This window comes from Hemitrygon akajei, chromosome 9, assembly GCF_048418815.1.
Source record: "Hemitrygon akajei chromosome 9, sHemAka1.3, whole genome shotgun sequence".
NCBI lineage: Eukaryota > Metazoa > Chordata > Chondrichthyes > Myliobatiformes > Dasyatidae > Hemitrygon > Hemitrygon akajei.
The window spans coordinates 77992144-78272222 of record NC_133132.1 but is presented as its reverse complement, the minus strand read 5'-3'; the positions used below and the strand labels follow the sequence as shown (position 1 = coordinate 78272222).

The window sequence follows — 280079 nt, the reverse complement described above, 5'->3', positions numbered from 1 at the left end:
ACTCATGCTTGGATCCATTAACATTTCTGTTTCTTGGGTAATAAGAACTGGTAGTCATGAGGATGAACCTTGGTGATACTGTGGATTCATCCTCACTAACGTCTTGATGCTGCTTCACTATATGCTCATGTTGGATATTTAAATGGAAAAGTGCACGTGAGAAAGCTCTGTTGAAGAGAGGGGGAAGCAAGAGCGTCATAATCCCTCTTGTAAATTGGAAGGGATTTTGGAAAAAAGGGTACAGAGGAGATTTACAAGGATGTTGCCTGGATTGGGGAGCATGCCTTATGAGAATAGGTTGAGTGAACTCAGCCTTGTCTCCTTGGAGCGACAGAGGATGAGAGGTGACCTGATAGAGGTATACAAGATAATGAGAGGCACTGATCATGTGGATAGTCAGAGGTATTTTCCCAGAACTGAAATGGCTAGCACGAGAGGGCACAGTTTTAAGGTGCTTGGAAGTAGGTACAGACAAGATGTCAGGGGTAAGTTTTTTACATAGAGAGTGTTGAGTGTGTGGAATGGGCTGCCAGCGGCGGTGGTGGAGGCAAAAACAATAGGGTCTTTTAAGAGATTCCTGGATAGGTACATGGAGTTTAGAAAAGTAGAGGGCTATGGGTAAGCCTAGGTAATTTCTAAGGTAGGGACATGTTCGGCACAGCTTTGTGGGCCGAAGGGCTTGTATTGTGCTGTAGGTTTTCTATGTTTCTATGTTACTAAAGGAGGGGGAGAATGTGAGGACTACGAGTTGTGTGGATAGTCTCTCTCCCTCCCACTCATTTTTTCTGATGAATAGTCCTTAGCCAGAAACATCATCTCTGTTTCTTTCCCCAGATAGCTGCTGAGTGGCTTCAGTACTTCTTTTTTGTTGCTGTTCTGGATTTGAAGTTTGTCCAATCTGAAATCATTTTATTGGGAAATTAGTACATACTGCATTGAAATCTATCAAACTAACCAGATACCCATTACTGGCAACTATCCATCCAAGCAATCAAACTGATTTTGATTTAAATTGTAATGCATTTTCTTCAGTCTACAAAAGGGTGTTTGCAAATGTGACAACCAAGTTTAAGCTAAGAGAAATTTGTTATAAAGGGGATCTGAGAATTTTACACAGAGCATTTGATATCCGGAATTTGCAGCCATTGGAGATGATGGAATCATATACATTTACTACAATTAAGAGGCTTTTAGATGAATACTTAAATTAAGTGAGGCATTGAAAGATATGGCCCTGGCAAGAGAAAAGTGGATGAGAGCAGATGGGCAATAAAGTTAGCACGGAAGTGTAGGTGAAAGCCATTTTCAATGTAATATACCTCTAAGCTCTATATCCTTAATTTTTGCATTTTTTGAAAGTAAACCCCAGGCAGAGGTGAGTTGGAGGGAAGGAATTAGAAAGCGTAGCTCCAGGATAACCTCCAAGTAATCTACAATATTCACCATAGAACCTGCAAATGTAAGATGTTAATGCTGTCAGACATGAAACATGAAAATGAGACCTGGGAAGGGAACTGTTGAAGTTAATCTAATGTGGTGCAGCTGTATAGTAGGAGATAATCAACTATGACACAGTTGTTTGGGATTTCTCTGTCATAGCTGCTTGTAATTTGGCAGCTCTTCACTATTTAAAACCACCTTGACAAGCTCAAGGCTGTATCTCCATTTGGTTTGATTGGTCTGATGGAAAACTGGATTTCAGGAGCTTGTACATTGTAATTTGCTCCTGCTTTTGTATTGCACTGTGCATTGGGATTTGGATAGAGCTTGTTGAAGAATGAGGAACGTAATATTCCATTGCTGTTGATATCAAGCAAGTGAATTCATGCTTCAGATTCTCATAAGCTTGAAGCAAGTTTAGAGTCAAAGAGTCATAGTGGAGTACAACACAGAAACAGGCCCTTTGGTCCATGTATTCTGTGCGAACCATTAGTCTGCCTAGTTCCATTGCCCTGTACCTGGACCACAGCCCTTCATACCCTTTCCATCCATGTAAGTGTCTGCAAAATATTTAGTCCTCATGCTGGACTGAAGAAACTGTTAAATCTTCATTACTCTTTAAAATTCGAAGTTTAAAGTAAATTTATTATCGAAGTAAATATATGTCAACATTTACTACCATGAGATGCATTATCTTGCAGGCATTCACAGTAAATACAAAGAAATGCAATAAAATCAATGAAAATCAAAACACGACAAAGACAACAAGCGATACGCAAGAGACAACAAGTTTTGCAAATACAAAACCAGAGAAAAAATAATAATAAATAAATAATAAATGTCAAGAACATGAGTTGCAGAGTCCTTGAAAGTGAGTCCGTACTATGCATACTCTACAGTAAATCCAGTTATTACACATGCGTGCAGAGACTAATAAATGCAAAAAGACCCTGAGAAAAGGATTTCGCTAAATAGCTCGCTTTCAAGGTTTCATTTGTTAGATTAAATGTAAGGAATGTTTGAAGTTGTTTTAATGTTTACCATGTTATGAGATAAATGTTGCCAGATTTTTTAATTCATTTTTTTTAATATGCCCTTCATGACTCAGGATGTTTGCAGCCAATCAGAGGCTTTTGAAATGCGAGCACTGCTGCAAGAGCACAACAGCTTTGACAATATCATGATTCTGCAAGCAGCAATTAAATAACTAAACAGATCATGAGGTTAATTTTGTCTGTGTCATGAGTATTTCCTCCCATACACCTACGTATACACATTAGTGCGTGGCAGATTTTCTAATGCACACAGGTTAACCTCTTCTATAAGCAACAAATGGTGCCAGTCTGAGTCATGCTTGCTAAGGTGATGTCAAGTTAGGCTTTAACACATCACAAAGATTAAATCTAGCAAACGCCCAGGAGCAATGTCTCCCTCCAGTCCGTTGCATCATTTCTGCATTTTATCTTTTCTTCCCTTTCACAATGCTGATGAAGTATGGTATTTGAAGAATGTAGGACCAAACACTAATTAACAGCTAGAGAAAATAGAGGAAGGGTTGAAACAGTTAAAAAGCCATGCTGCTGACACAAGCAATGTAGTTAGAAAATTTGTATTTATGTACCACTCAAAGAATAGCTCTGTCAGCAGGAGTCATACAAAATAAAGTAGATGAACTTAGAGCACAGTTACATTTTGGCCTGTATGATGGTGTGAGCATCACTAAATTGTGGCTGAAAGGTTATAGCTGGGAGCTTAAAGTCCAGGGATACACACTGTATTGAAAAGGCAAGCAGGTAGGCAGAGGAGGGTGGGGTGGCTCTGCTGGTAAAAAATGAAGCTGAATCATTCAAAAGAAGTGACATAGGATCAGAAGGTGTAGAATCATTGTGGGTTGAGCTAAGAAACTGCAAAGGTAAAGAGACCCTGACCTCCAAACAATAGCTAAGATGTAGTTTACAAATCACAGCTGTAGACAGAAAATGCAATCAAATGGGCAATATTATAACAGTCATCAGGGAGTTCAATATACAGGTAGGTTGGGAAAATCAGGTTGGTACTGGATTCCAAGAGGGAAAATTTGTAGAATGCCTACAAGATGGCATTTTTGAGCAGCTCATAATTGAGCCCACTAGGGGATCAGCTATTCTGGATTGGGAGTTGTGCAATAAATCAGAATTGATTAGAGAGCTTAAGGTAAAGGAATCCATAGGAAAGAGAGATCATAATATGATAGAATTCACCCTGCAATTTGAGAAGGAGAAACTAAAGTCAGATGTATCAGTATTACAGTGGAGTAAAGGGAATTACAGAGGCATGAGGGACGTGCCAGCTTAAATTGATAGGAAGGGAACATTAGCAGGAATGATGGCACAGCAGCAATGGCTGGAATATCTGGGAGCAGTTTAGAAGGCGCAGGATAGATATATCCCAAAGAAGAAGTTTTCTAAAGGCAGGATGATGCAACTGTGGCTGATAAAAGAAATAAAGCCAAAGAGAGGACATAACAATAATGTAAAAATTAGTGGAAAGTTAGAGGATTGGGAAGCTTTTAGAAATCAACAGAACATGACTAAAAAAGTCATAAAGGAAAAGATAGAATATGAAGGTAAGCTAGCCAATAGTATTAGAAGTTACCAAAAGTTTTATCAGATACATGAAGAGTAAAAGAGAGGCAAGAATAGATATTGGACTGCTGGAAAATGATGCTGGGGATGTAGTAATGGCAGTCAAGGAAATGGCAGATGAACTGTATGAGTATTTTGCATTGGTCTTCACTGTGGAAGACACAAGTAGTACGCCATAAGTACGAGAGTGTCAGCGGGTAGAAGAGATTGAAGTTGCCACTACTAGGGAAAAGGTGTTTGAGAAACTGAAAAGTCTGAAGATAGATAAGTCACCTGGAGCAGATGGAATTGGATCAGCCATGATGAAATGGTGAGGTAGACTTGATGGGCCAAATGGCCTAATTCTCCTCCTACATCTTAAAGACTTATAAAGTCAGAGACTAATAGAATAATCCAGTACTGACTCAGGTTCTTCAGCCCAACTCAACCATACCAGCCATTGTCCCCATCCAAACTAAACCCATTTGTCCATATTTGACTTTGATATCCATATTCAAACATCTCTTAATTGCTGTTATTACACTTCTCTCAGCCACTTGTTTTGACAGCTTATCCATATATGCAACACTCTTTGGATGAAGAAGTTGCCCCTCAGGGCCCTTTAAGTCTTTTCCTTCTCAGTCTAAAAACCCATACAAAATATTTCAGGAACAACATCTTCTCTTCCATCATCAGATTTCTGAATGGTCCAAAGACCCATAAACATTATTATTTCTTTTTCCTCATTATTCCTTTTTTTGCACTATTTATTTATTCAGTAATTTATAGTAATTTGATGTCTTTGCACTGCACTTCTGCTGTAAGACAAAAACTGTTACAGGATATGATTTACTTAAAAATCTGTTGTGCTTAAGATCAACATACCTGTGTCCACAGTGATTTGTTGTAGATGTAGGTAGGACACAGATGGAGATACGTCAGCGCTTAACAATTCCTTCGAGCTTTTCTGCGGAAACACCTTAATTTCTACCTTTAATGTCTCTCTTTTTCTTTTTCAAGGATGTGACCTAGAGCTACTCTCAAACTTCTTTTCTTGGTGACATTGGGACTCATTCCCAGTAGCTCATCAAATGGCTGTTTCTCGATATCTCAAGGAAGTGGCCTAGAAGCCGAGTACTCCTCTGGGGTTCCAAAGCTTTGCGGCCCTGTGGGTGAGCCAATTCTATGCCGGTGCTGCTGGCTGAAGTGCCACAGGAGGAACTGGAACATTGGGAACAGCGGAGGAGCTGTTGGGGTCTCTGGACTCAGCGAATCTCTTCCTTTCTTTTGTTGGTGGGGGAGAGTTTGTTGCCAATTCTTGAGTCGGAGAACTCAGAAAAAAGCGCCACGACAGTCTTTAACACAGCAGATCAGCAAGTTGTTTGTCTTTATTGGTCTCCCCTCTACTGTGAAAGGGGGACACCTCTCTGTTCCTTTGTTAGGGAGAGAGAGAGAGAGACTGTGGTATGTTGAATTGTCAGGTGAACGATTTGTTTTTGTTGTACTGCAGATCATGGTCTTTATTGGGGGTCTTGCTATTGCTTGTTTGGTGGGTGGGGTGCTGATGCCTTTTGCTGAAGTAAGTGGGGGTGGGTGAGGGTTGATGCTTTACTGCTGTTTGTGCATTGGGGGAGTAGCAGGGGCTTCGGGATGCTAATGCTGTTACTGTCACTCATTCTTTGGGACACTCTTCTGTTTTTGTCGATATGTGTGAAGAACAAGAACTTTGGGTTGAATATTGTATGCATTCTCGGATATTAAATGGAACTATTATGCTATTGAACTATGGTATTCTTGAGCTAGCTTAAATTAAGAATAAATTGATTAATCTTACATTGTCATTACAATTAAATCTAACAACTACAGATTATTAGGGTGATAATACAATTTAGATCAAGCTTACACCTAGCTGCCAGATAAATGTTTCATTTAGAATATTTTAGAGTACTGTATTTTAAAATCACTAACAGATTTTTATAAATTTATTAATGGGAAGTATCAGTGACTAAACCATTATATGTAGCCCATTGCTCATTCCCTGGATCTGAATAGTTTGACAATCAGAGATGATTAAGAGTCAACCTCACAACTATGTTAAGTATAGACCTGAATCAGGTATAGGGCAGACAGGATAAGGATGTATATTTCCTTCATTAAAAATAGAGAACGAGGTGAGATTTAAAGCCTACTGGTAGTTTGGTGGTCACCGGTCTCATACATTCATTATGTGTCATGTTGTATGACATAAGCAATCACTGTCTTGACTATGATTGTTTCTTGGTAAATTTCTCCACAGAGGACAGTGCTTACTTGCAATTTTCAATTATCTGAAACAGAAGTACCACAAAAGTTATTAACTTCAAACTTTCTGCATAATCACTCAAGGAGTTGAACTGCACGTGCATGTAACGAGAGCTGTATAACTCATCTCCTTCTACCTTAGGCCACAAACTTATCAATCACCCCTCGTATTTCTACCCACATCCAAATAAACTTGACTAACTAAATTAAAATCCTTCCACTGCTACAATGGAATTCCAATTTGTTTTTCAGCATACAGAAAGTGAAGGGTATTTGGAGAGAACAATCATAAGAAATGGTAGAAGCAGATACAATTATAACATTTTAAAATATTTAGATTGGTAGATGGATAGTAAAGGTTTAGATAGGGATATGGGCTAAACACAGGCAAATAGGACTAGCAAGTCAGACAGCATGGATGAGTTGGGCAGAAGGGCCTGTTAAAGAGATTGCTCATATTTATATAAACACTTACCAGTTTATACACTACATGCTTTCAGGAAAAAAAGTTATATTGCTTGTATTTTCAGTCCAGAAATGATTTTATTCTTACAACATAATTCAATTTAATATCTTGAATCCTGTGCATACTTTTAAAGAATTGCTTAAACAGGGACAAAATGTTCCTCTTTTGCATTTAGTAACTAATAAATAGCCTATCAAATGGCAAACCTAAAGGAAAAATAGTTAAGACACTCACACATGCACAAAAAGACCATGAACCATGTTCTTTTCATCTCGTTAAACAGCCTCTCCTTGTACTCTCTGCAGCAATAAAATAGTAAGAATGGCCAAAGTTACTTCTCATGAGGTACGTTAAATGATACGCAACAATAAGCCACAAAAGGAAATATTACATCAGGCGATCTAATGCTTGGGTGAAGTACTTGATTTTATGCAGTAAAGAAAGTATAAGAGAGAGGTTGCGGCAAAAAGGTTTAGGGAGAGAATTCACAGACACAGACAGCTGAAGGCGTAATTGCAAAATGGTGTTTGTAGTATACACTCAGTGGACACTTAATTAGGTACCCCTGTACACCTGCTCATTAGTGCAAATATTAATCAGCCAATCATGTGGCAGCAACCCAATGTATAAACGCATGAAGACAAGATTCAGACCAAACATCGAATGGGGAAGAAATGTGATCTAAGTGAATGTGACCGTGGAATGATTGTTAGTGCCAGATGGGGTGGCTTGAGTATCTCATAAACAGCTGATTTCTTGGGATTCTCACACACAGCCTTCTCTAGGGTTTATAGAGAATGGTGTGATTAACAAAAAACATCCAGTGAGCTGCAGTTCTGTGGACAAAATCTTCATTTTAACGAGAGAGGTCAGATATTGCTGGAAATATCTCTGGGGAGAAAGTAAGGTTGAATGTTTCAAGTATATGATACTTCAAATCTGGGAGAAGTTTGAATGTTTTAAATTGCAGAGAAAAATTGGGAGGTGGAAAGACAAAGAGAAGGTCTGTGAGGGCTGGTCAGATAGTGGTTTATAAGTAAAATAACTAACTCTCGGGAAGGTTGTATGACACAGAGAGTGAGGAACCAAATGGCAGCAGATGGTAAAGGTATGAAGGGAGGAGAATGAAAGAAGCAGGAACAGGCTGAAATATGAAATACAAGAGGAGAGAAAAGAGCTGAGTGCTGGAAGTATGGAGTAAAAACTAGTTAGGCTGTCAATTGAATTCACTGTTCAATCTCGATGTTGTTCCCTGAGCCTGTGTTCAGTTTCATTGGAACAATTCAGGAGGCTAGGGACAAAGAGATTAGAGTGAGAGCAGGATTGAGGAATTAAAGTGATAGGCAACTGGAAACTCAAAATCACTCTTGAATCCTGAATGGCAGTGTTATTCAATACAGTCACCCAATGACAGCTGTTCTTTAATCATGTTGGAGAGATCACATCATGAGCACTAAATGCAGTGCACTAAGTTGGAAGTACCAATACACTGCTGCATCACCTGCAAGCAATGTTTGGGGAAAATACATGGCAAAAAGGGCTTGTTGTATCTGGTCTGAGATGTGAACGTTTACAATCTTGTTTCTGAAGTCATCCACTTTGATGAACAAAGACAATTAGATGAAATTCAACCAGAAAAGCAAATCATTATGATCAAAGTGAAATATGTGGTATGGAAACATAAACGGAAAGGTCTACAAAATGTAGTGGAGACAACCCAGTCCATCAAAGGTAAAGCGCTCCCCACCACTGAGCGCAACTACAAGCAGTGCTGTCACAGGAAAGCATCATCCGTTATCAAGGACCCCCACCATACAGTCCATGGTCTTGTCTCATTGCTGCCATCAAGAAGGAAGTACAGAAGCCTCAGGTCCTACTCCACCATGTTCAGGACAGATCTACCCCTCAATCACCAAGCTCCTGAACCACAGTGGACAACTTCACTCACTCCATCACTGAACTGATTCCATAAACTATGGACTCATTTTCAAGAACTCTAGAACACATTCTTAATATTTATTACTTATTTATTTAATAATATTATTTTATTTCTTTGTACTTGCACAAATTGTTTTCTTTTCCACATTGGCTGTTTGTCTATTTTTGTTTGTTGCAGTCTTTCATTGATTCTGTTGCGTGTTACGAGATCCGGAGTATGGCTAGGTGGCACAGCCCCTTTACAGGTTCAAGACCATCCTGCTAATTGGCAATCGGGTTCTAGCACCAAGAATTCAGTAATTAAAGAGTCCCTGAACGGAGCCTCAGAACTACTTGGATTTTCATCAAGTACTCAGTTCTCATTTCAATCTAGTATCATGTCTCGATTCTTGCTTGGATACTACAGCACTTGGGTCCTAACCATTCTTGCCAAGGTCCCTCTTGACAGTTGTGTTTCTTAGTATTTACTGTGAATGCCAACAAGGAAATGAATCTCAGGGCAACACATGGTGATATACATGTACTTCGATAATAACTATAATTTGACTTTGATGTGTCCTACACTCCATTATTAAAATCTCTCACCATTTTGAACAAACAAACAATTCTATCCACCCAAAGGAACAACAGAAATGTAGATATCTGTGTGTTGTCGAACATTAATATTCTATTGTAGATAGTGGAGTAGATAGCGGAACAGCCAACATCATGGAGAAGATAGTTTAATATTAACTGGAATTATGTCTGTTCTCTAGAGCAGAAAGGAAGTAACCTAGAAAATTAGAAATATAAATAACTGTGTATTATTGAATGTGTTTTAGACCATAAGACATAGAAGCAGAGTTTGGCCCATCAAGTCACCATTTCATCATGGCTAATCCATTTTTCCTCTCAACCCAGTCTCCTGACTTCTCCCCATATCCCTCATGCCCTGACTAATCAAGAATCTATCAACCTCTAACTTAAATATACATACAGATTTGACCTCCACATTTGCCTGTAGCAAAGAGTTCCCCAGGTGCACCAATCTCTGGCTAAAGAAGTTCCTCCTTATCTCCATTCTAAAAGGACACCCCTCTATTCTGAAACTGTGTCCTCTGGACTTAAACTCCCCCACCATAGAAAACATCTTCTCTTCATCCACTCTATCAAAGCCTTTCACCATTCAATAGGTTTCAATAAGGACATTGCTCATTCTTCTAAGTTCTAGTGAATACAGACCCAGAGCCATCAAACACTCATGAGCCTCCTTTGAAACCTCTCCAATTCAGTATATATTCTTTCTAAGATAAGAAGCCCAAAACTGCTTACAATACTCCAAGTGAGGGCTCACCTGAGCTTAATGAGGTCTCAACATTACATCCTTGCTTTTATATGTTTGTCATATTTGAACATTAATATTCTGTTGAAGATGTAGAATATCCAGCATCATGGAAAAGTTAGTTTAGAATTAACTGGAATTAGATCAGTTCTCTAGAACAGAAAGGATAACATCCAGCATTAGGTGTGAGATGCTACAGGAATGGAACTTTAATTGCTGGATATGCATCAACATGTCTGGGACCAGAAAAGTTCTTGAGAGGAGAATGGGGCTCACTGGAAAAAATATTTGAAAAAGAAGTAAAGGCTGTCAAGTACAAACACTCATTGAGAGCATCCATATTGTAATGATGTAGTGACTTTAATCACTTCCCTGCTGTTTACATGTGTAGAAAAGACAAAAAGTCTAATATTATGTTTATCCTCTGTGATTAAACAAAAAGGGACTTTTATCTTTAGGAACTCTGCTTAGTCTTAGCCGATGAGTTCTAAAGACTCCCCAGTCAATGCCATTGTATTGATCCCATGAAGACTGAGAGTAATAGGTTATATTGGTGTATTTATCGACAAACGTTATTAATTCTCTTTTCTCTTGGTTTCCCAAGTGAAGCAACAACTGAGGCTGGTCTCAGGATGAGTTGTCTAAATGACTCCTACCCAGAAAGCAGTCTGGATGTTCTCAGCTTCAGTGGCTGAAGATGTTAATATTGCAGTACAGAGACTAGATCTGTGCCCCCCATTTCATGGGATTAAATAGCCTAGATAGCTCAACATGTGAGTGATTTAATGATCAGTTTCTTTTCATGTCTGCTATTCATTTGGTTGAAAATGGGACCCTAATTCTCACTGAGTACTGGCACCTGAATCAGATAACTATCTGGGCTGTAAGTATCTGCCAGAAGTACCTTTTGAAAGTTGTGCCGTGGGGCACACAATCAAACCCAATATGGATGTTTATACACACACACACACACAGAGTAAGAATTTCCCAAAAGAATGTTACTTTCAATAATCAAGAGTTTAGTGTCATGTTCAACTACTTTATTGCCACTACCCACGGATATCTTGTGTTTATAGATAATACCCAAGCTCAGATAACAAGTCCTCATACATTTTCTAGGAGAACATGCTGGTAAATTGTTGATTGAAGTGCTGATTGAAGCTCTGCTCCCCTGACTTGGAGAGTTTATGGCCACTTTTTATACAGTATAAACAAGTTTTTCCCCCTCCCTCCCAATCCTTCTCAATCTTGTTCTCTCCCTTGATCTCTCTCCCTCTCACTTGATCTCCTGATCTCTCCAGTAAACCCAAGCTTCATACTTCATTACACTTAGCATTCTATATGTGTCCTTAAAGAATTTGTGTTTATTCCATTCATCAATATCAGAACCTTGATTAGGTAATATACTGCATTTCTCTCAGTAACCTGAGTTTTATTAATACATCATATTTACACACTGAATTATGTGCATGAACGTGGACATGCTAAATATGACTGTTTTATCACAACACCCCCCCCCCCGAGTGTCCTAACCATTTCCAGTCCTTCCTAATTCAGGGTTTTGACTCTAGTTATTGTGCCTCTGCCCAAATGAAGCTAAAATCAGGTAAGACAACACACACCATGGGACCTCATGATCCAGCACTCCAGCAGTACACCTGACAGGCAGCAAAGTAAGAGAGGATCATGATCATTTATGAAAAGTTTGAAAGTGAGAGTCATTGGTATTTGCTTATATAGTGTTCTTGTCAGCTACAAAAATACCACTAAATTCCATTGAATACATTTGTGCCAAGTGACTGCTCTATAAGCAGCTTTTCAAATATTTAATCATACACCATGGAAGAGCAAGAACGTCTGGATTCCGGTTACTCTTTTTTTTTCTGCTCTTGACCAATTTGATTATGGCCATTGATATGGGCTGGGGCGCTTTGGTGAAGAGTGGGCCTGCAGGCGGTGTGGCACTGAACTGGATTCTGGGTTTGATGTTCCCTATTCTATGTGTTGTTCGCTCGCCTTTTGCCATTTACGAGTTCCACGGTGTTTCTTTATTTTCCAGCTCCCTGCGGGAGGGCAACCCTGAAAGCTCTATTCTGTATGAACACTGATAGTAAATGTACTTTGAATCTTTAAATCTGAACTCCTCCATTTGACAGACCTGCTGACCAGACATTGGGAAATTTTAACAGCAGTTTTAGAACATAGAACATAGAAATCTACAGCACATTACCAGCCCTTCGGCCCACAATGTTGTGCTGACCATGTAACCTACTCTAGAAACTGCCTAGAATTCTCTACCACACCTTCTATTTTTCTAACTCTGTGTACCTATCTACGAGTCTCTTAAAAGGCCCAATTGTTTCCGCCTCTACCACTGTCACTGGCAGTGCATTCCATGCACCCAGCATTCTCTGTGTGAGAAACTTACCTCTGACATCGCCCCTTGTACCTACTTCCAAGCACCTTAAAACTGTGCCCGCTCATGTTAGCTATTTCAGCCCTAGGAAAAAGCCTCGGGCTATCCACATGATCAATGCCTCTCGTCATCTTATACACCTCTATCAGGTCACCTCTCATTCTCCATTGCTCCAAGGAGAGAAGGCCAAGTTCACTCAACCTATTCTCATAAGGCACTCTCTCCAATCCAGGGAACATCCTTGTAATCTCCTCTGCGCTCTATCCATGTCAAAATTTTAATCTAATGATTACCAATATCGAAGAACTGGACCATGTGGTGCCATTTTGTTAAGTGACATTAGATTCAATTTCTATGAAGCAAATGTAATGAAAAATTGAAGTTTTGTGGACAGTTTGGTTTCAAGCTCTCCCAGTCTTCTGTTGCATTAACAAACAGAGCAATTAAGATACTCACGCTAGCTTCCAACAGTATGCAGTACATACAGTACATGGAATCGGAATCAGAATCTGGTTTATTATCACCGGCATGTGACATGAAATCTGTTGACTTAGCAGCAGCAGTTCAATACAATACATAATCTAGCAGATAAAAAAATAAATAAAATAAAAAAAATAATAATAAATAAACAAGTAAATCAATTACATATATTGAATAGATATTTTTTAATGTCCAAAAACAAAAAAAAACTGCATTTTAAAACACAAGTGAGGTAGTGTCCAAAGCTTCACTGTCCATTTAGGAATCGGATGGCAGAGGGGAAGAAGCTGTTCCTGAATCGCTGAGTGTGTGCCTTCAGGCTTCTGTATCTCCAACCTGATGGTAATAGTGAGAAAAGGGCATGCCCTGGGTGCTGGAGGTCCTTAATAATGGACGCTGCCTTTCTGAGACACTGATCCCTAAAGATGTCCCAGGTACTTTGTAAGCTAGTGCCCAAGATGGAGCTGACTAGATTTACAACCCTCTGCAGCTTCTTGCAGTCCTGTGCAGTAGGCCCTCCATGCCAGACAGTGATGCAGCCTGTCAGAATGTTCTCCACAGTATAACTTTAGAAGTTTTTGAGTGTATTTGTTGACATGCCAGATCTCCTCAAATTCCTAATAAAGTATAGCCTCTGTCTTACCTTCTTTATAACTATATAGATATGTTGGGACCAAGTTAGATCCTCTGAGATCTTGACACCCAGGAACTTGAAGCTGCTCACTCTCTCCACTTCTGATACCTCTATGATAATTGGTGTGCATTCCTTCATCTTATCCTTCCTGAAGTCCACAATCAGCTCTTTTGTCTTACTGACATTGAGTGCCAGGTTGTTGCTGTGGCACCATTCCACTAGTTGGCATATCTCACTCCTGTATGCCTTCTCGTCACCACCTGAGATTCTACCAACAATGGTTGTATGGTCAGCAAACTTATAGATGGTATTTGAATTATGCCTTGCCAAACAGTCATGAGTATCGAGAGAGTAGAGCAGTGGGCTAAGCACACACCCCTGAGGTGCACCAGTGTTGATCATCAATGAGGAGGATATATTATCACCAATCTGCACAGATTGTGGTTTTCCGATTTGGAAGTTGAGGATCCAATTGCCGATGGAGATATAGAGGCCCAGGTTCTGCAACTTCTCAATCAGGATTGTGGGAATGATGGTAGTAAATGCTGAGCTATAGTTGATGAACAGCATCCTGACATAGGTGTTTGTGTTGTCCAAGTGATCTAAAGCTGTGTGAAGAGCCATTGAGATTGCATCTGTCGTTGAACTTTTGTGGCAATAGGCAAATTGCAATGGGTCCTTGCTGAGGCAGAAGTTCAGTCTAGTCATGACCAACCTCTCAAAGCATTTCATCATTGTCAATGTGAGTGCTACCGGGTGATAGTCATTAAGGCAGCCCACATTATTCTTCTTAGGCACTGGTATAATTGTTGCCTTTTTGAGGCAAGTGGGAACTTCCACCTATTGCAATGAGAGGTTGAAAATGTCCTTGAATACTCCTGCTATTTGGTTGGCACAGGTTTTCAGAGCCTTACCAGGTACTCCATCGGGACCTTCTGTCTTGCGAGGTTTCACTCTCTTTAAAGACAGTCTAACATCGGCCTCTGAGACAGAGATCACAGGGTCATCAGGTGCAGCAGGGATCTTCACAGCTGTAGTTGTATTCTCCCTTTCAAAGCGGGCATTGAAGGCGTTGAGTTCATCTGGTAATGAAGTATCACTGCCATTCATGTTATTGGGTTTCACTTTGTAGGAAGTAATGTTTTGCAGATCCTGCCAGAGTTGCTGTGCATCTGATGTCACCTCCAACCTCATCTGAAATTGTCTTTTGGCCCTTGATATAGCCCTCCACAAATCATGCCTGGTTTTCTGGTACAGGCCTGGGTTGCCAGACTTCAATGCCACAGATCTAGCCTTCAGCAGACGACGTACCTCCTGGTTCATCCATGGCTTTTAGTTTGGGAACATACAGCAAGTCTTTGTAGGCTCACACTCATCCACACAGGTTTTAATGAAGTCGGTAACAACTGCAGCATACTCATCCAGGTTTGAAGATGAATCCCTGAATACAGTCCAGTCCACCGATTTAAAACAGTCCTGTATGCCCTTCCCTTGTCCACACCTTCTTGGTCCTCAATACTGGTGCTGCAGTCTTTAGTCTCTGCCCATACTCAGGGAGTCGAAGTACAGCCAGGCGATCAGACTTACCGAAGTGAGGCCATGGAATAGCACAGTCGGCATTCTTGATGGCAATGGTCCAGTGTGTTGTTTCCTTTGGTATAGCAAGTGATCTATTGATGGTAGTTGCTTAGTGATTTATTTAAGACTGGCCTGGTTAAAATCTCCCAAAACAATGCTGAAGTTGTTAGGGTGTGCTGTTTCGTGCATGTTGATCCCATTGTTCAGATCATCTAAAGCCTGCTCGACATTGGCCTGAGGTAGAATGTAAACTGCTACCAAAATGACTCCACAGAACACCTGTGGTAGGTAAAAAAGATGGCACTTTACTGCTAGATATTCCAGGTCTGTTGAGCAGAATTGGGACAGCACTGATATATTCGTGCACCAAGCAGAGTTGATCATGAGGCATACTCCTCCACCTCTGCTTTTGAGAGACTATAGATCTATCCTGACAGTGTATAGTAAACCTGTCGATCTGGATTGCTGCATCCGGTGTGGAAGGGGTTAATGAGGATTCCGTGGAAACAAAGGACACACACGGTCTTAATGTCCCTCTGATTCAGCACCCTAGCTCTGAGATAATCGATTTTATTCACCGGAGACTACAGGTTCGCTAGCAAGATAGTCAGTATAGGGAGTTTAAAACCCCGTTTCCTTTAACGCACTTGTAACCAAGATTACACCCACACTTCCTCCAAAGTATCCTTCGTGGGTACCTCTGACCACAATCGGTGTTGCTTCCATCGGTCTTAAGCTGCAACAGTTCCTTTAAGCGCATTAAGACATCTTTGTTTCAGCACTGGCATCCCAAGGTAGCAAAGTGTTCATAGCATTGACACAGAGTACAGTGAATGGAATGACTGGAATTGTGGGCCTCTTTCGCTATCCTTACATAATGTGTTCCCTGTCTTGATGCTGAGACAGTGGTAAAGCACAACACAGTATGTGGTTGCTGGAAGGTAAGAATTCATTGAAGGGCTGTACAAGGACTGGGTCATCAGAAAACTCCACAGAGTTCAAATGAAGTGTGATCCATGAGGCAGATGAGATTAAAGGAAAGGGTTAGTATACCAGATGGCTTAAATTGCGGTCAAATAGCTTGGGGAAAGTTCCAGAGACTTGGAGAGCAGTAGAGGCTTCTGAGGAAGCAACAGATCAATATCAAAAGTTTTAACATATATAAAATCTTACCTTCTTCATGACCTTGGAATGCCTCAAAGTACCTTGCAGCCAATAAAGTAAATTTCAATTGCAAACAAATTTGTTATATTGGAAGCAATTTTTCTTATAATCATTCAGTTTCCAATGTTTCCATTGGCCTAGAAGGTAAGTTTATGCCGATAAGTGTATCTGGCTATGACAGCAGTCATGGTACATTAGTAAAATTAAAAAGATTGCTCACATCACTTAGTCAGCAGCATTATAATGTTCAGCCAGGAATACTCAAAAGAAGCTATAATGAAAATAAGGATATAGAGCTAAAACAAGCTTATTGAGGACCAAGATATACAAGCATTTGCATAGAGTTGCGCTTGGTTTCTCACTGGGTTTTAATAAGGTTATTGCTCTAAAGCCAAAGACTTTTTTTCTGGCGGCCTAATTGCATCGAGAGAGGAGGCTACACGCAGGTTGGGGTGAGAGATTTTAAGAGTGTTCATGGGCTTTCGGCTTTTGCAGCAGCCCAATCGAATCATGAGAGGGAAGAGAGATTTAAAAAGGAGTGTTCGTGGGCTTTTCGTATTTTACAAAAGCCCCGTCAAATTATGATTTATTAGTTGCATCTCCTCAGAGAATGTGTTAAGGAGCTGGAACTGCAGCTCAATTACCTTTGACTTGTACGGAAAACTGAGGAGGTGATAGATAGGAGCCACAGAGAGGTAGTCACCCCTAAATTGCAGGAGGCATGTTCCTGGGTTACTGTTAGGAGAGGGAAAGGAAATGGGCAGCAAGTGCAGAGTACCCTTATGACTGCTTCACTCAATAATAAGAATATCGCTTTGGTTACTGTTAGGAGTGGGGTACCTACTAGGGCGTTTTAAAGTGAGAGGGTGAGCAGCCAGAAATCTTGGTACACATTAGCACAAATGATGTAGGTAGGAAAAGGGAGGAGGTCCTGGAGAAGGAACTTAAGGAACTAGATAGAAAGCTGAAAAGCAGAACCTCAAGGGTAGCAATCCCTGGGTTGCAGCCTGTGCCATATGCCAGTATGGGACGGGCAGCAGAAAGATGCAGAAATCTTATGGGCAGAATTAAGAAACAGCAAGGGTAAAAAGATTCTGATGGGAGTTATATACAGGAATCTGAACAGCTACAATTACAATGGGAGATAGGAAACGCATGTCAAATGAGCATTCTTACAATAGTCATGGTGGATTTCAATATGCAGGTAGATTGGGAAAATCAGTGGTTCTGGATCCCAAGAGAGTTTGTAGAATGCCTATGAGATGGTTTTTAAAGCAGCTTGTGGTTGAGTACACCAGGGGATAAGCTATTCTGGGTTGGGTGTTGTGTAATGAACTGAATTTGATTAGAGGGCTTAAGGGAAAGGAACCCTCAGGAGGCAATGTTCATAATATGATAGATTTCATTCTGCAATTTAAGAAGAAGCTTATCAGTATTACAGTAGGATAAAGGAAATTAGAGAGGCATGTGAGAGGGGCTGGCCAAAGTTGTTTGGAAGAGGACACTAGCAGGGATGATGACAGAAGAGCAACAGCTGGAGTTTCTGGGAGAAATTTGGAAGGCACAGGATAGATACTTCCCAAAGAAGAAGAGGTATTCTAAAGACAGAATGGTGCAACCATGGCTGACAAGGGAAGTTAAAAAACAACATAAAAGCAAAAGATGGGACATATATTAGAGGAATAAATAATGGAAAGTTAGGGGATTACAAAGCTTTTAAAAAAACAGAAGGCAACTAAAAATACATATGGAGGAAAAAATGAAATATACAGGTAGCATAGCCAATAATATCAAAGAGGATACCAAAACTTTTATCAGATATATAAAGTGTAAAAGAGAGGCAAGAGTAGATATCAGACAACTGGAAAATGATGCTGGAGAAGTAATAATGGGGGACAAGGGAATGGCAGCTGAACTAAGTAAGTAATTTGCATCTCCCTTCAATGTAAAAGACACTATCAGTATTCCAAAAAGTTTAAAAGAGTCTCAATGGACAGAAGGCATTTGCTAGGGAGAAGGTGCTTGGGAAGCTGAAAGGTCTGAAGGTAGATAAGTCACCTGGACCAGATGGACTACACCCCAGGGTTCTGAAAGAGGTAACTGAAAAGGCATTAATAATGATCATTCAAGAATCACTAGATTCTGGCATGATTCCAAAGGACTGGAAAATTGCAAATGTCACTCTACACTTCAAGAAGGGAGAAAGGCAGAAGAAAGGAAATGACAGGCTAGTTAATCTAACCTCAGTGGGGAAAATGTTGGAGTCAATTGTTAAGGATGAGGTCTCAGGGTACTTGGAGGCACTTTATAAAATATACAGAATTCATCATGAATTCTTTGGGGAAATAACAAGCAGGATAGACAAAGGATTATCAGTGAATGTTGTGCACTTGGATTTTCAGAAGGCCTTTGACAATAAAGAGAGCTTTTTTTCATTGTCTGCCAGTGACTAGTGATGCTCCATAGGGTTGGTGTTAGGACCACTTCTTTTTACTTTATACGTCAAAGATTTGGATGATGAAACTGATGGCTTTGTGGCCAAGTCTATGGATGATTCATAGATTGGTGGAGTGGCTGGTAGTATTGAGGAAACAGGGAGGCTGCAGAAGGACTTTGACAGGTTAGGAGAATGAGTAATGATGTGGCAGATGGAATACAGAGCCAGGAAGTGTGTGGTCATGCACTTCAGCAGAAAGAACAAAAGCGTAGACTATTTTCTAAGTAGAGAGAAAATTCAAAAATCTGAGATGCAAAGGGACTTGGGAATCCTCGTGCAGGATTCCCCAAAGTTAGTTTATAGGTTGAGCCGGTGGCGAGAAAGGCAAACACAATGTTAGCATTTATTTTGAGAGGACTAGAGTAATACTTTATAGGCTTAATAGCTTTATCGGCTCTGGCGAGGCCTCTCTTGGTGAGTAGTTTTGGGCCCCTTATCTAAGAAAGGATGTGCTGACATTGGAGAGGGTTCAGCGGAGGTTCACAACAACAATTCCAAGAATGAAAGAGTTATCACGTGAGAAGCATTTGATGGCTCTCAGCCTGTACTCACTGGAATTTAGGAAAATGAGAGGGGATCTTATTGAAATCTATTGGATGTTGAAAGGCCTCAATAGCATAGATGTGGAGACAATGTTTCTAATAATAGGGGAGTCTAGGACCAGAGGGCATAGGCTCAGTATAGAGGGACGTCCATTTAGAATGGAGATGAAGAGGAATTTCTTTTGCCAGAGGTTGATGAATCTGTGGAATTTGTTGCCAGAGGCAGCTGTGGAGGCCAAGTCATGGATTGTTAGGCTCTTGATTAGTCAGGCCGTGAAATGTTACAGAGAGAAAGCAAGAGAATGTGGTTGAGAGGGAAAATACATCAGCCATGATGAAACAACAGAGCAAACTCGATGAGCCAAATAGCCTAATTCTACTACTATCACTTATGGTCTTAGAGTATCTCTTTTTTCACTTATTACATAAAATCTGGTAAACCAGAGAATGTCAATTTACTTAATTTTACTTAACTATACTTTTGAGTAATTAATAGGAATAATTAGATTTTAGCACAGTTTAAGTGTAAACATATATGCATCTATCACATTGGAAACCCACAACTGCATTATTACCGTCATTGAACTGCACTGAATCACTGTTCCTCTGCTGACTTCTCGTAGAATATTTCGGTGCAGTGATTGGATTTGGAGCCAAGAAACGGAAAGGAGCTGAAGAGTTGACAGTTCCTTTGTACCACCAACCACCACTCTCCACCCCCCAGGGATACCGTCTGATGAGCTGAGCTCCTCCGGCTTTGTTGCTCCAGATTCCTGCATTTGCAGACTCTTGTGCCTCTAGGCAGAGGCCAGCTGATACAGATTGCCTGCCAACCAGCCAGTGAAGCAAATCTCTCCGACTCTCACAGAGTCCGAGCCCTACCTGCAGACAGTGGAGATCTGAAATAAACAATGAAAATAACGGGAAACTTCAGCAGGTCGGCAGGATCTGCACAAAGAAAAACTCCAATATTTTAGGTCTGGGATTTATCATCAGATTGGGAAAACAAGAGCTACAATTTAGTTTTCAGTGAGAGAGAATTGGGGCGGGGTGTGTCAATGAAGGAAATGTCTATGACGTGGCTGCAGTTACCAACACAGGCAACACCTCACCAATGAGTCTGTTGGAGTTATCTACTGTATCCTGTGCTCCCAGTATGGCATCCTGTATATTGGTGAGTCCTGAATAGACTGGGATTCTGCTTCATCGGACATCTACGCTCCATCTGACAGAAAAATATGGGATCTCCCAGTGGCCACCCTTTTAAAATATAATTCCCATTCCCATTCCAACATGTCGGTCCATAGCCTCCTCTACTGGTGCGAGGAGACCACACTCAGGTAGGAGGAATAACATCCTATATTCCGTCTGGGTAGCTTCCAACCTGGTGGCATGAATATTGATTTCTCTAACTTCCAATAATGGCCATCTACCCCTCTTCACCATCCCCTTGGATTTGTATTTCTTCCTTACTCCCACCGCCTTCTTACTCTGAGTTCTCATCTTTTTTTCTCCAGACCTGATGAAGGGACTTGGCTCAAAATGTCAACTGTTTACTCTTCTCCATTGATGCTGCCTGGCCTGCTGGGTTCCTCCGGCATTTTGTGTGTGTTGCTTGGATTTCCAGCATCTGCAGAACTTCTCTAGTTTGCGATTGCATTGTGGCTTGGTATGGACACGCCAATGCCAAGAACGGGAAATCTACAAAAAGTGCTGGATGTAGCCCAGTTCATCAAGGCAAAGCCCTCCCCATAATTGAGAACATTTACATGGAACACTGCCACAGGAAAGCAGCATCCATCGGCAAGGACCCCCACCAATCAGTCCATGCCATCTTCTTGCTACTACCATCAAGCAGGAGGTACAGGCGTCTTAGGTCCTGTACCAGGTTCAGAAACAGTCATTACCCTTCAAGCAGCAGCTCCAGAACTGATGTGGCTAACTTCATTCAGCACAACTCAGAGCTGATTTCACAACCTACAGATTCACTTTCCAGGCCTCTACAACTCAGGTTCTCAGTATTATTTTGTTTATTTGCAAAATTTGTCTTCTTGTTCACCTTAGTTTTTTGTTAATCTTTGCTAATGTATATTTTTTTATAAATGCTATTGTATTTCTTTATTTTCCTGTAAATGTCTGCAAGTAGATGAATCTCAGGGTATATGGTAACATATCGGTACTTTGATAATACATTTACTTTGACTTTATTGCCCCCAGTAAGCCACTTCAATGCATCCTGTCACAGACATGACCATTATTCTACACACTCCATCCCTCTTACTGAAAACTAATTTGTTTCTTTTTCACGATTCTGAGAGATGGTCACAATCCTGAAACTTAAAACTGTGTTTCCACAGATGCTGCCTGATCTGTTTTTCCAGCGTTTTCTGCTTTTATCTCCGGTCCAGGTGCAAATGTGCTGTGAAAGCGTACATAAATGAACTGCTACAAAACTCTCACAAATGGAGGACTAACTTCAGTTTTAAGAAAACTGCCCACAGGAAAGATATTTTACAATACAGATTTTACGCCATAGGTTGACTCAAATACAAGCCTCTATGAAGAAATATAAACAGGGAATAGAAGAATCAAATTAAAGAACTGAACTATGGGGACATTCGGTGGAAAGAATGTTAAACTATAAAAATTGGCAGAGATTTGATAGAACTGGATTATTTACGTTTCTAGCTAGACATATAAAGAGCAAGAGATTAGATAAACTACAATAGAGTAATGATAGGAAGCAGGAAAAGATATTTTACAGAGAGAATTTTGAGGCCGTGGAATGCAAACAGGAGATGAAGCAGAGTCCTCAGCCCTGAATGCAGATGGCAGTCCATTCTAAATACCTTACAGACAGAGCACAAGTCTCCTATGCAGCCAGTTGACCCTGAGCTGGTAGAATATTGGACAACCCAATGCACCTCAAAACAAAGGTATATATGCTTGGGGTGACAGTGTAGTCTCACAACTGATATTGCTATTGAGAACAAAAAAAAATACTGTATACGTAGATTGGCTGAGCAAAATGTCAGCACTGTACTTTTTTTGTTGCAACTTGAGTGCAAGTCAATAATATTTTACAAATGAATTGTGATTGCGGTCGACTTTTTAACTTTCTAACCCAGTCATGAAAAACACACAGTATATGATTTGAAGGACATTTTTCCCATCTTAATCATGCATCTGCACCCTTTATGTTACAAAGTAATTGTACCAACAGAGCAACCCTAATTCTGTAGCTACCAACAAAGGAATGATATTGCTGTCGATTGCACTTAGAGCTACATGTTGCAGGTTTTGAAAGGAAACCTAATTCTGTAGATCAGGGAGCTTCACGATTTCATGTTTATCTATATATTTGCAATCTTTGATAGCTACTGTCCAATTCAATCCAGGAAAACAGTGAGTGCTTTTAGACTAACCACTATTCATAATATTAAATCCAGCCCTACCACTTCTTGACACCCTTCACAGCCATCTCCCACAGGCGGTCTTCAATGGAATAAATTGCATTGGGTCTCCTTTCTCTGTACTTCAAAATGTAGTTTAAAAGTGAAAAAGCAAAGAAAAATGAAATTTCTGCAAGTATGAAAATCATTTCCATTTAGTAAAATACATTTGACACCTCCAGAATATTAACAGACATTTGAACGTATTCTCCTTACTTTGTTCCTCCCCCCACCCCACTTCTTTAGATAAAAATGCAGCTAAATCCACCACGATGCTTGCTGTCAATGACACTGTATCTCACATCCCGTCATAGATTTTCCACATCTTGAGCAGAAGCCAAGCAACAGTTTCCATCTATCAATCCATTCATACACTGGTGGATATTTCTCATTTAACACCCACATCTTTTTCCAACAGGACCTTTTAGATACCTTGAACTTTGTCCAAAGTCTGTTCTTTCGGGACATCTGCCAGGAAGCTTAAGAATGCATCAAACATTATGACTGACTCAGAAACCCAACTTAACATTTAACTGCTTTCCTTAACCCTTTAAGACACAGACTGCCCAAGGTGAAAAGAAATGTTTTCACTCTGTGCCTTTCACCCATTCATCTTCCACAGGATACGTACTGAGATAGCACAGCTTTAAAACAAATACCAAGGTGTGACAAAATTATATTAAAGGTCGCTAAACACTATGGAATGGAGCAACACATTAGCACAAGAGCATTAACTAAAGGTTAGAAATAGAGAGAAGAAATAAACTGGTAATTTTCATGTTAGCAGATCTCACGAGTTGAGTGTCACAGGGATGAGTACTTGGTCCTTGGTTATTCATAACTTACATAAAGGACAGAAAAAAAGACAGAATACAATGTATTTTCTGATAATACAAAGCTAGGTGAAAAGCAGAAGGCAGAAAAGCAGTGAAAACTTAGTAATTATTAATAGGGAGGAATCAGCTGGTTCCTGAGCTGCAAAAAGTAAATGCATCAGTATAGCAAGTAATTTGCAAGGCATTTTATTTTGGCCTTTATTGCAATGAGTGTGTAGTGCCTGGGTTCTTTGTGGATGAGGAGCTAGACAGACAGAGGATGTCACTAAGGGCCTCTCTGCACAGATTCTATGGACATCTGTATGCAATTACCACAAGTTTAAGAGGTGCTGATCGCTTGACATGGCACATAACAAGGTAGGGCCTTAGAGTTGCAGTCATCCTTTGATAGTCTTCCCCTTTTAAAAAGAAATGCCAGAAGCTCGTTACTTGTCTGCGTGCGCAATACAATTGCAACATTAACAGTATCGAAAATCTCAGCTTCTCAGTCTTCTGCAATGTTTTTGGTGTGTCTCACTTGGGCCTCAGCAAACCATTCCCTTCAGGATTCATCAGAACTTCTGCTGGGCTCCCTATTGCCACTTCCTCTGTAGCTTCTTTATGTACTGCAATAATATTCTCATTGAGCCTATCTTAGGAATTATGTCTGAAATCTGTGCCTGTCTTACCACTGGTGTTTTTATTGGTCTTGATCCTAGTGCCCTCACCCTCTCAGTTTCCTTTATTTTCAGCAGTCACATCAGCAAAAAGATCATGAACACTGGTAGTCTTCCAGACATTTTTCTACTGCTTTGTGCATGTCTAGGGAGCTTCCTCCTTTGACGTCTTCTTATTTTGCGTCTCGCAGCAACACTGCTGGATCACTTCAACCTTCTCAGTAGATTAAAACCAGACACATTCAAATCCATTGTGTTTGCCCTTCATCCTTGGTAATTTGATTCTCAAAGTGGTTTCAAGAATATTCTGAAAAGGCATTCCTGAGGTAGAACGTCCTGGACCCTGTCATTTGCTCCCAACTTCGCACTAATTGAAACTTAGTCAGTAAATCAACCAACAGACCAACCCTTGGCCTAAGTGCTTTGCTTATATTTCAATCGTGAAGAAGGATCTTGGCCCAAAGCGCTAACAATTCATTTATTTCCATAGATGCTGTCTGGCCTGCTGAGTTCCTCCAGCATTTTGTGTGTGTTGCTTTTATTTTAGCTATGTTTTTGCTATCGCTTTCCTTCCAAATTCATAGAAAACTTGCTGCCATTCTATCAAGACAGTTCAGAATTCTGGTGCTAATAACATCCTTAAATATTAGTTCGATGCTCCAGCATGTTTTCCTAAGTTGAAAGTTCTTGACAAGCAACCTTCTGCAATTCTTCATTGCCCCCTATTAATTCAAAAGTATGTAAAGCATCACTCTTTGCTTGTTCTAGAAACATGTTTCGATGTGTTCAAAATTTCTGAGGACCACTATCCTCCATCCTTGCTGTGCTTTGTCTAACTTCGCTGAGTTGCAATTGCAGTATATGGACTGAATAACTAACCAACAGCAAATATCTAGAAATGTTGGAAATCTGTAATAACAGAAAATACTGGAAATGCTCAAGCAGATCGGGTAGCATCAGTGGGAAAGAGAAACAGTTAATGTTTTGGGCCAGTGATCTTTCTTTAGTACCTGAAACTCTGCATTCATGCTACACAAGGACCATATTCTCACGGAATATCAGAATCTCCTTACGTATGCAGCTCCTATTTTGTTTTACACTAATTCTTTATTGTATGTCTCTGAATTTTCCACATTCACTTGCAAGGTTCCCAAACTTAACCAGTCTGACTTTGTAGCCTGGACTTGTTGTAGTCTTGCATCCCCAATAGTTCTTCTGCGTCAAAGATGAGTCAGTCTAGTTCAACTTTGTGGCTTTGATGTAGTTGATGAAGCCAATGGGGAATCTGTAGACAAGTAGAGTGGAAGAACTTGATGTGATGTTCCTGTTTAGGGTGGTCAAGAGCCAGAAATTCCCACTTTGTGGGAAGGTTCACTTCTCATATTTTTTGAACATACCCCTGTATTATTCCCTTGTCCACTTGCTTGTTGTAAGCAAGCTAACATCATGGTCTAAACATTGCAGCTGTGTGGGCACTTGGGACCTCAGTAAAGAAGATGTTGTCATCATCTCAGTGGAGCTGGAGGACCTTGCAGGAACAAGGATGGTGGTAAATCTTTTGAGATGCCAGCTGAAGATAGTCCATGATTGCACAGAAGGATGCACATCACTTGGGCCTGATATCCTATGTGCTCTGTTCCATATTTGAATCAAGAAAAGATTGATTGCCAAATTAAGGGATTGTTGTATGAGATAAGTTGATCCACGTTCAAAGCAACTTAATGAGAGGTTGATATCATTGGTGTAAATAAGATCCTGCAGTTAGTTGGCAGGGCAGGACTTGAGTGTTGCTTCTTTGGGCTGTAAAGTCTAGAACTAGGGATGTTGTTTTAGAAATTGGGCAAACATTTAGGACTGAAAGGATGAGAAATATCTTTATTCAGAATCTTTGTAATTGTATGTATCAATAAGTGCAATGAAGGCTGAGGTTAATGGATTTTTGGATACTAAAGAAATCAAAGTATATGTAAATCAATTGAAAACTAAAAGTACAGGATTTGCAGAACAATCTCAAAAGAATGTGGCCTCCTTCTGTTCATCATTCTCAACTCAGTAGAATTCAGAATAATGGGGAGTGATGCCATTGAAACTTATCAAATCTTGAAAGGCCTTGATGGAGCAAATGTGGACAGGATGTTTCTTAAGATGGAGGAGTCTAAGACCAGAGGATGCAGCCTCAGAATAGAGGGGCCTCCTATTAGAACAGAGATGAGGAAGAATTTCTTTAGTCGGAGATTGGTGAACATGTAAGTACATGTTCATCACAGCATTGCGGGCCGAAGGGCCTGTATTGTGCTGTAGGTTTTTCTATGTTTCTAATCTGTGGCCTTTGTTGCCACAGGCAGATGTGGAGGCAAGTCAGAGGTTGATAGATTCTTGAATAGTCAGGGCATGAAGGGATACAGGCAGAAGGCAGGAGATTGGGGTTGAGAGGGAAAATAGATCAGCCATGATGAAATGGCAAGCTGACTCAATGGGTCAAATGGCCTAATTCTGCTCCCATATCACATGGTCTTGTGATTCTCGCTCCCAAGTTCCTACTTCAGAGCAATTGGATAGGACTGAAATAGTATATTTCCCCAAGCAATGCTGATATAACTGCAAATACTATTGTCAGAAATCATATCCCACCCTTTGGAACCATCTAACAGACATTGAAAAACTAAACTATCAGGCTGTTTTAAATTTCCATCAATTTGCCATAGAGTAATAAAAGATTTTGGTCTGTGGTTTCTCCTTAAGAAGCATTTAATGACAGTTTTGCTTCAAAATCCATGACACTTGAAATAAATAACTTTTGTTTCTTCAATTTGCAAATACCAAATTTGGTAAATGGTACCAAATGGTCTATTGCTGCACAGATTCATTTACAAAAGCCAAACGCAGCTAACTGCTAACTTCATGTTTCACCTGTATTAAAGAGGTGCATGGAAGCATAGATTTCACACTGCATTGACTAAAAATAAAAACACACTAAACGATCTCTAGAGACAGCTAATTGGTAATTGTTTATTTAAAATGTTCTTAGAGTAATTTCTGTTTGTGACTCTTTTGATTATGTGCCCATTTCAAAGTTTTTTCCCCCCTGAATGTGCATGTCCCATGACTCATTTCCTCCCAACCCTTTAGAGCTACAAAGCAGATGCATTAGCTCTCACCCACCAGAGACTTCAGCAGTAGTTACTCTGGTTGACATTTCAGTTCACCAGTGAAGTAACATGGAGACAGTAAGGAAGTGATCCAGGCATGCTCTACAGCTGTGGGAGAATGATGATCTCTTCTGCAGACTGGTGACCTGTGCTAACCATCGTCACAAACAAATGCCTCTTTCACATTTGGTGTTTGCAGAAATGAGGCAAGTTACTATTGTTAAAGTTACTGCAAGTTAATGGTAGTTCAAGAAAAAAGTATTTTGAAGATACTTTAATGATTTAAAAGCAACCTTATTATGCATATTTTAAAGCTTGTAGGGATAAACATCTCTCAATTAATCATCTCTTGTAGCTAGGGTAGAGGTGGAAGGGGGGGGGGGGGGTCCTATTCCTTAATAGCTAACTGAATAATTGCATCTCCCGGTCTCGTATAAGGTACCAGCCACCACATGGGACACACCCCTTTATCTGGTCTGTACATTAATTACTCACTACCAGATCACATTGATCATTAATTAGGGCCGTGCTTACTAACAGACAGGAAGTACTTTGTACAGCGATAAAAGAAACTGCAGATGCTGGAAATTTAAAATAAAAGCAGAAAATACTGGAAATACTCGGCAGATCAGGCTGAAGTAAAGTGGAAGCCAATGTTTTAGAAACATTATGGTGGGATTTGGACATTGTGTAGGCAGAAGGGATTCACTTAGTTTGACATTTAATTAATGTAATTAGTTCGGCATAACATTGTGGGTTAAAGGGTACCAGTTCTGTACTGTTCTAATTTTTATTTTCTATGTTCTATGTTTAGAAATTCTCCTTCTCTTCTCACAGAGGTGGCCTCATATGCTGAGCACTTCCATCATTTTCAACATCAATCTATTTTTGGTATCTCCACTTTAGAGGAACTGCAACTTATACCAAAAATAAAGTGCAAGCACCTTGCTGTTTCACCTGTTTGGAATGCTGAAAAGTCAGGAAGGGGGAAGGACGGTGCATCATTCCTGTGTTTGCATAGGGAGGTAGCATGGAAAGGAAGGACACTTGGGTGACTGAAGAGGGTATCCAGGTTAGGGGGAGGGAACAGTCTCTTTGGGATGCTAAAAGATGAAGGGCTGTCTAGCTGTATCTAAAAGACTGAATATTTTAATTTGAAGGTAGGGTCAAAAGGAGCAAGGTGGGAGGAGACTCCAATGCTACATAAACAGTGGCAGAGGACGTTTGGACCATATGGCATAACACTATGATAAAACATAAAAAGATGCAACAGTAGCATAGCTGTTACAGTCGGAGTGATGGAGTTCGGAGTTCAATTCCGACACTGTCTGTACATTCTCCCCAAGACCACGTGGGTTTCCTCTCATAGTCCAAAGACATACCAGTTAGTAGGTTAATCGGTCATTGTAAAATTTTCCTGTGAGTGGGCTAGGGTTAAATAGATGGGTTGCTGGGCAGAGCATCTCGTTGGGCCAGAAGGGCCTGTTCTGCATTGCATCTCTAAATAAAAATGAATTAATAAATAAAATGGCACATAATTGCTTACAGGTACAGTATGTTGAATTACTTTTGTATCACTGAAATTGAGAAAAGTACCAAGGTTCAATATGTACAATACTGAATTAGTCCAGTCCAGACTATATTGAAATACTTTCCTGAATAAATTTTCTTGCACATTCTCACATATGGCTAAAGCAGATTTATGTATTGGGCCTATTCCCAGCTAAACACATTTGTGGTTTCTTAACCATTTGAAAACTCACACTCGAATGTACCAGTACTATTTCTTTTCTTGAAACACCCATATTTCTGTCTATTCACAATCTAAGCAATTCAGATTCAAGGCATTGCCAATGCTAAACTTTCTTTCCACATCTTTCTGAGATTTGGTAATGGCACTGGTGCTTGGTGAAAATTTTAAACAATTTGCTTAATCTGTATTTCTGCTTCATTTGCTAGCAGTCATTTTCATTTGTGTACCTCCCAGCACTTCCAAATTTACAAAAGAAAATCCTTCATTCAGAAGCACAGCTATTTAATTATAGAATCATAGAATCGTAGAACACTACAGCACAAAAACAAGCCCTTTGGCCTATCTAGTCCATGCTGAACTATTATTCTGCCAAGCTTCATTGATCTGCACCTGGACCAGAGTCCTCCATAGCTCTCTCATCATGTACTTATCCAAATTTCTCTTACATATTGAAATTGAACCCACATCCACCACTTCCGCTGGCAGTTCGTTCCATACTCTCACCACCCGCTGAGTTAATAAGTTTCCCCCATGTTCCCCTTAAACATTTTACCTTTCACCTTTAACCTTCAGTTCTAGTCTCAGCCATCTTCAGTGGAAAAAGCCTGCTTGGATTTCCCCTATCTGTACCCTTCAGAATTTTGTATAGTCCATCAAATCAAATTATCCCCTGTGAGCACTTAGTACCAGCACATACAATCGCAATGGAAATAGTGGAATAGTAAATTTTACATCACTTCTCCCGATGGTCCAGAATACTCCCCTTCTTTGCCAGGACCAATCCACGAGTCTCCTCTTCCACTCAATGCATTTCAATGCCAAGAAGGGACATTAGAAAGAAATGAAGAGAGCTGGAGAGAAACCACAGAATTTGGTTCAAGGCTTCTGCTGCACATCTGGACACTTCATCTGTTTCAAGGCTGGCCACAATAGAAATCTGGATAATTATTGGACAAAGTGAGACCTGAATGTTCTTGTACTCTATATGAAACACATGATGCAGATGCAGCAAGTAATTAGGAAGACAAAGGAAATGTTGGCCTTTATTGCAAAGTAGATAGAATATAAAATGGGGAAGTCTTGCTACAGCTGTATAGAGGGTTGATGGATAGGAGCTCTGCATACAGTTCTAGTTTCATTATTAGAAGTATACCTACATTAGGTGTTCAGGGTTGATTCATTGTTGATTGCTGATATGAATGGGTTGTCTTATGGTGGGGTAAGTTGAGAGAGCAGTGTCTAATCTTAACACAGTTGAGAGAGACAGGAGTTGCTCTTATAAAATGAAGAGATTCAGAGGTAAATACTGAGTGAACATTTCCCTCATGGGGAATCCAGAAATACAGAGCATGCTATCAGAATAAAAATGAGTGCTGATTTAAGATGGACAGGGGAGGAATTTCCTCCCTCAGAAAGTTGTGGTTCTTTGGATTCTCTCTGAGGTGCAAATTCCAAATCTATGATTTATTATCTGAAGGGGATAGGAAAATGGAACTGAGGCCAAGACCAGATCAGCAAAGACCTTTTTGAACAGCAAGACAGGCTTGAGGGGCCAAACAGCCTACTCTTAATTTTTAAGCTCTTCTATCCCCAATAATTTAGAGCATACACTGATCTCAGAACTCCCCAGTAATCAATTCCAGACTTGTTCCTGATTCATTTGCACCAATGACATAATGTTCATTAGTTCTCTGATATGAACATCAAACAAAGAAAGGGTTGAGTGCACTAATAGTTGGCATCTACATCTGGCTTAAAAATATAGAATGTAAACACTTCATAATAATATGATTATTAACAGGCACTTATTATAATTAACAACATTTGTGATCTTATCTTCATTCTGTTAAGGATTAAAATAGCAGACACGAGCAGTTCTCCCTCTTGGCTTACCTGTTGTTCTTAGATTATCGTCTCATTATAATATTCTATGATAAACATTTGGATGTTGTAGAGGATACCCTGAAGAAGAATGAATATCCAACTGAACAGCAAAATCTCTAAGGAAGCCCTTTGGCAAGAGGTCACTAGTGACAATTGTTGGCAAATTTTTGTGATGCCTGCTTCAGTCACAGAATGCAACAATTTGCAGTCTCAAAAGTTCAAAATAAATTTATTATTAACGTATCTGTACATGGGTTACCATACACAACCCAGAGATCCATTTTCTTGCAAGCATACACTGTAAATTCAAGAAGCATGATAGAATCAATGAAAGACCACACCTGACAGGACAGATAATGTGTAAAGGACAACAAACTGTGCAAATATGTAAGAAATAATACATAAGCAATAAAAACCAAGAACATGAAATGAAGAGTCCTTAAAAGTGAGTCCATACGTTCAGTGATGGGGTGAGTGAGTTGAGTGTAGTTATCCCCTTTGGTTTAAGAGTCTGACATTTGAGGAGTAATAACTGTTCCTGAACCTGGTAGTGTGGGTTTAAGGCTCCTGTATCTTCCTGATTGCAGCATCAAGAAGAGATCATGGCCTGAGTGTTGGGGGTCCTTGATGATGGATGCTGCTTTCCTACAACAGAACTCCATGCAGATATGCTCAATGGTGGGGAGGGCCTTACCCATGATGGAATGAGCCAAATCCATTATTTTATATGATTTGCCATTCATGGGCATTGGTATTTCCATACTAAGCCAAGTTTGTCAAAGTTTCAGATGTCATGCTGAACTTTTGCAAACTTCTAAAAAAGTAGAGGCGCTGTCATGCTTTCTTCCTCTTAAATGATAACACTGAAGAATTTAAAGTTGCTGACACTCCCCACTCTGATCCCCCAGTGAGCTCTGGCTCATAGACCTCTGGTTTCCTCCTCCTGAGCTCAATAATCTGTTCCCTGGTCTTGCTAACATCGAGTGAGAGGTCGTTAGTGTGGCACCACTCAGATTTTCAATCTCCCTTTTATATACCAATTCATCATCTCCTTTGATTCAGCCAATAACAAAGGGGTCATCAGCAAACTTAAAACATTGCATTGGAGCTGTGCTTAGCCTCACAGACATAAAGCAAGTAGAGCAGGGCGACTAGGGACTAAGCACTCAGAATTGTGATGCACCTGTGCTGTTGGAGATTGTGGAGTAGATGCAGTTGCCAATCCAAACTGGCTGGAGTCTCCAAGTGAGGAAGAGGTAAATGGGGGTCCAATTGCACAGAGAGGTATTGAGGCCAAGGACTTGAAGCTTATTGATTAATTTTGAGGACGATAGCAATGAATGCTGAGCTGTAGTCGATAAGGAGCATCCTGATATGTGCATCTTCACTGTTCCAATGTCCCAGGGTCAACTGAAGAACCAGCTGCTGTAGACCTGTTGCGACGGTAGGCTAATTGCATCCAAGTTGCTTCTCAGGCAGGAGTTAATATGTTTTATCACCAACCTCTCAAAGCACTTCATCACACTGGATGTGCTACTGGACAATAGTCATTGAGGCAGGTTACTATGTTCTTCTCAGGCACCAGTATAATTGAAGGAATTAGGTACCTCAGACTGCCGAAGTGAGAGGTTAAAGATATCAGTGAACAATCCAGTCGGTTGATCACCACAGACCTTTAGTACTTGGCCATGTACCCCATCTGGGCTTTCTTTGGGTTCGTGCTCCTGAAGGATACTCTCATGTCATCCTCAGAGACTGAAACCATGGGGTCATCGGGGGCTACGGGGATCGCTGGTCTCCGTCCTCAGGTGCCTGCGTCCGTCCTCAGGAATCAATGGTAGATCAGTCCAATCTGGACTCTGAACACGGACCCCTGCACATAGCTCTTCTTTTACAGCCTCTCATCCTTTCCCTGAACCCTAATCCAACCCCTAACTTCCCATGCTATGCCCTACATAAAACATACACAAGCAACATACACAAAATGTCGCAGGAGCTCAGCAGGCCAGTCAGCATCTATGGAAAAGAGTACAGTCGATATTTCGGGCCAAGATCCTTCAGCAGGACTCAGTAATGTCTACCCTGTGTGTACAATATATATATTTGTCCTTCATAGCCAATATTTTCAGTATTTAATCACATTTAAAGACTTCATTCTGAGTGCAATGCATCCAAATCAGACCCAGATGTGCAATACTAGAATGAAAGTTTTAACCAAGGATTTAATCTCTTGGGAATTAGTGACAGGACTGAACTTTCTTATTATAAACACTGCTCTGTCGCTAAAGCCAAGAATATGTGTACCACAAAACCCACCCACCCAACCTCCAATGACCTTCCCAGTTTCTAACCCATCAATCCCAATTTAACATCTCCATCAGTCCCCACCAACCCAACACACTGAAAACCAAAGTCCCATTAATCTGAAACCCTAGTGATGAGAAGAAACACAGGTCTCAGACAGGATCATTTCAATGGCACTATCTCTTAAAACCTAGGCAACTCCCAGATTTTAAACCATAATCCAAGCTGATACATCAATAAATGTGGCACAGTGTGAGCTGTTCTCAGTGGTTGAGTTACTAAGCAGGGAGAAAATTCAGAAATCAGAGGTGCAAAAGGATTGGGAATCTTCGTGCAGGATTCCCTAAAGGTGAACTTGCAGGTTAAGTCAGTGGTAAGGAGATAAATGTATTGCTAGCATTTATTTCCAGAGGATTAGAATATAAAACCTAAATTGAGAATTTATAAAGGCATTGGTCAGACTGCACTTAGACTTTTGTGAGTTTTGGGCCCCTCTTCTAAGAAAAGGATGTGCTGGCATTGGGGAGGGTCCAGAGGAAGTTTACGAGAATGATCCCAGGAGTGAAAGGATTAACGTCTGTGGAGTGTTTGATGACTCTGTGCCTGAACTCACTGGAGTTTAAAGAATGAGGGGGAATATTATTGAACTTATTGAATTATAAAAGGACTAGATCAGGGGTTCCCAACCTGGAGTCCACAGGCCTCTTACATAATGGTATTAGTCCATGGCATGAAAATGGTTGGGAATCCCTGGCCTAGGTAGAGTGAATGGGGAGAGGATGTCTCGTCTAGGGGGTGAGGGGGATGTCTAGGACCAGAGGCACAGCCTCAGAATACAAGGATGTCCCTTGAGAATTCAAATCAATATCATCAGCATATGTCGTGATTTTTTTAACTTTACAGCAGCTTTACAATGAAATACATGATTATATAAAAAAACTGTTACATTAAGTATATATATTTCTATTAAATCATTAATTTAAAATAAGTACTGCAAAAAACAAATAAAAAGGAGAGAGGTAGTGTTCATGGGTTCAATGCCCATTTAGATATTGGATGGCAAAGGGGAAGTAGCTGTTCCTGAATCACTGAGTGTGCCTTCAGACTTCTGTACCCCCTTCCTAATGGTAACAGTGTAAAGAGGACATGTAGGGATCTTTAATGATGGATGTCGCCTTCCTAAGATATCTTGGATACTGCAGAGGCTGGTACACGCGACAGAGCTGACTAATATTACAAGTTTCCGCAACTTAGTTCAATCTTGTGCAGAAGCGCCTCCCCCCCCCCCCCCCCCCCCCATACCAGACAGTGATGCGGCCAGTCAGAATGCTCTCCACGGTAGAAGTTTTAGTGTTTTAGTTGACAAACCAAATCTCCTCAAACTCCTAATGAACTATAGCCACTGTCTTGGCTTCTTTATAGCTGCATCAAAATGTTGCTTTCAGGTTAAGTTCTCAGAGACATTGACACCCAGCAACTTGAAACAGCTCACTCTCTCCACTTCTAATCTCTCTATGAGGATTGGTTTGTACTCCCACATCTTACCCTTCCTGAAGTCCACAGTTAGCTTTCAACTTGCTGAAGTTGAGTGTAAAGTTGTTGCTGCGACACCACTCCACTGCTTTATCTCACTGCTGCACGCCCTTTCGCCACCATCTGAAATACTGCCAACAATTGTACTATCATCAGCATATTTATAGATGGCATTTGAACTAAGCTTAGCCACACAGTCATGGGTTTAGAGAGAGTAGAGCAGTGCGTTAAGCATATATCACTGCAGTGCACCAGTGTTGATTGCCAACGAGGTGGAAATGTTATTTCCTATTTGCAGAAATTGTGGTCTTCTGGTTAGGGAGTCGAGGATCCAATTGCAGAGGGAGATATAGAGGCCTAGGTTCTGTAGCTTTTCAATCAGGACTGTAGGAATGATGGTGTTAAGTGCTGAGCAATAGTCAATAAAACACATTGCGATATAGGTACTTGCATTGTCCAGGTGATCCAAGACTGCATAGAGAGCCACTGATATCTCATCTGCTGTAGACCTATTGTGGCCATAGGCAAATTGCAGTGGGTCTAAGTCCTTTCTGAGATGTGTCGATTCTAGCCATGGCCAACCTCTCAAGGCATTCAATCGCTGTAGATGTGAGTGCTACTGCACGACAGTCATTGAGGCAGCTCACCCTGCTCTTCTTGGGCATTGGTATAACTGTTGTTCTTTTGAAGTAGCTGGGAACTTCTGACTGTAGAAGTGAGAGATTGCGAATGTCTTTGAATACACATGCCAGTTGGTTGGCACAGGTTTTCAGAGCCTTACTAAGTACTCCATTGGTCCCTGTTGAAAGATGCCTGTTGTCGGCCAATGAGAAAAAGATCAGAGGGTCATCGAATGCTGCAGGGATCCTCATAGCTTTAGTTTTATTCTGTTTCAAAGCAAACATAAAAGGCTTTAAGCTTGTAGTGAAGCGTCACTGCCATTCATGATGTAGGATTTTGCCTTGTAGGAAGTATTGGCCTGCAAACCCTGCCAGAGTTGACGTTCTCACAACGTTGCCTCGAGCCTCTTTTGGAATTTTTTCTCGGCTTTTGAAATAGTCCTCCACAAGTCACACCTGGTTTTCTTGTACAGACCTGGATCGCCAGACTTAAATGCCACAGATCTAGCCCTCAGCAGACTACAAACCTCCTGGTTCATCCAGAATCAGAGATGAGAAGGAATTTCTTCAGCCAGGGCTTGGTGAATCTGTGGAATTCATTAGCTCATACAGCTGAGGAGATCATGTCATTGGATATATTTAAAACAATGGTTGAATGGTTCTTGATTAATAACGGAGTCAAAGGTTACAAGAGGCAAGAAAATGGGGTTGAGAAGGATAATAAATCAGGCATGATAGAATGGCAGAGTAGACTCAATGGGTCAAAGGACCTAATGCTGCTCCTGTGTCTTATGGTCTTACCAAATTGAGACTCCTAATTAGCTCCTTGAGCAAATGTAAAAAGATGATACGATTACCTTGACAATGACAATGAAACTCACAATGACAACATGCATTTTCATAGAATCCTTTTATAATGCAGCATGCCACTTAAAAAGGAAGAAAAGGAATATGCATTTAACTTGAATTCTTTGTTTGATTTGGCATGACATTTTATGAAAAGAATAATGAAGGCTAGAACAGTGATTTAGAGATGAGCAATAGTTTTGGTTTTAACATCTTAGCTGTACTCCTCTTGCATAATAAACCTGTTCCTTTTTAACAAAGTACTGCCATCATCATCTCAATACTCATTCTCCAGCTGTACCACCAGCCAGCTGTACAGTTGCTGGCATTGTCACTTTGGCAATATAGTACCAAAGACAAGATATGCTGGAAACAGAACACTTTTATTAGCCCTCTCCCATTTCCATCCACTTCTGAACTCAGCACCAAACCAAGAGATGCAATTTTGACATGGTGAGCCAAAATGCTGGCATATATTTGTGAGAATGGAGTCACTGACTTGAAATTAAAAGCAGCTGTATTTATATTTAATCAATATTAATGTTTTAATTACGTCCTGTACTTGTGTGTTTTAAGTCAAAATACTGTTTCCAACTTTCTTTGTATTTAAATGTACTTAAACTGCTTTCAAGATGAAGACTTTGTTTTGCACTACACCAAAACGGCACGGGGCCAACAGATAAGTGTTGAGGTAATTTCAAGAGGACCTTCAGCAGACATTTGCCAGCAAAATCCTAGTGAACATCTATCAGGAAGTTCATGACTCTAGTAATCTCAGCCTTCCTGATACTCCAACGCAGGCAGGAGCAGATATTCTGAATTGAACATAGGTCGCTGGAGCCCTGACCCACTGCATAAACCTGCGTGCCATGTATGGTCAATGTTAATAGTGGCTGTTCATCATTATAGCTAATCCATCTGAGGACAAAGGGCATCACAATGTTTGAGTAGAGGAACTATCGCTTCACACTGCTAGAGGGATAGTGGAATGTTACTTTCAAGCTGTTGTAGGCATGAACTTATTTCGTACTGCAGTAGAACAAACATTTTCTGTCATGTGAAACACTGGCTGGCAAAGTACCCCCAACAATATTAAGGTTTGCTCAATTCAACACTGTGAAATTCTGTATCGATGTCCAGAATTGCACAGGGTGCTGGACAGATACCCCTTTATTTGATGTCTGATAATATTAGGTGATTTCTTCAGCCCACTAGTTAGGAATTCCATTTGTTTGGTCAACTATAGGTCAATGAAATACCCCCTGCTGTTGAGATCCGCTGACCCACCATCTTCCCCATTACTATTATTTTGAGTACTCAAGTCAATCCCTTACTTTTTTTGGAAAAGGGCTTTGGTGGTGCAGGAAATCTACTCAAATTCTTTTAAAAGTGCAGCTTTTTAAAAATTATTCAGGATTGCTTATATTATTTTTTGACCAATGTGAAAGCTAGAATTCTGCAAGGAGCTAGACCTGCTGCAATTTGTCTACAGCTCCCCACTCTGCGTTGGAGTACTTAGAAATCTGTAACAGAGATCACTGTTTCAATTCAACACAGCATTCAACACCATCATTCTCTCGGTACTAATAACCAAGCTTGAAAGCGCAGACTGCTGTACCTTCCTCTGCAACTGATTTAGGTACAGCTTCTTTCATTCTGCTATTAGGTATCTGAATGTTCCATGAACCTCTATTCCTTTTTTTTTGCACTATTTCTATAATTTATAGAATTTTGTCTCTTCGCATTGTATTGCTGTTGCAAATCAAATTTCATATGCCAGTTATAATAAATCTGAGATTTTCCAGACTATGGATTATCCATATTAATATCCAAATAAATTTACATTCACTTAAAAAATAGTATTACACTTTAGTATATTTTAAGAGAACCTAGCAAGTTGCAAAGGAACATGTCCTTTATTCTCAGATGGCTCAGCTACAACAAACAGCCAGAGCTCCAGGGAGCTAGTGAGTTTAGCAGGAACATGTGAAAAGGAACTTGTTGATTTCTGCAGAATGGTGCTTGGTAAATTTCAAGGGCGTTCCGGAATCAGAACTTGATGAATTTCAATGTGTGGAAACAGGATCCATGTATTAAGTGGGATGCCGAACCCTACAGCCCATTGGGTTAAATCGTGCATGGGAGCTATCAGAACTGATTTTATGAAATGTTGAAGTGAGAGTTTGCTGAATGAGATCCATTGCAAATATCTCATGCAGGGGCTTCTTCATAGACTGAATGGCAACCATGCACTATTATTCCTTTTCACTTGTGCTACCTGATGTGCTGAAGTGATCTGTATGGATGGCATTCAGAACAAAGGTTTTCATTGTATCTTGGTACATATGACAATAATAAGCCAATTTACCATTGCAGAATTACTTATCAAAAATTGCATTGATACCTTACTGGCCCAAACTGGTCAGAATTGCTCCTTTTAGTAAAATGCAATTAGTGATCGGCCGCTCAAAGATGCAAAAAAAAAAATCCAATTAGATCTATTGCATTAAAAGGACAAGACCGGCATCATTTCTTTGACATACATCCCACATCTGGTGTACATTTTAATTCTTTCAGTACTGCTGGGTCCAATTCCAGGATAATCTTCACTACATAGACAGCAGCCGACCAAGTGATGCCCACATGATGAGAAAGAATAATAAACAAATACACCCTGGACAAATGCAGTACAGTGCAAAAGTGGTCATGAAAAATGCTAGACTGTTAAAAATTAACTTGATTCATTAGATGTCATTCAGAAAAGAATGTGTAAATTCTTTGATTTCCCAACTGACTTGTAGACTAGCAGCTTTGCATTCAACTACTTCAACTCAAGCTCAGATTTCTCCCAAGGAAACAAGATGGCTAGAGTATCTGTTGGTGCATGTGGAGAATGAGGGGAGGGAGAAAGACATGTGTTCTGTGAACACACTGCATGAGGTCTAGAAGTGGAGGGGGAAGGTGCCCAAATCTCTCTTGTACCTCATGGTACTTCTTTAAACCAAACCATTGACAAATTTTTATGTCTCCAATCTACTAACATTTCTAAGTGCCTTCGTATCATTGTTGTCAGTGAAGAACCTTGAAATGTTGCACTAGATAAAAAGTTGTAAAGGTGCACAGTTGGTTGCTGCCAGCCTAGCAGTTGTCAGAGCAAACAGGGTATGCTAATTGGCAACAAAACCAAAATGAGGCAATCCTTCCTCTTCCATTGGAGGAAACACAATTAAAATCAGTAGTTTGTAAAAATGTGTGCGTCTCTGTTGCATCAATGCATGTGATTTCCCCCAGATGGATGGCATACACCCAAATATTTAAATAATTCTCCAGTTTGTTTGAAGCAATATTAGGAGACTTGATATTAGCGCAAGTCTTCAGTGGTTCAAATCACCCATTTGGCACTACAGAAAATTGTCAAACATTTGAACCATACTGGGACTGCCCTGAAAAGGTGATAATAAACATTGTGTTAAGACTTAAATACATTACAAATGTGCTACAGAATTGAAAAGATCAAAATATATTAATTTTTGTTGAGGTTGCAGGAACTTTAGTGACATAGAAAAGTACAGCACAGAAAAGGCCCTTTATCCCACCTAATCCCTGCCAAAATCATTTAAATTGCCTACTCCCTTCGCCCTGCACCCAGACCATAGCCCTCCATATCCCTACTATCCATGTACCTATCTAAATTTTGCTTAAACATTGAACTTGAACTCACGTGCACCACTTATGCTGGCAGCTCATTCCATACTCGCGACTGAGTAGATTCCTGTCATGTTCCCCTTAAACCTCTCACCTTTCACACTTAACCCATGACATCTGGTTTTGGTTGACCCACCCAACCTCAGTGGAAAAAGCCTGCTTGTATTTACCCTGTTAATCAAGCATTAAGGAACATGTATAATGTTATATTAAAAAGAAATCATCTGATATTTGTTCAAGTGGATGTTTATTGCTTTTGTTGCATCAGCTTGCCACCCATCATGGCTGAACCCCATTTACAAGATTTTGTTTTAACGTACACTTAAGGATCAAGAACACCGCATCTTAAAAATTATATTTATTTGCCCAGACCCCTTTCTAACTGCCATTAAGGCATCTTTGTGCAGTGATTCTTCTTATAATTGGAGATGCTTAATCTGCAAAAGGACAACTAGGAAGAGCAAACATTTCACTCGGCAGAGCCGAAATCACATCATTTTTGTTAAAGGTACAGGGAAGTCAACAGCTCCAACCTCATTTGTGCAAATACAAATAAATTACGTAACAAACAAATCATGCATGAATAACTACACAATTAGGGTAACAGCTGTCAAACACAAAACCACAAATACCTGCATTGCCTCAAAATGATGTATATTTTGGGAGTCCTAGATAGCATACCAATTTAAGTTCTCTTATAATCTTGCAGTTTATGTTATGTTCAAACCTACTGGACAATTTGAAACTCACTCATTTTCATTGAATGCATAAAGTAGTGATAAATTATGACTTTCAAAGCAGTGCAAGCTTAAATGTTCACAAATTAGCAACAGCGAAAAAAACATCATTCTTCATCAGATCATTTTTATATGAACATATTTTCCATTAGAAGTTTATTTCAGCACTTCTAAAAACCAACACAACAGTTGAACTGCAATGGACTGGTAACATTTTAATATACAACACCTAACAGTAATGTCTCCATTTAGACAACTGCAATCAGATACTATTAAGTTTAATTAAAAGCCGTGTGCATCGTGGTTTGTTCTTAAGTAGAGTTTCTTAAGCACTCACACTCACATACTCTGCTTGCAAACTGTGCCAAATGTAAGTAGCATCCATTACTGTCAAAAAGGCTGCCACCTCAAGTCTGAACACAGGCAAGCTAAGCTGCCAACATCCCTATATCCAGGCCTAAAATGGTACAGACAACCTTGGTGTCAGCAATAGGGAACAGGAGTTTAATTTACTTAGGTTTAAAGCAACTATGAAAGAATAATGTGCTACAAAGTGAGTTTTTTTGTGCTTTTTTTTTACAATAAATTGCATTCTTTGTGACTAACAAAAATTGAAGTTATTAAAAATAATCAGAGCAATTTATTAATTATGCACAAGTTGTAAACCATCATAAACAGTAGTGACTAAGAGCTTCCAGAGACTGGGTGACATCTTGTAAAACTTCAACACTGCTTGTTGTTAATTATCAAATGTGAATGAATTCATTTTCCCACAAATTTTATTTTCCCTGTTATCAGGCACTCCCAACAATTAGCTTTCCCAGTTGCCTAGACACTTTTGATCAAGTCAGCAGTGCACGTGGTCAATTCTAAATTCCATCTGAGCAAAACAGTAACCACTTCAGCACAACAGTCAACCTTTTCTTACCGTATGTACACAGGTCTCAATTGCTAATGAAGCTTTTGCAAAACACTAGTCACATCAGAAGGCACAAAAATCAATTGAAGTGTCAGGCCAAGCAAAACATAATCAAATGCCCCCAGCTGATAACAATCAATGCCAAATCATTAACTCAAAGTGGTTCCACTTTGCAAGGAATTAAGCCATCATTGCAAATCTGTTGATACACCAATCAGCCCACTGACACACATGGTTGGAGTTACTGTAGCTTTATTTGAACATGTAAAACAAAAGGAGAGAATATCCACAAGCTTGATAGGGATGAGTTCAGATGCACGGTGAAAGAGCTGATAGGAGAGAGGGAGGAAGAACAGAGATCTCTAGTGACCTATGAGCAGTTATTGTTGACGATGTCCTAAATCATGGCCTATGAGTGAGGCTGGTCTAAGAGTGCAGCCTAATGTGCCATGTTCATGTGTGGTATCAATTATCCCTACAGTTAGGAATGTGAATCGGGTAAGAAATCACATCGCAAATGTATGTTACATAAATGAGTTTGACACCCATGTTTTCCCCCTACAAATAATGTGCTACAGTAACGTGCTCATTTGAAAAATACTTGTTTTCTTAAAATTGTAAGACCACCTCAGGCTGACAGGCAAGCCAAGGTGTTCAAAGCTGGACGAGAAGCAACAATTGTTCAGATGGTACTAATGAACAATGCCATACACTTGCATGAAATACAAAGCTGTAACTACAGACTTTACCATCTTCTCAAATATTGTCAGTATATTGACAATTTATAGTGTTGGAACATCACCACATCAAACTGAAACATACCTACATAGTGCCACAGTGACAGGGTTAAGGAACTGAGGTAACTGTACTGTATGTACAGCTACATTGTCAGCTTCATACATGTAGGCTTTACAGAGTACTTCATTCCTTTTCACTCTTCCATGTGTTTCACTTTGTCTTCTCTATTGTGATTACAAAGGATAATAGAACTAGAGTCCAATGTGATGCCACCCAAATTCATCCATATTGATAAAGCTGGCTTCAATACTGTATGTCTAAGACAAGAAGGAAGGAAGGAATGGTGCAAGGCAAAGAACGACAGTCCAGACAAAATGACAGAAGTTCAAATATGACCATGCGTGCAGCCATATTAGATACTGCTGTTCTGGCATATCTCCCAATGATTAGGCCATGTAACATCCCACACCATATCACATTCCTTGATGTGCTTTACAGGTAACTCTTATTGTCCAAGGAGGAACAGGATGCCAAGATCAACGGCCCACAATGTCATCATATGGGACAATGCATCTTTCCACCACTCATTTGCAGTGACAGACTGGTTTCAAGCTCATCTACGCACGAGTGTAGAATTCCTTCCACCACACCCCTATTTCTCAACCTTATTGAAGAGTTTTTCCCCCCCTCCTGGAGATGGAAGGTCTATGACAAGCATCCTTATCAGTGAATACCACTGATGGGCACTATGACATAGACTTGTCATATAATCAGTGTCAAGATACCAGGGCTGGAGTAGGCATTCCAGAAGGTATTTCCCCCACTGCATCGCTAGGGAGCATATTCTCTGTGATGCTGATGAAAAGATGTGGTTTAACATTAGGGACAGAATATATCAGATGTGAACATTATTGCACTGTATTTATCATCAGAGATGTACAGCTGTATGTCAAAATGGCCGTGTGACACATCTAGTGTGCTAGTGTAGTGGGTAGTGCTTGTTGCCCTCGCTTTCAGCTTCTACCACTGGCTAGCAGTCTTGCACAAGGGAGAGATGAATGTGAAAGTCTCTCCCTGCCAGAACAGAGCCTCTCCTACAGCAAGCTTCATGCAGTGCCATCTTGCTGGCAACACATGGAAACTGAATACCCTTCAGACTCAGGTTGAACTACAGAGGATGAGGAGGAGGTGGTCCATCCCCCTGCACATGTAGAACACAAGCCCACCGGCATGTAGACCCAGCTATGGTCAAATTGCCCCACTGCCTTGTGGGCAGCCTCGGAAGAGAGACGAAGGATACGGGAGTAAACCCAAATAGAAAATCCAGAGTGCAGTCCCCAAGGTGGCTGGATATTGCTGAACATCCTTCCAGCAGCTCCTACAGCCAAGCTGGTGCCAAACAAATTGCTTCGCTTTCCCTTGGAGTACACCTGTGAGGCTGAGAGGGGGATCTTGATGACTAGGCATCTCAAGATCTCCATACCTTCCACTCGGACTTGTCCATTGTCCTTTGAGACAGACGGATGCCATCATCACCGTATGTTTCTTCCCCTAAAGGTGACAGCAATTTTATGTCCGACTTTCATGTAATAACAGATAGTGAACTTCTGAGATTACAGTGAATACTGTAATCATTCTGTTGGTCCTTCAACGTCCTCATTTGCGGTTGGAGTTGTAATCTTTATATTTACAATAATGGACTAAATGTCCTGATCTCTGGCATTCTACGAAGTAACATCACACTGTACGACTTACTACTCTGTTCATGTTATGCCTCAGTGAGAAGGATGGTCAGTGTTTTGCCAGTGATTATCTGGTGATTGCTTACTTGTGTTAGTGGTGTAATGTGTGCTACTGTTTTAATTGATTTATTGTTTTGCCAGTGAGAATGAGTATTTTGTGACGGTATCAACTGTTTTGAGAACATGGCTATCATTTTGACCAGTGTGGTTAAGCAACCGAGAAAAACTATATTAACACCTTAAGTGAAAGTAGGAGTCAGCAACCAAGGAAAATTATTGGTGCTCTACCACTGAATTAATTGGATATACTGCAATTTTAATACAGGAGCTGCAGCTAGACAAGAATCCAAAATAATAGGGCAGGAGTTCCCCTTACTACTATCACTGTGAAAAACTGCTACCTCCAGAACTTTTACCTTCTTACTGACTCAACATTCTGTAGTCTGTGCCCAATAATTTACCCAGCATTCAGTCTAGAATTCTCTGCCACTAATTTTGCAATGTGGCCACAAAAGGTATGCTTTAAATTGTGTGTATGAAAACATTTGTGTTGGGGAAGTGGAGACACATCAATATTTGATCAGTGCTTCACACTGTATGTTAGTTGTAAAGACCTTTATAATCTAGATGAAAAATATAATCTAGCACAATAAACATTTTAATAGCAATTGAGATTAAACACAGCAAACGATCTCCTGCGGCACTTAACAAAGAGGCACACTTTAACTCTTTTGTAAATGCAGCTATTTTCCACAAATCAAGCACTGACCAATTTAATTTTATGACTATATAATATTGATAGTTCTAAACAAAAAGAGGCAAGAATCAATGTTTACTCCATACTGGGGCTGCCATGGGCCCTTGTGGTGATCTATCAATTATAATGAATTCTTCAGGGTTGTCAAAGGCTTGATAGTGGATTAATAATTCCTGGATAGCACATTCCTCAATCTGAAAATAAGGAAAAAAATCACTTACAAAATTTGGAGACATTAGATAATAGTAATTATTAAATTACTTCCTGGTTAGTTGAAAAATCCATTAGCAACAGACCCTCATTAACACGATTAACATTAACATGGTTAATAAACACATTACGTACAACCTTAGACATAAAATACAAGTGATGAAGATGAATCTAATGAGATTACAAGTTTTCTGCCTTTTTACTGGGAGTCCCTGGAAATGTGCCTCATTAGTCACTGGACTCCATGACGAGAAACCCACCGTACGTCTAGGTTGTATACGACTTTGGTCCTGCCAAACCTGTGAGGTTGGGATGTCTTGCCCACCTAAACCCAGGTTTGTGTGAATGCTGTGTAATTTACTGGCCCCTTGCTATCAACTGTTGGCAAGAAATAATAGATTCTGCAGTGCATAGAATTATAAAAGTATACTTATGAACGTTAACTTAACCAAAGAGCTATTAAAGAAAAGATGAAAAACAACATTATAATTAAACAGTCAAATGTGTACACAAGTTGGAGCTCATCTTGAAGCTGTCTGTAACTCACACGCTGAACCCTCGGTCTGTGTGGCAGCACACACCACCTTCCGAAAGTTGCTCAAAATCCACCTCAAACAAGCGGGCTCTCCCACGGGAGTATTGGTCCTTCCTCCTTGAAACCATTTATCCGCACAAATCACTTTGTGCAACAGGAACGGCATCCTCAGCCATCTTCCATCCTGTCTTCTCCCAGCTCCCACCAAAAAGACCTTGACCTATACCGGTGTCCCTCACAAAAAAACCTCTCCACCCATTTTTTTTAACTTGGTCTCACAAGAAACTGCAAATGCAGGTATCTGGAGCAATAAGCAATCTGCTGGAAGAATTCAGTGGGTTGAGCAGCATCTATGAGAGGGAAATAATTGTTGACGTCTCGGGTCAAAATCCCACTTCAGTACCTAGTTTGTCAAAGACAGATTTATCAAAGTGTATACTTAGAGTTAAAGATAGCCGAGTATGGTTATATTCTGAAAGCCTGCGAGCTATGTATCTGTGAATCCTGATGGCTCACTTTCTAGCTATCAAGTTGACATTTCCCATATTTCCCAGAAAAGCACCAGGGCCTCCGTGCCCATGCTCCATTAAAACTTAATGGGTTCACTGGACAAGTAATACTATGTAACACATTTTTAAAAATTAATTAAAGGTGTATTTGGGATATTAATAGGGGATATTATAGGTCATAAAGCACAAAAATCAGGCCAACTGACCCACTGAGTTCACATCAATCATCAAGCACCCATTTCTAGTAATTAAATATCAATTCCATTTTATTCTCCCCACAGCCTCCACCAATACTTCATGTTCTATCACTACATACTAAGGGGAGGGTAAACTCTGGGTAAACCAGTCATATGGAAAATATGCAAATTCCACACAAGCAGCACAGATCAGTGTCAGAGTTGTGAGGTAACAACTCCATTTGCTATGCCAACCTTACCAATTGTCTGGACTCCCTGTCAGTTCAGAGTTACCAAAGTTCAGAGTGTGCTGATTCTTGGAGTTTTAGTGTACTTATTAGTGATATTGTAGTATAAATGGAGGTAATTCGACCAGGTGAACCTGTGCCAGGGCAAGCTCCAAAATTGATGTATCACAGGAATTTTTGGCATTCCCTGTCCGTGCTAGTCAAAATGGATCTGATCCGTTTCCAGTTCTTTTATCTGTACTGAAATGCAATTATGTAGCAAGTACTCAAATAATTTATTAATCAGGATGAATGTTTGTTTCTGCTACTTGATCTGACAGTATGTTCTGTGTTTTCAATTATTTCCTTAACTTGTGTCTGTTTCATCTAGCAATTACCTTCAATGAGTGCCCTCCAATTGCACCCTATCTAGACCTGGCTTAATTAAACAACTCCCCTCCACTTTGTGTGTTTCATTTTATATATGAATTACATTGCATAAAGTATCTAATGAAGATTCTAGAATAAACAAAAAATGTAGTAATTACTCCAGGTACTCCCTGTATAAATATCATCAGTATGAATCAGGACACCAAGAGTAAACAGTCTTTGATTCATAAATGGTTTATATAGAAAAGGAAAAAAATGATCTCATTGCCCTTGACACTGGTGAGCAATTTCTCATGTCCTTGGATAATCTCTAGAAAGATATACCTCCCTAGAATTTCCAGTTAACTGAAGTAAAAAGCAAGTCGCTTCAGGATGACAACTAAGAATAAAATGTTTCCTGTTTGTCAAATGTGAGGGATTTCAAATTGATGGCATTTTGTAGATATCAAAGTAGCACAGTTGCTGTGATGTAGACATAGAGAGGCATTTTTAATGATCAGGAAGGGCAGAGTGCACAGGATAGTGAAGGTCGTGTTTGGCCGGCTGTCTTCGTTGCCTATGACATCAAGTACAAGAATGGGAAACCATGTTAGTTGTGCAACAGTTTACCTGTTTCATGTAATATTACCTGAATCAATGCCAGTGGCTTCTCCCTGCTCTTCACAAGTGCAGCCTCTTGCTGACGTTCCTCTTCCACAATAGCCGCAAAAGTAACCGGAGTCATTGTTGGCTGGCTTTTGGTAACCGTCGTTAACCAAGGACTGTTGGAGATGAAGCAATTTCAAGTGAATTCACTTCCTCATTAGACAGCAAGACCCAGTTGTCTTGCAATTGTTAAGAATTGCTGAATATAAATTAGATGCAGTTCGAAAAAGGAAATATTACCCGTAATATTCTGAATCTTGTAATTCTCAATTGTTAGTAATTGCTACTTTGCTAAATTCATATTCGTATACTTGAAGTACAATGGCTTTTTAAAGGAGTAAATTACCTCCTGTATTTGCTTTGGCCAAATTTTCAAAGTGGTCATCATAACATTAGATACGTTACAAAAAATCCACAAATGCAAGGCTAGGATTTAGTTACTTTAACAAAGTGGTTTACAAAGGTCTTAAGGTAGAAGTTATGTAAATAAGCAATTGTTACATACACACTAGACCAAAAAATGTATTTGCTATCTTGGATGCCTACAGGAATTCATTTATGTATAATGTAAATTGAGACTAAGATGATTACATATCATAAACAATCAAATAAAAACTGAGGATTTTGAAATCACCATAAGTCAGTCTTCAAGATGGACCAACAAAGCTTTCATTTGTATTTAAGCACTACTTTAATATTTAAAGGAAATAATTACTTTATGAAGCTTGAATTTAGCCTTGGTAGTGACTCATTCACTTTCAGCACCACATTTTATGAGTAATTAATGCAAAAAACCAGGTAATTGCAAAGTGTTCACGAACTTTTTCTTCCAACTGTATATTAAATAAGTAGTTCAAAAATTAAAAAAAGTAGTGAGGTAGTGTCCATGGATTCAGTGTCCATTCAAAATCAGGCAGCAGAGGAGAAGAGGCTGACCCTGAATCCATGAGTGTGCACCTTCACTCTTCTATACCTCCTTCCTGGTGGTTGCAATGAGAACAAGGCATAATCTGGGTGATACCAGCCCTTTATGATGGATGCCACCTATTTGAGGCATCACTCCTTGAAGATGTCCTGGATACTACGGAGGCTAGTGCCCACAATGAGCTGACAAGCTTATAACTCTCTGCAGCTTATTTCAATCCAGTGCAGTAGTCCTGTACATCCCTCCCCCGCCCCCCACATACCTGCCAGTGATGCAGCCAGTTAGAATGCTCTCCACGATACATCTGTAGAAACTCGTGAGCGTCTTTTGTGACATACCAAACCTCCTCAAATTCCTTATGAAATTGCTCACTTTCGATCCCTCAATGAGGACTGGTGTGTTCCCTCGTCTTTCCCTTTCTGAAGTCCACAATCAGTTCTTTGGTCTTACTGACGCTGAGTGCAAGGTTGTTGCTGTGACACCACTTAATTAGCTGATATATCTTGCTCCTGTAAGCCCTCTTGTCACCTTCTGAAATTCTGCCAACGATAGTTGTACTATCAAATTTATAGATGGCCCATGAGCTGTGCCTGGCCACAGAGTCATGGGTGTAAAGAGAGTAGAGCAATGGGCTGAGCACCCATTCCCTGTGGTACGCCAATGTTGACTGTCAGTGAGGTGGAGATGTTACTTCCAATCCGTATAGATTATGGTCTTCTGGTGATGAAGCCAAGGATTCAGTTGCAGAGGGAGGTACAGAGGCCCATATTCTGAAGCTTTTTGATTAGAGTTGTGGTAATGATTATGTTAAATGCTGAGCTGTAGTCAATAAACACAAGTATTTGTATTGTCCAGATGTTCCAAGGCCACATGAAGAGCCAGTGAGATTACACCACTGTAGACCTACAGTGACAACTGGCAAACTACAGAGTCTTTGCTGAGACAGAAGCTAATTCTAGCCATAACCAACCTCTCAAAGCACTTCATCACCGTAGATGTGAGTGCTTCTCTAGTGCTATATTGATATAGGTGTCGCTAAGGCAGCTCATCCTGCTCTTCCTGGGCACTGGTATAATTGTTGCCCTTTTGAAGCAGGGAAGAACTTCCACTACCAAAATTTTGTGACCAAAAGGACAGAAATAGGAGGTTAATAATAAAGCTCAACAGACTTGGAATAAAAGGTAAGCAGTTTGGGATGGATGGAGAGGAGGGAAAAATGTTTTCATGCAAAGGACTGTGAAGCTTTGGAATTCTCTAACCAGAAATTCAGAATTCATTCTCAACAAGGATCAACAGATTTCTAGAATAGAAAAAAAATAAAGGGCTATGGGAATAGGACAGGAAAATGGTGCTGCAGAGAAAAAGATCAACATTTTGATGTACAGGTAGTCCCTGAGTTACGAACATCCGACTTACGGACAACTCGTACTTACGAACCGAGGAAGGAGAACACCATCCGCCATTTTAAGTCAGATCGTGACGCTGTCTGCCATTTTAAGTCCTTGCCGTTGACACTGTGTTGAGTGTGTAACTTTGTACTTGGCTTAAATTTTTCTTAGCAAGATTCACCCTGACCCCGCCCCGTTCCAGTCGGCTGGTGGCGCAGTGAGATCAGCGCCGGGCTGGAGAACGGAGGTTCCCAAATTCAATCCAGTGACAGACCACTCCCATGCCAAGTTGATGTCTTTCCAGTGACTCCCGTACCATCCGTGCCAGGTTAATGTCGAGCTCGTAACTCAACATCGTTTAATAATGACTGCCGCCTCCAGTTTAAATTCCCACGCGGAATATTGTGGAGGATCAAATACCCAAACCCAGCACAGCCCCCACTTGTCCCATTTAACCTGTCTCAGTGCGATGGACCTTTGGACCCGGGGAATTCAGTGTGGAGGTCCTTAGGACCCATCGGACCTCGGGAGTCAGTGGAGCTCAGGACACGCCGCCCGCAGTATTTCTGTTCCATTGACGGGAAGTGATCGCGATTGAAAATGAAGTGGAAATAATAAAGCGATCGGAAAGAGGTGAAACGCCATCGGTTATTAGAAAAGCGTTAAGCTACAGTCGGTCAACGATCGGAACAATTTTAAAGGATAAAGTGAGAATAATGGAGCATGTGCAAGGCCCTGCCCTGATGAAAGCTACAATTATTACTAAGCAACGCAGTGCTTTAATTATTGGAATACATATGTTTCTTAAGTGTTTTATATGCATAGAAAGGTAAAATATATACTATATACTAAGACAAATGTTTGACTAACTGACGCTAAATAATACCGGATGTACTTGTTCCGACTTACGTACAAATCCGACTTAAAGACGGACTCAGGAACGGAACTCGTTCATAGCTGAACTCTCTGTATAGCAGAGCTGGCTCAAAGAGCCAAGTAACCTACTCTTGCTCGTATTTCTTCTGTCCATAACTAGAAAAAATCCATACAGCTATCCAAGAACAAAGCGGTTTGCACAAGATCTACTTATTTCGGAGCTCAAGCTACTTTATAAAAAGACAAAACAGTTCCAGTAAATACATTGACTGAAGAATTCTATGAATGTTAACACATAAACATGAAGATTTAACTGAAATACAGTTTAGTTCTCCTCTTGAATATTTCACATACACTTGATTTTACAACTGAAGAAATGAAACTTTTAATGTAAAATATTAGACTGTTTGCACAGGGATCAGCAGATGCAACCCTACAGAGCATAGTGACAAAGGTTGAATTATTAAAATTAACAAATTATCTTAAATCAACTGGTCATGCTTTTCTATGGATGACCCAATCTATAGTAGCAAAATACCTAAAGTATTAGTGACATAGGTGAAGCTTTTGGAGAAAATTTTATATTAGAAAATCCGAACATAAAAACTGGATACTGTCATTTTATTATGTGTCAATTTAAATAGAAGTAGAAAGTGCATGCAACACCCAGCAAGTCAGGAATCACTTTTTATTTCAGATTTCCAATATCTGCATTATTAATACGGATTCAAATATAAAAAACATTTTCTTGAATTCTTCACCTGATCGGTTGCTCATATTTGTTATGGTCCTCTTCTTGTTTAGAACTGTATTCCCATGAGCTGGAAAGCAGGGAATCACCTGGTCTTTCTGATGACTTCTCTTCTACCAATAGGTCACGGAATGATTTTGGAGAGGAGAGCCCAATGAATGGAGTAGCCCTAAATAAAAATGTTTCGTTAGTGTTTACAATTACATTTTAAAGTAACTAAAGAGAACTAAATAAACGAGTTCTGCTTCTCAATTATACCAAAGTTGAGAGCCTAGTATATCTTCAAGTTTTCATATTTGGTTTCACAACTGGAATTCCAAGCCTTTTACCTTGGATAAGTTCAATAAGAACTTCAAAAAGTTCAATAAGAACTTCAAAATAGAAAAATATATTTAAGTGAGGCAAGTTGCATATGACATGAAGCTGATACATGAAGATCATCACAAACAAAATATTAACCAAACATATAACAGAAACAGGGCAAAAGCTTTAAATATTATTTAAAATTCATTCAATTTAATTTGTCATACTTGATCTTACCAAGCACTTCCCATCTTAGATGGGGTTAATTGTGCAGTTAGGCTTGATTTCAAGGGAGGGTTGTCCAGCCTGTTGTGTGTGCTTGGCTCTTTAGCAGCCATCGCAATCATCTTCCTTTGTTTCTGAGAAAGCTTTCCTCCATGGCACAATAATTTATTCCCACTGTGGAAATGTTGCATTGTTAAATAAAGTTTTCTCACAGTCTTATGCATTTCTGGCAGACTTTTTTGTTAAAATGAAAAAGAATTGCTTTATATTTCAGTCCTATGAATGTTAATCTTCTCTGAAGGTTTAAACCATTGCAACTCTTCTAAACTATAAACTGGTCATCAATCACTCATTTACACTAATCTTACGTCAATTCTTTTTAAAAATTCTCCCCACATTTTACATGGATGGGTTAGAAAGTTAGTTAAGAGTTTTTCACATACTATTAGAACTTAACTTCTGGGGAATCAATTAAACATTTCCAGGAACAATAAAATCTTTATCATCAGGGCAATACTACACATAACCCATTATCAGATGCATATCAAGCTTTAGAATATTCATGATAGCACGTTCTCTTCCTTGGAATGTAATATAGGCCAAATCTAATACACCTTTAGCCAATGCAAACACAAAAGGGATTGTGATGAAAATAATGTATTAACATATACAGAATATATATTTTCTGTGTGGAAAGGTTCATTTTACAGATGGTGAAAACATATGGTTATTTCATTAAAAAAATGCTTGTGCTGCACAACAATGCTGTACTCTCTCCTCTGCTCCCTATGCACTCATGACCACAAGGCCAGATTCTGGTCTAATTCCACTTGTAACAGGGATTCCCCCCCTTGCTTAATGGTATTGGTCCAAGGCATAGAAAAAGGTTAGGAAGCTCTGATTTGTAAGCTTGCAGCTGATACCAGCATAATGGGCAGTATGTCAAATAATAATGAGTACAGGAAGAAGATAATGAGTCCAGTGAGATTGTATCATGACAAATTTTCCCTCAATGTCAGCAAAAAAAAAGCTGGTCATTGACTTCAGGAAAGGGGGCAGTGCACATGTTTCTGCTTTTATCAACAGTGCTGAGGTCAGGAGAGTTGAAAGCTTCAAGTTCCTAGGTGTAAACATCACCAATAGTCTGTCCTGCTCCAACCATGTACTGTTACAAGAACAAGTTTAAGAACCCTTTGCATTTATTTGGTTTTCTACATTACTCATAAAATGTGGTCTGATCTTCATCCAAGTCACATTAGTAGACAAATACCATCTGCCTCAGCTAGTATCACGCAAACAACTGTACTACTTCTCATCAGTACTGAGTACACCATTTAAACAATCATAATCTAGGTTTCAAGAAAGTAAGTGAACCTCTGGGGTAATGCCTTTTACAAAAGCTATTTGGAGAGAAGTGTTCCAATCAATGAGATAAAATTGGAGGTGTGGGTTATAGAGATGCCCTACCCTATAAAAAACACACACAAAGTTAGGTTACTGACAGAGCCTGCTCTTCTCACGAAAGATCTGTTTGTGTGCAGCATACCTCAATCAAAACAACTTTCAGAGGATCTTAGACTCTGGAAAAGGCTACAAAAGCATTTCTAAATACCTGAGTGTTCATCAGTCCACAGTCAGAGAAACTGTCTACAAAGATCACATCAAGAGCACAACCTGCAATGCAGAAGGCCATGAGAAAGAACTGAAGGGCAACAGCAAAAGACCTGCAGAAATCTCTAGAACTTGAAGTCTCTGTTCATGTGTCCACTATAAGAAGAGCACTGAAATAGAATGGTGTTCATGGAAGAACACTATGGAGGAAACCACTGCTCAGCAAAAAAAACATTGCTGCATGTCTCAAGTTTGCAAAATACCACCTGGATGCTCCACAACACTTCTAGGACAATGTTCTGTGGACAGATAAGACAAAAAATTAACTTTCTGGCAGCAATGCACATTGCTATGTTTGAAGGAAAAAGGGCACTGCACACCAATACCAAAACCTCATCCCAACTGAGGCATGGCGGAAGGAGCATCATGATTAGGGCTGCTTTGCTGACTCAGGACCTGGACAGCTACAATCGCTGAGGGAACAATGAATTCAAAATTATATCAAGACATTTTACAGGAGAATGCCAGGGTAGCAGTCCATCACTTGAAGCTTCATAGAAGTTGGATGATTCAACTAGACAATGATCCGAAACACAAGAGTAAATCAACAACAAAATGATTTAAAAATAAGAAAATTGTTTATTTTTGGAATGGCCAAGTCAAAGTCCAGACCTTAACCCAAATGAGATGCTGGGGCTTGACTTGAAGAGGGCTGTTCAAACCAGGTAATTACAAAGGTATCCCAGAAATATTAATGAACTGAAACCTTTTTTTATGGAGGAATGGTCTAAAATTGCTCCTCACTGTTGTGCAAGTCTGATCAGCAGCTACAAGAAACATCTGGTGGAGGCTATTGTTGCTAAAGGAGGTTCTACATATTATTACAAGGTTCACATTATTTTTCCAGCTAAGCCTGTGAATGATTAAACATGAAAGTACAATTGTTCACATGTTACTAGTTTAGGCAGATTGCGTTTGTCTATTACTGTGACTTAGATGAAGATCAGACCACATTTTATGAGTGATTAGTACAAAAAACCAAGTAATTGCAAAGGGCTCACAAACTACTTCTTGCAACTGTAGATGTCACAGCAAAGAACACTCACCAGATCTTTATTTCTTCAGGAGGCAAAGGAAATTTGGCATATCCCCTCTGACCTTCACCAATTTCACCAATACACAAAAGATAGAATCCTATCCAGATCCACGTGGCTTGGTTTTGGCAATTGCTTTGCACTTTGTCCAAAAGAAATTGTAAATAGTTGCAGATACAGTTCAGTGCATCACAGAAACCAGCCTCCTGTCCATGAACTACACATTTTGTTGCCTCAGTAAACCAGCCAACAGAAGATCTCACCCACCCCAGATATTCTCTCTTCTCTCCATCCCACCCTCGATTAGACAGAAGTCATAAAAGCCTGAAAGCACATACCACTAGGCTGAACGACAGCTTCAATCCTGCTATTATAATTCTATCAAACAGTCCCTTAGTATAATAAGATCACTGTTCTGAGCTGTGGAGTGCATGGCTACACAGTAACTGAAATGCTCCCGCGCACATAGCCTTGGTTGCTGAAACTTTCTTAATTTCTCACAGATGGAATTTTCCTAACACTTAAACAGCTGAGCAGTTTTTAGAGTGCAAGAAGTTTCCCACTCAGAGCAAAGGTGTAAAAAAAAAATCAGGGAACATTAAGATGGGACTCTCAATTTCACAACCCACATCATTAGGGCCTTGCACCTTGTATACCTGCTCTGCACTTTCTCTGTAACTGTAATACATTATTCTGCATTATGTTAGGTTTTAACCTCATACAACTTTAACTGTTGTAATGAATTATCTATATGGACGACATGCAAGACAAGTTCTTCACTGTGCCTTGGTTCATGTCACAATAAACCAATTTATCAATTTATAGAAAAGTATGGGATGATACGAAATGTTATTACTGATAGCTTTGGATTTACTAATGGTTACAAGGAGCAAAATACCAGTCTCAGGGTAAGTATTTTAAAAATTCACCTGAAGATGTGTCTTAAACAAAACAAAAACAAATTTGAATAATATTCCACAATGTGCAAAGCAGAATGGAGAATAGTGAAAATCTTTGTTCAGATTATTTAGTTTTAAGATCTTACAGATTTGTTCTTACCCTGCATTAGTCTTTGGCGCATTGACACATTTTTGCATATTTTCCTCCATTTCCATTATTGCTCGTAGGCCTACAGTGGGAGGTCCTGCAGGACTAATAAAAAAATAATTTTAAATTGTCAGAAAGAGTTCAGTGAGTTATATTTGAACTGCTCTAATAACAGAAGGATTAATAAAATCAAACATTAAACAGGTCTCAAGCATTGAAGCTAAGGAATACTGAAAGTATTTGCAAGTAGTAGGTCTAAATGATAACTTGGCTTTGACGTGGCAGGAAAGATGAAAAAAAACTCAAGGAAGAACAAGAAAGAGGATGCTGCTGAAGCAGCAAGAACAATAAGATGGTCTTGGAGCTATTACAATCACATTGGCCACCCTTTACACAACTTGCTCCTCTAACATCAGTTACATTCACTACTGGTGACACAAAGAATGGCTAATACAATTTTGTATCACTTCTCAAACTTAATGTCAAATCAGATTTCTGTATTTATAGCATAGTAGGCAATTCCTCTAATTTTGTTAGATGCCTTGCAGATATAAACCTTACATCAAATAATTATGCCTGTTTTCCAGTTTTAACATGAAAACTAAAATCACACGCCTTTTAATACAGTCAATTTATTAATGTTCTGCATTTCCTTCTGCTCCTTTAACATCCTCATTATAATTTACCCGTTTGTCCATGTCTTTGGACATCCTTTTTAATATTTGCTTAGTTGACTCGGTAACCATTTTTATCACGATCTTCCCTCTGTTGCATCTTGGAATTAATATATTTTCTCTGTTTAAAATCAAGGCCATTTTCTTTAATGATTTCCTCTACTATATATGAAATAGAAACAATTTAAACAGAGTTTAGCCCTGCTGCAATCCAAGAGTTACTCCTGCAACTCTGGCCATTGTTTATCATCAAATTTAATTGTTCCACCTACAGATGTTGTGCGATTAGCTGTCAAGATCATAAATTCCCTCCACAAACCTCTCTACTCCCTTACCTCTTTCTCTATCTTTTGGCCTTAAAACTTACTTTTCTGACCAAGCTCTTGGTTTTCAGCCCAAATAAACCCACTGACTTGGTTGACAATGCCAGAGTCATACAGCATAACAGGTACTTCAGCTCAAGCTTTCTATGACTAGACCCATTTGCTTGTGTTTAGTCCATATCCTTCTAAACCATTATAACTGCACACTTTTACATCTTCCTCCGGCAGCTCATTCCACATAGACACAACTCCACTTGAAAAAACAAATTCTCCTCTGTAAATCTTTGTCCTCTCACCTTAAATCTATGTCCTGTAATTATAGACTCCCCTACTGCGGAAAAGACTGTAGCCATCAAACTCATCTACATCACTCATGTAATTAATTATCTCTAGAGTCCTGACTCTCCAACTGCTCCAGGGTAAAAAGTGCCAACCTTTCCCTATAACTCAAGTCCCAGGAACATCTTAGTGAATCTTTTCTGCACCCCTTCCTGACTAACTACATAATTCCTATAGCTTGCCAACCAGAACTATGCACAATGCTCCAAGAGTGGTTTCACCAACAACTTTTACAATTGCAACACGATGTCCCAACTCCTGACCAACTGATGAAGGCAAGAATGCCAAACACCACCTTTACATGTCTACCTGTGTCACTAAATTCAGGAAACTATGTGGCTATACCCCTAGTTCTCACTGTTCTACAATACTACCCAGTGCCCTGTCATTTACCATGCAAGTTCTGCCCTGGCTTAACCAAAATGCAGCATCTTACACTTGTCCAAGTTAAATTCCATCTGCCATTCCTTGGCCCATGTACCAGGTTCATCTAGTATTTGTTGTAATCTTAGATAATGTTCTACATTGTCCAATGCTCCTATAAAACTCTTTGCAATGTTACAAAAAATACTACAAAATTGCACATTTTTGCTATACAATGTATATTACTACATAAAGACCATCATACAGACACAATATACAATCCATTCTCTGGATAGTTTTCTTTGATATAAAGCAGAGAAAAAGGGTGCAGAGGTTCATGTACAGATTCCAGGGATTTGTTCTTGAAAGACATTTTAAACAATTGTGGACCCCAAAAAGAGTGGAGATTCCATAGAAGCAGAAGTAATATATTTCACAATTTCTGAACTATAAACTGTATACATTACCTCAGAGAACAAGTCGTCCACCCTGTAGCATTACTAGAGCTAGATCCGAGACAGAATTTTGGATTTGACTCCTTCGTAGAAGGCAATATTTTCTCACTCATTTTTGCCTCTTCAGTTGGGTATTTTCTTTCTGAAATACTGATTCCCTCATCAACCTAAAATGTGAAAAATTATCTATGAAAATACTGATCAATGATCATTGACTGCTGGTTAAAAACAATTAGGTGACATAAAGGACAGGCATTAATACATTATAATGCAGTAACTCCAACTGATGTACTTGAACAATGGCAAACTGAAAAAGATCATCAGTAATTTATGCATCATCATCAATTATTATATTTGTTGCTCTGGCATTATTAGAAATGTGGATATTCTACTTGATAAGATTGTTAATTAATTTTACATTTTTAAAGACATGGGAGACATGGCAGGGCCACATTTATATGGACATTATTGCCATCCTTCATTAAAGTACAAATGCTTTGTTTATTTTAATATTATTTACTTTATATTAGTTACATGATTTCAAATGAATTCAAGATTTAGTTTTTTTTTAAGTAACAGAAAAATATTTTCTATTTGAATTATTTTCAACCATTTCTAAATTTTAAAGGATAGTGTTTCTTTGGAATCCTTAAACATGTACCAGAGACTGGAGTTGCAGTTTCATACCTCTATTGAGTTCTATCCTGACCTCTAGTACTATCTGTGTGGAGTTTGCATGCTCCTCGGTGACCAGTGTTCTTCTACATCACATGTGTAGATTGATACAGTGCCTTGAGAAAGTATTCAGCCCCCACAACTATTTTCACGTTTTACTGATTTGATCTAATCTGCACACCATTGTGCATCAAATCAAAAGAAAATCTCCAAAACTGTCAACAATTTATTAAAAATTAAAAACCAACATTGAGGCTGAAAAAGTAGTCATTCCCTTTGCAATTAACACACCAACTCTCCTATTGCATTACAATACCAACTCACCCAATTTGTTGATGTAGAAAACTGAAGGATCACCTGTTTATTTTCAATGAATTCCTAAGAATAAATACCCCTAACTCTCTGTATGGTCCAACAAAATGGTAGATTTTCAACAGACCAAACCAAATTGAAGACAAAAGATTCAAGACAAGTCAGGGGAATGATAACAGAGAGCACAAATCTGGGAAGGGTACATCTCAAAGGTGCTGAACATACCTCAGAGCTCAGTGCAGTCCATTATGAAAAAGTGGAAAAAATATGAAACCACAGCCACACTGCCTAAGTCAGGCCACCTCTCTAAACCTAGTTGCTGGAGAAGAATGGCACTTGTAAGGGAGGCTACTGTGATGCCAAAAGTCACTCTGAGTGACCTGCAGAATTCAATGGCTGGAACTGGGGATGAAGTTCATGGCTTCACAATCACCAAGGATCTTGCGCAAAAGGGGTATTCATGGAAGAATGGCAGGGAAGAAAGCCTGGCTAAAAAAATAAACACATCTTTACCTGTAAAGACTTTGCAAGATATCACCCAGAAGGCACAGTAAAGAGGTGGAAGAAGGTCTTTTGGTCAGATGAGACTAAAGCGTAAATTTTTGGCCCCAACACTAAGTAGTACTGTGGCATAAATCTAATGGTGCGCATCAACCAGGTAAAATTAGCCCTTCTGTAAAGTATGATGGTGGCATCATACTTTGGGATGCTTTTCAGCAGCAGGAACAGGAAATCTGGTCAGGATTGATGGGAAGATGAACGCTGCTAAATACAGAGAGATCCTGGATAAAAACTGCTCGTCTCTGACAGAAAGCTTAAAATGGGGAGAAAATTAATCTTTCAACAGGACATCAACCTAAAACACATTGCCAGAACAACCATGGAGTGGCTTAAAATGAAGAAAACGGAGGTCCTTGAGTGGCCCAGTCAGAGTCCTAACCTTAACCCCATCAAACATCTTTGGCAAGACCTCAAGACTGTTGTCCACTGCCGCTCCCCAACAAACCTAGCGCAGCTTGAGCAGTTTTGCAAGGAGGAATGGGCAAAACTTGCTCCATTGTGTTGTGCAAAGCTAGTAGAGACTTATCCAAAAAGACGACTGGCTGTAATAGCTGCAAGAGGTGGTTCAACTAAGTACTGAGCAAAAGGGGATGAATACTTTTGAAAGGCTGAAATTTCAAATTTTGAATGTCATGCTTTACAATATTCCCTGATTTTTGGGGCTTTACTGTGGGGGGGGGGGGGTGGAATAAAAAAGGAGCGCGCATTCACAAATAAAAATTTTCAGTTAAACTGATCATAATCCCTGGTTGTAATACTCATTTATATGAACAAAGGGTTGGGGGGGCAAATATTTTTACAAGGTACTATATACTGATCGGCTAGAGTGAACTGCCCCAGTGTGCAGGTGAGTGGCCGAAGCTGAGGAGAGTTGATAGGAACATGAAGGTCAGTATAGGATTAGTGTAAATCTGTGTTTGATGGTCACTACAGACTTGGTAGGCTGAAGGGCTTGGTTCCATGCTATATGATTCTACGTGCTTCAGAACATGAGAAATTGTGAAAAGACACAAGCCAGCCGAAAACCAGAATACTCTAAGGGTGAGACCTCAGCAGTCTTCTGATTTGTGTAACAACTGCAGTTAGACCTTGGGAGTTGCACAACCACAAGACTATTCAGTTACAAGGATCACATAGGGGATGGCCACCAGGGAGAACAGAGTACCAATACAAATCCCATTCCTCACCCATCAATATGGTAGTTTTAATTTGAATATATTCCAAAAACCATTTGGCTTCTATCCCACTATCACTTTTAGTTTTATAGTTAAAAGTGGAGCAATTCACATGGTAAGGCTAATCTATGCCAGAGAGAAATGCAAATTTATTCAATGCAATTCTGTTAATAATGTGCTTCATGCCCTATAGCTATTTTAATAATTTTGTGTAAGTAGCAGGTACAGGATTTCACATTGGAGAGATTTCTTAAAATATAATTATGATTCATGCAAGGTCAATTTCTCTAAATACACTTTATTCAGTAACTACTTCAAAAGGCCTTTCAAAACAAAATATTGATTTTAATATAGGTCAAAATACAATAATTTTGAGAACCAGGCATCACAGCAGTGAGGAGCTATGACAAACCACGAAGGATGCAGTGTAATAAGAAATTGGGGAACTAACAGAGAATTGTCAAAGCACTCCAAAACTATTAAATGTTACCAGGATGAGTTGTTTTCGCCTGGTTTTACAGTACTTTTGCTGTAACTATCGCAAATCAAAAACAAACTGTATTTATAAAGGCAGACCGATTTCTCCAGGCAAAATCCAGCTGCAAAGTCAGGTGAAGCTAATTCTCGGGGGCTGGCTACTCCACCAGCATAGCTGCCTTCAGAATCAGACATCAACAGTTCTTGCAGGGATTCCACTGAACTGGTTTTAGTTGGTCTTATAAAATCTGCAGAAATAAAAGACTGATTTTACCTCAACAGTAATAACAATTTTGTGTAGTAAATGATCTTAGGTACACATCCTCAGTATGTGTGTCATATCTTAGGTATATCCACAGACCATAAAATGGTGGCATACATCTATTAAGTTATCGTAACCATGTTATTTACCGAGACACTGAAAGGTGGTTGTTACCTGCTACTTAAGAACCAGAAATCTACATGAGACGAGTCAAATAAAACTTTAGTTTTCCCTCTAAAACTAGTGAATCAAATTGTAAACTTGCTGTTTTTGTTCACCTTTATCTTCACCACCTATAATTTTACTTTCAGCTGTATAATCAGGCCTGGTCAATACATCCCAGTAGACTAGACTAAATAAATCACCCAGATTTCACAACATTAAGAACATAGCCCACAGACAAGGAGTGTACCTGTCCTTTCTATGGTTTTCATTATTTCACCCTTTGTTCCAACCTTTGCCTTCCTCCACTTTGTCACATAGAATAACTTGTTTTCACTCTTTATTCTGATGAAGGGTATTTGACTTGAAATGCCGACCTCTTCCTGTTTCCATAAAAGCAGCTTAGCTGGCTCAGTTCCAGCATCTATAGTTTTGTTCTCCAAATCAACTTTTTCCAATGTTTTTTTCTGATGTCTTTGAGGACCTATTGTACATTATTCAGCTAACCATATAGATCACATAAAAAACTCAGCAAATTTAAATTCCAGAATTGCTGACGTCCTGACACAAATTTTCCAATTATCCTTTAAGTCACAGTGTTCTATTACATGAAAACAGGTCCTGCAGCCCAAAACATCCAAGCTATCTGAACTGTCTACCTGAGCTATTGACATGCATTCGCCCTCTAACCCCATAAAAATTTCCTATCATGTACAGTACCTGTCCAAGTGTCACCTGAACATTGTAATTGTTCTATCACTGTCTACCACTTTCTCTAGCAGCCCCAGTTTAATTTACCAAAATACAACACTTTGCTCTTCTGCAAGTTGAATTCCATCTGCCATTGTTTGGCTTACTCTTCCAGTTGTAACTTTAGATAAACTTCACTGTCCACTATACACCAGCTTTGATATCATCCAACAAGTTGATAACCATTCCTGCTATATTCTCATTCAAATCATTAATATAGATGGAGATCAAGAGTGGACCTAGCACCAACTCCTGCAGTACACCACTGGTCACAAGCCACCTGTCAGAAAAACAGCCTTTCACTATCACCTTCTGGCTCCTTCTATCAAAACAATTTTGTATCCAATAGGCTGGTTCATGGATCTCATCTTCCAAACCAGCTTACCAATAGGATATGTCAAAGCCCCTGCAAACTTCCACAAAACAATGTCTACTGCCACCTGTCAATCCACTTGGCCAGTTTCACACAATATGCCACACTACCTATTCCTAATCAGTCCTTGCCTTTCCAAATGAAGGCAGATCCTATCTCTTTGAATCTCCTCCAGTACTTTCCCACCACTAATGTCAGGCTCACCAGCCTGAAGCTCCTCCGATTGTTGTTTCAGCTCTTTTTAAATAAAAGGCATCAGCTCTTCCAATGCCTTAATGCAGAATGTCTACATACTTTCAGAAGTCAGTCAAAAATGTGTTTCTTTCTTCTGTTGCAATTGTCTGATATTTTTCAAACCCAGCTGCCTAGTGTTCAGTAATCTTTAGAAGTGCAAGCTTTTGTTAGTTCTTTTGTGGACTACTTCAGCTTTTTATTCTGTCCCACAGGTGTCATAGTTTTTTTCCAGCTATTCATTTAGCTGTAAACAATATGTCACTTGTGCTGACTTAACAATTCCCACTATATCTTCCTATTTCCCTCCTAAAACAAATTACCTCACTGCTTCCACCTAATTATCTTCAACAGCTGCTTATGGATCAGTCTTCACTGTGGAAGGTACTAGCAGTGTGCCAGAGGTCCGTGAGTGTCAGGGAGCAGGAGTGAGTGCTATTGCTACCATGAAGGAAAACATGCTAGGCAAACTCAAAGGTCTAAGGTGGATAAGTCACCTGACCAGATGGACTACACCCTAGAATCCTGAGAGAGGTTGCTGAAGTGATAACGGATGCATTGGTCATGATCTTCCAAGAATCACTTAATTCTGGCATGGTCCTGGAAAAGTGGAAGATTGCAAATGTCACTCCGTTATAAGCCAGTTAACCTGACCTCAGTGGCCAGGAAAGTGTTGCAGTCTATTGTTAAGGATGAGGTTTCCGGAGACTTGGAGACTAATGATAAAATAAGTCAAAGCCAGTATCTGCAGACTTTCTTTCCTAAGTCAAAGTCATTGTGTTGTTTCTGTAAGGGGAAAAACTTGCCTGACAAGTCTGTTAGAGTTCTTTGAGGAAGTAACAAGCAGGGTGGACAAAGGAGAGGCAGTGGATGTTATTTACTTGGATTTTCAGAAGGCATTTGATAAGGTGCCATACATGAGGCTGCTTAACAAAATCCTGTGGCATTACAGGAAAGACTGGCATGGATAGAGGAATGGCTAACAACCATGAGGCAGCCAATGGGAACAAAGGGGTTCTTTTCTGGTTGGCTGCCAGTGACTAGAGGTGCTCCACAGGGGTAAGTATCAGGATCACTACTTTTCACATTGTTTGTCAATGATTTAGATAATGAAATTGATGGCTTTGTGGCAAGGTTTGTGGATGATACGAAGTATTTTTGATATATGCCAAAACCTATCTGTGGTTCCCAAAGATGCACTGGAGAAAACAAAAATCCTGGACTACTGTGCACATTTGAACACGAGAAATGGTAATAAGCCTATGTAATTACATAGGAACAATTGTAATGTGAAATACTGTGTTTGTGTGCAACAGTAGAAAGTAACCACTTTCACTGAATAGTCACTTTGATCGGTCACTGTAAGGATTACTAAATTACAAACATAAATAAATTAAGCACTTGTGCAATCTATTTCTAACTGTCCAGTATGCAAGATATTCAAGTTGCATTATGCGGCACAAAGATGTGAAATTCCGGCATTACATAACCTCATGAAATCTAGTCTCAACAGATGTTTCTTATAAAAGATTAAAAAACCCAATGAACAAACCTTGCATTATGGCATCGTTACCCATTGTAGAAATTCACAAAGTTACATTTCTCTTGTTTTCATAAAAGAATGAATGAGGAGGGGGTTGCTGGGGCAAATGGATACAAGATGCATCAGGAAATCAAATGATTGGATGAAATTACTCAGTAATTTCACAAATCCAAAACATCTGAGAGTAGTTTAGTAATCCAATTCTTTCTTTATAGAAGATACTGAATCCTAAGTAGCAGGAACTTGGTAGCAAAATTGCTAAGAATGATAAATACACTGAAAATTTAGGTTATAGGGTTTTTTGCAATATATAAAAATAAATTAAAAGTTTATTCCTGTCAAAGCAGCCTTGAAAATATTGAAAGTCTATTGAATTACTTTTCAAGCAAAGTCTGTTTGTCCATTAGGAACTCTGCTATCAAAGTGAAGTACATGACTGCAGATTTAATGATCAAGATGGATTTAATAAACAGCTCTGTAAACATATGACATCCTCCTAACTCGATGCAACCCACACCACCTTCAATAGTCACTGTAGCTTTGCACACTATTTTCATGAAGTTCTTTCAATCTAACATGCTTTATGTTCATTCTGTATTCTGGCCTGATCTGCATTCTATGCTTTCTTCATGGATGTGAATCAACTCAAACTGTTTCCATCCTCTTTTGCTCAGTTATCCATATCCTTCTCAAACAGAAGAATCTGTTTCCTCAAGTTCCCTCTAAATTACTAATATAATTGCTAGTTCAAATCGTATTTGGCTCAGTATCAGGCTCTGTATCTGCTGATCTTTCAGTTTTGTTCTGAAGTTTTCTGAACTGTGGATGAGAAGCACAACACTTTACAGTACTAGTGACCCAGGTTCAATTTCCACCATTGCCTGTAAGGGTGTTTGTCTGTTCTTCCTGTGATTGTGTGGGTTTCCTCCAGGTGCTCCAGTTTCTTCCCACAGTCCAAAAACATACTAGCTGGTAAGTTAATTGGTCATTGTATACTATCCCATGATTAGACTAGGGTTATATCAGGGGTTACTGGGCAGCACAGTTTCAAAGGCCAGAAGGGCATATTCCGCGATATCTCAATAAATAAATGCTATTGTATAAAGTGATCTTTGGTCGAAGAGGGGGCTTGGCACCCAAAACTTCACTACTAACTATAACTACGTTTAACACTTGATCTCAAACAATTCTTCCAGTGCACTTCCATTAGCTTGAAAAGGAGAATATTCTGATCTCAAATACTATCAGCCTCTTGATAACCAATACAAAAACCCACTATAGATTTTCTTAGAATGTACAGCACAGAATCGCACCACTTTGCCTATGCCAACTGTATTGCCCATCTATGCTAATCCCATTTTCCCTCATTAGGCCCATAGCCTTCTACTTTTTTTTCTATCCTAGTACCCGTCCAAAACCCTTCTAAACATTATAATTGTATCTACTGACTCCACTTGCTCTGGCCGCTCGCTCCAAATATTCACCACCCTGTATGAAAAACTTGCACCTTAGACCTTAATTTAACTTTCTTCCCTCTCACTTTAAACCTCTATCCTCTAGTTCTAGATACACTGCTCTGGAAAAAAAAAGATTCTGATTATCTATCCTCCTCAATTATATAAACCTCTGTGAGATTACCGCTTAGCCTCCAACATTCGAGTGAAAATAAACCCAGACTGCCCATTCTCTCCTTATAACTGCACCCCTCAATCCCAGGAACCATCCTGGTGAATCTGTTCTGTGTTCTCTCCATTCTTACCTTTCCAGTAAATAACCAGAACTGTACACAACACGTACCAATATTTGGTACAGATGCAACTTAAAATCCTGCTACTTATATTCAATGCCACAGCATATGAAGGCAAGCATACCAATTGCCTTTTTCACTATTCTATCCACTGATGCCATCACTTTCAAGGAGCTACAGATTAGCATCCCAAAATGTCTCTGAACATCAATGCTAAGATCCCTGCCATTTACTCTAAATCAGGTGTTCCCAACCTTTTTTTATGCCATGGACCCCAACCATTAAACCCTGCTCTAAATGATTACCAGAATATGACTTCTCTCACTTGTCTGAATTAAATTCATCTGCCATGGTTCTGCCCAACAATTCACCTTATTTATGTCTCAATGTATTAGACAACAATTTTACTATCTATTCTTCCACCAATTTTCATGTCATCTGCAAACACGCTAACCAGATCATCTACACTCTCATCCAAGTTATTTTGATGCATTACAAACAAAGGTCTCAGCACCGGTCTCTGTGGTACACCACCTGTAAAGACTTCCAATCAGAAAAATATAGCTATCCATTACTACGCTGCCTCCCATCACCAAACTAATTCTGAATTCAGCTTGTCAACACACCTTGGATGTCTTGCGGTACATTCCCAGAAATGAAAACTTCATATGGAATAATATGTCAGTAATACACCATGTTCCTCAGACAAGACACAACTATATAATTGAAAGCCTTTGAATGGACATATACCTATTGATATTTAATAACCAGCACTATAAACCTAGATCAACCATTTCCCTTAAAAGACTCTTTTGTCTGGCTTGCTCACCTGCTGAATTTGGGCTCTGAATGAGATCAGATAAATGATATCCTCCCGAACTATCAGATCGTCGTCTTGGTTTCTTCTTTGCCTTTGCTTTTGCCTTTTTAAGAAGCTTTTCTCTAAAGAAAAATATTTCATTTGCTTATTTAAATTGCATACAATTTTACACAGAGTGCGATAGAACTTAACTTTCTCAACTAAATGCTGGAAGGCAAAGCATCTGATCTTTGGAATTTCTAGAAGCATATAATTTATCCTAGTGATAATATATGCTTTTGACATGAGGGCTTATTAGCATTGATTTAGTTAAAACAAATTGAATATTCCAAGACTTGCTCTCTCACACAAAGTAATGAAAACTGTTATCCTCAAGTAAAAGGAGCAAATCGCAATTACACACATTTAATGATAAACCACATTGCTAAATTTAGATAAACTATTAGAGCTTCCTCACTAAGGTGGAAACTTCATAAGAAGAGTAGAAATTTTTTTGGGGACAGGGAATCAGAACATAGAACAATACTGCACAAGAATACCTTTCAGCCAGAATGTTGTGCCAAACTAATCACTTCTGTCTATACAATGTCCATATCTCTCAATTCTCTGTATATTTATGTATCTATATTAGAGAGTTTTATTTTTATTTGTCTCCACTACCACCCCGGCAGCATTTTCCAGGCATTCACTATTCTGTTTAAAAAAATGCTCTGCACATCTCTTTTGAACTTTACCTTCAAATGCATGCTCTCTAGTATTAAATATTTTGACTCGGGGGGGGGGGGGGGGGGGAGAGACGCTAGCTGTCAATAATCTATGCCTCCCATCTTATGACCTCTATCAGCTCTCCCCTCAGCCTCTACTACTCCAGAGAACAGAACACAAGTTTTTCCAACTTCTCCTTATAGAACATGCTCTCTAATCCAGGCAGCATCCTGGTAAACTGTACTGCACCCTTTCCTAAACCTTCACATTCTTCCTATAATGGAGCATTTTCTGCAGGACAGTAGTTTTCATTAAACAGAATTTTTAAAATGTTAGCCAATTAATCTCGGAGAATGTCCTGTTTAGTCTCTCTTCACCATATGTAAGAAACTTTCTAAATGGATCATCTCAAGAATCAACTTCGATGACTTGGTAACACTATTTTCATGACTTGGTAACACTAAACATGCATTAGTTTTATTTCTATTGCACTCCCTTCCTGAAGTCAGTGAAGAGAAATTCAACACTGGCTACTCAAGATGAATTTCTCATCCAAGGGCTTCTTCTTTGGATTGTAAATCCTGATAAACAATTTGGTCCATACCTCAAACAAGTGTAAATAACCTGAACTCCTGAATATCTGACATTTCAATATTTCTGAACATGAAAAATAACGGTTATAATGTTCCCAAAATGACTGGGGTCTTCAATCAGAGATGTATTTGGCTAATCAGTCAAATACATCTTCAAGTGCTCCAGAAGGCACTTAGTACAAAGCTGTTTAAGAATCAGGAAAAATTTTAAACCAACTAAATCACAGAATCAGAAACATACTACACAGAGGAGGCCATTATATCAAACTCAATCATTAAGAGCAATCTCAGCAACACACACACTTGAAGAATTCTGCTGAAGGGTCTCAGCCTAAAACGTCGACTGTACTCTTTTCCACAGATGATACCTGGCCTGTTAAGTTTCTCCAGCACTTTGTGCGTGTTGCATGGATTTCCAACATCTGCAGGTTTTCTCTTGTTTGTGATAAGAGTAATCGCAACCAATCTATGTAAAATTGTGGAGTAGAGTGATAGAAGCAACTCAGAGGCATGGACTAATAATCAAAATATGAGAGTTAAATTGCAGCAGAGGTTCCTTAAGGTTGTTATAGCCAAAAATAGAAGCGGCGGGATAAGCTTCCAATGGCATGCGTCTCAAATAGCCTCGGACAACCAGGTACAGTTCCTGCCTTCAAGTGTGGCTTCGCTACTAAGCCCAGTGGAACCATCTCTGTGACAGAAGAGGCAAAGGCAGGTTCCTGGAAACTTAAAACCAGTCACGTCAGGCAGATGCAGCTCATCAGCCATAGTTGGCAGCTCATCTAGAAGGAAAACTCTGATCTCAAACCTCCACTGCCTTGTTGCTATATCCACTCAAAGGGAAGGCTTTAGGAGTAAACACCAAGGAAAAATGCAGAGATGGACCCTTAAGGCAGTTTTATGTTGAGTTCAATGCTGACTGGCAATTCCTGTGATGCTGCTGCTGTCAAACTTTATCGGTCTCTGCTGTTTATTTGCATTCATCAGCAGGGTGGAGAGGGGTAGCCTACAAATCCATTACAACTAAATTCTATATAATCCATCTATCCTCCATCATCAGTCAAGTAATGGAAGTCATCGTTGGCAGTATTGTCAAGTGACATTTACCAATGTCTGACTCACCAACACTCAGTTAGACAGGATCAATTGGCTCTGGACTTCAAAGTGTTTGTCTAAGAATGGACCACAGAACTGAATCCCAGAGGCAAGGTGAGTGCAACTGTCCTTTAAACAGAGAATATCACTGAGTGTGGCATCAAAGTGCCCTGGTAAAAGGGAAAAACAGAGGGGAGTCATAGTTTGTGCAATGGAAGATTATGATGGTCACAGGCTAATCATCTCAGACCTAGGAAAACACCTGTATGAGTTGCTTAGAGCAGTGTCTCCACGTATTTCATCAAAGCCCATCATTTCTAACATAAGAATAGAAGAAAGGATATTAGCTGCTGATTACAGAATGCTTAATTCTATTTGCAACTCCTCAGCAAAGGAAGAGTACTACACATGCATGTAGCATGATCAAGACCATGTTCAGGCGTCAGCAAATGACAAAAGTACCAGTCAAGCATAATCTCCAAAACAGTATAATCCCACCCTCAATATTAATAGTATTTACGTTGCATAGTCTGTAGACTCCCACTGTCAATGTTTGGGGGTGGGGGACGTCACATTCAGAAACTGAATTAGACCAATCACGTACAGTGCCTATAAAAAGTTTTCGTGCTTTATCGTTTTAATTTGGCATTTTGTTTTGACACTGATTAACAGAAAAAGACCCTTTAGTTTCAAAATGAAAACAGATCTCTACAAAGTGATCACAAGTAATTACAAATATAAAACTCAAAATAACTGATTGTATAAATATTCACCCCCTTTAATATGACATGCCATCACTGATGTAGCCAATTAATTTTAGAAGTCACATATCAGTTAAAGGGAGATCTGTTTTTGGAGCCCTGTGTGCAGTCAAGGTGTTTTAGTTGACTGTAGTAAAAATACACCTGTATGTGGAAGGACCAACTACCGATGAGACAGTATCCTGGCAAAAACTACACTGTGAAGACAAAAGAACACACCAAGCAACTCTGCAAAAATGTTTCTGAAAAGCACATGTCAGGAGACAGATACAAGAAAATTTTCAAGTCACTGAATATCACTTGGAGTACAGTTAAGTCAATCATCAAGAAATGGAAAGAATATGTTACAGCTGTAAATCTGCCAAGAGCAGCTTGTCCTCAAAAACTGAGTGACCATGCAAGAAGGGAACTAGTGCGGGAAGCTACCAAAAGATCCATGGCAACCCTGGAGGAGTTGCAAACTTCAGTGGTTGAGATAGGAGAGACCATGCATACAACTGCTGCCTAGGTGCTTCACTTTATGGCAGAGTAACAAAGAAAAAGCCATTGTTGAAAAAAAACTCACATGAAATCTCTGCTAGAGTTTGCCAGAAGGCAAGTGGGAGACTCTGAAGTCAGCTGGAAGGAGGTTCTATGGTCTGATGAAACCAAAATTGAGCTTTTTGGCCATCAGACTAAATGCTATGTCTGGCGTGAACCAATCACCACATCTTGTCAAAAACACACCAGACCCTACCATGAAGCATGGTGGTGGCTGCATCATTCTGTGGGGATGCTTCACTGCAGCACCCTGGAAGGCTTGTGAAGCAGAGGGTAAAATGAATGCAGCAAAATACAGTGAAATCCTGGAGGGAAACCTGATGCAGTCTGCAAAAGAAGTGCAACTTGGGAGATTTGTTTTTTCTGCAAGGCAATGACCTAAGCATAAAGACAAAACTATACATGAATGGCTTTAAAACAACAAAGTTAATGTCCTGGAGTGGCCAAGTCAGAGTCCAGACTTCAATCCAATTGAGAATTCGTGGGTGGACTTGGAAAGGGCTGTTCACTCATGACCCCCATGAAATCTGACTAACTTGAGCAATGTTGTAAAGAAGAAATGGGAAAAACTGCAGTGTCCAGATGTGCAAAGCTGATACAGAGACCTACCCACACAGACTCAATGCTGTAATTGCTGCCAAAGGTGCATCTACTAAATACTGACTTGAAGGGGGTGAGTAATTATCCAATCAATTATTTTGTGTTTAATAATTGTAATAAATTTAGACCAATTTGTAGAAATTTGTTTTCACTTTGACAGGACAGAGTCTTTTTTGCTGATCAGTGTCAAAAAAAGCCAAATTAAATCCACTGTGATTCAATGTTGTAAAACAATAAAACATGAAAACTTCTAAGGGGAGGGATGATGTTTTTTTATATAGGCACTGTAAATATCAAGGCTACAAGGGCAGAAGCTCAGTAATATGAGGTACACCTTCTGATAGCCCACATTTCCATTAACAAGATACAATATTCTCCACATGGAAAAGAAAAGCTCATCATCATCAAAAGCAAAGTAGCCAGTAATTAACACCATATGCACAATCAGCAAAAATATAATCTGTCCACCAGTGGCACATAATGGCTGAATAGGGTACCGTCTCCAATGTACATTATAATTATTTGTTCAGTCTCCTCCAAAAGCAGCTTCCAAACTTGTGGCTTCTAACATCAGGAGGTTCTCCTCCAAGTTGCACATCATTCTGACATAGACACATATTGCCTACTCTTTATTATTAATAGATCTAGACCTTAGAACTCCTATCACAACACTGTGGAAGTACTTTCAATCAGACATACTACAGTGGTTCAAGAAAATAGCTCATCTCATTTTCAAGGACCATTAAAGGCATTTAATGCTGGCTTCATTAAAAATGCTTAAAAACATTATTTTTTTTAAAACAACTCTGTAGTTTTCTCTGTAGTGTATGGTGCATTAAGTGGTCATCCAGATCCTTTTTAAAATGCAAGAATGTCTGTCTCTATCATTCTTTTACTTGGTTAGTTTCAGACCCTCCACCCGAACCACTCAACTGTTTTAGTAAAACTCACCTTCACTCTAATCTCTCTAGCAAATATCTTAAACATAAGCTCCCTAGTTAATGATCTCTCTGTTAAGAAGAAAATAGGCCCTTCTGGTTCACATTGTGACCTTACAGCAGTTTATAAAACTCAATTAACTCTCCCCTCAGCGTCTTCCACTCCAAAGAGCACTATTACAACCCAGCTAATCCCTCCTCATAACTACAGGTCTTTAGTCATTAGGTAAACCTTTCTGTACTGGTTTTAGTAGCATAAGTCATACCAGATCAATTATAAAGGACCTTTTCCACTTCCCTGAATGTTATTTTACTGCACGTGTCAAAGCTCATCTGTAATGAAGATACATTTCTGAGTGGAAACTATATCCTGATAATGTAATACAGCAACTTGGCACAGATGCAATAGTTATTTTTCTCAGCTCTTTTGCAGTGGATAGATACTTCTCAAAATTAAAGAACCAAAGCTAGTATAATCAGAATCAATTGCAATAACAGTTCTTTTATTTCCTATTATGAAATATCTTTTACTTTCCTACTACCAAACATTAAGGATGCCGTAGTATCCAGCATTGTATTCAAGTCACTATGTGATGAATTCTGCACCCTTAAATTATTGTTTTTTTTTAAATCAATGCCACTTCACAAATACATCAATAGAATATGTCTTCCGATTTTCTTCCCATGGTCAAAAAAACCATAGCCCTCAAGCAAGTGGGTCTGAAGTCTGCATTCTATATTTAACATGTGCTCGCCTAAAAACTAAACATTTACATAATTATATTTCTTCATTTATCTGAAGCATATTTATCTACACACCCAATGATAAGAATTCAACTGTGAATCTGTTTGACTTGCAAAAGTAGATATTAATTCAAATTAGTGATTAAAATAAAATTTAAACAATGCCACTGCTCCCTCAACTGGTTGATATTTGAAATTACCTTAACTTCCTGAAGCATTATCAGATTTTCTTAAAAAGTGGGGTTATTCACACCTCCGACCATTAAACCCTTGATTAACCTCCCAGTTCCATCAGGTAGATTCCATTTCACTCAGAAATTAACCATACTTTATCACAAAGCCCTTCTTTCATTGCTGTCCTCATACAGCTTACAGCAGCAAGATCATAACAGTTGATTTTGACCAACGGCAGCCTTATGAAGTGTTCAAAAATTTAAACCAGTACTGCAAGGTGACCTTTGATGTAAGCAATTTACAATATATTTGCAAACTGCTACTCAAAGATTTAGGATAACACAAATTATCAGGATTGAAATGCATCAATGTTTTTCTTTTTCAGATAATAAAGGTGATAAGGAAAACATATTTCAACCAAAGCAGTACCGCTACTTACTTGGAAGACTGATCAATGTCCAATTTATTTTCGCTGTTTACAGAGTCATCATCAATCCATTCACCCAGAAAACTGATATCCGGACCATCTGGATAGGGAGTGATAATTCTTTTTTGCATTGCTGGAATCTGCAATATTAAAACGCAGAAGTTTCAAAGCTTAGATTTTGAAAAAATATATAAGCAAATTACTTAAGTATTATTGTAGTCTTATCTACCAAATAAAGAAAAAAATACACAAGTCACAAAAGCCTCACAGGAAAAGTGATCTACCCATGGTTAACGAGATAAATTAAAATGTTGTATTCAAGGAAGAGTGGGAAGAAAGTACAGGTCTGAAGATTGGGAGTATTTTTAGCTAAAGAAAGAAGGAACAAGACAAGGCATTGGTGAAAAGCAAAACTGAATATAAGAAAGATAGAAAGACCAATGTAGGCACTTGTGGCCCTTCACAGACATAGAAAGGAGGATTTATTATAGTGAACAAGGAAATGTCAGAGGGATTAAACAATTACTTTGGACTATCTTCACTGAAGAAGTAAACAAACAAAACCTGCCAGGTACAGTATATTAGAGATTCAAGGAATTGAAGGTACGAGGCTATTAGTCAAAAAAAAGTGAGCCTGAAACTGTAGAAATTCCAAAAAAACAAATAATTCACACCACAGAACTTTATAATTCAGAAGCACAATTCCAAAATCTCTAAAGCCACCCCTTTTAGAATAGCAAATCTGACCCAAACATTTGAGAGGAGAGAAAAGACCAGATTTAAAGTCAAGAACAAACAAAATGCTGATGTTAAAGTAAAAGATAAAAATATAGTCTTTGAAAAGAGTAATAGGACTGAGCAGACTCAACATAGATTAATGACGTTTTTAACATGTTTAGGGAGGTGGCTACCTACAACCAGCACATTAACATCAAAGAATATGCGAGATCTGTGACTGGTTATATAAATAAGCGCATTGACTGTGTCACTGTTATGAAGCACATTTCTGTGAGGCCAAACATGAAGCCAGTGTTGACAGCAGAGGTCCAGAGATCAGGATGTTATCTTCAGTTTGGGGAATAAGATGCTCTTAAATCAGGAAGTTCCACAATGTCCTCCATCGGAGGTTGATCAAAGTTAAAACACAAGAGAATTTGTTACTGAACTAAAAACAAAGTGAGAATAAATAAATATTCCCATTATAACAGATTGTAACTAGTGGGGTACTAAAGGCATTATTGACTGCATCAAACTTTTTACAATCAATATTATTAATCTGAACGGACAACACATTTCCAAATTTGCTGCTCATCCATGCCAACCAAGATGCCACCTAACCTTGTCCCATATCCTTGTAAGACTGTCCTATGTACATATCCAAATGTCTTATAATTGTACCTACCTTTAAATGAAAGTTCAAAGCTCTAATTTATTATCGAAGTACGTATACCATATACAACATTGAGATTCATCTCACATCACTCACAAAGAAACGCAACAGAATTCACGAAAAAACACAAAGACACAAAGACCTCCACATAGGAGGTCTTTGCAATCCAATTTGCAAAAGAGGGCAAATCAATCATATAGTTAAAAAAGCAAGCAAATAACACATGGAATATGAACTGCAAAGTCCTCGAAAATGATTCCACAACTGCAGAGCCAATTCAGTGCTGAGGCGAATGAAGTTGGTCCAAGCACCTGATGGCCACAAGGCAACAACTGCTCCCAAATCTAGTGACATGGGGCCCAAGATACCCAATGGTAGTAGCGAGAAGAGAGGGACTGGTCAAACACAAGCAGACAGCACTGAACACCTGTTCATTTTCTGCTCTTGCCCTTGATGCTTTTAAACTTGCTGTACATTTTAATCAGCATGGAGTAAAGCAGTCAATGTGGGTTCAGCTTCCTCTATCAGGCCTCCATACAGCACCTAACCCCAGTAACAGGTGCCCCGGCCATACCTGTACTCTCGAGAGTCTAGCTCATTGAACCACCCACAAGATCGCAAAAGCACCGGTTTGTTCAGTTGGTTCAAAAGTATATTCCTTAAAGGGAAAATACAAGCTGCAGCAAAATCAGTTCATAAGTATATCTACTAGAGTATCTAGTAATTTTGTGAGCTGCCGACAAAATGTTGCCATTGGTTGCCAGAGTCATTTTGGCAGCTCATTTCATAAACCCACTACCCTTGGCGTGAAGTTTGCCTCTCAGGTTGCTTTAAATCTCACCTTAAACCTACGTCCCCTACTTTTTGATTTCCTTTCCCTGGAAAAAATAACTGTATTTACCCTATGTCTCTCATGATTTTGTACACATCTATCAGGTTACCTCAGTCTCCTGTGTCCCCAAGGAATATAGTCATAGTCTGCCCAACATCTTCTATAACTCGTATCAGAATGTTGGCAACATTCTTGTACATCTTCTTTACATTCTTTCCAGCTGAATGATGTCTTTCCTAAAATGGGGTGATCCAAAACTGTACACAATATACTCCGTGTGGTGTCACCAATGCCTTGTACAACTACAACATAACTCAATGATGATGAAAGCCAGTGTGCCTTCTTTACCACCATCTGCCTGTGACACCACTTTCAGCAAACTAAGTACTTGCACTGCCTTGTCCCTCTGCTCCACAATCAGTGAGTGGAACTAAGAAACGTTGGTTACCAAATGTTAATTAGAAATACTGGGTATAATGGATTAGGAAATTAGATTAAAAGGTATGAAAGCACACAAGCAAAGGCTAGCATTTAAAGAAATACAGTAAAACTTGTAATCTCACATGCATGGGACATGGGTGCTTCTGGACAAGCAGCTTTTCCAGACTGTTATATTATTTTATTAATCAACATGTTTATTTTAAAGTATGTTACATGTAACATTTCAGTGAATGTGTTAAATTTTATGGGAGTACGGGAATCAGGGCCCCAGTAAGTGGCTAAGGAACATAATTACTATGGACAGTGAGGTGGAAGAGTGTGAAAAAACAGGCCCTTGATGAATGAAAGGAGAATGCAAGAAGCAGAGTCCAAGTGGAAATTGCAATACAGAAAATCACCAAGTGAGATATAAGCTGAATCACTGGGATATTCGAATAGCTGGATAACATTATTGACATCTCATTATTAATACATAATTAGCAAAATCATCATGTGTCAAGATACAAAAGCCTAACAGGAAAAGTAATTTGTCGTGGATAACAGGAAAAATTAAAGATGGTCTTAAATTCATGGAAGAGGCTTATCCAGTTATTAGATAAAGCAGATCTGAAGACCGGGGGCATTTTAAAGCTTAAAGGACAAGCAAACACAAGTCTATACAAAAAAGGAAGACAAACACACAACTGAACTGTGAGCATTCCTGTAGTTTGTAACATGGAAAAAGCTAATCAGATCAAATGTGCACCCCTTAGATAAAGAAAGGAGTATTCTGAGGGGGGAATAAAGAAATGGCAGAGAATTTAAATATTCTGTTTGTTTACACAGGAGAAAACACAAAAACATACAGAAATACCAGAGAAGCATCTATTAAGAAAAAAAGAACTTAAGAAATGTGTATTAATTAAAAAGACAACTTATACCATGGAACTAAAATACAACATAATAATGCATTTTGCTTCTGAATTTAGGTCCCAAGACAAGATTCATTTCTATGTGTATTTTACCAGTAAGAATGGATGTTACTCCAATTTGATTAAGAAAAATATTAAAATGTGGTATATCACTTCTAACTCTAGAAGATCTGAAATTCTTACCATATTTCGATAGGCAATTGACAGTTCCTTTAGCACTTCATCACTGAGAATATCTACAGATCTGAAAGTAAAAACTGCATTGACTTCATTTCTTACATCCTTCACATACATACGAAAAAATCTTTACATTACTTCTCCGTCTAAGTGTGCAATGTGCAATCATAGTAATTTATAAGAATTTATAATAAATAGAACAGTCAATGTAACACAGAAATACACTCAAATCAGCACGAGTTAGTCAGTCTGATGGCCAGATGGAAGAAGTTGACCCGGAGCCTGTTGGTCCTAGCTTTTATGCTGTGGTATCGTTTCCCAGATGGTAGCATCTGGAATATATTGTGCTTGGGGTGACTCAAGTCCCCAATGATCCTACAGGCCCTTTTTTCACACCTGTCTTTGTAAATGTCCTGAATCACGAGAAGTTAAAAACTACAGATGCGCTGGGCTGTCCACACCACTCTGCAGAATCCTGCGATTAAGGGAGGTACAGTTTCCACACCAGGCAGTGATGCAGCCAGTCAGGATGCTCTCAATTGTGCCTCTGTAAAAAGTTCTTAGGATTTGGGGGTCCATACCAAACTTTCTCAACCATCTAAGGTGAAAGTGGTGCTGTTGTGCCTTTTCCACCACACAGCTCTCCTGTACAGACCGAGTGAGGTCCTCAGTGCTGTGGATGCCAAGAACTTGTTTACCTTCTCAATCCCAGATCCATTGATGTCAATAAAGGTCAGCCCATCTCCATTCCTCCTGTAATCCACAACCAGCTCTTTTGTTTTTGCGACATTGAGGGAGAGGTTGTTTTCTTGACACCACTGTGTCAGAGAGATGACTTCTTCCCTGTAGGCCACCTCGTTATTGTTTGAGAATAGGCCAATCAATGTAGTGTCGTCGGCAAATCTAATTAACAGACTAGAGCTGTGGGTGGTAACACAGTCATGGGTATACAGGGAGTAAAGGAGGGGACTTAGTCCGTCCCTTCAAGACCTCTCAGTGCCTTCTATATTTTAATCATCCCTTTTCAAGTTCCTCAGATGTAAGCCAAGTCTGTCCTTACAAGGTAAACTGTTTACTCTTAGAAACCCTTGTCTGAAATGGTTACAAAGCCTTAACATCATTACTTTAAGAAGGGGGACCAATACCATATGCAGTATTATAAAGGTAAATGAACACAAGAAGGTGGTAAAGCAAGAAGGTTGTTGAAGATTGCAGTGGGGACGGGAGTGAGGGCTGAGGCTCAATGATGAATAGTTGGTCACTGATGGCACAGCAGCAGAATGAACACCAACTGACTTATCAATGTTTTCTATGCACAATATGCTACATCTTTAAAAAATACAATCAAACCATTTATAAAAATTAAAAATTCTAATGAGTAGGAGATTTGCAGACAATTGAATTTACCTTGTTTCAAGCAAAGCTGGCATATTTAGACATATGAATTGTAGACTGGACACTTTCAATTGTTCAGCATTGTACATTGCAGCAAACTCCAAGAGTTCGGAAGCATTTTTCAAAGTTACTGAAAATGCAATAGTTAATCTGTTAAAGTAAGCATAGTCCTACACAAACAGGAAGAGGCCATTTTGATTCTGACCCCAAGCATTATCCTGCATTTGATTAGATCATGAAGAACCAAAATCAAAAAATTAGAAATGCTCGGTATAAACTAGAAAGTGCTGGAGAATCTGTAGACAGAGATTCAGTTCACAGTTTGGGTCAAAGACGTGAACTGGAAAACCAAGTTAAACCCAGGAGTCATGAAAGAAACGGCCCAAAGCGGAAGGGAAGTTGTATCTGATGCTGGAAATTATGAAGGATGATCTGTTGAATACAGGTGGGAAGTGAATACTAGGAGAACTCTATTCAGACTGTGAAGTGTTAAGAGAAGAGATGCAGAAAATAAATGAAATGAAGTCAAAGGCTCAGTCAATAATAGTGAAGGGAAAGCATAACTCAAGAAGAAAAAAAGATATCTGTGGAAAGCCTCAACATCTGCAACAGACTCAGAAGAATCGGGCAATTGGAACGACCCTTACAAAAGTAGGATGGGGGTGGAATTATAGACAAATTATCGGCTTGTAACAAACGTTTGTCACTAGCCTTTCCCGAAATAAGGATTAAGAGATCCAAAAATAGAAAGAGAACAGGCAGAGATGAAACTTACAAATGATGAAAGCAGGGTAGAAATTGGGAGAAGTAATGGCATTTTCAAGTTCTCTAAGTGCAGGCTAATCAACTGCATACAATTTCCTTTGCTCCACACTAATTCAACATTTCATTTCTAAACATTTCAAACAAATAATAAACCTATAACTTCAGCTCTCAAATAGTAAGAAAATGTTTGTACTTTGCATTCTGTGATTTAAGATCTTGTTATATATCTGCATTCATTTTGCTTCAAGTTATCCAACACAGTAGCTTTCCAAACCAGTAACTCAATAATATAACCAAATGACAAGTTTCTTCTTTGCTTCATGGGCAAATAAATTAGCCTCCAAACTTTCATTAAGCATGGCTACAGCTATATGGATGGCAACTTGCACCTTAACATTTTGTAACTTGGTGTAGGTTTATCTTTGGATAATGTACACTGCTTTCTGTGCAGTTTTGAATTCCAAAAGCAAAATAACCAATAATGGGCTATTACAGTATTACACAATCATTGTATAAAGCACAGCCTCAATAAACATTATCATTGTGCCATAAAAGGATTATCTAAAAGTTCCAAACAGGACAATATGCTAGTTAAATTACTAGATTTTTTTTAGATTAGGGAACCTGTTTTCATCTCAGTTTGAGAATTTTAATCCAGAAATAAAAGCTAATTCAGAAAAGTAATCATGAGCTTTCATTTCACAACAAATCAAGTGATTCGCTTAAGCAATAGAAAGCCGTCACTTTCACCCAGTTAGGCCCATTCATGACTCTGGACCCACAATACTAACTGAATAAAGCTGACACTGTCACAGAACCAGCAAGTAAACAAAATAAAAAACAAACAACAACTAGCCAAAGTGGTTCAATGTGGTGGCTCACGCCTACCTGCTTGAGGTATCCAGGATAGAAATAGATAAGATGACTTTGAAGAGTTCAACTACACTCTAAGAATTCATTAAAAATCTAAGTAGGAGGAAAATGTAAGATTATTGTCCAAGTCATACCCAAGTAAATGGAAACCTTTACTAATCCCATTTGGAAACATCAATGTGACAACAAGGATGTATAAATTGCCTTGCTGTGCTCCTTCACGAAGTACCGTCTCATTTCATTTGATTCTGCACTTCATTAAAAACAGGTACTGCATAATTAAGCAAGGGAGCTCACATTTTTCAGTAATGGCCACTTCACAAATTTCCTTGAGACGTCTGATAAGAAATTGATCGGCCACCACAAGCACGTTACAAATAAACTCAACATCCTGCGAATCTATGGGAAAAATACAGAATGTTATCACTTAATTTTTATTATTAACAAAATCTTATTTGTAAACTAAGGATAATTGTGCTAATTTTTCACAACAAAGCTAATAATCATTCTGAGCTTTTGATGCTTCATGAAAGGCAGTTGAAGCAGCTGTAGGGTCGCATTAATGCTAACTAGTGATTAAATCATTTTGTTGAAACTGTTGCAATCTAAGTGGTTTTCAGTACATGAACATGACAGGCGTAAAGAAATCAAAATACAGCGACAAGAGTAAGTCATTCAGTCCCCTGAATTTGTTATACCATTGGTTGATCCATCCCTGCCCTGTTTCCCTTGATGACTGCAAGTTTATCAATTAACAGCTCTTTTGCAGAGGGAAAGTCCTTAGAGATGCACTCTTATTATAAAACTAATCTCAGAAAACAACCAAGAATCTTATGCTTGAATAAGATTGCCTCTAAATTCCAGCAGATGCAATCCTTACTTATTCATCCTTCTGTGAAACAGTCCCTCAAGTCGAGTTTATCATCATGAGCACAAGAGAAGGTACAGTACAATGTAAAACTTGCTTGCATTATGCAGAATAAATTTTATACAATGAAGTGGAAATAATATTGAGTACAAGCAAAATTCTTTTAAAAAACCACAATCAAAGGCAAGTAGAGGGTGATGCAAGAGGAGGTCCATAGTTCCATAGTGTATCACAGGGCTAGGGGTCTGCAGATATGTTCAAAAACCTATAGAAAAATGGCAGTTTCTGAAACTGGTGTGGGACTTGAGGCTTCTGTATCTCCACCCATGAAGTCCAATGAGTAAATTGAATTTTGCCATGACAAAAATAGTACTTCAAGAATTTAACAACTGTTTAACAGGCTGAAACTTAGAAGTTGAATTTCCCTCAAATTAACCTTTTTACTGGTGTTTACAAGCATATACCTAAGCTATTTTAACTTGCCAGTGAAGTCAATGGAGGAGGAAAGGCCACTGCACAACAGGAACTAATGACGTCACCCAAATGTTGACAAGTTCTGTTGCAGAGTAAAGTACAAATTGGCTTACCAATAGTGAGAACCTAAGTGCTAAGATATTCTATTTCCCAGAAAAATTCTTTAAAGACAAACAGAATAGACTATGAATAATCTTTCACAGATAGAATGAATCCCCAATTGGATGTTTCAAAGTGTAAGGTCTGAATGACAATACAAAACTTTTTCCAATAGAAATAATTTCTGGTAAAAGAAATAAAATGCTTTATTTTAAATGCCAGGATTTGTTTTTAAGTCAAATCCACTTGCATGGCAATCTCGGAGCACATCTTTAAAGAAAAATATAATCATAGTACAAAAAAATCTCAAGACAATCTTTTCCCGTCACAGAATTTTCAAGATTGAAAGGAGCTGTGTTTTGCTGATTCCTTTGCAGCAATACTTCTGCATGATCATTTAATCTCCACCTAGCATATTTGGTCATTATTCAAAGTGAGTACTGCTCGGTGGATTCACTTTATGGCAAATAAACTCCTCTCTAAAATCCATGATCATCGATCCATGATCTAAAATCCACCAAGATGCAACACTGAACGTCACAGGAAGTCATTCCTGCCTGTGGCCATCAAACTTTACAACTCCTCCCTCAGAGTGTCAGACACCCTGAGCCAATAGGCTGGTCCTGGACTTATTTCCACTTGGCATGATTAACTTATTATTATTTAATTATTTGTGGTTTTATATTGCAATATTTCTTCACTATTCCTGGTTGGTGCGGCTGTAACGAAACCCACTTTCCCTCGGGATCAATAAAGTATGTCTGTCTGTCATTTCTCCTCCAAGGATTAAAATATCAGGCACTAAACTATCAGGAAGTACAGTCGGCCCTCCTTATCCGTGGGTTCTGCATGCGCGGATCGGGAAAACCCAGAAGTTCTCTCTCCAGCACTCATTATTTGAGCATGTACAGACTATTTTTTCTTGTCATTATTCCCTGAACAATACAGTATAACAACTATTTACACAGCATTAATGTTGTATTCGGTATAATAAGTAATCTAGAAATGACTTAAAAGTACAGGCAGTCCCCGGGTTATGAACGGGTTCCGTTCCTGAGTCTGTCTTTAAGTCGGATTTGAAGTCGGAACAGGTACATCTGGTATTATTTAACATCAGTCAGTCAAACTTCTTTCTTAGTATATAGTACATATTTTACCTTTCTATGCATATAAAACACTTACAACATACGTATTTCAATAATTTAACCACAGCATTGCTTAGTAATAATTGTAGCTTTCATCGGGGCAGTGCCTTTCACATGCTCCATTAAAATTGTTCCAATCGTTGACCGACTCCTAATGCTTTTCCAATGACATTTCACCTCTTTCCGATCGCTTTATAACTTCTACCTTATTTTCAATCGTGATTGTGATTATTTCCGTGAACAGAAACACTGCAGATTCAGAGCTACACCACCAGGTCCTAATGTCCACCACACTGAGCATGTTAAATAAAGTCCGGGGTTCCGCTGGGTCCCAAAGACCACCGCACTGAGGCAGGTTAAATAAGGGACTTGAGCATCCGCGATTTTTGGTATCCGTGGGGGGGGGTCTCGGAACCGATCCCCCGCGGATAAGGAGGGCCGACTGTAGAAGTGAGGAATTAATTGCATTTGCAAGATGTAAACCAAGCAGTTCTGACCTTTAACAGTTGGAGCTTCATCTGTATAAATATAATCCAAAATAACTTCCAAAATATCAGAATGGATAGGCATCTTCAATGCCGTGCATGTTGAGGCCTGAATATGAAAATAGAAAGAATGGAGAGACAAGAAAATTAAAGTCAAGTCAGTTTTGGATTCATTCAATTATGCTTCACTGGTATTTGTTATTACTTCTGAAATTACTCAACTGGACCCTACTGCGTGTATAGTTCCCCAAAATGGTAGGGGTCACAGGCTGTTCTCCAGGCGCTACATAGGCTAGCCCATCCAATGGTCTAATTCTCTGAGACCTCCATTCCCTCTCACCTAACTCTTCAGGTTCTGACACTGCTGGGGATACTTCTGGTCTACCTGGCGAGGCCTCCCCGAGCCTCTCACTCGTGCCCACTGGCAACTGGGAGCCCTTTGTCCTATCACCACCCCCAGTTCATCCCCTGCAACCCAGGCTGTCCACAGATAGCCCTCCCAATTTCATCTGACTCAGCGGGCGAAGGGCTGGGAGTCTCTTCCTCAATCAATGGGGAGTTAGAAAAAAGGCAGTATGTACCACACATCCTCCAAATCAGTATCTCTCTCAGGGGTGGGGGCTGGCTTAACCTCGCCTGCTGTTGGTCCTGCAGTCATCCCGCGTTTCCGCAGAGTCCTCTTACCAGGTGTAGGCTCCAGGTCAGGCTCTGGGTCTACCTGCACCTCTTGTCCCAGGGCAGGTGGTGGTTCCGATGGAGAACCTTGACAGGCCCACTCCCATCCTCTGGTTTCACCCGGAAAACTGGTAGGTTTGGCATCTGACTCCCCACCACATATGGCATAGTTGCCCAGCGGTCGGCCAACTTATGCTTCGCAAGTAGCCCCAAATTCCTTATGCGGACTTGGTCTCCAGGCAGGAGTTGGGAGAACCACACCTTTTGATCATATTTCCTTGATTCCGCTTGGCAGCTGCGACACCTGCTAATTCATAACTCCTTTTCAGCTCTCTTCTCATACCAGACACATATCTTCAGATAAGTCTTCGGTGATAAATCGCCCTCGTCAGTCCCAAAACAAAGGTCAATAGGCAACCTCACCTCGCGCCGAAACATCAGATAACGTGGTGAGTACCCAGTAGCTTCATTTCAGGTATAGTTGTAACTGTGGACCAGATGTCCAATATGTTGACTCCACCTGCTCTTCTTGCTGATCTCCAAGGTCCCGAGCATGACTAGCAAGGTCCGATTAAACCTCTCGGGCTGGGGATCACCCTGCAGATGATAGGGCACGGTCCTCGACTTCTCGACTCCAAGCATGCCCAGTAACTCACGGATGAGTCTGCTCTCTAAACCCCGACCCTGATCTCTATGTATCCGCCTGGGAAGGCCATAACAAACAAAATACTTCTCCCATAACACTTTGGCAACCGTGGACGCCCTCTGGTCCTGGGTAGGAAAAGCCTGAGCATATCTGGTGTAGTGGTCTGTGATGACTAAGACATTCACCATGTTGCTGGCATAGGGTTCTATGGACAGGAAATCCCTACACACCAGGTCCAGGGGTCCTGCACTCTGCAAGAGGTACAAGACGCGTAGGCAGCATCTTCCGCCATATGTATTCTTCGATCTCCGACTTCATTCGGGGCCTGTAAAACCAGCCTCTGAGCAATCTATAGGACTTTTCAATCTCCAAATGTCCAGAATCATCATGAAGTGACTTCAATGCAATCCTCCGATACTTCTCCGACAGAACCAGCTGGCAACGCCGAAGTCAGTCCAGGGATGACATGACCCAGTATAGGATCTGGTTCTGCAATTCCAACCGAGGCCAATCTCTCAGTAATGCAGGCACCACTGCATGTTTCATCTTCTCTGCCTGAGCCATGTCTCCCTTTCGACCGCTGACCAGATGGTAACAATGCTGGGTCATCTCGCTGAGCAGCTGCCACTTCCCCAGAGCTCAATTCCGGCAGCTGATTTGTCCTCAGAGCAGTCAGGTTACAGTAAACTTGGGGAATGGAGTTATCAGAAGCTCCCAATTGATCCACCGCTCCATCCTGCCCCTCCTTTCACAGTGATGGCAAACTGACAAATGGCTTTCACCCCTGGGGCAGGAACACTCTCCCAATCCTTGTTCGTGTCCAGTCCCTCATGCGCCCATCAGGACAAAGCATCAGCATCAATGTTCCTGCTTTCCGGCTGATACTTCAGGCTGAAGCCAATGGCAGACAATGCCACCAATCACTGATGGCCTGTGGCATCCAGTTTTGCTGAGGTCAGGAAATAAGTTAGAGGGTTGTTGTGCATCCTCACCTCAAACTTGGCCCCATAGAGGAAGTCACTCAGCTTATCCACCATTGCCCATTTCAGCACCAGAAGTTCCAAACTTGTGCATAGGATAATTTTTCCTCGGAGGAAGACACACTCTGGCTGACAAATGCAATGGGCCTCAACTCAGTGCCCTGATCCTGATACAGAACACCCCCCAAGCCCTCTCGGCTGGCATCTGTGTGCAGTACACACGGCAATTGGGCGGGGGTCCGCAAAAGCCAGCACCGGCACCTAGGTCAGCTGCTCCTTCAGCGAATGAAAGGCCTCCTCACATTTTGCATCCCACCTCGGTCCAAAGGGCTCCGACAGGCTATGATACTCTCCACCCCCCCACCCTTTTTTCCCCACCTCCCTTTCTTTCCCAAGGGAGGGTAACTGCACAGAAGCCGAGTCAACGGGTGACTCACTTTCGCGTAGCCCTTCACAAACCTCCAACAGTAACCACAGAATCCGAGGGACAAGTGCAGAGCGCTCACAGTCTGGGGTCTTGGCCAAGTGGTCACCACCTCTGTAGTTACTCCAATTCCAAGAGACTATGTGCCTGACATAGCTAACAGACATTTGGCAGAACTGGCACTTATCCAGGGGAAGTTTTAACCCTTCAGCTTTCAGGCTGCCCAACACCTTTGGTAGCCTCGCTTCATGTCCTTCCAAGGTGGACCCAAACACTATGAAGTCATCCAGATACATCAATACTTCAAGCAAGTTTATATCCCCCACCATCTTCTCCATGACCTGCTGGAAGGTTGCAGGGGCTCCCAATATGTCCTGGGGCTTCCCTTCAAACTGGAAGAATCCCAGGGGACATATAAATGCCATCTTCTCTTTGTCGGTCTCACTCATGGGGATCTGGTAATATCCACTCCTCAAGTCCAGCCCACTGAACCACTTTGCACCACTCAGGCAGGCCAGCGTGTCTTCGATCCTCAGGACTGTATACTGGTCAGGGACAGTGTGCCTGTTCAGAGTCCTGTAGTCCACACATATCTGTAACTTCCCATTCTTCTTTCAGGTCACTACTATTGGGGACACATAGGGGCTTCAGGACTCAGTGATGATCCCAGCTTCCTTCAACTTACACAAATGTTGCCGAATGTGTTCCACCTCTGCAGGGGCCAGTTTCCGTAACCTCTCTCTAAACAGGGTATCCTCAGTCACCCAGACAGTGTGACGAATGCTCTTGGAACAACCCACATCAAACTTGTCAGTGGAAAAGATACCTTCCAAATTCAACATCTTCTCTACCAACCTCCTCTTCCAACCGGCAGGAACCGGGGAGTTCCCGAAGTTGAATGACTCAGCGATCAACTTTCCCCCTTTTTCCAATAGCTTCTCCCTGCTTTGTCCCACAGGGACACCAAAAATTACTGTTACTGGAAACAGATATACCAGGGACATCCCCTGCTTGAAGGTGATCTCCCTCTTTGTAGTGTTTCGGTAGTGTTTCACCACCATCCTGCTTGCCTGTACAACCAAAGCTTCTGCAGTTCGGGCCTCACCAGTACCATAGTAGGAAATCCCAACTCACCCTTGTGACCTTCTGAAGCGTTCACTAAGAGGGCCTCACCCTCAGGCACACTGGGAAATTTGGGGGTCCCCATCACTCTCGCTACTTCCCCTGGCCATACCGCCATTGTCTTCGACTGGGTGAACCACACGGTCCCTCATCCAAATTCGGTATCCAGCCCGATGCCACCACGCACTTCCTCAAGAGCAGCTCGAAACACTGAGTGCACGGACAATGTTCCCAGAAGCTCTCTCAAGCCTTCTCCTTGCAGGCCCCCATAAGCGTCCACTTGCTTATGGTCCCCATAAGAATTGAAACGGCGCCCTTTTCAACAGGGTCTGGACAAATCAGCACTAATGTATCGAGGACCTCAGACACTCCCACATTGGCCTCCAAAAACTCCAGCTTCACTGACAAATCACTGCCATATGGATAATCACCGGCACTGAGACTCCAGATGTCCAGTACCCTGAATGGTATCAATGGTAAATGCTTCAGATACCGGTTGTAAAACGAATGGTACAACAACATGACCTGCGACCTAGTGTTGAGTATTGCTTTGGCATAAATACCCTCTATCCGTTCCAACACACTGGAGCATGTTGATCCAGTGTTCTATGTTCAGGAATAGGGTCTTCCATTTCTGGGGGTTCCTTGGTGTATTGCTGGGAACGTGTTCCCCCAAAGACACCAGGCCATTCCCTCACTGGGTCTCCTCTAAGTTTTTCCAATGACTCTCTCTGCTTAGTTACCTGGGGGCTCATTCTCCTTCTCATGTGACATTGGTTGCTAGCAGCCCTCTGCATGGTTCGTCCCCTTAGGGGATCCACGCCCACCCACCCCCCACATCAGCTCCATCACATAGGGGAGGTCAGACCCACTGATAACAGCCGAGACATCTTAGTTCTCAAACTCTGCCACAGTCTCCTCTACCACTCCCCAGGGCAGGCTATCTGTGGTCATTTCACCACAGGGGATCAATGGATTGAACCCTGCTGACGGACTCTTCCCACACCTCCGCCACGTTTTCCTCTTCCCGTACCTCTCTGATCAGCTCAACAAAAGAGAGAGGGGGAGCATCTTACGAGACAGTCGGAGACCCCAAGCAATCAGGTCCTGGGACTAGGTGCCCCTGGCTCTCTGGTCAATCTTAACTGATCCACCTCAGGCGCCTGAATGATCTCTCTGTGCTGCAAGCAATTTAGCTGCCTCTCTAGCCGAAAGCTTCTCCCACTTCTCCTGACGCATGTTCTGAAACCCCGCCATGAGCTCCATTGGGCTTCCTGTCAGGCCAAAAGAGCTTACCGGTGCTCACAGGTAATCGCTCATGGTTGCTAGGGGATACTGCTCTCACAACATCAGCAGCCTACCCACTCAAACTCTCAACCAATCTCTGTCGCTTTATGTCATCAGAGTACTGCCACTCACCTAACAACTGAGAAGTCTGCTCCACTCAAGTCTCATATTCCTCTTTTCCATTACGGGTGGGCATTATTCCAGAGAATAGGCAGAGCCTAGCAGAGCAGGGACTTTGAACCTGGGCATTTTTCCATCTATTCGCCAGAGGCGCAAGGGTGGATACTAACTCAGAATTCTCACTCTTCACTGGGGGACGGGGCTAATTAGACATCCCAAACCCAAACACTCCTTCCCCTCACTCCTCAGAAACAATAGAACCCTGTCTTTGAAATTTCTGCACCCCCTCCCCTCCCCCCCCAGCTATGGGAAACTCGTCTTGTGATTCGACCCGCTCTGCCACCACTACATCAGCGCTGGTCTGCATTAAAACGAGAGCTGCGCCCACCATTTTATCAAACCTCTGTCCACAATCGCAACTTTAACAGTACTTCACAGGCGAATTAACAATTCATCCGGAGTACGAATATCTACCCCACTGGTTCAATGCTCAGGGTAATCACAGAACATCCAAAGAAATCAATCCCGGTGAGCCCCCACAATTGTAACCCTCTGGTTCAGCTAGCAGCTTACTCTAGGAAAAGATAGCCTCTAGCCCAGCCAAACTGAGGAAATCTTATTTGGGTAGTTCCTGCGTGATGTGTTCCCCTGATACAAATGAGTACTACAAAATAACGAACAGTACACAATATGCTTTATAATTACGATTGAGCTTTATAATTCTTAATTTGACTATAAGGTTAGTAAAGAAACTTAAAAAAAAGAAAAAAGGGCCCATTTTTATGAAACAGTCTATTTCGCAATGTTAGAGCTCATGGTTTTCTCATTGGTTCATTCTCCCTCAATTTTCTCCCTGGGCGTCGACTCCTGACCCCATTCAAAGTCCACTCCATCCTGCAGTCTATGACTTGCCCATTCTGACATTCCCCGTTCTCTCCATCTTCCGTCAAACAAAAGACTGCGAATCCCTTCTCTCAGCCCCACAAGAAAGAAACAACATGCCTCTCATTGGATGGCACACATTCAAAAGACCCCGTTGTCTCTAGTCATAACCCAAACATTGCTGCTACAGAGAACCATTATATTAGCAGTGAAACATTACAGGGAGGCCATTACATTAGTAGTGAAACCTTATGGCGCATTCACAAAGTCTAGGTTATGTCAAAGTATACCAGGAGGGCAGTTTTGCTCAATTTCTGAATCTGCAGAGCACAAAGTCTCTTTTAAGTATCCAGTTGCCGCTACAACCATACAGCCTCATTAATGGAAATACTCACTACAAATAATAACACAAAAGTCAAGGAAAATTTCTCCAATGACTGAAGCTGTACCTAGCACAAAAGATGAATAAGATCATTGGAGTTTAATTATCTTAGCTCGAGGATTGCTACAGATTGCTTCAATCACCCACAGATCTAGATGAAATTTCAGAATGTGCTAGCAAATATTCTGCCATGCATGTACCAGGTAATGAAAATCTCCTATAAAATAATTAATCACCTTACAATATCATTCAACATCATTACCATAATCACTTAAAGTTACCAATGATCAGAAAATTAAAAATCCAGTTACAGCAATACAGTAAGATTGGGGTATGTTTTGTAGAAAAGAGTTCACTGTATTCACATTAAACATCCATTCTCTCCATGCCATGGTTATAGTATACATTATTGACATGATGTGCTTAAGCCTCCATAAGAGCAGTTTCAGACACAGAAGTACCTTTCCAAATGACAGCAAGGTGTCGGAACATTATCAGCCACAAGTTCCAGGTAAAATAATTACCCATTCTGTCTGGGAAATACATCGGCAATTCCTCATCATCACAGGATTTCATATTCTGCAACTCTCTCAGTAATAACACTGCGGAAATGCATGCAACATAAGGTTTCAGTGGTTGATGGAGGCGGCTAACCTCAGAGGTGCAGACAATTAGAGTGGCACAGTAGTGCGCCTAGTGTGGCTGCTGGTTCACAGATTGAACAACCCAGGTTTAATCCTGACCTCTGGTGCTGTCTATAGGAAATCTTCCCTGTGACCACATGGGTTTCTTTTCAGTGCTCTTGATTCCTTCCTCAAAGACGTGCAAGCTGGAAGGTCAATTGACAACGAAAAACATCCCTACTGTGTATGCAAATGGGAAATGGGAATGCAGGGAGAATTTTTAAAAAGGGGATTAGTTTATTAATGGTTGAATGGTCAGAACAGACTCAGTGGTCTAGGGCCTGTTGCCATTCTTTGATTGTGATAAATGTTGCCCTTATCAGTGACATCAACATCAGACAAATATAATAAAAATAACAATATTCAAATAGAATTTAGAGAGTTTACATATCTGCAGTGTAATATCAGAATACTGCACCGTGAAAGCATCCCTGTGTTGAGATCACTAAGCAGGACATTAGCCCACATACGAGATGCATTTTACTCTTTCCGGAGGAATCATTTTTGTTTTGTGCTTGGTTTGTGGAGTGTATGTATCATAATAATTGTGATTCACACTTTTAACTTGAAATTTCAAACCGTGTTACAGTTATAAATACCTCAATCCAGGCGTTACTCAGCATACTGTGAAAGTACTCTAGAAAAAATAAAAAGCCTTTATCAATATTCCTGAACATAAATAAAAACATATAAATAAAATGTTTAAAAACAGGCATCTTTACCAAGTCTGGCACACAGCACACATTTATGGCAGACAAACTCCTTTCCATCTTCTGACTTCAGAGTTACATCACTCAAATAGGAACTAGATAACAAAGCAAAGGAAGGGGAAAAATATGAATCAAGCACATTCAGCATGATAGACTAAGAACAGAACTATCAGAGTCCAAAGAAAATACTTCTTAAAATAAACTAGACAACAGGGTGACCCGTTGGGGCACCCTTTGAGAGAAAGATAGTGCAGTCTAATGTGACCAGAATGAACATTAAATTTTCCTTAATGCTATTGGTATTGCTTTGCTTTGGAAAATGAATAACAACCAGTTTATTAAAGAAGAAAAACACGTAGCAAGGCAAATATAGCTCCTTCTCGTTTAAAGAAGGACACTTCTGATGGCAATATTTCTGGTTGATCTGCCACCCTTGTGCCTCTCATTGTCAGTCTGGAGACATGCAGTCCTTTCATGCGCTGTCTCTTCTGCTGTTTGTTCTTTGTCTCTGATCTTGGAGACATACATTTCTCAGCTCCTTTGTCTCTTCCTCTCTCCTCCTCCTGTGCCTGTTGTTGTCATTCTGGAGACGTGCATGCCTTTCCTTCTCTGTCTCTTCTTCTCTCATCTTTTTTGTCCTGACTCTTTGATCCTGGAGTCGTGCGACCCTGGCCTCATCCGATTCATGTTCTCTCCCTCTCCTTGCCACTTCCCGATGACATTTGGCATCCCCCTTCTCTTTCCACATGACATAATTAGGCTAACCATATATTTTTTTTAACCTAATGCTGGATAGAAGATACGAAGCAGTAATACCAAAGGAAGCTGATTATTCTTGATGATGCGGTTGGCGCACTCCTAAATGGACATGACATAGTCACCGCTGTCCTTTGACTGCAGCAAAGGGTTTTATGGGTGTCTCGAAGTACATCATCACAGGTTATGGGATGTTATGTCATGCTTAAATTTACAGAAGATCCGATGTTCAGTTTTTGAATCTAGTCAAGACTTTTATACATTGTGGGTTATAACCATTTTTGAGTTATTTTCAAAACCTTTGATTTGGTGTAAGAGTACAGATGGTGGCTAATAATACATTTTATTATATGATAAGGGTTTTCCCCCTTTTTTTTCCCTTTTTTATACATTGTGGGGACCATTTTTGAGTTATTTTCAAAACTTTTGATTTGTTGTAAAAGTACAGATGGTGGCTAATAATATATTTTATGATATGATAAGGGCTTTTTCCCCCTTTTTCTTGCTTTTTTTTAACAGCTCTGACTTTGGTAGTGGGTTTAGATTTTTTTTCTGTATACCAAATTTTTAATATTTCAATATTACGATTTAATTTAATTTTTATGAACACAGGGTTTTGCGATTGTAACTGTATTTTTAATACAATGTATTTGGTACTTTTTTTGACTTATATATCTTCTTGTACTCTGTCTTCCTTTATGCAGAAACTAATAAAAATATTGAAACAGAAGTACGTCGTTACAATAAGATTTAATGATCTCCTTATTAATGGGTGGCAGTTAGATTTGTCCCAATCCTGCACATGCTGACGGTAATATGTGACCTCTCGAAATAGAGCTGCCCTGCCCTTTTACTCCGGTTGGTGTCACTGCTGAGGCTGGCCATGCGCATGCGTCATGATGTCACGTCCCAATTTCCATGATTGCTAATCAGCTCTTGGGTTAAAGGCAGCCTGTTGATTTTTGCGAATGAGCAATTTTATATGAATATATAACACCGAACTTTGCCTGCATTTTGTAAGTTAGCGCATTTAGCCAGTTAGCCGAGTCGAGTAAGTCAAGTTAGCCAAAAAAATTGCCGCTGTAATAGACCATTTGTGCTAATTGGAGGTCACAGACAGACAGACAGAGCATGAGAGTTTTAATAGTATATAGATGACATCTTTATAATTTTATAACAATACAAGTGACTGTTTTGACATCCAGTGCATAGTGGTTATAAACAAAAGGCTTCTGGAATTTCCTTCTCTTTGTCTCTAATAGGCACAGACCTCATAGTTCAACTTCATGAGCACTGCCAGGCCTGTGGTACTACAATTAAGCTCTCCTTTTTTAAATAAACCTTTACACTTAAACACTAACACACAACTGACTGAATGAGGTATTAAAGTTCTGTCCAAAGTCATGTGCCTCAGAGCTAATCCCCAAATATCACTTTGTAGTACGGTAATTAACCAGTGCTACCTCGGCTAGTTCTAGCTACCAGTTCATAAACACCAGTGAGACATAATTAAAGACAGCAAACCTATTTACTTGGAGTGTTTATACAGAAATATTCATCCATTTCTATAGGAGAAATTTGAACGTTCATTGGGGATTGGACCAACTTCTCCTTCCCTGTTCTGGTCTGGTAATAATAACTACACTTGATCAATTGTTTCATGGAGGTATCCAGATGTAATAAAACTAAACAGTTTGAGCATTAAAGGAGACAATTTTGGAACTGAAAATACCGAACAACTTATGCTCTGAAGACAAGGAACATTTCACATAGAATACACTACTGGCTGCATTGAGCAAAACTCACTAATTCTGATATACATAAAGAAAACAAGTTATCCATTATATTGGGGTTGTGTGTTCATGGTTGTAAGGGAAAGTGTTTTAAGGGCAGTGGGTGGAGATGTCAAGTCAGGACTAGGAGTCCTGAAGAAACCAATTACTTCAAAATGCTGAAGAAGAAAAGGGAAGATATCATTCAATCATTGGGCACATTAAATTGCCTTTTCTGTATAAATTAGAAGTAGCCAGTTCACATATATTGGCTCAGGTTTTCCTTGCTCTGCTTACATATCACATTTCACATTTTATTTTTTTGCATTCTCACTTTCCAACTACCGTACTCATTTCATTGGCTTTAAATCCTTTGTTCAGTTTTTCTCATTCTAGCTGATGCCATTAATCCAGCATCTAAATGGACATATACGGCTTATCCCCATGATAACCCTGGACTCATACTTTGTCTTATCCAAGCCTTCCTGATGATATTTTAAAGCTGTCTTGTCTTCTCTTCCCCAGTTCTGACAAGGGCCACTGACCAGACATACCAACTATTTCTCTTTCCACAGATGCTGCTGATTTGCTGAGTATTTCCAGCTTTTCATCTGTCCCCCCCCCCACACATATTGATGTGCAATTTAATTTTGTATTCTTACAATTTTTTTGAATAGATGGTGTACTTACCATTTTTTCTGAACAAATTTCAATTTATTTGCACTTATTTTGTGCACGACTTTTATCTTCCAATTTTCCAATTTAACCCCATCTAGCCTGCAATATATAATGTGTTCTATTATGAAGCATCAAATTACAACAGTAGTCCAGAATGAAAATTCAAGATTATTCAACTTCTGGTCATTAATTTTTGAATTTCCTTAATCAGATAAACCACAGTTTCTTTTCATGCTTTCTGAAGAACTTCAAAGTCAACCACAGTACATTGTAGGGCCCCCTCATACTTTGTAAGTGAAGTTAATTCCACAAAAAGAGATATATCAGATTAATCAGAAAATCAATAAAAATATAGCCTCTATTTGTAGTAATGAAAGGGTGTTTATATTAACTAGATCAAAAGTGCTGACAATGAAATCCACAAGGTAGAATACTTATTCCAATTTCAATTCCTTTATTTACATATAAACTCCAACCTTACCTTGCTGATAGACTGGAAAGACCAAGCTTTTTTGCAGTAGCCTGCAACATCTTAACTGGATTCGTGTCTTCATTGAGCCCTTTATTCTTTTTGCTGGTTTTATTTTTCGACTTTAAATTCTGACTCTTCTGGTTTTCGTAAACCTCTGATGCAGGTTTTCCCTTTATATCTTCACAAAAATTTAATTTCTGCACAGAGCCCTCCAATTTGGATATCAGTGGATCTTGATAAGTTTCTATTTTATCTTTGAATTGGATTTTTGGTTTGTAGCCATCAGTTAGCAAATCACAGGTGTCTGTATATATGAACTGCAAAATATAGGCAAACAAGTCAGCCTGAATCTTATCCAGAACGTACAAGTCACATCCCACTGCATCATCACCTTGTAAATGGGCATCAAGGGTCCCAATGAGTTCTCCATCAGGAAAGAAAAGCTTTCGAAAATAGTCGCATCTCATGGCCAGGATGTACTTATGACTGGGAAAAATTTGATTGCCAACTTGACATGTGACATCATGGATGTTGTCAGTTTCACTGGCTTCCCTGAGAAGTTTGCCAAAGTCTTCAGTAAAACTTGAAGATGATACATTTGGAATTTCATAGAGGCTAAAAACAAAAATAAACATTCTATGAAGGGATAAAGGTGCAAAAACACAAACTAGTAACATAGCAAACCATGGTATAAACAAATTTAGCAGAATGTATAGGCTAATGCAATGGTCAAACACGTCAAAGAGGAATGTAATTACATCTAGGAAATAAGCTATAAAAGGAGAAAATGCAAGTCTAGATGGAAATATGTATAGCTTAAACACTGGGAAGTCAAACAGAATGGGCTATAGAAAGAATATGGCTCAAAACATTTTACATAATTAATTGGGAATGCAAGGAAATAATATATTATTCATATAGACTATATTCACATAGATCAGGCCACATTTGGAGAACTTGGCTGTACTTGAGTGGACCCATTGCAGGAGCACCAAAAAAAAGACAGACTTCAACAATGAGGGTCCTTATCCCAAGAAGGGAGATTAAAGAGGGTAATTTAATTGATCAACAAAATTATGAACCATTTTGAGATTAGTTTCTCTGATTGTTAAGTTGGTATGCAGGAGGCACAATCTACTTATCATAACTAGGGAGAAAGCTAAAACCATATTTGAGAAATAGAGATGTATCATAGAACATTAAGGAAAAATGTAAACCAACAAATTTAGGATGCAAAGCAGGGAAATTAGATTAAAATAGATGATGGTCACTGAAGTGAAGCAACGTACTGAAAGCCCATCTTTCCTAAGCCCAAGACATCCCAAAACATATAACAGAAATGACATGGCTTCTAAATAGACAATGTAGATAACACAGCAGTTCACATGAAAATGAATAAGATAACAAAGAGACAATTATTTCAGCTTACAAATGTTACAAGGAATACTGGGAAGAATTGAAAATACCCACAATGACTACTAATGTCCAACAGAGGACTGACAGAGCCTTTGTTTAACACCTCAGCAGGAACATGGCACTTTATGGTTTGATCTCTCCAAGAACTACTCTAAAAATGTTCATCTGGATTTTGTGTACAAAATCTCTAGAGATTCCAATGTTAACAACTGATACCAGGTTCAAATCTTTGTCCAAGTGGAAAATCAAATCCTCTAATTATTGTATTTCAACTAAATCCAAAAGACATCAGAAGGTGTAAAACAACTTCTTGTGAAATATTTTAGATAGTAGTACAATAAAATCTTAAAAGACATAGCTCACAAATGATGAGAACACTATTTTGGCCTAGGACAGCAATTTTTTCTGCAAACTCCTAATATTTTAGTCCATATAAAATTCTAGACAGTTGTATAGGATTCTCTGCATCTCAGATGCCTGTTTTTCACTTTCCATTTGTCTGTAAATATATTTAGCCTATTTATTAACAAAAATATCCCTTTAGTTTTGCCTTCACATTTCCTTGCATCTGAAAACTTGTTTACCTCAAACCTTTCCAGATCCAATGAGAGATTATCAACTTGAAATGTTGACTGCTTTTCCTCCCTACCCCCATATAGATGCTATTGCAGCTGCTGTGCAGTCCTGGCAAATTCTGTTCACAAGCCAACTTATATTCACTTCTCATAGCAAGACTACCAAAAAAATACCTTCCCAAAAGGTAAAATGATGCCTGTGGTAAAGGATTTTTTTTTAATCTATCATACTGCTTAATTTCATACAATGCAATATTAAAACATGTTGTATATTAAATAAGAGTTAAATGAAATTGTTTAAGAAATTAAACTATGCCAACTATGTTGAAATGCCTTATGCAGTAATACTCTAGTAGCCTGGTACTCTCAGGACATTGATAGTGCCAGACCAACAGTTTTCTGCCCCCAACTATTGGGTGAAGAAGCTATTATTACTATGATTTGATATTATTGAACTATTATTACTCCTATTTCCTATTACATTTTTGTTATACAATAGAAAATAAATCTGTCAATAAACAGTGTGTATAAATACAGTGAAAATAGAACCTAGTAAGCTTCAGCTTGTTCCCTACATCTCACCTTGGCTTCAGCCTCTTTCACGTTCTCCACACCTGTACTCGACATCGCAGACTCACATTCTGGTCTAATGAGTGAGTCAAATCCCAAACCATTGAAGATTCAGAATAAGCAGTGGTGGATCATCAGTTTCATTGTATTTTCCTGAACACTTTCTCTACCAAGTATTATATACTACTTTCAAAAATATGCACATCATGGTCATACAGCATTGGCGGCAATATTTGCCCATGTTCGTCAGTTTTTATGACAAAGGTGTGCAACGAAATCCTTGCCTACACCCCCAGAATAGTTTTCCACGTATTTAAACAAGTAACTTAATGTTTCTTTTGACCCTACATCCACCAGCTTCTTAGTTCATTTCATACCACAATAACTCAGCTTAAAATACAAATATTCATGCTGCCTTTGTTTTCTCAATCACCTCACATTTGATAGATTTTGTTAGGCATGTTTTTTTAAAAATTTGTATTCTTGGGATGTAATCATCACTGGCAGAGCCAAGATTTATTGCCCATCACAACTCCATACAGCAAACAAACCACTTTCAATCCACATGGTAGAGAGTATCAGGATTTATGGTTCAGTAATGCTGAAACTCTATTGAGTTTCAGGATCTGAAGCAAGTTTGCAGGTATTGGTATTGCTGTGCACCAGCTGCCTTCATCTTTCTGACAGGTAGAGGTCACAGGTTTTAAAAAAGAGTTGATGAGAAAGCCTTGGTGAATTACTGCAGTGCACTCAAAAGCCTCAGTAAACTCATGATTGAAGAATCACCGAACAAAAAACGTTGTTTCTCTATTCTTTGCCAAGCTTATATGTTTATGGAGCTGTACAAATCCAGACAAATGGTGAATATTTTATTGCCTGGTCTACTTCTTGTCAATTGTGGAAAGGACAATGAGGAAGCAGTTAAATGTGGCTAAGCCTGGAACACCATACCAAGGAAGTCAAGCTGCAATGAAAGGGAGGAAGATGGGATGGGGGGGTGGAGGGGTGAATACCCTAAGATGATTGACCTTCAACTGCAATTATCATGCTCATTTTCACCAAGTACAGCTCAATCGGCTGTGAATGTTCCCCATCTTCCCTTAATTTTAGTAAGGTTTGTTCACATAAGAATTGTGGCAAATGTTGCTCAAGTCTAATTTATAATCTAGACGTACAAAAAAGCTGGATGAACTCAGCAGGTCGGGCAGCATCCGTTGAAAGGAGCAGTCAACTTTTCGGGCCGAGACCCTTCATCAGGACTAAAGGAGGAGGGGACAGGGGCCCTATAAAGAAGGAGGGGGGAGGGTGGGGGAGGGAAAGCAGGGAGGGGATAGGCAGGAGAGGTGAAGAAGGAATCTAAGGGGAAAGCACTATGGGTAGTAGAAGAAGGCAGAGTCATGTGAGGTGATAGGCAGCTAGAAGAGGAGACAGAGTGAAAGTGGGATGGGGGAAGGGAGAGGGAGGGAATTACCGGAAGTTGGAGAATTCGATGTTCATACCAAGGGGCTGGAGACTACCCAAACGGTATATGAGATGTTGTTCCTCCAACCGGTTTGGCCTCATCATGGCAGTAGAGGAGGCCATGTATGGACATAACCAAATGGGAATGTGAAGGAGCGTTGAAGTGACTGGCAACCGGGAGATCCTGTCTGTTGTGGCGGATGGAGTGCAGGTGCTCGACGAAGCGGTCCCCCAATCTGCGTCAGGTCTCGCCGATGTAGAGGAAGCCACACCAGGAGCACCGGATGCAATAGATTACCCCAACAGACTCACAAGTGAAGTGTTGCCTCATCTGGAAGGACTGTTTGGGGCCCTGAATGGTGGTAAGAGAGGAGGTGTAGGGACAGGTGTAGCACTTACACTTGCAGGGATAAGTGCCAGGTGGGAGATCTGTGGGGAGGGACGTGTGGACCAGGCAGTCGCAGAGGGAACGATCCCTGCGAAAATCAGAGAGGGGTAGAGAGAGAAAGATGTCCTTAGTGATGGGGTCTTGTTGAAGGTGGTGGAGTTGCGGAGCTGGTGGGGTGATAGGTGAGGACAAGGGGGACACGTTCCCTGTTGTGGTGACGGGAGGATGGGGTGAGGGCCGAAGTGCGGGAAATGGAGGAGATGCGGGTGAGGACATCATTGATGACGGCAGAAGGGAAACCACAATTCTTAAAGAAAGAGGACACTTGGGATGTCCTGGAAAGGAAAGCTCATCCTTGGAGCAGATGCGGCAGAGACGGAGAACTGGGAATAAGGAATAGAATTTTTGCATTTGGCAGGGTGGGAAGAGGTATAATCAAGGTAGTTATGGGAGTCAGTGGGTTTATAGAAGATGTCAGTGGACAGTCTTTCTCCAGAGAAGGAGACCAAGAGATCGAGAAAGGGGAGAGAAGTGTCCGAAATGGACCAAGTGAATTTGAGGGCTGGGTGAAAGTTAGAGGCAAAGTCGATGAAATTGACGAGCTCAGCATCTGTGCAGGAAGCAGCACCAATGTAGTCGTCAATGTATCAAAGGAAAAGTTGGGGAGCAGTACCAGTATAGATTTGAAGCATAGACTGTTCCACATAACCCACAAAGAGGCAGGCATAGCTAGGGCCCATGTGAGTGCCCATAGCTACACCCTTGGTCTGGAGAAAGTGGGAAGAGCCAAAAGAGAAGCTATTAAGTGTGAGTACCAGTTCCGCCAACCTGAGGAGGGTGGTGGTGTTGGGGAACTGGTGAGGTTATAATCTAGCTGTTTTGCCCATAAACCAACTAAAATATTAATAAAGTCAGGAGTGGAATAATCACTTCAAAAATGAGTATTAGTGATCACATTGTGGCTTTAAATCATTTAAGGTGATCTTTCATCACTTTTACGCTGGTTAATGAAGTGACATTTGACCAAGTCTGACCCATATCTTTTATAGGAATACAGTACTGTATACTTAATAGAAAAATAATGTAAATTGAAGGCAGCTGAGTCATAGATCAGGCATGTTAAATAGAATAGTTGAACAGACTTCAGGTCAAATCACTAACTCCTGCTCATATACGTATTGATTTCCTACCACACTACATCTGCTATTCTGCCAAAAGTAGTACATCAATTGTGACTTTGACTAAGACAGTTGACTTGGAAGACAATATCCTCTTAGCACAGTAACATTAACTATACTGAAAGTCAGTAATTAGAATGCATGTGATATAATTGGCTATTAGATAGGGAAAGGGTCACAGACAGAAGGGGCTTCCTTTTCATTTGTTCTGCTAGGCAAATGAAAGTTATTCATGGACTCTTGGCACAAAGTAAAAATAAGTTACCTAGTTTTAGGATCGGACTGTAAAATAGCAAAGGTGCGTCCATTTGAATCAGTGGCAACAGAAACAGCACGATGAACACATGGAAGTTTCTCAAGTTTGATCCTTTCATACAAGCTGTTACCCAATTCTGTAGTGTTACATATTTGATCCATAGGATTCTGAAGAATGCAGGAGTATTCATCTAGTTTAAAAAAAAGGAAAAACAAATTTAAGCTATATTACACTTTTTAGTAAGACTAAAATCCAAATAAGATACTGTTATGAATGTACCACAGCTCTGAGGGGCCGAAGGGTGCGGGACCAGCCCCCTCCTTCCGGAGAATCGCAAGATCGCTATTAAATCGGGTCTTGGACCCAGGAAATGAGAGACAATGCAACGGATTTGACCATTGTTCTTAGAGACACCTGTGTGAATTGCAACTCTATAGTACGTGCCAGCTATCAGGGACATGGACACCCTCGGGCAATGTGGGGTGGGGATTGTATCACCCTACCTTGATTGACATTTACAAATCTGCCAGTCATGATAAAAAGGAGACTGCAGGAGGCAGTACCCCAGCGACGCACCAGAAGGAGAGACCATCGCTCATCGCTCCCGTGAGGACGGGAAGCTGTTCGGGAGTCATGTGTGATTCGGTTCCCCTAGCTTGGGGAACGAGTGGCTGATAACCCCGAAAAAGACTTCGAAATGACAACGGGGAACCCACGTTCCCGATTCAACGAGTTGAGTCCAAAAGGCTGGCAAGTTTATTTTCTCTCTCCAACACGTGAGACCCCAGCGGTCCCTGAAAGGCTAAAAGCCTGTATGAACTTCCAAGACTTTGATATTTCCATCGGACAATAGTTTTACCCCTAGACAAACGATAGAGCTACTTCTTATTGTTGATTATTACTATACCTGCGCTTTAGATTGAGTATTGACGACGTATATTATCTGAATGTTTGTATTAACCTTACTTTTGTGCCCCTTTATAAATAAAAACGTTTAAAAATAGTACCATCAGATTTCAGCGGACCTCTCTATCTTTGCTGGTAAGTGACCCAGTTACGGGGTTCGTAACAACATACCTTGGGTAATCAGATTTTGCACAGCTTCCTCCTGCATTGAAAAATAAATTTGAAATGTGTATTGAGCAAATTTTGCAAAGTCATTGCAGCAATTATTTTGTGGTGTGTGAACATAGGAACATTTTTGATGAGAGTAAAATGGCATTCTCTAAAGATTGCACTTTAATTGATAGAGTTCTGCTCCACAAGTGAGAGATATGAGATTATATGAGTGAGAGACAAGTAACAAAATGATCCACCAGAATCAGGTTTACTGCCACTGCCTTGTTGTGAAATTGTGGACTGCAGGAAGTGGCAGTTGGAGAACACACACCAGTCCTCACTGAGGAGTGGGAAATGTGAGCAGCTTCAAGTTCTTGGGTGTCAACATCTGAACAAGCTGTTCTAGGTCCAAAACATTAATGCAATCATGCAGATGGTATGCCAGCAGCTTTATTTCATTAGAGGTGTGAGAAGATTTGGTATGTCACCAAAGAGTCTAGCACATTTTAAAAGATGTAATGTGGACAGCATTCTGACTGATAGCCTTACAGTTTGGTATGGAGGCTTATTGCACAGGATTGCAAGAGACTGCAGAGGGTTGCAGATTCTGTTAGTTTGCCATCAGCACGACCCTCCCTAGCATTGAGGAAATCTTCAAGAGGTGGTACCTCAAGGTGAGATCCATCAGTAAGGACCCTCACCATCTGGCACATGCTCTCTTCATGTTACTACCATCAAGGTGGCAGCACAGGAACCTGAAGACCCACCCTCAATGATTCAGAAACTGCTTCTATCCCTCTATCAGTTTTGAATGGTGCATGAACTCCTTATTCCTTTCTTTTGTACTGTTTATTTGTTTTGCAATATATAGCAGTCTTATGTCTGCCCTGTACTGCTGCTGCAAAACAACAAATTTCACTACGTACAAGGCTGTTCTGCTGATATTGAATGCAAGGTTGTTTTGCGACATCACTCAAGCAGCCAATCTTACACCTGTATGTCTTCTCATCAGCATCTGTTGAGTCTGATACAAATTTCTAAATAATTTGGTCATAAAGTAATGAATCAAAATACAAAATCCATGTTTTAAATCAATATTTTTGAAAACAAAATCAATCTACCTCTTCTCTTTAATCCTTTCCATCTCTGACCACAAGATAAACAAGTGATGAAAAGTCATCAGCCTGAAACATTAATGCTGTTTACTACAGATTCTGCCTGTTGTGCTGAGTATTTCCAGTATTTTCTCTTTTTATTTCCGATTTCCAGCTTCTGCTGTTTTTGTCTTTCAAAGAAAACAGCTATGACCACACGGGTAATCAAACCAGTGATGCAAAATATCAAAGTTAAACTTTGTAGGTAATTTCCTTTGTTGCACCACCATATGGAACAATTTAGAAGTGAGCTGGAAAATGGCATAGCAATATGGAATCTTACTGAATTAAAATGTTAACAAATGTAGACAAATACTGAACAGCTTCTAAGAAACTATGTAAATTCACACAAGTCAATACTTCTGAACGTTTGAAATATTAAAATGTGTTTCTCTGTAAAAGCATTCATGGCCCATTTAAAAAAGTATTACTTAAACATTTAGCAATTTCTACAGCTCAATTTTAACAAATAAAAACCTTAAATAAAAACCTTGTCACATCAATGCATGATCAGGTGCAAGACCTCAGCAAGGTAAAAGCACATACCAAAAAGTTAAACACAATACATCCTTGATAAACGGGCTGTTAAAATTAATGGATGGAAAATCACAAGCAGCTTGAACCTGGATCTACAATAAGCAGTTATACCTGCCAATCTTCACATTCAGGCATTAGAGAGGAAAGCCTGCCTTAAGCCAACGTTCCAATTTTGGCTCCAGTAGGCTGATTCAGCCTTTTTCCAGAAAATGAAATGTGGTTTTGAAACTTAGCCATTTAAATGCCCAGAGCTGGTTAAGAGTTGTATTGTTTCAGTGAGCAAAATAGACTAGAAAAAATAGCAGGTTAAGAGACTAAAATTAGGACAAAATATTCACTTGAACATTTTTAGGCAGAATTTGTATTTAAAGATTAGCAATCATAGATACCATCACTCGGCATGTTAAAGAAAACATACCACCTATATAGCTCAAATTAATTTATGAAGTTGTAAAGCTATAATAAACTCAAAAGCATGCTCAACTAATTCTGCTATAATGTTAAACATTAATCCAAAAAAATTATTTCAAACAAGATTGAAATTTTTACCTTTCTTTTCCAAATTCTTCATTCCTGCTACAGCCCAATTTCCTGTAAACCCGTCTCCATCTTGCGTAACAAAAATCATCCCATTCTTGCTCAAAGCAATGTCAGACATGAAAACCTGTCGCCCATATGCCCAACGACACTGTTTAAACAAGCAGTTTGATGATCTCCAACAAAAAACCTAATAAGGCAAAAGAATAACTGAATTACATACCTTCCTATAAATGAAGAATATTTCTTTAAACAAGAGCTCTTCCTGTATATGCAGAAGATAAAGGAACAACATGGCTATAAGACTCTGAATTGGGAATGATACACTTCAACAAAATTATGCCCCAGTCAAAATTCATGAATTTGCAATGCAACACACAAACGTAAAAAATCTAGACACCTTACCTTCATCAATAAAGACAGGAAAATAAGCCTTTAAGAAGGGTTTCCTAGCCCCATTTTTTTCACTTGCACAATTCATTAAGAGACTGAGATAACTGCAACAGAGAAGCAAGGTGCAGTCGAACGCTGCTAAGCCTGCACACCCAAGCCTTTGGTTGTGCTGGACGAACAAATCTTTTGAACCGCTGGATGCTATTCATATTAATGATCCAACATAATTTTAATTCATTTTGTTTTTAAGATGTTACATAGTAGAATGATGACCACTGTAGTGAAGCTAACATGTTTTTGAAAACTACAGGCACTAGGATCCCAATGGATTATGAGGAGAGCAGGGATGAACCACCACCACTGTCATAAAAATCTGGTGGGATTATATGATAATTGGTCAATATAAACTCAGAAAATGAAGCAAAGTATGCTTGTATGCACAAATTAATGGAAATATTTGAACTCAGTATATTGTATAGCAATAACATTTGGCCCTTACAAGTAAAGGACATTGACCATCTCTAATCAGAGAGATTCTGAACATTTCCCATCATCAGCTATGAAATTGAATTTAAGTTTAATAAAGGTAACCAGAAAACTAATGAAGTGTCTACACGATTCGTATATGTCCTTCTGCAGAGTAAACATGTAATTCTCGCCCAGTCATCCCAATGCAATTGTTAGAACGGATTCAATAGAACATTCTTCTCCGAACATTCAACAATACTACCAGTATCAAATTCCAGAAGTCATAATAGACGAAAAACTTAATTATGTAGACCACAGAAATATTGCAACCAGAAGAGTAGTCAGAAGCTCTTTATCATGCCAAATGATTTGCCTTTTGGCCCCTCACACCTTTCCCAATACTTAAGGGACAATCTAGCAGTGTGCATGAAGAAATATTCCTCACTTCCCTCTGAGTGCAACACCAACAAGACTTAAGAAACTGCCCACTATCCTGGAAAAGCAGTGGATATAATTAGCAATCCAGCCATCGAAAGGCAGAGACTGAGTGCTGTTATGTTAAAATACAGTGAATGTTAAAATACTGCTTAGAAAGTGTACCTTTGCTACAATATCTACATGCTGTAGTGCAGCAAGACATCAAGACTTCGCTAACAACACCATAAAACCCAAGACTACAAGGCCCACAGCATGGAAATTCCACAACCTGTAAAATGGCCCTCCAAATCAGACATTTGCCAAGTGTATAAAAAAAAAGTATCATAAATACTGGGGCAAAATCCTGAAACCAAACAGCACAAGAGGTTTAGCTTCAATACAGACTAAAGTAGATCAAGTATTGACTTAGCACTACCCTCTCAAGAACATCACAGAATGGTCACTATTGGTGGCTTTGCACAAAATTTCCAGAAATTGAAAATATGTGTAGCTAGTTCAATCTATACCTTCAATAGAATTCATTGCTAAAGTTAAAGCTTAACATACTGGTTTCAGCACCTCCAGAAAATTCAAACTTTGGTTATCAATGAGGCTCCAAATTCTAAAGTAAACCACATATTTAAACTAGTTGGGCTTCATTAGAACATCACATTTTCATTCTATCATCAAAACAACATCTTTGTATTCCTTGTGAAGGTCACTTTCTTTCAAAATGACTTGTATGTTGGCTAAAAAGGCATTCTGTTCTTTAGGAATTGGAAAATAGCATGAAAAATCATTCTCAGACCAGTAACTGGAGTTGACTTGTATCTTAGCTACGAAGTTATAGAGCTAAGAAAGCTGAATTTCTGATTCGCTCAGTATGTGATTAATAAAATGGATGTAGAGAGCAGCTCATCCAGCAAAATATAAATAGTAGTTACTCGCAGCAATGGAATAGAGATGAACTTCAGTCAGTAAAAACTAGTATTCATCAATATCAAACTGGTACGACAGCACTTTATTTGATGCAGATATTCTTTCTATCAATAGTTTTGCTGGAATCAAACTTTGTCAACTTTAACCCAGAGGGGGAGAAAAAAGTGTTATTTGTAGCATGAAATTTCCTTTTGTTCTTACTGTTAAAATAAAGTGAATTCCAGTTAATTGGGACACATCCGGACCAATACATTTTCACCAAGTTGTTGCTCCAATTAGCTCAAGTCTCACGGAAATAGTTGAAAAGGTATTAAAAAAAGACAAACTTATTAACAAAATATGTATTTAAATGAAATATAGAACTAGAGCACTACCACTATCTGTACTGTACTATAAAATTGTATATTAGTTCCTAAAAGTTATCGATGAAGTTCATGCAGTGCACGCAATGAACAAAATTGTGCAGACACATAATGTAGATAACGAACCACCTTCATATAACACTATCGATGATCGCGTCCTCCAAATCCTCATTCTCATTGTAGAATTCAAGATAACTATCAATACCTTCAAATTCTTCATAGTTCCTAACATTCTGAAGTAGTGAAATCATTTCATTTTCATTCCGGCTGTTTCTGGCATCTCCATGCCTGAATGCTTGAAACCGCAATGAGCAGTTTCACAGTTCCAATTGTCTTACTGCTCATTTCTCGCCAACTATTGTTGACAAAAATCAGTGCTTTTTGTACACACAAGTGGTACTATTTAAAAGCTACTCACTCTAAGCATGGTGTAGCATTTAATGACCACTCAAGTGTGCACGACTGACACTAGAACAAGTCTCCTGCCCTAATGAAACAGCATAGTGTCCCAAATAAACAAAGGAAAGTCTGGCAATTTTTTTCGATTAGTTTTTGTTCTTTAAAAGCTGCCCTGATTAACTGATGGCTCCATTAACTGAAAGCCACTATCTATTCTAGTTCTGGCCTGACTCTGAAGCTGCAGCAAAGAGAACAGCACAGTAAGTAGGTGGCTTGTATTCATGTAATTGCCATTTGTTTAAAAATTGATGAGTTGCTAAGTGTACAATGTTTCTTGTCATCTATTAGGTTGTGCAATTTTTTAAGCTTTATTATCTTTAATAGGAGCTGTCTGTCCATCAGAAGGGTGTTGAAAGATAAATTTGCTATTACTGCAATATATAGCTTTCTTACATAGTTGAAATTGCTACTCTATGCTGAAAGAAAATTTTAAACTTTGCATTCAAACACTTGTTGAGCTGATTTTACAATCACTAGACTGGACCGGGGATGTGTTGGATGTGGGTAACTATACAATTTAAGTAACATATTTTCAGACCACTAGATGGCACCTGTAACACATTCAGAATCAGAATCACGTATAACATCGTGGATGGTTGTGAAGAAAAAGTATTTCAGAACGTAAACAACACACACAAAATGATGGTGGAACCCTTCCCTGACGAAGGGTCTCGACCCGATACGTCGACAGTGCTTCTCCTTATAGATGCTGCCTGGCCTGCTGTGTTCCACCAACATTTTGTGTGCGTTGTTTGAATTTCCAGCATCTGCAGATTTCCTCGTGTTTGCTCTTTAATTTCAGAATGTATATTACATACATTTCTCTGACATTAAATGTACGTTTGAAACCTTTGAAACATTACCAGCATACGTCATGAAATTTGTTACCTTAGCGGCAGCAGTACATTAAAATACACGATAATACAGAGAAAAAAATAAGTAAATCAATTATGGTAAGTATATATGTATAATAAAGTTAAATTTAAAATAATGCAACAAAAAATGTGAGGTATGGTTCACGCATTCAATGTCCATTTATTAATCAGATGGCAGCAGGGAACAAGCTGTTCCTGAATCACTGAGGATGTGCCTTCAGGCTTCCATACCTGCTTCCTGATGGTAACAATGAGAAGAGGGCAGGTCTTGGGGGTGATGGGGGTCCTTAATAATAGACATCAACTTTCTGAGACACCACTCCTTGAAGATGTCTTGGATACAATGGAGACTAGTACCCAAGATGGAGTTGACTCATTTTACAACTTGCGTAGTTTTTTCTCGCTCCTGTTCAGTAGCCCCTCCCCCCACCCAAATACCAGACAGTGATGCAGACTATCAGATTGCTCTCCATGGTATACTTATAGGAGGTTTCAGGTGCTTTAGGTGAAAAACCAAATCTCTTCAAACTCCTAATGAAATATAGCCATTGTCTTGCCTTCTTTATGACTGTCTCGATATGTTGGGACCTTCAATGACCTTTACACCCAGGAACTTGAAATTGCTCACTCTCTCCACTTCTGATCCCTCTATGAGGATTGGTTCGTGTTCCCTCGTCCTACCCTTTCTGAAGTCTGCAATCAGCTCTTTGGACTTACTAATGTTGAGTGCAAGGTTGTTGCTGTGGCACCACTCAATTAACTGGTATACAGTGTCTTGCTCCTGTACACCCCCTCATCTCCAATCTGAGATTCTGCCAACAGTGGTTGTATCATCAGCAAATTTACAGATGGCATTTGAGGTATGCCTAGCCACATAGTCATGGTTATAGAGAGAGCAGAGCAGTGAGCTGAGCACAATCCTTGGGATGCATCAGTGTTGATCATCAGCAAGGAGATATCATTACCAATCTGCACAGATTGTGGTCTTCTGGTTAGGAAGTTCAGGATCCAATTGCAGAGGGAGGTACAGAGGCCCAGGTTCTATAGCCTTTCGATCAGGACTGTGGGAATGATGGTGAGCTGTAGTCAATGAACAGTATCCTGACATGAGTGTTTATATTGTCCAGATGAAGAGCCATTGAGATTGTATCTGCCAGAGATATATTGTGGTGATAGCCAATTCAGCGTAAACAAACTAAACTTCAAAACAATGTGTATTTCATGATCCAGCAAACAATCAAATCTTCAGATCCATGAGCTACACCATTCTTTAAATAACAATAATGAAGTTTTTTTTGATAATACATGTTGGTACACATTACATCTTAACATGGAACTGGATCAGTCGGCCAAGAAACAGCTGTCATCAAGCTGTTTTCTATACATTTTTAAAACATGGTCAGGAAAATCCCATTAACAAGATAAATTAATCATTGAAATACAATGCGGAATAGGACATTCCGGCCCTTCAAGCTGTGCTGCCCAGCAACCCTCGATTTAACCTTAGTCTAACCACGACATAATTTACAATGACTAATTAACCTATCAACTGGTACATAAGACCATAAGAACAAAAGAAATGGGAGCAGGAGTAGGCCATCTGGCTCGTGAACCTGCCCATTCTATAAGACCATGGCTGTTCTGGCCATGGACTTATCTCCACCTACCTGCCTTTTCCCCATAAACCTCAATTCCCCTTCTATGCAAAATTCTATCCAAATTTGTCTTAAATACATTTACTGAGGTAACCTTCACTGCTTCATTGGGCAGAGAATTTCACAGATTCAACACCCTCGGAGAAAAGCAGTTACTCCTCATCTTCATCCTAAATCTATTCCCCTGAATCTTGAGGATATGTCCCCTAGTTCTAGTCTTTGGACTGTGGGAGGAAACTGTACTGTCTGGAAGAAACCCATGCGATCACGGGAAGAACAGCAGTGGGAAATAAACCTGGGTCATTGATACTGTAAAGCACTGTGCTAAACACTATGATACTGTGTCACACTCAAAACTTCAAACACAAGTTTAACTTCCAGATTACATAAAACAGGTGGTCCCCATTATCTTTGTCATTCATTGGTCGAATTAGTGCTATTAAGATGACAGTATTACCCAAATTTTTATATTTTTTCCAAGCATTACCAATTTTTATTCCTAAATCTTTTGTTGATATTATTGACTCAAAATTAACCTCGTATGTGTGGCAGAATAAAAATCCTAGATTAAGTAAAAAATATTTACAGAAGCCTAAGGAGGAGGGTGGTTTGGCTTTGCCAAACCTGAGATTTTACTATTGGGCAGTTAATATTCGATATTTAATATTTTGGACACAAGAATCGATTATAGCATCTTGCCCGCAATGGGTAAATTTGGAATGTAAATCTGTACAAGAATTTCATTGTTTTCTATTTTAGGATCTTCGCTTCCTTTTGCTTTATCTAAATTGAATAAACAATTAACTAATCCTATAGTTAAACATACATTATGAATATGGTTTCAATTTCGTAAATTCTTTGGCTTGAATAAGTTTATCTTATCAAGCCCTATTATATCTAATTTTTTTCGGCCCTCTTTTATGGATCACGCCTTTGTATTATGGAAAACAAAAGGTATAACATGTTTTCGTGATCTATTTTTAGATAACAGTTTTATGTCCTTTGAACAGATATCTAATAAATATAATTTGCCTAAAACTCATTTTTTAGATACTTGCAAGTTAGAAATTTCTTGAATAATATGTTAGTTTTTTCTGAAATTATGTCCAATGGACATTACGGAATTTTTTTTAGCTCTGAATCCTTGCCAGAAGGGTTAGTAGCCATCATTTATAATATGATCATGAAAATACAGCCAGAAGTATCAGAAAAAATTAAGAAGGAATGGGAAAAAGAACTTCATTGTCTTATACCCACTGAGCAGTGGGAGAAAATTTTACAATTAGTCAATTCTTCTTCTTTTTGTGCTAAACATGCCTTAATACAATTTAAGGTTGTACATCGGGCTCACATGTCCAAGGATAAACTTGCTCAATTTTATTCTTATGTTAATCCAACCTGTGACAGATGTCATTCTGAAGTTGCTTCATTGACCCACATGTTTTGGTCTTGCCCTTGCTTGCAAAATTATTGGAAAGATATTTTCGGTATTATTTCAACAGGAGGGCACTCTACACTAGGAAGGGAGATATCATGAACAACAGCAACAACTCAAAAGAGAAAAAGGTGTATTCTGGGCAACAGAGACCAGAGCTTGAGAGGGAGTAAGCTCTAAAACATAATTTAAAAACAAACATAACACTAAAAATGGAACATTAAATAGATGAGCTTTTTATTCCATGTAATTCAATGCCAATTTTGTAGCCAAAATATTTCTTTACAAAGGCCACTAGATGGCACCCATAGCACAGCATATAATTTTCTTCACCTGTAGCCCGAAGCTCTGAATCTGTATCAAGACTGACAAATTCACACAATTATGAAAGCTGTTGAAGAGAATGCTTCATTGACAAATTAGCAGCATACTGGTACAGTTAGTTGAACCACTGCCAAACAGCACCAGAGGCCTCAGTTCAATCCTGACCTCAGATGCCGACTGTGTGCAGTTTAAACATTCTCCATGACCATGTGAGTTGCCTTCTACATCCCAGAGATGTGCTGGCTGGTGGGTTAGTTGGGCACTATAAATTGTGTTTAGTAGTATAGATTAGGGTTTTTCAACCAGGGTTCCATAAAAAGTTGCTAGGGATTCCACGAGAGATCGTGCTTTTAAAAAAACATCGTTTTTTGATCTTCGCACAACGCATGATGCTAGCGCTCGCAGTAGTGAGCAGCCCTATTAGCAATCTTGTTAGAGGTCTCTCAGCCCAGTAATGGCAGTGTGCAGTCACAGTAGAGCCTGTGTTTATTTGGTTGAGTCCATTCTCAGTTTTTAGCGCAAGTAACAGGAGGCCATTGATAATTGCTGAGCACTGTATTGCATGGAGGGGAGGATAGAAGGCTGATGAGAAGCGTAAAGTGCGTTTTTTGAGCAATGAATGGATTCGCCAAACTTCAGCTGTGACATCAGCCTCTCCCTCCTGAATTACCTCTGCCAACTTCCCCTAAAGCACCACTAACTGACTTATAACAACCAACAAACTACCAGTGTAGTAGAAAATTGGAGGGAAATTTTCCATTCTAAAGATGGTCCAGTGTGGCAATTTTTGAAGAAGAGGTGTGAAATGAGAGATGAGTTTTCTAGGCCTGGGCCTGCGGACAATTCTGATAAGGTTAATGATGAAGAATTACAATCTTCTTGTCAAAGACGGATCAACCTGATGCAAAGGCACCAGTACCAAGAATGCAATAAGACCATAAAACAAACAATAAAATCTTTATTCTTTATTCATAGCATGCTATGGGGGAAGTTACGGATTGATATCCCAAAAAGCCAGTCCGGACACTTCCCTGCCCCCGAAGCACAATTCTTCACAATCATAACAGGAAATATTATAATAACACAAGTCAATACAGTCTTAGAATAGTTTTGATCACATGCTAAGATACAATTATATGTAAAATCTACATTGGTTATAATTATTTTCTGCCAAGGCTAGCATGAGCCTTAGTTCCTCATGTTGACACCTCCTCCCACTCTCAAACGTTCTATCCCCCCCCCCCCAATGACATCCTTCCCCCTATTTAGTTATGTTATACTTGAAAATGCTTTGTGCGACCAGACAATTCCTTATTTGGACCTATGTCTAACACTAATAGGGAACAATGTCTGGTACGTCACTTGTTGCTGGGTAAGGTTCCCTTCTGGCTGTCCAGCAACTAACATAAGGTATCTATAAGGTAACTGATCATTAGCTAATCATTGTCTTTTACTCTCTTTTAATCTATACCCCTATTTACCTATCCCTTTACTGCATCATCCCCCCCCCCCCCCCCCCGAGTCATTTCACTGCACTAGTGCAACAATGGACACAAAAAAAGTCCATCTTTACAATGGAAGTTACTTATCAATGGGTTTTACATAAACTGCTGATCCAAGTTGCCTGGACTGTGGTAAACGACTTACAAATGCAGCAACAGCTCCAGCAAAATTGAAAAGATATTTAACTACAAATCATAGCCATATGACACATAAAAGTGCTGATTATTTTAAACATCTATTGGACTCTCAAAACAAACAAATTAAAGCCTTTGAAAATAAAGTCACAGTCAGTAAAAAAAAATCCAGGAAGCAAGTTATTTAGTAGCTTTAAGACCAGTTCACGAAAGAATGTTTAAAAAACTGAAAACCTGGACAAAGAGCACACCAATCTCCTGCTACACACAGTAATCTGGTGACTTAGCAGAGGAAGGCTTCTCAACAGGGTGTATGAGCTGAAAGGTGAATTGCAGAGTACCTTCAAGAAAACAGTAGGCCAAATTTTGCTGAGTGCTTTGAAGATGAAGAATGGCTGCAGAAACTAGCCTACTTAACAGACATTTTTCATCAAATGAACCAGTTGAACAAGTCTCTGCAAGGCCCTGCAGAAAGTGATTTGACCTCAAATGACAAGATTCTTGGATTTAAAAGGAAACTGAATCTTTGGAAAAATTATATTGCAAAAGGAAATTTTGAAATGTTTCCACTGCTGCTTGGGCTTGAGAGTGAGGAAGGATATCTGAACGTCTTGAGTCTAATTGAAAACCACCAGGAGGAACTGCAGAACAAAATTGAGCAGTATTTTTCCTCCCTTTCAACACAAGTGTATGACTGGCTGAGGGACCTTTCTCTGAATCTTCTGCTCAGCCTGCGAACTTGACTGGAGATAAGAGGAAGAACTTTGTGAACTGCACTCAAATCATGCACTCAGGATGAGATTTACTGACCCGCCCCTGGATAAGTTCTGGATTTCTGTGAAAGAAAAGTATCCTGCCATTCCTAGGAAAGCAATGAACATGTTGCTGCAGTTTTCAACTTCTTAAATGTGTGAACAAGCTTTTACTTGTTTAACAACTATCAAGAGCAAGGACAGAAATTGGCTCATTTTGGTTAAAGGTGAAATCCATGTGTGCTTATTTCGTGTGACCCAAAATTGAGAAATCTATTATGTTTGCCATAAGAGTTTTTAAAATTTATGTAAGGGAAAGAACAATTAATTTCAAGAAAGGTACACTAAAAATTCATTCTCTACCCAAAAGGGTATTTACAATTATTTTTGGATTATTGTATCTATAAATAAACTGATCATACTAACATATCAGGAGCTGTGGATATAACATATATGCAGGGGTTCCTGAGACCTGAAAATTATTTCAAGGGTTTTTCCAAGGCAGAAAGGTTGGGAAAGGCTGATATAGATGAATGGTAGAATCTGTGGTTAGTCAAAAACCAAAAAACAGCTTTAATATAGGTTGATGTAATTAAGTCAGATTTATTATCACTGACATATGGCGTGAACATATGAAAAGACAAAAATCTATAAGCTACAAATATAAACAAATAGTGCAGAAATATGAAATAACAACGTAGTGTTCATGGACCATTCAAAAAGTTGATGGCAAAGGGGAAGAAAGCTGTTCCTAGGTCACTAAATGTGGGTCTTCAGGCTCCTTTACCAATTCCCTGATGGTAATAACAAAGTGGCATGTTGAAGATGGTGAGGGTCCTTAGTGATGGATACCAACTTCTTGAGGCACAGCTTCTCGAAGATGACTTTAATGGTGGGTAAAGTTGTGCATATGATGGAGCTGGGCAACTGCATCACCCTCTGTAGCCTCTTGTGCTCCTGTGTATTTGAGGCTCCATACCCGGCTGTGATGTAACCAGTCAGAATACTCTCCACCATATTTCTATGGAAATCTGCAAACTCTTTGGCATCATAACATATTTAATCAAACTCCTAACAAAGCATAGCTACATGCATGCCTTCTTTGTTTGGCCTACAGCAGATTTCATGCTGTATGACTCTTGTTAGTTTTCTATTTCATTTTGTTTACAAATTACCATACTGTAAGCTTCTTACCCTTACAATATGCAAATATATAAAGGTACATCTGGTTTTGGGTGGCGGGGCCGAGATACGTCTCTACCAAAGGATGTGCAGGGTGCTGCTTCCCTCCGCTAACCTGCAAGTCACCCTTGGGCAAGGTGTAGCACCTGCTCAGCCCCTATTCAGGATCACAAGGTCATGGGAGTATGGGTTGGATGGTTTTATGAATATTTGGTGCATATCTCAAGTCCTGGTTATGCAACCACTGATGCCAGACAATCTCCAAAGGGTAGTGATAATGACTAGGGTCACCCGTCTTGTAAAGACATTGTCCAGAAGGTAATGGCAAATCACTTCTGTAGAAATATTTCCCCAGAACAATCATGGTTATGGTAAGACCACGATCACCCACGTCATACAATGCAGTACAGAATGAATGAACAATATTTTGTTTAATTAGAAGTCAAAGTACTACTTTGTTTCTGTCCCTTTCTGATACTATTACCTCCAACTGATCCTATTTAAAGTTCAAAGTAAACTTATTATCAAAGTACATATATGGCACCATACACAAACCTGAGGCTCAATTTCCTGCAGGCATTCAAAGTAAATACAAACACAATAGAATCAATGATAAAACTGCACACAAACAAAAGATGTGCAAAAGATAATAAACTGTAGGAAAAAAAAGTACAGTCGTCCCTCCTTATCCGCGAATTCAACCAACCGCGAATACCTGGAAGTGCTCTTCCAGCACTTCTTGTTTGAGCATGTACAGACTTTTTACTTGTCATTATTCCCTAAACAATGCAGTACAGGCAGTCCCCGGATTAAGTACGAGTTCCGTTCCTGAGTCCGTCTTTAAGTCAGATTTGTACGGAAGTCGGAACAAGTACATCCGGTGTTATTTAGCGTCAGTTAGTCAAACGTTTGTCTTAGTATATAGTATATATTTTACCTTTCTATGCATATAAAACACTTAAGAAACATACGTATTCCCATAATTAAACCACTGCGTTGCTTAGTAATAATCGTAGCTTTCATCAGGGCAGGGCCTTTCACATGCTCCATTAAAATTGTTCCGATCGTTGACCGACTGTAGCCTAACGCTTTTCCAATGACCGATGGCGATTCAGCTCTTTCCGATCACTTTATTACTTCCACCTTATTTTCAATCGTGATTGTGATTATTTTCGTGAACAGAAACACTGCAGATTCAGAGCTACTCTGGGTCCTAATGCCCACCGCTTTGAATATGTTAAATAAAGTCCAGGGTTCCGCTGGGTCCTAAAGACCACCGCACTGATTCAGGTTAAATAAGGGACTTGAGCATCCGCGATTTCTGGTATCCGCGGGGGATCTCGGAACTAATCCCCCGCGGAGAAGGAGGGCCGACTGTAATATTGAGGACATGAGTTGTGGTGTCCTAGAAAGGGAGTCCATAAGTTGAAGCATCAGTTCAGTGTTGAGGTGAGTGAAGTTATCCACTCTGGTTCAAGAGCCTGATGGTCGAAGGGTAATAACTGTCCCTGAACCTGGTTGTATGGGACCTAAAATTCCTGTATCTTTTTCCTGACGGCAGCAGTGAGAAGAGCATGGCCTGGATGGTGGAGTTAGAAAGGAAATTCCAGTTCTTTCTGTGACAAAATTTAGATAAATAATTTCCTGCAATTTGTGAAGAACCCAAAACAGACTAACGAATTTGAAAAAACAGAAGCAAAAAAATTACAAGCATGTTGAGCAGTGGTTAACTGTTCTCAGCAACAATGCTAAAAATATCTGAGTATTTCACAAACCTTCACCCTTCAAGTAAATCAAATTATAAGTGTTGCTTCATCATCACCTCTCTTCTGTCTTGTTAATGGAACTGGCCAAAGATGGTGGAAGTCCTTGTGTAGCATTTTTATACCATTTTATTGCCTTGCTGACTATTTAAGATGACATTAGGAATCAGTCACACATTTTGGCACTGAAGTTATGTGCTCAGCTGGCTTCCTAAGGGTGGCAGTTTTCTTCCTCTAAAGGTCATAAGTGATGTGGCTGGTTTTTGTAACAGACCTATAACTGTTCTGTACAAGCAACTTTAAAATGTCATATAACTTGTTGATATTGGTCTCATAAGATAGTATGACAACTCTGCAAATGCTAACAAAAAATGAGAAGTAACTGACTATTTTTAAGCATGGGTATGAAGCTGAGTAAGGAGAGAATGTAACACAATACCTTCAGTATATCCTTTCCCACACAGCTCATTCCTTCATAAGCCAGCAGAACACAGTCATTTAAGTGCAGCAAATACAAGAGAAACAATTAACTCTGATCAAAGAAACATACTTCAGTGGAGTCACAAAACATTCTACAGCACTTGAGGCAACTATTCGCAATTTAGGAATGCCATCCAGCTCAAATATATGCACCTCTGATCTAATGTGCGCGATATTCTAATACTGTGTTACTATCCCAGTACATAACAGGGGAGGGAGAGGGGAGGAAGTAAAATATATCTCTACTTACCCTGCCTGCCTCGTCCAGAGCCAGGATACAAACTTTTTCACCCCCTCCTTCATGAAGTACCTGTGGATCAACCTTGTGGTCCAGATATCCACCAGTAACAAGAACTTTCTTCAAGTTTAATTGCCTGCACAAGTCCAAAGAAACAATTAAATTTAGTACCTCTGAAAAAAATTTCACGTTCATGAAGATGCTCCTTAAATCTCTGATTTTACTAACATTATTTCAGTCACATCATTTTTGCAATTTTATTCTAGTATCTGAAATGTATTTTTTAGTAACTCTCACTTAACTACTGGAGCTGCTAGCTCATCTTACCATATCCTGGATTTATTCCTTAGTCTATTTAAAGTTTTATGTATCAACACGAGGACTGTCTTTTTTTTCCCCAGACATTATCAATTGAAATCATTTAACATTTCCTCAATGGATCAAGTTACCTACACTCCAAATTAATTTTCTTTTTGTTTACTTTCTCCAATGCTGGTAAATCTTTTGCAGCAAGGTGGTCAAAGCAGCACAAAGTACCTTTAAATTGTTTAAATGTTGACAGTAATCAAGCTAAGCAATATTGTCATTACAAGTGTAATTATAAATATATAACAGTGCTCATACTGGGTTGTTTTTTCCACCCAAAGAAAATATTATTTCACCACCTTCCAATTCTTATAACATATCCATACAAGTTGTAGGAACAACCTACAGGAATTATTTACATCAACAGGCTTAACTTAAAATAATTTAGATAATGGCACAAAGGAGCAGTTTAAATTAACAAGTACCACTTTCTGAAAAACTATTAATACTAATTACAAATACAACATCTAATCTGGTTATTCAAAACGTGGTCAAAATATTGCTGGCCAAACCACCACCAAATGCTCCCACCTCCCCCACCAACTAAAGACAGACATTCTGGCCCTCATGGGGAGCTTACAAAATGTATGATAGTTCAGAGAATCACTGGTTGAAAAAGCTAGTTAATTCCACAAAATGGACATTCTGATCATCATCCAAAATAAAATACAACAGATGCTGGAAATATGAATTAGAAAAAAGAAAACGCCAGAAATACTCCAATCAGGCAGCATCTATAGAAAAGAGACTTTTTTTTAAAAAAAACACAAATGCAGTCTTACTTGCTTAGTACTTCAATATTTTTTATTTTTTTGTTGAACTTTATGGTGGATTCCCCAAACTATGCCCCTATTATCTAAGGATGTTCCATAACACAGCCTCATAAAATTGAAGACCAGTAGGTGCTATAAACCACTTCTAAACATTACCTCTATAATAGTTAAAATAAGATTAAAGAAAATAAATACCTTGAAGCAATCTTTTTGCACTGATAGCCTGTTAACAGGTAAACATCTCCTCTTTCTGTAACACAGACTGTGGCTCCATCACTTGCTGCTACTAGAGAGATCACTACATCCTTATGATGCAAAGCAGATACTTGACGAGGTACAAGCACACAACGTTCCCCGTTAGGATCCATTAAGTAACCTGAGTCAATATTACAACAAACTGTATATATTAACATATGGGGGTATTCAAAGGCATTCACAAGCATGCAAATAAACACTTAACCTTCAGTGCCCTAAATACAAATCAGCAATCATAGTTATCTTAAAAACTCAGAATTACAATGATAATATGCTAATATATTCAGTATAGGTTTACAAAACAACTTATTTTGGCCAACCATAATTCCCATAATTACATGTTTAAAAAGACATCAGTTTGATGTCCCCAATAGCCCCATGAGCAAACGAGAGATTGAGCTGATGGTGGTGGTGGGACAATGTTAATTTCATCTCTCAATTCAAAATATTTAATAACCCTGCTCTCAAATAACTCCAAGTCTCTGATGTAAAACAAACAGAGCACTTACACTTCAAATTACATCCAAATACAGATGACCCTCAAAGTTAAAATCTCACACTAATGCACTATAGTGTGAAATTCTAAAGATGACGCAGAATAATAGGACTTTATGCTTTATACTGACCTATCATGGGATACAAAAAGTGAAAACATTTTATATTGATACAATAAAAAGTGGAGGACCACCCAAACTAAAAAGAATAATAGTAATTAGTCTACATAAGCACTTAATTTTACTACCAAAAATATGCCAAGTGGCTTACTTGATAAAGTATTTTTTTTTTAATTGATAAATCTTCATTCCAACAATAAATAGTAACTATATAAGGTTTACATCCTGATTTCAGAATGCTGCAAGCTTTTTTTAAATGCACATTTAGTTACCAATCAATTTGTCTGTGGCAAACATTGATCGATGGTGTGGCAATGGTAAAAAGATACAACTTATGAAGGAAATAGGATGAAAAGTTCACCATGTGCTTCATGATGTGTAAAAGAAAGTGAAGGTTGCCACACTCTTCAGTCTGATGGTTTTCACTTTGGAAACCATGTCACTTAAGTCCAATAGTTTACAAAGTGGAGATGAAACTCTCGGGCAAACACGAGGAAATCTGCAGATGCTGGAAATTCAAACAACACACACAAAATGCTCCTGACGAAAGGTCTCGGCCTGAAACGTCGACAGTGCTTCTCCTTATAGATGCTGCCTGGCCTGCTGTGTTCCACCAGCATTTTGTGTATGAAACTCTTGGGTGAGTCTTTTTAAATGGATTGTTATTTCCACTCATCTAAACAAACACTGACTAGAGAACATACTGTTGGATCATGAGAGTGAACAACTTAAAGTGAGTTGCCTGAAAACAACTTTAAGTCACTGGTTTTATCGGAATTTGTTCATTAAAATTCCTCCATTCACCCAAGCAACTAACAGTCTCAATAATAAAAAAGAAACAGAGACAATGTGATTCACACATTCAGTTTGTGCAAAGCTTATTTCCTGGCATACTGGAAAGTAGGCTTGCTTCAGTTCCTTTGAATGTGAAGTGCCAAAATGAATGGTAGATCCACTGTGTCCTTAAAACAAAATTAAGGCAAGCCTTACCACCATGTCTAACAAATGACAGGGACTGACACACTTAGTCCTCTAAAGTGATGAAAAGTGAAATTAAATCATGAAAAATATTTGCCAGGTAGCTTGCAGAATCAGTGCACAGATGTGACTTTGATTTCAATTTAGTTGCACTTAGAGTGACAATAAGAACAGCATTTCTTAATGCCAAATCAAAAAATAGCTAATTTAAATAGTAAGAAGATTGAAAATAAATCAAATTCCTTGCATAAAATGGCAGATGAGGGAGGATTGGGAAGGGTTACTGACACAAAATTATCATGAATTACTAGTGCAAGAGACAAATATAAAATCACATCTTACCAAGGTGACCACCATTAAGGCCCATGGTATACAGAGCATCCTTCGTCCACAGAACAGTGTGAAACCTCCCCACAGCGACTCCAATCACAGTTCTTCCTTTAAGGTTTTTGGGCTGCACCTTTACAAACATTTTAAAATATGTATTTGCATAAATACTAAGCAAAGAAACAGTAATAAGGTCCATACTTATCCTAAATTAGCAGACTCAAAGATGAAACCTTTCAAAGCACAAGTTCTAAAGACTAGAGGAATTAAGTTCAGTATAAAATCTTAAACTAATTTCAAACTATTTTAGGACCTGCTATAAAAACCTACTCTCTTGATTTTATAAACAAGAGCCAAATTAGACAGTTCAAGATTAATCAAGATCGATGTATTGTTTAAATGTAGCAGTTATGTCGAATTTTCAAATTCAATATTTAAAAAATGCATGAAACTTAAACAAAAACTTCTAGTTGCACATTAGAATAAAAAAAGATCACTCCCTACTTGTACATAGTTCTTTCCTTTTGCTTGTTTTTTCTTTCCACTCTTTTTATAAGTGTATACCTCAGATAAATACTTTATGGAGATTTGTGATATATACGATTATATGATATACATGTACAATGTCTGAAATACATCTTATGAAAATGTTTGTTTGATGATGAACTTCAATAAAAAAATAAATTACAAAAAAAAATAGAATGAAACACCAAAAATACTATTAACTTGTAAAAGTAAATATCTAGCAAGGTAAGTGCAGAGTAAATACTTCCATAGCAAAGTCTCATAACACTTTTCTTTTTATTATAAAAGTACTCCAAAATAAACTGCTTGCTCTTTCCCCTTTAGTACATCCCTTCTATGCTCAATTACATATTAAATTACCTTCTGAATGTTCCTGTCTTGAAAATAATATTAAAAAAGGCAAAAATCAGAATGGAATTCCCACCTTACACCAGACAGATCATTCAGATTAGTACCAAGAAAATGTCCTACAGTCTCTTAAAAGCTTGGCAAAACTAAAAATATTTATACAGCGAATACTTCCCATCATTGTACACTTCAAACAATTCTTTAAAAAGATTTACCAATTGTGCTGCTACGATTTCTAGTTTGCACAAAGATGTGAGAAAGTTCAAAATTACTTATCATCAAAATATGTATATGTCACTATATATTACCCTGAAAAAACTGGCCTATGATAAGTATCAATTCCACTTTGACAGTACCCTAAAGAACCTGCTGTGATTACCTGTCTTGGTAAGCTACTGCTGGGCAGGGGAATGCCCAGCTGATTATAAGTATTCAGTCCAAAAGCATACACAGATCCATCTTCTGTCAATACAATGGTATGATCCTTTGCAGCTGCCACCAAAGAACAACGGTGGCTTGCTAATCCTTCCACCATTCGGGGAACCTAACAAAACAGCATATATATAGCAAATTGTACTCAAAAAATTTCAGTAAAATGGCTTACGTGTATCTTTTAACAATTTCACCAAGCAGCTACGAAAAATAATAAACTGTGAACCTATTTGAATGTTGCCATCAAAACAACTTCTCACACAACATCAGCAAAACTAGAAAGTTTATGTTAACTTCAGGAAGGAGGTGGAATGCAAACATGTGCCGTCTACACTGGGATGTTAGCAGCCCCTCCCTCAGTCAACAGGTTTAAACTTCCAGGCATTAAAATATTAGATGACCTGCCCTGGGCTCAACACATAGAAAGTGCACCATTACGTTCATCGTTACTTTCTTAGTAGCTTATACAGATTATTATTGAAAGTATCCCAAGTGGTTACATCATGGTCTGGTATGGCAATATGAACGTGCAGAAATGTAAGCTGTGGAGAGTAGCAGAATCTGCCCAATACATCAGAGACACATATTTGCACCTGGTTAGTATCCACAGGAGCACTGCCTCAATGCGGCACCACAGTTAAAAATCCTCACCACCCAGACCATGCCACCTACTTATAGTTACCAATGAGCAGGAGGTTCAGAAGCCCAAAGTCCCACCCATCAGGTTCAAGAAGAACCTCATTAGACCACAGAAGAGTACAGCACAGTATAGGCCCTTCAGCCCACAAAGTTATGCCAACATTTAACCAATTCCAAGATCAATCGAATGACTCCTGGTAACATGCCTCCATTGTTCTTTCCTCCATATGCCTATATAGGAATCTTTCAAAACTCTATAATGTATCTGTCTCTACCACTACCCCTGAAAGCACATTCCATGCCCCTACTACACTCTGTGGGTAAAAGAACTTACCTCTGACATCTTCCCTATACTTTCTTCTAATCACCTTAAAATACTCTGGCTTGGCAAGTGGTGGAAGCTGAGTCATTACTTAAAGAGGAGATGGATAAATGCTTGGTAAGTAGAGGAATTGAGGGGTATGAAGATACAAGGTCAGCTTAGATCCAGTATTATTCATATTAAAAGGGAGACAGTTATGAAGAGCATGATTGTCTACACCTATTTTCTTATACTCTTGTTCTTCTGATCTATAATGAATATAGGTCCAATCTACTTAATCTTTTCTCAGGGTACTCTCTCTGTTCATACTCTAATACATAAATTATGTTCTCTTTTCCTAAAAAGTATAAAAAAATACAAAGAATATAAACTGTATATAACTGTAATAAATAGCTTTTTTAAATTTACATACAAGGTATGTTTGTTCATCTCCATGCCCAAGGCGCCCTCCCTGACCATGACCGCAAGTATAAACTTGACCTTTCTGGGAGAGGAACACAGAATGGAACTTGCAAAGCACAACCTGGAAGGTATTAAAAACACAGTAAATAATTTGAAGAGTAAAGATATTTTTGTTGCTTTTGATTTTACACATCTGAGTGCTGAGAGTCTCGTTGGATTATGTAATTTAGTTTCCATTTGCAACAGAAAGCAACATCTTGACCTTTTTACAGCAACAGCTTCAAATTTGGTTCGATTGGCGTTTTCCGCAAAACCAAAATGGGTAGAATAAATTTGATGTAAAACAATACAATTCTAATCCAGTAGAAGTTCAAATGTGCATATCAATTAAGAAATAAGAAAGCTGTGCCAATCTACACCTCAAGTCTACTCTGCCACTTAAGATCAAAGCTGAGTGACTTAACATCCAACAACCTTCTACTACTGAGAATTCCAAACATTCACAAACGTCAAAGAAATTAGTTTTCTGATCAGCTTAAAATGAACCTTCCTTTATCTTGAGACCATGCTAGAACCTAATGCAAACATCAACACAGCAATCTACCTGGACAAGACATCTCAGAATCTCAAGTTATTTTTCAGCTAGATCACATCTTATTGGTTCAAACTCCAAGCACAAGCCTGTACTACTCAAACTTTCCTCATAAGGTAAATACCATGCACCAATCTAGTAAACTGTCTTTGCACTGCCTCCAAGACAAATACATGTTTGCTTAAACTGTACACAGTAATTCAGAATGGTCTTACCAAAGCAAGATCTATTTTTATTGAAACTTGTCCAATTGGAACATACCTAGCTTTCAACTAGTCTCGCGAACAACCTACTAAAAAACAGTCCATGAGTAAAGCAGTAACCTGAAGATTTTCTGAACCAGCAAACCATTGGTTAGGTTCAATAACCAAGACATGTTCTGCATTTTAAAAATGCATTTGTGAATAACAAACAGCATAATACTCCAGTTTTGAATTACATGCTATACTATTCAAAACTTAGCAACATTGATTTCATTCACCTCACAAAACACTACATAATTTCCATAAAATGCACAATTAGCAAGTTCCATGTCCCTTCCATGAACATTTAATTTGGCTGAATTCATCATCCTTTCCAATACTGTTACCAGCAATGCCTATAAATAAATTATTTGAAGTGAACTACAAAAAGCAATACACTGAAATTACTTTTCCAGGCAAATGTCTAACGCTGTTCATAATATTAGTGAGTCTCTACCCAATCTGTTCAACTATGTTGACGCTGAAATCCTAATCCATGCCCTAGTTGTCGCTTAATTATTGCTACCTACTCCTAGGTGGCTCTTTCATTCTATGGTCTACACATCTGAGTTGATCCAAAACAATAATTCCCCTGTTCTAATTCCCCATTGCTTTTGGATGCAGCTTGTTTCTCAGTTAAGTTACTCAATGATTTTACAATACATCTTTAAATCTTCTCCTTCCAGCTATGTCACTGCCTCTCTAATCTCCTCCAGTCCTTCAACCATTAACTCTCTAATTCCGGCCCCTTTCATACCTTTAAAATTAAGCTCTCCAAGATTGATGACAATGCCATAAATGGCCAAAGCTCAAACTCTTGAAGCCCAGTTCTAGGCTTTTCCCACCTCTTACTGACCATTTGAAATACTCCTCAGGACATACTTTCTCAAGTTACCCCAAAATATTGACACCTTATGATTCAGAGTAAACATTTCTTTCATAATTCCCTTATAAAGTACCTTGGGATATTAAATAAGTTACTCATGTTAAATAAGTACTCAAATTTTTGGTTTGACACAAAACAAGTAGAAGTATTGGCTTTATTTTTAAGTAACATTCAAATTTGAGAGATTTAAATCTCAAAGCTCAGGGGATTTAATAAGATCAATTTAAAGGTTAAATATAACTTGTGTTGTTTTGGTTTTAAACATTTTTCCCCCAAATACAGTACAAAGTACACACACAATTAAGTTAGCATTAACAGACCTTTCAGTCTCATGACATTTCAAAATGCCTCCATACTAACTAAACAACATTTTTCTGAGGAAACAAAATCCAGCTGTTAATTTATGCAGAACATTCAGCAAGCAAGAAAGTGAATTATTGATGAGTTCAACTATTTTGTTTTTGCAAGAGTACATGAGAGACAGGACCTCTTCACATTTTGAAAAGTGACATGAGATAAGGTAGATCCAAGAGGAACACAGGGATAACTTAACATTTAACTTAAAAGATTACACTTTCAAATGTACAGCACTCAATCAATTTTATGCATCAACAGATTCTAATGATTTTGGGATAGAGCTTGAACTAAAATGCAGAGAGGAAAGTGTAACCACTAAGGTAATAGTTGGAAAAATTATGAAATGCCTTCTGAGGAGCTCTCATTTTATAACAATGGATAGTAAAACATAATATTTTTTATAGTACAAAACTTTTTGTACCTGTTTAATATATGTCCCCGATCTTGAGAAGTAATCTAGAAGCTCAGGGTGATGTTTGCTTTGTTGGTTTCCATGACCAAGAGTAAAATTAGTGTTGTTACCCCATGTATAGACTTCGGTAGGATCTAGAAAATAAACCTAAATATACATATCAGAAGTAAAATACATTAAACCTCTAAATATAAAACTCAAACATTCATACCCAAATTAATTAATTAACCCCAAATGCCTAAACACTTTTATAGAAAGAACGTATTTGTGTGTTTTCAAACTGGATACACTAGAGTCTGTGGTGGTTGAAAGTAATCCTGGCAATTCTGGACAATGTTTCTCACCCTCTGCATGCCTCCTGAGCCGAACAGAGGAGCACTTTTAGTAACAGACTAAGACAACTGCATTGCTTCAAAGAGCACTATACGAGATCATTCTTACACTCAGCCATTAGACTCTATAATGAGTCAACTTACAGCCAGTGAAGTGATGACCCCTCCCCCCATTCAACTGTTTGAGAAAACTTATTTTTTTATTCTTTCTTATTTCTCTTCTAATTTTTTTTGTGCACATGTAATGCTACTGTGACACTGTAATTTTCTTTGGGATCACTAAAGTATCTAGAGATATCTAAAGATAATCCTTTTGTAACTAACCAAACAAGATTACAGATTGTCTGCTTACATTATTTGCTGATGTCACAGCAGTTTATTCCCTTATCTTCTCTCTCAAACCAACTTGTTAGTCTTAGCTGACAGCTCCATTTCTCAGAAGGATTTTCGATGAAGCTTGTCAGTTTGCATACAAACTGGCAGAGTAGCTTGCAATGATGAATCTAAGCCAGTCTTGTACTTAAAATGTATGCAAAAGTCATGAAGCAACCCCACTTTTAAAATGTGATTAATCTCCAATTCCAGTTGAATCTGGAGCTAGGAGATGGTAATACTACAGTATGCTCAATTTTCTTTTACTAAAGAGTAAAAATTAAAAAATCTAGTCCTCAAAATGAAAGTATAGAGAGAAAGAAAGGTCAATACCAGTCTTTCTATAAATCACGTATGATGGTCGATCTTTCATGGCCAAGTCGAGCGTACATAACCCTTCCTTATCCTGCACGTAAAGGCTACTCCCACCATGCTGCAAAGCAATATGGAGAAGTTGTATATTAGTAATTATAAACTGGCATGCTTCAAAGTCAGATGTACATGAGGCAAGGAACTATGAATCCTGAGAATATAATGAAATACAAATCACCAAATTACAATTTTAGTCATGGTATAAACATAGCTCAAAAAATAGGAGGACACCTACCAATGACAGCTAAGTTTACTGAGTTACCGTCAATGATTCGGTATTCTACAGTGGTCCAGATTTTGCAAGGAATGGCTGTCAAGTTTGGAATTTCCACACGTTTGCACAAACACACGTTCCAAACATAGCACCAGTAATTTCTCAGTCTGAGGCTGGACTTCTATGTCAACTTAAACCTTGTGCAAGCAAATCTCTCACCAATTTCAAACAAGGAAAATAATTTCAAAGAACTAAGATGTTACAAAATCAAACTTCTCTTGCTTCATATTAAAGAAATAAACATCAATTTACTTCTGTGTCATTGGTGACTACCTCTGAGTTACTTCAAATACACATTTTAAATGGCTGTAAAGTTTGAATTTTAAAATTTCCACAACCCCACAGAAGATTTTAGATACTAAATTAAACTGAGGACTGAACATTCAATAATTTTATTTTGTCTATTTACTCCAGTCAGCACAATATAAGATGCAATAAAAGAACACTTCCATATTACAAGATCAAGAAGTTAACCATTAGAGCGGACTCTTGAGATAATTAAACAATCAAAATCAGAACAGATTACAATACCTTCAGAAGAAACATAGCACAATCAATGTGCCCATAGAAGATACTTCTATGCAGAGCTGTCCATCCTGATTCTTTATCTTTCGCAGAAGGATCAGCCCCTTTTCTCTCAAGGAGCCATTCCAAAACTGACCTTTTACCACAAGATGCAGCCATGTGTAGAACAGTTCTACCAAAGCTATCCTTTAGGGAAGCTGCATTGTAGCAATAAGATGAAAGGAAGACCTTATTCTGGCCTTCAGTTCCCTTCGTCATCACCGAAGTCACATCGAGAGCGTGCTGCAAAGATCGGCATTTTGGAGTGCAGTCAGCAATCATAGAATTCATCCTGTCTTCACAATTCAGTCTTTAAAAAAAATCTTAAGGCTAATGGAACTTGATGCCTAGAAACCTCCAGAGCACTAGATTTGTGCTTGTGTCATTAAAAACACCGCACTCTAGCAATTCTGAACTCTTAGTTACATTAGCTCAGTACATGGAAACAGCAAAATACTGCTTTCTTATATTATAAAACATTATATATACTATGGCTCTCTGTTGCAATTAAATAATCAAAAATAGAAATCTAGTTAAATCTGTGGAAAATAAAAATTGTTGTAAACTTCCAGTCAAAATATATCCATTGCACTCTCCTGAATATTGTTCCTTTGAAGCCAACCACCACAGGGGAAGGGAAGCTCCCCTATAAATTCTTCCTTCTTTAAGCCTCCATAATTGCAAATGCTACCTGTAAAGAAAATGAAAACAGATCAGTGTTATCTAAATATTTCAAAGTATTGTTCCAATTTACTGCTTTATAAAGAAAAACACTTATTTACCCACATAAATTTCGATAGGGTAGCTTTTACAAAATCGTGGAACATGAATAGGCCATTTCTCCACTTAAGCTGCCCCACCAGTCATTGAGCCATGCCAGAATACAATAATCAAGGCTCAATGGTGAGTCTATATACAGTCATTTGTCCCCATTTTTTAAATCATTTTGTCAATTAAACCTATCAACTTCAGAGTTAACTTTACAGTTAGCCTAGCACCTATTGGCATTTGGAGACACAAGTTCTAAAATTCATTTACCTTGGAAGATTTTGCACTCAATGCACTTCTTAGTATTGTATTTCTCAACTGGCTAAAATGGAGAAAAACAACTTTATGCCCTTAAAACCTCCAGATTCATTCAAAGATCGATATATACTGGTATCTTCCAACTTGGACTTTGGACAAGTGTAACATAACTCTATCTTCCAGATCTTTAGAATTAAGCAGCATTTTATAGCATCCTCTGATGATTTTCTGCACCTGACATTCGATTATTCAACTGGTAAATCTGTTTACATGTGCTGAGGTAGAGAGAAAACCCTGTCTTGTATACAGTCCACACAGATCAATTCATATCAGTGCAGTGAAGTAGTACAAGGCAAAATACTGTAATAAACAAGTGCAGAATAAATGGTTACAGTATAGAGAAAGTACAATGCAGATAAGACAGAATGATGCAAGATCACAATGAGGTAAGCTGCAAGGTCATACACACTAGGGAACCATTCAAGTTTTATAACAATGTGACAGAAGCTGTCCTTGAGCCTAGTGATCTTGCTTTTAGGCTTTTATATCTCAAGTTGAACAGAAGGATAGGGAGGACAAAATGTCTGGGATTTCTGATCATGCTGGCTGCTTTATTGAGGCAGCAAGAAGCACAGAGCTCAGAGAGGAGGCTGCTTACTCTAATGTGCTGAGTTATGTTTACAAATCTGCAGTTTCTTGTGGCCATGGACAGAACAGTTGACATTTCACACCATGCTGCATCCTGATAGTATGCATTTGATGTTGCATTAATAAATGGTGGCATGGCTCAAGGTTGGCATGCCAAATTTCTTTGGCCTCCTGAAGAAAAATAAAGGTTCTAGTGAGTTTTCTTGGAAACGGCATCAACATGGTTGGACTGAAACAGGCTATTGGTGCTTGGAACTTGAACCTCTCAATGCTCTTGACTTCTGCACCGTTGATGTAAACAGGAATATATTCACAGCTCCCTTCCTGAAGTCAATGCTTTGGTTTTGCAGGGAACGGTTGGTGTCACGCCCTGTCTCTAGACTACTTCCTTCCAGCACTTTAACTCATCATGATCTGAGATACGGCCTGCTACATTGCTATCATCTGCAAACTTGTAGATGGGAGTTGAAGCAGAATCTGGCCAAGCAGTCATGTGTACGGGGAGTAGAAGAGAGGACAAGAGAATGCAGCCTTGTAAGGTTCTAGTTTTGCTGTCTATCTTTATTGTTAGTCATGAAGTCAAGGATTCAGGAGCAAAGGGAAGTGTTGAATTGCAGGATTAGGTGTTTGGAGATGAGTTTGCTTGGAATTATAATATTGCTTTTGTCAATAAACTAGAGAACAGCATTGCTGCCTTTATTGTCCAGCTTCTCCAGAGATGAATGTAGGGCCTGGGAAATGGAATCTGACATAGACCAGTTTGGCAGTAGTGATCATGCAGTAGCTTCAGTGCCATGGAGACAGGAGTGACCATCACAGAGAGCAAGTGAAATCGACTCTCATCCCGACCAACCCCATCTTTTCAGTCTATCTGGGCCCAGAGCGATTCAACCTTGCACCAGGCCACATGTATGGGCATCGGAACTCCATCTGCAATACCCCACAAACTCAGCTCATCCTAGGAACTCACCTTGCTATCACTCACCCCTTCACTGTTTGCAGTGATAATTTAACAATTTACCATAGAAAAGGAATTTTTAATGGTGTCTTTAGTCCGATTTCAAATTTCTTAACTCCCAAAAGCTGCCCTTAACTATAAACATAGTAATTTATTGACAGGATGTATTAGATTAATTGGTCTACAAAAACTTAGTTCCACCCTTCCTTGTCTTCTTAATATAATTTTCTGGATTGAAGAAATATACACTCAGTTTTTTTAAACTTTAGTGCAGAGTTTCCCAATAGACAAGTTAACTATAAGCTCATATTTCAGGTATTAACAAGGTTCTCATTTCCTTGAAAATCCTGGACTGGTAACCATCTGGGCCTGGGAATTTGTTACTCCCACAAAATGTTATTTACAGTATGTACTACTGTTACATGGCTGATTCAATAGTTACTACAGAGTAAATGACATTCTGCTGAGGGAATTTGAGCAGCTAGAGACTAAATTATAAAGCAGAACCAAAAAGGTGGCTATCTCTGGATTACTACTTGAGCCACATGCAAATTGGCATAGAGTCAAGAAGATTAGAGAGTTCAATGCATTGTTCAATGATTGGTGTGGGAGAAGTGGGTTTGAATTTGTGTGAAATTGGCACCAGTATTGGGGAAGGGGGGAGCTGTACAATGGGGCATGCTCCACCTGAACCGTGATGGGACCTGAATCCTAGCAAATCGCATAACTAGGCCTGTGGTTGGGGCTATAAGCTAAATATGGGGGGGGGGGATATTAGAGAACAGATTGGAGAAGTATGCATAAAGTAAAAAAGAGAAGTTTGGATAAAGATGAAGAAAAAGCAAAAGATCATAAAAGAATAAAGCAAGAGTGGAATGAAGAAAAGTCGTGCAAAAGAGTAAAAGATCACAAGATTTTAAAAACACAATGAGCATAAGGGCACTTTCTTTGAATGCCATAGTATTCGAAACAGGGTCAGTAAACTTGTGGCACAAATCAGTACAAAGGGGTATAATTTAGTGGCCATTAGAAAGATGTGGTTGCAGAGTAGAGAGGATTGGGAATTAAATATCCAAGGATATCCGGTAATACTGAAGGATAGGCAGTAAGGTAAGGGAGGTGGGTAGCGCTCTTAATTAAAGATAAGATCAGGGCAATAGTGAGAGACGATATAAGATCTAAGGAGCAGAATGTTGATTCCATCTGAGATTAGGAATAACAAAGGGGGTAAAAGTATCACTGGTGGGAGTTGTCTATTGGCCACCGAATAATAACATTACATTGGCACATGCAATAAACAGAAATATCTGAGGCATGTAAGAATGAAACAGCAGTTATCATAGGAACTTTAACTTGCACATAGATTAGGTGAATTAAGTTGGTTGAGGGAGTCATAGAATGCATCATGATGGCTTTCTTGAACTGCAAGTGCTGAACCTACAACTGAAAAGAATGAGAGGAGATCTTATAGAAACATAAAATTATGAAAGGGATAGAAAAGATGTTTCCACTGGTAGGAGAGACTAGAACTAGGGTAGATGTAGGACAAAGATGAGGAGGAACTGCTTTTCCCAGAGAGTGGTGAATCTGTGGAATTCTATGCCCAATGGAGCAGTGGAGGCTACTTCAGTAAATATAGTTAAGACAAAGTTGAATAGATTTTTGCATAGAAGGGGAATTAAGGGTTATGGGAAAAAGGCAGGTAGATAGAGATGAGTCCATGATCTTATTGAATGGTGGAACAAACTCAACAAGCCAGATGGCCTGCTCCTGATCCTATTTCTTATGTTCTTGTTGTCTTCTCAGTACAATAAATAGAGTGAATTTCCTGATTTTAAAATATAAAATTATTACTATCTGCTTTAAAAGGACAATCTAAGCATAATTTTCCCCTAATAGCAATATGGTAGATTCCAATTAATTGGGACATATAGGGACCAGTACATTTTGGCCCAATTAAGTAGATTAGCTGAAGGTTCATGGTAGTAGTTAAAAGGTATTAACAACAAACTACCACTTAAATGAGTAATAATTTATGTATTTAAATGAAATAGAGAACAAATTAGAACACTACCAATATATTTACAATACTATAAAATTGTAACAGTTCCTACTAGTTATCAAAATTTATGTGCTACGTTATTTTGATTGCCTGTAAATGAACAAAATCAGTGCAGACACCTAGTACAAACAAATGTATTCTCCAAATCTTCATTTTCATTTTAACATTCAAAATGATTGTCAATACCTTCAAATTTCTCTGAGTTCCTAACTTAAAGTAGCAAATTTGTTTCGTTTTCATTCCTGGTTATTTCTAGTATTTCCAAACCTGAATGCTTGAAATCGCTGTGAGCAACACAGTTCTAAATTGTCTTACTCGTTACTTTCTGCCAACTGTCAGTGACAAAAATCACTGCTTTTTAAACACAAACACATACAACTGACACTATTTAAAAACTGACTGCTCTAAGTATACGTAGCATCTAACAGCCACGCAAGAGCACTTGACTGATGCTAGCTGGAAACTGATCAGCAAAAGTCTCCCTACTCCAACTAAGTGGAAAAGTGTTCCAAACAAACTAAATGAATCCTGGATATTTTAACAATTTAGATTTTGTTCTTTTAAATGTTGTCCCAAATAAATGGCTACCCTGATTAAAAATAGCCCAATAACCAGAATCCACTTATACTGAAAGGCAACATGTTTTTTAAAAAACTGATTAGAAATTGAAGGGTGATAGTGTTCTTTTTATTTTCTATCTCATGCCAGTCGGTATTCAAGTGATGGCCTTACGATCCCTTAGCAAACTCTCAAAGCAACAAGCTGTGGTCATCAGTGCATATGCCCTACCCCTTGAAGCTTTGGAAAAGGCCAAGGAAGACATTGACCTTGGGGGGGGGGGTGGGGGGGGGGGAGAATCCTAGACAACATTCCAATGGGAGAAACCATCACAAAAAACTTAACTGTCTTGTAAGGTGTAACCAAAGAAACAGGCAGAGCTCTCAAATGGGACCATCCTCTTGACAAAATGGTAATAAATGACATGTTTCATATAGAAACACAGAAAATAGGTGCAGGAGTAGGCCATTCGGCCCTTTGAGCCTGCACCGCCATTCAGTATGATCATGGCTGATCATCCAACTCAGAACCCTGTACCTGCTTTCTCTTCATACCCCTGATCCCTTTAGCCACAAGGGCCATATCTAACTTCCTCTTAAATATAGCCAATGAACCGGCCTCAACTGTTTCCTGTGGCAGAGAATTCCACAGATTCACCACTCTCTGTGTGAAGAAGTTTTTCCTCATCTCGGTCCTAAAAGGCTTCCCCTTTATCCTTAAACTGTGACCCCTCGTTCTGGACTTCCCCAACATCGGATACAATCTTCCTGCATCTAGCCTGTCCAACCCCTTTAGAGTTATATACGTTTCAATAAGATCCCCCCTCAATCTTCTAAATTCCAGTGAGTATAAGCCTAGTCGATCCAGTCTTTCTTCATATGAAAGTCCAGGAATCAATCTGGTGAACCTTCTCTGTATTCCCTCTATGGCAAGAATGTCTTTCCTCAGATTAGCGGACCAAAACTACACACAGTATTCTAGGTCTCACCAAGGCCTTGTACAACTGCAGTAGAACCTCCCTGCTCCTGTACTCAAATCCTTTTGCTATGAATGCCAACATACCATTTGCCTTTTTCACCGCCTGCTGTACCTGCATGCCCACCTTCAATGACTGGTGTACAATGACACCCAGGTCTCGTTGCATCTCCCCTTTTCCTAATTGGCCACCGTTCAGATAATAATCTGTTTTCCTGTTCTTGCAACCAAAGTGGATAACCTCACATTTATCCACATTAAATTGCATCTGCCATGAATTTGCCCACTCACCTAACCTATCCAAGTCACCCTGCATCCTTTTAGTATCCTCCTCACAGCTAACACCGCCGCCTAGCTTCGTGTCATCCGCAAACTCGGAGATGCTGCATTTAATTCCCTCGTCTAAATCATTCATGTATATTGTAAACAACTGGGGTCCCAGCACTGAGCCTTGCAGTACCCCACTAGTCACTGCCTGCCATTCTGAAAAGGTCCCGTTTACTCCCACACTTTGCTTCCTGTCTGATAACCAATTCTCTATCCACATCAATACCATACCCCCAATACCGTGTGCTTTAAGTTTGCATACTAATCTCCTGTGTGGGACCTTGTCAAAAGCCTTTTGAAAATCTAAATATACCACATTCACTGGCTCTCCCAGTGACACAATATGTGACACACACCCAAAATGCCCCAATCTCCCTACCCCAAGAAATAGCACCTGCTAGATCAAATCATCACCTAAGCAAGAGGGCTTACAAAAATCACTCATTCTTAGTGCCACCATTGACTGCTGGTCTGACCAATGCCTAATCCATTTTTCTCTCCATTAACCCCAAATATCAAAAAAGCAACATCACAAAGTCAGTGGAAACCTACAAGATCAGTCCTTCTCATACAAAACTTGATAAAATAACCCATCAATTCAAGACTACAGGAGCTACAAGATGTTCACAGCTCATTGATTTTTCTTAAGTCTGCAATAACTGGCTAAAGTTAGGTCATGTTTCTCCACTTCACCCCCACAAAAAAACAGAACTAACTTGATGAGAATGACCAAGAGATCATTTTCCAAGCCCTTAACTTGGAAAAGAAATTACTATGTAGGCATTGAAAACATACTACAGAAAAAACAGCTGCAAGATGGCTAATATAGGAGGCTCGGCCACAAGACAGTGATTTAAGCAATGTAAAAGGCACGTAGGGGCCAAACTCTTAAGGTTCCACTTCACTTAGACCAAGAAATTAAGATGAACACCAACACCTGTTGAAACAAATGTGGCATCCATGCCCCCAATTTACCCCCGTTCACCTAGGGTGAACCGTCGCCTCGCCAGTAGTCAATACTTCAGTGTAAATACGGTTTAATGCCCCTCCCAGTACACGCTCGCAACACAAATACCAGACAATACACCAAAGGCGAGTATATAATTGCAATTTTATAGTTGTTTCTTAGTGATGGGTTAGTAGAAACAGATAACCTAAAGGCACCAAATCAGTAAGTTTATCAGTTTGTGCACATATTTTAATGCGTTGGAGCTCATGCCTCCGGTTCCATCCACAACGATCTTCCAAGCCTTCGGCCACTGTCCGAACTGCTGACTTCCAGTATCTACCACCCTGGAACCGCTGTCCGCTCCTCACACGTCCGTCCTCCTCGCTCGCCTCCCGAAAAAGACTGCAAACTCCCGCTCAGCTCCCACATATAACATAGCATAACAATTCTCCATTGGTTAGTTCCCCCTTTATCTACAGTTATAATCCAAACATTCCAGATACAGAAACCCATTACAGCATTAAGTAACATTACAAAGAAGCCATTTCATTATAACAATACAGAGAAGCCATTTTTTTAGCCTGAGCAGTTAACACCACAGTTAATGGTACTGAGAGCCCTACATTCTTCCCCCACCAAATTTAGTCATGCCCTCATGACGCTCAGATAATTTGCCAACTCTTCCTGAAAAACACAAAGCCCAATCCAAGTGCAGAAAGCAGTGACATAACTTCCCAAAACAGTGGGGATCACACCCTGTTCCCCGGGGGCTACAAAGGCCAACCTACCTGGGGGGGTGGGGGGGTCGCCACCTTCTCTGAGACTGGGGCACTCCCTCTTCTAACTCCTCCACTTCAGACACTACAGGAGACTCATGGAAACTATGAGGCGAACCCTCCCGCGAGTGGTCACCCAAACCCCTCTGCACCTCGGAACCCTCTATCTCTTGCTCGGGCCCCACATCCTCCTCTCCAATGCCCTATGGTACTCCCGACGGCCCATCCCTAGCCCCCCCCCCCCCAACCCAGTGGGGGAAGGGCCAGGAGCCTCCCCCTTCATCATGGGGGCATCAGCGAACGGCAGCATGTACCAATCCTCCAAGTCATCATCCTCCGAGTCAGTATCTCTCACAGGGGCTGGGCCTGGACCCATCTCTCCTAGTGTGGGCTCTTCCTCCACCCTGCGTGGACGCAATAGTCCTGGTACTAGATGCAGCTGGCACCTCCGGCTCCCGCTCTATGTGTACATCTCGCCCCAGAGGCAAAAGATGATTCCGATGGAGAATCTTGATGGGCCCCGTCCTATTCTCGGGCTGCACTCGGAAAACCAGAAAATTGGGCAACTGACTCTCCACCACATAGGGCGTGCCCAACCAGCGATCAGCCAGCTTGTGCTTCCCAGGTAATCCCAAATTCCTTATGAGCACTTGGTCTCCTGGCAGGAGTTGGGAGAACTTCACTTTTTGGTCATACCTCTTCTTAGTTCCCCGATTCTGCTTGGCAGCTGCCTCCCCAACCAATTCATAAGCCCTTTGCAGCTCTTTCTTCATTATCAGCCACATACTTCAAGTAAGGCTTTGGCGTTATTTCACCCGTGGCAGTCCCGAAACAGAGGTCAACGGGCAACCTTGCCTTGCGCCCAATCATCAAATAATAGGTTGAGTAGCCAGTAGCGTCATTGCGTGTACAGTTGTAACACTGAACCAGATGTACAATATGTTGACTCCATCAACTCTTTTTGCTGACGTCCAGAGTCCTGAGCATGTCTAGCAAGGTCCAATTAAACCTCTCCGGCTGGGGGTTGCCCTGCGGATGATAGGGCACGTTCCTCAATTTCTCAATTCCCAGCATATCCAGTAACTCATAGATGAGCTTACTCTCAAAGTCCCGTCCCTGGTCACTATGTATCCGCCGGGGAAGGCCATAATGCACAAAATACTTCTCCCATAGCACTTTTGCACCGTAATCGCCCTCTGATCCTTGGTGGGGAATGCCTGAGCATACCTGGTGTAATGATCCATGATGACTAAGACATTCGCCCTGTTGCTGGTATCAGGTTCTATGGCCAGGAAATCCATACACACCAGATCCAAAGGCCCCGCACTCTGCAAGTGCAACAAAGGATCACCCTACACAGGCAGCATCTTCTGGCATATGCAACGGCATGCAGGACTTGGCAGTACTCATCAACCTCCGACCACATTTGGGGCCAATAAAACCGGACCCTGATCAGCCCATAGGTCTTCTCCACCCCCAAGTGCCCAGAGTCATCATGCAGAGACTTCATCACAACGCTCCAATACTTCTCAGACAGGACCAGCTGCCAATGCCAAGGTTTGTCCGGGAGTAACGTTACCCGGTATAACAATTGGTTCTTCAACCTCAACCTAGGCCATTCTCTCAGTATCAGAGACTCTGAGCCGTGTTGTGTCTTCTCCACCCGGGCCACGTCCTCCTTTTCAACTGCATACCAAACAGTGCCAAAGCCAGAGTCATCTCGCTGAGCAGCTGCCACTTCCCCAGGGCTCAACTTTGGCAGCTGTGGGGTCTTCAGAGCAGTCATGTCACAGTAAACTAGGGGTAAGGTGTCATCGGACACCTTCAATGGGACCACTGTACAATCTGGCCTCTCCTTTTCCTCAGCCTGCACGGTGATAGCAAACTGACACATGGCCTTCACCCCGGATGCAGGAACGCTCTCCCACTCCTCGTCCCCCCTCCAGGTCCTCATGTCTCCATCAGGACAGAGCATCCACATCGACATTCCGGCTCCCCGGCCAGTACTTCAGGCTAAAATCAAATGCAGACAGCGTGGCCAACCACCGATGACCAGTGGCGTCCAGTTTCACCAAGGTCAGGATGTAGGTAAGCGGGTTGTCGTCCATCTGCACCTCAAACTTGGCCCCCTAGAGATAGTCACTCAGCTTATACACCACTACCCATTTCAAGGCCAGAAACTCCAACTTGTGGGTGGGATAGTTCCTCTCAGAGGGTGATAAACTCGGGCTGACAAACACTACCAGCCTCAGCCTAGCGCCCTGATCCTGATACAAGACGGCCCCTAACCCCTCCCGGCTGGCATCAGTGTGTAGCACATAGGGCAATCGGGGATCCGCAAAAGCCAGCACCGGCGCCTGAGTCAGCATCTCCTTCAGGGACTGAAAAGCCGCCTCACATTGGTCATCCCATCTCTGTCCAAAGGGTTCTGACGGGTTCAAACATTCTCCAGCCTCCCAGCCTCTCCTCCCTTTCCCTTTCTGTCCCAGAGGAGGTAGCCACACAGAAGCTGGTTCAAGGGATGGCTCACCTTGGCGTAGCCCTTCACGAATCTCCGGTAGTATCCACAGAACCCCAAGAACGAGCACAGAGCGCTCACAGTCTGGGGCCTCAGCCAGGTGATCACCGCTTCGATCTTAGTCAGGTCTGTAGCTACTCCATTCCACACGAGATTATATATCCCACATTGCTAACAGACATCTGGCAGAACTGGCACATGTCCAGGGAAAGTTTTAACCCCTCATCTTTCAGCCGGTTGAGCACCTTCATTACCCACACTTCCTGTTCTTCCAAGGTAGATCCAAATACTACCAGGTCGTCCAAATATACCAGCACTTCAAGCAAGTTCGTATCTCCCCACAGTCTTCTCCATGGCCCTCTGGAAAGTGGAAGGGGCCCCCGATATGCTCTGGAGCATCCTTTTGAACTGTTAAAATCCCAGATGGAAAATAAACGCTGTCTTCTCCTTATCCACCTCACTCATCGGGATCTGGTAACATCCACTCCTCAAATCCAACACGCTGAACCACTTCACCCCACTCAGACAGGCCAGTGCGTCTTCGACCCTGGGGACAATATACTGGTCAGGGACAGTACGCCAATTCAGAGTCCTATAGTCCACACACATATGAATCTTGCCATTTTTCTTCCTAGCCACGACTATCGGGGACACATAAAGGCTGCAGGACTCCGTAATGATCCCAGCTTCCTTCAACTTACACAAATGCCACCGCACATCCTCCACGTCTGCAGGGGCCAGTCACCACAACCTTTCTCGAAACAGGGTGTTTTCAGTCACCCGGATGGTGTGGCGAGTGCTCCTGGAACAGCCCATGTCAAACTCGCCTAGGGAAAAAACATCTTTCAGCGTCAACATCTTCTCCACCATCCTCCGCTTCCAACTCTCGGGCACAGGTGAGGCCCCAAAGTTAAACACCCCAGCGGTCAACTTATCCCTGTTTTCCAATGGCCCTTCCCCCAGCGAGCCTCACGAGGGCACTATGCATCACCGTCACCAGGAACGAATGCGCCAGGGGCATCCCTCATTTAAAAGTGACCTCCCATTGCGTAGAGTTCATGATATTCACCACCACCCGGCGTGCCTGTAGCACTGAGAGATACTGCAGCTCGGGTCTCACCAGCACCTCAGCCAGGAATCTCTATTCCCCCTCGAGATCTTCCAGGGTGTCCACTAAAAAGGCTTCACCCTCAGGCACTCCAGAGTACCTGGGGATCCCCATCACTCTTGTTACTTCACCGGGTCATACCACCCTGGGCTTCGACTGGGCACACCATACAGTTCCTCTTTCCAATGCCATGTCCCGCCCCATGCAACCACACACCTCCTTAAAGGCAGCTTGAAACACTGGGTGCACTGACAGGCTCTCCAAAAAGTCCTCACCCACCTTCTCCTTGCAGGCCCTCAGGAGTCTCCGCACAGTAGGGGTGTTGGTCCCCACCAGAATTGACACACCTCCAGTCACAACTGGGTCTGGGGCAAACCAGTACCAAGGCCTCATGAGCCTCAGACACTCCCACCTCGGCCTCTAGGAACTCCAGCCTCACCGACAAATACCCACTGTACGGGTAATCACCGGCACTGATACCCCAAATTTCCAGAGCACTGAAGGGTGTCAAGGGCAAATACAACAAATACTGATCGTAGAACAACTGGTACAATCGTATGACCTGTGACCCAGTGTCAAGTATGGCTTTTGCATCTATACCCTCTATCTGGATCGGCACACTGGATCGGGGTCCCACCAATCCTTCTGGGATAGGGTCTTTTCCTCTCAGGGGTCCAGTGGCACATTGCTGGGAAAGTGTTTTCTCAGAGACTCCAGGCGGTTCCCTCACTGGGTCTCCTCTAAGCTATCTGACCCCCATCCCGCTGGGACACCCGTGCAGTCTCCCTCCGAGGGGCTCCCAGCCGATCACATTCCCGCCTGAAGTAGCCCTCTTCCCTACAGTTATAACACACACCTCATCTCGCGGGACCCCAACTTCCCGCGGGCCACTGTGCAGCCCGTCCCTTCAGGGTGGGGCCCTCTCTGCTAGTCCCCTCACGTGGAGGGACCCCACCTGCCGCGACCCCCCTCACTATCTCCCGATTGGAGCTGGCCCCAGTTACTTCACTACAAGGGGCTACTACTGAAGACTGCACAGTACTGACAGAGCCCTCTTCTGACTCTAATGCGTCCTCTTCCTCCTTCACCTTTCTGAGCAACTGAACAAAAGATGGGAGGGCCCATGATCTACAGGACTGCTGGAGACTCATAGCAATGACATCATGCCTCTGGGCACCCCGGGCTACCTGGTCTATCCTTATCTGATTCACCTCCATCTCCAAAATGCACCCCCCCCCCCACCTCAAACAATTTAGCCTTTGCTCTACCCGGAAAAGATACTCCAAAAGCTTTCCCCTTTCTCCTGACGCAGACTCCAAACCGCCCCCCCCCCCCAAAAAGCTCCACCGTGCCCTGCATAAGAACAAAAGCCTCCTCCAATGCTTCAAGATACTCCTTGCAGGAAGCCAAGGGTTTGTTACCTTTCACACCTTTTACTACCTCAGCCGCCACCCCTCTCAAACTGTCAACCAATCTCTGCAGTTTCTCTTCCTCAGAACACTGCCACTCACCCAGCAGCCGAGAGCCGCGTTCTATCCAGGTCTCAAAATCATCTTCCCCTTTGGGGGTGCGAGTCCTCCTTGAGAAAATTCTTAACTTCTGACGAGGACACACCGCCTTATTCACCAAGGAGTTAATGGGTGATGCCAACTCCGAACTCTCCCCCTTCCATGGGAGAGAGGAACTAATTAAGATTTTCCAAATCTGACCATTCCCTTCCTTCATTCTTCAAAAATGATAGGACCCCATTCTCGAAAATCTCCACCAGTGGCTGGAAAACCCCTCTGGTGTCCCATCAAACACGTCAAACCTTTCCTCTGTGACAATGTGCACGCCCCATGACCCCACCTCACTGAGGTCACCGATACACAGTGGCAATCCCACCGCAGTGATGTCAGCACCAATCTGCGCTAACACAAAGCCTAAATCCCCCATTTTACCAATCTTTCCGCTTACAATTTCAACTTTACCAATAGCTCTAACCGTACTCAAACATCGAATTAACACTTTGTCCGAGATACGCATGTCCACCCCACTTGATATATGGGGTGTCTATATGGACTTCAGTAAGGCCTTTGACAAGGTTCAACACGGAAGGTTAGTTAGGAAGGTTCAATCAATAGATATTAATATTGAAGCAATAAAATGGATTCAACAGTGGCTGGATGGGAGATGCCAGAGCGTAGTGGTGGATAACTGTTTGTCAGGTTGGAGGCCAGTGACTAGTGGTGTGCCTCAGGGTTCTGTACTGGGTCCAATGTTGTTTGTCATTTACATTAATGATCTGGATCATGGGGTGGTAAATTGGATTAGTAAGTATGCAGATGATACTAAGATAGGTGGCGTTGTGGATAATGAAGTGGGTTTTCAAAGCTTGCAGAGAGATTTAAGCCAGTTTGAAGAGTGGGCTGAAAGATGGCAGATGGAGTTTAATGCTGATAAGTGTGAGGTGCTACATTTTGGTAGGAATAATCAAAATAGGACATACATGGTAAATGGTAGGGCATTGAAGAATGCAGAACAGAGTGATCTAGGAATAATGGTGCATAGTTCCCTGAAGGTGGAGTCTCATTGGTAAGGGTGGTGAAGAAAGCTTTTGGTATGCTGGCCTTTATAAATCAGAGCATTGAGTATAGGAGTTGGGATGTGAGGTTAAAATTGTACAAGGCATTGGTAAGGACGAATTTGGAGTATTGTGTACAGTTCTGGTCACCGAATTATAGGAAAGATGTCAACAAAATAGAGAGTACAAAGGAGATTTACTAGAATGTTACCTGGGTTTCAGCACCTAAGTTACAGAGAAAGGTTGAACAAGTTAGGTCTTTATTCTTTGGAGCGTAGAAGGTTGAGGGGGGACTTGATAGAGGTATTTAAAATTATGAGGATAGATAGAGTTGACGTGGATAGGCTTTTTCCACTGAGAGTAAGGGAGATTCAAACAAGAGGACATGAGTTGAGAGTTAGGGGGCAAAAGTTTAGGGGTAGCACGAGATGGAATTTCTTTATTTAGAGTGGCAGCTGTGTGGAATGAGCTTCCAGTAGAAATGGTAAAGGCAGGTTCGATATTGTCATTTAAAGTAAAATTGGATAGGTATACGGACAGGAAAGGAATGGAGGGTTATAGGCTGAGTGCAGGTCGGTGGGACTTGGTGAGAGTAAGTGTTCAGCACGGACTAGAAGGGCTGAGATGCCCTGTTTCCGTGCTGTAATTGTTATATGGTTATAAGGTTACTACGCAGGCATAACTAACCAGTACTCCCTCGATCTTACACCAGAGTTCAATCTTATCCAAATCCATCTCCCCTCGTTTAAACTGGGGCGAATTACACCACATCTGACAAATTCAAATCCCGGACGAGAAACCCATTACAGCATTAAGTAACATTACAGAGAAGCCATTTTGTTAGCCTGAACAGTTAACACCATAGTTAATGGTACTGAGAGCCCTACACAAGCATATTGAAGAGTCAGCTAAGATTCTGTCTTGGATGCAATACCATTGACAATACCCCCACAGCAACCTACTTGGTCCAGCTTCCATGATTCCAAACTAATATTAAGCACTAAATGTCATATTTCATTGGAAAGTGAATAAGATATTGAGAACAGATGTATCTCTACTGAAATTTAAAACTCAGCAATGAAGATTCGCTGTCACAACTTCAGCGCTGCCCCAAACTTCTGAGAAGAGAAGGGCATACCAAAAGAGATCAGAAATGACCATCAAAAAAGGGGATGTCTGACAGAGAAGCCTCTCCACTGTCTACCTTAATAAAGTAAGCCTCAACTACCTCCAGTCAATGGCTGAAGAGCTGTTCTCTGAATCACATTGTGGATTCCATCCATCCAGAGGTAAAGACATGACCTTCACTACACGACAATTCCAAGAAAAATTGAGGAAGCAGCATACAGCTTTCTTGACCTCACAAAAGCCTTTATTCCATCAAGCAGCAGGAAACACCCTACCATCATAAGCTTGGCTACACAAAGTTCTCCATCTTTTAGTTGCTCGATGACGGCACAATACTATGATATTAATCAGTCCTAAAGACCAGTGTCAAATAAGACGATAAACGTGAACCCAATTTTTCTTGACACAACATTGCATCTCAACTCCAAAAGATATTCCTTAAGAGTGGAGCAAATCTTCAGAAATAGCCAAAAATCTATGGCAACTACACTCTAGAAACAATCAGCAAAGGTAAGGTCATCTACCAAACTGACCCAGTTGCAGCACACTGCTCAATGCCAATTAAAGTCCATGGCAAAACCCAGGAAAACTGATTACTTCCTATATCTCCAATGCTACTTCTTGGCAGAGACAGGTATCAAGGAAAGTGGTAGTGAATTTCACATTGCCAGAAGTCATTGGTGAATTGAGAGAAAAGGGTTTCTGCTAAATGAAGATCAAGACCACAAATTTGGCACAAATCTCAGGGTTTGCTGGAAAGCATTGATCCCTGCCCTCCTATATGCTTCCAAGACCTGGGCTACCTGCTGCAGACATTTCAAGGTACTAGAAAAACACCAATACTATTCAACAAAATCTTTCAAATTCCCTAGAGAAGTAACCAAACCAACATGAGTATTTTCTCCTAGGCTATACTGGATAGGTTATGTCGCTCACTAGACTTCCAAAATAAACACTTTCCCAAAACTCTCTTAAGAAGAGAGAATTCAAAGCTGTATTCAAAGTTTCCTTGAAGAAATTTTATTGATTAGCAGAGAAAACAAGATGGACCAAAAACAATGGCCTGCTTGTGCTGTTTACCAACGTATGTATGAACATTTTTTATATTCATCCATCACGTTTCACCTGATTCCTATCTCACCAGTCCCCTTGACTAAAATGTATACTGGCCATTTCGCCTTTCCACTCTCAGTCCTGATGCAGACTTTTGACCCAAAACACTGATAATTCCTTTCTTCGCACAAATGCTGCTCAACAGAGTTCCTCTACTAGACTGTATATCACTCCAGAGTCAAGCATCTGCAGTTTTGTGTCAATACAAATACCAAGCAAGAAGAGACTGGGTATTGTGCAGTGAACAGCTGATCTGCTGGTATCTAAAAGCCTTTCCACCATCTACATGTCAGCAGCATGATGAAACAGACACCACCTGCCTGTATCAGTCCAACTCCAACAATTGTCAAGAAGCCAACGCCAGCCAGGAAAAAGCAACCTGATGACTGGCACCCCATCAGCCTCCGTAAATAGTTATTCCCTGAATCAACAGCACACTGAGGTTACAATGTATTCCACCTTGAATTCAGCTTAAAAAGAAATCATATGTTCTCCATATATCCTCAACTTTCAAACTAATGGACATATATCCTTCACTTACTCAAAAATTCTGTGTTGTATGCACTTGGTCAGAATCAAATCAAAACTAGCACTAAAAGATGTGACTCCAATGAAATCAGTTTACTCTAAAGCGGTAAATGCAACACATACAAATGGTATAACATTTCTCCACAGAACTAATCAGGACTACAATAAAAATAAGGCAATCTCTTCACCGATCCTCAAGACAGAGACTTACCAAACCTCATTTACAGTTAATATTTTTGTCATAAATCAGGTTTTCCAAAAGAATAATAAATTAGATACATTCTGCACAGCTGCAGTACAATTTGTACAAAGTTAATGACTATTCAGAAATTCAGCCGTTTTTTTTCCCTAAGACCGCATTTCAGGCCTTATATTTAAGTGATTCTGGTTTAATATTTTCCATTTGTTTTGAAATTTAGGACAGTTTACATGCCATTTATGGGAATCTACTACATGCTATATATAAGCTATTTCCTTGAGCAGTTCAGTTGATTAAAATGAGATGATATAGTATATTAGCAGAAAACAGATTGCATGTATTTTCATTCATTGATTATTCAGTATTGCATTTTGTTTCTGTAATTTTTAAATATTTTCAATGTATCATAATTTTCAGTTCCATCTTTATTTTTGGTTTGGGGGAAAGAAAGTTCCACATCCAGATGAAATTTCTTAAGTAGGCCAATAAAGAACCTACACTCAAATCTGTACAACTAGAGGTAGTATGATATCTGAAAATAACATGGTGCATTATGACAGAGATTAAGGTTGATCTCTCTCTCTCTCTCTCTCTCTAGTGTATATGTGCGTACTTCTTGTGCTTACTGATTGAAGCAGAAACTACGATGACATTTAATAGATTACAGGTATCTCAAAGGATTGTTTCATTATACAATGTTTTAGCAAAGTTTTTAAAAATTCAAAGGTGTTCAACAGGAGTGTTAAGAAACAAAGTGAATATGCCAGATAAAGAAACATTAATACAAACCACAAAAAGTTTCTGTAGAGAGATTGTGTTGCCAACAGCAGCTTCATAGGCATTAATGTAAACATATGATGCTGTGCTAACGAGGACTAAGCTCATTTTGCTCAGATTTTTAAATTAAAGACTTCAAGGCTGAATGACAACAAAGCTTTTCAAAACCCTTTGAAGCATCATTTGATGCCTTCAAGATATAATCATCAACAAACTAACAAAATAAAAAAGTGCACTTTAAAAATTAATATTGAAAAGCAACCAGGGAAAATTAGAAGCACTGTTAATCACCTTGGATAAAGTGTGTACCTTTCAATATAAAATAGCCATCCAGCATTTACTGCATTGAACACACTTCTTGTTGAAACAGGACAACACCCTATCAGGGAATCAATGTTATATGTATAATCAGAAGAACAGAAAAAGGATATGAATTAGGGAACACTTAATTTCAGACAAGATAGGTATCAAGTACGTGCCGAAAGAGCTGCTCTGCAATTTGGAATGTGGATTCCATGGCACAAGAGACATGATTTTAATCCACAACTTCAGGAGGAATGTAGGGAATATCAATCACCATGCCTAACTTTTTCAGATCTCAAACACCTCAGACCCAAAATCTGGTAGCATCATTTTTAAATCGGACTCCCCCCTCAGAAGGCCACCTCCAATTGATGTTTTCAATATAGAGCAAGTAATACAGCATGGAAATAAACCTTTCAGCCCACCTGGTCCATGCTGACCACAATACCCTCCCTGTTAATCCCAGTGGTCTACATTCAGACCATAATCCTCAAAGTCCCTTCCCTCCGTACCTTTTAAATGTTGAAATTATACCTGCAGCTCACTCCAGGTACTGAATACCCCAAGACAAGAAGTTGCCTCTCAGGTGTCAACATCTAGGCTACAACATCAACAACTTGCCACAATCTTTCTGAAGCAATGGACTGCTGATGAGCTACCCACCGGAGCTAATGTGCTAATCAACTGGGAGACTGTTCACACTATATTGTCTTCAATCCAGAACTGGAGTTGCCTTCAGCTTCAGTCATTAACCTACTGTATATAGATTATGCTTGTTTTTATAACAAGTTCCAAATTATTGTGATCTTGTTCACTGAACCATACAACAAAGGGCCTCCCATTTAACATTAACAAATCATAAGGTCCTGCCCCCGCTGTATAACACAAGCTTCTCACAAGAATTTTGCAGTAAAACCATGTAAATTATGGATTGCTTCTTGCACTCTGAAGTATAAGAATATACAGTACAAGTATAAGACTGTTTAAGAATATGAGTGTTTAAGATTAAGACCTCAATCACAGCACATTGATCTATTAAGGTGCAATGACAGTGGCTTTTGAGCAGCAGAGATACCACAAGCAGATAAAATCCTCAAATCCATTGATGGGATAAGTGAATTAAAATTCTCTTCCCATAAGCCAATCTCCCCAGCAGCAGTGTTTCACAGACCACTTTGTTTGCCTTCCCTATACCAAAACATATTATACATCCACCAGTTAACAATAAGAAATTACCAGCTGGCAAGATGAAATATTGCAATGATAATTGAAAGCCTCTTTCACACCATTTTACATCTCCACTGATTTGTAGGGATCTCTTGCTCACAATGGAGAAGAGGTCCTAGACATTTCAAACAGCAGTCCAGAGTAAACGCCAGAAGGAATGCATCACCGACCAGGCTGCTCATTTACTGTTCCCAAGTGTAGTCTGGTTGTAGCTGACCAATCAGATGCCCTTCTCCTGCCCCAATGCACACTGAGCTGCTGCAAAACCTGTGCGATGCACAGGACTGGATGCCTCCACTTACATGTGAACTGCATAACGGCACAGTGGCGAATGCGTCACTTTACAGTGCCTGAGATCACTGATTGGGGTTCAATTCCCACTGCCACTTGTATGCTCTCCCAGTGACCAAGTAGGTTTTCTCCTGGTGCTCCGGTTTCCTCCAACATTCCAAAGATGTTACGGTTAGAGTTAGTAAATTGTGGGTATGCCAGAAGTGTGATGACACTTGTGGGCTACCCAGCATAATCCTCACAGATTTGATTTGACACAAACTATGCATTTCACTGTACAGTTCAATGTACATGTAATAAATATATCAATCATAGCAACACATACAAAATGCTGGAGGAACTAAACAGGCCACGCAGCATCTACGGAAAAAAGTACAGTCGACATTTTGGGCTGAAACCCTTCGACAGGACTGGAGGAAAAAAACTGGGGGAGTAGATTTAAAAGGTGGGGAGAGGGGAAAGAAACAGCAGGTGATAGGTGAAACCTGGAGGGGGGAGGGATTAGGTAAAGAGCTGAGAAGTTGATTGGTGAAAGAGACAGAAGACCATGGAAGAAAGAAATAGGGGGGAGGAGCACCAGAGGGAGGCAATGGGCAGGCAAGGGGATAATCTGAGAGAGAAAAAAAAAGGAATGGGAAATTGTGAAAGAGAGGGGTGGGAGGCATTACTGGAAGTTGGAGCAATCTATGTTCATGCCATCAATTTGGAGGCTACCCAAACGGAATACAAGCTGTTGTTCCTCCAACTTAAGTGTGGCCTCATCACAACAGTGAAGGAGGCCATGGAGGGTCATATCAGAATGTGAAAGGGTATTCAGAACCAAAGGTTCCTTCCCTGATGGCATTTGGCAGCTCCTTGTTTCCTGCAAACATTCAAAAACAACAGGGCTGTATACTTAAAAACAATTACAAAATACAGTATTTTACCTTGTTAATTAAAAGCATAAATGTACTCAAAAATTTAAAAAGAGATCTAATTAAATTTTACAACTACAAGATTAACAAGGAAAGAAACTGAGTACAAGATAAAGCCAAGGAAAAAAAAGTCATAAAAGTCGCTTTAGATTTTTTAAAAAAATGTTAATGAAGCACTGATCCTATGGAAAGTAAGCACTGGGGCATTAATAGCTAAAAATAAGTTTGAAATACATTAAACAGACATTTTGTATCAGTCTTCACTGCAGAAAATACAAGTAACATCCCAGAAATAGCTGCAAATAAGCAACTGGAAGGGAGGAAGGAAAACTGCAATCAATCATTTGGGAACATACCACTGGAACTGCCAGATGATAAAGTCTTTGAATCCCAACAGACAACCTTGGGTCTTAAAAGAAGTGTTTGTAAGACAGCTGATGCACTGATACTAATTTTCCAAAATTACTCAAGATTTATGGAAAGTTCCATAGCAGTTGAAAAAAACAAACCTATTTTATTCAAAAAGAATCAGAGACAAATCACACGAGACTACAAACCATAATCTGTGCAATTTGAAAAATTCTATGTAATCAGGTAAAGTCAGAGATTTGCAAAGGCAAAATATTTTAATTTAAAGGAAATAAGAATTAATATATGCTAAGGATAAAAGGGGTACCAGTGGATACACTAGGTTCTCTAGATGGTAAGTGAGAAAGATGACATATTAGAGAACATTGCAGAGAACAAGCTCATGTGAAAGGGATAATGGAAAACAACATAAGCATAAGGAGGTCTCTCTTTTTTTGGCAGTCAAGGAATAAATGATGCCTCAACGATTAGTGTTGATGCTTCATGAAAAAGAACTGGCTAGTCGTTAAATTTGCTGATGCTACAAAGATGAATAGGAAGGTTGGTTTCAAAGAGGCCAAACCACAATGCAACATAGTGGTCAAAAATCTTGCAGTTAGAGGTGTTAAAACTGAAGACACAGTTTTAAGGTCATGGGGAAGAGGTTTAGAGTCAAATGTGCAGAGGACATTTTACACCCAGAGGGTGCTATGCTTGAGTTGGCAATGGAGACATTCTTGCACAGCATTTAAGTACTTAGAAAACCACCCAAATTAGCATAGAAGGTTACAGAGCAAGTGCTGGTAAATAGAATTGGTGTGGGTGGATAATTAATGTTTGACATGGACATGGTGTGTCAAAGGGCCTACCTCTGCATAAAATGACTTAAGCATTTTTTTAATTTTAGAGATACAACACAGTAATAGGCCCTTCCAGCCCAACAAACCCATGCCAAACTATACCCAATGTAACAAATTAACTGCTGAATGTGGGAAAAAACCGTCACATCTGGAGGAAATTCACGTGGTCACAGGGAGACCTTAAACTGATTACATACAGCAATGGAATTGAACTCGGTTTGATGCTTAGTAGTAGTATCCTACCATTCTTTAAGGTTTAGCAATTATAGAGGCTCAAAAAAGATTAATATCTGGAATGAGTAGGCCTTCATACAAAGGAAGATTCAACAGACAAGGCTTGTATTTGCTGGAGATTAAGACTGAGTGGTGACATGACGGAAAATATAAAGATCCTGAGGGATGTTTCAAGAGTAAACACAAAAAAAAAATATTTCTTTGTAGGAGAACCCAGAGCTGGTGGTGGTGGGGGGGGGGGGGGGGATCATTGTTTACAACTGCATGCTTGATGGATTAAGACAGAAATAATAATTTTCTTCCCACCCTTGGCCCCAAGTTTTCAAAACTCTTTCAATAGATGTTGGAAGCCATCTTAAATAGTTGAGAAACATAAATGGCCAAGACAGATGCTTGACGAGAGAACTGGTCAAAATGGGTAATAGGAATGCAGTAGAGATCACAATAACAGCAGCATTCAAGTGGTAAGGGCAAACAAGAGAACCTAAGGTTCTATATAATAGAATAACTGTTCTGTAGCCTCTGCATACAATAATTACTACATCTCCCCAAAAGGCTTTTTTCTCCATAATTCAAGCTACTTAAATTTGTTTGTGACTTCAACTATTCAGACCACCAAGATATGTAACTGTTCTCCTAATAATACACATAAATAAAACACCATCTGAAAAAAATACAAAATTAAATGAACATACTGCTTTTTCACATGAAATGTACTAATCTGATGCAATCTTTGATTTAATTTCTAAATTTCTTTCAGCTAGTATTTGCAAAGGGCAAGAGTTTGCAATTTTAAGTACTTGCAAATAAGAGAATGTAGCCACAAAGCCACATTATCCAGGACTGTGTGTGGATTAGTAAGAGTAGCTTCATTAACAAACAAATCTATATAAAATATGCTCTCTAGTTTACAGTTCTGCTTCTGATATTATGACCAAGTTCATTAAAACAAACCATAAACTTGTAATCTTTGATTAAACTGTGGATTCATAGAAATCTAGATAGATCATTCCCATACCTTTGGCTGACGATATTTGAAATTATTTATTTTGCCTCGTGACCGCAGTGAAAGATCAAGACACACTTGGCAATTTCACCAACATTTAAATGCATGGCTTGTCATTACAATCACAGCAAAACTAAATGTTTCAATAGGAAATAGTGGATCTATTTAACAAACTTAGAAATAGACTTTTTGATGTAAAGTGACCAATTTTAATAAGTCAGCACTGATCGAATGTTTTAGGATGTAGTGGGACAGATTTTTTGATACGTTTAAATACAAGGCTTTCCATAATGTTTTACATGACTGGCCAGTCAGTATGTAAAAGTCAGTTTTATTTGTGCCTCCTTGCCAAATTGATCAGTGGCAGGAAGTAAAAGTTAGTAATTGCCAGACCTTTGTGTGACTAAAATGCTGCTAACCATGGGTTTCTCTCTCCAACCCAAACCTAAACCCACAGACAGGATCTCTTGCTTTCTGCAGTAAATATTAATCATTGTGAAGTAAATAATGATAACTAAGCTATGAACATAATACTAAGTATTTGGGTTACTGAGATTTTTGAAACTCAGGCAACAGCTTCAGTGGTAATCACTTGCATTCACAACTTAATTGGTAACGTGTGATCATGGCTGCAGTTTATCTACACATAACAACACTGCTTACAAATTTCCCTATTTTACGCTCCAAAGTACCTCAGTACATAATTACATACAACAGGAAAATGATGATATTTTCTCCACCAAAAAGAATACCCTTTCTGTAATCTCAATTTAACACAAATATGTGCTTTTTATGCAGCAATCATGTAATTGCACTACAGAATGCAATTAATGTTTTTGTCCAAACAGGTGGTATCTAGAAAGAGCATTGTGCGTAACTAAGTGAAGTACAGTGGACTACAGTTAATTGGAACATATTGGGATGAGTACATCTTGGCCCAATTAAGCAGCTACCCCAATTAGCCAAAGTTTCATGAAAATAGTTAAGATATAAAAAGAACAAACTACCATTTAACTGAGTAACAAATTATTTACTGAATGAAAGAGAGCAAATTAGAACACTAGCAAAGCTACTATGATACTATAAAATGTTTTAGTTCCCAATAGTTACTACAGAGGAATTAATCCATGTACACTGCTGTGTTTTTTGATGGACTGTAAATGAACAAAATCAGCACAGACACCCAGTGCAGATAATGGACTGCCTTCAAACAATGCTTTCAATTAATGCATCCTTCAAAACTACATTGTTATTGTAATATTCAAGATGATTGCTGATACCTTCAAATTTTTCCATAGTTCTTAACTTGTTGAAGTAGTGAAATAGTTTCATTTTCACCCCCAGCCACTTTTGGCATCTCCAAGCCTGAATGCTTGAAACCATAGTGAGCAAAACAGTTTTGAATTATCTTACTACTTATTTCTTGCCAACTATCGACGACAAGAATCACTGCTTTATTAATACACAGAAGTAATGCTATTTAAAAACTGATCGCTCCAATCTCAGTGTAGCAACTAACAGCCATATGATGTGCATACAACAGACACTAACAGTCTCCTGTCTCAAATAATCAAAGGGAATCCCAGCAATTTTCAAGTTATTTTTGTTCTTTAAGAGTTGTCCCAAATAAGTAGCTGCAGTATTATCAGAAGTAACTGGATAATGAATTAGTATGTAGTAAGGTGAATATTCCCCCCCTCAACTTTTGACTGCAGGATTGAAGGTAAATTGGTAAAGTGCGTATGTTTAAATGTTTTTCTTCTAATAAGAATTTGGTAATAACTGGTGCCATTTACTTTACTGTCTAGTTTGCCTCACAATTTCACTCTCTTTCGTCCAGCGATAGCTATTCCAAACTGCTGGAGCCATATTAATGTTTGCATTACACTCTGGTGAATCAATCAATCAACAAAACACATCCAATCTTATTAACTGAATTCAGTCACACCAAACACAGCCTGATGTGCTATGGTGTTAAAATTCAAAGTTCAAATACATTTATTATCAAAGTATGTATACAACCTCGAGACTTGTCGCCTTAGCTTTCAAACTACTCTTCATCTTTTGCCTCTCAACTCACTACAAATGGCAAACCAAAAAGTAGCACATACTTCAGATCATGCAAAAATAACCTTATATACTTTTCGGAACATGTTGATGAAGGGCTTATTTTTCCTCCACACAATACTTTATTAGGGCAGACAAAATTTATAATAATGTATTGAGTGCTATTAGAACTTTATATCTCGATGCAATAACAATTCTGTTGTCATTGGAAAATACATTTCACCACACATAACTTTTAATACTATGGAACCATGCAAAAATATGTATATATTAACAATGCTTTGCTCCTGTAGCAGTTGGCATGAGAACAAAATATTGTTAAAATATGAGCCATACAAGTAAAACAGGAATGTCACAGATATGTCCATGCAGATAGACACAATTCTCCAGCAATAGCATCACCCGTGTTATGGAAGCACAATGGTTAGTGCATCGCTTCACAGCACCAGATTTCATCAGAGTTCAATTCCCATTGCTGCCTGTAAGGAATCTGTATGTTCTCCCCCATGATCCACACAAATTTCCTCCAAGTGTTCAGGTTTCATCCCACATTCAAAGACATACATATAGTCAGGGTGAACAACTTGTGCTATGTTGGTGTCAAAAGCATGATGACACATGCTGACCCTTGCTGATTTGATGAAGAGTTATTGTATGTTTCAATCTTTTGATGTACATGTGACAAATAAAGCTAACTTTTGATTTTCTACAGATTTGACTAGGCCAAGATTCCTAGCCACTTTCCCTTATTTTGCACCATATAAACTTTAGGCTATCTAAAACATGAATCACTTTGTCTTACCTTGAAATCATTTTCTATGATTTCCACTAGAACCCCTAGTTCTGTATTAAATTTGCATTTGTGAAATTCAAGTTTCAATGATCAATGCTAGTTTTAAAAGTGCTAGAAACAAAACCAATTACATGCTCATCAGAAACTTCCACTATTGTGCCCACTTTTTAACAAGCTCCAAAAAGCTAAAATGTAATTTTGCAAATAATGGCATGTTTACAAAGAACTTCCTCTTTCTTCTGGTTTACTGAAGAGATTACTTCTGACATAATCTAATTAGAAAATACCTTTGTATATTTTTAAACAATTAAATTTGCAGTGGTCTACATTAAAATTACTTGCAGATGGTGAGCTGTCCTTGTGATGTAAATTGTATTTTCCCCACTCACATCAATCAAGTTTTACTGATTTACCACTCTAATACATTAACATTTAATTCAAAACTTGAAAAAAATGTTTACATCTAACCAATTATGATGGTTCAGGGTAAGTTTTATATTGAGTGAATTGCAAGTATCAAAAGGGGATAGCACAATATGCCACAGCTGGTTCAATTTGTGCCAGAATCACTGACAATGCCCAAAACAGAAACATTAATGTGGGCAAACTATGGAGAGGATTCTTAGGGCAGGGTTGTTGATCACTGAAGCATAGACTGCATGACTTTATAATAGCTATCTTGTGTATCACAAATCTAATTGAGTTTTAAGGAAGTGACAAAACAAGTTGATGAAGAAAGAACAGTGAATGTGGTGTATATGGATTTCAGTAAGGCAAATGACAAAGTTCCTCATGGCAGGCTCATCCAGAAAATCATGAGGCATGGGATCCACAGAAACAGATTTGGAATTGGCTTGTCCACAGAGCCAGATAGTAGTGATCAATGGAGTGTATTCTGCAGGCAGCGACTTCAGCAACTTTTGTAAGTGACTTGGATGAGAAAGTTAAAGGATGGGTTAGTAAGTTTGCAGATGATACAAACATTTGGTGGTATTGTGGATAATGTAGCGTGTTGTCATAGGTTTCAACAGGGTATAGAGAAAATGCAGAGCTGGACAGAGAAGTGACAAATGGAACTGAATCCAGAAAAGTGTAAAGTACCATGCTTAGGAAGATTGAACTTAATGGCAGAGCACAAAATTAATAGCAGGGGTCTTAGCAATGAGGAGGAACAGAGGGATCTTGGGCTCCAAGTCAACAGACGTCTGAAAGTTTGCCACAGTAGTTGTTAAGGCATATGGTGTACTGGCACTCATTAATTGCAAAGTAATGTTGCAGCTCTATAAAATCCTGGTCAGATCACACTTGAAATTTTGTGTTCAGTTCTGGTCGCCTCATTATAGGACAAATGTGGAACCTTTAGAGAGGGTGCAAAGGAGATTTACCAGGATACTGCCTAGATTGAAGAACAAGTATTATGAGCAAAGGTTGACCAAGCTAGGACTTTTCCCTCTGTCACAAATTAAGATGAAAGGCAATTTGATAGAGGTGAATGGGATTATAAGAAGCAGCGACAGAGTGAACCACAAATGCTTTTTTCCGAAGGCAGCACTGGCCAGAGGACATCCTTTTAAGAAAAGTTTAAGGGGAGATAGAGTTAGTTTGTTTAAAAAAAAAGCAGTGATAGAATACTCCTGGGGTGGTGTTTGAGGCTGATACATTAGGAACATTTAAGAGACCCTGAGATAGGCACATGAACGGAATAAGAATGGAGGGTTATTGACTATGTAGCAGGTAAGAGTTGATTGATGGTGGAGTGAGTTTATATAGGTTAGCATAATGCTGTGGACCAAAGGGCCCATATTATGATGTACTGTTCTATGATGGGACAGCAACTTGAACAGGTACAATCATAGTAATTGGGCCACAGAACTGCGGACACACTAATAAGCACATACATTATTTAGTAATAGATACAAATGGAGAAAAAACAGCTATTCTTATAGCCAAGTAACCAAACAAAAAGACAGTGATGGCAGAGTAATCTATGAAGGAGAGATCGTTGTACTAGTGTTTTCTTTATAGTATAAGACAACACAGGTGTGACTCAAGGATGTGGTTTATAGATAAATTAAACAAATGCTGTAATCATGTTCTAAATTACAACACTCTGGAACCAAACAATTCAGGCTCTAGCTTAGAAAAGAAATGCTGTGCATAACATTGTTTTAAATATTTTATGTAGATATGGAAAATAGATCAAAAAACTATGAACAGGATCACTATAAAAGGTATGGTCAATCAGGCTAAGAAGAATTAAAAGCAACAATCTATTACAGAGTGAAGACTTGACCATAAAGACTCCTGACAATGTGATAATTCACTAGGGGCAGCATCATTCATCATTATTGAAATTAAATCCCAATGTCCAGGTACAATTAGGTTTCAATATACTCACATGTACAGCATTAGTGCCAAAATAACATAGAACTCAGGAATGTTTGGTAAAATTATAACGTCATCACATGATGCAGAAATACTTCTTCAATGTTTCAAAGTAAGTTATATCCTACTCTTAAGGTATAGCTGCAACTAGTATTGCTAGTATACATACAAGCCCCATTTCCAGGAAAGTTGGGATATTTTCCAAAATGCAATAAAAACAAAAATCTGTGATATGTTAATTCATGTGAACCCTTATTTAACTGACAAAAGTACAAAGATTTTCAATAGTTTTACTTACCAACTTAATTGTATTTTGTAAATGTACACAAATTTAGAATTTGATGGCTGCAACACACTCAACAAAAGTTGGGACAGAGTTAAAATAAGATTGAAAAGTGCACAGAATATTCAAGTAACACCGGTTTGGAAGACTCCACATTAAGCAGGCTAATTGGTAGAAGGTGAGGTATCATGACTGGGTATAACAGTAGCGTCCATCAAAGGCTCAGTCTTTGCAAGCAAGGATGGGTCGTGGCTCAGCCCTTTGTGCCAAAATTCGTAAGAGAATTGTTAGTCAGTTCAAAAGGAACATTTCCCAACGCAAGATTGCAGAGAATTTCAGTCTTTCAACATCTACAGTACATAATATTGTGAAAAGATTCAGAGAATTCCGAGACATCTCAGTGCGTAAAGGGCAAGGTCGGAAACCACTGTTGAATGCGCGTGATCTTTGATCCCTCAGACGGCACTGCCTAAGAAATCATCATGCTACTGTGACAATTATAGACACCTGGGCTCAGGAGTAAAAACCATTGTCACTTAACACAGTCCGTCGCTGCATCCAGAAATGCAACTTGAAACTGTATTACGCAAGGAGGAAGCCATACATCAACTCTATGCAGAAACGCCAGCGAGTTCTCTGGGCCAGAGCTCATCTCAGATGGACCGAAAGACTGTGGAACCATGTGCTGTGGTCAGATGAGTCCACATTTCAGCTAGTTTTCGGAAAAAACGGGCATCAAGTTCCCCATGCCAAAGATGAAAACGACCATCCTGATTGTTATCAGCGAAAGGTGCAAAAGCCAGCATCTGTGATGGTATGGGGGTGCATCAGTGTCCACGGCATGGGTGAGTTGCATGTATGTCTTTGGCGTATATTAGGATTTTAGAGAGACATATGTTGCCATCAAGGTGATGTCCATGCTTATTTCAGCAGGACAATGCCAGACCACATTCTGCACGGGCTACAACAGCATGGCTTTGTAGACACAGAGTGCGTGTGCTTGACTGGCCTGCTGCTAGTCCAGATCTATCTCCTATTGAAAATGTATGGTGCATCATGAAAAGGAGAATCAGACAAGAGACCATGGACTGGTAAGCAGCTGAAGTCTTATATCAAGCAAGAATGGACAAAATTTCCAATTGCAAATTTACTACAATTAGTATCCTCAGTTCCAAAACGATTAAAAAGTGTTATTAATCGGAAAGGTGATGTAACACAATGGTAAACATGCCTCTGTCCCAACTTTTGTTGAGTGTGTTGCAGCCATCAAATTCCAAATTTGTGTATATTTACAAAATACAATTAAGTTGGTCAGTAAAACTATCGAAAATCTTTTCTTTGTACTTTTGTCAGTTAAATAAAGGTTCACGTGAATTAACATATCACAGATTTTTGTTTTTATTGCATTTTGGAAAATATCCCAACTTTTCTGGAAATGGGGTTTGTATTTAGTAGAATATGTATTCTACTAAATATGCATAAGCATTCATCAGCAGAGATTTTGTCAACTCTGGGCAGTGGACATCAGAGATGGATACATCCCCAAGCATATTCTAATTAAAGAGGTACAAAATCTGTCAAAGCTGATGATGGCAAATAGGAAACTGTAACTAATGAAAGCCAATAGCAACATTGGCTATGGTTAAACTTGAAGCATGAGGACAATCCACAATTTCAATAGCCCCAGTTATAGAACACCACCATTAAAAAAGGAAAAAAATCCACAGATGATTGTACAATAGCAAACCAAATTAAATTTCAAGCAGTTAAGTCTCTAGAGTAAATAGTTTATTCAGTTATCAACAGAATATGTCCTCGATATGACTTCAACTCTATCAGCAACATATTGACGACTTTACATAGAAGGAAGAATTCCAACCAGATAAGCAAATTAATATAAACAGGTCAAACCCAACTCAACATCCTTTTCAATGTATATTTTAATATTCAGGAAAGGTCCAACATTTGGACAGACTTTATCTTATTCAGTTTGCAGTGACACGTTTAAGATCAAGAAGTTAACTCAGATATCGCCAACTAGTTAAGTTTAAGGTCAGCTAAATGCAAAATGCCAATTTGAAAGTGAATGGGTTAAGACTGATGTGTTTTCGTGGCAGTATTTCATAACTGCAAGCACTGCCAACTAGACTATGAATGCTCTGGTATATGAAGACGGTCATGTACTCAATACATTACCAGCAAAAGCCTCAGGAAGAGTAGTAAAGCAGGCGTAATCCAGCAGTAACTCTTGAGTTATATTGAAAAATAAAAGGGTTTTTTTTCTCTGTGCAAAGACCCGCAGTAAGTGGCGAGCTCTCTCACCCTCTCCTGCTGTCATATCAGGTTACACATCAGACAGGCTGGTGAAAATCGTAGATCCAGGGCCCAGACAGCATGAGTGACACCCGAACTTCCAGACCCCTGCTCCTAGCACAGGCCTCCCTACATCCAAGGACGAGTAGCCCGAGCAGTCAGTCAGGCCGCTACTGGATGAGCCGGGGGCCGACCTCCCTCTGCCACGTCCCTCAACGCCACGGGTCATTCCCCCCGGCTTTGGTCTTTCCTTACCTCTCGCTAGTTGAAACCGGAGTCACGGGCGGCGGTGAAGGCAGACAGAGATGAGTATGAGACTGAGAAAACCATGATCACACTCCTGCCTGCAGCTCCTTCCTTCGCACGGCCACACAGTCGGTCTGCCGTACGCAGCAGTCCACACCTCACACCGCAGTGTGCTGCCATTGGCCCGGCCTCTCAGCATCGCCGCTCCTGATTGATCCGACATCAGAGGGCGTGGCGAAAGTCTGTGGTTCAAGCCTGGTTCCTCAGTTTGGAGCCCGAGGGAATGACCGACTGGTGAATCTGCACACTGCGCTGATGAGAGGATTTTATCTTTCTAGGTGTGTGGCAGAAATTGCTATTTTATTATGGGAACGACAAAGCATTGATAATACATCAGATCTTAATTCCTGCTTTGCCAGTGGCATAGCCAATCTTTGATAGACCTCCCAATATAGACATTTTATGTACAGTTGAGCACCACAATCTCTTGAATTAAACATTTAGTATGAGAGAAGATAAAATGAAAGCAAAAATCGCATATACATAATTCATTTGAAATACGATGTAGCAGATTATGTGTAATATATCTATTTTGATGCTGCAAATTCATTTACAGGCTGTTGATGATGTTTCTTCAGATTAAATGCCAAGTCCATGCCCACTGAAAGTACGAGTATATAGAATGCTTTCTGCAGTGAGTGTTAGTTTTCCATCAGTGACAAGAGTAGCTATAGGTGGTTCCAATAGAACAAATATTCTTTCAGCATGGTTCTTTGCAATAAAAGTTAATTGCATTGAGGCAGATTAGGTAAAGCAAATTGATGCAGTTTTTTGGCAATCATTTTCTGTTGTGTCATGCGTGTTATTCTACCATTGCATCCAGTTGTGGACATTTCACAAACATTCAATAAAGGAATGAATTCCAATACAGGTAATGCCTTACTAAGGATGCCAAAACTCCAGGTTCCATTGCAGATTGTATAGAGGAAACAAGTGAAAAAAAGAATCTAGAATATACTGTGTATTCATGCAACTGTATGTCAGAATCAGGTTAACATAAGTCTTGAAATTTGTTATTTTGTGGCAGCACTAGCATTTTTGTCACTTTTTTTGCACAACTGTATATTTACTGCTATTTTATATTTGCCTTGTGTTGCTAATGACTGTGCAATTTGGCCTCATTGTTTCATTTGGCTGTATTCATGGATATCATGTATGGTTGAATGACATAAACTTACTATAAGTTACAAAATACATAAGTAGATAGATAGATAGCCAAAGAAGTAACTATGTGAATAAATAAACAATGTGAAAGAGGAATAGCGAGGACATGTTCAAAGGGGAATAAGCTGTTCCTAAAATGTTCAGTGTGGATCTTCAGGCTCCTGTACCTCCTCCCTGATGGTAGCAATGTAAAGAGGGCATTCAACATACAAAACACTGTGTAGTGAATCAGGTATATTTCTTTCTGAAAAGCTGAATTGCTAGATTGAATATTTCACCTATTTTTCAAGTTACATATATGTAATTAATTTTAAAAATTACAAGGAACACTTTGGACAGGAAAGGCTTAATGTAGATGCTGAGATACATCCTAGGATAGGCTGGGACACATCATCAGTGATGTAACCCAGGGTCATCGGGTGTTTCAGATCTTTCAACATCTGACACCCATTCCCAGGAACCCAGCCAGGGTTGATCAGGCCCTGGCTCGTGTTCCAGCAGCAATGGCCCATGGGTCACACCTCTTGATCTGTTGGCACACTCAGCAGCCTCTGTGATGGTCCTGACGGTTCTTTTCTGTGCAGTCCCCCATGTAATGCCCAGGAGAGAGTAGGCCAGAGCGAGCAGCCAGCAAAACCTCGACACCCCACCTCTTTAGGCTCACTCCTGTCTCTGGCTTTCCTACTTTCAAATGCCTCCTCAATCCAATCTTCCCAAAGCACTGTCAGTTCTACCAAGACCACCTGCTTTGAGGTTTCTGTCAGAATTACCATGGCAGGCCTCACTGATGATGAAGTCAAGGAACTTCAAACGTTTGCCATGGTCAACTTCTAGTTGCCATTCAGAGGTTGTAGCGAGCAAGCCTGCTGGTGATCTGGGTAGAGGCTGTGGTTAGTCTCTAGTTTTGACAAAGGCTATGGGCTTTCTGGTGGAGGTGCTTACAGTTGTTAATGGCTGAGGAGATATTTTCTGCAACTGCCTTCAGCACCTGGTCATGGCATAGCAGTAGCGACCTTCTCTCGGGGCTTTTGGGCAGCTGCTAAAAATGTGTTCAAGGGTCCCACTAAAGGGCAGAGAGGATATGATGGTGCCTCACTTTTACTCCAAGCAGAAAGGTTCACTGGACTAGGCAGGACATCGTACACAGCTTGGGTTATAAATGTGCTGCACTGGAGTTCTGTCTGCCAGATGTTGGACCAAGATATCTTCCACTTCAACAAACCCTCCCACCTTGTCCAAGCTTCCTATTGCCCCATTCCTACCATCCTGGTGGTACGCACTTCCTTAACAGCTCTTCACACTTCTTCCTGTTCCAGAATGCATCTGTCCCTGCCCTGGGCCCTGCCAAAGTGAGTTGAATGGAAGCTGCCAAGTCTATAGCCAGTTTTACTGAATTAAATGTCAGCTATTCCACCAATTTCAAAACTGCTTATCTTTCTTATTATCAAGACTTCCTCTTTTTTAAAGCCGTCACGGGTTTCTGTGCCATCTTCTCAATCAACATTATCAAAAACCAAATGGATTGCTTGAATTCCACACAAATAATGGATTTTAAAATGCATACCAGAGTTTTACAGAACACCGGTCACCTGCTAACTCTGATTTTAGCATTGAAGCAGGAAAAAAATTAACTGCTGGGGAAACTCAGCGTGCCAAGCATGACCTGTGGAGGGAAATGGAGAGCTGGCATTTCAGGTTGATTACCTTCATCTGCACAGAACCCAGCAAAGAAATCTGCCATGGAGACCCATGACTGCGAAAGAACTGATTTATACTCCCTTGTGACAAAGAGATTGAGGGCAATCTGATTGAGGATTTAAGAAATGAATTATGTAAAATTGGAGAGGTCAGTGTGTGTTTTCTGTCCCTAACTGCCCTTCAACTGAATTGCACAAAAGATCATTTCAGAGAGCAGTTAGAAGCAATCTAGAGTAGCAATTAGTCAATCTAGAGTCACTGATAGGTCAGAATGCATAAAGAAGGCAAATGTACTTCTTTGAAGGACATGAATAAATTAAATGGGCTTTAATGATGATCATTGTCATCATTACTAACATTAAGTTTTCTTTTAAATTCCAGGTCATTTAATGAACTAAACCAAATTAACTAAATTAATTAAATATTCAAGGTAACACCCACAAAATGCTAAAGGATCTCAGCAGGCCAGACGGCATCTATGGAAAAGAGTAAACAGTCGACGTTTCAGGTCGAGACCCTTCATCATAAGTTTTTATATGGTCTTATAGAATTACACAGAACAAAAACAGGCTCTTCATCCCAACTCATCCAGGCTGACCAAGTTACCTACCTAAACTATTCCCAACTGTCTGCATTTGAATCACATCTCTCTGAGTCTTTCCTATCTATCTATCTATCAGTCCAAATGACTTTTAACCATTGTAATTGTAAACACCTCCTCCATTTTTCTAGCAGATCATTCCACAGAATGAGGGTCAGAATCTTTAAATCCATGGACACTAACATATAGGATCACGTGTTCTAGGCCCAGCACATAGATGCCATACTAAGAAAGGAAGGTGCACTAGTACCTCGACTTTCCTAATAGATTAAGGAGGTTTAATATGTCAGCAAACACTCTAACAAATGCGTACAGATGTACTATTGGAAGTATCCTGACTGCTTGCATCACGATCTGGTTTGGCAAACTGAATGTGAAGGAATGTAAGAAGCTGCAGAGAGTTATAGACTCAGCTCAATACATCACTGGCAATTCTCTCCCTACCATCGTGGTGTCACGGTGCCGTAAGAAGGTAGCATTGATGTTAAAGTTCACCTCCATCCAGGCCATGCGATTTGTAGCTATCATCGGGCAAGGGGAACAGAAGCCTGAAGTTTCACAGTATCAGATTCAAGAACAGCTACTTCCTTTCCACCATATGACTTTTGAACCAACTTACATAAACTTACTCATTACCTCAGTACAGAAACACTACAACCACTTTGCTCATTTTGCCCTACAATGGACTTAGCCTTAGATTTTTTGTACTAATTGCATTCTTTCTTGTATATTTTTCTTGTGAATGTTGTATATTTGTTGCTCTGTGCCTGTGATGTTGCAGGTGAGTTTTTTGTTGCACCTGTACATACTTGTGCATATGGCAATGAACTCAACTTTGACTTTTCAACTTCAGTCCCCTGCAGAAAATGTTGCCTCCCCCCTTTAAATCCCTCTGCTTTGTAGATACTTCATATCTGTGCCCTATCCTGGGAAAAACTGGTGATCACTCACCTCATCGATGTGTGATTCAAGATTAACAGTAATGTGGGTGACATTTAAATATCCTCTGAAATGAACCTTTAACCTCATACAAGCAAGCCATTCAGATCAAGGACAATTAGAGATGGACAATAAATACTGTTCTTGTCGATAATGGCCCAGATTTCTCCAAAAAAAGAAACCAAGAATTCTGCTTTGAATTCAGCCACGTGTCATTGATCAGTGCTCCAGTCATTTGGATAATGGTAACTTAATTTCTGTCTTCTACATCGTATAAAATATACTCAAAAAGCTCGGCCATAGTTCTCGTGCAGTCTTTGTCTTATCCATTCATATACGTTGAGAATGTTGAGGAAGGAATAGGAATAAAATATTTATGATAACAAATTGTGTTCTATTCTATTCTTACCTGTATCCCCTATAGACTGATGTATACTGTACATTTACCCATGTAAAGGTGAACAATTGCATGATCCTGGAATCTCACAAAATCCTATTACTATTGCATATTGCTTTACCGGAAAGTTAATATGTCATTAGAGGAAACATGCCAGCCCTACCAACAGTCAAATATTCCCTCTAGTGCATCAATAATTGGGTTATAAACCAACCACTTGATGATTTACATGATCAGCAACAGGGAAATCAGTAGTATTAGTGTAATGTAGTGTAGTTACTACACTTTTTTAAATTGCTACTGTTGTGCCACAGGCATTTAGGGCAACAATGAAGGTCCTGCATCTCTGGTGGTGTTCAGGGCTTTCTTCATCATGTCAATAGCTTCCTCTCAGTTTTCACTAATGTCAGTCATAAAAGTCCTGGGTGGAGACTCAGGAGTACTGTCACACTCTGATGTAGAAAGACTGTTCATTGCTGTTTCCTTAACAATTTCGTGTTACCAGTCAGGGTTGTTAGCCCTGAGCTGAACCCCCGAACCTGGAGGACCAGTGGACCACTCTTAATCTGACCTCTACCCTTTTACCCCATTGGCATGGGTGACCCTACCAAGTGCCAAAGCATAAAGCCCTGACTCCAGGCAACATAGCTCTCCAGGTCATTGAGAGACACAAGCTTCCAAACCACAACAAGGGGTTGTGGTCCCTCTGTTAAAATACTTTACCATAAACTCTCTACATGGATTGAAATTCCTCAATATCCCATGGAATCCAGCTATCCTAGTTGCTCTGTTTGTGCGGGTGGTGGTAGAAGCAAATACAACAGTGGAATTCAAGAGGCTTTTCGATATGCAGGGGATGGAGGGAATGAGATCATGTGCTGGCAGATGAGATTAGTTTAATTTAGTATTGTACTTGACACAGACATCATGGGCTGAAGTCTCTTTTCTCTGTTTTCTAGAGGATATAAATCCTCAAAATAAATCTAATTCTGAATGCATAAAGTTTCATCAAAATATCAACACTGATCCCTGCCTCTTTACTCCTGGGACTGTCACTATGTTTTTATGTTGTATAGCATCCCTTGCTTTATTTGTGCCATTTTGGCTGTTAAGTCAAAAATTGACCATCCAAATTCCTTTCTAAAAATAACCCAGATTGGCTCTGCAACACAACATTACTTTAGCTGCAGATGTTCCTTTTTGAATATAATATTTAGCTAAAGTCCTGTCCCTCTTATTAATAAAGAGGAATAATAAAGTAACAATATTTACAGAAGAACAGAAGACTTCTCCAGGTATCCTAGCCAATATTTATCCCTTTGATGAACATCACCAAAACAAATTATCACTCTATTCATTTCATTACTGTTTATAAGATCTTGCTGTGAATGAATCCACTGCCAGATTTGCCTATGTTACGACTATGATCACACTTGAAAATGCTTTATTGGCTGCAATGTGCTTTAACAGTTGTGTAATTATGTAAAAGCATTATGATAATAGAGGCAAGAATAATGCTGTGACTCTGTTGGGTTTCCCCCACCACCATGAATACCCCTGAGATTTGCCCATATTCTTGTCCAGAAAGCTGCAGGATACCTACTTAAGTATATAACGTGAGTGGTTTGTAGTGGTTTATTATTTCATCTCTTATATTTACCTATTGCAGGTTTAATATAAGTTGTTATAATCTATCACACAATTAAAATGTAGCAAAGATTAGCAGAAAGCAAAAGGTTTGTGAAAGCAAACTTCTTTTGCCATCAGCAGTTTATTCTATTCAGTGGCTAGGGTAACAATGCTCTGGCTAGTGAAATACAGCAAAATCAGAATCACATTTAATATCGCTGGCATATATTGTGACATGTTGTGTGGCAGTACATAACAAAAAAGTTATAAATTAGAATAAGAAATATATACTGTATATATATAGTTCTGGCAACAAGAGTTGTGTCATTGGCAAACTTGTCGATGGTGTTTGAGCTGAGTCTAGCCATGCAGTTGTGGGTGTAGAGAGAGTAGAGCAGTAGGCTAAACACGCATCCTTGAGGTACACCAGTGTTGGGTGTCAGTGAGGAGGAGATGTTGTTTCCGATCTGCACTGACCATGGTCTCCCTATGAAACGTCATTGATTCAGTTGTAGAGGGTGGTACAGGTCTGGAACGTGTTGATTATTACTGAGCGCTAAGCAGCAGTCTGATGTCGATATTGCTATTGTCCAGGTGATCCAAGGCCAAGTGGAGAGGCAGAGAGACTGCATCTGCTGTGGACCTATTGTGGTGATAGGCAAATTGCAGTGGGTCCAGGTCCTTGCTGAGGCAGGAGTTGATTCTGGCTAAGATCAACCTCTCAAAGCACTTCATCGCAGTATTTTTTTTCTCTCTTCAATATTATATATTGCATGACCTGCTGCTAAGTAAACAAATTTCATGTTACATGCCGGTGATAATAAATCTGTTTCTTAACAGATGTGAGTGCAACTGGGTGATAGCCATTGAGGCAGCTCACCTTGCTCTTCTTGGCCTTCTGTATGATTGTTGCCCTTTTAAACCTCCAACTGCAGCACTGAGAGATTGAAGATGTCCTTGAACACTCCTGCCAGTTGGTTGGCACAGCTTTTCAGTACCCTACTATGTGCATCATCAGGGCCTGGCACCTTGCAAGGGTTCATCCTCATGAAAGATGTTCTGAAACTGGCCTCCAAGACAGAGAGCAAAAGGCCATGTGTGCTACAGAGTGAGGTATGGCTCAGACTGAGTCCACAGCATTCTGATGAGGAAAGGAGAACGGCTAGCAGTTGTAGTCAATGACATAGGTAGAAGAAAAAGGCATGAGGTCCTGAATAGCGAACATAGAAAGCTAGGAAGGAACCAAAAAGCAGCACCTCGATGGTTGTAATGTCAGGATTGCTGCCTGTGCCATGTGCCCGTGATGGTAAGAATAGGATGATATGGTTGATGAATGTGTGGGTGAAGAATTGTTTCAGGGGCAGGGTTTCAGATTTGTGGATCATTGATATTTCTTTGAGGAGAAGGTATGACATGTTCAGGATTATACCTGAACTTGAGAGGGACTAATGTGCTTGTGGGCAGGTTTGTTAGCACTGTTGTGGAGGGTTTAAACTAGGTTGGCAGGGGGATGGGAACTAGAGTGACAGGACAAAAGATGGTTCAGTTGTAAAGATTAATGCAATGTGTAGAGAAACTGTGAGGAAAGGTAGGCAATGGATGGGGCATAAATGAAGTCAGTTTGATGGATTGAAATGTGTTTAATGCTAGAAGTGTCAGGAGTAAGGGTGATGAACTTAGAGCGTGGACCAGTACTTGAAACTACAGTGTCATGGCCATTGTAGAGACCTGGCTGTCACAAGCCAGGAATGGCTGTTGGATCTTTCAAAAGGGACATGAAGGGAGGTAAAAAAAAGTGGTGAGTGCATTGCTGATCAGGGTGCAAAGTTCAAAGTAAAGTTATTATCAAAGCATATATTTCACCATATACTACCCTGAGATTCATTTCTTTCTGGACATTCACAGTAAATACAAAGAAATACAACCGATTCAATGAAAAACCTCACCCAATAAGATGGACAACAAACTGAGCAAATACAAAAAAGAAAACACAAACTGATAATAATAAATAAGCAATAAATATCAAGAACATGAGATGAAGAGTTCTTGAAAGTGAGTCAATAGGGTGTAGGAACAATTCAGTGTCAGGGTGCATTTCACCCTGGTTCAGGAGTCTGATGGTTGAAGGGTAATACCTATTCCTGAACCTGGTGGTATGTGTCTTGAGGTTCTTGTACCTTCTTCCTGATGGCAGCAGTGAGAAGAGATCATGGTCGGAATGGTGGGGGTCCTTGATGATTAATGGCGCCTCGCTACAACAGCGCTCCTTGTAGATGTGCCCTTTTATGGGGAGGGCTTTTCTGGTGATGGACTGGGCTGTATCCCCGACTTTTTATAGACTTTTTCTGTTCAAGGACACACAAGACTCCGATGTAACCAAGAAATCGGTACTTTTTTACATTCTACTTGGTCTTGTTCTAAAATTCAACCTTTTTGGACAAATTTAAGAGTTTTATTGGAACAAATTATTGGAACACAACTTCCACAGAATCCAATATTATTTTTATTAGGCGATATTGAAGGGATAAAATCGAAACCCAAATTGAATAAATATCAGAAAGAATTCATAAAAATTGCACTGGCAGTAGCCAAAAAGGCTATTGCAGTTACTTGGAAAACGGATTCATATTTAAGTATAGATCGTTGGAAGAATGAAATTTCCAGCTGTATTCCACTTGAAAAAATTACTTATAATTTAAGAGATAAATATGAAACATTTTTGAAAATTTGGCGCCCTTATTTACAAAAGACAGGATTAAATATATAGGTGCTCCGAAGATAAAATAATTGTTTATTTGGGGAAATAAATAAATATATATACTAAAGTTATTACGAACTCTATGGAGCATGTGGGGATCTTCCGATATCCAGGCACTCTTTCTTTCTTTTTTTTTTTCTTTTTTTTTCTATAGGGATGTTCGGGGGAGGGGCTAAGGGGAGGGGGGGGGGAAGGGTATATATTTTTTTCTTTCTGTAACCATTTGAAAACTCAATAAAAAAAAGTTTTTTTTTAAAAAAAGGGGCACACAAGACAGTGATGCAACCAGTCAATATACTCTCCACCACACATCTGTAGAAGTTTGTCAAAGTCTTAGATGACATGCCAAATTTTCACAAACTTCTAAAAAAGTAGTGGAGCTGCTATGCTTTCTTTGTGATGGCACCTACATGCTGCACCAGAAACAGATGCCCTGAAGTGATAACGCCAAGGATCTTAAAGTTGCAGACCATCTCCACTCTGATCCATGAAGAGGACCGGATCATGGGCCTCGTGTTTCCTCCTCCAGAGGTCAATAATCAGCTCTTTGCTGTTGCTGAAATTCAGTGAGAGGTTGTTATTGCTGCAACATTAGCCAGGTTTTCAATCTCCTTCCTATATGCTGATTCATCACCACCTTTGGTTTGGTCACTAACAATGGCATCATCAGCAAACTTAACCTTAGCCTCAAAAACATAAATATAAAGTAAGTAGAGCAGGGGACTAAACACACAGCCTAGTGGTGCACCTATGCTAGTGGTGATCGCGGAGGAGTTTTGTTGCCAATGCAAACGTATTGAGGCCTAGGTCTTGGAGCTTATTAATTCGTTTTGAGGGGCTGATAGTATTGAAGGCCAAGTTGTAATCACTGAAGAACATGCTGATGTATGCACCTTCACTGTCCAGATATTCCAGGGTTGAGTGAAGAGCCAATGAAATGGCATCTGCTGTTAACCTGTTGTGACGGTAGGCAAACTGGAGTGGATCCAAGTCACTCCTCAGGCAGGATTTGAGATATTTCATCACCAACCTCTTAAAGCACTTCATCACTTAGATGTAAGTGTGACTGGTGTGCAGTATGTACCATACAGAATATTTAGTGGAACATTTAGACAAGAAGAAGAAGGAAGCATACTTAAGATTTAGGAAGCAAACATCAGTAAAGGGTCTTGGGAGTTATACTAAACACAAGAAACTTTGCAGATGCTGGAAATCCAGAGCAACACACACAAAATGCTGTGGAGCTCAACAGGTCAGGCAGCATCTATGGAAATGAACAAACAATGAGCATTTTAAGGTTTTAAGGATGTTTTAAGTCAACATTTTAAGGAGGCTTATAAGATAGTCAGGAAGGTGCTTATGAGGTTAGGACTTAGGGGAGTTAGAGGGGATAGGCAAAGGCCTTGTTGAGTAGGATTAGGGAAATTCCCAGGCATTTTACACATATCACAAAGATGCAGGAGGATAACTAGACTGAGGATAGGATCGAAGAGGAATAGAAGTGGAAACATGGGCCTGGAGTTGGAAGGGAGGGAGGAGAATACTTTGCTTCACGAATGAGAGGGACCCTGATGAATTTGAGGCCAAAATAGAACAGGCTAATGTGCTGGAATTTGCTGACATTAAGAAAGAGACAGTGTTGGAACTTTTGAAAATCATTAGGATTGGTAGGTCCCCAAGACAAAACGAGATATAATCCAGGTTACAACGGGAAGTGAGGAAGAAATCTCGGATCGGGTCCAGAATATTCTGAAGAGAGAGGGCAAGCACCCAGCTGTCTTGGTACAGACAAACAAACAGACAGACATACTTTATTGATCCCGAGGGAAATTGGGTTTCGTTATAGCCGTGCCAACCAAGAATAGTGAAGAAATATAGCAATATAAAACCATAAATAATTAAATAATTATGTTAATCATGCCAAGTGGAAATAAGTCCAGGTCCAACCTATTGGCTCAGGGTGTCTGACACTCCAAGGGAGGAGTTGTAAAGTTTGATGGCCACAGGCAGGAATGATTTCCTATGACGCTCAGTGTTACATCTCGGTGGAATGAGTCTCTGGCTGAATGTACTCCTGTGCCTCATGTTGGTACCAACGACATAGATAGGAAAAGGGAGGAGGTCCTGAAGAGAGATTTCTGGGAGTTAGTAAGGAAGCTGAGAAGCAGGACCTCCAGAGTAGTAATCTCAGGATTGCTACCTGTGCCACGTGCTAGCGAGGGCAAGAATAGAAGGATCAGGCAGATGAATGCATGGCTGAAAGACTGGTGCAGGGGGCAGGGCTTCAGATTCTTGGATCATGGGGATCTCGTCTGGGGGAAGTATGACCTGTTCAAAAAGGACAGGTTACGGGAAGGTTTAATAGAACTGTTAGGGAGGGTTTAAACTAATTTGGCAGGGGGATGGGAACTGGAATGATAGAATGGAGGAGGGGGAAAATAGAAATAAATCTAAGATAGTGAGCAGCAAAGATGTCAGGAAGGATAGGCAGGTGATGGGGCAAATTTTCACCCATTGGGTTGAGTTGCAGTGCAATCAAAGCAAAAAGTACCAAATACTGGACTTAAGGTGTTATACTTAAATGCACACAGCACATGGAATAAGGTGGATGATCTTGTTGTCCAGTTACAGATTGGCAGGTATGATGTTGTGGTCATCACTGAGACGTGGCTAAAGGATGCATGTCTCTGGGAGCTGAACGTCCAAAGATACACGGTGTATCGGAAGGATAGGCAGGTAGGTAGAGGGGGTGGCATGGCTTTATTGGTAAGAAATTATATTAAATCATTAGAAAGAGGTGGTATGGGATCAGAAGGTGCAGAATCTTTATGGGTTGAGCTAAGAAATCGCAGGGGTAAAAGGACCCTGATGACAGTTATATACAGGCCTCCTAACAGCTGCAGTGATGTGGACTACAAATTACAACAGGAAATAGAAAAGGCTTGCCAGAAGGGCAGTGTTATGATAATTGTAGGGGATTTTAACATGCGAGTGGATTGGGAAAATCATGTCGGCACTGGAATTCAAGGGAGAGAATTTGTAGAATGTCTATGAGATGGCTTTTTAGAACAGCTTGTTGTTGAGCCCACTAGGGGATTGGCTGTACTGGATTGGATATTGTGTAATGAACCAGAAGTGATTAGAGAGATTGAGGTGAAGGAACCCTTGGGAAAAAGTGATCATAACATGATTGAGTTCACCGTGAAATTTGAGAAAAAGAAGCCAAAATCCGATGTGTCGGCATTTCAGTGGAGTAAAGAAAATTACAGAGGCATGAGAGAGGAACTGGCCAAAGTTGACTGGAAAGGGACACTAACGGGAAGGATGGCAGAGCAGCAGTGGCTGGAGTTTATGCGGGAAGTGAGGAAGGTGCAAGACAGATATATTCCATAAAAGAAGAAATTTTCAAATGGCAAAAAGGATGCAACCGTGGCTGAGAAGTGAAAGCCAAAGTAAAAGCAAAGCAGAGGGCATACAAGGAAGCAAAAATTAGTGGGAAGACAGAGGATTGGGAAGTTCTTAAAAGCTTACAAAAGGAAACTAAGAAGGTCATTAAGAGGGAAAAGATGAACTATGAAAGGAAGCTAGCAAATATTATCAAAGAGGATACTGAAAGCTTTTCAAGTATATAAAGAGTATAAGACAGGTGAGAGTAGATATAGAACCAATAGAAAATGAAGCTGGAGAAATTGTAAAGGGAGATAAGGAGATGGCGGAGGAACTGAATGAGTATTTTGCATCAGTCTTCACTGAGGAAGACATCAGCAACATACCAGACACTCAAGGGTGTCAGGGAAGAGAAGTAAGCACAGTCACAATTACAACAGAGAAAGTACTCAGGAAGCTGAATAGTCTAAGGGTAGATAAATCTCCCAGACCAGATGGAATGCACACTCGTGTTCTGAAGGAAGTAGCTGTGGAGATTGCAGAGGCATTAACAATGATCTTTCAAAAGTCAATAGATTCTGGCATGGTTCCAGAGGACTGGAAGATTGCAAATGTCACTCCACTATTTAAGAAGGGGGCAAGGAAGCAGAAAGGAAATTATAGACCTGTTAGCTTGACATTGGTGGTTGGGAAGTTGTGGGAGTCAATTGTCAAGGATGAGGTTACGGAGTACCTGGAGGCATATGACAAGATAGGCAGAACTCAGCATGGTTTCCTTAAAGGAAAATCCTGTCTGACAAACCTATTGCAATTTTTTGAGGAAATTACAAGTAGGCTAGACAAGGGAGATGCAGTGGATGTTGTGTATTTGGATTTTCAGAAGGCCTTTGACAAGGTGCAGCACATGAGGCTGCTAAACAAGAGCCCATGGAATTATGGGAAAGTTACATACGTGGATAGACCGTTGGGTGATTGGCAGGAAACAGAGAGTGGGAATAAAGGGATCCCATTCTGGTTGGCTGCCGGTTACCAGTGATGTTCCACAGGGGTCCGTGTTGGGGCCGCTTCTTTTTACGTTGTATATCGATTTGGATTATGAAATAGAGGCCTTTGTGGCTAAGTTTGCTGATGATACAAAGATAGGTGGAGGGGCCGGTAGTGCTGAGGAAACAGAGAGTCTTCAGAGGGGCTTGAATAGATTGGGAGAATGGGCAAAGAAGTGGCAAATGAAATACAATGTTGGAAAGTGTATGGTCGTGCATTTTGGTAGAAGAAATAAACGGGCAGACTATTATTTAAATGGGGAGAGAATTCAAAGTTCTGAGATGCAACGGGACTTAGGAGTCCTCGTGCAGGATACCCTTAAGGTTAACCTCCAGGTTGAGTCGGTGGTGAAGAAGGCAAATGGCATTCATTTCTAGAGGAATAGAGTATAAGAGCAGGGATGTGATGTTGAGGCTTTATAAGGCACTGGTAAGACCTCACTTGGAGTACTGTGTGCAGTTTTGGGCTCCTTATTTAAGAAAGGATGTGCTGATGTTGGAGAGGGTTCAGAGAAGATTCACTAGAATGATTCCGGGAATGAGAGGGTTAATCTATGAGGAACATTTAACCGCTCTTGGACTGTACTCCTTGGAGTTTAGAAGAATGAGGGGGACCTCATAGAAACATTTCGAATGTTGAAAGGCATGGACAGAGTCGATGTAGCAAAGTTGCTTCCTGTGGTCGGGGAGTCTAGTACGAGAGGACATGACTTAAGGATTGAAGGGTGCCCATTCAGAACAGAGATGCGAAGAAATTTTTTTAACCAAAGGGTGGTGAATCTATGGAATTTGTTGCCACAGGTGGCAGTGGAGGCAAAGTCATTGGGTGTATTTAAGGCAGAGATTGATAAGTATCTGAGTAGCCAGGGCATCAAAGGTTATAGTGTGAAGGCGGGAGAGTGGGACTAAATGGGAGAATGGATCAGCTCATGATAAAATGGAGAAGCATAGTCTGGTTAGTGATTGCCAAATTGGCTTCATGAGGAGCAAGCCATGCCTCATAAGCCTGATTGTCTTTTTAGAGGAAGTGACAAACCAAGTGATGAAGGTAGAATGGTGGATGTGCTGTATTTGGATTCTAGTGAGGTATTCAACAAAGTTACCCATAGTCGGCTCATTCTGAAAGTCAGGAGGCATGGGATTCTGGGAAACATGGCTGTGTGGATTTCAAATTGGCTTGCACGCAGAAGACAGAGGGTGGTAGCCTGGAGGTCCTTGACTAGTGCAGTTCTAAGACCCCTGGTCTTTGAGATTTTTATAAATGACTTAGATGAGGAAGTGGAAAGGTAAGTTAGTAAATTTGTAGTTGACCTGAAGGTTGATGATGTGGATAATGCAGAAGGTTGTTGTAGGTTATAACATGACATTGACAGGATGCAGAGTTGGGCTGAGCAGTGGCTGACGCAATTCAGTCCAGAAAAGTGTTAAGTAATACACTTTGGAAGGTTGAAATTGATGACAGAGTACAAAGTTACATAATAACAAGATTCTTACCAGTGTGGAGAAACAGAGGGATCTTGGGATTCAAGTCCATAAAACCCTCAAATTTGCTATTGATAGGGTGGTTATGAAGGTATATGATGTGTTGGCCTTCGTTAGTTGGGCGATTGAGTTCAAGAGCCGGGAGATAATGTTACAGCTCTATGACATTCTGGTTAGACCACACTTAAGAGTATTGTGTTCAGCTCTGATCGCCTCATTATGGAAAGGATATGAAAGAGTGCAGAGGAGATTTACCAGAGATGCTGCCTGGATTAGAGAACATACCTTATAAAGTTTGTGCCAGCCAAGGGTTTTCTCTTTGAAGTGAAGCAGAATGAGAGGAGACTTGATAGAGGTGTGTAAAATGACAAGAAGCATTGATAAAGTGGACAGCGAACACCCTTTTCCCCCCAGAGAGGCAGTGCCTAACATGAGAAGACATAATTTTTAAGGTGGTTGGAAGAAAAAATATTGGGTATGTCACAGGTCTGTTTTAACTCAGAGTGGTAAGTGCATGTAACACATTGCAGTGGTGGTAGCAGATACGTTAGGGAGATTTAAGCGGCTCTTAGATATGTACATGAAAGAAAGAAAAATGGAGGGCTAAGTGAGAGGGGATTGATCTTGGAGAGTGTTAATAGGTCTGCATAACATTGTGGACCAAAGGGCCTATGCTGCACTGAACTGTTCTGTTCTATGTTCTAAACTACTAAGTGCCTTGAGGATTTCAAAGAGAAAGACACCTTACATTGTGCAGTTTTGATCAGTGAAGACTTCATTTACAACCCAAGAATTATATAGTCGCTTATCAGAATTGAGCTTGATCATATGCAAACTAGGCAGAGTGGAAAAAGGTTTTCCAGCAGAGAATGAATATAGTTTTATCAATTCAAATCTTCTGATTATATATGCTTGATATATACCCCTTAGAGATACAAAAATCACAGGGTGATTGAAATGCAAGGAGATAAGAAATATTCAGATATTACAAAACAAAATGAATAGGTTAAGAGGAAGAGAAATCTTGATAAGAAAAGGCAGCTTTTGAAATGCAGATTTTACAAAAGTTCAGAGAAACCCATAAATCTCCAAAGAGCTTACATGGTGTAACTTATATGTAAGAGTTAAATTTCTAAATAAAGAGGCAAGGATTCTAGTGAGAAAAGAAGTTTTTCAAGAAAGCCAAACTATGGTGATAACAAAGAGAAATTCATCTTGCTGATGTTCAAATAGAGACAAGTCTAGTAACCTTTCTATCCTTCTTCTGAAGAATGGGTTGTGCAAGGTCATAAATCTTTGCTGAGGTTGCTTAGTTATCAATAATAAAGTGACAAAATGAGCAGCGTACCTGATATGCCCATTATTCAAGTCTTTTGACTTGTTTGTTGTTTTAATATTAATCTATAGATAGTCATGGCAGCCACTGATTTAATTTCAAAGAGCACATTGTCAAAAAGATTAAGGTGAAAGAATTAAAGATCTAAGTTCAAAGGAAATTTATTAGCAAAGTACACTTATGTCACTATATACAACCCTGAGATTCATTGCTTGCAGGCATACTCAATAAATCTATCAGATAATAACCTTAACAGAATCAATGAAAGACCACACTAAATTGGGTATTCAAACAGTGTGCAAAATACAACAAGCTGTGAAATACAAAAAGAAAGAAATAATAATGAGGTCCTCTACTTGGGTATTAAAGTTAATACTTCCCTATCGTCTGTGGCTAAAACAAATTACTCTTTAATTTTGAAAAAAATAGATATTAATAGATGGAGACACCTGCCAGCATCAGTCCCAGCCTGTATATCGGTCATTAAGATGAACATCTTACCCCACATTAATTTTATCAGCTCAATGATCCCACTTGCGCCTCCAGCAGGATATTGGCAAAAACTAGACCCCTTACTACGATGCTATTTTTGGAATGGTAAACAACCCAATATAAAGTGGTCAGCTCTACAATTCAAAAAGTTGGATGGGGGATTGGCATGTCCAAATTTTAAAACTGTATCACTGGGCATTTGTATTAAAAAGTCTTAGCTATTAGCTATTTTGCAATGGAAAAATATGGAACAAGAACTAATAGCACCAATAAGGTTGAAGGACTTTCTCCTTATAGGTATCTCTACCAAAAAATGTGATTTGTATTACGGTCCAATTTTAACCCATATGCTGCAAGTGTTTAGAGCAGCAGAAAATTTACTAAAATTTAAAAGCATATGGTGCAAATCATCTCCATTATGGAACAATAATCATCTCCTATCTGGGGGAAACTATTCACTAACAGAACTTGGGAGGATAAAGGTATTACTACTGTTGGGCTTGAAATTCTGCCCTGTGTTCGTTTAGGAAGAGAGACAACCAACACCGGAATATTACAAAACTTGGGTTTATTGCAGAATTCGTAACTGGCACAGCGAATCGACGGAGTCGCTGGAGAAGGCGCGTTCCGACTTCCCCTTACAATCTGCTCTTATTTATATCCCTTTTCCCCCCAGCACAACCCCCCGCTACATATTAGGTAATATCGGGCACTTGTCTCCATCTTATTGGCCCGACGCCATACATTCACGAGTTACCTGTTTCTTTTGTTTACTGAATCGCGTGACACTGGTAGTTTCGGTGTAGCGGAATCCCCAGTTTCGCTCCCCCCTCCCTCGCATTACGTGAGCTACTCCTGACCTGTAATGGCAGTCTCGAATTAACCCTAACATTAACCCTAACACTACTCTTCAAGATATTAATGGGGCAAGTACTATCCTTAGCTTTCAAGAAATGGTATCCTGATATAATATTGATAAACTCTCTCTTTTCTACTTTAGAGTAAGATCAGCTTGTAAATCTTACGGGGTTCCCTGGGGATCAGATTTAAAGGACCATCCCATTTTAAGTTCGATACAGAGTGTTCCAAGACAGATAGTGTCATATATCTATGATAAATTAAACTCAGAATTATATGCCCACATCAGGAATGAAAGCCTGGGATAGGGACATATCTGCATTGGGACAAGACTTAGACTGGGATGTGATTTGGGATAATGCTGCCGGTGCTTCGAAAAACCCAAATCATCGGTATATACACTTGAAATTTTGTCATAGAGCATATCTAACACTGAGAATTAGACATCAAATGGGACTGGTTCCTGACCTATTTTGCTCATTTTGCCCCCATGGAACCGTTGGCTCTTTTACACATGTTGTATGGGAATGTCCAGGGGTTTTTGGTTTGTGGGGGAAGGTTATCAGTACTCTTACAGAATTAACAGGTGTACAATTACCAATGGACCCCACTGTACATCTTCTAAATTATGACTCCCACCTTTCCCTTACGGAAAAAACACGCAAAATCTGACTGGCAGGCCTGACTGCAGCTAAGAAGATTGTAGTCCAGTGTTAGAAACCTCCCCATGATATTTCATATACTCACTGGCTTCGGAGCTTTTTGGACATTTCTTACCTGGAATTATCATCAGCAAGAGTAAATGATGCACGACCAAACACAATCTTAATAGTGGACAAATTTGATATCTAACTTGAAAGATCTTCTGTTAAAATAGGAATGCTCTGTCTGTGTATGCACTACTATTCAGTTGGTTGGTGGAGGGAAGAGGGGTGGGAAGGGAAGGAAAGGGGTGGAGAGGGGGTGGGGATGAGGATGAGGGGTGGAGGGGGGATGGCATTGAGGGTTGGGGGTGGCTGGGTTAAACAGTCAAAATGTAATCGGCAACTGGTTGTATTGAATGTAATTTGTTGGTGTTGCAATAAAAATTAGTTATTTAAAAAATAATAATAAAAATAAATAAGAATAAATATCGAGAACATGAGATGAAGAGTCCTTGAAGTGAGTTGACTCAGTTGACAGTGGGGACCTTTCAATGATGGGAGAAGTGAAGATGAGTGAAGTTAGCCCCTTTGGTTTAAGGGCTCTCTCTTTAAATGTTTATTCATTTAAAAATTAAACAATTTATTTTGTAGCATTTGAATGATATCACATTTATTAAGGTAACTCCAGAAGACCTGAATCCTGCACATATGGCTTGTAATCTGCCAACAACAAAAGGCTATCCCAGTGACATTGACTGCCAATCTCAACAAATTATATTTTCTTATCCTCCCTAATTTTCTTCACCACCTTCAACACTGACAGTAAACTCTCCTTTTCTTCTGCCTAATCTCTGTACATGGCAGTGCTTCTGAGTTCCATTCATGCTTATCCTAGCAAAACCATTTTGTGATAGGGCAAAGCAGATGATAGTGGACTGGCAGACCACTTAAAATCTTCCACAAGTTTTAACTCTGGAGAAGCCAAGTAAGAGAACAAACTTTACCATGAACAATAATTTTAAAGATCAGAAAAATGCTTTGAAGAAATAAAAATGGATAGAAAATCTTCCTTAAAATGTTGAAAAGAAAATGTTGTCAAATAACATAAAGGTAAAAAAAAAACAATGGTTTTTGAGCAGTTAAAACCAGTAAAAGTTCAAAAGGTTCAATGTTCAAAGTAAATTTATTATCAAAGTACATATATGTCACCATATGCAACCTGAGATTTGTTTTCTTGAAGGCATTCACAGTAAATCCAAGAAACACAACAGACCGTACCCAACAGATGGACAAACAACTATTGTGCAAAACACAGCAAAAAAATGCAAGTGAAAAAAAAAATATATTAATAAATAAGCAATAAATATCAACAACATGAGATGAAGAGTCTTTGAAAGTGAGCCCATAGGTTGTGGGAACAGTTCAATGATGGGGTGAGTGGTTAACCCCTCTGATTCAAGAGACTGATGGTTGAGGGGTAATAACTATCCCTGAACCTGGTGATGTGGGTCTTGGGGCTCCTGTATCTTCTTCCTGATGACAGCAACGAGAAGAGAGCATGGCCTGGTTGGTGGCCGTCCTACGACACTACTCTGTGTTCAATTACCCATGGTGGACTGTACAGAATCTACTACTTTTTGGAGGATTTTCCATTCGAGGTCATTGGTGTTTCCAAAAGACCATGTGCAACCAGTCAATATACTCTCCACCACACATCTATAGAAGTTCGTCAAAGTTTTAGATGACATGCTGAACCTTTGCAAACTTCTAAGAAAGTAGAGGTGCTGCCATGCTTTCTTCATAATGGACTTGCATACTAGACCCAGGACAGATCCTCTGAATTACTGACCCTCTCCATTTCTGATTTCCCGATGAGAACTGACTCACGGACCTCTGGTTTCCTCCTACTGAAGTCAATAATCATCTCATTGGCCTTTGTGACATAGAGTGAGAGGTTGCTATTGTGAAAGATTGAAAGATCACAAAATGCTTTGAAGAAATAAAAATGGATAGAAAATCTTCCTTAAAAGTTTTAACTCTGGTGAAGCCAGATTTTCAGTCTTCCTCCAAATGCTGATTCATCGACACCCTTGATTTGGCCAACAACTGTGGTGTCATCAGCAGACTTAAATATAGCATTGGAGCTGCACTTAGCCACACAGTCATAAGTGTAAAGCAAGTAGAGAATGGGCGGGGGTGAGCACCCAGCCTTAGGTACACCTGGACTGTTGGATATTGTGGAGGAGATATTGTTGCCAATCTGAACTGACTGGGGTCTTCAAAGTTCAAAGTAAATTTTATTATCAAAGATCATATATGTCACCACATACAACCCGAAGCTTCATTTTATTGTGGGGCATACTCAACAACTCTACAGAATAGTAACTATAACAGAATCAACAAAATACCATCTAACAAGGACATTCAACCAGAGTGCAGAAGAAGGCAAACTGTGCAAATGCAAATAGAAATAAAGAGCGATAAATATTGAGAACATGACATGAAGATTCTGAGTCCAATAGTTGTGAGAACATTTCAATGATGGGCAAGTGAAGTTATCCCCTTTTGTTTAAGAGCATGATAGTTGAAGGGTAATAACTATTCCTCAATATGGTGGTTCCTGAACCTGAGGCTCCTTAACCTTCTTCCTGATGGCAACAGCAAGAAGAGAGCATGTCCTGGGTGGAGGCAGGGTCATTGATGATGGATGCTGCTTTCCTACTACAGTATTTCATGTAGATGTGCTGCTATGGTTGGGAGGGTTTCACTGTGATGGACTGGGCTGAATGTACTACTTTCTGGAGGATTGTCCACTCGAGGGCATTGGTATTTCCAGACAGGCTATGATGCAGGCGGTCAATATATTCTCCACTGCACATGTATCCAGTTGCACAAGGAGGTATTGAAGCCAAGGTCTTGAAGCTTATCGATTAGTTTTAAGGGGATGACTGTATTTAATGCTAATCATTCAATACTATTATCTGAAAGATATCTAAACTTAATTGAAAGATGATCAAAAGCAAAGGATTGCAGAATTCACAGAATATAAAGCAGCAAGCGGCAGTGGAGTGTACTCTGGATATCAAAAGATTCAGATTTATTTATCACACTTACATCAAAACATACAGTGAAACCAACACAGCCATGGATATGCTGGAGACAGCGCACATTCCAGCACCAACATAGCATGTCCACAATACTCAGCAGAATTATACACAATGTAATAAGGACAAAATAATAACAAATAAAACAAAGGCAAAACTCTCTCTCACACACACACACACACACACACACACACACACACACACACACACACACACACACACACACACACACACACACACACACACACACACAAACAAAATCAACCCCCAGGACGGGCCTTCAGCCTCTAGTCCCTGGCCTGGACGCACAGACATCGGGCCTTTAACTTCTGGTCAAGCCAAACCAGGCGATTTAACCTTCAGGCATTTACCTGCAGACTCGCCAACTTCGATCTTTGATCTTCCAGCTTCTCTCTCCGGACTTGCCCAACCTCTGAACTTCGACCTTAAGCTTTGCCCTTCGGATTTATGCAAATTCTAGGTGTTGACCCCAGGACTAATTCAAAGAGTTCCAGTTCTTCCTAAATTTGCACATTAGGTTGCTATAGTCGAGAGGATTTAAGGTAATGGGACCTTCAAACCAATAGAATTAAAGATAAAATAACTAACTATAGACCAAATAGTTCATTATCAGTTGTGGGAAGATTCTGCAAATCAAGATAAAAGTAGTTGTCTTTATACTGTTCAGAGTGCGAAGACTTGGATAAAAGACCGCCGACATTATTTTTTAAATAAGGCAAAGAGGGCTGCAAAACAGACATAAAGACTGCAGATGCGGGAATCTAGAGCAACACAAAAATATAATGCTGGAGGAACTTTGATTATCCGTGGAGGGAAATGGACAGTCGAGTTTTGAGTCGAGACTCTTTCATCTGGACTTTGATGAAAAGAGCTGCGTCAGTCTTAGCATTTTAAGGCATTTCGGGAGATTTCATTTGTGCGTTTCTCATACGTTGTATAAAGGAATAACTTGCTAGAATAGTTACAGGTAAGAGCAGTGGACCGTAGAGGAAACATAAATGAAAATCTATGGAGAAAAATACAGTGTGGTGCAGGAAAGAGACAGTGTCAGAAGCCCTTATAAGCGCTGCAAATTGCGCACAAAACATCAACATTTACAATTGAACGCCTCGTGTAAAGCGTGCGTGTAACCTGGCGGAGTTTCGCACCGCCAGGTACTTTAAGCATTTGAACATGGCCTCAGGTTAAATCCCTTGTAATTCACAGATATATTTAGTAAGATGAATTCTTGGAAGTAGCGTTTTCGGCTTCTTTGACTTGGTCACTCATTAATTATCCTTAGGCTATTGAATCTCTGAGGGTGCAAGGACAGAGAGGGTAGTGAGACTGTCTCAACTCGTCCCACAAAGAACGAACGTCGCCTCTAGGGGGACCATTTGTCTTCGCTGAATTCAAAGACAGCCCAATCCTTAGTGTATGTGTGTGACTTCCTGCAGCACCATTCTACAACTACAACCGAGAGTCGTGAAATAGTGAAGTGTCTCAGCAAGGAAGCAAATGCCATCCATCACGCCCCTTTGAAAGAATTATCCAAACAGAAGTGCTGTTGGTTCTATAATCATTCCCTTTTATAAATTACCATTGAATTTGTTGTCATCAATGTTTTAGGAAATGTCTTTCTAAATCACAATTCACTGGTTAAAAACAAATCCTCATGGTGCCCCCGATTCTCTTAGCTACCGTATTAAGACCAGGAATTTAGTTTCCACAACTGCACACATCTATAAGTACAGATTATCTGTTTACAACATAAAACTGCTTTTTGATTCAGAATCAGAATTAGATTTAATATCATTGGCATATGTCGCGAATTATCAAATCGCTAATACATTTTCCGTCTGAACCTTATACCCAATTATTCATTGTGTATATACGTATATAAACGGAGCTGCCAATTACGACCCGGGAGACACACTTCCTTCCAGTATATAAAAAAGAAAACTTCACAGGTACTCTCGGCCTTCTTTTATCTTCTAACCCCCGCAGCTTTTTCGATTTATACAGAAATGCATGTTATCAAGAGATCACTTCATGAACGCCACACTGAGAGCTCTGGAGTAAACCTCCTTCCCTCCAGCACCGCTTTCACCGGAGGAATCTGCAGCATCTAGAATGCAGCCAGATTACTGAACACTGCAGCTGGGACCGCTCTCACCTAACCTAACAAGTAATGGAAAAGGAGTGCAATGCATGAAATATTCCAGCCTCCTCGCCTAAACAAGACGAAATGGATATGAAGAAGAGGTGACATAATAATAATAATAATAATAATAAAACATTATTATTAATAATAATAATTCCCGTTTTTATCTTGGGGTAGATCTATGCCTTTTAATTCTATAGACATCACGGGAAGTTTTAACAACCTTAGCAGCTCCGCTGTATCTTTGCCTCCATGGAAACGCTCGCGCCTAATGTGTTTTCAAACAAATCGCGACCCTGTAGTGACCGGATAATGTGCTTGGCCAAACGCAAAATGTATATTTCTTCAGAATATTAACAATTCTCTTGAGTTCTGGTTAGGAATATGGCAGGAGACGGCTCGGGGCTGCACGGAAATGAACTGTACTCACAAACTTTTTATACTTTAGGACGGGAGAGGCGGGTATGATGGGAAGCATTTGATATGATCCATCTCCCAATTCAAAAGCAAACCATTAAGTAATTCTGACGATCTCAGGACGAGAACCGCGAGCGAAGGCAGAATGTTCATTAGAATCGATGGCGTTTTCTTGAAGAGTCGCGGGACAAGAACCAAGCAGATTACCACAGTGCAAATGCAGCTGAATCCGTAACGTGCACCTGTAATCTATTGAATGAAGGAGCCAAGCATTCATTCCAATCGTATGAATAAAATAAACAGACGTTTGAAGGGAAAGTGATATTCCGAAAATATTTAAAAAAAACAAAAGTCTGTGTTTTCAAAATGTTTTCGCTGCTCACTACCCATGCTGTTTATGAAACTGCGTGCGAAAAGATCAGGAGTTTCATTGGCCGCGAAGGAACAGCACTTCCTTTTATTATTTAATACGGAATACAAAGGTAACCATTACCCATTTCTTAAATTCACCACCTCCATACACACGCAGACATAAGCACGAACAACTGATTTGTGATGTTTTATTAAAAGTATTATGCTACGAAAATAGAGGCCCGCACCGGATTCCAGTTATTGCAACACCACAGTTCCAGTTATTTAATAAGGCATCCGATCAATTCATTCACTTTTCCCATTAGCAGAAAAGAAACGCCCTCCTTGCTTCCGGTGCGAAAGCTTGTGGCGGAGATGTGGGGATCAATAAACACCCCCCCCCCCCCCCACTCTGCTCGAATAGTCCACGGCAATTACTGAAACTCAGCGAATCATGTCCTTTCTCGCAGCGACTGGCAGAGAAATTGTAGAATTCTGTTAACATTAGACCAGAAGTGGTTTGGGATACCGACTCTCGAGATTGGATTTGGCTATCACTTTTCTTTGCGATTGCTTTCGTGTACTTTTTGGTCTTCAGCCATAAATCCGAGAGACAAAATAAAAAAAAACACGTAGCCTGAGACTTTTGGAGCTTATTCTCATCCCCCGTTGCTGCCCCGTACCCAGAAGCGCTTTAAACTAAACCAAATGAAACTTCCATCTGGCGAGAATTGTCGCCCACCGGAGTCGGGGTACAACGCGCCGAAAAGTTAACATTTTCTCCAAGGGGATTTGCGAAGAAGAAGCGAGCGAGGAGAGGAAGAGTGGGCTCGGGGGTGGGGCTCATGAAGCTCTCCTGCCAGGAGCCAGTTGAAACCACGCATACAGACACATACACTCACTCACTCAGAAAGAGAGGAGGTCCGACGCTGGCCAGCGCCTCTGATTTCCTACAGTGAAGGCTCCGCTCGCTTTAATTCGCACCACCCTGCGAAGACGTATCACACGGCTCTCGGCTGCAACCCCCGACCCCATAAACCTCTTACCCCACTCCCATTTTTCCCTTTCCAGCTTCCCGACAGTTTCTTGCTCGCTCCCTCCCAGCGTGGCTTTATAAGGAAGTTGAAAGCCTGGACTGGGGGAAGCCGGCGATACCATGACTGGGTCCAGTTTAGTACAAACTTTAGGCCGTTGCAACAACGTTAGAGTGTGTGTCCCGGCTCGGCTCATCACGCCCCTGACACTGGCGCTGCTCCTGTTCGGGGGCTCGACTTGCGTCGGCTCGTCCGATCCCTGCCCCAGGCTTTGCGAGTGCTCCGAGCCGGCGAAGACGGTGAAGTGCATTAACCAGGAACTGAGCGCCATCCCGAGCGGCATCCCGGCCAGCGTCAGGAAGCTCTTCATCACGGGCAACGGCATCTCCACTCTCACCGCCGGGGCATTCGGCCAGTCGCTGGAACACCTGACCACCCTCAGCCTGAGCGGCAACAAGATGCAAGCCATCGAGGCGCTGGCGTTCGCTTCCATGCCCAGTTTGACGCAGCTGGACCTCAGCAACAACTGCATCTCCTCGCTGCACCCTGAGGCTTTCGGCAGCGGAGGAGTTGCCCACAACCTGCGGAACCTCAACCTGAGCCGGGCGCTGTTCAACGGTTCGATGGTGGAGCAAGTCTCGGAGCTGCTCCAGAACGGCAGCCTCGCCAAACTGGAGACCCTCGAGCTGTCCAACAACGATCTCTTCTACTTGCCCGCCCGCACTTTCTCCCACTTAACCAGCCTAAGGCAATTGTATCTGAGGAATAATTCATTCGTTGTCTTCAGGGACATTTTCCAAGACTTAAACCTGAAGATGCTCGACCTGAGATTCAATGCCCTCAAGACGGTGGGAAATGGCACGTTAGCCGAACTGAACAGTCAGCCGGAGCTTCGGGTCGACCTCCGGGATAACCCCTTTGTCTGCGATTGTGGCATTAAGGAATTCCTGGGTTGGCTGCAAAGTACCGACAAGGTAGTGAAGAAAGGCAGCTTGTTGTGTTCGTCGCCGGAAAATATGGAAAATACACCCATCCTCCAGGCTGGAAACTCCAACTTGGATTGTTCCTACCAAGGTGACATGGAGAGCGTTTTGCAAACTTCTTACGTATTTCTTGGGATAGTTCTGGCTCTGATTGGGGTGATCTTCATGTTTGTCCTGTACCTGAACCGGAAAGGCATCAAAAAGTGGCTTAACAACGTAAGGGATGCGTGTCGAGACCATATGGAGGGTTATCATTATAGATACGAGATTAACTCAGACCCCAGATTGACAAACCTTAGCTCTAATTCGGATGTGTAATGTACATTGATGGGGATATTTGACTTATTTAAGACTAAAGACATTCTGGGTGGATTTTTAATGATTAATTATTTGTAATCGCTATGCATGTTGACATCTATACATAACAAATGGTTTAAAAGTTGCTGTCACTCCATGGGATCCCGACAGTGACAAAAGGTTTGATATTCACAGTTGGAAGTGTCCCATGTACTGTGCGTGTGCGTGTGTGTTTGTGTGTGCGCGTGCGTGTGTGTGTGTGTGTGTGTGTGTGTGTGTGTGTGTGTGTGTGTGTGTGTGTGTGTGTGTGTGCGTGCGCGCGCGTGCGTGTGTGTGCGCGCGCGCGCGCGCGTGTGTGTGTGTGTGTGTATGTGTGTGTGTATGTGTATGTGACCTTTTTCCCTCTTTTACGACTTGCTGTGTAACAGTGCCAAAAAGGGAGCGCTATTGGAAGGCAGTAAAGGTCTCCAAACTCTCCAAACATAATAGGCTACTACTTGAAACTTCGAGGATTAATTGCTACAGTAACCATTTCACGGAAGAATGAGGCAGAACAACTGATAACAGCAATAAAAATGGTGTTGTAGCAAACAGGTTTGGAGCATTGTCTTCCCAAATTTTGAAGTTTTATCATCGGTTTTCCCCAGCAAAACAACCGATCTGCTTTATTGTAAATTTCAGCCGCTCAAAACATGCTAGTCACAGAGGGAAAAGGCGCCTACTATTGTCGCCCTACTTAAGTATAACCATAAGTCTTTAAAGTTTACCTGTCTCCCACGAACTTTACAAATAACAAAGTGATAAATTAAGCCTTCGTTTTATGTTTGTTGTGCACTCGAGTTCCATTTGGGTAAGGGGGATTATTGCAATAAAAATTGGCCGTCCGTCTGTCTGCTCCTGTGAAACGGCACTGTTTGAAAACATCTGGATGCACAAAGATCAAGGAGTCTCCCCAACCCATCCCCCAACTGTTATTAAATAGAGCGCTATCCCCACATGGAGAGTGAGTTAATTGATGCTGCCCGCAGGCCTCTCTCCGAGTGCAACGTTATCTGAGAACTGTGAAATCTCGCTTGACAACTGTCTATTTCACGAGTGTACGTGCGAGTGAAAATAGCAAAACCAGTTAAATGCTGAGCCTCGCAAATTCTTGTGAATTTTTATTGAAAGATGCATCTTTGCAACTCAATTAATTGTTTTGTAATATTTTCGAGGCTGCATGCACAATCAAGCTAACTAATCCCCTCGATTAAAATGAAGGAAACACGCAACTGCCACAAAAATAAAGGTTAACTACGTTTGGCAAAACCAACTTGTAGTAATTAGCAGTGAAGATTTTTTATATGTAGTACGCACGCACATGGAGACACTCCGGAAAAGATTCGTGCAGAGTGGAGATGTAAATAACAAATATTTGCATGGACAAGCTTGCATTATTTATCAAAGTAGCGAATTAGACCCACAATCCAATAGTGAACTACTAGAATTTGAATGCTTAGCAACACTTGGTATAGTGCATGATTGTTCCGGGGAAGGACTGCACTGGGGTAATACTTAGAGAAAAAAACATTTGCTAGCCAGTGAATGAACCCAACTCATTCCATTTGTTCGGCTCCTCAGCATGATGGCATCTTGCAACATCGCCACAGCACGGAACGTTAAAACCTAAACAATTGGCTGCTTTCATGTATGTGATTTTCATCTGAGCATTAATAGGTGTTGGAACCATTTCACTTCAGTTCTTTTGTTCTTAGGTGCATGCCATAGATGTGAAGCATTCTTCACCTTAGGGCGTTTTGGTGCATGTGCTGTGGAGAAGTTTAAAATATTCTCCTTGCTCTGATTTAAACTTAAATAAGAGAAGATTAACAAAACATACAGGGGAAGGTCTGATGCGATGATTTAATAAAGCCAGATGGGAAGGTGAAATAGTGCCAAGCTGATGTCCATAAACTTCAGATTTGTAATTACATATCAATCTAATTCACTTGAAAATATTGTCAGTGATGTGGCAGATTGCTGGATGATGTACTGCTTGTCTTGGCAAAGAATAGGCTTTGCATCTTTCTTCAGACTAGCAGTTCCCTCTTCTGTCACAAACAGCAGGATGTTCTTCAAACCCCTTAGTGTAATGACACACCTGGTTGTAGAAATTCTATCAACTAATATTTCAGAGAAGTGGATTGAAGACAGTAACTAAAATCTAGTCTTGAATTTGTAGTCTGGGTGAAAAAATGTATAGAACAGATTGTACAAGTTGTAAAGAGAACAGTCACTAATAAGATCCTCTTAATGATATGGCAGAAGTCTATATAAGCTCCGAGCTTTCACTAAAATTTGCAACATAACATGACATAAGGTCACAACAATTAGAAATTAGCAAGTGCATTTTGTTACGTGGATCTACCTATTTGCTCTATTCAAAATCCACTTGAAAAATGCATTGTCCACTGGTATTAGTCATTTGAGTGGGAAATATGATATATTGCAGTTCAGTTGATGACTTTTTTCCATAGCTATTATTTGAAATGTATATATGTTTATTTATATAAGATGATGTTAGTTATAAAATAGCAATCTGACATGAATTTGTAGACCATATTTGGAACATATTTCTTGATCATATGTACAGTAACTGTAAAAAGAAGGCAGCTTAGTCCCATAATAAGCTGCTCTTCTTAAAAAGATTCTGTTTTTCATTGTTGCCAAGTGCTAATAATTGCTTCTGTTGTCAGTTTTGAAAACTTTGTTCCAGTGTATTCTGAATTGTCATCTGCAAGAAAAGATAAGCAGGTATGATATTTCATTGATCAAAAAAAAAGCACAGACAGAAATCTAGGTTAAGGCCATCTGGAGTGCATTTTATTCTGATCTATATATAGGTTTGCGCAGTGAAGAGATGGCAAGAAATGTGCTGAATACAGCTTTCTACCATGTCACATCCTTGATTAGTACCATCGGTCTTATGGTTACTGGCAAGATAAACAAGGCCATGATGGGGATGGTTGGGTATGGGGGTGGGGGAGTGCATTTACTATTTGGTTCATTAATACTACTTATGTAGTCATCAAGAGATCATTGCATGCAACAAAAAACAGTGTGATAGAGAACAGAAGTTGGAATAAAAAGTAAGTCGCCTTCCTAGCCCTGAAGAACATAAGCATATTCAAGCTGTATGTTGTCTGCTTACAATCGCTTTGTTAAATTTTATTAAGAAAATAAATAATATTGTAGTGTGTTTCTGGTCTTAATTTACTATGGATTTGATTCGTAGCATTGATGACTTTGCGTATGTATATGTGTGTGCATACGTTATATGTGTAATGCCTGTGTGAGATTCAGAGTTGTTGCCAAGTGTAGATGATATCTTGATACCTTTACCTTCTGAGAACGTCAACTGCATTTTCCCCAACAGTGAACATACTCGTGAGAAGCTATTGATATTCAGTGATGAAAAAAAGCATGGCAGTGAGCAAGAGGTAAAATTTGTACTAATTTAAAGAAAAATCATTCATCATTGAAATAATAATGTCCAGTGATCCAGAGTCACTCAAGGGAGATGCTGAGTTACAGCTGTGGTGTTCAGACGTATTCAGCAAAGCCTGCAGTGTTCATTGAATCTGTCACAGGCAGATGTAACATTGTGGTGGTAAAGTTACCTAAACCAAAGTTACCTGCCTGCCACAACCACGATCAAAAACACACCGGCTGTTGCATAACAGCACATCACATTTATATAGAATATTTAAAAGCACCGCTAATAAATGAGCAGAAAAAGCATTGTTAAAAAAGGCAAGTTTGAAAAAGGTTTTTTTATAAATAGAAGCAATGTGAATGTCTAACCACCAGAACAGATATAGCTGAATGATTTGCTTCCACTTATGGAGATCTGTAGAGGAAGGCTGCAATGAGGACCACGATCTGGCTAGTGATTTTTCACAGCTACTTCCTACTCTGTGCGTATGTACCTTATTTACAGCCATAGTAATTGTTTTGTAACTATGCTGGAAAAAACCCATCGGCTCCTAAATTCTGTGGTCATCTCAGTCTGCTAAAAGTTGCACAGATATTATGGATTAGGCCATAGGAAAATATTGTCAATTCTATGAATTTTGAATTTCTTGGAGACACAACTCAATGTAGATAAGTGGTAACACAAATGATAGACTAACAGAATTTACCAGAATGAAGTGTGAATATTAGAGGGAATTCAGCAAGTCAGGCAGCGTCTAGGGAAAGGAATAAAGAGCCGATGTTTCGGGTCAAGCCCCTTCATCAGGGGTGAGGAAGTGTCTGAGCCAGAATTGCTGACTCTTTACCCTTTTCCATAGATAATGCTTGACCTGCTGAGCTTTTCCAGCATTTTGTGTGCATTACTCTGGATTTCCTGCATCTACAGAATTGCTTGTGTTTACCACCACTAGAATTATCAGACCGGTAGTCTGATATTGAGAGCATCACAGAAGCTGATCCTGAGGAAGAGTCTTAGTGGCACTAGGAAAGGTAGACGGTGCACATGCTGTAAAAATATCGATGATGGAGCTTTATGCATAACTGAGAATCAGATAGGATGCTGAGGTTTCACTTCATACTGTTCTGCCTTGCTGAGCGTGGGGAGGGACAGGCAGACAGATGAAAGACTGCCAACGGGAGTCATCTGTAACTTGACTAGGTAGCCAATCTGTCCACACCTATGAAGTCTTGAAATTGAAAGTTAGGTGGATTTTGCCACTATTAGAAAAGTATGTAGAGTGGCTGCAAATGGCATAAGCAAGGAGCAGAGTTTAAAAAAAACCCCAGCAGAACAAGTATATATTGGGTATATTTGGACAACTGTGGTAGAATAGGTACTAGTTAAGTATAATTATTCTCAGTGTACCAAAGAAGTTCATTATCATGTATAATCTCATCTGAGCAATTAATTTTGCTGGTGTAAATATATAACATTATTATAGGCTAAAGTTTTACATTAAAATAACGCTTTTTATTGCGGTTTCCCTTCAAATTATCCCACACAAAAGTTCAAATGCACCAGAAGTATAAATATGAGCTTTCTGATCTCAATAAACAAATGACCACAAAGCTCTGCCATATGGAAAGGCTGTTTGGTGAGGTATAGGCAGTCATTTATGTATCCAGGGAATCATACCTTACTGAGTTAATCATCACAAAAATTACAAGGAAGAAAGCACAAATAGTGTAAAGTAGGGAGAGTTAGCTTCTATGATTAGAAATCCACTGCTTTCAAACAAATTTTTAAAAACTTCTTATTTTGTCTGACAGGTATTTTGTCTTTGTCATTTATATATTCTGGTTCCTTTTTGCAATGAGAAAGAATGATCAATGAGAGCATACTTTAAAAGTTCGTCTTTGAGCACAGATGGAAAATAGTGGCCAAAATTCATCTGAAGTTTCCTTGGTTAGGTTAAGCTTCAAGTTTCTTTTTAAAATGTATTTGTCTAATCACAAATGTGAAAACCTACAATAATCTTTTTATTTTTCTTTTCATAGAAGCATTCTCCTTGATGTATTTATGAATTCAGTCCAGAACAATATTTTAATTGCAGCTGAAAATAAATTTATCACCATAAATAAGACAGTAAGGGAGTTCCAGTTCTGTGAGTAATCCTTTATTAAAATTAAATTAGTTAATTTTAAAAACCTTGTTTTAGTCTTGTTAGCAGTAAATTAAGTGCATTTTAACGAACACTTTAAAGAAAATGTGCTGGTGCACCCAAGAAATGAATGCAATTCAATGAGTCTTTCAGTATCAATGCTATCTCACAATTTTAACTGAGACATGGGTAGATTTGTGGTGATTACTTAATTTGGATGAGCTACATCCTGACCTAGCATAATAGATACCTGAAAACAAAGACATAAAGTGTTTGGGACATAACTCTTCCATGTTCTAACTATTCATTCTTTCGTAACAGCTCGTTGACTTAATTCTACACATGATGTCAATATTAAGAAAATATACAAAGCGAAACTTGTCTCCCACCTATTTAAAATTAGTTTAATCACCCGGAGACTATACTAACACAGCTCTTAATAATCATCTTTATGTGTAACATTGAGATATACATAGTTGGTTGAGCAACTGCATTTTCTTTGGTCATTAAATTATGAATGTGTTTACACCATAGTGGAATTAACATTTTTGTTATTTTGTTAACCTTCTTTTACTTCATAGAAGAAATAGACAAATACAGTTTAAAATGATATTAAATTAAATGTAACTGCTAACTGGAGGGTTTTCAAAAGCTCACTAACCCTTTGTTAAATTTGCTCAGCATGAACTTTAATTCTGACATAGTGTTATAATAGAGTAGCTTTCCAACATGTATAGTCAAATCTACATTATTTACATGTGCATTTTCTGTCTGACCTTCTAGTTGGAACTTGCACTAGTTCTAACCCTTTGAGTCTTGCCCAACCTAAAGGCAAAAATTATCCATCAGTTGTCTTCACAGAGACCAAATCCTAGATTGTTGAAGGAATTCCAAGCTGTTAATATCCACTGAAAGTTAAATGATCTTGACTGGCGGTTTGTTGTCTATGGCTTGAAGTCCCCAGCCTCCCTCTCTACATTGTACATTATATTTCTACTCTGCATTTTCTTTTAGTTATATCACAACCAATCAAGCAGTTATGTTTAAAGTGAGTTGAAAAAATGACACTGCTGAAATTTATTTGCATCTGTTAGAGGTGTGCTTCATTCTTAAAGACGTAGATAGCTGTACAAATTTAAATGCAAACTAGTGCAGGGTTACTTCAACAGAATTTACATAAACATAATGTTGGAAATAAAAATGGTCTTTCTCTCTCAGATATTCTGTGTTCTGCCTTCAATTCCTGTCTATTTCTCTGAGGAGAGATTCCAATATACACTCAGTGGCCACTTTGCTAGATACTTTCTGCTAATAAAGTGGCCATTGAATGTTTGCTAATGGTTTTCTGCTGCTGAAGCCCATCCACTTTAAATTTGATGTGTTGTGCATTCCGAGATGCTCTTCTGTACACCGTTGTTGTAAACTGTGGTTATCCGAGTTACTGTCACCTTCCTGTCAATTTGAACCAGCCTGTCCAATCTCCTCTATCCTCTCTCATTAAGAAGGCATATTGAGCTACAGAACTGCTGTTCTCTGGATTGTTTGTGTGTGTATTTTTTTGCACAATTCCCGCTAAACTTGAGAGACTCTTTTGTGTGAAAATCCCAGGAGGTCAGCGTTTTTTGAGCTACTCGGAGCACCCGTCTGGCAGCAACAATCATTGCACGGTCAAAGTCACTTAAATCACATTTCCTCTCCATTCTGATGTTCGTTCTGAACAACAACTGAACCCCTTGATTGTGTGTACCTGCCCTTATGCATTGATCTGCAGCCACGGCTAGCTGATTGCTATTTGCATTAACAATGTCTACCTAATAAAGAGGCCATTGAATGTACATTCAGAAAGACACACTTTCATCATTTTTACTTGCTTGCGGATTCTGTTTTATTACTCATAAAATTATGTTTCCATCACTGGACTGTGTATTAAAATAAGTATAGTGAAAATGTTTAGTTGTTACTCTGGTATTTGTGTGTATCTTACCAAATCCGGTTGGTACCGAAGAAAGCATATCCTCAAAATGAACATTGTATTGGTGGGGAGACAATGCAGTAAACAAACTACATTACAAACTGCTGTGTGTATTTATAGTAGAAATTTTGTTTAAAACTAAACAATCAAAACAAATCAGAAAATTCCATGCATTAAGTTAAGAATTCATTATTAACTGAATATTGTATTCTGTTTAACAAGTCCATTAAGTTTTGATGGTATCACACTCCATTACTATTGCTAGGACTATTACTAGGATATTACCATGATTAATGTTTCATATAAATACAAATAAATATAAAAATGAAACGTGGGAGAAAAGTATAATGAATGGTTTAATCAATATTGCCCATTTTATATTATCTCAGAAGTCAAAGTGCCCCCCAATGTAACAGTAATGGACTTTCTCCTTATTATTTCACTGGAGATCTTAACCAATTTAAAACAAATGTGGTAATGCTCTAAAGTAGCTGAGAGAGGAATTTGATGTTATTGCATTAGGCATATGAAATAACAACAGCTGCTGTGATTTTAAGTCTGATGATTCATATTTGTACTGGGATGTGTCTATAATGAAGTACAAATTTATGCTGCTATATACCATTTTCCCGCATGCTTACAATTACTTGTCAGTGTTATTTACTGCTATCAGCTTCTTGCATAAAAATAGTATATCTATACTTCTATCAAGTGAAACAGGTATACACTTTCCTGAGGATAAGCTTATTATTTTCCCAGCTATCAGTGAAATTGGATGCGAAGCTGTGCCTTTTTCTGATACTCCCTCTGTGGTGAAATGCAACTTTGTTCTCTAGTCCAGTTTTCTTTCTTTCTAATATGCAGCTGCTTATTGATCCTAGGACTTTATTTACTCTAGGGATATGGTCTTCGCAGTTGACACAGTACTTAATTGCCCACTGCTCTTTAATTGCCCTTGAGGTGGTGAGCTGCCTTCTTGACCCTCTGCTGAAGATAAGGTGTGAGTATCCCACATTGCCTGCACATAGACCATACAACAGTACAGCACAGAAGGTGATGGGCCTGCATACTTTTAAACAGGCCAGAATTTTTCAGCTACACAAAAACATTGTTGGCTATGTTCATTCCAATAATTTATTTCTCCAAATCAGAGGAAGCTGAAGTGGACAGCTGAAAATATAAAATCAGAGTATATTGACTTTCTGATGACCTGCAAACACTAGAATATGAATGTTTCTTTGCTGAATTAATCACAGGGCACTATTATTTTTTCCTTCATATCTCATTTTAAATTGCCTGGAGGACATATTATTTTCCAACTTGTGTTATTTATTTCTACTTTCAACCCCACCCCATCTGTTCTGATCATCCCACCAACACGTAAAGGTCAATTTATAATCAAGGACTGCACTAGGAAAAAAAGTTAGGGGAAAGGTCAAGATCTTTTCAGTTCAATTGCTGCAAAACCTTTAACTTTAAATAATGTCTCATAATGGCACTTAAGATAGTTTTAATTCAACCTGAAGATATGTGTGGTGCTGGCAAGACTGATATTAATTGATCAGCCAAAGATGTCCTGAATCTGATGGGGATTTAAGCAGGCAATTAGAGTCAACCATGATGGTCCGCGACTCCAGTGACATAGGAACATAAGATTTGACCTTTTCTAAATAGACACCAGTGAGCCAATGCTCATTTAAGCAAAGCATTGCTTTTGACTTACTACATAAATATGTTTATTAAAAAGATCATTTTTCTTTTAAATATGACCTGCCAGGCTCAAATTGATTGCATTTAAACTGAAATGGACATACCGGTAATTATCATATTGGTCTCACCTGATGAGTCTACCTTTGTTGTAAAAAAATGATGATTCAGTACAGTAAACCTTACATATGTATCATAACTTTCTTTTAATGTTTCCCTTCTGTCTTTAAGATTCCAGTTGGAATATCTTCCAATTAGTTAGAATATTTACAGCACAGTGTCGTGCAGTGCCTTGAACAAATGATTTGTCAGGAATGCAGCTGCATGACTTTTGAAAAAGCTGTAAAATAAATTTAACTATTTTCATCGCTGATTTCTGCAATATTTTCAAGGTATATCCTTCACACACATTATGGAAACACACTGGAAAGAGACACTTGCTTTGACATTTGTTTTAAGCCCTGAATAGAAGGCAGCGGACAACATTTCCTATCGGATGACATCAGCAAACACCAGAATGAACACTGAGACTCATTTAAATACACACAGGGAGCTGCTTGCTTATAGGTAGTTCATTGTTTAGGAGGTAGAATATACCTGCTGCTTCTCAAAGCCTGCCTCTACCTTTTAAATGGGAGATGTCATGTTTAACAGCACAATCTGAAAAGCATGTGGAGTCACAGGAATGATGTCAGTGGCCAAATGGATACTGTTTTGTGATATTGCGCTGTGGAGGTACTTAAAGAAAATGATTGGGCAAGGAAAGAAGTGGCTTCCCTAATGTATGACAGGTGGCAAAAGAAACAGAAAGTGAGGTGGCTCAGCTGATCTCTGACAGTGACATCACCCCCAGAACCAATTTGTATTTCCACCCTACCAGAACTGTCAAGGCATCACTCTGAATCCAGCAACCCAGTTCATCATTGTGCGTAATGGTGCGAATGGCTCTCAAAATGGAGCCCTGAGCCATTAAATTAAGAAATAAAATCTGCTGAAAATGATCCAAAGTAATAATATTTTTTTTTAAATGCCAGAAATGCTCAGCAGGTCAGACAGCATCAGTGGAGGGGAAACCACAGTGAATATCTTGAGTGAATGACTTCATCAGAACTGACAAACAAAGAATAAACAAGCATTCTAAGTAGCAGAGAGAGGAAGGATAGATAGTATAGAGGTATAGAGAGACTCCTCATTAAAGAGTGAAGACTAAAGTTGTCATTCCCTCTTCTTGACATCCTTCCTACCTCTACAACGTAAGCCAGCTCCCCCTCCACCTTTCCCTCACTGTTCCCAGTCTGTGGAAGTTTCCTTGACTCAAAATGTCAGCTCACTTTTCATAGAAGCATGGAAACCCTACAGCACAATACAGGCCCTTCGGCCCACAATGCTGTGCCAAATGTCCTTACTTTAGAAATTACCTAGGGATACTCGTAGCCCTCTATTTTTCTAAGCTCCATGTACTTATCCAGGAGTCTCTTAAAAGAGCTTATCATATCTTTCTCCACCACTGTCGCTGACAGCACATTCCATGCACTCACCACTCTCTGCATAAAAAAACTTACTCCTGACATCTCCTCTGTACCTACTTTCAAGCACCTTAAAACTGTGCCCTCTCGTGTTAGCCATTTCAGCCCTGGGAAAAAGCCTCTGACTATCCACACGATCAATGCCTCTCATCATCTCATACACCTGTATCAGTTCACCTCTTATCCTCCGTCGCTCTAAGGAGGATAGGCCAAATTCACTTAACCTATTCTCATAAGGCATGCTCCCCAATCCAGGCAATATCCTTGTAAATCTCCTCTGCACCCTTTCTATAGTTTCCACATCCTTCCTGTAGTGAGGTGACCAGAGCTGAGCTCAGTACTCCAAGTGGGGTCTGACTAGGGTCCTATATAGCTCTCAGCTCCTAAACTCAATCCCACAATTGATGAAGACCAATGCACCGTATACTTTCTTAACCACAGAGTCAACCTGCGCAGCAGCTTTGAGTCTCCTGTGGACTCGAACCTAAGATCCCTCTGAACCTCCACACTGCCAAGATTCTTACCATTAATACCATATTCTGCCATCATATTTGACCTACCAAAATGAACCACCTCAAACTTATCTGGGTTGAACGCCATCTGCCACTTATCAGCCCAGTTTTGCATCCTATCAATATCATGCTGTAACCTCTGACAGCCCTCCACACCATCCGCAACTCCACCAACATTTGTGTCATCAGAAAATGTATTAACCCATTCTTCCACTTCCCTATCCAGGTCATTTATAAAAATCATGAAGAGAAGGGGTTGCAGAACAGAACCCTGAGGCACACCACTGGTCACCGACCTCCATGCAGAATATGACCTGTCTACAACCTCTCTTTGCCTTCTGTGGGCAAGCCAATTCTGGATCTACAAAGCAATATTCCCTTGGATCCCATGCCTCCTTACTTTCTCAATAAACCTTGCATGGGGTACCTTATCAAATGCCTTGATGAAATCCATATACACTACATCTACTGCTCTACCTTCATCAATGTGTTTAGTTACATCCTCAAAAAATTCAATCAGGCTCGTAAGGCACAACCTGCCTTTGACAAAACTATGCTGACCATTCCTAATCATATCCTGCCTCTCAGGATCTTTTCCGTCAACTTACCAACCACTGAAGTAAGACTCACTGGTCTATAATTCCCTGGGCTATCTCTACTCTGTTTCTTGAATAAGGGAACAACATCCACAACCCACCAATCCTCCGGAAACTCTCCGTCCCCATTGATAATGCAAAGATCATTGCCAGAGGCTCAGCAATCTTTTCCCTCACCTCCCACAGTAGCCTGGGGTATATCTCATCTGGTCCCAGGGACTTATCCAACTTGATGCTTTCCAAAAGTTCCAGCACATCCACTTTCTTAATGTCTATACAATCAGGCTTTTTAATTTGCTGCAAGTCATCCCTACAATCTCCAAGATCCTTTTCCATAGAGAATACTGAAGCAAAGTATTCATTAAGTTCCTCTGCTATCTCCTCTGTTTCCATACGCACTTTTCCACTGTCACACTTGACTGGTCCTATTCTCTCACATCATATCCTCTTGCTCTTCATATACTTGTAGAATGCCTTGGGGGTTTCTTTAATCCTGCTTGTCAAAGATTTATCATGGCCCCTTCTGGTTCTCCTAATTTCATTCTTAAACTTCTTCCTGCTAGCCTTATAATCTGCTCAATCTCTATCATTACCTAGTTTTTTGAACCTTTCATAAGCTTTTCTTGTTGACTAGATTTTCAACAGCATTTGTACACCATGGTTCCTGTACCCTACCATCCTTTCCTAACGTACCTATGCAAAACGTCATACAAATATCCCCTGAACATTTGCCATATTTCTGCCATACATTTCCCTGAGAACATCTGCTCCCAATTTATGCTTCCAAGTTCCTGCCTGATAACTTCATATTTCCCCTTACTCCAATTAAACGCTTTCCTAACATATCTGTTCCTATCCCTCTCCAACGCTATGGTAAAGAAGATGGAATAGAGATCACTATCTCTAAAATGCTCTCCCGCTGAGAGACCTGACACCTGACCAGGTTCTTTTCCCAATACCAGATCAAGTACAGCCTCTCCTCTTGTAGACTTATCTACATATTGTGTCAAGAAACCTTCCTGAACACACCTAACAAACTCCACCCCATCTAAACCCCTCACTCTAGGGAGATGCCAATCAATATCGGGGAAATTAAAATCTCCCACCACAACAATCCTGTTATTACTGCACCGTTCCAGAATCTGTCTCCCTATCTGCTCCTCAATGTCCCTGTTACTATTGGGTGGTCTATAAAAAACACCCAGTAGAGTTATTGATCCCTTCTTATTTCTAACATCCACCCATGGAGACTCAGTAGACAATCCCTCCATGACTTTCCCCTTTTCTGCAGCCGTGACACTATCTCTGATCAGCAGTGCCACATCTCCACCTCTTTTGCTTCCCTCCCTGTCCTATATGAAACATCAAAAGCCTGGCACTCTGAGCAGCCATTCCTGCCCCTGAGCCATCAAAGTCTCTGTAATGGCCACAATATCATAGCCTCACACTCTAAGCTCATACACTTTGTTCGTGATACTCCCTGCATTAGAGTAGACTCATCTCAAACCATCATTCTGAGCGCATCCCTTCTCTATCACCTGCCTATCCTCCCTCTCACACTGCCTACATGCTTCCTCTATTTGTGAGCCAACTGCCCCTTCTCTCTCTTCAGTTCGGTTCCCACCCCCCTGCAATTCTAGTTTAAACTCTCCCCAATAGCCTTAGCAAACCTCCCTGCCAGGATATTGGTCCCCCTCAGATTTAAGTGCAACCCGTCCTTATTGCCCTTATTCCAGCATATTTAAAAATATAAAAACTAATTATGTGTACGTGGGTAGCTAATACTATATTGCACAAGTCCTACTATTAGCCAGGTGTTGCAAAAAATGTGTCACAAATAATAAAGAGAAAATTTTTATCATGTAAACTTTTAGTGATATTGCTGCAGGCAAAATACTACAGTTTTTAGTGTAATGGCAATCTTTACTGATTTCTTTCCATCACCCATCTCCCTCTGTCTCCTCTGCTTGTCACCTCCTAACTCTGTCACTTTTCCACCCGTCCCTCCTTCATCTGCTTAGCATGCCCTCCACACCCAGATCTAGCAATCAATTACCAGCTCTTTCTCCACCCGAAGGAGGAGGTGTAAGTCCATCTCCTACAGTTGCCTGGGGAGGGGATGAAGAAACCCATGAGTAATTGAAAACGTGGCCCCTGTGGAATGCAGGACACGGTGGAGAGAGGAAGGCATGACTGGTGATGTTATTGTTTTGCAGTTGTGGAAATAAGAAAGAATGATTTGCTGGTAGGATCAAGGGAACACCATCTCTACTCTGCCTGAGGGAGGAGCAGAAGTATGCGAAATGGAGGAGCTGCAGCTGAGGGCTCCAACAACCACAGGGAGAGAGCCACACTTCTTGAAAAAGGAGAGGATTTTAGATGTCCTGCAATGGAATGCTTCATCTCCAGGGAAGTGTGTTCCAGATCACAACCATCTTAAACCTGTACCCTCTGCTTGTAGATACCTCTACCACAGGTAAGAGCTTCTTGCCAACCCATGCTAATTATGCCTTTCATTATCTTGTACACTTATGCTAAATCCCTCGGTCAGCTTCCTCTGCTCCAAAGAAATCAAGCACAGCCTACCCAGCCACTCCTCATAACGGAATCATTCCATCCTAGACAACATTTCGAGGAATCACTTTGTGGATATGAACAGGATGGTATGTGTTTGATTGCAGGCACCAGCTTTCTCTATGACCTAAGTCCACAGAGGGGAGAATGGAAAACCCACCGAAAAATTACTAGAATAGTATAAAGCAGACAGCTACCTCACAAAACTTGTTTGTATCAGTGAATACACCTTACTCACCCATACCAAATGTGGCCTGATTGTTTAGGCAGCACAAGCCATGAGTTGGCCACTGTCTAGTTAAACACAATCCATGGTCTGCCATTATCAATCTGACACATACTGTCAGGTCACAGGTAAATCCAGATTCACATTCAGATTTACTTATCACAAGCACATCATAACATACAGTGAAATGCGAGTTTTGCGTTAACAACCAACACACCCAAGAGTCTGAAGGAGCGGCCTGCTGGTGACGCCACATATTCCAGTGCCAGCATAGTACACCTTCACTGTTCAGCAGAACAATGCAAGCAGCAGCAGCAACAACTTCTGCAAAAACATCTTCGAGGACATGGATGAGGGCTCTCACAGCAGCTAAGACAAGTGGTGCCTAATGAATTTGCAGAGGTGGAAAATGTTGTTCTGCTGATGAAACATTACATACAGGAAAGCTCTATATATAGAGGGGTTAAATTTGGTTGCAAAGAGCACGGCTCAGTTTTGAGAGAGGTTTTGGGAATGACACGTTGAGGTTCAAAACAATGTCTCAACTTTCCTATTAGTTACTGGGCAGATCCCCTTCCCCGTGCCCAATCATTTATATCATCCGATCAGACTCATTTGACACAATGAAGTATGAATGTAGAAATGAAAATAAGAGTTTGTGAGAAAGGAAGGTCTCACATTACATTAAAGGAGGGACTGATGCTGGGGTTCAGCGTGTGGAGAGAATGAATAGGATCCTCTGGCAGATCATAGAAATCTGTGACCTTTTGTGTGAGGTTAATGTTTGCACCCCATGGCTTGCGCTGTGGGGGCTCAATTTAACTGGATAGCAGCCAGAATACATATTGCACCTGCCTGAGCATCAGGTAGCAAATGGTTTGGATGAGGAAAGTTTAATCAATGATACAAAAAGTTATTTGGGCTACTTTTATTCTTTGTAAATATTTGATGGTTAAAAAGTCTGAGCAACATCCAGTATAAATTCTTTTGTCACTGTTCCTTAACTCTCACACAAAGCATCCTGGTCAGGGTGGAGCGAAAAACATAGCTTTATTTGGCACAGTTGTGACTACAAATGTTGATAACTAATTACCTAGTCCTTGCTAATCTGTGACACTGAATTTACTTTGTTCTTTTGACCTTGGATATAAAAAGGCTCACATCCTTCTGAGACTGGAAATCACATTCTGTAATGGAGACACAAGAGAGAAACCAACTAGCTGAAGGAACTGATGCTGCCCCACCCACTGAGCATCTCCGGCAGCGCGTCTGCTGAATCAGATTCTTACAAACATCTACTGCAGATGCAGAGAAGGTGAGCTGTCTCAGGCAAGTCCCTTCACGTTGACAAAAGGACCTTTCAATTATCAGTGGAGGGAATATACCAGCCAACCCTGCCCAGGCAAACCACAGGTTTGGTTCACGAGAGTATGGCCACTGCAGCCCAGGCAAACCACACGTTTGGTTTATGAGGGTATGCCAGAGAAAGGTTCAAAAATACAGCGAACATCCAATTTCCAAAGCCCAACCAGTTGCTCATTTGGAGTGAAAGAGGATCAGCAAAGCTAGCCAATCTATTCTGACGAGGAGATTCCCTCCTCGCCCCCAAGAAGCCACTTTAATTACCACTGAAGAAGTAAATCTTTGGATCACATTACTGCCAGGCGCAAGAGGCATTGAAAAATTTCATCCTTTTCATTGAGGCGTTACATTGGATGCCATCAATAATTTAAAACTTTGATGCTGAGAAACCATTAACTCAGTATTACAACTTTTGGCTCCAGTATGAACACCACCAACAATAACTCTGAATTTGATGACCTCCCAATTTTACATGACTAGATAGAAAACGGATTAAAATAGGTTCTGCCCAACTTGCCTCCCCAAATTGAATTCTTGGCGATGAAAGACGAGGGCATCTGCAGCCAAAAAACACTGTCTGCAATCTTTTGGTTTGATCCACTGGTGGTATTTCTTTTGTAGTTAAGTCATGCAAATGTTCTACTGGGAGAGAAAGAGAAAGTCACAGGATGCAATTAGTGCACTATCTTACTCAGAGCACAAATCAATAAAATATAATTCATGTGATATAAAATAACAAAAAATGTCCATTCATGTTTTGCATCTAAGTGATTTAATTGGGTTTAACTGGAGTCTTACCTCATACAGATGTAACACTTACCCAACAGGTTGGTATATGTCTAGGGGAAAAGGAGATCCAGCCACACACCAACCCACCTCCCGTACACGCAGGTGCTGTGAGAATCGAGTTTATGCCTCGCGCCGCTCACCGTATCAACTTCACACCAAATACTGATATGACATACACTTTATAGAATTTACTAACATTAACTAAAGAAGTATTAGGCAATACAATATATATATATATATATATACAAGGAAAGAAAAAAACAAAAGGCGCCAACTTATCAAAGTTCAGTCAGTGTAGTGCACATCGTAGGAGCTCAATCAACGAATCATCCGACAGCCACGTCGTCACCCCTGGGACCACCCGGTGGTCTTACGAGCCGTCTAGCGCCAGTCGTGGTGGTTTACTTTGTTGTCCAGCGCCCGTCCACCTTCCTCGTCCGTCTCTCCTGCCGACTCCCTTCACCCCCAAGCCCGCGCGACCCCTCCCCCAAGTTCCCAGCCTCACAAAACACAATAACATTCCCCATTGATTAACAAATGAATACAATTACCATATCAGCCATTCTAAAGCAAAACAACGGCGAGAGAAACATTTAACAGACAAAGAAACATTCCTACTTGTAACAAACCAAAGAAGCCCTTTTTAGTAACATACACCGGACATTGTACACAGAAGCCAACTTTTGTTAAAGAAGGAGTAAGCTTTCTAAATCTTGTTCAGTATGTGGTACTGGTACAAGGACAGGTAGAATTTTTTCTTTAGTTAATTCAATTGGTTCAAATCGGTTACATCCAATTCGACTGAGAAAATTGATGCTTCCTGTGAAAATGCCAATGGTTTGATATATGGCTCAGAAGGTTAACTGTCCATTTAGAGAAAGGAATATCTGACATCTGTGAAATCGCACCAAGCTGTATGAATTCCCTAGCCATCCTAAAGATGGCATTGGTGGTCTGGTGAATGTACGATTGTTTGGATGGTCCCCTTAGTGATGCTATAACAATGTCCTTTAGCAGCTGGAATGAGCAAGTGAGGTAAAAATAGAGAGCTGTTTTGTCTTTGACAGGTATCCTGTAGCTATTTTGGCATGAGATATGAATGCCACATTCTAGCAAAGTTACAAACATACCAACATACAGCTGAGTGCCAGATAAAGAAGAAATGATAAGCCAGGGAGGCAGCTCAAATAAACATGTATACCACCTGACTCCTCAAATCTGCTGCATCTCTTAATATAGCTAAAGCTGGCTTGATAGTAACCACAACTTTGCATTCCCATTTATCTGTGCTAACCTTTTACCCCCTTGATATCCAAATCTCCCTATCTCTGTCTTAAACATATTCAAAGGCTCTCTTCCTCAAAAGGGAGTAGAATTACAGTTCTAAAACCTCACAACATAGAGAGCAAAGTAATGTAACCTAATCTCTGTTGTAACTGCACAGCCCTTTATTTTGAAACAGCAACCGCTAATTCTAGATTCTTCCATAAGAGAAAACATCTTTTCAATATTGCCTCTGCCTAAACCCTTTTGGGTCCTGTGTTTCAATCAAGTTTTCTCTCAGTCTTTTAAACTCCATTGGATACAATCTAGCCTAAACAACCTTACAAGCTCACCCACATATTCGAGCTAGTAATTTCCCATAATAAAAAGACAATCTGTTATTATTACTAATGATGTGAAGTAACTGTGTATTTTGCAAATCATGGTCCAAAACACCTATAGATCCCTTTGCTTCCCAGAGCATTCCAATCTTTCACTATTCCAATAGCATGGTTTTTGTTTAACTACCAAATTGGATAATTTAATTTTTCCCACCTATTCCATTTGTTAGCTCTTTCCCATTCATCTAACATAACTAAGCTAATTTGTAACTTCCTTACATCCTCTTCAAAGTTCGCATTGTTTCCTATCTGTGCATGATCAATCAGCAAATTTAGCATCCATATCTCTGATGCTTTGTTCCAAGTTATTTATATAAATTGTTAAAGTGAGGCAAACTACACATTACATAAAAAGATTCATTTATACCTGTGCTGTCTCCTGCTAGCCAGTGAACTTCTGCCTGTGCCAATCTTTTCTCATGCATCACAAGCTTTATTTTCAATAACATTTGCTGTGTCACCTTATCAAATGCCTTCTGGGAATCTCAGTAATCCACTAATTCCCTTTATCCACAGCGTCTCTTCTTCAGAGTTGATCAAGCATGATTTCCCACTTATGTAACCATGCTGATTTTTCATGTTACAACAGCTTTAAAAATAGCTCGTAACTATTTTTCTTGCTAAGCTAAGAAGCCTGAGATTTCTTGCTCTCTGTCTCCCTCCCTTTTTAAATAAACCCTTTTCAAAAGATAAATTTTTCCATTCTAAAAGAAGCTTCTCAAACCTAAAGGACTTTGGAAAATTCAACCAAAGGCATTTCTTTCAAAATTGTGGGCTGAAATTGAGACAGTATGGGTAGTTAACCTCATTTTTATTCAATGCTGCTACACTTGTCAAGGCCTTTTCAACAGCATCTCTCAAATCAACGACCTCTGGCAGCTAGAAAGTCAAAGATGGTAGGAATAAGGGAGCATTACCACCTGCAATTTCCCCTCCTAACAACACATAACCCCGACCTGTATATATATATCACCATTCCTTCATTGTTGCTGGACTGGAACCTGAGAACATGCTTCTTTAAAACATTGAAAAATTACCTTCATTTTAGAGATTTCTGCAAATAACTAAAGTAGTTCATCTGTATCTGCACCAGAGCAATGAAGATATTAAATGCTGGCTTTGCTAGTATTGTCCGCTGTCCCAATATGAATAAGGAAATTCAGATATTTACATGCAGTACATTACATCTATCTACTCCTCCATCTACACTGAATTTAGACCAAATACCATTAGAAACCCATATGCTTAATAGGAACTGCAGGTACTAAATCTGTTGGTGACCTGATAAGTGTCTATGTCAAGAATACCTGTTGATCCATACTCAAGAAAGATAAGTATTTGAAAAATATTGAGGTAAATCTGAGGAAAGGGCATTTTTTAGAAGCATAGCATTTTAACTATGATAATAAAAAGAATGCTGTGTGGCATCTTGGAAGTGAAAAAATACCAAATATATTTCTAGTATTCAACAAAAAGAGTGTGTGTGTGTGTGTGTGTGTGTGTGTGTGTGTGTGTGTGTGTGTGTGTGTGTGTGTGTGTGTGTGTGTGTGTGTGTGTGTGTGTGTGTGTGTGTGTGTGTGTGTGTGTGTGTGTGTGTGTGACTTAAATCAGCAAGGGGAATAAATATAAGAAATTTTTAAAGCTTACAACTGAGAAAATGCAGTGACATCCAGCTTTACCTGAATGTTGGCAAGGATCCCTTAAATTACAAATGCACTCGCTGGCTATCTAATCAAGTTCCTCACAAGAATCAGTGCAGTATTTAAATGGGTTAATTCTCTGGCTAAATTCTGTCTTGCTAACCTAATTTCAACCCCAAAATGGTAAAAAGACAAAATTGGCCACCATTAAACTAATTTAACAACTTTGCTGGTTAATAATGGAAGTTGTAAATACTTAAAGCACCATTTCCCAGAGCAGAATAGAAAAATATCATGATTTTCCAAGTCACAGTAATAAGGCCAGTGTTAGACCTTTTTGTTCCTTGTTCTTTACTGCAGAATTAAAAAAATGAATTTAACTTATATCAACCACATGTCATTTTGTTTATTCAGCATTTCAGTAGCTTTTTCTCTTCTCAATTATTTGTTATGTCTCCTTAAAATACTTCTTTTCTGTTCTGCGTTTGTTTGTTCATCAGTTTCAGGAAGGAATTGCTTCAGGTAGTGAGTGAATAATAAAAAGAATGCTGTGTGGCATCTTGGAAGTGAAAATGCCAGATGTATTTCTAGTATTCAGCAAAAAGAGTAACTTGGTGTTTAATTTAGCAGTTAGCACAAAACTCAGTGTAAGGAAAGCACTTGAGTTTAGGCTGTCTGTTTAAGGAGGGGTATATTTGCACTTGAAGAAATTAAAAGGGTTGCTAGGTACATCTGCAGGTTGAGTTGGATGTAAGGAAAACAAATGCAATGTTAGCATTCATTTCAAGAGAACTAGAATACAAAAGCAAGGATGTAATGCTGAGACTTTGTAAGGCATTGGTCAGACTGCACTTGGAGTATTGTAAGCAGTTTTACAATATCTAAGAAAAGGATGTGCTGGCTTTGGAGAGTGTCCAGGAGAGGCTCACGAAAATGATCCCAGGAATGAAAAAGTATGAGGAGCGTTTGATGGCTCTGGGCCCGTTCTCGCTGGAGTTTAGAAGAATGAGGGGGAATCTCACTGCTGGAAAATGATGATGGAGAGGTAGCAATGAGGGACAAGGAAACGGTTGATGAACTTAATAAGTATTTTGCATCTGTCTTCACCGTGGAGGACACTAGCAATATGTCAGAAATTCACGAGTATCTGAGGGTAGAGTGAGTGAAGTGGGAGAAGGCGCTTAGGAAACTGAAAGGTCTGAAGGTAGATAAGTCACCTGGACTAAATGGTTTACATCCTATAGTTCTGAAAGAGGTGGCTGAATAAATTGTGGGAAGCTTTAGTAGTGATCTTCCAAGAATCAATGAATTTTGGCATGATTCCGTAGGACCATAAAATTGTAAATGTCACTTCACACTTTAAGAAAAGAGAGAGGCAGTAGAAAGGAAACTATAGGCTAGTGAGTCCGACATCAGTGGCAGGGAAGATGTTGGAGTCGACCATTAAGAAAGGGGTTTTGGGGTATTGGAAGCACATCGGAAAATGGACCAAAGTCAGCATGGATTCCACAAGGGAAAATCTTGCCTGAAAAATCTGTTGGAATTCTTTGAAGAAATAACAAGCAGGATGAACAAAGGCGAATCAATGGATGTTGTGTACTTGGATTTACAGAAGGCCTTTGAAAAGGTGCCATGCATAAGGCTGCTTAACAAGTTAAGAGCCCATGGTATTACAGGAAAGATACTAGCATAGCTAGAGCATTGACTGATTTGCAGGAGGCAATGAGTGGGAATAAAGGGAGCCGTGTCTGGGTGACTAATGGTGTTCTACAGTGGACTGTTATATGTCAATGATTTGGATGACAGAATTGATGGCTTTGTGGTCAGGTTTGTGGCTAATACAAAGATAAGTGGAGTGGCAGGTTGTGTTGAGGAAGCCGAGAGACTACTGAAGGACTTAGACAGATTAGGAGAATGGGTGAAGAAGGAGCAGATGGAATACAGTGTCGGGAGGTATGTGACCATGCTCTTTCGTAGAAATTGACTATTTTCTTAATGGAGAGAAAATTCAAAAATCTGAAATTCAACTGGACTAGGGCAGGCAACCCCAGTAGGCGGACTGTGGGCCAGGTCCGGACTGCAAGAACTAAATGTCTGGACCGTGCCAACCCATTGGCACTTACGTGAATGCACCTGTCATAACGTGTAAATAAAGCGCGCGCTGCTCTAATTTATTTTAACCTCATCCCATACCGTACACTTGACCTACACCCCTATAGAGCATGTGACCTACTGCTTTCCGGTCAAAGCTGAACCTTTTGGAGAGTAACATTCACAGGAGAAAGTTGCACTTTCCACGTCTGTGGGAGCATTGCAAGACGAACGAAATGCGGGAGGATCCAGTCATATAGGATTTCGTGATGAGCCTGGCAGAAAACTTTTGAAAGAACGATTTGAAAGCTCCCCTAAACTCTCAGGTGACATCCTCCTCTTCCTGAGACAGCCGTTCTCCATTTCGGCTGACGGCCAGTGGACTGCAGAGGCCAAAAGGCTGGTACCTTCCATAGATGAGGCAACTCTTCAGATGGAGGTCTTGGAAATGGGAACATCTGAGTTTCTCAAAGCACAACACAAGGACATTGGAGTGAGTGACTTTTGGACCAATGTGGTTCCCCAAGCTCAATTCAAAAACACGAGAGCTATTGCAATGCTCCTACTCACACTGTTCCCCTTCACGTACACGAGTCATCGTTTTCTTCAATGAACTCTATCAAGAACCAGGACAGAAACAGACTCTCCAATGCACATCTTGGCCAGTGCCTCAGGATTGCCACAACAGAATACAGGCCTGACATCAGAAGGATTGCCTCATCCTGTCGCTGTCACTCCTCTCACTGATTGGTGACTGAATCAATTTATTTTTGTCCATTTGTCAATCTTATTGTGGTATAATAATATTACAACAGCAGTAATACTGATAATTTCATTTATAGCTACACTACATACTTCAAATGCTACATAGCTTAATTAAAAAGAACAAATAGATTAAATGAGAGAACAGAAACAGTGGAAAAGTCAGTACTACTAAAACTCTTTGTGTGTGTGTGTGTGTGTGTGTGTGTGTGTGTGTGTGTGTGTGTGTGTGTGTGTGTGTGTGTGTGTGTGTGTGTGTGTGTGTGTGTGTGTGTGTGTGTGTGTGTGTGTGTATTTTAAGTCCCAGATGAGTTCTCAATGTGACAGCTGACAGTTGTGATAGCTACAGTCATAATTAAATGGCTGGTTTTGGACTTACTTTGTTTCAAGAGTGCATTTTTTTCTTGTGTGACCCACAACACAGGCTTTGAGAATCCCAGACCTAAATTATTACTACTATTACTACCACTACTACTACTACTACTACTACTAATAATAATAATAATAATAATAATAAAAATAATAATGGTTATATCAGCAACAACAACATCTGCCCATAAAACAACTTACTGGTGCAATGAAATAAAATCCTGGACATTTTGGCCCTTGGCTTGGCTTGCGTGACATAATTTGGCCCTTGTGGAAATCTAATTGGGGAACCCTGGCTGAGGGAGTCCATGTGCAGGACTGGCTAAAGGTTAATTTGTTGATTCAGTCGGTGGTGAGGTAGGCAAGTGCGATGTTAGCATTCATTTCAGGAGGACTAGAATATAAAAGCAAGGATGTAATGTTGAGTCCTCTCTTGGAGTATTGTGAGCAGCTTTGGGCCTCTTCTCTAAGAAAGGATGTGCTGACATCAGAGAAAGTTCAAGGAAAGTTCACAAAATGAATCCGGGATTGAAAGGATTATCATATGAGAAGTGTTTGATGGCACTGGAACTGGAATTCACTGGAATTCAGAAGAATGAGGGTGGATCTCATTGAAAGCTATCAAATGTTGAAAAGCCTTGATTGAGTGAATATGGAGAGGATGTTTCCTATGGTGGTGGAGTCTACAACCAGAGGACACAGCTTCAGAATAGAGGGACATCCATTTAGAATGTAGATGAGGAAGAATTTCTTTTGCCAGAGAATGGTGAATCTGTGGAATTCAATGCTACAGATGGTTGGTAAGGCTAAGTCATTGGGTATATTTAAAGCTGAGGTTGATGGGTTCATGATTAATACAAGCATCACAGGTTATAGGGAGAACACATGAGAATGGGTTTGAGAGGGGGAATATATAACCCATGATGGAATGGCGAAGCAGACAATGGGCTGAATGGTCTAATTCTGATCCTATATCTCATGGTCTTATGGTCTTTTGATCTTTTTGAAATGTTAAGATTCTGAAAAGGTGTGACACTGTAGAAACTATGAGGATGTTTACCTGTGTGGGGAAATCTTGAACAAGAGATACATGGTTTTAGAAAAGGAGGGTCACCTATTTAAAATATCACAAAGAGTGATAGGAAAAGAATTACATGGCAGTTGAAAGTCACTTATACCAGCTCCAGGACATCACTGTATCCTTGGAATGACCATCTTCAACTGCTTCATCATTGACATCCTGTCCATCATAAGGTCAGTGGCATAAATACTGTGGCTACAAGAGCAGGTCAAAGACTGGTATCCCACAATCAGTGATTCACCTGCTGATGCCCCAAGGCACAATTCAGGAATATATTGGAATACACTCCACTTGCCTGGATGTGATTTGTGTCATAGCTCTCTAATGGCATAACCTTATCTAGAACAAAGCAACCCATTTGATGGACACTCCATCAGGCACTCTATTTTACCAGTGTAAAACAAGCTGCTGAAACTCACCAAGGTTACTCTGTCTGCGTCTTCCAAACTGGCAGCCTCTACCACTAAGGAGGATACAAGGATACCATGTCCTGCAAGTTTTTTCCTCCAACTTGTATACCATCCTGATTTGGAAATGTATCACCAATTGTCATTATTACTATGCCTAAATCTCAGAACTCCCACGCCGAAAGAAATCTGAGAGCTAATTCATCAGTAGGATTGCAGTCATTCACTGACTTCTCTCTGAGTGCAATTCTCCAGCTCTGCGAGTGCACAGGCTGAATTGCTGAGTGTATTCAACTGGGGGAGGGAGAGACATTTCTGGGATAGGGTTATGAGGAACTGGCAGGAAATTGGAATAGATGCCAAGATCAGATCTTTCAATTTCTTACTGAACATTAAAACAGAGGACCTTATGGCCTACTCTAACTTCTAATTCTTAAGTTCTTAAGTTCCTACTGCAAACAAATTATTACAGAACATGCATAATGAGAATATGGAAAATGAGTTTATAGTAGCTCCTTTGATTTAACACAAAGATCGTAAAATTATTTGAATATCAAAAGCAACCCAAATTATTTCTGGATGAAGTGTCAAGTTCCCTTAGCAGCAATGACTGTTTTCTTACTGGTGGAACATCATGGCAATGGGATTTGCTTGTGTTAGAGTGATTTACATGTTAGGTTAATGGTGTCAGAAATTGGTTGCTGCCTATTTGGGGTGGGGTATCAGAAACTAGTTACAATTAAGATCCCCTTAATTTTTGAAATGCAATGTAGTACTTTAATACCGTACTCTAATTATGTATAGTTAAAATTTTGATAACTTTCTATATCTCTGCTTCGAGATTTTACTCAAGCTATCAATTAATCTGACAAAAAAAATGCCTGAACATTTCAGTCTGCTTGTGAGGAGTGAAACTATCCTTGTGTGGTTGAAGAGATAGTATTGAAGAAAGAATGATAGTAAGCTGTCTGCAACTTTACATCTGGGTCCACATATTTCTCCTAGTGCAATCAATAGTTCAGATCTTTCAGGGAAACACCAATAGCTCCTCATGTAACTACTGACATTTCCCTGTGTAATTATCGCTAATTGCTGGAAACCTGTGTATGCACACGTGAACGTGGATGCATAAAATTTTCTGAACATAACATTGAGACAATTACTCAGTAAGTATAGTGAGTAGTGTTTCTAAAATGCCCTGTAACTTCATAAGTCTTAAACAATAATGGAGTCTTCATTTATTTGATTGGAGATGAACAGTTTCAAGGGACATTATGCACTTTTCTGTATTAACTGAGTGTAGATAAATACTTGAACTATTTTGAAATATTCTTAAGTGCTATAGACTCTCTTTGTTTATTTAAAAGGAAACTGTCTTTAGTAGCATGATGGAATTTTAATGATACGTGAATGCTTCTGAGTACAGTATTTCTATTTGTCAGACATTTAGAAATATGCACTAGTTTATGCAGATCTGACAGACAGCTAAGCTCTGGATTACATTTTAGCACAATACCAAAGAATTGCAGGTGTTTCTGTGAGGCCTGCTCTGGATTCCCATGAAGCACAGTTTGTCTGTGCAGTAATCTGCCAACAAGCAGGACCTCACCACAAAGGGTCAGGGATAACTTTCATCAGGAAGATGGCATTGGCGGATGTGTAAGTGGTACAGTAATGTTATGCTTTCAATGCAGTATAGCTGTAAGTACAGGTGTTTGGCAAAGTCATTAAATTCTAGAGCACTGGAAAAGAATGAAGGACAACTGGTCTGTCCTTCATTCCAGTTATAACCCTTGATTCTCTATGTGAACTAGAAAATATAAAGGACATTACTTATGAACTCCAGCGAATAATGTAACACTTGAGTGCTCGGTGGCGGGTGCCAATGCTTTTTTTTGCTGGTGGGGGGAGGGGGAATTGTTGCTTGCTGCCACTTACACGTGGGAGGGAGGGGAGCTGCGGGGGGGGGGTACTTTGGGGTTTTAACATTTAACTGTCATTCATTCTTTGGAGCACTCCTCTGTTTTCGTGGATGGTTGCGAAGAAAAATCATTTCAGGATGTATAACATATACATTTCTCTGACATTAAATGTACCTTTGAAACCTTTGAATAATGTAGCATAACTAAGAGGTAATCTTGTCAGCTGTTGCAATATTCACCAGAGCACAGGTCTGGTTCAGTAAAAAAGTGGTGTGGCTGCAGGAACTACCTTTTTGGTACACATTCTTATGATGAAACAGATTACATCTTGAAAACCCAGGAATTTCTGAGGAAGTAACTATAGTGATACAGAAACCATTCACTTGTAATACCTAACTGAGTTTTCAAATACCATTTTACGAAGTACCTCAGCTAAGAATAACAGCCATTATTGAGATTTAAGGAACAAATGGCTTGAAATAAAATTCAGAGCACAGAAAGGCCAAGCAGCTAGAGTTCTGAAAAACAGCATGACTATGGTATTATGGTTTGACTCCATCATTCATCTTGACCCTATATTAGCAAACACTGATTCTGTTTGTTGAACTAACTTTATTAAAATCAAACACATTATATATTTCTATTAATATCAGTCTCACTTCTAAACAGATATTGATCTTGTTCTTTTTAAACAATAATAGTTTATCTCAATTTCCTTTTCCTGGCAATCTGTTTCTTAAGTAACAAATTGCCTGGACGGACTGTAAGACAGATCAGGAAAAAAACCAGAGGGGTTAAATCTATGCGGAATTGGGTGTCTGGGAAAATAATAATCTGGAATACTCATGATTGATATAGAACTATTCTGGCATTATTAAGTTTTCTGATGATTTAAAGAGGTTAGGCAAGCAATGATCAGAAAGAAGATTGATTACCATTAGACGCTAAAGCTAATTAGATATCTTAAGCATGGAAATAGAAAATAGATTACAAAATGGATAATTCTTTCATAGTGCTAACAGGAGCAGCTAATAATGAACATATGTATAACATGAAAGGATTTGGTTTTAAGTAAGCCAGTGGGAATTATATAATTGATTAAACTGAACTGCACTGGACTTAAAACATCCCTTTAGAAAGGCAACACAATTAAAACTCCAGGGTTTGAATCACTTAAGCAAATAAAAAACACAAAATGACAACAGGTTCAACCATAACAAAATGTGTAGATTTATAAGATTTTGCATGCCTAAAATCTCAGCAATACGTTAAACGTTTCCTTTTAAAGGGACAGCATTCCATAATTTCAGTATTTGATACACTCAAAGTGATTGTTACTTTCCAGTAAACAAAGGCAACTAAAAAACAAGAATACAAACAAAGGAATATAAATTTCTGAAATTCAGGGCCATAACATATGCTCAGCAGATCAAACCATGTAACGAAAGGAGAAAATTTGAACCAATGTCATGACTAAATGGCTTATAGTGGAAATCACCACTTCTGATATGGACAGAGAAAGTGAGTTACCTGAAATTGTATACTTTAATCTTTCTTCTGGAAGGCTACAATATGTTTATATGGTAGATAAGCTGCTGTTTGTCAAGTATTTCAGTGCCAGAGGCCAAAGACAGATCAAAGTGTAATTAAGATGGAGAATGAAGGCGGCTAGTAACAGAGAGTTCTGAGTCACACATAAGGCACTGGAAAGATACCACAAAATTTGCCTCCAAAGAATCCTCCAGATTCACTGGAAAGATAAGTATATCAACATTAATATCCTCTCCCAGGCCAGAATCCACACCACTGAGGCTCTCATTACACTCAACCAATTGAGTGTAATTGCAGTAACACTTTCAAAGCTGACTACTAAACTTATAAACAGATCAAAGAAGATAAAATATCCTGATAGCCATTCCAGCATTTTCTCATGTAGTCAGTTTGATCAAATTTTAAATACATTAATGCTTAATAAGCACTTCTCCAGTAGTTGTTTCCTGAAATTGTTGCAACTAGTAATAAGGATTTCTAGTTGGTAACAAAAAATATTTAATGATGATGTTGATGGTCTGTAATCCCCTATGTAATTCAAGTGTAATGTCATTGGTAGTGTGCTGGAAGCTAGACCAAAGAAGAAACACTGGGTTCAAAGTTCAACACAATATTGGGTTCTCACACAACATTGGTGGTATGATTAGCAGAGTGTCTTATTTACCAAAAATGGATTGCATTTGTCCAAAAAGTAGGCAATTAGGGTGAGAGGGGCTATGCTCAAAGGAGATGGAATGGTGGAACAGATTTGATGGGCTGAATGGCTTAATACTGCTCCTAAGTTTTATGGCCCTATGGAGATGTATAGAGCATTTTCTTTCACAGAGAGTGCTGCATGCCTGGGATGCCTACTAGAAGTGGTAGAAAAGGCTAATATGATAGAGGCATTTAAGAGGCTCTTAGATAAGACACACGAATATACAAAAATTGGAGGGATATTGTGAAGGCAGAAGGGATTAGTTTATTTAGGAATTTAATTGTTTGTCTAGTTAGTTTGGCACAGTATCATGGACTGAAAGGCCTGTTCCTGTCCTGTTCTGTGTTCTATGTTCAAAGATGTTTGATGGGATTCTGAGATTCTCAGTAGAACAAAAGCCTAAATATGTAATCCCCTGCAATCAGGCAAGACACGTGGAAGATAAGGCCATAAGGAGTAGGTCATTTGACCCCTCATACTCACTCCACTAGTCAAAGATCATAGCATGACTTCCCTCTGTGTTGATTCCCTCACCATCGAAAATAGCTTTGTAATGATAATTCTCTGCAACTGAGCCTTCAGAGAACAGGGGTTCCACTACCAGGCACATAATCTCCCTCTCTTCCTCTTTTAGCATTTCACATGGGCTGTTGCCTTTGTAACTCCCTGGTCCACTCTTCCATTCTGCTTTTCCATGTCTTGGTACATCATCAATATTTGATAGATCGAATTCAATGGAGAAGGCACAGAAGCTGAGGTCATCAATGATTATACTAAATGGAGGGGCAAGCTTGAAGGGCCAGATGTCCTGCCCCTGCTTCCATGTTATTCTGCTCCCTTACAACTGAAGGTGATGCAATACTTATACTTCCATCTCTTCTCTTCCCATCAGCTCGGGACCTAAGAGTGTCTCAGGAGATACAGCAGTTCACTTGCACCTCTTCCTTTCCAGCATTCATAACGTGGCATCCTCTGGAGAAATCAAATGCAGATTGGGTGATATTTTGCAGAACACTGGCAATTATCCCGAAGAGGTCACCCTGAGTTTCAGCTGCCTACGGCTGTAATTTTCCATCGCACTCTCACTGGTATGTGGCTTGCTGTGTGGTTACAATGAGGCCTAACAGCACCTTATTTCCACATCGAATTCTATAATTTCAGATTGCTTAATTTCTCTCTCTGTATTAGTTGATGATCTGTGTTATTCACACAGCCTGTTTGTTTTCTTCTACCTTTCTTCCTTCCCATCTGGGAGTGGAGGACATGCCCAACCAGGTTGCAGGGCAAATCTTCCTGCTTTGCATTCCACAACTCCTCCATTGTTTTTGTCTATGTAATTCGCGGTTCAGCTAGCAGCTTAATTTAGGGGAAGACAGACCTTGGCCTGGCAAATTTATGAACTCTTGTTTGGGTGGATGCTGCATGATGTGTCTCCTGTTACAAATCAGTACTATGAAATAACAAACAGGACACAATATGCGATTAAATGATTGAGCTTTATAATTCTTAATTTGACTATATGGTTAGTAAAGAAACAAAAAAAGGGCCCATTCTCGTGAAACAGTCTAAAGCACAACATTGGAGCTCACTGATAAGGCCGTTCATCCACCATCGACCTCCTCCGAATGTTGCTGACCTTCGGACCCTCACTCCAAGTCCACCCCGTCCAGCAGTCTACCAACTCTCTCCATTCGTGTCTTCTCTCCTCATCTCTCCCCGACAAAAGACCACGGAATCCCTGCTCCCAGACCCACAAGAAAGAACAACATCCCTCTCATTGGATGGCTCACATTCCAAAGCCCCATTATCTCTAGTCATAACCCAAACATTTCTGCTACAGAGAAACCATTACCTTAGCAGTGGAACATTACAGAGAGGCCATTACATTAGCAGTGAAACCTTACAGCGTGTTACACTCTTCCTCCCCACCAAATTTAGTCATGTCCTCATGATGCTGAGATAATTCGCCAACCCTTCTTGCAAACCACAAAGCCCAATCCAGGTGTAAAAGGCAGTGACATAGCTCCCCAATACAGTACGGGTCACACCCTGTTCCCCTGGTGCCTATCCAGTGTTCTAATTCTCCGTACCTCCTCACCTAACTCTTCAGGTTCAGACACTACTGGGGATACTTCCAGTCTACCTGGTGAGGCCTCTCCTGACCTATCACTGCAAATCAGACCCCTCAGTCCCATGGCCAAGCCCCACTTCATCCCTTGCAGGGTTCCACCGCAACCCAGGCTGTCCACAGATAACACCCCCCCCCCCCAATTTCAACTGACTCCGCGGGAGAAGGGCTAGAAGTCTGTTCCTCAACGGGGAGTTAACAAAAGACAGCATATGCCACATCCAGGTCCTCATCCTCTGAATCAGTATCTCTCTCAGGGGTGGGGGCTGGCTTAACCTCGCCTGCTGTGGGCCGTGCAGTCACCCCGTGTTTCCGCAGAGTCCTCTTACCAGCTGTAGGCTCCAGGTCAGGCTCTGGGTCTACCTACACCTCTTGTCCCAGGGCAGCAGGTGGTTCCAATGGAGAATCTTGACAGGCCCATACCCATCGTCTGGTTTCACCCGGAAAACTGGTAGGTTTGGCATCTGACTCTCTACCACGTAGGGCATAACAACTCAATGGTCCACCAACTTATGTTTTCTAGGTAGCCCCAAATTCCTTATGTGGACCCAGTCTCCTGGCAGGAGTTGGGAGAACCTCACCTTTTGATCATTCCTCCTCCTATTTCCTTGATTCTGCTTGGCAGCCATGACCCCAGCCAACTCATAAGCCCTTCTCAGCTCTCTTCTCATGTCAGACACATACTTCAGATAAGATTTCAGTGGTAAGTTGACCTAGTCAGTTCCAAAACAAAGGTCAATGGGCAACCTCACCTTGCGCCCAAACATCAGATAGTATGGCGAGTACCCGGTAGCTTTATTTTGTGTACAGTTGTAACTGTGAACCAGATGGCCAATATGTTGACTCCACCTGCTCTTCTTGCTGATCTCCAAGGTCCCGAGCATGACTAGCAAGGTCCGATTAAACCTCTCGGGCTGGGGATCACCCTGCAGGTGATTGGGTGTGGTCCTCGACTTCTTGACTCCAAGCATGCCCAGTAACTCATGGATGAGCCTGGTCTCGAAATCCCGTCCCTGATCATTATCTATTCACCTGGGGAGGCCACAATAAATGAAATACTTCTCCCATAACACTTTGGCCACCATAGACGCCTTTTGGTATGTGGTAGGAAAAGCCTGAGCATATTTGGTGTAGTGGTCCGTGATGACTGAGACATTGGTTGCACTGCTGGCATTGGGTTCTATTGACAGGAAATCCATACACACCAGGTCTGTAAGTGGGACAAGAGAGCTGCCCGCTTAGGCAATGTCTTCCGCCATATGCATCGAATGCACAACTTTCAGTATGCTTTGATCTCCGACTTAATTTGGGGCCAGTAAAACTGGTCTCTGAGCAATCTATAGGTCTTTTCAATCCCCAAATGTCCAGAATCATCATGAAGTGACTTCAACGCAATCTTCCGATACTTCTGCAGCAGAACCAGCTGGCAACGCCGAGGTCGGTTCAGAGGAGATGTGACCTGGTGTAGGATCTGGTTACGCAACTCCAACAAGGTCGTTCTCTCAGTAATGGAGGCACCGCTACATGTTTTGTCTTTTCTGCTGGAGCCATGTCTCCATTTTTGACCGCTGAGCAAATGATACTGATGCCCGGATCATCTCACTGAACAGCTGCCACTTCCCCAGAACTCAATTCCAGCAGCTGATTTGTCTTCAGAGCAGTCAGGTCACAGTAAACTTGGGGAATGGCGTCATCAGAAGCTCCCAATTGATCCACCTCTCGATCCTGCCCCTCCTATCCCTCTGCCTTCACGGTGATGGCAAACTGGCACAGGGCCCTCACCCCTGGGGCAGGAACACTCTCCCACTCCTCGTCCCTGTCCAGTCCCTCATGCACCCATCTGGACAAAGCATCAGCATCAACGATCTGGCTTCCCGGCCGGTATTTCAGGCAGACAATACTGCCACCAACCACCAATGGCCTGCGGCATCCAGTTTTGCTGAGGTCAGGATATAGTTAGGAGGTTGTTGTCCATTCTCACCTCAAACTTGGCCCCGTAGAGGTAGTCACTCAGCTTATCCACCACCGCCCATTTCAACGCCAGAAATTCCAACTTGTATGTGGGGTAGTTTTTCTCTGAGGGCGACAGACTGCAGCTGACAAATGCAATGGGCCTCAACCCGGAGCCCTGATCCTGATACAGGACACCCCCCAAGCCCTCTCGGCTTGCATCAGTGTGCAGTACATACGGTAATCGGGGGTCTGCAAAAGCCAGCACCACCGCCTGGGTCAGCAGCTCCTTCAGCGACTGAAGGACCTGCTGACATTTTGCATCCCACCTCAGTCCAAAGGAAGTGCTGGACTTTAGCGTGAAGGCTCTCGATTTTGAATCCAGCTGGCCTTGCACGCTTTCCATCCGTGCTGGGTTGAGCATTGAGCTAGCAACTCAGCCTCGTAAAAACAAGAAAGCCTGCTAAAGAAACGTCGTCATGATGACTCCATCTGGAGTTAAGGGCTTTCTTCTTCTTCAGTCCAAAGGGCTCCAATGGGCTAAGATACTCTCCATCCTCCTGTCCTTTTCTCTCCTTCCCTTTCTTCCCCAAGGGACAGTAACTGCACAGAAGCTGATTCAATGGGTAACTCATTTTTGCATAGCCTTTCACAAACCTCTGACAGTAACCACAGAACCCAAGGAATGAGCGCAGAGAGCTCACAGCCTGGGGTCTTGGCTAAGTGGTCACTGCCTCTATCTTAGCCGGATCTGTAGCTACTCCATCCTGTGAGACTATGTGCCGAACATAACTAACAGACGTTTGGCAGAACTGGCACTTATCCAGGGAAAGTTTTACCCCTTCAGCTTTCAGGCGGCCCAGCACCTTCAGCAACCTCGCTTCATGTTCTTCCAAGATGGATCCAAATACCATGAGGACATCCAGATATACCAATACATCCAGCATGTTCATATCCCCCACCGTCTTCTCCATGACCTGCTGGAAGTTTGCAGGGGCTCCCAATATGCCCTAAGGCATCCTTTTGAACTGGAAAAATCCCAGAGGACATATAAATGCTGTCTTCTCTTTGTCGGCCTCACTCATGGAGATCTGGTAACATCCGCTCCTCACGTCCAGCACACTGAACCACTTCACACCACTCAGACAGGCTAGAGCATCTTCAATCCTTGGGACCATATACAGATCAGGGATGGTGAGCTTGTTCAGAGTTCTGTAGTCCATGCACACTCATACCTTCCTATTCTTCTTTCTGGCCACTACTATTGGGGATGCATATGATCCTAGCTTCCTTCAACTTACACAAATGCTGCCGAACGTCCTCCACTTCTGCAGGGGCCAGTCGCTGCGACGTCTCTCAAAATGAGGTGTCCTCGGTCACCCGGATAGTGTGACGAGTGCTCTTGGAACAACCCACATCAAATTCGCCAATGGAAAAGACACCTTCCAGCTTCAACATCTTCTCTACTAACCTCCTCTTCCAACCCACAGGAACTGTGGAGTCCCCGAAGTTGAATGACTCAGCAGTCAACTTCCCCCCCTTTTCCAATAGTTTCTCCCCAGCTTGTCTCACAGGGACACCAGACATTACTGTCACTGGGAACAGATGCACCAGGGGCATCCACTGCTTGAAGGTGACTTCCCTCTTCATAGCGTTCCTGAAAATTATTGCCATCCTGCTCACCTGTACAACCATGGGCTTCTGCAATTCGGGCCTCACCAGTACGCCAGCAGGACATCCCAACTCCCCCTCGTGGTCTTCCAGAGTGTCCACTAAGAGGGCCTCACCCTCAGGCACTCCAGGAAATTGGGGGTCCCCATCACTCTCACTGCTTCCCCAGGCTGTACCGCCATTGGCTTTGATTAGCTGAACCACACATTCCCTCGTGGAAATTTGGTATCCAGCCCAAGCACTTCTTCAAAAGCAGCTCAAAACACCGGGTGCACGGACATATTCTTAGAAGCTCTCGCTAGCGTTCTCCTTGCAGGCCCCCATGAGCCTCCTCACAAAAGGCTCATCAGTTTGGTCCCCACCAGACCTGAAATGCCGCCCTTCTCAACGGGGTCTGGACAAACCAACACGAATTAATCAAGGACCTCAGTCACTCCCACATCGGCCTGCGACCCGGGGTTTGAGTATAGCTTTAGCATAAATACCCTCTATCCATAGCAACACACTGGAGCGTGGACCCAATGAGCCTTCAGGAATTGTGCCTTTCGCTTTTGGGGATTCCTTGGTACATTGCTGGGAACGTGTTCCTCCGGAGACACCAGGCCGTTCCCTCACTGGGTCTCCTCTAAGTTTTCCCAATGACTCCTTCTGCTTAAGTACCCGGGGACTCACTCTCCTTCTGGCGTGACACCAGCTGGCAGCAGCCCTCCACATTGTTCGTCCCCTTGGGAGATCCGCCCCTCCCACCAGCTCCATCGTATGGGAGAGGGAAGGTCACAGCCGGTGATAACAGCCGACATATCTCCGTTCTCAACTCTGCCACAATCTCCTCTATTGCTCCTCGGGGTGGGCTATCTGTGGTCACTTTGCCACAGGGCACCAGTACTGAGGACTGTACCCTGCTGACAGAGGCTCCCATGCCTCCATCGCATTCTCCTCTTCCTATACCTCTTTGATCAGCTCAACAAAAGATGGAGGGGGGCGCACCTTACGAGACTGTCAGGGACCCCAAGCAATCAGGTCGTGGGACTAGGTGCCCCTGGCTATCTGATCCATTCTTAACTGATCTACCTCAGCCACCTGAATGATCCCTCTGTACTGCAAGCAATTTAGCTGCCTCTCCAGCCGAAAAATATAAGCAGACAGCTTCTCATGACGCATGATCTGAAACCCCACCATGAGCTCCATTGGGCTTCCTGTCAGGCCAAAAGCATTGTCCGGTGCTTGCATATAATTGACAACTGTCGCCACGGGATACCGCAAGCTGACGGCTTTCACAAAGTCAGCAACCCGCCCACTCAAACTCTCAACCAATCTCTGTCACTTTACATCATCAAAGCAATGCCACTCATCTAACCACTCAGAGGTCTGCTCTTCCCATGCCTCTTACTCCTCTTCCCCTTTAGGAGTGTGTGTTATTCCGGAGAATTGGCGAAGCAACCATAGCTGGGACTTCGAAACTAGGCATTTTTCCATTTATTTGCCAGAGAAGTAAGGGTGGATACTAACTCAGAATTCTCACTCTTCACTGGGGGACGTGGACTAATTAGACATTCCAAATCCCACCACTCCTTCCCCTCACTCCTCAGAAACAATAGAACCCTGTCTTTGAAATCCCCACCCCCTGCTACTGCTACGTCAGAGCTGGTCTGCATTAAAACAAGAGCTTTGCCCCCCATTTTATCAAACCTCTGCCCAGAATTGTGTCTTTAACAATACCTAATGGGCAAATTAACAATTCATCCAGAGTACAAATATCTACCCCATTGGCCCATTGCTCATGGTAATCACACAGCATCCAATGCAATCAATCCTGGACGAGTCCCCACAACTGTAACTCTCAGTTCAGCTAGTGGCTTAATCTAGGTGAAGACAGCCCTCAGCCTGGGCAAATTTAAGAAATTTTGTTTGGGTGGATGCTACGTTATGTGTCCTCTGTTACATATCAGTACCATGAAATAACAAACAGTATGTAATTAAACAATTGAGCTTTATAATTCTTAATTTGACTATATGGTTAGTAAAGAGACAAAAAAAGAAAAGAGCCCATTCTCATGAAACAGTCTAATGCGCAAACGTTGGAGCTCACTGATAAGGCCGTTTGTCCGCCATCGACCTCCCCCGAGCATTGCTGATCTTCGGATCCTCACTCCAAGTCCACTCCGTCCGGCAGTCTACCAACTCTCTCCATTCGCATCTTCTCTCCTCATCTCTCCCCAGCAAAAGAACGTGAAATCCCTGCTCCCAGACCCACAAGAAAGAACAACATCCCTCTCATTGGATAGCTCCACATTCCAAAGCCCCGTTGTCTCTGGTCATAACCCAAACATTGCTGCTACAGAGAAACATTACATTAGCAATGAAACCTTACAGCACATCACATCTATATTCTCACTGTCTAACTGCTGCTATTCACTCATTGACCAGAATACCTTGCTTACTAGTTATTTCCATGCAGGCCTCAGTCTTACCCTTTTAGAGGTAACCTCTCCTCTTCCTCCCTCCCTACAGACTAAAAAGTTTCTTTTGCCTCCTTCCCATTTCTGACGAAGGGTGGCAAAACATTACCACTGTTTCTAATGGTGAATACTTCCAGCATTTTCTGTTTAATTTGAGATTTCCTGCATCTGCAGGCTTTGTTAATGATCTCTACATCCCTCTTGGGTCAAGAATTCAAAAGATTCATCACATTCTGAGTGAACGATTTCTCTGAATTTCAGTCCTGAATGGATGACCACATAAAGATTAGGTTAGTTTTTACTTGTCACAGTGTATCAAAACATCATAACATATAGAGAAATGTATCATTCACATCGATGACCAACACAGTCAGAGGATGTGCTGGGGGCAGCCTGCCTATGTCATCACACTTCAGGAGCCAACATAGGATGCCCCAACGTACTATCCCTCACTAGCCCGTCCAACTTTGTAATGCGGGAGGAAGCCCATGCAGTCGCAGGAAGAACTGTGACATTAGAGACTCTGTACAAACAGTGGGGAAAATTGAACCCCAATCAATTTTCCCACTGGCACTGAAAAAATGTTAAGCTAGCCTTTACACTACTGTACCAGCTATTTATCTAATCCTCCACCTACCTGGAGACTATAACTCTGGTACAAGATCCTTCAGCCACCAGAAACATCTCCGCAACTAGCACATCAAGCCCTGTGAGAATTTTGTACTCTTCTGTGAGATCACTGCTCATTTTTCTAAATAAGGCTGTATCGGCCCAGTCTGCTTAATGTTTCTGTGCATGACAAAACTGTCAACCTGTCACGTTTGTTGTTCAGAGGTCCCCTGGTTACTACAAAACCTGATTTACGAAAATCCAACCACACAAATTCTTCCAGACTCAGCCCTCAGGTCTAGTACTGTAATTACTTTACTAGGAAACAATGCAATGATCACCCACAGAAAGTGCAAATGCCTTCTCCATTTTCTCCTTCAGATGAGATCAAATATTATGAAGCCCAAGCCGCCACTCTTTAGCACATACTTCCCTTTATTAAACCTAGCGATCAGCTCTCCTGTCACTACACCCAGGATGCATTCAGTCAAACATCTGCCACAATTCACCTGCTGGTAATAACTCCTATCACACACACTGACCTTCCCCAGTCCACTCCTTGCAAATCAGTTGCCAGGGCTAAAGATGATGAAATTGGGGAAAATGTTTATTTCCAACATTTGGAAAATTTAATTTAGGGACAGTCTTCAGAAATGAAACATTTTCATAAGGCAGGGAGTCTCTATACTTTTATCCTTTGTTAGGCAGAGAGATCACACTCATGGCAGATATTAACTCATCAGGGTTCTCTATCATATTCTCTTATGTGCATTCATAAAGGCCAAAATACAAGTGAGAATTACATAAGTAGCAAGAGATTTGGTGCCAACACGCATTTAGGTTTCCAGTGAACCATAGTAATTAATCGCAGGAGTGTAAGAAGAATATTAAAGTGTTTTATTTAGATTCAAAAATTATTTGCATATAGGACAGATTTTTTAAAATTTTTGGCTTAAAGGTTATTGTATGTCAACTAAATAATTGTTTATATTTTGTGTTCTGGTTTTTATTGCACTAAGGAGAAATGTGGAGAAATACAAAAGGAAAGGTCTTCTGATGAATGGTAACTGACCTAAACAGTTAATTTTGATTTTCTTTCCACGGATACTGCCAGATTTGCTGAGTATTTCCAGAATCTCCTAGCTTATTTTTTATTGCAGCTTCTGTAGTATTTTAATTTGTGTATTGTGTATTTTAATCTACATTGAAGAAAGAGTATGTTGTACCTTGCTGAGCATCTTTGGAGGAAGGAAACTTGAGGCTATAGGAGCTGAGTTACTGCTACCTCAAGCAAACTGCTTAACCTCAGTACACAGGTAACTCATCTTCACGAGGGAGCAAAATTGTGCCTCTCTGGGGGAAGTGGCTAGAGTACCAAATCGGCAAACCCTTTACATCACTTCATGCACTATCGTTTTAGGTTTCCAGGTGCCATCTTGCTCCCTCATACACCCACAAACACTATTTCTCATTTTCACATTTGTCCTTCTATTGTTGCTTTTGTTTTGTTTAATGTAGTCCAAATCAATTACAGCTATCATCTTATATATTTCCTCATGCATTCATGACAAACATCAGCAATGATTCTGCCTAGTGCCTGTGATATTACTCATTGATATCAACAGTAAGCCCGCTCATGAATTCGTCAGACACTGAAGACAATCAGTACAGTGAGTGAATTGCTCTGATATCAGCTTCGACCATGCTGTCATACTAGGACATGGATAGGACATGTGATTCCTGGCAACACAGGGATTAACCGGGATAAGAGCTGCTACACCTGTTGTGGGGTTGTGTTAGGCTCTGATAATCGGTTGCATAGTAGTGTGGTGATAGCATAATCTAGCTATCAGGATTCAATTCCAGCTGCTGTCTATAAGGAGTTTGTATGTTCTCCAAATGTGTTTCCTCCATGTTTTCCAGTTTCTTCCCACATTTCAAAGACATGCATGTTGGGGTTAATGATTTGTGGACATGCTATAGTGGATCCAGAAACATGACAACACTTGTGGGCTGCCCCAGCACACCCTTGGACTGTGTAGGTCATTTCACCATATGTTTCCATGCTTGTAAACATACTGTATACCATGATTTATTGCTCAGCCTTATCCACTTAAATGTGGACTGTGACCCGTAAAAGCTAATGAGACCCACCAAAGGACAGCATCTGTCCACTCCATGCAAGCAAGTTGTTTCAACACTAAACAGGACCTACCGCAGGCGCTTACTAGGAATACCATTTTCTCTTCTCAGAGATTTGGTTCTTTCAACTTCATTCTGAGACTGTAAAAAATATTTCATTCACATGGTTAACACAATCAAGCAAAACATTTAAAAATAAAACATCTTTATGAACATTGTGAACAGCAGACAACTATTGCATAAAACTAGTTTTAAATGTTGCCCATGACAACTTTATTTTGCCCTTTACTTTTAAGAGTATGTTAGTATCTTAAAAGAGTATAAATCATTGTTGATAACATTGGCATGTGCAGAATTGACTTATGATTTAACTTTAAATTATGTGCTTATTCTATTTTCCAAGAATGTAATCCCACTTAAAATAAATGAGTTAAAACTCTTATGGTAACAGTTAGAGAAAACTCCTACAAACACATTATATAATTGTCTGTGATGTTTCTCAAAGTAATTTGCTAGTTTTATGTTGCTCTGTTTTCTGTCCCTGAGTCTACTGACAGGAAGGTCTGTCGAGCATGAATCCTTTCTCAGACTTCACCCATGATTCTCTGTAGCCAGCTGGCAGAGAACTACAGAGCTGCAGCCAATTTCCCCTCTGTCTCCTACTCAGGACCTGCTTCTCATACCATCCTCTGAGCACTTCCAACACTTTTCATGCAGATGGGATATGACATCACCTAATCTGTGGAACTCGTGGAGATACTATTTATCACTCTGAGAATACCCACATTTTTGCTGTGTCCGTTTTGGCTGCGGTGTAGGGAAACCCAGAGATGAAGATGAGGTGGCTGGGTGGAGTGCATGTGTCATTGAGACACCACGGCAACAAACTGTTAGAACCTTTTGTATTGTGGTATTCAGAATAAGCATTCAATTTACACGTTGCCAATTCTGATAAGTCTAAGACCATAGGAAGTACTTGAAAAGAAAGGAAGATTAGAATTTAAATATAAACTTGTGAAGAATGCAAAACATAATGACTGAAAAGATTGGTCATTATTGGTTTGGACAACAAAACTTATTGGTACTAGTTAAAAAAAATCTTTTTTCACCATTAATATTACCTGCACAGTTATAGAAGGCACACATAATCAGTTGGAGCAGCTGAGACTGAAATGGGTGTGAATCTTCAGGCTAGAAGGTGTTTAAACTTAATTAAAAGTCACCTTTGATGAATTGGTTTTCTTCACTTATCATCACAATACTGCTTGCTGCTAAAATATCCATTTGTTAGGGCACAGAGAAAACACAGAGAGTTGCCATACAGTGGCCACAGGGTCACTGGAGCCCAGCACCTCATCCAGCTGTGATATTCAACAGTTCTGTTGCCCCATTTACCTCTGAGCTTCCATTCTGAGCTCCTGAAGACAACCTAAACTGTCATGCCTGGAAATAGTGAGCCAAAGAAAAAGAGGGAAAATCATTTATAAGCCTTGCGCTGATAGTACATAACATCTCACTACAATACAAACAGTGTTCTTCTCCAAATGAAAGTTGTGTAGCATAGATCTGCTGTAGTTCAGCCTAAACATTAGTTTCTAATAACTTTTTGCTCTATTATACTCACTAAATTATTTGTTTAATTAGCTATTATATTCTACATTTATTATAGCAGAATTTACTTTAAAGGATTAAAATGTGGAAATGCTGTAAAGATAGATGGATACTTTATTGATTCAAAAGGAAATTACAGTGTCACAGTAGAATTAGAAGTGCACAGATATATAACTATACAAATATTAGAGGAGAAGTAAGAAAGAATAAAAAGAAATTTCCTCAAACGGTCTAACAGGAAAGAGTCATCACTTCCCCAACTTTAGGTTGACTCATTGTAGAGCCTAATGGCTGAGGGTAAGAATGACCTCATATAGTGCTCTTTGGAGCAGCACGGTTGTCTGAGTCTATTAATAAATTGCTCCTCTGTTCAGCCAAGGTGGCATGCAGAGGATGAGAAATATTGTCCAGAATTGCCAGGATTTTCTGTAGGGTCCTTTGTTCTACCACAGCCTCCACTGTGTACAGTTGGACTCCTATAACAGTGCCAGCCTTTCTAATCAAATATTGAAAGAAAGAATACTTCAAAATAATAATTAGATGCGCTAACATGGCAATACTACAGAATGCTTAAGGGTGAAGTCCATTAATTTCCAAAATTAAGGTTAAAAATATTATGTCTGCAAAGCAAAGTATAAACTAACTCAAGTTTAATTTATAGGTGACATGGGTTTTGACATCATCAAACAAAGTAATATTCTCTTTGTATTCAGAACAGTTCAATGGCATAATCCAAGTACTTGTGAGGTAGTAGTTTCTCACTGTTATCAACTGTGCTTTAAACAGTTATTTCCCAAATGTGTCAAATACCAAAAGGCACGAGTTTAAGATGAAAGGAGGAAAATTTAAACATGATTTATGTGGCAAGTTCTTTTCATACAGAAAGTGCCAATTGCCTGGAACACAGCTACAGCTGTACCAGGTGGGTTAAATGGTCATTGTAAATTGTCCTGTGATTAGGTTAGGGTTAATTAGGGTTGTCAAGGGTTGCTGGGGTGGCATAGCCCAAAGGGCCTGAAGGCTAAATTGTTATTGTAAATAAATAAATAACATTTAAAAGGCACTTAGACACATGAAGAGGCAGAGAATGGAGAGATACAGATCATGTGTAGGTAGTTGAAATTAGCTGGATTGGCATTGTAGGCTGAAGAACCTGCTTTTGTGTTGCACTGCGGTTTATTTTCTCTGTAGCAGTTTCCATGCTGATATTCGATGATAAGAATTATATTCTGTTGATTTTGGAATTCATTACGTTTGCCTTGGAAACAATAACATTTTAAATGACTTTATATGACAGGAAACTGGGTCTGGCAGAAAAATGTGGCCATTACTAATCTTACATTACAAGCACTGAGCCTTCAGCATCAGGCATAAAATGTCATTTTTTTTAAGGCCACCCTTACTGAACAAAGCCTTTCCAAAGCTTCAGCCTGACTATGACACCAGAGTACTGTTGATGTAGGCAATTAGTCTGGAGTTCAGCTCATGGTACGTATATCTTATGGAGGAGGCTGTGTTTCGTCCTTTACATAGTTGATTTATTTTCCTCAAGCCTGCTGAATGCACATGCCTGAAGAACCCTTACCAAGATCAACTAAATCAGCTTCTGTCAAAGATCAAAGAGTGACACCAGATAAGTCCCAAAAAGCACCATGAGCCCTGTTGGCTTTCTACATTCCATTATATATGTTTCACTGCATTAATTATACACATTGCCAAAATTCATTCAAGCCAGAAATATCCAGGAGACTGGTGAAAATGAAAAGATACTACCATTGGTTGCAAATTAAACAAAATGGTTCAACCATTCATATTATAGCACTTAATCCATCACATCAAATTGCTGAAGCAATCTTAATCGAATTTTGCTGCTCCTCTAATCTCTTGGCTCTTTGTATAACCTACATATGAGGAACTGGAGAGATGCACAGAACCAGGAACTGTAGAACAGCAACGGTCTTCATTCCGAGGATCTGAACTGAGTAACACACACAGTATGCTGTATGTACAGTATGCAAGTCAGGCAGCAACTGTGGAAAGAAATAAACAGTTAACGTTTCATGCTGAGACCCTTCATTAGGACTGTTTATCAAGCATTCTCATTTCCATCCTTTTTTGAATATTAACTTTGTCCAAGCTTAGCCTGAGTTTCATCATCTTTATCAAAAGGATATTGCCTTATAAAGGGCAAACATGGTCATACTCAAAACCTCCACCCAAGGCATCAGAGGTATCTTGAAGCCTAGCATTGAAAGTGCACATCATTCATCTCCCTTGCTGCCTTATATCCACGCTTGGATCTTCTGGCTTTCTGACCATCTCATCTCTTCTTGCATTTGGGTTGCACATAGTGCAGTTTGGATTCATGAGTTTCTATACTCAGTGGCCACGTTATTAGGTTCACATATACACCTGCTCATTAAGGCAAATATCTAATCAGCCAATCATGTGGCGGCATCTCAGAGCTTAAAGCATGCAGAGAAGATCAAGAGGTTCAGGCGTTGTTCAGATCAAACATCAGAATGGGGAAGAAATGTAATGTAAGTGACTTTGACTGTGGAATGATAGTTGGTGCCAGATGGGGTGGTCTGAGTATTTCAGAAACTGCTAATCTCTTGGGATTTTCATGCATAACAGTCTCTAGAGTTTATGGAGGATAGTGTGAAAAACAAAAAAAAACATCCAATGAATGGCAGTTCTGTGAGCAAAATTACCTCGTTAATGAGGGAGGTCATAGGAGAGAGGCCAGATTGGTTCAAACTGACAGGAAGGTGTCAGCAACTCAAATAACCTGGTGTGCAGAAGAGCATTTCTGAATGTAGAAGAAGAAGAAGAATAGCCCTTAACTCGGCAATGGAGTTATCAGGGCACCATCATGACGGTGTTTCCGTAGCAAGCTATTCTTGTTTTTATTAGGCCGAGTTGCTAGCTCAACGATCAACCCGACTTGGATTCGAACTTGGGAGACTTCGCTCTGGAGTCCAGTGCTGATATTACTGTGCCACCGAGCGGGACCATTTCTGAATGTGCTACACATTAAGCCCTGAAGGGGATGGTCTACAACAGCAGAAGACCACAAACATACACTCAGTGACTACTTTATTAGGTACAGTGACCACTGAGTGTATATTTTTTATTGTTACTTTCACTGATTTTTGCAACTCCTTCAGAATCAAAGACTTGCTGGATTAAATCGGGTTAATTCCTGAAATTCTTCCTGAACTATGCCTTCCCCTCAACCATAGCATACAGAGCTCCTGACTACATTTCATCTATTTTCCACAACGTTGCTCTCAGCTACTGCTGGGGGAATTCAGCAGGTCAAGCAGCAGCTATGGAGGGGAATCAGCAGTTGATATTTCGGGCTGAAACCTTTCATTAGGACTTTGCTCTGAGCTGCTCTCCTCTTGGACAGAGCAAGAACAGAAATCCCCTGCTCCTCATCTTCTACGCCACTGGTCCCCGTATTCAATGGTTTATCCTTCATGATTCCCACTAACTGTGCAAGATTCCACCAGCAGACATATAGTTGCCTCTGCTTCCCTCCCCTTTCAGCACCTGAATGGATCGGTCATTTTCCAGCTCCCTTCTGGGTTCATCTGTTCTCATGAACCACTCCCTATCATATGACCCAATCCAATGCAATCATAGGAGATGCAAAGCTTACCCTTACATCACTCCCCATCATACCATGTTGGGACACAGACCATCTATCCAAGTGAAGCAGTGAACCACTTGCATTTGCAAGTTAGTGCTTTAAATGTAGATTCCTCTACACTGGAGAAAACATACACAGATTCTTGACTGACCTTTGGAGCACCTGCATTCTGGCCACAGGGATGGTTCCATCCTTTCTGTTGCCAATGGTTTCAGTTCTCCACTGTTACAGTGAAACCCTGTGCAAGTTTGAGAAGCAACGTTTTATAAAGTACCGGTAGTACAGCACAGAAATGGACCCACCAGCCTACCATGTTTGTACTGTCCTTTTGCCCATCTGCACTCAGTCCATTTCCCTGCATTGAGACTGTTACCCTTCTCAGTCTTACCTATTATTGTCCGTCTAAATGCTTTTTAAAACATCGCAATTTTATCTGACTCCAGCACCTCATCTAGCATTGTGTTCTTGACATCAAACACTCACTGCGTAAGAAACTTTCCCCTATTATCTCCTTTAAAATTATTTCCTTCCTTAATCTATGCCCTCTTGTTTTTTTTGAATATCCTTACAACAGAAAAAAGATTCTGATTATCTACCTTATCTCTGCCTCTCATAATCTTAAATACTTCTATCAGGACACCCTCAGCTTCCTTTACCTTGGGGAAACCAAGCCAAACCGATCCAATCTTTCCCCATAATGAAAGTCCACCAAACCAAGCAATATCCTAGTATATCTCCTTTGCATTCTGTCCAGTGCAGAATATGGTAATGGTGCAGCATTTTGCTTTTAATATTGAATTCTCCAATTTCAGATAACTTGTAACACACACAAAATGCTGGTGGAACACAGCAGGCCAGGCAGCATCTATAGAGAGAAGCACCGTCGACGTTTTGGGCCGAGACCCTTCGTCAGGTAACTTCGTCAGATAACTTGTCCTTTCTTTCTGTCTGTATCAGAACTGGCCATTACTGCCCAGTACAGTCTGACAGCAAAGAATGAACATTTCATGATTAATCATTTGGTTTAATTCCATCAAAGTTCTATGCTTTCCCTCACATTCTCTACAGATGAAAACTGAACCATTCTTTCTTTCCCAGTTATGAAGAAGGGCCTGAAATGTTGACTGTTTTTCCACGATGCTGTCTGTGTTTCTAGCATTGTCTGTTTTTATTTCAGATTTGTAGTTATTTTTATATTTCTAAAATTCTCATCAATCTTGCTGCTGATGCTTTTGTTGGTACCTTCTTCAGCAGTTTCTTTTAAAGTTTTGTCCATTAGATCTGTAAAATGATCACAAATAGTTACTCTCTGGTTGTATCCTTTCCCAGTTATTGCCCTCGTCTGGGAGGTACCACTCTCTTTTTTTCTCCTATCAGATCTGGCTTTGTTACAACTCTGCTGAGTCACTTTGGCCTTCTCAATAGATTGAAATCAATGGGAAGCCCTTTATGATTGCCTGTCTTGTTTATCAATCCACAATGATATTCTGAAGAATATTTCTGTATTATAAGGTACTGGGTTGTTTAACACAGATATTTGACCCATATTGCTTTGTTTGCTTTATTGCATTGAATGGCCTTCTGTTGACAGTGAAGCCAACAACAATGGATTGACTTTTGACCTCAGTGCTCTGTTTCTGTTTCAGTGCTGTTTTCAGATTGATAGTCATGGATTCCAGTGCTGTGAGGAGTCACAGCAATTCCAATGCGAATGACACAATGGAAAACTTATTTGAGGCTCTGCTACTTTTATCTTATGTGAGAGCTTCTTGACAATCTATGTTCTCAGATTGCTTCCCTTGTTACCTGCTGTGTGAAGAATGACTGCATACCCCGACAGTCTATCCATTGACCTCCAATGCCCTTTCCAGTTGTTCTTCAATTTTACAGGCCTAATTCTTGTTCGACCCGCTTTGGGTATCAGCAACTAGTAGAACCTTTCCAGTGAAGAAGGCAGTACATTCTTCAGTTGTTCAAACTTCTTTACATAATTAAGTTTTTCTACTAAAGTGCAAGAATGATATGCTTCTGTCCACTGGTCTGCTTTCATCTGTTTCCTTTACTTCATTTTTTTCTTGCTTTGTTGTACCTGCCTTTGTTTCCCTGCTTACTGTCACTATAAGAATTGTGTCTTCCTCATCCCATATTGTATGAGTGTAAGTTCAAGATCTGCTAAGCATCAGACTCACACTTTGTTGAGTCCAAGAGGTCTGACATGCATCTGAATGCTGGTGTCCATAAGACATTGCCAAAGGGATTAAGCATACTTTTAGTTAGTGTACTGCAGGACGACTAAAGGATTGATGTCAATCCCAACATCCAGAACTTTAGCCCAATGAATTCAGTATCTACAGTAGCTACCTATCTATGTATTGTACCGCCCTGGCTTGCTCTCCGTATTGTACTGCACTGGTTTGCGTATCTAGACAACTAAGACACATCATCCATGGTAGACCCTGACCGACGGAGGCCTACTATATATATGTATATCTCAATGAATTGGGACACGTCAGGATCAGTACATTTTGGCCCAATTAAGCGACAGCTCCAATTAGCCAAAGCTTAAGGTAAATACTAGTTAAAAGTTATAAAAAAAGACAAACTATAATTTAACTGAGTAACAATTTATGCATTTAAATGACATACAGAACAAATTAGAATACTACCAATATCTCTACAGTACTATAAAACTGTATATTAGTTCCTAATAGTTATCGACAGAACAATTTATCTGCTGTGTTCTTATGACTGACTGTAAATGAACAAAATCAGCGCAGACACCTAATGCAGATAATGGATTGAATTCATACAATGCTTTAGATGATTACGTGTTCCAAATCTTCATTTTCATTGTAACATTCAAAATGAATCTCCATACCTTTGAATTTTTTGTAATTGCTAACTTATTGAAGCAGTGAAACCGTTTCATTTTTACTCCTAGCCGTTTCAGACATCTCCAAGCCTGAATGTTTGAAACTGGGGTGAGCAATACAGTTGCAGATTGTCTTACTGCTTATTTCTCAACAGCTATCAGTGACACAAATCACTGCTTTTTGAACACAAAACACACACAACTGATGTTATTTTAAAACTAATTGCTCTAAGCACGTTGTAATGTCTAATGGTCGCACAAGTGCATGTGATTGATGCTAGTTCGAAACTGTTTAGCAACAATCTCCTGTCCCAATTAAACGGCATAGTGTCCCAAATATATGAAAGGAATCCCGGCTATTTCCTTAATTTAGTTTTTGTTCTTTAAGAGTTGTCCCAAATAAACAACTGCGGTGATTATCCAATAAATCAGAATCTCCTTTATATATCTTTTACTATAGATATTTCTTCCCATGACCAGCTCTGAAATTCAGTTGCATAGTTGTCTTAAATTACTTTTTTGCATTTTTCCTTTTGACTGCTTTTTCTGGCATAAATGTTGTGGATGATGCGTAGATTTCCTATCTGCTCCTCTTCAATAGATTTAATGTCCGTACAGCTGGGATTGCTGCTTTATATGTACTCTGTGCAATATCAGCGCTTGCAGTGACTGCTATGTGACTGCTCTTTAATAGTAAAAACAGCCAACTGTTCTGGAGTAAATATGATTGAGCTAAATAGTTGCTTGACAGTAATAACAGGTTTTCCCACTTAAATTGTCCTTAATCGGACATGATCTGTTGCTTAATGACGACAATTCCTCCATTCCCATGCTTGTTTCATTCTGAGGATATGCACGTACATGTGCTCCCTGTACTGAATGGAATTTTCCCAATTTCCTGGCACTATTTCTATGTCTGTGTCAATTGTGCACATTAGTTTAGGTACAAGCCCCATTAGGAGTGAACCTGAAGATACTCTTTGTCAAGTTCCATTCACAAATAAATTTTACAGCATGCCACCTAAAAACACACTATGGTTATAGTACCTAACAACTTCATTCATTCAGCTTTGAATTTACAGATTAGTGTTGGTTGCAGAGACAAAAGATTCTGAAGGAATTCAGTTTAAGTGGTCCCTCCATATCAGTTAGAATGTTCTCCATGGTACACCTGTAGAAATTTGCAAAAGTGCTTGGTGATATGCCACATCTCGTCAAACTCTTAATGAAATATAGCTGTTGTCGTGCCTTTTTTGAAATGGCATCAATATGCTGGACAGAGGATAGATCTTCAGAGAAGTTGACAACTAGGAACTTGAAACTGCTCACCCTTTTACTGCTGATGCCTCGATGAGGACAGGAATGTGTTCCTTCAACTTTCTCTTCCTGAAGTAACAATCAATTTCTTGGTCTCACTGACAATGAGTCCAAGATTTTTGTTGGGACAACACTCATCTGGCCAATCTATCTTCGCTACTATATGCCTCCTCGTCACTATCTGAAATTCTGCCAACAATAGTTGTACTGTATCACCAGAAAATTTATAAACGGCATTTGAGCTGTGCCTGGACACAGAGATGTGGGTGCAGAGAGCTTAGGGCAGAGGGATAAGTACACATCTTTGAGGCACAGCAATTGTCAGCAAGGAGGAAATGTTATTTTTGATCCACAGATTGCACCCAACAGGATGGACAAACAAAGTGCAAAAGACAATGCAGCCCCCTCACCGGGCTTGTATAGAAACTTGACTCGCTGCCAACCCCGCTAACAGCCATGGGAATCAGCGGTGAGAAGACCACCTTTTATAAACAACAGGTGTTTATGGTCGGTATGATTTGGGGTTCAACCAAACAGGAATATCTTAATGTTTCAATTAAAGAAACCTTGATTTGAGCAAATGCTGTGTAAATGCTGCCCATACAGTAGAAAGATGTGACACAGGATTGTAAGATGCTGAATCCTTGTGAGTTAAGTTAAGAAACTGCAAGGTTAAAGGACCCTGATGGCAGTTATATCCATAGGCTGAGGTGTGGACCACAGATTACAAAGGACAAAAGTCATGTCAAAAGGGCAATCTTATGATAGTCATGGGAGATTTTAACATACAGGTCAATTGGGAAAATCAGGTTGGAAATTGATCCCAAGAGTGAGTTTGTTGACTGCCTATGAGGTGGCTTTTTAGATCAGTTTGCCATTGAGCCTACAAGGGGATCAGTTATACTGGATTTGGTGTTATGTCATGAATCACGGGCGATAGGGAGCTTAAGGAGAAAGAGTCTTTGGGAGTCAGTGATCACAATATGATTGAGTTCAACTTGAACTTTGATAGGGAGAAAGTAAAGTCTGATGTAGCAGTATTTCAGTGCAGTAAAAGGAAATTACAGAGGTATGAGAGAGAAGTTGGCTAAAGTAAATTGGAAGGATGTGCTGGCAGGGATAAGCAGCAATGGCATGAATTTCTGGGAAAATGAAGAAGGTGCAGGATAGATGTATTCCAAAAATAAAGAAATGCTCAAATGGCAAAATAGTGCAATCACGGCTGACAATGGAAGTCAAAGCTCATGTAAAAGCAAAAGAAAGGGCATACAACAAAACAACAATTGGTGGGAAGACAGAGGACTGGGAAGCTTTTAAAACCCTACAGAGAGCAAGTAGAAGAATCATTAGGAGAGAAAAGATGAACTTTGAAAGCAAGCTAGCAAATGATATCAAAGTGGATAGTAAAAGCTTTTTCAAGTATGTAAAAAAGAGAGAGATGAGAGTGGATTTAGAACCACTAAAAAATCAGGCCAGAGAAATAATAATGGGGGACAAGGAGATAGCTGATGAACTAAATGAGTATTTTGCATCAGTCTTCACCGTGGAAGAGACTAGTGGTGTGCCAGATGTTGAAGAGTGTGAGGGAAGAGAAGTGAGTATAATTACTATTACAAGGGAGAAGGTGCTCAAGAAGCTGAAAGACCTAAGGGTAGATTAGTCACCCAGACCAGATGAACTGCACACAAGGATTCTGAAAGAGATAGCAATTGATATTGTGGAGGCATTAGTAATGATCCTTCAAAAATCATTGGACTCTGGCATGGTGTCAGATGACTGGAAAATTGCAAATTCCACTCTTCAAGAAAGGAGGAAGGCAGCAGAAAGGAAATTATAGACCAGTTGGCCTGACCTCAGAAACTGGGAAGATGTTGGAGTCAATTGTTAGGCCTGAGGTTACAGAGTAATTGGTGGCAGGCCAAGCTAGGACAAAGTCAGCATGGTTTCCTTAAAGGAAAATCTTCCCTGACAAACCTGTAGGAATTCTTTGAGGAGTTTACATGTAGGATAGCTAAAGGAGATGCAGTGGACGTTTATATTTGTACTTTCAGAAGAGCTTTGACAAGGTGCCACACAAGAGGCTTCTTACCAAGTTAATAGCACATGGTATTACAGGAAAGTTACTGGCATGGTTGGAGCATTGGCTGATTAGTAGGAGGCAGCAAGTGGGAATAAAAGGATCCTTTTCTGATTGGCTGCCAATGACTAGTGGTGTTCTGCAGGGGTTGGAGTTGGGACCACTTCTTTTTATGCCATACATCAATGATTTAGATGATGGGATAGTTGGCTTTGTTGCAAAGTTTGCAGATGATACAAAGACTGGTGGAGGGGCAGGTAGTGCTGAGGAAACAGGTAGGCTGTAGAAAGACTTAGATTAGCAGAATGGGCAAGAAAGTAGCAGATAAAGTACAATATTAGAAAATGCATGGTCATGCACTTTGGCAGTAAAAATAAATATGCAGACTATTTTCTAAACTGGGAGAAAATCCAAAAATCTGAGATGCAAAGGGATAGGAGAGTCCTTGTGCAAATTTCCCTAAAGGTTAACATGTAGGTTGAGTCGGTGGGTAAAAAGGCAAATGCAATGTTAGCATTCATTTCAAGAGGTCTAGAATACAAGAGCAGGGATCTGATGCTGAGGTTTTCTAAGGCAATGGTGAGGGCTCACCTTGAGTAATGTAACCAGTTTTGGGCCCCTCATCTTAGAAGAAATGTGCTGGCATTGGAGAGGGTCCAGAGAAGATTCACAAGGATGGTTCCAGGAATGAACAGGTTATCATACAAGGAATGTTTGATGGCTCTGGGTTTATACTCGCTGGAATTTAGAAGGATGGGGGTGGTGGGGATCTCATCGAAACCTTTTGAATGTTGAAAGGCTGAGATAGAGTAGATGTGGAAAGGATCTTTCCCATGGTGGGAGAGTCTAGGACAAGAGGGCACAGACTTAAGATAGAGGGGCGCCCTTTCAAAACAGAGATGTGGAGAAATTTTTTTAGCCAAAGGGTGGTGAATTTGTGGAATTTGTTGCCACATGCAACTGTGGAGGCCAGGTTGTTGAGTGTATTTGAGGCAGAAATTGATAGGTTCTTGATTGAACATGGCATCAATGGTGACTGGGAGAAAGCCGGGAACTGGGTTTGAGGAGGAGATTGAAAAAAAGGATCAGCTATGATTGAAGTCTAGGACAAGTGGCCATAGCTGCAGGATAGAAGGGTATCCATTTATAACAGAGATGAGGAGAAATGTCTTTAGCCAGAGGGTGGTGAATTTGTGAAATTTCGTACCACAGGCAGCTGTGGATCTGCTCCTTAATCTTGCTGATGTTGAGTGAAAGGTTGTTGCTGTGGCACCACTCAACCAGATTTTTAATGTCCCTCCTGTATGCTGATTTGTCTTTGATTTGGCCAACCACAGTGGTGTCATCAGTAAATTTTAATATGATGTTTTAGCTGTGCTTAACCACACAGTCTTAAGTATAAAGTGAGTAGAGCAGGGGGCTAAGCACACAGCCTTGAAGTGCACCTGTGCTGATGGAGATTGTGGAGGAGATTTTGTTGCTAATTGAACTGACTGGGTCTGCAAGTAAGGAAATTGAGGATCCAACTGCACAAGGGAGTATTGAGGCCAAGGTCTTGAAGCTTATTGTTTAGTTTTGAGGGGATTGGTATTGAATACTGAGCTATAGTCAATAAAGAGCATCCTAATGTAGGGACCTTTGCTGTCCAGATGTTCCGGGGTTAAGTGAAGAGCCAGTGAAGTGGCATCTGTTGTGAACCTGTTGTCCAGTAGGCAAACTGGAGCAAATCCAAGTCACTTTTCCAGCAGGTTGATATTTTTATCACCAGACTCTCAAAACACTTAATCACCGTGGATGCAAGTTCTACTGAATGATAGTTATTGAGGCAGCTTACCATGTTCTTCCATATAATTGAAGCCTGCTTGAAACAAGTGTATACCTAAGATTGCTGAAGTGGGAGGTTAAAGATATCAATGAACATTCCAGCCAGTTGATCAGCACAGGTCATTAATACTCAGCCAGATACCCCATCTGGGCTGGATGCTTTCCATTGATTCACCCTCCAGAAGGGTGCTCTCATGTTGGCCTCAGAGACTAAAATCAAAGAGTGGTGGGGGGCTGTGGGAGTTTGTGAAGGCTCCTCTATGTTTTGATGGTCAGGGCAAGCCTAGAAGGTATAGAGCTTATCTAGGAGCAAAACCTTGTTGGTACCTCTGTCGCTGGGTCTCACATTATAAGTGGTAATAGAATTCAAGCCCTGCTACAGCTGCTGACCATCCTTCAGAGATTCTCGTTTGGTCTGGAATTGCCACTTCGCCCATAAAGTTGCTTCCTGAAGATCTTACCTGGACATCTCGTATCTTATTTGGTCACTAGATCTAAATGTAACTGATCTGGCCTTCAGCAGATTGGGAATCTCGTGGTTAATCCAAGGCTTCTGGTAGGGGAAGACGCTGTATGATTTTGCGAGGACACACTCATCTATGGTTGTTTATATAAAGTCTATGACAACCATAGTGTACTTAGTCCGATCCTCTAATGTCCAGCCCACTGACTCAAATGAATCCCATAGCCACTCCTCTGCCTCCCACGACCACCTCCTGGTGGTCCTCATCTTTGGAGGTTTGCGCTTTAGCCTCTGCCTGTAAGCTGGAGAAGGACAGCCAGGTGGTCTGGTTTATTGAAATGCACTCTGGGCGTGGAACAGTAGGCATTTCTTATTATAGTACAGCAGTGTTGTAGTGGTGGTCCTGCGGATTGTATGCTGATGATAATCAGAGAGAGATTTCTTCAAACAATCCTAATTAAAATCCCCAGCTATGATTGGAAATGCATCAGGGTGGATTCTTTCTTTTTTGGTGATGGTAGAATTTAATAGCCTGAGTGCCTGATTTTTGGCCGTATGTAAACTGCAGTCAGGATCATGGAGGAGAACTCTCTTGTTAAGTAGAACAGTCGGTACTTAATCATTTGATGTTCCAGGTCAGGGGAACGAAAGTGCTACAATATTATGATGTCCAAGCACCACAAAGTGTTTATCACTGTAACACAGACCCCAATTTTTGCCTTCTCCAAATCAATAGTTCAGTCCATGCTGTGTATCGAGAAGCCTTTGGTTTTATCGATGCATCTAGCGTGTCCGGAGTGAGCCAGGTCCCCATGAAATACAGAGCACAGCAATTTCTCATTTCCCTCTGATACAGCAATCTTGCCCTTAGGTCCTCAATTTTGTTCTCCGGTGACTCTACCGTTACGAACAAGACGATGGGTAGAGGGAGTTTTATTCTTTTGCATGTCAGCCTAGCTTGGAGTCTTCACCTCCATCCTCCCTTCCGGTCATGGCGATATACCTTCATCCACTTAAAGGTGCTTTACCTGAATGCTTGAGAATTAAGCCCACTGAGTCTTTCAGAAGATCATGAAATTACTTGTACATAAATATGGTTCAAGTTTAAGACAGTTTAGTCACCCTAAACAGGAACATTTGATGATTCTTATTGGAGCTGCATGTAAAGATGCCACTTATTGACACCATTTTGTAGCCAACAATCACCACCCCATTACCTCTTTCCTATGGTTCGCATGGAAATATAGTACCATGCACTATTAGAGACTGAATTACCCCAGACCACCTTATGTATCCAGCTAGTGTCCTATCTGCAATTTATTTAATTGAATACAAGTTTGTCTTTGCAATCCTCTGGAATTTCCATGATTATCTGCAATATTTCAGACTCACTCAGTGTGTCTTTCTGTCATGGGATCTTACATAATCTCCCAAATTTTCTGAGAAGTATATGATTTCATGGTGTACCCTTATGGGGGAAGGACCTGAACTGACTCAAAGACTTGTACATTCATTGTAGCATGATGGATTATTCCAAGGATCTCTCCAGATCAGCCTTTACAGAGAGTTACTTCAATTCACAGGGTAGGTAATCACATGCCTTTGTACTTAATAAGGTAGCAACCCTGGAGGTGTAGTCATCCATTTAGAGCAAGTTCCATATCTGGCTCTCTTCGTATATCTCCTCCCTTAAAAGATGCCATGATCTTTGTTGTAATTATTCCCTGTGGCAAGAGATAACAACTCTCAGCCTAAAGAGTTTTTTTTCAAGCATCCTTCCTCACTTTCAATTACTATTTTAAATTGACAACCTGTTTGGCCGACTCCTCCATCAGCAAAAATTACACTATCCCATAAATACTGTCAAAACATCTCATTATTTTAAGTTCTTTCTTGGCCTCCTCTGCCCCGGTGGAAACAATCCCAATATCCTGGATATCTCCTGGTATCTAGTTTGGTATGCCTGGTATCAAAATTAGATGTGGTGTTGATGTGCAAGGACGTTGTCCTCCCAATGAGAAAAGACAAACTGCTGGAAGGATTCAGTTGATCAGGGAGACTGGCAAAAATTCAGATCGCGCTCCTGCATTGGGTTGAGGGAAGATAACCAGTGTAGAGAATTGAGAAGGAGGAGAGGGAGAGTGAGGCTGGTAGGCCGATAGATGAAACAATTTGAGTGAAAGGCTAGAGGGTGATAAGTGGAAGTAGATTCTCTTTTATTTATCCCTTCATTTACCTATTAATTCCTCCAGCAGTTCATTTCTTTTGTTCTTGATTCCAGCATTTGGAGTCTCTTACCTTTCCATTGTACTCACACTGATCCTTTTAGCCACATGCTGCTCAAGAGCTCTGTGCAATACTGCGGACACAGTCACTACCTTGAACAAATTCATCAATGATTCTTTCACTTCATGCCATTATTAATGCAAAACAGTTTCTACTGCATCGTTTTCTAGTAAACCATCCATCTTCAAGAAATTGTAATGAAAGGGTGGCTCAGTATTATAATTTTGTGCCAAAGATGGCCATGAGGATAGACAACACCACCACTTGCTCTTCATACACACCTATTACATGTAAATGTACATGATTAAATTTCTCCATTTGGCAATGCTGCTGATAATAGCTCCAGCAACTGACAAACCAGGTTGAGCTTGGGAACTTTGGAGTTTTCACATTCTCCCTGTGACTGCTTAGGTTTCCCATGGATGCTCTAGTTTCCTCCCAGATCCCATAAACGTGGGTGTTAGCAGGTTAGTGGGTCATTGTTTATGGCCTTTAATGTATAGGTGAACAATAGAATCTGGAGCAAGTTAGTGGGAATATTATGAGAATAAAATAGGACCTACTGTTTGCAGCACTCAGGGACGTGGGGGGGGGGGGTGGGGTGGGGGCTAAAGGGACTGTTTGTGTGCTGAATGGCTCTGTGGCTCTATGAGTCACTAATCTAACCTTGCAATGCAATGTCAATCCTGGGTTGGAAACCCATTGCCATTCCTCCACCGTTGCTAAGCCAAAATTGTAGCACTGCCTTCCCAAATGCATTGTGGTAACACTTTCAACTCAGCCTGCACTGTGTTTCAATCACCACACTCACAGCTTGTAACTGCCCTCATGAATGGCAATGTGATTCTTATCATATCGTACAGCTCACTGGCAAAAGGGCATACATAGGCTTAAAGTGTCTCTCCTCAGTGTGCTTGGTGAGTTAATAGTGCAGTCAAATCTTGGATGATCATGTTAAAGCTGCACCTCAAAATGTCTCTTGAATTATGAATGTCCACCATCGTTGACCAAAATCTGGTCCCTTCCTTTTATCAGAGACACAAGGGATTCTGTAGATGCAGGATATCTTGAGCAACACATGCAAAATACTAGAAGAACTCAGGAGGTCAGGTAGCATTTATGGAGGGAAATAACCAGTCAACAATTCGGGCTGAGATCCTTCATGAGGACCTGAAACAAAGACTGTTTGGTTTCCTCCATAGATGCTGCCTGACCTGCTGAGTTCCTCCAGTATTTTCCAATATGTTGCCCTTCCTCTATCCCCAGTTGCCACAGCTGTTTCCAAGATGTTTTGCATTGTATGACAAACATACAGCGATATGCTTCAAGCATGTGCTTTGAATAACCACATCCTCTTCACACTTATAGTCATCCATTTGTCATGCAAATATGTGGAAATTATCACTACTGCTGATTCATTGGCTCCAATTTTAACCCCTTCCACCTAACAAAGACTGGTTAGGTAGATAGGTAAGGCAAGGGCTTGTTTACTTTAGGCCTACTGCCCACAGACCTTGTCCAGTTATGAAATATGTCTCCAGAGAAGGTATGGTTGAATCCCGGGGGAACAAAAGTTGCAGGGTTATTCATCAAGTATGGAGATTCAGTGGAGGAGAATGAAGTATAGGGAAATAAGTGGGAGAAAGAGATCAAGGAACTAGAATAGGCTTGATGGCCAGATGAATTCCTTATATGCTGTTGGAAATCATAAGAAATATGATGTTCTGATGATGAAATTCATCTTGCGTGCTGGGGTGAGGAACAGACGGCTTCCTAGTGGCCAAAGTGGTTAGTGGAGGCCTAGGCAAAAAAAAGGATGCAGTCTTCCTCATGGGCCAAGTAGCACAAGAGACCTCTGGGAACCACAAAGTACAACATGAATTCTCTGGAGACACAAAAGACAGAAGCAACAAGCAACTTGCTGCTGGGGGTGAGGAATTGTCGACCCATCTAGCCTCCATATCCAGCACATCATCCTTTGTCATTTCCCCTCTGCAAAGAGATTCCCCCACCAGCCATGCAGTCTCCTCCCAGCCCTTCTGCCTTCTGTTATCTGTGATTCCTTGGTCCACTCAATCCTCCCCACCCACCCCATTCCCATCAATATGGAATTGATGCCTTTGTGGCAAAGTCTGCGGATGATATGAAGATAGGTAGAGGGTGGATAGTGCTGAGGAAGCAATGCAATTGCAGCAGGACTTAGACAAACTGGAAGAGCAGGCAAAAGAAGTAGCAGATGGAATACAGTGTTAGGAAATGTATGATAATACATTTTGGTAAAAGGAACAATAGTGCAGACTATTATCTAAATGGCGAGAAGGTTCAAACATCAGAGGTGCAGAGGGACTTAGGAGTTCTCATGCAAGAAACTCAGAAGGTTAATTTACAGATTGAGTCTGTGGTAAAGAAAGTAAATGCAATGTTGGCATTTATTTCAAGGAGTATAGAATATAAAAGCAAGGAGATAATGCTGAGCCTTTATAAGACACCAGTTGGGCTGTACTTAGAGTATTGTCAACAGTTTTGGTCCCCATATCTCAGAAAGGATGTGTTGTCATTGGAGAGAGTCCAGAGGAGGTTCATGAGGATGATTTCAGAAATGAAGGGGTTAACATATGAGGAGCGTTTTGCAGCTTTGGCCCTGTACTCACTGGAATTTGGAAGAACGTGGGGGGTCTCATTGAAACCTACTGAATGTTGAAAGGACAAGATAGGGTGGATGTGCAGAGGATGTTTCCTATGGTGGCGGCATCCAGAACTAGAGGGCACAGCCTCAGAATTGGGGGGGGGGGGTGACCCTTTAGGACAGAGGTAAAGAGGAATATTTTTAGCCAGAGAGTAGTGAATCTGTAGAACGCTCTATCACAGACTGCAGTGAAGGCCAGGTCTGTGCATGTATTTAAGGTGAAAGTTGATCGTTTCCTGATTGGTCAGACCATCAAAGTATATGGTGAGAAGGCAGGTGTATTGGCTTGGTCATAAGGATCCTATATTTCTTAGTTCCAATGGAAAATATACTGGCAGCAGTCCTTTTCTCCTACTTAAGAGTTCTTGCCCATTTTGCACATGAATACAGAAAAGTTTTCCTTGGGACAAAAGAACACGAAAGGCAATTTGGACAAATGGAACTCTAAAACACAAATTCACTGTGCACCAGGGAAACAGTGAAACCATCACCATTAAGCTGCAGCACACCAACTGAGCCAAGCCTTGCATTTGCATTCATCTTTGTCGATGTTTAAAGATTAAAGATTAGCTTGATTTGTCACAAGTACAGTGAAACACACAGTGAAATGCATCAATCGCATGAAATCAAATCAGTGAGGATTGTACTGGTCAGCCTGAAAGTATCAGCACGCTCCTGGAACCAGAATAGAATGCCCACAACTTACTAACCCTAGCCCGTACATCTTTGGAGGAAACCTATGCAATCAAGAGGGGAACATAGAAACTCCTTACAGACAGCAGTGGGAGTCGAAATCCAATCTTACAATTGGCACTGTACAGTATTACGCTAACCACTACACTAACATTTGCAGATATATTCCAAATCAGACCCACTAGGTTAACATAATTTGATCCCTTTTTAGATTTGGAATGTGTTTCTTTTGGAGCAACAATTTACGTTCCTTTTTAACCTTCCTTAACACTGGTAATCACACCGATGATATGCAATGAAAATTGTATTTTTCAGTGCTAGAAAGACACAGAGGTTATGTAGTCACAGTCTGTTGTTTATTGCTGGGAGAATGACTAATGTATGCAAACTACATACCATGCTTGTTCCAGTTTCATCACTGCCACTCTGTTCCATTAAGGATGTATAGCTGTTAAGCGGATTTCTTGCTCAAGTGAATACTTTACATGACTGAGTCTATAACTTCCTGATGACCAGCTTCAGATTATCTCTAAATAAACCATCAACTAAGTTGTCATAATTGTTAACCCTTCATCATTTGCCAAGGGTGTGGAATTGGCAACAGGGTGGGTCTTGCCCTCACGCCTCCTGCCAGCATTTTAAGGTTTTCCATTATGATCTTCCTTCAGCTCTCAAAAAGTCTGGTTTATATTTTATGGATTTTAATGTAATACTTTTCCAAGCCCCACCGCAAAATTTGAACGATACAGATGTGAACATGTCAAGTAAAAGATATGAACTTTAATCTGATTTTGATGGTGGCTATGAACCATTCCAATGCAAAAAGAAAATAGAGCTATCTGACAAGGCAATTATTATTCAGCTAGAAAAGTTCCCGGAGAAAGCGTGTCAAACCCATAGGGACTTCATTAACGAATTACTAGTTACATCCTGGCCAATATCGTTATGTGATCATTATTTCACGATCAGTGACATGAGGCATAGGAGATGGAATTAGTATTAGGCTACTTGGCCTGCTCCACCATTCAATAAAATCCACAGCTGATTTTTTACCACAGCTGCACTTTCATGAACTAAAAATTATCTCTTCATTCTTTTAGTACTGATGAATCTTTTTATCTCCTTCTCAAATATACTCAAAGGCTCAACCTCCCCAGTGAGGTTATGATCTGGATTGCATTCCCTGAATGCCAAGGATAAAAAATCCTAAATAGAATTGCATGACAACAGGGTCTTATCGGTTTACTAGGATTCTCTAACAAATGCTAAACCTGCTGACAATTGAAATATCACATTTAGATTCATACCAGCAAACAACCAATAACTAATGATGATGAAACTTGGGGAAGGAGGAAAACATGAATCAAAAGAAAAAAACAAGAGGTAATTGTGAAATGACAACATCAAGAAGGTGGAGGTATTGTGTCTCCTGAGGTGGGTAAGTCTCTGAAGTCTGATGGGATCTATCCCAGGTTATTGAGAAAGCCAAGAGAGATTACTGTGACATTGACAGAGATCTCTGGTTCATCTCTAGCCACTGATGAGATCCCAGAGGATTTAAGAATAGACAGCGCTGTTCCTTTGTTAAAGGGCAATGGGGATAATCCAGCATATTGTAGGCCAGGGAGCCTAATATCAGTGATAGGGAAATTATTGGAGTTGATTCTTAGGGATTAGATTTGTAATCATTGGTACACAGACTTATTAGAGATAATCAATAATACTTTGTGAAGCAATGGTCATGGCTTATGAACTGATAATGTTTTTGGAGGTGTTGAAGATAATCATCAATTATCATCATCAAGGGTTGTCACCTCATCTAGGGTGGGGCAGTGGATATTGTCCATGTAGACTTAAGGAAAGAATTTGAGAAGATTCCTCATGGAAGGCAGGAATGCATGGTGGCTTGATGGATTGGATGAAAAATGGGCCTGGTCATAGAGGGCAGAAGCTAGTGGCAGATAGGCTTTTGTCTGAGTTGAGATCTGTGACTAGTGGTATTCAAGAGGCACCAGCATTGGAACCTCTGTTGGTTGTGATGTGGGTGGGGTGAATACTAAAGAGATCAGCTTTATTTGTGGCATGTAGATCAAAACATCAAAACACACTGTGAAATGCATTGGTTGCATCAATGACCAACACAGCCCGTGGATGTGCTGGAGACCACCCAGAAGTGTGGTATGCAGGTGACACATGGAGTTGTTGTCACAACCATGGACTCTGCGTGCCCTTGCAGAAGGACCGCAGAGCAGGTTTGGCAATGACACTCGTGTGCAAGCACTTTCTGGCCAATTAGTGTTTCATCGTGCTGGTATTTTACTCCCTTCCTCATGTTCCAGTCTTGTCAAAACTTGATCAAGAGCACAGCAATGCCAACTCTCCCTGCTTACCTCTGTCCTGGTTTCAGGAAAGAGGACTATCATATAGATTGATGGTAAAGGTGTGGTATTCACTTTGCATTAAGTTACTGCTTCCTAGCTGCAGTGTTGGCATTAGCTTTCAGTTTGAGAGTTGTAGTTAACAACCCTGTTGGCCTAGCATTTATTTTTTAATTCTGCACAGTTCATATTAAGTCAGTGAACTGCTCATTCGCTTCACTGTCTCTCCTTCTGCACTTGGGCCACAATCACATACTTGTTCCAGTTATGGATAGTGAGGAAGGTTGTTAAAGGATACAGCAGGATATAAATCAGTAGGAAATATGTGCAGAGAAGTGGCAGATAGAAATTAATCCGTACAACTGTGAGCCGTTGTACTTTGGGCAATCAAATGCAAGAAGAAAGTGTTTAGTAAAATGGAAGGGCCCTTAGGAGAATTAGTGCACAGAGGGAATATTTGGGTGCAAGTTCACAGTTCACTGAAAATGATAACACAAGTGAATAAGGTGGTAAAGAAAGCTAATGGCATCGGTCTGGGTACTGAGTGTCAAAGTAGGGAAATCATGTTGCAGCAGTATAAAACTTTGGATAGGCTATGTACGGAGTGTTGTGTGCAGTTTGGGATGCTCCATTACAAGAAACACGTGGTGGCTTTGGAGGGAGTGAAGAAGCAGCCCACCAGGATGTGCCTGGATAAGAAAGGATGGACAAACTTGGATTGTTTTCTCAGGAGCATTGGAGGCTGAGGAACAATGAGACAGAAATACAAAAAAGTATGGGAGGCATAGACAGGGTTGATAGGTTCTTTTCTCACAGTGGAAATGTCAAAGACTAGAAGGCATAGCTTTAAGGGAGAAATTTTAAAGAAGATTTACAAGGCAAGTATTATTTTTACACAGAGTAGTAGGTGCCTGGAACACGCTGCCAGACAAAGTGGTGAAAGCAGATGTGATAGCAATATTTAGAAGGTATTTAGACAAGGACATGAACAGACAGGGGATGGAGGGATATTGACCACGTGCAAGCAGATGGGGTTAGTTTACTTTGGCATCCTAGTCGGTATGGGCATCCTGTTCCAGTGATGTTCTTTCGATGTCTTACCTTCCATCTGTCAACAAGGTAAATGGAGACTACCGGCTTCCCGGTGTTCACTGCCACTGTTGGTGCTAATGAACTAGAGCTGAAATAGAAATTAGTTTGATCATGTTTGTGTGCTGGGGAAGACAGAGGTTTCATATAATGGGATGAAGCAACATGAATATTAAGTTGCTTTTCAGAGATAGGATATAGTGAGCTAATATCTAGCCCTGCTTTTAACATGGCAAAACTGTGAGTCTTAGTTGCAAGCAAATCAGAAAATCCACATTGAATGAGGTGATTGAAAAGCTCAGGGTAACGTTTCAATGCAGAAAGATGCTTGCCTCTCAGTAGCACCTCACAATACCTCTTTCTCTCTGTCCCTGAAAATGCCTAATGTATTGGCAGCAACTCTCCACAATGTCTGAGACACTCGGGCAGTCCCTACAAATTGAAGGGTGTTAAATATAATCCCGCTAGATAAAGAATGAGTATGAAAAACAGAAAGTGGGAATGGCAGATACAAAGTCAGCTGTGGGTAAAATGCTAGGATCTATTTTAAACAACGCAATAACATCAACACACAACATTAGAACTGAACAAAGTCAACTTGGGTTAATGAAAGGGAAACCATGCTAAACAAATTAGCAAGAATGTACAGTAAAGTCAGCAGGAGAACCAGTGTATGTGATTTTTTTTAGCAGGCTTTTAATAAGGTTCCAATTAGAAAAAGAAAGTGATAAAGATTAGCATTATTTGTTACATGTACATCAAAACATACAGTGAAATGTGTTGTTTGTGTCAAATCAAATTAGCGAGGATTGTGTTTGGCAGCCTGCTAGTGTCACTGTACTTCCATAGGCCTCAACTCACCAACACTAACCATAGGTTTTTGGATGTTAGAGGAAACCGGAGCACCCAGAGGAAACCCACATGGTTATGAGGAGAACATACTGTACAGGAGGCAGCGGGTATTGAACCTGTACTAGTGATAGCTGATACTGTAAAGCAATGCGCTATCTGCTACACTAACATGCTGCCCACAGAATTATGCACCTCTCCTGTGTGGAATCGAATCTTGGTCTCCTGTGTGGCTGGCAAAATATGAAGAAGATAAGAGGTCAAGTTGTGAAAATAAATCATTAGGGACTGGGAGTAAAGTACTGGCATGGATTGAGAAGTTGCCGACAAACAAGAAACGGAGAATAGCAATAAATGGGTCTTTATCCAGGAGGCAGGCAGTATCTACAGGGGTACCAAAGAGATAAGTGCTTAAGACTTAATTACTCACAATATACATCAATTATCTAGGTGAGGAAAGGCTGGATTTGCCATGGAAGGAGGACAGCTCCCTGATTCCAGGCATGGCGGTGCTGGCATGAAAGGTTGGGTCAGTTAGATCTATGGTTCACTTGAGTGAGGAAGAGTGAGGGGGCACCACATAGAAAGCCAAAGCATTCTAACAAGACAGGACAAACGTGATACAGGAATGACATCGGAGAGTTGGAATCAAAGGTCAAAGCCTCAAGCCACGAATATGCCAGTTAGAACTAATATCCAATAATTTCCTTTACCCATTAGGCAGTGAACCTGTGAAATTCTCTAGCGCCAAAGGCAGTGGAGGCAAGTCGTGATATATTAAAGAAGCATTTAGATACATTTCTTAATACTAAAAGGATCAGGGATGAGGGAAAAGATGGAAATAGACTACTAACGTAAATGTTGAGTAGCAGAGAAAGTGATAATTCAATGGCAAAGTGTAAGTTGAGTTTATTGTCATGTGCACAAGTACATGTAGTAACAGGTGCAATGAAAAACTTGCAACAACATCACAGACACAGAGCATCATATAAGCAGCACTCACAAGAAAAATAAAAAACATAATGTTTACAAAAAAGAACACAATTAGAACAACAGTTGAATACGTGGCTGAAGAATTGGATCAGGGGGCATGGTTTTAACCGTTAGAACATTGGGATCTCTTTTGGAGGAGGTATGACCGATACAAGGGGATCGGTTACACCTGGACTTGAGAGGGACCAATATCCTTGTGGGCAGGTTTGCTAGTGCTGTTGAAGAGGGTTTAAACTATTTTGGCAGAGGGATGGGAACTGGAGTGTTAGGACAGAGAATGAAGCAATCAGTGTAAAAGTAGATGCAGTGTGTAGAGAGACTGTGAGGAAGAATAGGTAGTGAATAGGGCATAACTGCAGTCAGTTGGATGGGTGAAATGTGTCTATTGTGATGAAAAAAGTATCAGGAACAAAGGTGATGAATTGAAGAGCATGGATCAATGCATGCAACGAAGACGTAGTGGCCATTACAGAGACTAGGCTGTCACAAGGGCAGGAATGGCTGCAGGGTGTTTGGGTTTTTTATTTACATACCTAGGAACATGGTGCCAGTCTATAATACACAAATTACTGACTCAAGCCCAAATATTCATCTTCGTTGCATTTTCGGTGGTGTTTCATTATAAAGGAATCCATCCATTGCAGTTGTCCATTGGATTACTGTGTGCAGCTAATGCTACACAGGCAAGGCCCGATATTGGAGAACTGAAGATGAAAACTTGCTCTTTTTAGGTGAAGGAAAATAAGAAAAATAATTCAAAATATACTGTGTATATATTCTATCCCCAATTACTGCAGAAAATTGAAGGCCAGTCTAAAATAAACATAGGAGATGGTGCAAAGAGAAATAATGGGAAGCAAAAACACAATGTTTTTGTTAGCTTGAAACAAGATTTTTTTCAGTGAAGTATTATTAAATCCAACCATCTGTATAAATATTTACCATGCCTGCACCAATGATCTAGCCTACACTCAACATAAGCAGCCGACACTTCAATAAGGCAGACATGTACGGGACAATCCTTACTCCAGGCACCATGCAACTGTGATAATGAAGATGGACCAATATTTGTTGCTGATCCTCTGAAAGCAAATCAGTCCAAATATTCTTGAAGAGCTAAAATAAAGGATTCCTCTGAGAGCTTTAAGCAGTAATATAAATCAGGAAAAGAAGATTACATTCCAGCCATAAGATAGAATGAACAATTGAACACAGGTACTTAAATCATCTGGTAATGTATTCTGGAATTCAGATTTTTTTTTGTTATGTTACAAAGCTCTGACCCAGTGCTTCTCACTGTGGGCTATGCTGGATTTCATAGCAGCCACAAGTAAAAAACAAGCAACTGGGGGCCTCTGGTATTTCTGAATGGGCTATGTTAAGATTATTGTTTTAATGAAATTTTACTAAAACATATCTATAAAAATAAATGAATATATATAATTTAATTGGAACCCTGAATGTAATGAATGGGAAAATATGCTAAGTTATGCAAATGAGGCAGCAAAACAACTTAGCAAGTGTGTGTGTGTGTGTGTGCGTGTGCGTGTGCGTGTGTGTGTAGGGGGTGGTGTGACACATCAGTCGTTATCTCTGCTCCTTCTTGGCCATACACAAATCACTATTCACACCCTGCAGGATGAGAAGGGGATTGATATGGAAACCTGGCGTGGCCCATGTTGTAGTTATGACTGGGTGGGACTATCTGCAGCAAGTGTGCAGCCTGAGGCTGGTTTTGTTCACCTTCCACTGACCCATGCGTGTTACAATAACTACAAAACGTGACATAAAGGCGGCAGATACTGCAGTGGGGTTATCTGCCAGAAACGGCTAAACTGCCGAGAGGCCAGAACACATCAAGTCCACCACTGCATCACTATCTGCCACTACAGCTTCTTTAAAAATATACTCCATAATATATATTATAAATAAAGTATCCTATTCAGAGCTTTGAAATAGTTTTATTTTTCACATACAGCTGTAACATTATATTTAACATACTATAATACCTGTAACCTGATAAAACATGAATATTGACTGTATATTAGAATAATTAGTACAGTTGACCAAAACAAAACTTTAGCAGCTAACAGAGACTATGGAGGGTGGGGCCACAGAAGTTAATGAAATTTATAAATGGGCCACAAGTAGGACCACTGCTCTGACTAACGTGATCAATTTAGAGATCTGCACCATTTAATGATGTTTTACAGTGAAACAATTAACATTTTTGTACAATGACTAAAAGGCATCTAAAATAGAAAGGCATATTTTCACTTATTGTATATTATCAACATCACCAGGATTAAAAAATAACTGACTTGATTATTGCACAAAACCATTTTGAGTCAAGTTATCAAGTCCTTGGGGTTTGTCTATTTTTGTCTATAGCTTATGATACGTGTCATATTAACAGCTGCTGGCAGTGAGCTCAGCCCCATGTTTGATTTGTTCCAAGCTAGAATGAGTGGCGGACATGATAGATGGAGAGGAAATTATTGGAAACCCTTAGAAAGTAAGACAGTATCCATGGAGAGGATAGCGACATTAATGTTGTTGTATATTTTTGAACACAATATGTGACAGATATCTAGTGCACATTTTTCCATTTGCATTTTTTGTATGTCAACACTCACCCTCTATCTGTTAAAGTGATTTTGTTTGAAGTTTTGAATTAGGATCATTAGATTTTTATTAAGAGATATGGAACTAGGAAATGTAAATAAAGACAAGGTACAGACCAGCCAAATGTTAACTGAATAGTGGGGCTATTAGAAATTAACTTAAGGGACTGAATAGCCCACTCAAATTCTTCTATTTACGGTTCACAATAAGACAAATGAAAAGTTCAAAGTAAATTTATTTTCAAAGTACATATGTGTCACCATATACAACTCTGAGATTCATTTTCTTGAGGACATATCAATAAATCCAATAACCATAATAGAATCAATGAAAGACCGCACCAACAAGCACAGACAAGCAGTGTGCAAAAGACAACAAACTGTGCAAATATAAAAGGGGAAAAAAAGAAATAATGATAAATAAATAAGCAATAAATATTGAAAACATGAGATGAAGAGTCCTTGAAAATGAGTCCATAGGCTATGGGGACAGTTTGGTGATGGGCAAGTGAAGTTGAGTGAGCTCTGGTTCAGGAGCTCAGTGGTTGAGGGGTAATAACGGTTCCTGACCATGGAGCTGTGAGTTCCAAGGCTCCTGTACTTTCATCTTATGTGGTGGGCGGAGGTTCCCTGATGATGGATGCTGCTTTCCTGTGACAACACTTTGTGTAGATGTGCCCAATGATGGGGTGGGCTTTAACCATGATGGTCTGGGCCATATACATTGCTTTTTGTAGGACTGTCTATCCAAGGCCTTTCTGTCAATTTCTCCCCCCTTCCCTCCTTCTCTCTTTTTGCATTCCTCATTATGGTTACCCTCTCATCCCTTCTCTATTCCCCACCTGCCCATCATCTCCCTCTGGGTCCCTCCCTCCTTTCTTTTCTTCCATAGATCACTGCCCTCCTATTAGATTCCTTCTTCTTCAGCCCTTTACCACTTCCACCTATCACCCCCCACCTGTGATGCAGCCAGTAAATATACTCTCCACCACATAGCTATAGAAGTTATAGATATCATGCTGAATCTTCAAAAACTCCTAAGGAAGTAGAGATGTTTGTGTGCTTTCTTTGTAATTACACTAACCCGCTGGGCCTAGGACAGGTCCTCTGAAATTATGACACTATAGAATTTATAGTTGCCTACCCTCTCCACCTCTGATCCCCCAATGAGGACTGGCTCTTGGACCCCTGGTTCCTTCTTCCTGAAGTCAATAATCAACTCCTTGATCTTGCCAGCATTATGTGACAGGTTGATGTTGTGGCATCACTCAGCCAGCATTTAAGTCTCCCTCCTATATGCTGATATGGCACCATCTTTTATTCCGCCCACATCAGTGATGTCTTTAACAAACTTAAATATGGTATTGGAGGAGTGCTTAGACGCACAGCAATAAGTGTAAAGCGAGAAGAGCAAGGAGCTAAACATTGCTGTAAATATGGTGACACAAGAGATGGCAGATATTGAATTTGGTGTAATAGTCTGCTGGAGCAACTCAATAGGTCGAATAGTATTTGCACGAGGAAGGGGATAGAAATTGTTGATTTTTCAGGTAATTATCATTTATTTATTCTAACTTGTATTCTATGACCAAATATGTTATTGGGTTTATGATAAGGCATTAAGTTTTCAGCAAATTATGTTTAGGGAGTTCAAAGTTGATCAGTGTATTTCTGCTAAATGTATATTCCCACAATACATTACTTTGCATGTTTCTGTGTTGTGACATTCATGACCACCTGCCCATTTTGCATGCCTTATTTTACCCTTCCAAATAATTTTATTATACTATTTGCAAAATCTTCTATTAAATGAAACTTATTATCCATTCTTATGTAAAATTGTTGAAAAAAATCTGAAAGCTTCTTTGAATCTTCTTATCCTTTTTTATAATTAATAAGGAATTAGAGTTTAAAAAAGACCAAAAGGAAGAATATGTAAAAAAAACTCTGAAATATAAAGTGTTTAACAGGAAAAATATAAATTCAGAAACAGTATTTCCAAACTTAAGCACTTACATATTCTTGCAAATTCTTTAAATTGCGTGCCAGTGGTGGGAATGAAAATTCTATGAATCTTAATTTAAAATTTGAGTGAAAGATTTTCAGATTTCTAATAGCCTTTGTGTGAAGCATTATTTTTTTTTCTATCACCTTTGAAGCACTTGCACTATGTTTAAAATTGGAAAATTTAGGTATATGAAAATACAGGAATATGCAGGTATAGACAGAAAGGATTAGTTTAATTAGTTCAACATCATGATCCAAAATGCTGTTCCTGTGTTGTACTGTTCTATGTTCTATTGTACTTTGTTCTAGGTAATTCCACCTGAAGATATAATTTCCTTTTATTCTACATTATCAGTTCTCAATTATATCATCATTAGTTAAGGGAACTCAGCACTGAAAGTCCAGCATATTCTGCTTGACATCTTGTGACCAGAACTGAACCCAGTATTCAAACTGTAGTCTAAAGTCAAAGTCAAAGTAGAATTAACAAAATACATATATGTTACCATGTACTACATTGGAATGCATTTTCTTGCAGATATTTACAGGAAAATAAAGAAACACAATAGCATTTATGAATAGCTATACATAAACAATGACTGACAAGCAACGTGCAGAAGAAGACAAACTTAAATAATGTTTCAATGTTTCTAATTTAATTTATTTAATTTTACAAATTATTTATAGAGCACTTTTCATACAATGTAGTTCAAAGTGCTTTATAATAGAATAAAGTCCAAACATAAAAATAAATGACAAAATTATGTTAGTAAAAAGCAAGATTAAATAAATAGATTGTGAGCCGATGTTTCAAAGTGTCAACTGAGTCTCTATAGTTTTAGACATTGACTTCCACAGTTTAGGAACATAATTTAAAAAGCTGACCTGGAAGTTGATTAAAAAATAATACTGACAACATGAGTTGAAACTTGTCCTTGGAAGTGAGTCTGTAGGTTGGAGAGTTAGTTCAGACTTGTGGTAGGAACTATTACTCCTTTACAATTATATAAAGGTCCCATTATAGAAAACACTTTGGGAATAACAGAAAGTAAATATTGTTATTTCACCAGGATGATAATATTAGGAATGGGAAACCATAAGAATCAGATCAGTAAGGGTTAAAAGAATACTTAATAGATGTTTATGAAATTGTGAAGGTGCTAGAGAATGTGAAATGAAAAATGCTATATAGAGATGTAAAGAAAATGATCCCCAGACAATAGGACTAAATGTATTCTGTACTTACATCAGCACACCATATTTTTCCATCGATGGAATGACATTTAGGATGAGAGGACAATGATAATAGAACTGTTTAGTACTATTGACCTGAGATCATTTCCAGGTAGGGTTCTATTTGGGTAGTAATGAAGTTATCAATTTCAAATTATCTTTAAGAGTATGAAGAGAAATGTTAGAATATACTTTTAAACATGATATTATTCGACTAGACATTTCTTTGCTACAGAAATAGAATTGTTAAGGCAGACACCACTGTATCTCTTAAAGGAAGACTGGACAAACGTTTGAAGGAAAAGGAGAAATTGATCTATCAAGAGGGTTTGGGACAAGGGGATTAGTTTAGATTTGCTCCAGCCAAGGTTCCATTTGGTTAAGTGGTTTATTTCTGCACCATAAACCATTATAGTCCTAAAAGCTTTTCTGGTGGGATGAAAGTTTATTCAGGTTGGAGGAGCAACACATCATATTCTAAATGAGTAGCCTCCATTCTGATTGTATGAACACCATATTTGGCATACACCCGGAATTCTGGCAATTTCTCCCCCCTTCCCTCCTTCTCTCTTTTTGCATTCATTATGGTTACCCTCTCATCCCTGCTCTATTCCCCACCTGCCCATCACCTCCTTCCTTCCCTTTCTTCCATAGATCACTACCCTCCTATTAGATTCTTTCTTCTTCAGCCCTTTTCCACTTCCACCTATCGCCTCCCAGCTTCTTAGTTCATGCACACTCCCCTACCCACCTCATCCGGTTTCACCTATCACCTGACACTTTGTATTCCTTTCTCCACTCAACATCTTATTCTGGTTTTGGCCCCCACCTTTTCCAGTCCTGATGAAGGGACTTTTTATTCCCCTCCATAGATGCTGTCTGACTTACTGAGTTCCTCCAACAGTTTATGTGTGTTGCTCAAGACATCTAGTCTCTGCAGAATTGCTTGTATTTATACCTTAACTTGTATGAATTTAAATAAAATTCTTATCAGGATGGGTGACACCTAGGAAGCTGAATTTCTGATCTGTTCCTATTAGGCTTAAATCCGCAACCTTTTCCTTTTAATGATAATATTCTTTAATGCCGGTACATCAGGTTTTCCAGGCTGTTCAGCCAACCGTAATGGTGTGATACAGTTGCACAGAAACTTGAGCCATTGTCTCACAACTCCGGTGATTTTGAACTCTGATTGCATGGCCTCCCCCAGGTACTCCAACTTCCTTCCATATCTGAAGATGTGTGGCTTTTTAGGTTAATTGGCCACTATGAAAATGTTGAAAATGTGTAGGCAAGAGTTTGGAAAGCAGTGGATGGGAGTTGGAATGGTGGTGTTGGAGGGGTGGGGGTTGCAGGAATGGGAGAATAAGGTGACCTAGGGTAGGGTTAGTGTAGATAAAAGCTTGATGGTCAATGGGAATTCAAATTGCCAAATGGCCTATTTCCCTGCCATATCTCTCTATAACTCTATAACATTAATCAATGACTGATTCAATGTGATGTGGGACACAGAGGCAACCTTGAGGTGATGGTCTTCCTACAGTAATTTTCAATTATAGCTGCTGCCAAGGAAGGAGATTCTTCAATCTAATATTGATCACTGTCCACGCAGCAAAACTATTCCAACTAAGTTGTGGTATGCTGCAGTTGGGGGAAAAAAGCTCAACAATAAAAAAAGTAATTACTGTTTTGAAAATAGATGATAAGAAACTGCAGAGAATTGTGGACACAGCTCAGTGCATGAGGAATACCACCTCCTCTCCATATCTCCATATACTCTGTCTATGCTTCTCGCTGCCTCAGTATAGCAGTGGACATAATCGAAGGCCCCACGTACCCAGGGCATTTTCTCATCAGCCCCTTACCCTCCTAATGGGTAGAAGGCAAAGAAGTCTGAAAGCATGTACCACCAAGTTCCAGACCAGCCACGCAACAGTTATACAAATGGACTCTGTGTATGATTAAAAAAAGAACTCTTGACCTCCATAACTACCATGTTATGGAGTTTCACCTTTTTGTCTGCCAACATGCACAAAATGCTGGAGGAAGACAGCATCTAAACAGTCGACCTTTCAGGCTGTGGCCTCAGCACAAAGTTCCTCCAGCATGTTGCGTGTGTTTCTTGGATTTCTAGCATCTGCAGATGTTTTTTTTTGTTCCTTATTGTCTGCCCGCACTTTCACTGTAACATTTTATTCTGCATTCGGTTATGGTTTTCCCTTGTACTGCCTTAATGATGAAGTCGCCTATATGAGTAGCATGCAAAAGAAGTTTTTCACTGTGCCTCACTACATGTAAAAATAATGAACCAAATTACCATTTTAAGTTTGTAAGATGTCTTTCCATTATTAGCTTTTGCAGTATGTGCATTTAATGGCAAAATATGAACTATGAAATTGAGCAAGTCATATGGGACCACAATGCATGCCAATCAGAATAACAGCAGCCTCATATGTTTATACTAATCCATGGGAACAGCTGTAATGTATGATAAGAATCCTATTTAATGATCCAAAACAACAATTCAACATGAAATCCATTACACTTGACAACAAATTGCAAAACAGGTCCACATCTACCCTTTACTGAATTCATCAGAAAACAGAGAAGGGAGAAACAGTTGAACTTTAATAAGGAACACATCTGAAAGATGGATATTTGAATAACTTCAGAAACAGACTGATTTGTGGCCTTAAACTAACAAAAAGTTTTGACATAGATAGCAAAGTTTCTTTAATTGTGGAGCAAGTAATCAAGAACTGAAATCTAAATTGGCCAAATTTGCACAGGCTGAGTGTTTCTGTTGAGAGGTGGAGTAATCAAGCTGTGGATTGTTTTTTTTATCATACTGAGATAGGGTAGTTGAGAGGAAAAGTAGACATAACATGCACATTGGCATATTAGTGCCCAGCAGTGTCCCACACCGGGCCTTTCAGACAAGCTTGCCCTGCTCCAGAGAATGTCATGTTTATATTCAACCTCATCCTTCAAGTTAGAAATCAAGTTGTCAATAACTGCTACAGTGTGTGCGATGCTGGTGTGAAACCTCATTGCTGTGTGCGTATAGTTAGTGCAGTGAAGCTCATGTTTATTTGGGGTATGCCTTGATTGACTTACTGAAAATGCACTTGTTGACCGTGACAGCGTGTAGGAGATCCTTAACCTTCCGCATCCTGGTCTTTGGGGCTTCTCTCGGAAATACAAAGGATATCTCCATCCATCAGCAAAAGCAATTGGATGCTTCACTCACTGACTGTGTGTTTGTGGTCTCCTGCTGCTGTACCCCATCCACTTTAAGGCTCAATGTGTTGAGAATTCAGAGATACACTTTTGCACATCACTGTTGTAATGTATGCTTATGTGAGTTACTGTCACCTTCCTATCATCGTCATCCAGTCAGGCTATTCCCCTCTGACCTGTCTCATACACAAGATGTTCTTGCCCACAGAAATGCTGATCACTGGATTATCAACAGTTTTATCTGAGCATGTCTATTGCAGAGAGCCATTTGAGGATTGAAATAAGGATTGCAAGAGGAAAAAATCTGCAGGCTGATAGCAGACTACAAGATCAATCAAAGCAAACATGTGATTCTTATTTGGGAATTCAGCTATCTTGGGGATAACTGAGATTGCTTCACCCAGGGGAGGAGAAGTCTGCGAACAGCCTCTACATGCAGTTTATCGGAGAGAGCTCTTCCTGCCTCACGTCTAGTAGCCAGTACATTGGGCCACAGACTTTGTCAGAGATTAAGAATCAACTGAACGCACCGACTTTACAGATCAAAACATTATCGCTGCTTCTCTATTGGCTAATGCTATCTGACCTGCTGAGTATTTCCAGCATGTTCCCAAGGTTCAGAATTCAGCAGTCATTTTCTTCTCTCCTGGCTGTCATTCAGAAGGTTTTGATGAGGTAGTTTCATGAAGTATTGCTTGAGTGATGTTGGATGGTGAATTCCAGGATTTTCACTGAGGAACCACAAAGGAAATATTGAGGCAGTGTGATGCATTGTGGATGGTGAACTCCACCCCCCCATACTCCTGCTATTCCCATGCACCTTTAGGCAATGAAGACTATGTGCAGGAAAAAAAAGCCAGATACCACTGTACTGCCATGTTCTGTGAAGTCTTGTGAAAAATCCAACATTGAACCTATCCACATGTTAATCAAGAACCTGGTTAGGCTTTTCATATTGGGATTTGCAATGTTTTTGTTCATTGGAGGCAACTTTAAATGCCCTCTGAATTGAATAGCTTGCTGGGCCATTTTGGAAGGAAGGGTAGAGTCAGCCACACTGGAGCACACCAGGTTATAATGGTAAATGTCTTTTGATAAGCAATATTATCAAACCAGGTGAATTAGTGTAACAGCTCTGTAGTTTCATGGTTATGACTTACACCAGCAGCCCTTGATTCCACATTTATTTACTTACTTGTATTTAAATTCTGCAGCTGCCATGGTAGGATTAAAATAATCATACCTTTGGATCGGGTATCCAGGCCCCTAGAGACAAGATCAATAAACTAATGGTTCTGTTACTGGACCCTATCTTCCATGTATATCATAAGGAAATTACACCCAAAAGTGCCTAATTACATTTTTTTCAGAGTGATATATAATGCCCTGAAAATAGTAGTTACCAAATTTCACTGAGGAAAATAAAATAGATTTAATTTATATCTGGTAATTCCCTAAAGCCATCTAGGTCCTAGGGTTATTATTGATGCATCTTTGACGTGAAAGTAAGTTCTTAAGCTTTAGACGGATGACAATGGATGTAAACATTTTTTCTATTCAAATTTCTGCAGCCAGGTCATTAGCAGTCTTTCTGCACAAAGATCGGGAAGGGTAAAGGGAGTGGAGACTGAAGGCACAACCTACTGACTGGAAATTGAGACAAATCATTAAGTTCTTGATCCCTCTTCCTAACATGTAGGTGAAGATACAGTGCCAGCCAGGTCACATAACCTCAATTAATCATTGTCCTTTTGAATTCAGAGTACCTAAAATGGCGGAGAACAGTTTGTATAAAAGAGTAAAGATTAGTTTTCTTTGTCACATGGGCATCGGACATATAGTGAAATGAATTGCTTTGTATCAACACCCAACACAGTCCAAGGATTGTACTGAGGCAGCCCAGAAGTGTTGCTACTATTCCTAATTGGACATCTTTAGAATATGGGAGGGAATCGGAGCACCTGGAGGAAACACAGAGGTCATGGAGAAACGTACTAACTCCTTACTGACAGTGACAGGAATTGAACCTCAATTGGTGATTGTGGCAATGTAAAGCAATTGTGTTAACTGTTATGTGACTGTTTTAAGTGCTGTTGTCAACTTAAGTGGAATAGATTGAAACACAAGAAGTGAGAAAAGTGAATCATTTGGATCAAATAGGTCATCATACTTGATCTAAATATTATTTATTAATTTTGTTTAGACAACTAATAAAACTTATTTCAATACATGTCATTAATACATTATTTTTCAGTGTTCAAATAACAATAGTTATATCTGCATGGTGAGCTTTAAAGCCTCTATCCTTCCAGCAGAAGGAAAACATTCCATGGTGAATGGGGAGAAAAAGAGGGGAATATGTTTGCTTTGGATTTAATTGTCACTTTGGTTGCTGCAACTAGATGGAACGAATCTAGGCTGCTGAGTACAAGAGATTCTTAAATTGAACACTGTTTACTTTATAGACCCAGATTAGCTGATATTACAGCCTTTCAGATGATTCATTTTAGTATTTAATTGTTTGTTAAATATAACTGAATAAATGCTAGAATGGGTGCAAAGTACAACTGAACGTAGTCAATCATGCTGCTATGCTGGATATTTAGATGGCTCTATTTATTACATTGGCTACATTAAATAAGTGTTATGATTTATACTTAATATGTTCTCTCTTAAACAAATGGATTCTATTTGCATGACCAATCAACTGTTGGCAATGAAATAATCCAAGACACATGTGTTTTATTTATGAATTCAGATAGATAGGAGCACAGGATTTAAAAATTTACAACTTCCAGAGTCCCCTTGGGTCTGGGGGATGGCTATTTCATGAAATTTGCATGATGCAATCACATTTTAACGAGAATTTGACAGTCTATCGTATTCCTGGAAAAACATATTGGGACCAAATAAAAACACTTGTGTTTGGGACAGCAGCCTTTTGCCTTCCCTGGCTGTGAGCAATCCAGTGCAGTGGGGAATTGTCAGTGGAGCTCAGGGCTTGCATGGAAGTTATGAGCAAGCTTCATTAAGGCCTTGGGTTTTGACCAACACTGCTTAAAGCAGCACAAGGCAGAATAAAGCATGTCAAGGTTGAGGGACTATTTATCATTGTAGTGCATTCTCAAAGAGGCAAATCCTTTAAATATTTTATAATTGTTTACAGATATAATTCCAAAATACCACAGTTTTTATACAGAATTTCTTTCTGTACAAGGTGTTTGAAATTTTACATCTATTTCAACAAGTAATATTGTCAAGATTGGAGAGATGTCAGTATATATATATATTCATTCAACAATTTATTTTAGGCTGGAATGCATGGCCTAAATACTGAAAGCAGAATCAATAGCAGCCTTTTAAAAAAGAGCCAGCCAACTTCTAAAAAACATGAATAAAATTAAATACTATGACTTAGAGTAAGGTGGTGGCAGTGGAATTGCTGGATAACTCTTTCAAAGGAAGGCATAGACTAGATTGATGGAATAGCTTTTGAGCTAAAGACAATCTGATTTGATCCAAATGCAATACAAATAAAAATTCCGGAAATGCTTAATAGATATGTGATATCTGTCAATGAAGAAACAGTTAAATTGTCAGATCAATACTCTTTCTCAGAAGAAAGCTGTTTCATTAGAACTGTCATATTTTATTACAAAAGATGTAGGACAATAAAGGTTGGAGAGAATGCTAGGCAACAGAACGCAGGTGTGGAATGTGGTACATCGATTTGTTAAAGACATTGTAACAACAAAATAAAAGTTTCCAGAGAAACTTGTGAAGTTGAATAAAATCTGTGTGGGGGTGAGGAAATGTCCGCATTTTGGGTTCATACCCTATATCAGGATGTCGAGGTTCTTTTGATCTAAACTATTTTGGCCTTCTTCTGGCATGACCTTCCATAAAGGTGTACTCGTTGTCTTCCTCTTTGATCTGGCCTTCACTTAAATGTTATTAGTCTTCTTTGCCTATCAAGCCCTGTCAATTTTTTAAAATTATAAACATGTGCAAAACTTAGCATCATTTTTTGATTGCCTTTAAACACCACCATTTCATCTTTAATGCACAGTGTTCCATTAACATTCATTTGCCTAAATAATTCCCTTTCTGTGTTCTAGCTGATATTTGGATAATATGATCACATTGAAATGAAAATTACAATACACACAACAAATCAGACCAACGATTAAGGCAAACGATACTCCACATTTATCACTTACCACATCATAGTTCCTTTTAAGAATTACTTCAATGTGGGAATATAAGAACATGGATCACACCCATGCATTTATTTAAATTATTGTAAAATCAGGCATTTTAGCAAATTAGGCTAAAACTCATAGCCTAATGAATAGAAGACCACAGGTTACATTATTCCAAACACTATATTGCATTTCAAGATTCAAGATTGGTTAATGTTATTTCCACCCCAGTAAATGAAAATAGTCTATGCCTTTATTCATTCTATCAAAGTGCATAACCATATACTTCCCTACACAATATTCCATCTGCAACTTCTTTGCCCATTCTCCTAATTATCATATCATCTGCAAACTTGGCCTCAGAGCCATCAATTCCGTCATCAAAATTAATGACGTATAACATGAAAGGAAGTGGTCCCAACACCAACTCCTGCGGATCACCACTAGTCACCGGCAGATAAACAGCAAAGGCCACCTTTATTCCAACTTTTTGCCTCCAACCATTCAACTAATCTTCTCTCCATGTCAGTATCTTTCCTATAATACCATTGGCTCTTATTTGGATACACTGCCCCACATGTGGCACCTTGTCAAAGGCCTTGTGAAAATCCAAGGAAACACCATCTACTGACTCCCATCTGTCTATCCTGCCTGTTATTTCCTCAATGAATTCCAATAGATTCGTCAGGCAAGTTTCACCCTGTTGACTTTGGCCTATTTTATCTTATGTCTCCAAGTACCCCGATACCCCAACCTTAACAGTGGGCTCCGACAACTTCCCAAGCTCTGAAGTCAGGCTAACTGGCCTATACTTTCCTTTCTTTAGCCTCCCTCCCTTCTTAAAGAGTGGGGTGACATTTGCAATTTTCCAGTCCTCCAGAGCCATTCCTGAATCTAGCGATTATTGAAACATTATTACTAATGCCTCCACAATCTCTTCAGCTACCTCTTTTAGAACACTGGCGTTTAGTCCATCTGTTCCAGGTGACTAGTCTACCTTCAGACCTTTCAGCTTCCCGAGTCCCTTCTCCTTGGTAATGGCAACAACACTCACACCTGCCCCCTGACACTTTTGAGTTTCTGACATACTGATAGTGTCTTCCACAGTGAACACAAGAAAACATAATTTTGTAACCTGGGGAAAATTGCGCACTCAGGACAATAAATACTTTTTTGGGTCTTTAATTCCTTTATCTGTTTTAGATGTTTTAATGCAGAAAGCGGGAACTGGAATACAAACAGCATTAGAATTCCACCAACCCTGTACCTTATACGCAACATCAAAAATATAAAAATAAAAAAATACATCTCACCTTAACTAAGAGATATACTCACTTGGCACTCACGTGCTTAGCTTCCAAACACTTATTGGCGAGACCCTGAAATGAGCTTTCCTCACTCTCACTATGTAAATGGAGATTAACACATTCACATTACTCTGTTACATTACATTCGGTCATGAAACAGTAAAGAAAGAAAAATAAAATTTACAGCATATTGCCTTGGCGTTTAAATTAGAAAAGATTAACCAACTAGGCCAATAAGGAACTTTGCACAACCAGCACTGATACCTTACTGGCAACAATCTTTCCTCAGCATTTGAAGTCCTTTCTAGAACCTTGCAACTCTTCTTCGACTCCACATGTACATAATAACATCACTGTTTTCTCTTAAGGGCACAGGCAGCTATTTTAGTGTTACCAGGGTAAATACATAAATGCACTTTAACAAGAAAAAATGCTATTCAATGGTCACCTAGTTACAATAAGAACATAAGAAATAGGAGCAGAAGGCGGCCATCTGAGCTGTTGAGCCTGCTCTGCCATTCAACAAGAACATGGCCAACCTGACCACGTACCTGCCATTTCACCATAATCCTTAATTCCCCTACTATGCAAAAATCTATCCAACCTTGTCTTAAATATATTTACTGAGGTAGCCTCCACTGCTTCATTGGGAAGAGAATTCCACGGAATCACCAGTCTCTGGGAAAAGCAGTTCTTCCTCATCTCCGTCCGAAACCTACTTCCCCAAATTTGAGACTATGTCTCTTAGGTCTACTCTCACCTATCAGTTGAAACAACTTTCCTGCCTCTATCTTATCTACCTCTTTCATAATTTTATATGTTTCTATATGATTTTCTCCAATTCTTCTGAGTTCCAGTGAGTACAGTCCCAGGCGACTCAAACTCCCCTCATTCCCTCCCCTCTGGAATCAACCTGGTAAACTTCCTCTGCACCACCTCCAAAGCCAGTATATCCTTCCTCAAGCAAAGAGACTAGAACTGCAAGCAGTACTCCAGGAATGGCCTCACCAGTACCCTGTACAGTTGCAACATAACCTCCCTGCTCTTAAGTTCAATCCCCCTAGCAATGAAGGCCAGCACTCTACTTGCCTTCTTGATAGCCTGCTGCACCTGCTAACCAACCTTGTGTGATTCATGCACAAGCACTCCCAAGTCCCTCTGCACAGCAGCATGCTGCAATTGTTTTTTACTATTTAAATAATAATGGAGATCAACTCTTCTTGGTGCACAAATATATCAGTTTTGTCCCAATTCTGCTCACCAGACCTGGAATATCTAGCGGTTAAGTATCATCCTTTTTACCTCCGGGGTCATTTTGATAGCAGTATGCATTCCACCTCAGGCCAATGTCAATCAGGCTTTAGATAATCTGAGCAATTGGATCAACATGCATGAAACAGCGCACCCTAATGCCTTCACCATCATTTTGGGAGATTTTAACCAGGCCAGTCTGAAAAAAAATCACTAAGCAATTACCGTCAACAGATCACTTGTGATACCAGAGGAAACAACACACTGGACCATTGCTACACCACCATCAGAATGCCTACCATGTTGTTCCACGCCCTCACTTCGGGAAGTCTGATCATCTGGCTGTATTTCTACTGTCTCAGAGGCCGATGTTAGGCTGTCTTTAAAGAGAGTGAACCCTCACAAAATGGAAGGTCCCGATGGAGTACCTGGTAAGGCTCTGAAAACCTGTGCCAACCAACTAGCAGGAGTATTCAAGGACATTTTCAACCTCTCACTGCTACAGGCAGAAATTCTCACTTGCTTCAAAAAGGCAACAATTGTACCAGTGCCTAAGAAAAACAACATGAGCTGCCTTAACGGCTCACATTGACAGTGATGAAATGCTTTGAGAGGTCGGTCATGACTATTCTGAACTCCTTCCTCAGCAAGGACCTGGACCTGGTGCAATTTGCCCATCGCCACAATAGGTCAACAGCAGGTGCAATCTCAATGGCTCTTCACACGGCTTTAGACCACGTGGACAACACAAACACCTATGTCAGGATCTGTTCATCAACTATAGCTTAGCATTTACTACCATTATTACCAAAATCCTGATTGAGAAGTTGCAGAACCTGGGCCTCTGTACCTCCCTCTGCAATTGGATTCTCTACTTCCTAACCGGAAGACTACAATCTGTGCAGATTGGTGATAACATCTCCTCCTCATTGATGATCAACACTGGTGCACCTCAGGGATGTGTGCTTAGCCCACTGCTCTACTCTCTATATACCCATGACTGTGCGACTAAGCATAGCTCAAATACTATCTATTAATTTGCTGATGATACCACCATTGTTGGTAGAATTTCAGATGGAGATGCGAGGGCATACAGGAGTGAGATATGCCAACAAGTGGAGTGGTGTCGCAGCAACAAACTGGCACTCAACATCAGTAAGACGAAAGAACTGATTGTGGACTTCCAGAAGGGTAAGATGAAGGAACACATACCAATCCTCATAGAGGGATCAGAAGTGGAGAGAATATTAACTTTAAGAATTATTATAAAGCAAATCAACTTAGATTTATTGCATCTTTTTTTGATGAAGAAAAACCGGCATGGATTAGAATAGAATTAGATAAGATAGGAGAAAATATACCAGAAGATTTTATATATAAATGGGAATTCAAATGGATACGGGAAAAAAAAGAATCTCCTATATTAAGACATTTGATTGATTTATGGAATAAGGTAAATATGGACGATGAGATAAAGAAATCTTTATTAGCAAAATGGACTTTAATTCAAAATAGGCTTATTCCTTTTACAATGGATAATAAACGTTTACATAATTGGTTTCAAAAGGGGATTAAATATATAGGTGACTGTTTTGAAGGAGGTATATTGATGTCGTTTGATCAATTAAAAAATAAATATAAAATATCAAATAACACTCTTTTCTGTTATTTTCAATTAAAAGCCTATTTACGAGAAAAGCTGGGACAAACAATGTTGATGCCAAAACCTAGTGAAATAGAAATATTAATTCAGAAAGGAAAAATTAAAAAATTTACATCTTGTATGTATAATTTGATTCAAAAGCAGACAATTAAATTAGGAATTCATAAATCAAGAGAAAAATGGGAATCTGATCTGAATGTTAAAATTGATGGAAAAAATTGGTCAAGATTATGTTCTGATAGTATGAGAAATACAATATATGTTCGACTTAGATTAATACAATATAATTTTTTACATCAATTATATATAACACCACAGAAAATAAATAGATTAAATTCAAATATGTCTGACCAATGTTTTCGATGTAAACAAGAAATTGGTACTTTTTTACATTCTACTTGGTCTTGTTTTAAAATTCAACCATTTTGGATTAATTTAAGACTTTTATTGGAACAAATTATTGGAGTACAACTCCCACATAGTCCATTATTATTTTTATTAGGAGACATTAAAGGGACAATAACGAAATTTAAATTGAATAAGTATCAGAAAAAATTTATAAAAATTGCTTTGGCAGTAGCCAAAAAAGTTATCGCAGTTACTTGGAAATCTGATTTAAATTTAACTATGGATCGTTGGAATAATGAAATACATAGTTGTATTCCACTTGAAAAAATTATGTATAATCTAAGAAATGAATATGATATATTTTTGAAAATTTGGTCCCCATACTTACAAAAGATAGGATTAGATACATAGGTCCTTTGAAGATAAAATTATAGTAATTGGGGAAAGTGAAAATAAATATCAAAATTATTTTGAACTCCATGGAGCATGTGGGGATCCTCCGATATCCAGGCAATCTTTCTTTTCTTTCTTTTTTTTTAGATAAGGGTTAAAGGGGGGAGGGTTAATATCATTTTTCTCACTATTTTATCACCACATTTATTCTTTGTAATCGCTAAAATTTAATAAATAAATAATATTTAAAAAAAAAGAAGTGGAGAGAATGAGCAGTTTCAAGTTCCTGGGTGTCAAGATCTCTGAGGATCTAACCTGGTCCCAACATAGAGAGGTAGTTATAAAGGAGGCAAGACAGCAGCTATACTTCATTGGGAGTTTGAAGAGATTTGGCATGTCAACAAATACACTCAAAACTTCTATAGGTGTACCGTGGAGAGCATTCTGACAGGCTGCATCACTGTCTGCAATGGGAGGGCTACTGCACAGGACCAAAAGAAGCTCCAGAGGGTTGTAAATTTAGTCAGCTCTATATTGGGTACCAGCCTACAAAGTACCCAGGGCATCTTCAAGGAGCGGTGTCTCAGAAAGGCAGCGTCCATTATTAAGGACCTCCAGCACCCAGGGCATGCCCTTTTCTCACTGTTACCATCAGGTAGAAGGTACAGAAGCCTGAAGGCACACACTCAGTGATTCAGGAACAGCTTCTTTCCCTCTGCCATCGAATTCCTAAATGGACATTGAACCCTTGGATACTAACTCACTTTTTTAATATATAGTATTTCTGTTTTTGCATGACTTTTAATCTATTCAATATATGTATACTGTATAAAGCATACTGAATAAGATTTATTTATTTATTATTATTTTTATTTTTTCTTCTATATTATGTATTGCATTGAACTGCTGATACTAAGTTAACAAATTTCACGTCATGTGCTGGGATAATAAATCTGATTCTGATTCTGATAATCTGCTCTGTAATTCCCTTTACTCTACTGTAATGTTGATATATCTGACTTTATCTCCTCTCTCTAAACCTGCAGGCTTAATTCTAAAATATTTTGGTCATGGTCTCATAAGGGTTCCTTTACCTTAAGCTCCCTAATCAAATCTGATTCATTACACAACACCCAATCCAGAATTGCCTTTGCCCTAGTGGGCTCAACCAGTAGCAGCTCTTGAGGGCATTCTACAAATTCCCTCTTTTGGGATCCTGCACCAACCTAATTTTCCCAATCTACACTCATATTGAAATCCATCATGATATTGCCCTTTTTACATACCTTTCTGGTCTCCCATCCTAACTTATGTCTTGCATCCTGACTATTTTGTAGACACCTCTACAATCATGGTCATTTTACCCTTGCTTTTTCTTAACACTACCCACAAGGATTCTACATATTCCAATTCTATGTCACCTCTTTCTAAGGATTTGATGTCATTTTTTCCAACAGTGCTGTCCCACCCCCTCTTCCTACATGCCTGTCCTTTCATTGCAAGGTGTATCCTTGGATCATGCTTACTTTGTCCTCCAACTATTTGGTTGCACCACTTAGGCAATGACCTCTGACCTGGAACCATGTTGTATTTATTATTGTTGCATTAGCACTACATGATGTGCATTTCTTCATCCTTTAATCTTGGGTTCAACAGTTCATGAGGCCCTCAGCAGGCCAAAAACACATCTTCTATGTTGCCATGTTTCTTAAAGTAGGTTGCATCCTCAGTTGCATTTCTCAGAAACAATTTGGCTATTTTTCTAACACTTTCTGTGCTTTCATTGGAATGTGGTAAATATGATGGTAACTTTGAATGAATGGTTTCTCAGTTAGCTGCAAAGTTTAAAATTTCGTCTGCTGCATAATTTTGGGCCAATGTTTCTACAACCTTGTCAGGGACAGAGCATCTTGCAAACTGTGCCTTCACTTTGTTAATGACAGCTGAAGACATGATTGTGAAAAATTTCCAGGAAGCTGGAAAAGTAATTGACTATCACCAGCTGATAGTTGCTCACAACTGTGAAGGGATCTGCTTTTGCCTACGACCAAGGTCGATCTGACAACTTGCATTTCAGCACAGCCAACTTCTGTTGTTCTGCCTCTGAAGCTCTGTACACAGTCCATTCACAGAGATTCACAGAATTTTTTGTTAAAGAGGGCAAATTGTGTGATAAAATTTAAAATAGGAGGAGGATAGCCAGAGGATTAAGGACAATTAATAGATAGGACATATTGATCAAATTGTGAGAAATAAAAAGAATGCTAGATAGAATTTAATTGTGATAAATTTGAGTTAATGTGCTTTAAGAGACTAATAAAGGTAGGACCTACAAAGGTCTGAAGGTAGATAAATCACCTGGACCAGATGGTCTACACCCCAGTGTTCTGAAGGAGGTGGCTAAAGAAGTTGTAGAAACATTAGTGATGACCTTTCAAGAATCAATTGATTCTGGCATGGTTCCAGAGGAATGGAAAATTACAAATGTTACTCCAAGAAGGGAAAGAGGCAGAAGAAAGGATATTATAGGCTAGTTAATCTGACCTCAGTGGTTAGGATGATGTTGTAGTTGATTGTTAAGGATGTGGTTTTGGTGTACTTGGAGGCATCAGAAAATAGGCCAAAGTCAGTTTGGTTTCCTCCAGGGAAAATCTTGCCTGACAAATTTTTTGGAATTCTTTTAAGAAATAATAAGCAGGATAGACAGAAGTGAATCAGTGGATGTTGTGTACATGGATTTTCAGAAGGCCTTTGAAAACATGCCACACATAAGGCTGCTTAGCAAGTTAAAAGCCCATGGTATTACAAAAAAGAGACTAGCATAGATAAAGCAGTGGCAGACTGGCAGGAGTCAAAGAGTGGGATTAAGAGAGCTATTCGTGGTTGGCTGCTGGTGACTAATGATGTTCTACAAGTGTTTATGTTGAGACTGCTTCTTTTTACAATGTCAATGATTTGGATTTGGATGATGGAATTGATAGGAGATCTAGGCCTCATATGGAGCCAGTGATCATTAATGGAGAATGTGTGGAGCAGGTTAAGACCTACAAGTATCTGGGAGTACAGTTAGACGAGAAGCTAGACTGGACTGCCAACACAGATGCCTTGTGCAGGAAGGCACAGAGTCAACTGTACTTCCTTAGAAGGTTGGCGTCATTCAATGTTTGTAGTGAGATGCTGAAGATGTTCTATAGGTCAGTTGTGGAGAGCGCCCTCTTCTTTGTGGTGGCGTGTTGGGGAGGCAGCATTAAGAAGAGGGACGCCTCACGTCTTAATAAGCTGGTAAGGAAGGTGGGCTGTGTCGTGGGCAAAGTACTGGAGAGTTTAACATCGGTAGCTGAGCGAAGGGCACTGAGTAGGCTACGGTCAATTATGGAAAACCCTGAACATCCTCTACATAGCACCATCCAGAGACGGAGAAGCAGTTTCAGCGACAGGTTGCTATCGATGCAATGCTCCTCAGACAGGATGAAGAGATCAATACTCCCCAATGCCATTCGGCTTTACAATTCAACCGCCAGGAGTAAGATATGTTAAAGTGCCAGGGTTAGGACTCAATGTATTTAAGTAAACTACTTAAGAACTTTTTAAAAGCTATTATTAATGCTTTTTGAGAGGGTGATTTTAGATGCATATCATATTTTTACTGAGTTAAGTATTGTATGTAATTAGTTTTGCTACAATAAGTGTATGGGACATTGGAAAAAATGTTGAATTTCCCCATGGGGATGAATAAAGTATCTATCTATCTATCTATCTATCTATCTATCTATCTATCTATCTATCTATCTATCTATCTATCCTTATGGCTAAGTTTATGGATGATATGAAAATAAATGGAGGGGCAGGTAGTTTTGAGGAAGTATAGAGGCCACAGAAGCATTTAGACAGATTAGGATAATAGGCAAAGAAATATCAGATGGAATACAGTGTCAGGAAGTGTATTGCCATGCACTTCGGTAGAAGAAATAAGACTATTTCCTAAATGGAGAAAAAATTCAAAAATTTAATGTGCAAATGCACTTATGCATGATTTCCTAAAGGTTGATTTACAATTTGAGTCTGTGGTAAAGAAGGCAAATACAATGTTAGCATTTATATCAAGGGGACTGGAATAGAAAAGTTAACAGTGTTTTGTTGAGGCTTTATAAAGCACTGGTGAGGCCTCACTCAGAGTATTGTGAGCAGTTTTAGGCCCCTTATCTAAGAAAGGATGTGCTGACATTGGAGAAGTTTCAAAGGAGGCTCATAAAAATGATACCGGATTGAAAGGTTTGTCATTTGGGGAGTATATGATGGCTCTGGGCCTCTACTCACTGGAATTCAGAAGAGTGAAGGGTGACCACATTGAGAGCTATTGAATGTTGAAAGGCCTCAATAGACTTGATGTGAGGGAGTCTAAGACCATAGGCACAGCCTCAGAATAGAGGTTCATCCTTCTAGAACGGAGATGAGGAGGAATTTCTTTAGCCAGAGAGTGGTAAATCTGTGGAATTCATTGCCACAAGTGACTGTGGAGGCCAAGTCACTGGGTATATTTAGGAGGGAGGTTGATAGATTCTTGATTAGTCAAGGCATGAAAGAATATGGAGAGAAAATGGGAAATTGGGGCCAAGAAGAAAAATAGATCAGTCAAAATAAAATGTCAGAGCGGACTCGATGGGCCAAATGACCTAATCCTGCTCCTATACCTTGTGGTCTTATGTTCTTATAATGAATGGATAGACCCTAGAAGGTACTGAGGAACAGTGGGATCTCAGTGTACAAGTCTATGGAACCCTGAAGGTGGCAGCACAGGTAGACAAAGAGGTGAAGACAGCATTCAGGAAACTAACTTTCCTCAGCAAAGTAAGAACTAGGATACCTCAGTACAACTTTATAAAACATTGGTGTGGCCACAGCTGGAGGAACGTCTCCAGTGCAAACCTGTCCTTCCACAACTGCCACAATATAGGAAGGGTGGCATTGCAGTGGAAATGGCGCAGAGCAGATTCACCAGGATGTTACTTGGTGTGGAGAGTTTTTTTCCCCTTAAAGCAGAGAAAATTGGTGGGAGCTGAAAGAGGTATACAAAATTATGAAAGGGATATACAGCACCAAGGGTAGATAATAGTAAATTTTATTCCATAGCAGAATTATGTAGAGCTAGAGGCTATAGGCTCGGGCTAATTTGTAAGAGCTTCAGAGGGGACCTGAGGATTTTCACCTACAGGATGTCTGGAGTCTGGAACCCCCTGCTTGAGTTGGTATTAGAGGCAGGTATTTAACAACATTTCAGAAGCATCTAGATGAGTATTTGAATTGTATAGCATGGTATAGAAACTGTTCTGCCCATGACCACAAGAGATGTGAACACAGCTCAGTTCATCATGGAAACCAGTCTCCTCTCCATGGACCCTGTCTACACTTCTTGCAGCCTCAGTAAAGCAGCCAGTATAACCAAAGACCACAGCCATACAGGACATTATCTTTCCTTTACCCTCCCATCAGAAAGAAGACAATTTATTTATTGTTGAGGTACAGTGTGGAATAGGCCCTTCTGGCCCTTCGAGTTACACTGCCCAGCAATCCCTCAATTTAATCCTGGCCTAATTACAGCACAATTTACAATGATTAATTACTCTACCAATCATAACATCTTTGGACCGTGGGAGGAAACCGTAACACCCAGAGGATACTCATTGGTCAGATGAAGAATGTACAAACTCCTTACAGGTAGTGGCAGAAAGCTTGAAAGCTCGTACCGCTAGACTTAATGATAGTGTCTATCTCACTGTTATGAGACTATTGCCTCAGTACGATAAGATATACCCTTGATCTAACCATCTACAGTACCTCATGGGTGTCTGCCTACACTGAGCTTTCTCTATTCTGTAAGGGCCTTTATTCTTCACTCTGTTATTGTTTTACCTTGTACTGCCTCAATGCACTTTTGTAATGCTGTATGGATGGTATGCAAGACCAGTTTTTCACCGTACTTCAGTACATGTGACAATGACAAACCAATTTACCAGTTTATCAATTTAATAGAATGCTATTGATGGGGCAGAAGGCCATGGACAGAGTCTGGTGAATAAGATTAGTTTAGATGTGTTTGTAATGGTTGGCAAGGATAGGATGGTTGGAAGAGCCTGTTTCAGGGCTGACATAACTTTTATGACTAAATAAGGAGGCATTAGAAAGGCTAGCTACACTAAATGGCTAAATCACTTAATTCGGATGGGATGGATAATGCATTTCTTAGGAAAATAAGAAAGGGAATTGCAGAATCCCTGGCCAATATCCAAGCATTCCTAGATTCAAGGTGGTGCCCGAGAAACAGAGAATTTCAAACGTCGCTCTATTTCTTAATAAACAACCCAATAATTACAGGCCTGTCTGTTTAACTTAAGTTGTGAGAAATCCTAGCAATGATGACCGGGAAAAGAACAAATATGATTGCCAGATGAAAGTCAACATGGGTTTGTTCAAGGCATTTGTGTCTAACAATAAAGATTTTTGATGAAGTATTAGAGGGTGTTACAGTGACTCTGGTGTATATGAACTTCCAAAAGGCACTTGATGAAGTGCTACTTAATAGATGGCATTAAGATTGAAATAGATGTAATAGTACATAGCCATATTGCACACTCACCAATATGCTTAATGACAGAATCACTCTATGTCAGATGCCACAGCATCTGCCATGCACCTGGCCCTGACACACCTACAGAACCAGGACATTTATGTCAGAATGCTGTGCTGTATTTCAGCTTGGCATCCAACACAATTGTCTCACAAACCTTTGTGAACAAACCTCTTCTATCTAAATACATCACTGTGCAAGTGGGTGTTGGACTTAGACAATAGATAGTAAGTTCAGGAGTAGGCCATTCGGCCCTTCTAGCCAGCACTGCCATTCACTGTGATCATGGCTGATCATACACAATCAGTACCCTGTTCCTGCCCTCTCCCCATATCCCTTGACCCCGCTATCTATAAGAGCTCTATCTAACTCTCTCTTGAATGCATCCAGAGACTTGGCCTCCACTGCCTTCTGGGGCAGAGCATTCCACATATCCACCACTCTCTGGGTGAAAAAGTTTTTCCGCATTTCTGTTCTAAATGGCCTACTCCTTATTCTTAAACTGTGACCTCTAGTTCTGGACTCACCCATCAGCGGGAACATGCTTCCTGCCTCCAGTGTGTCCAATCCTTTAATAATCTTATATGTTTCAATCAGATCCCCTCTCATCCTTCTAAATTCCAGTGTATACAAGCCCAGTCGCCCCAATCTTTCAACATATGACAGTCCCGCCATTCTGGGAATTAACCTTGTGAACCTGCGCTGCACTCCCTCAATAGCAAGAATGTTCTTCCTCAAATTTGGAGACCAAAACTGCACACAATACTCCAGGTGTGGTCTCACCAGGGTCCTGTACAGCTGCAGAAGGACCTCTTTACTCCTATACTCAATTCCTCTTGTTATAAAGCCCAGCATGCCATTAGCTTTCTTCACTGCCTGCTGTACCTGCATGCTTGCTTTCATTGACTGATGTACAAGAACACCTAGATCTCGTTGTACTTCCCCTTTTCCTAACTTGACTCCATTTAGATAGTAATCTGCCTTCCTGTTCTTGCCACCAAAGTGGATAACCTCACATTTATCCACATTAAACTGCATCTGTCATACATTTGCCCACTCACCCAAACTGTCCAAGTCACCCTGCATTCTCATAACATCCTCCTGACAGTTCACACTGCCATCCAGCTTTGTGTCATCGGCAAATTTGCTAATGTTACTTTTAATCCCTTCATCTAAATCATTAATGTATATTGTAAACAGCTGCGGTCCCAGCACCGAACCTTGCGGTACCCCACTGGTCACAGCCTGCCATTCTGAAAGGGACCCGTTAATCGCTACTCTTTGTTTCCTGTCTGCCAGCCAATTTTCAATCCATGTCAGTACTCTGCCCCCAATACCATGTGCCCTAATTTTGCCCACTAATCTCCTATGTGGGACTTTATCAAAAACTTTCTGGAAGTCCAGGTACACTACATCCACTGGCTTTCCCTTGTCCATCTTCATAGTCACATATATAGTTTGTACATAGTTTCATAGCCTTCCCAGCCTACAGACTTCAGATAGTCAGGATACACAACTGGTCCTCCCTCTCCATTATCCTCAGCACAGGTGCCCCCTCAGGACAGTGTGCTCACACGCGACTCCACAGCCAAGCACCCGAGTAATCATGTTGTTAAGTTTGCCGATGACACAACAGTGCCTCGTCACCAACAACAATGAGCAGGCCTACAGAGAGGAAGTGGAAGAGCTTGAGACCTTGTGCAGGCTAATAACCACTTCCTCAATGTCAATAAGACAAAAATAGATGGCTATCAACTTTAGGAAAACGCTCATCACTCACACTCCTCTTTATGTCAGCTGCACAGCAGTGGAAACTGCGAGCAGTTTCAAATTCTTGGGAGTGCACATCTCACATAACTTCTCATGGCCCCAGAACACTTCCTACACAATCAGGAAAGCTCACCAAATCCTCAACTTTCTGAGGAGGCTGAAGAGAGATGGACTATGCACATCTATACTCATGTCATTCCACAGATATGCATTAGAGAGCATCCTAACAAGCTGCGAGGTACAGAAACTGCTCTGGAACTGCGCTGGAGAGGAAGGCTGTACAATGGGTATTCAAAACTATCCAACACACCACTGCCACCAGCCTACCCACTTCAAGGACATTTATGGGAAAATGCTGGAAAAGAGTCAGTAACATTATGAAGGATCTTACCTACCATGGTCAAGAATTGTTTGTCCCACTCTTATCAGGGAGGAGGCTACATAGCAGACGCACCAGGACCATTAGACTCAAAAACAGTTACTTTCCCCAAGCAATAAGGCTGGTCAACAGCTCCACATACAACCCATTCCTCTGCTCCCCCCACCAACCATTCCTGTCAGCCACCTTACGTACAGACATTCCTGTGTCTAGCATCACTTTACGGACATACAATCACCCAATGTATACAGTATAAGCTAACTTATCTATTTATATTTATTGTGTTTTTTTATTATTGTATATTTTTTGAGCTGCATCAGATCCAGAGTAAGAACTCTCTTGGTCTTCTTTGCACTCGTGTGCTGGAAATTACATTAAACTTTCCTGAACCTTGAATCTTCAAACTTGAAAAGCCTGCACTGGCCTGGATAGAAAACTAGCTAAATAGAAGGAAACAGATGTAGTCGTGAAAGGTTGTTTCTGAGACTGGAGATGAGAAGTAATCCTCTAACACTTCCAATAGCTAAACAGAAAAAAAAATGTTCCCAATAAAATGTGCAGCTCAAAAAGCTTCGAAAGCTTGCCTGAAGGACAGTTTACAATACACAAGGGAACAGTCTACTGATAAAGCCAGGCCAATAGATTTATCAAAGACAAAACAGTCCACAGAAGCCATCAGCCCAGGCCTATGTGATAGTATAAACAGCAGAGAAATACCACACAGAAGATACATCCAATCCTAAGGGAGCACCCTCATGTACTGATCATTTGGTGATCATGTGCCCACACCAGTGAACACTGGGGGAAAAGAGAGGAACGTATAAATATTGGTTCTGCAGTTGAGGCCATTGGGGATGGTGAGGCTGCGGTGGGGCTATAGTGGAGGGCAGTGGTGTTGTTTTTAGGGGAAGTGATATTGCACTTGGGGGCCATGGGGTCACATTTGGGAGCAGTGAGGCTACAATTGTGGGAAACCCATGAAGGTCGAGGGGGAAAACGTGCCGACTCCCCACAGAAAGCAATAGCGGTTAGGACTAATTCAGGATCTCTGGAGCTCTGAGAGCAGCAGCACTAACTGTTGTGTCACTGTGCCACTCTAACTGATTTAGACTTGTGTATAGGACACAGTTGCCGAATATTTAGTTGGCACAAAACTTGGAGATGTAGTGAATTGTGGGAAGGCTAATAATAGAGTTTAAAGGTATATATTGTGGCCAGTAGAATGGGCAACCAGGTATCTGATGAAACATAAGCTGAGATGTGCAAAGTGTTACATTTTGGTAGATGTATCAATGAGAGGAAGTATAAACTGGAGGCACACTTCCTAAAAGAGGAACAAAAACATATAGACCTGAGGGTATGCACATATGGTTTGGAAAGGGGCAGGGCTGATCGATGAAGTGTTTGCAATGGTCTACAGAATCCTGGGCTTGTCAAACAGAAGCATGACCTTGTATACAGAATACTGATTCAGCCACTTATAGAGTATTGTGGCCATTTCTGGGTAAATGGCACTTTAGAAAAGGTTTGAAGGCTTTGTAAAGTCCACAGAGGAGTTTGTCAAGATAGTTCCAGGAATAAAGGAGTTTTGTTATGGACAGATTGAAGAGTCTGGGATTGGTCTCCTCAGGATTAAAACAAAAATACTAACAGTTTAGACTGCATCCATGGGAAGAGAACCAGGCTCACTTTTTCAGGTTGAAGACCTTCCTGGGATGGGAGAGATAGCAGAGGTATTTAAAGTTATACAAAGAAATAGAAGGCAGCACAGTAGTGTAGTTGTTAGCACAACACTTTACAGTACAAGCAACCTGGGTT

General features: G+C 40.1%; 2 protein-coding genes across 5 annotated transcripts; one reads left to right on the top strand and one right to left on the bottom strand.

Moving 5' to 3' along the window:
• Positions 1–40348: 40348 nt before the first annotated feature.
• Positions 40349–159714, bottom strand: ibtk (inhibitor of Bruton agammaglobulinemia tyrosine kinase). Of its 4 annotated transcripts, XM_073056416.1 has the most exons (29): positions 159573–159714; positions 138890–139704; positions 128048–128771; positions 127204–127303; positions 126176–126300; positions 123688–123798; positions 122262–122426; positions 121025–121142; positions 119031–119211; positions 117709–117832; positions 104330–104507; positions 101040–101220; positions 95196–95801; positions 94727–94813; positions 91521–91603; positions 91398–91435; positions 83610–83706; positions 80824–80925; positions 78901–79018; positions 77500–77560; positions 73755–73882; positions 67175–67287; positions 61377–61525; positions 58090–58244; positions 55936–56028; positions 52184–52345; positions 51654–51812; positions 47687–47819; positions 40349–45205 (listed from the first exon to the last, which is right to left on the bottom strand). In XM_073056416.1, the coding sequence occupies exons 3-29, from the start codon at positions 128369–128371 to the stop codon at positions 45080–45082; spliced, it is 4017 nt and encodes a 1338-aa protein (XP_072912517.1). In that variant the 5' UTR covers positions 128372–128771; positions 138890–139704; positions 159573–159714; the 3' UTR covers positions 40349–45079. The 4 variants fall into 4 exon arrangements, with proteins under 4 accessions (XP_072912517.1, XP_072912516.1, XP_072912518.1 ...); XM_073056415.1 differs by lacking the exon at positions 138890–139704; XM_073056417.1 differs by lacking the exon at positions 138890–139704 and having other exon boundaries at positions 128048–128323.
• A 24770-nt stretch (positions 159715–184484) lies between these two features.
• On the top strand, positions 184485–189639 carry tpbg (trophoblast glycoprotein). The gene has a single exon (XM_073056414.1). The coding sequence runs from the start codon at positions 185244–185246 to the stop codon at positions 186420–186422; it is 1179 nt and encodes a 392-aa protein (XP_072912515.1). The 5' UTR covers positions 184485–185243; the 3' UTR covers positions 186423–189639.
• The last annotated feature ends 90440 nt before the right edge of the window (positions 189640–280079 follow it).

Coding starts and splice junctions, on each gene's coding strand:
- tpbg (XM_073056414.1), top strand. CDS start 185,244: ATGACTGGGTCCAGTTTAGTACAAACTTTAGGCCGTTGCAACAACGTT.
- ibtk (XM_073056416.1), bottom strand. CDS start 128,371: ATGAATTCTATGATTGCTGACTGCACTCCAAAATGCCGATCTTTGCAG. Junction 101,221..104,329: donor GAAGAATTTGGAAAAGAAAG/GTAAAAATTTCA, acceptor TTTTTAAACTAG/ATGAATACTCCTGCATTCTT. Junction 91,436..91,520: donor TGTGCTGTGTGCCAGACTTG/GTAAAGATGCCT, acceptor TATTTTTTCTAG/AGTACTTTCACAGTATGCTG.